Genomic DNA, 288,358 nt, shown 5'->3' on the forward strand with positions numbered 1-288,358 from the left:
GTTGGTGGTGGATGGTGATGACTAGCTGCATTCCCTCTAGGCTTACACTGCTAAATTAGGAATGGCTAGCACAGATAGCCCTTGTGTAGCTTTGAGGGAAATTCAAACAAAACAAACCAAATTTACACTGCTAATTCAGGAACGGGTAATGCAGATAGCCCTCGTGTAGCCTCCCTTCAAATTCAAATCAATTTATGACAACAACTATTACAAATAGTTATTACAAATATTGACTTATATTTAACAAACTATACTTAGTTTTCTGTCTGGTCTGAAACTGAATATTTTATCAACAGTCCAAGTCTACACTGAGCAAATTAATTCTGAGTTGATATTGTCACATCTCGCTTAAGCTAGCTAGCTGTCTTTTCTTATCTTGCTTCACACTGTTTATAAGCTGATATTTTTACCTATGAAGATATTTAATATCCTTGTAGAACTACTAATATCTTAAGTTAACTCACTAAAATTATACAGTTTGTAATGTTTAAAATCTATAAACGTTCCTGGTCAAATTATGTAGTTTTCCCATTAATGTGTTAATCACAATTATAGCTTTTGAGGCTTATAACATACTAACTGTAGCTAGTCAACAATATTTTATTACTATCACTGCCTTTTTCAATGGGTAGATTTTATACTCATTAGGCGAAATTCTTGAAAATTCAGCTGGCCCGGCAATACGCTAGTGTTATTGTAAAACATATATTGTTGATTCTTACATTCGAGAATCTTCTAAAAACTTAGAGAACAAGTGGGACTTGTGCAATACACATTTAACAATACATATTACATGCATTAAACTGAAACAAATGTAGATATCAAAATAAAAGTATAACAGTAAATTCATAACAGTTCAAAAAACTCTTAATTCTCTCTTATCGAGCTATATAATGCCTTTCTTTGGTGCTCATTGCTTTGGTATAGCAAGTATCCACATGCTTTTTTCTATGTTGTACTTTTAATGAAAATGCTCTCACTAGAAAATTACTGGCATATGCATCCAAAATGAATGGATCTCTCAGAGTTGGGTGTGTTACTTTGGGAGTATTATCAATTTTTCTTCTGGTATACAATCAGGAGTCCAAAAAGATTTGTTTGGCTTTTCAAGCAATTTATGTAAAGGACAAGTTGTTTCAGAGAAGACTTTTACAAAATGACAATAATAGGAACATAGTCCAGGAAATTATTTTATATCATGCAGTTAGTTTCTTTGGTGTTGGCCAAGCACTTTCACAGTCAAAATGGATCTATAAACACTCCCTCTCTGACTGTGTGCCCCAGAACACATGTTTGTTGATGAAATAATTCACTCTTCTTAAGAATCACATTAAGTTTCTCATTATTCCATTGTTCCAGAACCTTACATCGTTCTTTATAAGCATTTTCAAAGTTTTTTCATGTTTGATTATGTGATCTAAGTAGACAAATATGATGTTCCATGGTAGTTCAGACAGAACACACACAATTAATTATTAGAATGTAGCAGGAGCATTACCTAAACTAAAGTATAAGACAACAAATTACCATAACTGATTTTCTGTAGAAAATTCTGTATTTTTTCTACTTGCTTTTTTGACTTCCACTAGTTAATATAAATATTCCTAAGATTCAGTTTTGAAAACATTTTGATTCAGATAGAATGTCCAAAAGGAATCATTCATTGTAAATGGTATCTTTCTTTGTATATTCCCTTATCTCCTAATAATCCATGTAGAACCTTGCAGGCCCATCCTTATTCTTCACATATACAACTGATAATGTCCAAGGACTAGTATTCAGTTTTATCAGTCCCTGTTCCTTCTGATCTTATTTTAATAATTTCTTTATCTCATGTAATGGTTTGCTCTCATTCTTTGATCTCGTGATCATAATCTTCAACATCTGAATTTTTCTTTCAGATGTATCCCAAGTTATATTTCATTTTCATCAAAACAATCTCACTTTATTAACATTTGTTATCTTTGGTAACATTGGTCTTTCTGGGTAGTTATATAACATGCCTTTATTCTTGCTATCATCAATTTCTCAAAGAATATATGGTTCCTCAATGATACAGTCACTACACGAAGAATTATTGCTAATAACTTCTAATATACATATTTCATTTCTTTATAATGCAATGGCCACCATCCTTGTTTCCACTGGAAGTTCAGTCACTGTTGTAGTAATTACCATGTAGTGCAAAGGTATTTCCTGGTCATAGAATGTGAAGCTATCTAAAGGTATTCTAACCTTACATTCATGTTTTCACATACATTCAGTTCCAAATGTGCACTCATTTTCAACGTTCATTGTCCACACATTTAGTTTGCATCAGTTTCTCTTCTTTTTTCACCTTTGGAGACAAATACCCATCTTTCATTAAAAATCTGAGAAGACAGTTGTAGCTGTAAAACTAGTATCAATAAGCATGCTGCAAGGTGTTCCATCAATGAACCTATTGACTCATGAATGATTTTACTGAAACAACGAACTTGTTATCTCATTTGGAGTATAAGAAATATTTTTAGCTGAAGTTTGCTCTAGAAATCCACCTAATTCCCATTTTTTAATATCTTGTTATCTCTGTGTTGTTCCTTTAACACAGCTGGATTTATTTCTTTGGGCTAATAAAAACTATCGATTTCTTATAATCTTGGCTCTAGTGACCAATTCCCCAAATTTAAAAAAGTTACCTTTTCCACTTATCTTTGAAAGAAACTATTATTCCATACAGGCTATTGCATACAGTTCCTAACAGTGTGTTCCATCAAGTTGATCTTGAAATATCTGTTATCATGTTTTCGTTTCTTTGTTCTGTTTAACAAACTACCAGGATAATTATTTCAGTTCTTCTTTGCTGCTGTTGGGAGGAGTCGATATTTCAATACACAAAGATCTGATGTTCCTGTAACTTTTAGACAGTACCATTAGTAGTTTATCTGTAATTTTGATATATTGAAGATCCATTGTCAACTGTGGATCTATCTTTAAGGATGAGCATTTACTTTGCTTTCATCTAATTCTCATATACTCATCTGTTATGGCATCTATAAATTGGTTAGTTGCTAACAAATCCATTACTTTGTATGGAATAATTGGGAAAGTCTTTCCAAATCTCCTTCATATTTCTTCTTGTATCCATACTCTGCTCTAGCATTTTGCTCTGGGTACTTCTTTCTCATGAGACATTCCAAACCTGTTGAATAAAGTCTCTACAAATGCTTGATAGTTGTTTAAGTTATCTGTTGGAAGGATAATTAACGTTGTTATGCTGGCCATTTTAAATGAGCACTAAGATGTAGGGTTTATTGTTCACTATTCCAACGACCCAGTCTGAAAACAAGTTCAAAATGAGCTGGGTATTACCCTCTCAGTAGCCTTCCCATCTTAGTCATTACTTTCTTGATTGGACAATGACAACTGGCCAACTAAATTTTGCAACTGTATTTGGTAGTATAAAGGCTGGATAGTCCAAAAATATCCTATCTTACAAATGGCATAGCAAAAGTAGTAATAGGTGTACACTAAATAAGTTTTCCTTTTCCATATTTGTTAGTGGAGAATGTTTCTTGCCAGAATTTTTGAACCAATACAAATATATGTATGTATGGCTGGTTTAATTGTTGCATTTGACAATTAGTTTCCCAGTTCCTTTATTCTATTATTGACACTTTATTTCTTCCTCAATGGCTCCCCAATGCTACAGTGGTAGGTCCATGAACTTAAAACGCTAGAATGTGGGTTTCGATATCCATGATGGGCAGAACACAGATAGTCCTTTGTGTTGTTGCTTTGTGCTTAACTTCAAATAAACAAACACTCTCAGTGATACTCTGTTCTATTTTGTTAAGGTATTTCCTTACTTCATTCATGTCGTTTTGTGTTTCACTTTTGACTAAATCAATGTCTTTCGGCATTTAATCAAATTTGTTGTTGTGATCCTTTTGTACGTCATCTATCTTGTCTCCAGTCATATTCATTTTATTTTAAATTCCATTAACACTATGTTAATCTTCTGCTCCTTTCTTCTAATTTTCAGTTTCTTTTTTTCGTGGACCTCTTTTAAATTTCTATTATTTCTTTTTGTCTTTTATCTTCATTTTCTAATTTTCTGTGCCTTTCTTATTGTTTAAGTTTTCTATCTATTTAATCTAGAGATCCCAGTAGCACAGCAGTGTATTTGCGGAACTTACAACGCTAGAAACTGGATTTAGATAGCCATGATTGGCAGAGCACATGTAGTCCATTGTGCAACTTTGTATTTAATTACAAACAAACAACCAAAACCAAACTTTGTTCTAGACCTTCTTATAATGCTCCGTCTCTTTCTGTATGTTCTTCTTTCTATTATTTTATCATGTGCAGGAAGTGCCAGATCTCAGTTTGTCTCATTATGGCCAAGGTTTTATTTTAATTTTCCTATCACATTCTTTTTTTTTTTTTTAACAGTTGATGTTTGGTTAGTTTTGTTTTACTTTTTACCAAAGTAAACCATTTTTAACAACAATTCTGTAACATTGTTTATTTTTTGGTGGATTATTTTAACTTATCTGGTAAAAATAAATCAAAATCCAACTCCAGTAATGTTAACAAATTAGTTTATTTTCTCCTCTAACATTTTTACAAGATTGAACACTGTGGTACTCTTAGGTCGCGACTACAAATGAAAATGAATGCACCACACAAACATCAAGAATAAACTTACTTGTACAAAGTAACTCAATAGACGCAATAACTAATACAGATCCACATACGAAACCATATAGACCAGTGGTGTGCAACAGGCGGCCCGCGAGCCACAACCCGGCCCGCCAAGCCATTTAGTGTGGTCCTAGTTGTTGTAATCTAACCATGTGGCCTGATCTGTAATCCAACGCAAATGGAATATTTTTAAAAGCATCGATCCTACGGGATTCCCAGGCTTCGACTCGACAAACTTCTAAAATTATCTTTGCTAGAGAGGAGCAGGCCGAATTCGATTGGTCGGCCTCCTTAGGGCATGAATAGGTGACGTGCACTAGCACTATTGTCTACGACTCAACGTCATGTCCTGAACCTCGCCTTCGCCCGCTGGCAACAATTTTCCCTAACCTCTGCTGTCCGTCATTCATTATTGGTGAAAATTTTATTACCTTTTACAGTTACTACAAGAGATTGAAGGTAAATTGATTATTATTTAGCATATTGTTGTGACTTTACTGAATTTATTAAAATTTTGCTTTCAGATGCATCTGATTCTATGTACAGTGTGACCTCGTTATTCGCGGGGTTACGTTCTTTACCCTCCGCGAATAGCGAAAACCGCGAATATGGGATGTAGTTTTAAAACGTATATGTATGCGATTATATACTATATGAAATGCTTCCCAAACACTAATGATACTTATACTCATTGATGCAGTAATAATGTAGCAATATTGCATACTGTTATGTATTTCACTAAATTGTACCGTGCGTTACCGGGCTGTGCTTTGCCGTTTGCGTTGTTGGGGAAGCTGAGGCAGTCAGCCAATAGCAGTCCAATCTTGTTTGGTGAAGACGACAATTGATAAAACGGCTTGATTGAGTAAATACAACAGAAATCTCCTCAAAAGCCCTTTCAGTCTCTGTGACCTACAAAACGCAGTTCGCGCATAACCCGCGAATATGCGGGGCCGCGAATGGCGAACCGCGAATAGGCGAGGTCACACTGTATTTTGCTATTCTCAATTAATTTAAGTACCGGAAGGCTATGATCGGATGCCAATTTAGAAACATGTGTTTCTGTCCATAAGAGGTTCCATGTGTAAATAAATTCTATGTTTTTTTCTACTTTGCTATTTTCGTGAGAATAATTTTGTTTTGATTTCAGGGCTAGTAAAATGTCAGCAGTTAAGAAACGAAAAATTGATGATGAGGGAAGGTTATTCAACAGTGAATGGTGCACAAAATATCTTGTTGTCCCACATAATCAAGGTGTTGTCTGCCTCGTCTGTCAAACTACAATTGCAGTCATGAAAGAGTACAATATTAAGCGACATTACGCAACTAAGCACTCCTCCCAGTTTGATGAAATTGTTGGTCAGGCACGAAAGGACAAAATTGAACATTTAAAACATCCATTGAAAAGCAACAAGGTGTTTTACCACTTTCAAGAAAAATTCAGAACTGGTGACAAAACTGAGTTTTAAGCTTTGTGAATGTATGGCAGAAAAGGGAAAGCCTTTCAGTGATGGAGAATTTATTAAAATTGTTTAACAATATTCACAGAATATGCATGTCCAGAGAAAAAATATTTGGTGGAGCAAACTAGCCTTTCCCGCTTTACTGTCTCACGCAGGACAAAAGATCTTTCAGAGGACATCAAAGAAACTTTGAAAAGAGATTGAATTCGTGTGAAGCTTTCAGTCTGGCTTTGGATGAAAGCACTGATATCAATGACACATCCCAACTTGTCATTTTCATCAGAGCTGTTACTGCAGGCTTTGATGTTTTCGAAGAGTTTTAGATATGGCAAGCCTTTCCTCCACAACCACAGGACAGGATATTTGTGAACAAGTGCTTAAGGTTGTAGAAAAGTTTGAACTGAATCCTTATAAATTATGTGGTGTTACAACAGATGGTGCTCCTTCCATGACAGGTAGGACAAATGGATTCACCAAGAAATTTCTAACTGCAATTGGAGCACAAGACGTAGTTGTAAGCCATTGCATTATTCACCAAGAGAGCTTGTGCACCAAAGTTCTGGATTTTGCAGAAGTCATGAAAAATGTCGTCCAATGCGTAAATTATATTCGAACACGAGGATTAAATCATCGACAATTTAAAACTTTTTTAGATGAGCTGGACAGTGAGTATTCAGATGTTTTGTACTTCTCTGCTGTACGTTGGCTTAGTAGAGCTGCTACTTTGAAGAGATTCTGGAATCTGCGAGAGGAGATTAAGTTCTTCATGGAGAGCAAACGTCAGAATGTGGACTTCTTGAGCAATGAGAACTGGCTGAATGACATAGCATTCCTCACAGACATTATACAGCATCTGTCTGATTTAAACTTAAAACTACAAGGGAAAAGTCAACTTGTGAATAAGTTGTTTGAGCATATTTGTGCTTTTGAGAAGAAATTGGAACTTTTCCAGGTTCAGTTGAGAAGAGCCATATTGACCCATTTTACATGTCTTGCAACCAGGAAACTGTAATTTCCTAATCTGGATTGCACCAAATATGGAACCAATGTACAAATGCTGCGTGATGAGTTTGCAAACAGATTTCCAGATTTCAGACAAACTGAAATTAGATTGAAATTGTTCGCTCAACCTTTTGATTTGGCAGTGGAAGACAGTCCTGATGATTGCCAAATGGAACTCATTGAACTGCAGGCTGACATGGACACTAAAAGGAAATTCTCTGAAAACAGTTTGCTAGACTTTTACAAACTCTGTGTACGTGAAAAGTTTCCCAATTTGTCCCGTCATGCACAAAGAATTGCCTCCCTTTTTGGTAGCACCTACTGCTGTGAGCAATTTTTCTCCAAAATGAAGCTCATCAAAACCGAATGTAGAAGTCAGCTGACTGATGAACATTTGACCAGTCAGTTAAGAGTGGCAACCACTTCTGTCAAAGCTGATATTTCAAGTGTCGCACTAAAATGATCACTCATGCAAAAATATAAAATATTATTGCTTGCATTTTGAGAATTTTTTTAAATTTATTGTGCATGTACACGAATAAGCTTGTTTTTTAAGTGGCCCCGCTTGATTGATGAAGTTGGTTATATGGCCCACCGACGAAAAATGTTGCACACCCCTGATATAGACTAATTCACTATATTGACTGGTAAATAATTCTCTCATTTTCTTACCTATATTTTTGCTTCGAAAGCGTAGACGATGAGTTCCTGGTGCCTGGGCACCACTTTTATATATACTCTTCAAAACAAGAAACCCAAAAGGGATATTTTTGTTATTTTAAAGAGAAATATATGTAATAACGTTACAAGCTCAGAGTATGTGATGTTACACGTGTTAAGGCACTGATTGTCAGATCAAAATGACAATAAAAGTTGTGCACTTTGAAAACGGAGGAAAACATCGGATTTTTCGCCAAAACGCATGCGTGTCCAATACATTTGTTTGAGAAATCTGCATGTTCTGCAAGTGCAACATGTGCAAAATCCCAAAAGTGACGGGTTCTCGGTTTCCATAGCTCAGTGTTAAGCCACCGACACGCAATACAGTTACGCCAAGACTAACTGAAGCAGAACGCAACAACGCCATTGGTCGCTTGGAAGCAGGCGAATTTCGATCAGATGTTGCCAGAGCTGTGAATGTCCACCCAAGCACCATCACAAGGCTATGGAATCGTCACCAACAACATGGATCAACTCGTGACCGTCCACGATCTGGCAGACCTCGTGTGACCACGCCCGCACAAGATCGCAACATCAGGTTACGTCACCTTCGGGATAGGACCACCACTGCGACGTCTACTGCCTCAACCATACCAGGGCTGCGAATGATTTCCGATCAGACCGTACGCAACCGTCGACGAGATGCAGGAATCCGACCTCGATGCCCAGTCAGAGGCGTCATCCTCACCCAGCAACATCGTCAAGCACGGCTGCAGTGGACTCGGGCACATCGGGTATGGTCTCATCGACGATGGAGGCATGTTTGATTTAGCGATGAATCACGTTTTATGCTTCGTAAGCAGGATGGAAGGACCCGTGTTTACCGTCGCCGAGATGAACTTTTTGCAGCAAACTGTGTGCAGGATGTTGACAGATTTGGTGGTGGCAGCGTCATGATGTGGGCTGCCATCGCCTACAATGCCAGAACAGACCTTTTGCACATTCGAGGGAATCTTACGGCTTAACGATACGTCGACGAGATTCTTAAGCCCCATGTGCAACCCATCATGGTGAACGTCAACGACGTTTTTCAACATGACAACGCCCATCCTCACACAGTCCGACTCACCACTGTCTTCTTGAGACACCACAACATCAACGTTCTTTCCTGGCCCTCCAAATCACCAGATTTAAACCCCATCGAACATCTTTGGGACGAGTTGGACCGACGTCAGCAACGGCGACAACCTGAACCGCAGACTCTACCTCAGCTTGCAGCAGCTTTGCAGGCTGAGTGAACAGCCATTCCACAAGATGTGATTCGTCATCTCATCGCTTCCATGCGCAGGAGATGCCAAGCAGTTATTGATGCTCACGGAGGCATACTCGTTATTGACGTTGAGTGACGTTAAACTTCACCTAGTGAGCGTGGACTTCGCCTTTGCAGACTTTGGATGTTCAGCAGTGAATGTGCAAAGTTTCACACATGTCATACAGAACTACTCGGAATAAACTTGTTAACAATTTGTCTCATATTTTGCCTTTTGCGTTTCTTTTTTTGAAGAGTATATATATGGAAATAATAAATTTTCAAACTATAATTTGAAATATTTGGTAAAGTACAAAATAAACAACAAATAAATCATGCATACGTTGGTAGATGGCTGTCATGTTACTGATAAGAAGCATTCCCTTATACGTTGTTTAAAAGCATGATGAGTTATTTTTATCAGTTAGAATTGAGAAGAAGCAGGGTTCGATTGAGAAACGCACCAACTGACATCTTTATTTAAACAATTAAAACTGATGAACAGAGTATTACGTGATTTTTTAAAACAGAAACAAAAAACTAGGGTTGGATTGAGAAACACACCTACTAACCAGAGTATTTAAACCGTTTAAGCTGTTAGATAGAGTATCTTTATCCTCCTGGTGCCTTAGACCGGTCTTTTGAGTCATTGTTGACTTAACTCATGTGTTTTACCGTTGTGTGTGTTTTGTTTAAAAGCTTTACTAACCATGATTTCCTTTTCAGCAACTTCCGGGCACGGTCAGGGCAGATTTTTCGGCGTTTTTATATTTTAAGGATCAATATTTAACCTTTCCCGGACCACCAACTGACCTTTGCCACCAGATTGTAGCATAATTTCGTTAACTTTAAATATAACTTTAGCCATTAATCACTAGCCGAGTTAAATATAACTTCACGAGTAGGGCGAAGAGAAGGTCTCTCTTGAGTGCCCTCGATTGCTTTGCGTCTCTTCTTGAGATGCTAAGTGTCAAATCTGCCACGATTTATTTATTTTATTTTTGACACTTTCTATAATACATGTATACTTCTAATAAACATGTAATGACATATTCTTTATTATAGCTTTGCCTAAGTAAAAGATATACTTTCAATTTACAATGGCATTTTTTTTTTTTCATTCATTCATTTATTCATTCATTCATTCACCATTAGATTCCATCAAGGAACATAGGGCCGCAATCACTTGCGGATTCTTCAAAAGGTATTTAAGTGAGTAGGTTGTTAGCCCGCTGCACCGAGCCGTCCCTAATTTAGTAGTGTAAGACTAGAGGGAAGGCAGCTAGTCATCACCACCCACCGCCAACTCTTGGGCTACACTTTTACCAACGAATAGTGAGATTGACCGTCACATTATAACGCCCCCATGGCTGGGAGGGCGAGCATGTTTGGCGCGAACCCGCGACCCTCGGATAACGAGTCGCACGCCTTACGCGCTTGGCCATGCCGGGCCTTTTTAGTTTTTTAATTGGAGTTAATACGTTGCAGACGACGTGATTGTTTTTGCCTATTATGCGAATATTAATAGTTTCCACATAAGACTTGTTAACTACATTTGCGAAAAGTGTCTCTGTTTTGTTTTTGAATTTCGCGCAAAGCTACTCGAGGACTATCTGCGCTAGCCGTCCCTAATTTAGCAGTGTAAAACTAGAGGGAAGACAGCTAGTCATCACCACCCACCGCCAACTCTTGAGTTACTCTTTTACCAACGAATAGTAGGATTGACCGTCACATTCTAACGCCCCCACGGCTGAAAAGGCGAGCATGTTTGATGCGACGGGGGTTGCGAACCCGCGACCCTCAGGTTACGAGTCGCACGCCTTAACCCACCTGGCCATGCCGGGCAAGATGTCTCTGTAATTGCGTCTATGGTGACTCATACCTCAAATTTAATCAGAGATTATGTTGTAGCAGCGCCATTTTTGAAGAATATCTGCACGATTCAATTTGGAGAGGTTTTGATTTTCAACATATATTTGTAACGTAAGCACAGACGATTATTCAAGATGTACTGAAAATGAAAAAAAAAAATTGTGTAAGTAATCAAATATTTTGTACGCAAATAGTAAAAGCACTGCGGGAACCACAAACGGCCTAAGTGGTCCCAAGTATCGTCTGGAGCGAGACAAGGTTGTATCTAATTCTTCTATTTAACATTTATATAAACCAGAATGTCGAAGAAGTAAATACAAATCCAGAAGCTTTAAACGAATTACTTTTTTCTGATGACTAAAGTTTGATACATTTAAGTAAAGAAGATATACGAAACCACAGTGGCGGCGCCAGGATATTTTCGTTGGGGGATTGAGGTAAACTGTGGAGGGGCTTCCCAAAATGCCATCAGTATGAAGTATAGATGGTAAATTATAATAATGTAAATACCAAGGTACAATTCAGAAAAGGTGTGCTATTTTGAACTGCGTTTTCAATACAGTTTTCATTGGAAACTCATACTCAGATTAATAATTCATTATTACAAATTAGAAATAATCTGTTTATGAAAATATGCGTATATGTAAAAGAGGAAGCTCACATAATAATAAAGAAAATCAAGATTAGCTTAGATTGAACATTTAATATACCATTAAGAGTAAACCTACAAATTAAAAGAAATATAACATAAAGACATAGTTTACATAGCAGAAACGAATTATTCCATGTGAAGGTAATACACTCTGATATTATTTGACGTATTAATTGCCGGAACTCGCACTATAAGAACTATTATTATTTGACTGATCTCTTACTAGATGGCGCATTGTTTCAAATGTAATGAGGTAACTGGAATTATCGAACATGTCCGTTATGTTTTTCATACAACGGTTCAAACAGTAACACATATTTTATCTAATGTTACAACAATGAATTATAGAGAAATACAGAACAGTTTAACCTCCTTTAATCTCACATTTACGTAACGAAATCGTACACAAAGCACTGTCCATGAGTGACAGAAGTATGCACAGAAATATTTGGTGTTAGGGTTAGTTTCTCCAAACCAAACAAAACGTTTTTGCGGTTAAGTGCAAAGCTGCATAAGGAACTGTGTTGTGCCTGTCATGAATATAGAAACAATTTTTAGGCTAACTATCTTTCATCATGTTGTGTTTATAGTCAATATTACTTCAAAACAATGCGCCTGTTCTGGTGATTGGCAGCAAATGTGTCTATAACAGTATCAATATCGTGTTGTTTTGCCCTCCTGGAGTTTACTGATATGACAGCAAGGTTGTTGGTGCGGTTGTTACCACTGCTGTTGCGCAAGTATGTCTTGAGAAGTTTCAGACATGAGAAACGTCTCTTACAGTCAGCTGAAGTGACAGACAGGGTCACAGCGATGCATACAAGTTTGTGGAGACCCAATGACAATTTCAAAATTCATTCTAGAATTGTTTAGAAATATTATTTGGTCAGTTAACATGTTAGGTTATTATCTAATCATAAGTATAACATTAATTGGATTGTAAGTCACAATTTTAAGTGTATACCAGAATCATCAGTACAATTTTGGATGGCTGATACACAATGCAAAATGATCTCACACAGAAGACAACACCGGCTAAATGCTTCATAGTTTTGACCTATACACAATACACTTACACATGCATGCTATGTTTTGCTTTTCAATAAATGATAAATGAAATTAATGGGTAAATACCTGTGAAACCTTTGGTTTACCAAGTAAAATCCTTGATGATCTGTTGTAACTTGAAATCAACGTGGTTGTCTAATCTTCGTTAAAGCTCAAGATAAAATGGCAGTACACAAAGCGAGCGGCAATACAGCGCACGAGTTTCAGTGCATTCAGTTCGTTGCTGTGGGACGCATGACACATACTTCCGTCTTAATGAAGACGTTGAGTTCTACAGATCTATGTCTCTTTGATGTTAATTGTTAAGCAACAACGACGATTGTGTTTTCCATATTTTATGAACATATGTAGGTAACAATATTGGGGGGCTTGAGCAAAACCATGCAACAGCCTCAACAGTAGCTGCGAAAGTATGATATGAAAATCAGCACTGAGAAAACACACGAATTAAACGTCAATATTAATTACAAGTTTCCAAAAGGCAATGAGTTCAAAAAATCTGGAAAATATTTTCATAGAAGACGGAATAATAGATAAAGAACACAAAACGAGAATACAAAAAGCGTGTGCTTGTTTGTTTGGAATTAAGAACAAAGCTACACAATGTGCTATCTGTTCTCTGCCCACGACGGGTATCGAAACCCGGTTTCTAGCGTTGTAAGTCCACAGACATTCTGCTGTGTCACTGGAAGGCAAGAAGAAAACAAACTGTGTAAACTGCCAACTAACATTTCTCTTGAAACACACAAAAATACAGATGGGAATAATATATATATATTAATAAAACTCGTCTTTGTACAAATCCTGTATTACTTAGGTAAAACCCGGACTCTTCCGAGATGAGATGCTTACGGAAATCTTTTAACGTAACTGGAAGAGACAAGATAAGAAATAAAGAAGTCAGAGAATCGGTTGGAGCAACCCCAGTCAGTGAATATATATATGTGTGATGCAAATATTTAAGTAATTTGGTGAAATAGTGAAAATGCAGCCTAATCAACAATTAGCACGATAACACAATATATGAAAATAATAGAATTCAAAGCAAGAAAGCGATTCGGGAAGATGTAGTTCAATGGCACGACTGAGATTCTAAATAAACACACAATCTTACACTGATCCAAGCCTTTCACGTTGCCTTGAAACGGCTACGATATCTTCCCGTAAGGCTTAACATCAGACGAGAAAGGAAACAAACATCAAATTTTGTTGTTTAAAATTCTTATAAGCGGTTGTATTTTATACTCAACAATTTAGTAATTATTATTATATGGCCCGGCATGGCCTAGCGCGTAAGGCGTGCGACTCGTAATCCGAGGGTCGCGGGTTCGTGCCTGCGTCGCGCTAAACATGCTCGCCCTCCCAGCCGTGGGGGTGTATAATGTGACGGTCAATCCCACTATTCGTTGGTAAAAAAGAGTAGCCCAAGAGTTGGTGGTGATGACTAGCTGCCTTCCCTCTAGTCTTACACTGCTAAATTAGGGACGGCTAGCACAGATAGCCCTCGAGTAGCTTTGTGCGAAATTCCCAAACAAAAATTATTATTACAAAACAAATGTCATGAAATAATATATTCAACAATCCATTCATGTCATAAAATATTCTATTAAGTGTCTTTTAACTAAAAGTGAACTAGCTAACTTTTAGGTGCTAAACAAATATACAAAGTAGAATTATTATGACCTTAATTGAAACAAACAAAAAAATAAAGAAATCATATAAAAAGCAAAATCATAATCCTACTACATAGTGAAATAATTTCTCTATCCATTTCGTACTCTTCAAAAACGGTTTTGGAACTCAAAAACTCATGGTGAGCCACATATATTTTTTTTTCACTCTGGCTCCGACCTTGTTTCACTGATTCACACTGATAGGTTACTTAGCTTATCGACGTATTCAATCACACTTATTCCTAATTTATGTCAAAATCTGAATATTCCAATATTGTATTCAATATAACAGATGAAACAACATTAAGCTTTAAAGAAGCTATTGCCTTTAGAACCTTTCGACCGAAAATTAAAATCATGGGGCAATTCGTTTCACTTGTTAATTCTAAATAACGCATCCACAATAATTTTTGGTTTGTTTTGAATTTTGCGCAAAGCTACACGAGGCCTATCAACACTAACCTTCCCTAATTTAGCTGTGTAAGGCTAGAAGGAAGACAGATAGTCATCACCACCCACTGCCAACTCTTGGGGCACTCTTTTACCAACGAATAGTGGAATTGACCGTGATTATAACATCTCCACAGCTGAAAGGGCGAGCATGTTTGGTGTGACGGGGATTTAAACCCGCGACCCTCGGATTACGAGTCGAGTGCCTTACCCACTTGGCCATGCCGGGCCTTCACAATAAGTAAATGACAAGGCCACTTGGTTTGGGTCACAGTTAATTTTCTTTTACAGCCAAGTCTCTCAACTGAAAATACTTTTTATCATTACCCAAAAATGTTTAATTAAATCTTGCAAACTTTGATATATCAATACCAATCATATTACTTGGTTAATTATTCTAAATAATAACAATTAAACAAAGGAGGAAATGTTTGTTCCAGAAAGAAATATAAATCATAAAGAGTTGCTTTAATTTTCCCAACAATAAAATTTCACCATTTTTATTTCGATTTATGCGATAAAATACCTTGCAAAAGTTTTCACCTTCTCTGCAAAATGTCAACATTTAGTTGCCACATGATCTTGCAATCATGAAACTTTCAAATGGGATATTATATTTAGAATGTGCACAATCTACCCCAAACTGAGAAAGCTAAAAGAACGCTAATATTGTATAAGCAGGTTAGATTTTCAAAGAAAATTAGAATATTTTCAGTTGCATAAATATTCAACCCATTTGCTACGGCAACCCTAAATCAGGTACAAAAGATTAATGTAAAAGGAAACAAAATTAGTGTAATGGTTCCTGTCTGTGTGTAACCAAAATGATTTAACTTGACTTCAAATTAAATACACCTGTTCAAGACGCAACTCTCATATTAACCATGAAATCATAGGAGCTTTTCAAACAAATCAGAAATGAAGTAGTAGAGAAGAACAGGCCAGGAGAAGGTTACAAGATAATTTCAAAGGTCGGTTCATACACATAGTCACTACACTTACAAACCAAGCAGCCAGACAATCAGGAAACTGGTTATGGATACAACTGTGAAAGCAACCATGACTTTGAAAGACTTGCAAACTTCCATGTTTGGGATAGGAGATAGTACTCATACGTTGACAATATCCTGGTTCCTAAACAAAGCTGACTTGTAGGGGTGTGTGGCAAGGAAGAAGTCATTACTGAAAAAGAATCATCTTAAATTTTGTATGGAGTTTACAACAAAGCATGTAAATTACACTGTAGACATGTGGCAGAAGGTTTTGTGATCAGACATAAATTGAGCTTTTTGGTCTAAATTCAAAGCATTATGTCTGGCATAAGCCCAACACAGGACATCACCAAATCAACACTTTTCAAAGGTTAAGCATGGTGATGGCAGCACCATGATATGATGATGCTTCTTATCAGCAAAGAATGGGAAGCTTGTCAGTATTAAGGGGAAGATTGATGGTGTAAAATACAGACGAATCTTAAACCTGCTTGAGTCAATGAAGACTCTAAATATGGATCAAAAATTCACATTTCAGCAGGACAATGACCCAAAGCACAAGGACAAAACCACACTGGAGTGCTTTCAGAAGAAGAAAGTGAATGTCATGGAATGTCCCAGTTAAAATCTTGACTTGAATTCAGCAGAAACTTTGTGATGAGAATCGAAAATTGCAGTTCATCAATAACCCCCAGCGAACTTGTCAGAATTGGAGCAATTATGCCAGGAAGAATGGGCAAAAATTACATCACCCCTTTGAGGAAAACTGGTTAGACCAACCCATAAAGTATTAGAGCAGTAATTTCTGATAAAGTTGCTTCCACCAAGTATTCTAACTTAAGGGGCTGAATACTTAAGAAATCACTAAAACACTACATTATGCCTCATTATTTAATTTCTGTAGCATTCACTGGTGTACAAAAGACATTTTAATACTAGAAATAAAACGACCTTAAAACACTAAAATTTGTTACTTTTCTCTAATTGGGCACTCAATATTTTTGGTGTTTTAAGGTTGTTTATTTCTGGTACATTATTTCAACAGACTTAGCTTGAACTTTTATATTTTTAATTAAGCACGAAGTTATGCATGGGGCTATTTCTGCTCTGCCTACCACAGGTATCGAAACCCCATTACTAGCGATGGGAGTCCATAGACATACCGCTATGCCACTGGGGGAATTTAAAACTAACCCCTTTAAGTATTTTAAGCCTAGTTTTACAAGTAATTTGCGATGTATTACTATTCCTACGATAAATAACAACAAACAAACGCCGCCTGGAGAATGGGCGTATTAAGTATACAAAACGTCTACGGCGTTGCCATAACGTCAGCGCAATGCCAGCGTGTCGTCTATAGTGTATGTGTAATCTAAAAAATACTAATGAAAAACTTGATCTTGAGAGTCACATATAATATTTAAATTGTGAATACAAAAGAAGAATTAAGTATGGCAGCAGCGGGTAAGTTATATACATCGACAGAAAAGGGTACTGGTGATGTAGAACAGTCTAACCACATGAAAATTGAAATCTTTGATTCAGAAAAAGGCAGCGATCATACCAAAACTAGTGTTAGCTCTGCACTTCCTAAGGATGAGGTAAGATAATTTGTCTTCCGCCGGTCAAGCCTTAACTTGCTACTTTAATTAAGTTGTTGCCGGCACTAATTTAACATTTTATGCCTTAATAATAAAGTGTAATACTATTATGACATTTCAATTCCAACTTCCAAGAGCTGACAAAAGCGAAAGTTTATTATTGTCAGTATCACTGTCATTGTATCACTTTGTCTAACAAGTTTTCTTCAAAGGGGTGGTATAATTTTTGCTCATTCTTCCTGGCAAAATTGCTCCAATTTTGACAAGTTTACTGGGCGTTATTGATGAACTGCAATTTTCGATCCATATTTAGAGTCTTCACTGACTCAAGCAGGTTTAAGATTCGTCTGTATTTTACACCATCAATCTTCCCCTTAATACTGACAAGCTTCCCATTCCCTGCTGATAAGAAGCATCATCATATCATGGTGCTGCCATCACCATGCTTAACCTTTGAAAAGTGTTGATTTGGTGATGTCCTGTGTTGGGCTTATGCCAGACATAATGCTTTGAATTTAGACCAAAAAGCTCAATTTATGTCTGATCATAAAACCTTCTGCCACATATCTACAGTGTAATTTACATGCTTTGTTGTAAACTCCATACAAAATTTAATATGATTCTTTTTCAGTAATGACTTCTTTTTTGCCACTCACCACTACAAGTCAGCTTTGTTTAGGAACCAGGATATTGTCAATGTATGAGTACTATCTCCTATCCCAAACATGGAAGTTGAAAGTCTTTCAAAGTCATGGTTGCTTTCACAGTTGCATCCATAACCAGTTTCCTGATTGTCTGGCTGCTTGGTTTGGAAGTGTAGTGACAAAGTGTATGAAGCACATTCCACTTCTTACTGATGGACTTTACTGTACTTATAATGATAATCAGTGATCATTAAGATTTTCTTATAACCTTCTCCTGACCTGTTCTTCTCTACTACTTTATCCATTACTTGTTTGAAAAGCTCCTTGGTCTTCATGGTTGCTTTGTCATATCACTATGCAAATTATGGCTTTAACAGATACATTTGAAATCAAGTTAAACCACTTTGGTTAAATACTGACAGAGTCCATTGCACTAATTTTGTTTCTTTTTATGTTAATCTTTTGTACCTGAGCTGATTTAAGGTTGACATAGTAAAGGGGTTGAATATTTATGCAATTGAGAACATTATAATTTTCTTTGAAAATCTAACTTGCATAATATTTGTTGTTGTTTTAGCTTTCTCAGTTTGGAGTAGATTGTGTAGATTATAGATATAAAACTCCATTTGAAAGTTTCATGATTTCAAGATCATATGGCAACAAAATATGGAAACTTTGCAGGGGGGTGGTGAACACTTATGCAAGGCACAGTTATAAATCCAATCAAAAAAACATTGCTATAACTGATTAAGACTTGCTACTAAGCTATAGATTTCAAATTTTTAATTGTTTGAACTAAAATATGTTAAGCAAAAGGACTACTTAAGAATTTGGAAGGGCTGTGCAAAACAACTGGAAAGAAACAGAGGGTGAAAGGACATCGTTATAGTTCTAAGTAGTATAGCATATAACAAGTATTGTATGAAGTTTTTATCTCATGGTCAGATGACTCATTTAAAATTTTCTGTTTCCCAGTTTCACCGTGTACAGCATGAATGTGCACCAGAAAGTTCAGCAGATACGTGAATATTTCCTTTAAAAAGAAATGTTATTTTTGCTAAAAAAATGGAATGAATAAATTGACTGCTAATAAATATTGCATCTTGCTATAAAATGTTAACCCTAGTTTTCAGTTTTATATAAAGTATCATAACATTAAAAAAGGATTGCTTCAAGTAATCAATTCATTTTTTTGGAAAACACAATTTAGTGGTAAGGAAAAACAGGAATGTAATTGTGTGAAGTATGTATCAGACATTTTGGAATCTTTAAATTCCATCCTTAGTTAAAGGTAGAAAAATGTATAATGGTAATTACATTAGAAATGTGATATAATTTGTAAATAAACAGTTTCAGTACAAAAATCAAGAATCAGAGAAAATGAATGGTATGCAGCACAAATGAAATAACTTGTATCAAAATAATTTAAATTAAGTTGGTAAAAGAGTAGTCCAAGAGTTGGGGGTTGGTGGTGATGAGTAGCTGCCTTCCCTCTAGTCTTACACTGCTAAATTAGGGACGGCTAGTGCAGATAGCCCTTGTGTAGCTTTGTATGAAATTCAAAACAAACCAAACCAAATCCAGTTGCTACTTGTCATAGGTTGCTAAGTCTTAAGAAATTTTGCACATGGAGGATGTAAAAAGAAATAACTTTAGGCTCTACACATAGATCTGAATGACCAACAAATCATATATTACTATAACAGAATTCTATTATAATTTATCAAGTTAGTAACTAAGCTGTATTTAAGTTGTAAAAAATAAATGAAATTTTGAACAGGCTGAAGACTCAACTTACTAGCACAAAGGTTTGTCTCAAAAGAAAGAGGCAACACCATTATATTTGAAAATGGCTGAGAAAGCCACTAGGGAAACATTCTGAGCTTTCAATTGGTTATTCATGTGTCAAATGTAGAAGTGTTTGTAAGGAACTGTTTCTAAAAATGGAAAGGGATGAGTGGGGGTCACTGTGTTTGATTCATCAAATAGAAAAAAAATAGGAAGTTCTTATTTTATTTTCTAGCTTGTCAGTATTGGCAGTTTTAGTTGCTAATTTGTACAAAACTATAGGCTTTGTATTTTCACATTACAAACATCTAGCTTGAACCAGTGCTGCATTCAACATATCATGTAACACAGAAAAATCAATATTTAGGTGTCTTTTTTTATAAATATTTCCATTTAAGAAAGTAAGTGATGTATAATATGAAGGTTTGTATAATAATCTACAGACTTATGACATAAATTCTTAAAATAGTAGCTCAATATGAATCAAGAAATGTGATGACATGGCTTTTAACCCATGGTCCACCTGGAAAGGGTTAAAACAAATAATGAATACTTCTTAAATGTACTCTAGTCATTGTAATTATGTGTTTAAAAATAGCACAACAATTGTTTACTGCATTCTATTTCAGTTGAAAGCTTTTAATGGCCAAAGTCTCTTTGATTCCTAAAACAGTCTTTTTCAACAATATAATAAATTTAAACTTCAAGATTGTGAACAGAATATCACTGAACTTTAAAACATGCTAAGTCACTCACCAATACTTCTGTATACTTTTCCAAGGTATAAACTACTCAGATTGTGGTGAAATTCCATCTAGAGCTTTGATACATGTAGAAGAACTTCAAGTTGTTTGGCTTACCCATTCTTAATGTAAACATAAAAAGCTTTTTATTCTAATGATAGATTTAACTTAATTCTCTTGATATGGGCTCAGTCAAGTTGACTGACCATGTCTCTTTGCACTTGTTTAAAGTTGTTATAGATTTCAAACTACTTTTAACATAGTATCTATATCTTCATGAAATTTGTCAGTCTTTCAGTAAACATTGAGTCTTTCACATACAAAAATTCATACTTTTAGTAAAGTAATTTTAATAAACTAAACTAATATTTGTCCCTAAATATATTAAATATTTGTTTTTAAAAGTCCATGTGTAAATTAATTTTCATGTTAAGAGTATAACCACTTCATCTCAAAAATCTCAGAATTCATTTGTGTAATCTCTCAAACCTTGTATATACATTTCAAATGTTTTTACTTCAATAAATCTTTGCATTTTGTCTGCTATTCCCTGACTCTATACAAGATTTGTCAATTTGGCCAACATCATAACTATCAAAAAAACAAAAGAAACCACAACTACCCTTATTTTCTTTATAGAATGACTTCATATTGTAACATAAAACTACACACATTTATCCAAAATAACTTTAAACTTATAACAGTGTACAACTATTTATAATTAAATTTTATCATTTTATTGTTCTTTCATTGGTCTTTGAATCAAGTCTAATTATTGTTCAACTGTTCATACTGTTGTAAGTTGTAAATCTCTTGAGGAAAGAGGAGCCCACCATTACACTTTTGGATTATGTTATCCTTAAGGTGCTTGCTTGCATGTCTTATGAAACTTATTATTAGTTTCATCTAATCTAATCCAAAGAGATTCCCTGTTTTTATGTCTTAGTGACTTTTATAATAATAAATAAAGAAACATGGAAAAACAAGAAACAAAGTACTTACCCATGTCTTTTTTTTTTTTTTTTGCTGTTAACTGTCAATGACATTTGGCCCAACTTTTTTATATTAATAGTAGTAATATACAAAATCATTTTTTAAATTAAATAATGCACCAAAAAACATAGCACAGTAACATGCAACAAATTGGCAATTTCCTTTACCTATCACAATTTTTCTGACTTTTTAACTACTTGACAAAAACTGTTACAAATTCATCCAGGCTAATTGTTATCTTTCTTGTGGGAACAAAGCTTGTACTAAAAGAGAAATTGACAATTCCCTGTTCAGAACAGTATGTAAAATGAAACTCCATTTGAGAGATGAAAATCATTGCTTTCTATTGGTTGTAGATAATACAGAATTAAACTTGAGAGAGAATTATTACCAAATCATAAAAGAGAAGATGGGACAACTGGGTGTGACGTAAGGGGTTTGATTTTCTATTTTATAGCTTATTAACTAAAACAATTGAAAGCTAGAAAAATTGTGGTTTTTCTGAGCAATAACAATAGTGTAATGAATAATTTCTTTTAAGTTTCATACTTTTTGGAGAGGTGGTGAATAAATTAGAGAAGATGGAATGCCTACAGAAAATTTCACCTTTCTCACATTAGGGAAAATTCAAGATTTTTTAAAATATTGCCTTATAAAATTAGGAACTTTAAACTTGTATGCTATTGGAATATGGATTATTAGCTACATTTATATTATACTAATTGGTATAATATAAACATAAAGTAGTTCAATAATGCTGTGAATGTAAGACACTAAAACCTTGCAATCTGTGCAGTAAATGATGCCTGATATATAACTGGATTAGTGAGCTTTTAGGATACTACACAATCAAGTATTGGGGCTTTTTTTTTTCTTTCAAGAGATATTTACTGGTGAATTATAGTGTTGTATGAGGAGTCTTTTTAGTGTGGGTACATTATACACTTCTACTTTATGGTGAAACTTCTGTGGATTTTGTCCTTTTTCATGATCACAGTTTAAACATAAACCTGAAAACACCACAGTAAAATGAGCCACATATTCAACTTCAAATTGATAAAGAGAGACATGTTTAATCATTAGTAGAATTAACCTAGAAAAGTGGTTCCATCATGGTAGAGTTTCATGAGCTTTTGAAGATTTCGTTAACATGAATTTCTAACTGTTTAGAGAAAAGGAACAGATAGAAAGATAGGATGTTGTAAATTGTTTGCTAAATTCAAATGTGCACCTTTCTTGTGGAAAACCTGGTGGTAATTTTAATACATCCATGTTACTGTAGGAGTCACCATGCCAAGTTTGGTGGAGATTTGTCAAATAATATGCAAGGAGTTAGCTGACAGACAAACAATTCTGCTTTTAAATGTATACAGATCAAGTGGCTTTTATGACTTTCCTTGTGTTAGCCTGTGTCAAGTTGTGCTGATTTTATGTAGTTCTTCTGACATTAGAAGAGGGTCTGCCCCAACCTATTAGGTCATCCTGTGTTACTGTTCCAATTTTGGTGCTCACTGGTCAAGAAATGTGGAAATATATAAGGAACAGATACAATGTAGACGTATTGATGTTTACTTTTATATACTTTCTTCATATCCTGTATCACTGTATCTAGTTGTGGTGATTTGGTAGTTTTTCCAAAATTAGATGGGGGTATAATCCCCACATGGAATTTTGACCCTTCCATATCACCATAGGAGTTGCCATTCCACATTTGGTGGATATTGGTCAAATAGCCTGAAAGAAGTTAATAGACAAATAAACATAAATATTGCTTTTATATAGATAGAATTGAGGGTTTTCTCTTGGGAATATCTTCCTGGTTTTGTTAGTCTGCTAAGCTGAAGAAGCACATTAACTTGGGCATTATGAAAATGTGCTGGAGGTAAACCATTAAGATTATTATATGGTTATAACTGAGGGTTCTGATTGGACAAAATTTGGTGATGTGGCTGTGTGTCTCCTTGACAATCAAGCAAATGTAATGGGGAATTTCTACCAATTATTGTGATTCTTATGGGCTAACAATTTCTAATATAGGTTGTGCATATATCCAATTTGATTTTAATACTCATTGTGATTTCTACCAGCCTACCCTTAATTCTAATCTGACCAAAACCTCAATAATAGCATTTATAAGTATCAGAACTTTCCTGATTTTACTTACAAATTCTCATAAAGTTTTATGCACCTGCTATAGTTTCATATATCTACTTATTCTAATTAGTCTACAAAATAAACAAGTTTCTCTGCAGTAACAAAACATAAAAACGAAACTCAAAATAATACAAATAAGTTTCACAAATTATTATTTAGTAAACATTCCCATGAATTTCAGTACTGCTTCATATTGACATGGCATGCTTTCAGTGATTTATGCAGATGTTCCTGAGTGATTGACTGCCATCCAGGATTTAAATAATACTAACCAATAAATAACAACATTTCAAAATGTTTACATTATGATAAATTTCAGTACTGCTTCATATTGACATGGCATGCTTTCAGTGATTTATGCAGATATTCCTGAGTGATTGATTGCCATCCAGGATTTAAATAATACTAACCAATAAATAACAACATTTCAAAATAAAGTGAACATTATTTAAACATCACTAACCAGTAGTTACCAGAATTTTACAATGATATAAACAGAAGTAAAGCAACACTGATCAGTAGCTACTATTTCAACATGATAAGAACATTTAAAGAATAATATACTGCTCAGTTGTTATGAGCATTTCATAATGACATTTACAGAATCAATATAGTACTATTCAGTTGTTAAGAGCATTTCTTAATGACATTTACAGAATCAATACAGTACTAATCAGTTATTAAGAGGATTTCATAATGACATATACAGAATAAATGCAGTACTAAGTAGTTGTTACTAGTATGTCAAAATGACATGAACATAATTAAAATAATGCTAATCAGTAGTTACTAGTATTTGAAAATATGTGGACAGAATGAAAATAACACTAATGAGGTATTATTTCATAATGATTTGAACAATATTAGAAAAACACCAGTTATTAGTTAGTGTTGTTTCAGTTTTTTCTGTATTTCTGTGTTTGTAGTCGTGATGAGACATATATCTTGTTTTTAGGAGTCATCATAATATGTTCTTTTCAGTTATGGAGTTGTAAAGATACATTTCTCCCAGTTGCGAAATGGTGAATGGGTTTGATCATTAAGTTAAATGTTTGAAATTCATTGTGATTCTAAAAATGTCAATTTCAAGTCAAGTAGACTTAACTCTGAAGTATACCAAAAGCTAGAATACCCACATTAAAATGAAGGAAGTTTTTTAAAAGTAAGACTCTTAAACAGAAAGAAACAACCTAGACCAGAACTAGAATAAAGACAGTAGACTGGATTAATTGGAGAATGTCGTAGAGATTAGTCCAAAATAAGGACACTCAAAAGGGCATTTTTTTTTCAGTAGGGTGCTTGGATGCCCTTTAATAATATATATATAAACACTTAGTGGTTGAACTGTGTATTACCTATTGAGCCATGCACATATTTAGGTGTGGTCACAGCTTGTGTCATAACAGGTATGCAAGGACAGATATCAAGAACATTGTCCTGTACCACTAGTGAGCAATTCTCAGAAAAATGTGACTAGATATGATCATGGGGCTGCTTCATCTGAAAAGGCTGGACAAATCAGGAAACCACCCTAATTAGTGGACATCAAGAGAGAATAGAAGAGATCTAGACAGACCTAAAGGGGATCTTCTCAACTCTAGGACAGTGCAGTGAGAACACCAATTAAAGTTAAGAAAAAGTTATTAGACATCATAGTTCTACTGTAGAGGGTAAACTTTTGTGTTAGGAGAAGCACAGAAGTATTTGTGGCATACAAGAGTTTTGACTGGACAAACACATGGAGTTTAATCTTATGAATAGACCATGGTATATTTTCTCCAGTCAAATTAACACTCAATCTTAGACACTTGTAAATGTTAACAGGAGTATTGTGCAGGATAAAATATGCGAATTGGCATACATAGCATAGGTTTGGACCTAAGTGGTAAATATGTGGATAGAAGAAGATATCTTACTAGAGATTTAAATCTGGATTAAAGAATCACAACTGGAAACAAACAGAATGCCAAAGCTGAAGAAACAGTTATATGATGCAAATAAAATTTCAATAATACATTTGGATTTGTTCACATGTCATCATGCAATGTATCCTTATGGTGCTACGAGCTGTAATGACAAATGGCAAAGTTGATGAGCTGTAACCCATATTCACTTCTAAAGTTTTTGGGAACATCACACTAAACAAGATGGATCTGTTTGTCCCAATTAATTTGTCAATGTAACCAAAGCAAGTTTTAAGGTTCATGATTCAATATTTAATATAACATAATATTTTGGGACAAAATGGGACCTATTGGTCCATCTTGGCTGTTTCATTCTCTGAACTAGACTAAAACTATTAATAAATAAATAAAAAATCTTAAAGCCAGTAAGTATCATTCATGCATCTATTGAGCTTCCTCTTAAACTTATTGCTTCCACAGCATCTGAAGGCAATCCATACCAAAGGCCAATCATCCTGTCAGAAAAATAAAACTGTCTTAGCTGAAGGTGACTAGTACCTTTCCAAAATTCATACTTGTGTCCCATAATCCAATTGTGTTCACTCTTAAGTATGAAAAAAAAACAATGCATCAACACTGTCAATTTTCTTTACAATCTTAAACACCTCAATTAGATCCCCTGTAATTCTTCTTTTTTTAAGGGAAAACAATATAAGAAATTTAAACCTCTTCTCGCATGACAACCTCTTCATCCCATGCACCATTCTAGCAACCCTCTTCTGAAAACCCTTTCCAACAATTTTTGTTTTTAAGGTAGGGAGCATAAGACTGAACACAATAATCCAAATATGGTCTAACCAGTGACATATACAATGAAATTTTAACCTCTTTAGACTTGCATTCAATATTTTCACAGATATAACCAAAAGTCCTATTTGCCCTACCATTAGAAACAGTACACTGTTTGGATGGCTTAAGAGACTGATCAACCATTACAAAAAGATCACTTTATTTCATTATGCTGTTAAGGTTATTCCCATCCAAATTATGCTTATAATTCAAATTATGATAATCCACAAGCATTATTATGCATTTATTTTATAATTAAAAAACCCATTTGCCATTTATTTGTCTAAATCCTTTTGTTAATCAGCAGCATCTTCACAGCTATCAACACCCAAGATCTCATTATCTCTGGCAAATTTAAGTAATTTACTGAACATTCTTTTGTCTGTGCCATTGATATGAATCAAAAAGAGCATTGCCCAGTGGTTAGGTAGCACCACTTATTTATCCAGTTTGACTGAACTCTGTTCGTAAGAGCTGTCTGCTTTCTTCCATCCAGCTGCTCTTCTATACAATTAGATAACTTATTCCTTCACACCAATAGAGATAGGTTTTTTACAAGCCTTTTATGTGCCATCTTGTCAAACACTTTGTGAAAATAATCCAGATGCATCAAATCTACACCTTTACCATCATCTGCAAAAGAAAAAACCATTTCAAAGAATGTCAAAAGATTTGTAAGACAAAATTTTCCCTCAGTGAAACCTTGTTAACTATCCAATACAATTTTAAACGTAGTTAAATTACTTTGCAAAATATCGTGTATCAGACTTTCTAAAATGTTGCCAACAACTGATACAAGACTAATGGGTCTATAATTACTGGGACAATTTTTGTCATTTTCCTTTACAATAGAAGTTACATTTGCTAACTTCCAATCCTCTCATACTTGCTCACTATTCAAGAACTGACAAAAAATTGTAGCAAATGGCTGATATATTTAATCTTTAATCTTATTCAAAACCTTGGGGAAACATTACCTGGCCCAAGACTCATTATTATTATTATTTAAACTCCCCAGTTTTTCCTTAACAAGCTTGGAATCAATCTAGTTATCTTACTTAATCTTCTTTCCATCTATCAACTCTTCAAGATATGGAACATTGCTTAAATCTCTGTTAATAAAAGCTGAAGAAAAAATAAAATTTAATAACCCGGCCATTACAGTACAGACTTCTTTATATATAATCAAAATGTTAGTTTCTACATTTTCAGCCAACCTTTTTTGATCTCTTGTTTTTGATTCCTAATTTCCAGCTTCACCAACTTTTTTCAACTTCTGTAATCTTCTAAATCTCCTGTCATAACAGTCAATTTAAATATCTTAATTTGTTATGCTTTTATTTAATTTTATCTATTAAACTATTTGTGATCCAACCTGGGTCATTACTTGCAGCTAACCTTTTCTGTTTGTGATCTAACCTGGATTACTACTTGCAGCTAACCTTTTCTATTTGTGATCTAATTATCTTTTCTGTTCATGATTCAACCTGGGTTATCACGTGCAGTTGACCTTTTCTGTTTGTGGTCCAACCTGGGTTATTACTTGCAGCTAACATTTTCTATTTGTGATCCAACACAGTTATTACTTGCAGCTAACATGATTCAACCTGGTTATTTTCTTTTCTGTTTGTGATCCCACCTGTTATTACTTACAGGTTATCCAACCGTTACAGTTGACCTTTTCTGTTTGTGGTCCAACCTGGTTATTACTTACAGCTAACCTTTACTATTTGTGATCCAACCTGAGTTATTACTTGCAGCTAACCTTTTCTGTTTGTGATCCAATGTGGTTACTACTTACAGCTAACCCTTTCTGTTTGTGATTCAACCTGGGTTATTACTTACAGCTAACCCTTTCTGTTTGTGATCCAACCTGGGTTATTACTTGCAGTTAACCTTTGTGTTTGTGATCCAAACTGAATTATTACATATAGCTAACCTTTTCTATCTGTGAACCAACCTGAATTATTACATACAGCTAACCTTTTCTATCTGTGAACCAATCTGAATTATTACTTGCAGCTAACCTTTTCCATCTGTGAACCAACCTGAATTATTACTTGCAGCTAACCTTTTCTTTCTATAAGGAATGTGTTTATCTTGAATATTTAAAACTTTATCTTTAATAACAAATAACAATATATATAAAATGACATTGTTTTTGGTAGGTTCCTTGAGTAATTGGTGAAGAAAGCAGTCTTCAGCAGTTTCTGAAAACCTTTCTCTCTTGTGGCTTAACTCTAGTGTTTACCAAGCTATATGCCTGAAATTATAATTGCCCATTTATGATTTATTAACAGCAGAAATCGTGATCTAATTGTAAAGCTTTTCACTAATTTCATCAATATCATTTGGTGGTCTGACAAATTTCTACTAAAAGTCTTTTCCCATATATCCACTAGTATAAACCCAGATGGATTCAGTCTTCTTGTTATATTTGATATCCTCAACTTCAAGAGGATATAACATTTTACAGATAAAGCATTTCCTCTCCCTATCATTAGTATTCTATCTTTATTAAATAGCCAGTAACCCTCTATTTCAAAGAAATTTCTGTCATCAGAATTATTTGATTTAAAAAAACTTTCAGTTATTCCCATTACATCAAAATCCTCCATTTCTTTCAGTGCTCCAAAGTCATGTATTTTATTTCTTATATGTCTAGCATTACAATAGTAACAATTAAACTTATCCTTAAAACTACTTTTATACCCATTTACTGTGCTGAACTTTTCTCTGCCTCATAATGTTTATGGATTTAGTTTTTCTGGCTGTCACCACTGTCAAGTTCTAGTTTAAAACTCCCTTTATAGCTGAGTTAATAGCCTCAGCAAACAACCCAGTCTCTACCCTATTTAAGTATGAACCATCCATTTCAAAAGCTTCTTTCTTCTATTGAACTGATGCCATAAGTCCAACCATCTAGTGTGCTCATCCTAACATTGCAACTTAATCTTAGCTTCTATCCCTAGATCTGCTTGTAACTTTATTCCTGTAGTTAATTCTAGGCATATCCATGACAAAAATTAATTGTCCTTTTTCTTTTAATGCCTTTATCAACCCCTTCTATTTATTACTTAGCTCCTCTGACCTACCTTTCCTTACACCAGTCACCTCTATATGCATAACAAAAACTGCATCTCTGCTAGCTCCCTTTATTATATATCCTGATATATCAGTTATGCCCTCCAGCTGTGCCCCTAGATAGCATAATCTAATTCTTTTCTCCTTATTTACCCCAACAGACTATCCTATTCACATGCCTTGCCAAAATATCAACTATAACCTCTTTATCATCCACATCCTTCACACTAAAGAGTATCTTTAATTATATATTTTGATGTATAGATAATGTTTATAATATGATATAATTAGCCTGATTTATACTACATCCTAAAAGATGGAGCATACACTCAATGGAGAGAAGTCTATGATCCAGAGAAAGGGAGCTTTACAATGTGTTGTCACATTAAGAACATGATAGGCTCAATGGTGAAATTGTTGGGAATGTAGTCAGAGAGGTTGAGAAAATGTAGCAAAACAAATGCTGTGAAAATATGTACCATCCTTATTGTTGATGCAAGTCACAGACTTGTAATGTTTGCATAAAGCTTGCCAAATGTGGATAAGCCATGCTTGGTACTTTCTGAGTTCTGATATGAAGAGCTTAAACATTCTGGGGCTGCTGCAAATAGGCTCAGCCACATGTGGTGGATTAATAATGACATAGGTGTGAGTTTTATTTAAAGTTAGACACACATGCAAACGACCATTTAAGCAGTGGTGCAAGTAATAGCTATCCGTTCTGTAAAGAGGCAAGTATCTATCTGAAATACATTTAGAAGTTAATAAAAAAGTGAGGTCTTGTATCAAAGTAAATAGCCTGTTACTGAGATGGTGATAAATATTTTGGCTTAAGTTATTTTTAAACCTATAATATGTGCTTACTAATTAAAATATTAGGTTGAGAAATAATTCATGAGCGTTTTTAAATAATTTCATTCAAGCATTACATGCAAGACTATACAATACTTCAATGCATGAACACATTACACCCAAAACATTTATTATGATACTTTATTTCATGTAATACCTAGGTATATAGTATGCATTGTTTTAAATGAAATTGCAAGAAATTAAATGCGAAAAGCAGATGGTGTCGAAAATCCTCGATTTTGTCCACTTGACATTCCATTTAATGAGCTGAAAATGAAAGCAAAAATTAAAGACATATGAAAATCAAACACACCATCTATTAGAGCAAAAAATTATCTACCAAATGACATGAAATATTTTGCGAAAGCATTTCATTTATGAATATATTTTGTTAACTTGAAAGAACGCTCACGAATTATTCCTCAACCCAATATTTTTCAAATAATAAAAAATGAGGATTAAAATCTTTGGATATTTTTATTATTTTGCAAGACTTTTTATAAAACTTAAAATTCCTGTTAGTTTACCCTTAAAGGACATCATTATCAATTTTTGATTTTATAATTTGTGCTTGGCACAGTTATCATCAGTTGATGATGCAGGCTAAAAACATTAGTTGGCAACCCCCTCATGCTGTAGTGTCCTTTCCCACTCAAAGCATAGTGTCCGAGTCATTTTCTCAGTGTATGTCATGTGGCAGAAAAGGAAGGGTGCAACAGCTAAGGGAATGAAGTGAAAATGTTTTTCATCAAAAGACAAAATTGAAGTATTAGCATGTGATAATTATTCCGATGAAGAAGTGGTCCAGCATGGCCAGGTGGTTAAGACACTCAACTTATAATCTGAGAGTCGTGAGTTCGAATCACCATCACACTAAACATGCTTGTCCTTTCAACCTTTGATGAGTTATTTGTGATGGTCAAGCCCACTATTTGACTATTTGTTGGTAAAAGAGTAGCCCAAGAGTTGACAGTGGGTGAATGACTAGTTGCCTTCCCTTTAGTCTTACACTGTTAAGTTAGGGATGGCTAGCACAGACAGCCCTTTAGTAGCTTTGTGCAAAATTCTGAAACAAAAGAAAAAAAACAAACCAATGAAGAAGAAAATGTTTCAGATTTTTCATCATCATCAAATTTGATTGTTTCAATCTCTGAATGTGATTTAGATAGTGAATCCATAAATGAATTATAATTCATTGGTTTAAAATGGGTAAGTTATCACAATTTTGATACATTTATTCATTCTTTTGATAGTAGAAATGCTGGAATCACAGATGAATTTAGGCTCATGAATGAACCTAAAGAATATGAATGTTTTACTGCTATATTTGATCAAAGTATAATGAGTCATAATGTGTGAGAAACAAACAGATATCACAAGTTTTGTAAATCCTTGAGCTCTGAAGAATGTGAAAGTAACACTCCATCTACTTCACAAAATGAGAAATGTGAAGATACAACTATTGAGGAAATGTACACTTTTTTCCCTCTGGTGATATTTATGCTACATGTAAAAAAATACTGGCTGATTATTGGAAAAATGATTCCCTCATAGGAACCCCAATTTTTTTAAAAGACAATACTTGAAATTTATTCAGAGAGATTCTTAGATATTTGCACTTTTCAAACAATGAGAACCAAATGCAAATGACTTATTATGGAAAGTTTGAGAAATGTTTACAATGGTGAAGAATAAAACTAAATAATCTTTTTCTCCATTTCAAAAAGTAGTTATTGATGAATCATTGATTCTTTTCAAGGGTCACATTGTTTTCAAGCAATATGTTCCAAGCAAGTGCCATAGATTTGGAATAAAGATATTTGCATTATGAGATTGTTTTAAGAAATTTTTTCCCCAATTTTTTATGTCTGTGGTGAGTTGCTGCTGGCAACATCCTTGCTGTTTAAGGGTTAATCAGAAGTACACAAGTGTTTATTTCTCAATAAATAATTGCTATTTACTTTACGCATACATGGTAATACTTCAGAAATATTACAAAGGGGGTAGTAGTTTTTTTGTAGTTTATTTTTTACTAACATCACTTGAGCCTAATTAATCTGGTACTAAAAATGTTCTTCAAAATACAGTTGACACTGGCTACTGTAATTTAAGTTATATTATTCCACTTTTTATGTAGAATAATTTATTTGTTTCATTTACATAATGCAACAAATGCTACATAATGTTATCTTAGATGTTTTTACCATTCTGTTATATGAAAAAAATGTTTAATTTAGTGCTAGTAATCTTTGTATTGATATATAAATATTGCATTAGAACATAACAAGTTTACAATTATATGATAAAATGGACTATGATTTTAGTTTTCTTCACTTTTTTGTATTGGTTTATTCATAAATATTAAACTTTTATCATGCCAACCACCAGTTGTAAGGGTGCCTAGTATACACATGAAGACTGCTCAGTACAGATTTGTACAACATCTGTCTTACACAGGTGGTTCTGTTTCTAAATATAAGTTTCTCTAACATGTTATTTTGTGTATTACTGCATACAAGCAAGTAGTTTGGTTAGAGCTCTTTGGATTTATAGCTTTGGTTCCTGGTGGATTTTACTTTGAAAATATTTAAATTGGGGTAGTTTCAAAGCAAGTTTGAAAAGTCTATTGGGTATGCACATAAATCTTTGTTTTGACTTATTACTTATATTTAGATTTATATATTTATTTCACTTAACTGGATTCTCACACTTTTTCCAGTCCTGTGAAACATGTCTGCAGTACTTGTAGATTCTAATACTTTTTTAGTCATCAGTGAACTTTAGTCCTTGTAATAAGGGATCCAAAGGTTATAAAACAAAAAAAATCCATATTTCAAAAGTTTCATTTAACCATATTTGATTATACTTAGGGGGATGGACATATTCTTTTGTTTCTCCATAATGCCAGTGCTTTTTTTTTCAAACAGAAAGTCCAGTGACTCTCCAGTGGGTTTTGGTACTTGTGTTAGGTACAATGCAGATTGCCCATTGTGTAGCTATGTACTTGACAAAAAGCAGAAGTATAATGATATGGCAGATGTATTGTGGTTCATGTAGTATTAATATTCTTTATTTGATTTCCTTTAGAAGTTTTTAAGAGTTTCTCATGTACATATCTCCCACCAACATTGGAGTTGTTCTATGGACAAGAAAACTAGTTGGTTCACCAGTTTTTCTGAATTATGAGTAAAGTTATTTCAAGTAGAAATAAGAATAAAAATAATTTAGTATTAATTCTGATTGGTAAATGACTTGAATAAAATTGTTAATAATTAAGTTTCACTTATCTTATCTAATTAACATTGTAACAATTCTTCTTTATGCAATTCATGTTATAAATAACACCTAGACCACTGCTATATCTGTTATTGCCTAGCCACCCTGATGAACCATGGTATTGTGTGAAAGGCATGATCAATATTGGATTTAGCAGATAGAGGATGATTGATATAGTATTACATAATATTTTGCTTCCAGTCATAAGTTTTAAGAATCTGTAAATACCAGTGAAAAGTGACTGGTAAAATTCTCTTGAACAACAGGTAAGTCTACTGTAATAGGTACTTTGTATTGGCAGCCTGATTAATTTCCACTTCTGTCATTACCTACCAGGTAAGTCTGCTGTAGTAGGTAGTTTGTTTATATTGGCAGCATGATTAATCTACTTTTGTATGTTTCAGTATGAATGATTCATTTCAAAGTCCTGCAGAAAATGACAATAAATATATTTTCTCCTTTCTTCTGAAATCTGTACCCAAACCTTTGGCAGAATTTTGCATGTTCTTGTTTTCCTCTTTGACTTAAGTATACACTAAACAGATGGAATTTTCTTAACTGAGGCTTTGGGATTAGAACCATTTTCACTAATACAATTTTTAGTATTAATAAATATTTTAGTGGAGCAGGCAGATGGAAAACTTCAATGTCCACCCATCTGGTGTGGATGGGGTTTTCTTTCATTTCTTATTTCAGTATCATAACAGGTACCTGTCACACTACAAAGTTATAAGGTTTCAGTAACCTATATTTGTCAGATTTGGCTACAATAAAAAACATATTTGATTATCTCCTTTTGGTTGTTTTCATTTTATTTTTAATGTTTTGTTGTTTTACACTTGCTTTATGGTCTGTTTCACTCTGTTTGGCAAGTTGTCTTAGTACATTAATGTGTATGTTCAAGGTCTGTGTGTTGATTTATTATTATTATGTATAATGGTATGGTAATCTAAGGAAGTGGTTCTCAAACTCTTTTAGTCTGAGGCTCCCTTGATGTGAATAAAAAGGTCTGATGCCCTCCAACTTGTAACTTGAGCATAGTAATTGAAAAATAGTATTGTATTAAAAAGAGTAATATCTCCATTTAATACACTGTATCATTTAATTAATTTAACATAATTTTTATTGGATTATTGTTTATTTCGAATTAAAAGTAATTCAGTATCTCTATTTTGTCCCATTTTTTTTATGACCCTCAGAAAGAGCTTCATGGCCCCAAGGGGTACTGCATCTCTCACTTTGGGAAACACAAATCTAGGGGACAATGATATTTACAATAACAGGAATTTTTTAAATATTTCTTCCTGGACTGAACATTTTTTAACTTTCAATTTTATACAGCTCTTACATTGGAGTTGATGTAAAGTTCTCAAAGTATAAATATGTATTTTGCTGTGTTTCTTTAAGTTATTGAAAAATATTCATTAAAAAAGAAAGTACACATAGGATCAAAAGTGCCTCATATTATAACCAAAATTATATCCTTACAATTGAAAGTAAAAATTGACAGGAATATAGTACTTCGATTCTGTCAACTTGTCAAAACTTGTAAAGTATTTACTAAACACAGTTTCTTTGTGGCTGGATCTTTCTTATTTTTTAGGAATCAAGCACACCTGTTATGGAAGAAATTGGAGAATTAGCGAAAGATGCAACAGATTTTTTACAGAATATGCTAATGTAAGTGGTATAATGTTTTTGTACTCCATGACATCTGGTTTTACTTACGGCAGTTAATTACAATACAAAGAAACTAGCATGAATTTTGCACATTTGTATATAGTTTTTTGTATTAATATTTTCTTGTACCATATATAACAAACTTGCACTTTCTCTCCTACTTCATTGTCTGTTAAAAGTTTTATCTTCTAATTAAACATGTTGTCACTCAGTATGAACATGTCACAACCTTCTCCTTTAATTTGACAATTTGTCACTTGATATCAAAATGTTACAAAGGCATTCTCTAGTTTTACAATATGTTGCTTGATCTGAACAGATTATAAGTTCATCTTATTTCATATTTAGCCTTGATCATATAAAATGCCTAAGAACTTGATACCGTATATTAGTTTTCACTTGGTGTCATATTTTCTTTGTATACATTATTTGTTCAGCATCTGACTAGTACATAATCCTTGAATTGTGTGTGTAATTTTTAACCCTACCAACACTGGTTAACAGCCATGTCATCTTGTTTGTTGATTTGCATTCAAAATTTTATTGAACTACTATTTTATAAATTTATGTGAATAAGTTTGGTACCAATTTATAGATTAGAAATCAAATTTTAGTATGATTTATTTAATTTTTTAACTTGCAAGTTAATAAAAAAACACATACCCAAATATCAATTTTTGTTTGTTACATGGAATGGTGAATGCAGCATTGGCTGAAATTAGATGTTTGTGATGTCCAGATACAAAATCTATAGTTTCTTATGAATTAGATACTCAAATTACTTATACTGACAAATTAGAATATAAAATAAGAACTTCCTATCATTTCCTTTTGCAGACATATCACTATGTTTAGTAAATCAAATACAGTAACCCTGCTCACCTCATCCATTTTTGGAAATACTTTCTTACATACACTCACTTTGCTGTGTCATGTGTTTATAAAGAATTAAAAGCTCAGAATTTCTCTCATCCAGTTTCTCAGCCTCTTGAAGATGGGAAGTTCTCGAGATTATTTCTTTTGTCTCAAATCTTGGAAGGAAGGGTTAAGGAAAAATATTGTTTGAAAAACAACATTTGTTTAGATTCAAATACAGTTTAGTTAGTAAGCCTAGCAAATTACAGTGTAATTCTGTGATAGAGATAGAGTAATTATAATTTTTTGTTATTTCAAAATGTGTACTAAAGTTATTTCATTGTACTTGCTGCCAAACCTTGCAAGCTAAGCCTTGACAAGTTTCATGCTTGGAGGATGTAAAACGAAATAACTTGTCAAGGCTTAGCTTGCAATGTTTGGCAACAAGTAAAAACTTCTTTACAGTTGTAAGTAGTAGAGACCATTGTTTCTATATTTCTTTATTTAGTGTTCTATATTTTAAGAAAAGTAATAGAAATTTAAGTACTTGTTTGTAAATAGTAATAATATGTAAATCAGGTCATCCTTTAAGTAATGTCTGATTGTAGGTTCAGAAGAAGAAAAAGGATTTCAAATGCTTTTAACGTTATTTAATCAATAATGCATGTTCCATTATTATTATTTACTTCCTGCCAACGCTTCACAAGCTACTGAATACCATTTCTATAAATTTCTTGGTGTTTGGAGGAAAAGGATGTAGAGAGGGTAGTTTTGACATCTTCATGTGTTCCAATCTCTTTTCCATCAAGATAGTTCTGTAAACTTTGGAATAGATAATAATCAGATGGGGCAAGGTCTGGAGAATAAGGAGCATGTGGAAGTTTTTCCCAGTCTAGTTTCTCAATCTTTGCAGATGTGATCCTTACTATATGGGACTGTGCATAATCCTGGTGTAACACAACACCTTTACGATTGATCAAAGCAGACCTTTTTTTTTTCAGTGCAACATTTGAGTGCTCTAACTGTTGACAACAGAAGTCTTATGTAATTGTTACAATGAGTGGCAGCAACTCAAAGTGGATCACACCAACAATATCTCACCAAATGCTTAACAAGACTATTTTAGGATGGAGGTCCATTTTGGGCTGTGCTTCAGCCAGCTTGCTTGCAGTGAGCTATTGTCTGCAGCTCTTAACATTTTTATAAAATATTTTTCATTTCCAGTCACTAACCTGTCCAAAAAAAGGTGAGTTATGTTTGTGAGAGTCTAGAGAAGTGCAAATGTCCACTCTTAGGTAGGCCCAGTATGGCCAAGTGTGTTAAGGCGTGCGACTCGTAATCTGAGGGTCGCAGGTTCGCATCCCTGTCGCGCCAAACATGCTCGCCCTTTCAGTCGTGGGGGCGTTATAATGTGACAGTCAATCCCACTATTCGTTGGTAAAAGAGTAGCCCAAGAGTTGGCGGTGGGTGGTGATGACTAGCTGCCTTCCCTCTAGTCTTACACTACTAAATTAGGGACAGCTAGCACAGATAGCCCTTGAGTAGCTTTGTGTGAAATTCAAAAAACAAACAAAACAAACAAGCTCTTAGGTTGGCTTCTGTCAAATCATGGGGTCACATTTTTCAAGTTTTGACACCTTTCCAAGCTGTTGCAGATGATGGTGAACTGTTGAATGGGTTGAATTAAGCTTCTGTGCTAGTTCTTCAACTGTTACAGCACAATCTTCATCAAGTGCAACCAGCAGCAAGTCATCATTAAACTCGACAGGACAACCTGAATGTGGCACATCACTTGAGCTATAGTCACCTGATCTATACTTCTGAAACCACCTTTGACATCTTTTTCCATTGAGAGACTTTGCACAATAAACACCTTGAATGTTTTGTGTAGTTTCTACTGCACTGTTGTCTTTTTAAACTTGTAAAGCATTATATGCCTAATGTGCTCCTTAGACACATCCATCACCATTATTTGATTAATGATCTGAAAAAGTGCAGGTGGCTTAGTTTCTTTTATATGTCTGAACACACATGCACGTCCTACTACATATTTTAGTCATTAAAGCCTTCTACAAAGACAGAAATGATGATACACTTTCTGTATTACCTTTTTGGACATTACTTATGGGATGACATGTAATGTATTATAACTGAAATGTGTCTGCATTTTATATAATACTGGTCCTCTCAAACAAAGCCAAGTGAGTTCACTTTGTAAAGGTCAGTTTTATACTATTTAATATGGTAACATTGAAAGATCAATAAAATAAAATTCCACTATAATATTTTACTTCCTTTCACATAACCTTTCCTAATTAGTATTGTCCTCTGTTGACACAAATGTTTTGCTTGCCACTAATCTTGTAATGCTCAATTCTTTCTGCATACTATTTGCAAATGATCATGCAGCAATGCACTACCAATATGAGTGCAGTACTATTCCTATTGTAACTCACATCCTCTCTGATAATGCACGTATTAATCACTTATCAATTTGCAGTCTCGCTGTACAACATGTATTTCAAGACTGCTGGTATGGACATTAAAACTTTCATTAAATTAAATTAAAGAACAATGTTTTGACCTTCTTACATACATCCCCAGCAACCAGTTAGCAACACTTATAGAATTCTATAAGCACTATAATACACTAGCACTAAAACTAACTTTGTTCAATGGCCAAAACTATTTACAAATAAACAGCTTAAGTATGGGCAATCCCATGTAATCAGTTCTAGCCAACATTTTCACGACACAGATTGAACCTCAAGTGATCAATTCAGCTTTACACCCACCACTATAATGGTACAGATATGTTGACAATACAATTGCTGGATTTACATCCATATAACATACATTTAATGTTTTCGACCACATAATCTTCTTACACCCCTATGTTAAGTTCACACAAAAAACTAATCAAATAGCATTTCTCAACCTCAAGGTCAGATGAACTGATACACATATCAAAATGGAAATCTACAAAAAAATCACCTATTCTGCACTATACATTTCCTGGGACTCAGCACATGAAACAAAACAAAAACTTGACATATTAAGAAACCAAATAAATACAGCTGCAAAACTATGTTCATCCCATAAAATTAATGATGAAATCAACAAAATAAAACAACACTTCACCAACTTAACTAAATTTCCTCCAAAAACTGTGTAAAAAATTACACCACACACATAGACCAACAACAAACAAACAATAATAAATCCCAAGAAACAAAACAAAAACTTGACATATTAAGAAACCAAATAAATACAGCTGCAAAACTATGTTCATCCATAAAATTAATGATGAAATCAACAAAATAAAACAACACTTCACCAACTTCACTAAATTTCCTCCAAAAACTGTGTAAAAAATTACACCACACAACCAACAACAAACAAACAATAATAAATCCCAAGAAACAAAGTACAAAACCGTGTACTGCTACATACCACATGTTCCTGATATCAGCGAAGACTAACCAACATTTGTGAAAACTTAAAACACAACATTCCAGTAAACACAAAATTAACTCCATACTATATAAAAACTACACTGACAAATACAACACCAACATTATTTATAAAATACAATATAACAACTGCCACAACTTCTATATTGGAGAAACAAGCAGGAAAATGGAAACCAGATTCAAAGAACAGAAAAATCCACCTTCACAAGTTTTTGAACATTGCAAATCAAATAAACACAGCATAACTATAGAAAATGCCCAGATATTAAATAGGGGAACAAATATAAACAAATGCAAAATCAAAAAGCCATTCTTATACAACAACTAAAACCAAAATTAAACCATTATAAAGGAACATCTTTATACCTATATTAATTAATAACCTAACATGTACTTCAGTGTTTTCTACAATTCTGTATCTGTTTATACTCTCTTTGCTAACTTGAAGATGATGTAAGAAGGTCGAAACATTGTTCTCTAATTTAATTTAATGAAAGTTTTTAATATCCATGCCAGCCATTATGAGATACATCTTTACTTGAAGTGGTTTTCTCGTCATCATGACTGTACAGACATGTTTTAATTATTATATCCACATGTGTTTACTATCAGATGTTTTTTAATTTAGTAACTACAGTTTCTCTGTTTTATTTAGTGAAGATTCAGATTTTAAGTATCATTATCTTTTTTCCTATTTTGTTTTTTTGTTTTTGGTTATACGAGTTATGCACTCACAGTTTTGGGAGGTTTGCAGTTTTGATGTTCATATTTTCTGGGGCAATGGCACAGCTGTCAGCTCCAAACATGATTACTATGTTCCACTTTGGGCAACATTTTGTATAACTTGTTGTGTAGTTTGTCATACCAGCACCTACATGTGTATGAACAAGTGGATGTTACTTTTGACAGTTTGTTTTTACTCTCCTGAATAGGCTTTTCTGTCACATGTTGTTTTGGGATACTTCACCTAGAATTCCTTTGCCTTTTGTTACCTCAAATGTATTGTTTTTTGTTTGTTTTGGGGTACTTCACCTAGAATTACTTTGCCTTTTCTTACCTCAAATGTATTGTTTTTTGTCTGTCTCCTGTTTCTTTGGATTTTACCCATGCCCTATTTGAGGATTAATCTTTGTGTCTTCTTTGACTTTTCTTTCTTGTTTTGGGGCTCACTTGCACTCTTTAATTATCTTTCTTACTTTACTTAAGCTTTTGTTTTATTTATAACATTGATATTTACATTCTGCATATATAAATCATAAGTAGTTAACTTACAGAAAAAATTAATCACTGTCCATTGTGGTGTATTAGGATTGTACAGAATCTAACAGGATTAGAACATTTGGTGCTACTAACTGACATGTTTGGTCTGACAATATATTTTATACTGTGGTTTTTCCAATTGTTGTACAGTGTTCTAATTTTAGTTCCACTGGTTTACACTAGTTTTCTGTTGGGTGTGACAATGTATGATACATCTAATGAGCCTTTCACAAAGGACTTGTGATTATTATACAGAACATGTGTACAAGAAATCAGATAATACTTTATTAAACATTTTTCCAGTACTTACTACCTACTTTATACAAGTTTTGTTCATCTTAGGATCCTGTTAATACTTTGATCATTAATCACTCTGTAATTACTAATGTGGCTGTTTATACCCAACATATTACCACAGTTGTTTTAAACTGTGTAATGCCACTATTCTTGTGTTTCTGAATGTACTAAAATCACATTCAAAAGGGCCATTGGAAATGTGTTGTATATTAAGAAAATAATTAATAGAAAAGAAGTGATAAATTTATTGTTGTTCAGAGCGAGAAGGCCAAAAAATATGGTAAACAAACTACGTGTTATACAGGAACAGTATTTTGTACAGATTAATATTACTGGTGTTGATACTAGGATGTATTAAAATCTGTCAAATCCTATTACCATATGTTTTTCTCACTTCAACAGTACGTTAAGTTGTAGTGATTAGTAACACACAATTGTCAAAGAAATAGCAGCATTATCCATTCAACAATATCTTTAATTCTTTCCATGTTTCTTGGATTAAGGTAAAATAAATGCAATAAAAGTCATGCAATGTTTTTTTTTTTTAATATAGCCATTCTAAAATTACTTCTTTACATATTATGTATATCTTTATATAACTTGGCTCTTATTTTAGATTATACATATTGAAAAGAACTTGGCATGTATGTAAATTGGCTTATTTGTTTTTTCTGTAGATATAACTAACATCTTTATATATTTCTGGTCATTTTATGCTAACTTGGCTGTTTGTTTTTTATACATATTTTGTGATCACTTTTAAAATATATTTTCCTCTTTAAAGATAGTTTTAGACAGTGAGCTCATTTGGAAGGTTTTGTGTGTGGGAGCGTGTATGTGAGTTACAATGATAGCTAACATCTAATCTTTACTCACATCCATTTGAAGCACTTCTTGATCTGTTATTCTGATTAAAATAATAATCAGTTGTTACTTGCTGTCCTCAACCAAGTTATTGGGGTGAATGAAGGCTTTATTTACACTTCGTGCCTGAATTGTTTCATAAACAATTTGTATAAATATGTGCTTAGCATGAGAAGATTTACATTTAGTACCCTGTGACAGAGAAAATAATAATCTCTTGTGTTACTTCTGGTAAAAACATTTTTCTTTACATTTTATGACTTTTGATTATCAGAATATTATCCATGTTTCTTTCTCTTTGTATTTTTGTAAGAAAAAAAAAGTATTTGACATTTTATTTCTTTATATGTGCAACAGAATATCTTTTTCCTGTGTTTCTTTTTGTAACATATTTCTGATGTGATGTGGAATCTCCTCCCACATTTAGCACTCTGATTCAGTGCTGTCTTTATATGCAATCCTTTTGCATGCCACTAGCCTTGAGGCTCTTGTCTAATCTCATGCCTCTATGTGATATCGCTGCATTGTTGCATGCAAATGAGCATGAAATGGTCCTCTATCAATAGGAGTGTGATATCCCCTTCTAGCTTGGCTGGCTTCCTCTATAATATACTGGTTATTTAATCATCACATATTAAGACTTGTCATTTTTCACCTAGGTGAGATTTCTTAACATCAGTATTTAAGAAATCTTTTTTGTTTTTATTTTCAAACAACTCTACCTCTGAAGGTTTTATGGCTCTTATTGTCCACAATATGAAAACATGGAGATAATTATTTCCACCTTATCTCATGTTAAAATTGTGGACTATTTTCACTCTAGAAGACTATCACAGTGTTGTTGGGTGATTCTTTTTTTGTCAGGGGATGTGACAGCTGATGTGCAGTTGGTGGCAGACTCTTGCATGCAGCCTGGACCTTTTTCAAACCTTGACACAGACTACTTTCCTGTAATTCCTGTCTGTGATGATTCAGATTTTAAACAGTCCTTTTAGATGCCTAAAATTGCAAACAGTTCCTCCAGTGTAGACATGGATCTTCCTCAACATTCTACATTGTTTTGTGACATTTCTTCTCAGGTAGCTCATCTGCAGCTGTTTCTGTTTACTCTTTTTCACTCATCTAGGTTCAGGAATACCCAATGGGTTTTTGTCTTCATAAGTCTTATGATGTTCCTCCATCCTATTGCTTGTCAATTGAACTCTTGTTGGTATCACCCTGTCAACAGGCCAGTCATCAAGAGGTTTGAAAATGGCTTGTTTCTGGAATCACTCCTCAGCTTCAAGTTTTTTGAAAGTTTAGCTCTTATGCTTTGCATATGTATTGGGTTGAGGAATAATTCGTGAGCGTTTTTTCAAGTTAAAAAAATATATTCATAAATGAAATGCTTTCGCAAAATATTTCACGTCATTTGGTAGATAATTTTTTGCTCTAATAGATGGTGTGTTTGATTTTCACATGTCTTTAATTTTTGCTTTCATTTTCAGCTCATTAAATGGAATGTCAAGTGGACAAAATCGAGGATTTTCGACACCATCTGCTTTTCGCATTTAATTTCTTGCAATTTCGTTTAAAACAATGCATACTATATACCTAGGTATTACATGAAATAAAGTATCATAATAAATGTTTTGGGTGTAATGTGTTCATGCATTGAAGTATTGTATTGTCTTGCATGTAATGCTTGAATGAAATTATTTAAAAATGCTCACGAATTATTCCTCAACCTAATACAATGTGGAGGACCCTTGAATCACATGCTTCCTTTAAGGGCTTGATCTGTCTTTTAGAGTTCAAGTATAATCTATTTTCAACCTATTACTAAGGGCTTTCATATAGAAAATGCATTTATTGAGTCTGCATTTTCACTACATTATGCAGTGTTGGCTCTTTCTAGCCCTATACTGGGAGACTTTCTCTGCTATGGTCTCCTTTATTTTTCAAAGTCTGATGATTTGGGTTGGCTGGTAAAGTCAAGCTTTTTAGGTCACAGTCAAGTCCTATAAAATACTTCATTCATTTGCTCGTGGGTTTAGTCTTTTTCTCTTATGTATTATAGTTTGAAAAGCTTTTCACATCTCCTCTTTCTATGTGAGAGGTTCTGTCTCTTTTTGGAACTCTGGCCTCTCCAGAGTCATTGTTTATGCATGTGTTCTCATTTACATCTCTGAGTGGATTCTGACAGATCATTGAAATATGTCCAGAGATCTACTAACTTCTTTCATATCACTCCCTTTATCTCTTCATCTTTAACTATTGGTGGCTTGTCCAGACATAGTCAGTTCATGAATGCTTCTCTATTTGGATGGAGTGCCGTTATCAGTACTGTCATTATTTATAGTGTTTGGCTTCTGAAGTTCAACATCCTGTAAATATTGATAATTCAATGGATCTGTCACTGGCTTCTATAATATCTGTCTGAAACCAGTTTATTATGATCTGTTCAAATAATGCCACTGTAGTTTCTTTCATTGCTTGACAAAGATACATCCTCTTGGGACAGTTACATTATAACTTCAGGGCTCCTTTTTCTGGGCTTACAACTACATCTACTTGTTGATCTGCCATACCACAGAGCTTTGAACTTAGTGTTGGATTGACTGTATTGCTCAGAGTGGAATCTCTAAAGAGAGTGGTTCTTATATTTTTTGGTGTTTAAGTACATTTGTTTGCATACCTTTGCACCTTCCCTCAATACCAGTGTGCAGCTTCAGATATTGCCCTAGCCACACTTGTATGTTCTACTGACCTCCTGGGATGTGTAGGGTAGCTGAGAAGCCTTAAAATTTGTGCCCACCTTTGTGATACTTTAGCAAAAAGTGGGAAGTTTTTTTTGACAGAACCTTTCCAAACAGTTACTTTTATTGGACAAAGAGTATTTTGTGTTTGAAGTTGATGTGGTCTCCCACCAAGTGTTGCTCTCACTGGCTTTTTCCCCTGCACCCAGTGGAAGACATAGTCCATGAGTTTTCCCTTTTTGTCACCACGTTCTCAGAAAATATCTCATCTTTTTATTTCTTTCACTACACCAAACCCTCAGCCATATCAATGTGGATTTTAAACTAAATTTTTAGTAAAGATGTATCATGACCTGAAGTTTATATTTTCCATACCTGAAAATATTTTTAGAAATTCTACTTCTCTCTTTGTACTAAGCACAGATAGCCCTCATGTAACTTTGTGCAGAATTAAAAAACAAATTCTTTATACTACTGAGAGCATTCATTCTGTGCATGCAACTACTGCAGGCAACAAGTCTTGAACAAACTTCCACCCCTACATGTATTGTACCAGCATATAATGTAATTGTCATAATGATGTAATCTTCCATCAAAAGTAGAGCAACATGATTTTCATATATAGTAATCTGTGTGAGCACTTATCACATAATTGTAGGCTTATTTTGTTTTCAGCATTGTCTATGTTAGATGTGTTTCCCTGTGTATTTTGAGTTTTTTTGCTAGTTTGATCAGTTTTTTTATATCTTTGGGCATTACGTCTACCTGTTTTTCCTTTTGTGTACCCTATAGTTATCACATTTGTGTGTTTTATAATTTCCTTACAATGAAAAAGATCATTCATTTTTGTTAGTGGTGTTGATCCTTCACTCTGAATTTGCAAGTCTGTGTTGGCTTTATGACCAGAGGTTCTGATGATAATTATCCTTTTCAAGTCTTCTCTATCTGCCACAACAACAACTTGAGGCACATTATCTGTTCATGATTTTTACAACTGTTGTGCATCAGGTGGTTGGTTATTTTTTGCCTGTTTTTTCTTCAATTTTGGTCTCTGTTTCCTTATCTTCAGTGGAGCCTGTCTCACCTGTGGGTGATTTTGACCAGACTTATCCTCTTCCAACCTCTGCTTTTGGCTTCCTTCTAGGCAATGAACATTTGCTTCCTCCTGCTCTGTTAGCTTCCTTCATTACTCAAGTATGTGACATTCTTATTCTTTGACTTGGCAGTCTTGATGCTTTTTGAGTTCCTTTACTTTATCATCCTCCATCTTATTATTTTATCTTCCCCACTTCCCTGACATTTGTGCTGATGCTGATAATTTTCTTCCTCAATTTCTTGTTGACCAACATTTAGTTAATCTTCTTTGTCTTTATGGCTCCTTTTCTGTGGTTTTAAACTTTATGTTTTCCTTGAACCTTAGTCTCTTGAATTCTTTCTCTCTAGTTGGGATTCTTCACGCTTTTATTCCTTGTCTCTTTCTTTCAGCAGTTTGCTTGTCTTTGCCTTACCTTTACTAGCTTCTTCATTGTACCTCTTTTCTTCACCTACTCTCTGAGGCTTACTGTCATGATCCAGTTAATTTTGATAAGGACATCCATACCTATTTGTTTTCCTCTTTGGCTACTGTTTCTTCAGTTACTCTCTCTTTTAACCTGGTTCTTTCATTTTAGGATCTCCATTGTCAGGATGGTTTCCTTTTGAATGTCTGTCTACTATTCTATTATCTCTGTGACCATTGTCTTGCCCCTTTCCTTAATGATTAGATGTTTGTGGGTGTTTTCAACTCCTTGGAAACGTGAGTGGATGTTGCTCATGGATAATTTTTCCCATTTCTCACCTGACTCTTCTGCAGGTATCATAGTTTTCTACTCATCTCCATGAGTCATGTTGGGCTAATTTCTTTCTCTTGTTCATCTTTCTCTCATTTCTGTTCATCATCTCCTTCAGTACTGGCCATTGTGACTCTCTGCAGGAATTATTCTTTGAAGCCAATCCTGTTATCATATATCCCCTCAGTACTACTTTTGCCCACTTTGCACATCTATGGTCTTTTTTCTTTCACAACCCTTGGATTCTGCATGTTTTATCTCATGGTCTCTCACTACACTTTTATATTCCATCACATCTTAACCTTCATTCTCTTCTCTTTCCCCATCCCTTCAGATCTTTGTATCTGTAATGTCTTTAGGACATGGTTTTCTCTTTACTGGCTTAAGGGTTATAGAATTTGTCTCATCCATTATTGGCTTTTATTGTTATATATTTATCTTAAGAAGTTGATATATTAGTGCTCTGTCATCAACCTATTGTATTTGAATCACTTTTTGGTTCCTTGATTTTTAGATGGATGGCTTTCTCAGTCTGAATTGAGCCCTCTCTCCAGAGTGTGAATGACCAAAGTTAATATTTTAGATGGCTTCCACTGTTTTGTTATTTCCTCTGTGTCTTCTCATTTCCTCTATGTGTCCACAATAGATTCATTGTTCATTTCTTTGCCCTTCCCTTCAGCAAAGCTATGGTTTCATATATTTCCAATGGGATCAAGCACTACTATGCTTGATGCATGTATCATCTGGATCTTTTTTCCATTTCTCTATGGGTGACAGGCTTCTTCTGACTACATTTTGTCTGGATCTGGAGATTGGGTTTTATGTATATCTGGTTGTTGCCATTTGTCAGTCTACCTAGATGCTCTAGTGTGGTGAGTTTTGCCTTTTTTTTTCAGTTTTCTCCATGTTATTCATACATTTCATGGAATCTCCATGTATGTACCAAGATTTTTGTATGCATTCCTGTAAATTGCAAGCTTGTTTACTAAAGCAATAAAAAAAAAAAAAAAAAAAAAAAAATGAAAAAGAGAAGGCAAGACTCACTAGATCGAATGTTATTTGAGGAATTATACCTTACATTCTTTAGGCATAGTACCATCAGAACTTGCCAAATAATTGACATTGTCTCACAGTGAATACAGCTCCTTACATGCATAGAAGTAGTCTTACATGCACTCTGATGCTGTTTTTTCTGATGGCTGTGAGGCTGAGTTTGTGGGAGATCAAGAGCAGACTAGTCAGAACTTAAACTATTATTTCAGTACCTTCCTTTGCTTAGAAAGCTACTTATGAATCTCGTACAGACATTCTGACTCCTGCAGCCTTTTTATAAATATTGTCATGTTTTTAATATTATTATTATTTCTTCTATGGCTTATAAATCTTTATCTTCTTTATTGAAAGAAACTAGTTATTCTGATTATTTGGTCTTGATATTACTGTGCATGCAAGGAGAGTGGCAGATGAATTAGAAGGGGGTGTCCTCATCATTTATTGGATGAGCATGCCTTTGCTTTCTATTGCCTGAAGGTCCCTTATTTGGACGTTTAAAGGTTAGATCCTCTACTTCCTATTTGTTGTGGCTCAAGATAATATGGCACTATTCATCTTAATCAGTCTTAGTTTTCCAGAATTTGTCTGTCACTTACAACAGGTTTGTGTTTATTATCATCTTTGCAACTGTTGTCTGACACCAATTGTATATCTCCTGCTTAAATTTCAGAGGATCTTAGTCATCTATTGATTTGCACTTTGGTTAGGTTATTGGCTTCTCTGTTTGGTATCTTAGTTTGTTGCTGGGATCTTTTGGAAAGAGATTTCTTACTGGAGAGGGTTTGCCTTCCTATGATGGTTTTCTGAGATCTCAGAGAAGCTTCTTTTCATATGGAAATTCCAGACTTCATAGAATCTCAAGTAGATGTGGCCCATCTACATTCTTCACCTATCATACTGGCTTCCTTACTGTTCCACAGTTCTTCTACAGGGCAATTTACTCCACCTCCTGTTTGAGTTTCCAGACCTCTTGCTTCAGCAACATGATCCATTGGAGCACAAGGGTGATTTCAGTCTTACCAGCAAAGGTGGAATGCTTATTTCAGTATTGATGACTACTTTATGAGGTCATATCATGTGGGGTATAATCTTGGAGGGTTTGTGTCAGTGTGGGAGACATTCACCACAGGTCAGTGGGTCTTTAAAGTTTACAGGAGAGGATTGATCATTCAGTTCACTTTTCCTCCTCTTCTGTCTCTCACATTGATTGGATTTCCACTTTCCAAGGACCCTCTTACTCAAACCGTAAAACACAAATCATTCAGGGTATTTTTTCACAATGAGACCATTGAGTGCACTAGCTCTGTTCTCAAAGGTGTAATTCTTATCTGTTTGTAGTACCAAAAAAGATGGGCAACTGGCCATAAACCTTCCTCACCCCATTTGCTTCTTCCAGCCTTCTTGGTTTACTGTGAAGTAATTTTTTTCACTTGTATGGCCCTTTTCACCTAGACTATGTATGCTAAAATTTGATGTTGCAGTTACTTACCTTCATATCTTAATTGCCAAGTCTTCAGAATGTTATCTCAGTTTTGTACACAACAACATGGTTTTTCAGGTTGGCATTCTATCATTTGGCCTTGCATCTACTCCATATATTGTTTGCTGGATATTCAGAGTTTTTTCAGGTCATCATCACTGGCATTCACGCTGACCATTACATGAACAACTGGCTTCTTCTCACCCATTTCCACCATTTGAAAGAACAGCAAATTAAATATTTATTACTAGAAGCTGTGAGAGCTGGGTTTTTTATCATAAAGGAAAAGACTGTTCTTTCTCCCATACCCTCATCCATTTAGGGGCATTTTTAAGTTTTAGACTATGCTGGGCCTAACATTTTTTACATGAAGTAATACTTCATTGAGACAATATCACAGTAGTCATGCACATTTCTTAGTAAGGGGGCACTCACTCAAGATCTCTCTCTCTTTTTTTTGTTTTCAAAAAGTGGATCTTTTCCTTTGGACATACAAACACCAAATTGTTCTCCTTTCCTGTCATGTGATAGGGGTATTTAATCCAGTGGCTGACTATTTATCATGTCACAATAGAGCTTTTCTAATAGAATAAATGCTTCGTTTTCAAGTTTTTCATTGGATCTTCTGTTGTCTAGGAATGCCACAGATCAATACTTTTGTCACACACTGGAATACTCAGCTCTTGTCCTGTGGTCTCCAGTACTTAACTCTCTGGATTTAAGAGCAGCTACTCTCAGTTAGGATGGGACAGATCTTATTTATGTGTTCCCTCTGAATCATCTTCTTTCCAAGGTTCTGGCAATGATTCACTCCATGATCTATTGAGTTCTTCATGTAGCATCGTATTGGTTGGGTCAACCATGGTTTTTGCTCCTTCAGTATTTTCAGGAATGTCAACCACTTACCCTTTCTTGTCTGGCCATCTCACTTATGTCAGCCTCAGTGAAATATTTTTCATCCAGCATTTAGTGTTCTTTGACTTCAAACCTAGCTTTTGCATTCCATTTTACAGCGTGAAGGATAGACATTTTGAATAGCTTCCTTATTAAAATATTCTATTAAACACCCTTCTTTGGAACTTTATCAAAGAAATGAGTTACTTATCATTAATGGTCTCTCTATTTTTGGCATTGTTGTTTGATAAAGGTTTAGTGCCTTTGTTTGTTGCTTTGTATAAGGCTGTGCTATCAACTGCTTTTTGTTTTTATAAAAGAAGAAACTTTTTAAGCCCCTGGTTTTGCCATTACTTTTGAAATAATTTTGAGTGTTTAGTCCTTGTCATCCTTTTCAAATTCCCAATTATGATATCACAGTGGTTCTCCTTGCATTATCACATACACCTTTGGAGTCATGTTCACTATGTCATCTTTTATCTAAAACATATTTTTTTCTGTTATTGACAAGTGGGTGTTTACACTTCATGTTCATGGGACACTTTGTCATTCCAACTATGTTCTGTTGTATGCAGGCAGGTCTTTTCTACCTAAAACTGCAGCAACTAGGGAAAGAGCTAGGACTTTTTCTCCTATTAATCTTCATTTCTCATTTCTGTAATCATTCAGATACACGTTGTCTTTTATAACCTGTTTGGGCTCTCTGATGCTATGTGGCATGCATTAAAGTGTTTTGTGGTTCACATCACTGATTATTTAACCATTGGAATCCTTCAGTATCATATAATGTATTCTCTGTCACTTTAACAAATTGAATTTGTCAGTTGGTTTGGATAACTTCCTCTTGTCTTATTCACATTCAACTTATGTCAATGTCCATGGCAGCTTGGTTGCATTGTCTGTTGGAGTAAATTGCATAGGCCAGAAAGTGGGCCACACTTAACACCTTTATATTGGATTGTGTGCATGATGTAACAGTATCCTCCTCAGCTCTGTTGTCACAGAGGTGAGTGACTTTATCTCTTTTGTGTTTTTCTGAGACCTTGTTATTCTCATTTGGATCTCACTCAGTGATAAGTGTTGCATAGTCAGATATGCTTTTATAAATCCTTGACATCTACAAACAGACAAAATTTCTGGTAGTAACAAGCTCTGTGGGGATGGTGTGTTCCATAAGACTGCATTGGCATTTTGTGAGTGGTGAACAGTTGTTCTGTATCAAATGTACAGTACTGGACTGCCACTCATGGATTATCATGAGTAAAGCATAAATGGACTTTTGCTCATCCCTGCTAAACCCTGAATTCAACAAATTGAGGTTGGTTTTCTTTTCAAAATAGGAAAAATAGTTCACCTTTTGCATTATCTCCACAGCATTATTTTTCAGGACTTCCCATTGCAAATTTCCCTCCCTCTGAAAATTGAGTGTGGTAAATTTTCCCTTGCTGGAATGATGTTTATACTCTATTCCCTCTCAAGAAGGATGTGGCAAAGTAGAATACCCTCTCACCCTTGACTCTGGATGTTTTACTCATACGGCTGGTGGAAAGCTGGACCAACCTATATGAGAACCTTCCCATAATTCCAGTTCAGAAATGGCACTTCGCTATCTGGTTGTCTAAGTGTGACTTTTATTTTTGATCATTTTATTACTTTCTGTGATCTTGAAAAAAGGTCCATGGCTCCTTGTAATTCTGTAATGAGCCATTAGCTGAACCTCACTTGTTTCACATTTTCCTCATAATTCTGGGGAAAGAAGTGTTGCTTTGACTCCCATATTGAGAAGTTAGGATTTTGGTATATAATTGCAGGCTGGATGATCTCTTGTTTCTTAAAGTTGGGTGGGGGAAGACTTGTTCAATTGAATGTTTTTTGAATGTGGGATTATAGATAAACTAGGAAAGAGGTGTGTTTCAGAAGCTTATACTTCACCAAAAATGGATTTCTGATATTACTTACTTCTTTTTGCACCATCTTTCTTCCCATGATAGCTGGTGTTCAGATATGATAATCTTGCCAGTCTCAAAAAAGTGAATAGGAAAGAATAACAGAGAGCTTGTAAATGGTTCAGGTAATGAGGGCACTATGACTTAGGTGGAGAGAGTCACAAGATTAAAATCACTAGGATGATATTAGTGTGGTATAAAGACTGGAGCAAGTGAGGTAGAATTTATATCAATGCTTATATTGGCAAGGAAAATAATCTTTCATTGGTATAAAACCAAATGTAATGTGAGGTAAGTGTTATCAGAATTACATTTGTGATATAGGAAAATGTAAACCTTTCAGGCATTATGCTTTTTCAATATAAATTGCTTTATATGCATGTTTTTAATTTTAAACTGTACAGACCCCACTCTGGATTGGATGAACAGTCAAAAAAAGATGCTTCAAAAAGTGTACCTGGCCCTTTACAAACAAGGTAAGATGTTTATACAAATGTATTTTTACATGAGGATATTGCTTAAGACATTTATGTAGATCTAACTGGTATTTGTTTATATCTAGCAGTAATTGCAAATTTATGTTTTTTGATATTGGTTTGGAGTTATCGGCACATCTTTGCAGCTGGCTACAGTAGATGGACTAATCCTTGCATGCCTATTGATAGTGTGCCTGGTTCTGTTTAGGGCATTTTATTGTTTGTGTGTATATATGTAAAGCATGTGATTGTATAAAAAGAAATTCAAGTATGTGAAATGAGTATTATAACTTGGAACTGTGTGTGTGTGTGTGTGTGTGTGTGTGTGTTTATAATTTTTATAACAAAATGCATCAAATACAAATTTTGTATAGAGTTATACATGTCTCAACCTGATTCATTTATATTAACGTAATTCCTAAATTTAAAATTCCCATAACCACACATAAATGTAGCAGTGTTGTGATCTCCATGTATCTCCTAAACTTAGAGACTATCTTTAACCATATGTTAAAATATAACCTTGTATTTATATCTGACTCATCCATCTAGATGTAACCTTGTAGTTATATCTGACTCATTCATCTAGATGTAACTTTGTATTTATGACTCATTCATCTAGATGTAACCTTGTATTTATGACTCATTCATCTAGATGTAACCTTGTATTAATTTGACTCATCCATCTAGATGTAACCTTGTGGTTATATCTGATCATTTGTCTAGATGTAACCTTGTATCTATATCTGAATTGTTCATCTAGATGTAACCTTGTATTTATTTAGACACGATATAATTAATTCATCTTGATTTAATATCTGAATTTAAAGTTTCTAAACAACAATTTTCAATACACAGAGAACAAATTTAAATAGATTTAAGCATGTTCAGTGACCTTGACATACATAAGATGTGGATTGCATGGGGTAAATAGGGGTCTTATATAATAAACTTTGCAACAAGTGAAAAAATATATTCCTCTGTGATCAGTCTTTCACAATACATCGTTATAATTAACCACGTTGTTTTTACTAATACATTTCATAAGTTGAGTAACAGTATTAACTGTCAGTATTGTTTAAAATTGGTATGTATGTACATACATATGCAGTTTTCATTTCAGCGGTCTTCCATTTAAAGACATTGAACATCTCTTAGAAGGAGTTATATTGTACAGTGATGAAGAGAAAACAAATGAAAAGTCTCGAAGGTACAGTTATAATGGTTATTATTTGTTGGAATTGTTAATCAAATTTATTTATGACCCGTGTCTTTAGAAAATTTTATATATTATAGCTTCCATCTCTCATCATGTAATGTTTTATTTGTTGTGCACTTATATATATCCACATCTATGAAAATTCAATATTTCATTGTGATATGTATTTTTAAGAAACAGTTAATGGCTACTTTTGTTGGACATTTTAATTCCTGATTTTTAAGTATTTTAACATTTTTAAACTTTATTTTATGAAACTGTAAATTTTCCATTTGTTTCATTTGAAAAACACTACATGTGGTTTCAAGTGTGTACAATCACTGACATACAACAACCTTTTTTAACCCTGCTAAAATTATTGATAAGCTGTTCTTTTTTAAAATTTTTAATTAGAATAGTTTATCTAATTCCTAGAATTAGACTTTATTTCAAAGAGTTGCTTACCTCTGAAATACTGATTCTGTTTATTTTTGTGTTAAATTTGGACTCGTGCTCTCAACATGACTCAGAATTTCCATATGCCCTTTTCATACATTAAAGAGCATTCATCATTTACTCAATTATCCACTCTTCCATCTTCTACAAGACTTATTATGCAACCATCAGGGGATCTTACATAATTTTTTTTTATTTCACCATAACTTAGGATATATTGAAAGTTGCAGTTTCAATGAAAATTTGTTTGTGAGGGGGATGGAAGAAAGGTATTTCAGAGGTAAAGACCTGTTTGAAGTTAATCTTAGTTCTAAAAATGTAAAATTAAAATCATGTAGCCTTGACTCTTGAATACTGAAAGTCAGAGTACTGACACTGTAACCTATGAATATTAAAAGTGAAAGAAAATTATAAAGCTATGGGCTACAGTGCAGGAATGTAATAAAAGATTAAAATAATTATGTAGCCAAGCAGAGATGGGGTAGAATTCAGAAACAAAATAATTTAGAGAACTGAATTGGGGAATGTAGTGGATGAGGTTTATAGAAAAAACTGGACCAACACTAAGAAAAAAAACCCAAAAAACCCTTTTTCTCAGCAGGACACCTTCTCACTCAGGACACACTTTAATTCAGACAAAGAGTTTTTTGTAAGTGGAGATGGAATATTGGATCTCTGGAGCCAACAATGGAGGATACAGGTGATATTCTGCTTCAGAGAATGGTTTCTGGGGAGCAACCCAGACATGTATTATGAAAGGACATATTCCAGTGGCAGTAACCCTGCCTTATACATTTCAAAAATGGCTGGCGATTAATATAACTGGTCAGATTTGTTGGAGGAAATAAATGAAAATCTAAAGAATCCACAAGAATAGGTTCAACGACATGAGGATAGTGCAGTAGGAACATCAAGAAAGAAACTAATAAAAAACATAGATGATTCCCCTTCTTGATTGGAGTTAAGATATTTAGCGATAATGGTAGTTCCATTTCAGATATCTTTTGTGTCATGCAAAGTAGTGCACAAGAAGGTTGTAAAGGCTCTTGCTGAAGTATTCCTAGCCACCAGGTGGCACCCTCTGTCCACTTTCATTGGATAACATCTCTTCATAGACCCTCAGTGTAGAAGATGGAATTTTGTCTATGACAAATTCAAAGCTATACATTACATACAAGAATCCCAACTTGACATAAGAAAAGACTATACTTAATTATTTTTATTGTTTCATATTTTTATTTTGAAATAAACTTATTCCCCAAAACCTTGGAAATGGTTAACAGTGAGTAATGGACAGTGTCAAAAACCTTAAAAGGTATAGGTTTCATCAAGCCCAGAGAATAACTACAGGTGACAAAAATAAAGATAGTGGTATGTTGATAGTAAAATAGCTAAAACAGATGGAGCTTCATTGTCATGCTAATCTAAGATGTCTACTAAAGGGTACAGAGACCAGAATAACAAAGTCATAGCCAAATGGCAAAAGTGATGAGGTGTACTTGGGAACATTATGACAAAAACATGGTTTAGTTGCACAAACTAGAACAAAATCTAATGAATAAGAATGTCATAAAGTGTAAATGGCTGATGTCAATTTCCTTGAAGATATTTCATTCTTGTAGCATGGGAAAAAACAGCTTTGACCATGCATAGAGAATGTTCTTCACATTGAAAATTTGGGTCATTCAGAATAGCTAACTCAATTAAGAAAGAATAAAGACTAGTAAACATCTCTACAAACAGTGATGAACATCTCTTGCAACCCAATTCTCTGGTAGGAAGACTCTTATCAGGATATAAATACAGAGCCTTCCTGGTAAAAGTAAAAGTATAAGTAACATCAGCAGACAAAAAGTGTCTGATCATATTCTAACAAAGGAAACTAGGAAAATCTTCATTCAATAATGATACAATGAACAAGTTCTGAAAAAACTTAACCAGACTTAAAATCCACTGATTACAGTGTTTGGGGTACTTGAGGCAGATGTAAACAAAAAGATAAAGGAAAAAAAGAGAATCTAAGAAAGTGGCTCCAACAAAAGTGTACAATTTCTGTGGCCATTTATGCAGTTCTTTAGTATCCAGGAGAAGCATGCAAACTCTGATTGTGAAAAATAGAAGAATCGGGAAAGATTTTGAGGTGTTGGAAAAGGACAAGAAGACAAAAAGATAACCCAAGAAGACTGATGTATTGCCAGGTTAGGAACATCTACAGTTTTAACAAGGAGCATTTGTAACTGGCACATCTGCAGCAGTTAATACAAATGCCCAAGTCTTCTGCAGACGTCAATGTAATCTATGGCATGTAGTTAACCAGAAAGCTTGTTTTGCTACAACCTCTGAAGAATCACTGTCATCTGTTGGAAATTATGGTCAGTAGTATTGCTTTTTCAAATTTGTCATTGGCATTAAACTAGCAAAGTAATGTATATTCTTCTTTCTGTACTGGTTGAAAGATTTGTCATCTTTGGGATACTTACTACTGTATTAAAAAAAAAAGAAGAAGAAGAAGCAGCTTGCCAATTTTTGCATGCAGACAAAGCATTTCATATAATACACCACAAATTGACATTGATTGGACCTCTGAGAGATCAGTCCTAGATTTTCACTAGCAGTTGAATTTTTATATAAACTACATTTGCTGTGTTGTAAATGTTGAAGAAACCTCCTCATGTGTCATCAGATTAATGTTTGTTTCTTCTCTTGTGTGTGTAGTTAACTGTTTTTAGTTTTGTACTTTGAAAAAAAACATAATTACTTTGTTATGTGTCTTAAAAGTTGTAATTTGAACAAAGAATTAAAAGTTATTGTTGTAAGTTTAAAGTATTTTTAAATATGTGCAACAGAAACATTTTGGATTTAAATAATATAATTTCCTTATGAAATTTGATGATTTATTAGTAATAATTTAAAATCATTAACATTTTATGTGGTAATTGTGATGTAGATTATTTTGAAGGCTTGAGGGTTGTTACCTTGTTCATCACAAAAGACAACATCTTTTTCAGTGTTCACCTAAGGCAGCTTGATGAAATTGGGAAAATGGCTGTGATGTCCCACACGCTTGCAGCCTATATTTCAACATTAGATACACGAACTTTGAGAAAAGTAGTGACAAGAATTTTGTCTGACACAACTCTTTGGCTCTCAAGACTGTTCAGGTGAGAGACGTGCACATACGAGTTCCACAAGGGTACTTTTCTCTCCCACATGTAGTTGTTATTGGTTTAATCTTTTATTTTATTGTTTATTTACCTGTTGAATTATGTATTATAGGTTGAAAGTTTCATATCTTATATAAGATTAATACTACAGACTATTTTGACTTGTAGTAGTTAAAAGGGTGCATTGTTGTGTTAAATTATTGACCTGTGGATATGGCAAACTCCAATTTTCTAATTACCATTTCACTCCTTTTAACTACAAATTCCATAAAGTTTTGTATTTTTTAAAAATATCTATAAGCTAATTTGAAAAATTAAAATTAGGCCTAAATAGATATTGGTCTCATTTTGGATGCAACCAGTCTTAGTTTAAGTTGCTGCTCTGAGCAAAGAATATATTGTGATTTGAGTGTATTGTCGACCTTATGGTGCTCGTTACTTCTCAGATTGTTTTGTTGGTTTTTGTTGGATAACATTACTGGTGTATGTCTTTGAAACTGTATCTCAAGTATTTGCAAATACTGATGAAAAGTAGATGTTAAGAACATTGCTGAAGAAGTTAGGTTTTGATGTTGCTTTTTTATGTTATGAATACCTTAATTTTGTAACATTTCATAGATCTTGTAACACTGAATACGCATTGATCATCAACTTGTCTCTTTACTTGAATTTTTGACACAGAACAGCTAAAACTCTTTGTGCTTGCACATGCCTTTTTTGTGATAAATTTGAAACCTAGAAGGCATACACATTATAACAAGTTTGAGGAAGAATTGAGGAGTACAGTATATACTCAAAATGTGAAAACATTGGATATAATAACCAACATAGAGTATAAACAAGTTTATATGTAAGTAATTAGGAGTAAAATGTCTTATGGTACTGTTAAATAAATCATATTTCATTTTTACTTTGTAATCTAGTTATTTGAAAGCTGCTTGTATACTGAAATATAAACAGTGAGAAACTTCAATAGATTTTTTTAAGAAAGGTATTCCTTGAAGTATTTTAAGAAGGTTATAAGTTGGTAAAAACACTTAGAAAGTCAGAATAACATTGCACAAATATCATTTATTTCTGTTTGTATTCACATCAAGTGTTTAATGCTGTGTACATGTTTCCATAATTTGCTGATTTTGCAACAGTTTATATTAGAGTAGAGAAAATAACAAATATAGTACACAGAAACACTGTAAAAGACCTTTAGATATGCATTTAACAGGATGTAGAGGTTATAAATGTAATTTTCAAACTATATGGTGTACAAAAGTGTATTTATTCTTCACATTAATATCACTTTTTATTCATAGTCTAAGTCAGACTGACTTTGTCATTTCAGAAATAACTATGTAAAAAAACATCTGATTTATTGTGTTTCTTTGTTTTGTTTTTGAATTTCTACAAAGTTACACAAGGGCTATCTGTGCTAGCCATCCTTAATTTAACAGTGCAAGGCTAGTGGGAAGGTAGCTAGTCACCACCACCCACTGCCAACTATTGGGCTACTCTTTTATCAACAGATAGTGGGATTGACCATCACATTATAATACCCCACACCTAAAATGGCAAGCATGTTTGGTGAATCAGATCCACAACCTTCAGATTATGAGTTGACTGCCCTAACACGCCAGGCCTGACTTTTACTGGTTACTAAAACCTTCCCATATTTTGTGAAAGTACACTTTGTAAATCAAGAATTGTCGTAGTCAATATTACTTCTTCAGTATGGAGTCGAATCATTGGACCAACCCCACGGATGTAGAAGTAGATATGAAAAATCACCTACATCACAAATTTATTAGTGGATAGTCCAGTTTTGCAACTGATTGTTTTACTGGAAATAATAAAGATATAAATTAATTTATGAATTTTTTGTACAAAATGGAATTTTAAGTTTGTGTACAGACAATAAAATAATAGTTATTTTGGGAAAATTATCTATGAACTGTAAAGTAAGTCATCATAAATTTAGAAGTGAAGAGGTTGCTTAAGCATTTGATACATCTTACAGTTTTCTTAGATACTTTTATTTCATGTACTATTAATGATCTATGCTTAATTAACCTGACAAAGTGGATGTTCCTAGTTGGTCCAGCATAGTTATTATTGATTTTTATTTGATTTTCTCTTATACACATTTCCCAAGTTAATTTTTGTTTTGCAGAGTGAACTATTTTAGTGTTGTATTGATTTTCTCCACAATTTATTTGGGCAGAGTTTTGAAGTATTTTATTTGTCTTTGGAACTACTCAAAATTTATTCTGGTAAGCTTTTACAGATTATAACTTTTAGGGATCTTTTCATCTACCCTACAGTCTGTTTTGGTGAGGTTTTGCAAATTACACTTTTTTTAGGGGTCTTTTGATCTACCTTATAGTCTGTTTTGGTGAGGTTTTGCAAATTAAAACTTTTGGGGGATCTTTTGATCTACTGTACATTCAGTTTTGATGAGGTTTTAAAAAGTAAAAGTTTTAGGGGCCTGTAAAACTATCCAAAATTTATTTTGGTGAGGTTTTGCAATATAAAATGTTTTAGGGATCTTTTGATCTTCTGTACAGTCTGTTTTAGTGAGGTTTTGCAAAGTAAAACTTTTAGTGTTATTATTATCATTCATTTTTGATGAACTTTTTCAGTATGGCTATTGCAAGTTGCATGTGTTGAGCACAGTTTGTACTAAGACATGGAAGTGTATAACATTCATTAAGCAGTTGAAGATCATAGATACTGCTGGAAATGACTTTAGTTATTAAAAACTGTTGTTAAGTACTAGTGATCTCATTTTAGAAATATAAAATAAAACTAAAGAGCTTTTTTTGTCTCTGAAAGTCTTATTACTCTCATTGTTTGATAGACTTACACAGACAGTTGACCTTAGATTCTATGTCTGTTTGTTCCACTCTGAGCATATAATGACATCTTTTTATATATATTAATAGCTTAGTTAGAAAGCTAATTAAATTATAGTGTTTTGGGGATGTTCTATTCTACTGCTTGATATCTGTGTTTGAAAACAATATGAATTTTATTTAAAATACTAACTTTGTGAGAAAAAGTAAGGGTACTGTGCTTTGGCATTGAATGTAAAAGGCCTGGACCCAGACATGAAAAATTTCTCATTATATATTTAAAAAAAAGTGATTAAAATGTAAAAAACAGTTTTTTTCAGGTTAAGTAGTAATTTTTTTTATATGTCACCTAAACACACTCATAAAGTTATTAAAGTGTCACAAGAGATTTAGGATAATTTGAAGAAAGATTACCCTCTCTCCCAAGAAAAACATTGTTACCCTCTCTCCCAAGAAAAACATTGTTAGTGCCCATTTGGTAGTTTTTTTATATTGAAGTACATCAACAATGAGAACAAATGCTCAACTATTTTTGTTGTTCAATTAATGTTTATTGTCATGAGACAAAACTTAATTAGCCTATAGCTAGGCTTGGATGTCGCTGTTCTTGAGCTCAGATATGAATTTGAAGACTTCTTATGGATGCGTTATGAATTCTTCTAAACCTAGACTTAAATCTAGTATTTTGATTACACAGAAAGTACCTCTTCTGCTGTAACAATACTACTAAACATGAAATGTTATATAATTTAGATAACTAGCTTTCAAGTTTTGAATAATATTGCTAACACCTATATATAGGTTTTGTCATTAATTATAGAACATATGCATTATTGCCATTACTAATAATTCTGTATAGACTTACATAGAGTATAAGGCAGGTAATAATAATAGTATTAATAATTATACAGAAAATATATATATATTTTTAGTGAAATTAAATAATTATATCTAAATGAAGTTCAAATGAATAAACAAAATCATGAGGAAGAACTGCATTAAAAACAGCAAATTTCAACCTCTCATTAATTATATTATAACCATGAAATTTTCAAGCCTTAAACCAAAACACATTAACATAAAATTAAAAAAAAAAATACACTGCACATTTTTAAAAAAGGATCCTAGGGTACAAATTACTGTGTGGGATTATAAAATGTATCCTAGGTCTTTGAGGTGACTGTGGAAGTGGGACCAACATTATTATCATGAAATTGATATCATCTTTACACCTGTAAATAATATAGTCTAGTTTAGTTTCAGGCATAAGAAAATAAATGTGTATGAGAGTAAGTTACTTGATAAATTTCTTGAAGTCACTTTGATATTGAGTTTGCTTGTGGCAACATAACCAGTTTTTGTTGTAATAAGAATTTTTATTTGAAGTAATTGATTTTTATTTATTTTTCGTAATTCTGTAATCATAAAATAGTGATAAAGGTCGGGTCTGTAAATGATTGTACCTCTTTTGAAGTAATGTGACAATAAACTTATTTTACTTATTTGTATGTTTTATTATTATTATGTATTAATTTTTAAAAAAATTTAAATTCTGTCATCACCACCTCACAATAAAAGTAACTAAAGTACCACATTGTAAAGTTATGTTAATGTAGTACTCATACTGAAGTGTATTTGTACATCTTTTGGTAATATTAATTCTCTAATTGAAAGACATAGAGGAAAACATTGGTGTACAAACATGAAAATAGTTGTTAATCTCTTCTTTTACTTATCATTGCAGTATATTTTAAAATAGGGGTGGATTTTATCAACTGCTATTTCTGATGGGTAGCAGGACCAATATTTTGTCTGTAGCTTTCTAATAGTTTAACCCTTGACCTTCTTAACCAATAGATTTGACCTGAACTGTCTTTCTGTATGATATTTAGATTGTTTGAGTTCTCTGCATACTTTCATGATGATGGAAGAGAAGGTTTGTTGAAGGTTTGTCGAATGGTGCTCTACATGAAGTATTCTAAATTTGCAGCTGAAGGTTATGAAGCTCTTTACACTCGGCCTCCTGTCATTTACATCAGTGCTGCAGCAAGAATGGGTCTTGGGCACTACTTGTGTTCTCAGGTATGAACTAGTAACTTTTTATCAAATTAGGCCTCAACATTCTGTTCAATAACTGGATAATACAACATCATCTTGTAGTTTTTTAACATGTAAAATATTAATATTGTTAATGGAGAGTAATTTTAGTTATAAACTAAGTCTGTGTCTTAAATACTATTTGAAGACAATATGTGAAAGTTTTGGAATCATGGCTTGAGTTACCAAAAGAATCTGAGCTAATACTGTTAAATGTATGATTACCTAGTGACAACGATTTTATTAGTCAAGTTAGGAACATTTTTAGTCACGTAGCTTAGTCTAAAAAAAGTCTAAGTCACTGTAGTTTGTGTTTTTATTAAGAACTGCATTAGAAAATAAAACAAACATCTCCTGTTCAGTCCATTCTTTACTATAATAATTGTATTTCCCTCTACATTAAAAACTGTATAGTAAAATTTATTTAAGGATCACAATCACTATTTGATAGGCTTAATAAAAATGATACACCCACCTTTCACATCCTCTTTTTAAGGATATGTTAATAATTCTCTCTTATGTTTAATTATGTAACTTTTATAACCACAAGAAAGTTGAGGTTTTCATCCATGAAATGATGTATTCTGTAACATTGTGTTCTGAACAGATAAGCATCAGTTTTACTAATAATAGAACTTTGGTTCCCACTGAATAACAATGACTAATTTGGAATAATTTGTAAAAGCTTTTGTTGCATAGTTAGAGCCAGAAAAATTGTGTTTTGAATGTTATTAGCTTATGCTCTTCAGTTTATTATTTAATTAAATAAAAATTATTTAGTGCATTACTGTCATTATTATACAAAAAAAATTTGCTTAAGTGTCCTTGACATTGAACAGCAATAAAAAAGATTGTTTTTGATGTTAATCAGCACTGTATTTATTGTTATAAAAGTAATTAAATGTAAATATAGGGATCTGTTTAGGTTAGTTAAGATTAGATTAGGTAGAATAAATAACAGTAATAAAAAGAATGTACATGAACTGCATGTGCTCCAAATGATTTACAACTTATAATGGCACACGTTGTTGTTATACATGTTCAAAGGGTAATAAAACAAATTTAATTATAAATACAGTCATGTGAAAAAGTTAGGACACCCTATGAAAGCCTGTGTATTTTTGTAACATTTTTGGATATATAGATATTTAATCTCAATTTTAACAATACTGAGAGATTATAGGAATATAACTAAACATTAAAACTGAAGAAAAGACTTTTCAAGATCTTCTGTAAATGTAATTCTACAAAAATGCATATTCTAATGTAAAATGGCTCAACTCACACACAGGTGTATCACACCAGGTGCACATGATTAGAAGATCATTACTCAGCATTTTGAAAGAAGCTTGCCCTATTTAAACCTCAGACATTTAGTTAGGTGTGCTCCTGACTGTTAAAGTGAGAGTGAGCACCATGGTGAGAGCAAAAGAGCTGTCTGAGGCCTTCAGAAAGAAAACTGTAGTAGCTTATGAGTCTTGTAAGGGAGTTAGAATGATCCCAAAAGATATTGAAATCAGCCATTCCACTATCCAGAAAATAGTCAACAAGTGGAGGGCTTTCAAAACAACTGCCAACATGCCCAGGTCTGGTTGTCCAAGCAAGTTCACCCCGAGAGCAGACTGCAAGATGCTAAAAGAGGTCTCCAAACACCCTAACATGTCATCATGGGACCTACAGCAGGCTCTGGCTACTGTTGCTGTGAAAGTGCATACCTCTACAATCAGAAAGAGACTGCACAAGTTTAACTTGCATGGGAGGTGTGCAAGGAGGAAACCTTTGCTCTCTAAGAGAAACATCAAGGCCAGACTGAAGTTTGCCAGAGAGAATGTGGACAAAGACCAGGACTTCTGGAATAATGTTCTTTGGACAGATGAGTCCAAAATTGAATTATTTGGACACCAGAACAGAGGACATGTTTGGTATAAACCAAATACAGCATTCCAGGAAAAGAACTTCATACCAAGTGTGAAGCATGGAGGTGAAAGTGTCATGGTTTGGGGCTGCTTTGTTGCAGTAGGACCTGGACAGCTCACAATCATAGAATCCACCATGAATTCTACTGAGTATCAGAGGGTGCTTGAGGATCATGTGAGACTAGCTGCACAACAATTAAAACTGAAGCGGAGCTGGGCCCTGCTATACATGCAAGAAACCCCTCAAATATCTCACAGCTGAAAGAATTCTGCATTGAGGAGTGGGGCAAACTTTCTTCAGACTGATGTCAGAGACTGGCAAATGGCTACAAGAAGCTTCTGACTGCAGTTATTTCAGCCAAAGGGGGTAACACTAGCTATTAGGGGTTAGGGTATCCTAACTTTTTCTTCAGTTAGAATATGCATTTTTGTAGAATTACATTTACAGAAGATCTTGAAAAGTATTTTCTTCAGTTTTAATTGTTTAGTTATACTCCTATAATATCTCAGTGTTGTTGAAATTGAGATTAAATATCTATATATCCAAAAATGTTACAAAAATACACAGGCTTCATAGGGTGTCCTAACTTTTTCACATGACTGTAGATGTATACTATTACAAGGTTAAAGATACTTAAGATAAATGAATGTAGTTTCTTGTTAGAATATGAAGTCATTCTATAAAGAATAAATGAATAATTTAGATTTTTTTGTGGTTATGGAATCGGTTGAGTTGACCAAAGCCATCTTGAGATAGGGTAGAGAAAATAACAGATGAAATATAAAGTTTTACTGAAATAAAAACATTTTAAATATATTTAGGAGGTATTAGGGATTGCACAAAGGAATTTGAGATTTTTGAGATGAAGGAAAGTAATTTTAATCTTAGGATGAAAATTACTTTACACACAGACTAGTCAAAACAAACCCCTAGTATTTTCATGGACAAACATTTATTTTATTTTCTTATTTCTTATAATATTAACTGAAATACTGCCAAATTTTGTGAAGATGTACACACTATATTGAAAGTTAGAAGTATTAAATCTATAAAGACCTTAAAAGAAGAATAAAGAGTTCTTGTAGTTGGTCATGTTGACTGATCCTGTTGAGAGAGTTAACAGGCATCTTGTGAGCCAGTGGGTATCATTTTTGTTGAAAAAGACATCCCTTAGCTCCTAAGAGATGTTAATTAATTATTAATTACATTGTTATAAAATATTGGTGGTTTAATTGAATAATTATTTTTCTTTTGTGTTTGTATTTTGATATATTGATAAGTTTGTCTTATGCTGTTAGTTATTTTGTGTGGTTAATTTTTGTTTTTTTTTCCTTTTTTTAAATGTTTTGTTAAATTTGATGCCTTACAATTTTTGTATAATGGATTTCATCCTTTTTTTGTATAATTGGTCTATTTTTGTATTTTCCAAGTATTTTTAACATTTAAAGAATAATAAAGTAACTAACGGTTTCTTTGTAGAAACTGAATTTTTCTGGAATTTTGATACCTGACATAAAAATTGAACTAAACAGTCTACCTTTGTGGTTCAGTATATACACTGAAACCCTCAAGAGTGAAATGGATACCAGTTTAGTGTTGATTAATCTAGGTTAAATGATCGAGATATATATAGTTTTATAGCATCATAAATTATATGAGTAAACTGTGTAGGCTACTGAGCATTAATGTTTTCCTTATTCAATAGTTAGGACTGCCACTCACTTGTCTTGTGACTGTTCCGTGCAACACAATGTTTGGATCCCAGTTCAAAATGGTAGGTGCATTTCTAAGTTCGATCTTGATATCAATACAGTTGTGGTAACTTGCTAGCCTTGTTCTTTTTCTCTTTACAGCAATTTTGAGAATTTTTTTTTACATAATGTTCTCAACTTAAAGTTTGTATTAGATAATATATTTTATGAAAACCTTTTGGGGTCCATACGAACTTTGCTTAACTCTGGGTGCAAATTTATACCTCAATATTGAAAATGTATTAAAAATATAATTCTGATCTATTTCAATAACTTTAAACTAGTAAGATTGCAAAAATGATAAGCAGTGTTTTATAATTTATGTATAATTTTATAACTGAAAGTTGAAAAATGTACAAAGTTTTGTTTTTCCTGTTCAAATAGTATACTTCATATTTTATATTTACTGTAATGATAACCTGTATTTATGTATTCCAATAAAGTATGTAGAATTACAAATGAAATAACACATCTCAACCTTCTAGAGGCAGCTTAAATAGAACTGTAATTTTGTTGGGTTAATTTCTCACAGAAAGTCATTGTAAATGAGTATGCATCTCAGGTTTGATGATGTATATATCTTCCAGCAATAAACCAATGAAAAGGGAATGTTCTCAGCATCAAAATAATGTTCAGTACTAACCAGTTATTTATAACAGATTATTTTACTTCTGCAAGTTCTGCAGAAGCATTCTGGTAAAGCTACACTTAACAGGTGAACATAGTGTTTTTATAAATAGTCCCCAGGTAGAGACCTAGGAATTATAGCATATGTAGATTTTTTGTTGTTGTTGTTACTGATATTGAATATATATGTTATATCTTTTTGAAAGCTGCAGAAATATTTCTCTATGACAAAAATTCAAGTAAAAAAACTTAAGCATTGAAAGCATAGAGGCTTGTAGAACTCTACAGTAATCATTCATGGTAAACTATTATGGACTGAGCACTATTTGCTGTTTTTTTTTATTGGTTGTAAAGTAACTGTGTCAATACACAGATGCAACTACAAGAAAGTAAAAGTTTATTTGACTTATAAACTGATCATTAATAAGTGAATCATAATTTTGCTTATTTCATATTTTGTTATAGTTTTCTACATTGTATGTGCTAGTGATCTTTACAGATTTCTATATGTTTTGTGTTGTGTTATTGAAGTGAAATATGAGAAAAACTATTATTTTATTAAAAAACTGTTGGATATTTTTTAAGATTTTAGGCTAATAAAAAGCAAACAGAAGCTTATGGAAAAATAAAGCATCTATTTGTGTTAACATTTGTAAAAGCAGTGCTTAATAATGAGAGTTCATAAAATATAAGAGCTAAGAAGTCATAAAAATTCTGAATGTAATTAAATTGTTTTTTACATTAAAACTATTTACTTTTTAGAAAGCTTGTTTCAAGCTTTTTAGTTTTTCATTCTGTAGTGTATGTAACCATAACCTGACAAATTGACAGATCAGGAAAACCTTTATAACCTTAATGTTTGAAATGTAAATATACTATACTGTCTTTTCAGGAATAATAGGCTTTGGTTTATTAGAGAATTGATGTGAGAATCTAAAAATTTATTTAAAATCAGTGATAAGTTGAATAAATTAAGATAAATATTTGATCCTCTAACTTAATGTTTCCAATGACTTCTATTCTCTTTTTACAGTATTGTGATGACATTTTAGTGCTAGAATGCTTACAAAGATATACAGACAATATTTGTTTCTAGGACATAGCAGCATTGGAGAAACTCATTCAGCAAGACATTGCAACTCAACGTACACCCCTACTTATTGTGGGCCATGTTGGGACCCCCGTAGTTGGTCATGTAGACAACTTGCAGAGGCTTCAGGAATTGTGTAAAATGCATGATATGTGGTTGCATGTCGATGGCCATGGTCTTGCTGGTCTGTGCCTCGTTTCTGTACCCAATCTGGTAGGTGTTTAGTGGAGAGTAATTTTCTGCTCATAAAAATAAATATGTATTAATTTTTAATATTTATACATTTATGAATAATGGTTAATAAAGAGTAATGAGTCACTTGGTTGTTATGGAAGTTAATATTTGTTTGGAAGAGTTTTTTTCAATTAATCCATTGCTCAATGGATCTAATGTGGACTTTCATAAGATTGGTTTGAAAATTTTAATTATCGTGTGGTCTTAAAAGTAAGTATCATATTAAAAAACAACTTGTCTCCTCTGTGTGTGTATATGTTTTTTGTAAAATTTATAAACTATGTTTTTATACTTTGGGAAGAAGTAATTCAAGATAATGTTCTAATGGAATTGTCTTATTTCCTTAGCATACATCAGTTTACTAGCTGGAATATGGGGTTCTTCTGCAATGGTACAACACTAGTTGTTGAACTGTATATCAGATAAAGAGGGTTCTTGGTAAATTAAATTCCTAGACTTTTGAAGTTTCTTCAAAGATTAGATGTTCATTTAGAGTCTTCATTACAGGTTGAGTAATTTTCACCTGTTGTTAATCTTGTATCAGAACCAATGGTCACCAGTTTTAATGTTTCAAATTAATAGAGCCATGAAAACTACTGATGTGATATGCAGGCATATTAAATGTTTCCTACCTGCTTTAGTGATATTGGAATTTTTCAGATATTTTGCTTACTTGATTTTTATGCAGTTTCAGCTTAATCGTGTGGTCTAGAAAACCATCAAGATTTCATTGTGTTATACAGTAGATAATATCTATTCTGCCCAAGAGGGATATTACAGTAATGTGTAATATCCAGGATAAAACAATTAGCTCTTTAATACACTGCTGGCCAAAATCTTAAGGCCAATGAACATAAAGAAAAAATATGAATTTTGCGTTGTGAGACTCAACCACTTATTTGAGTAGAGCTTCGTAAGATCAAAATAAGAAAAGGGAAATAAAAACAAAAAAACCTTTTTAGCATTTAATACAGAAAATGTGAACATTATGAAATTAGTCTAAATACTAGCTGGTAAAACGTTTAACACCATACCAAAAAGAAGTCCTAAACATCGAAAATGTTTGGGGTGGATGGCAAAGGAAGTCTATAGAAATGGACGTCAATTCCAAACAGTGTATGATCTTCGTGGGGTTCAGTTCGGGACACACTGGATGGTCCAAAAGAATCATGTTATTCACCATGAAAAAGTCCTTTGTCCTGCAGGCATTGTGGATTGCAGTGTTGTCCTGCTGAAAGATCCAGCCATTTCCACACAAGCGAGGGTCTTCAGTCAATAAATATGCTCTCTCCAACATGCCAGTGTAGCCAGCTGTTGTTTGATGCTCCTGTATAACCTGAAGCTCCATTGTTCCATGGAAGGAGAAAGCACCCCAGATCATGATGGAACCTCCTCCACTGTATCATGTAGAAAATGTCTTCAGTGGGATATTTTTATCCTGCTAGTAATGTGGGAAGCCATCTGGACCATCCAGGTTAAACTTGTTCTCATCAGAGAACAAAACCTTCTTCCACTTTTCTACATCCCATGTTTGGTGCTTCTCAGCAAAGTTTAACCAAGCTGTTTCGTGGTGTGCAAGGAGGCGTGGCCTTTGAAGACGTTTACGATTTTAAAGTCTTTCTCTCGTAGATGCCGTCTTATTATTCTTGAGCTGCATTCTGTATCTGTAAGGGACTTAATCTGGTTCAACCATCGGCTAGTGTCTTACTAGACAACCCGTCGAATCCTCCTGCTTAACACCGGCGAAATTTTCTTGGGACTGACCACTTGAAATTCTCGTTCCGTATCCCTCAAGGTCTTTTAAGAAATTTGCAACAACAGTTTTACTACACCCAATCTTACCAGCGATGGCACATTGAGAGATTCTTGCTTTTGCAGCTCGATAATTCTGCCATGTTGAAACTCTGTCAACTTTTAGCCTTTGCCATATTTTTATCCAATGTAACACAGGAGATGTCAGTGGGAGATGTTGACAACGCTCATGCTTGAACACAAATGCCTAAATTTCATTATGTGTTTACCGATTAATACTTTATTTCAGTATGGTCTTAAAGTTTTGACCAGCTAGTATTTAGGCTAACTTCATAGTGTTCACATTTTCCCGATTAAATGCTAAAAAGGTTTTTATTTTTATTTTCCCTTTTCTTATTTTCATCATTTGAAGCTCTACTCAAATAAGTGGTTGAGTCTAACAACACAAAATGCATATTTTTTCTTCAAGTTCATTGGCCTTAAGATTTTGTCCAGCAGTGTATTCCTTGCAGTTAGGTGTAACAGCTGACCAGTGCCTAAAAGATTTTAAAGTGATTATGTTGGCTGGACAAAGTAATGTAGCTTATCTCATAATTCAAACACACAATTTTGATTTAAAATTTTAATAGGAAATTGCTGAATGTAGATGTATGTTGATGTCGCCACATTTAGTTTAATAAAGTTTTATCTTGAGAGAAACAAAGTTGTTGAATAAAGTACTCACTAATAGAAGAAACTGACTTTCTGTGTACACAAGTATATTATTATATTTCATTTTAGTTTGGACAGTTGTCAGTTTCAAATTGATATCTTTACTTTCTGAGTGAACTTGTAGGTATTAGTGGGTCTGTCTATGTGATATTTGTCAGGAAATTAGTTTTTACCTGAAAATATCGGATTGTTTTGCTTTGGCCTGAACTGTGTGTTGACTTTAATACCAAATAGAATGAGATATTTTATTAGTAAATTAAGATTAACCTCAATGAATATCTCAATGAAATTAGTTTTTACCTGAAAATATCGGATTGTTTTGCTTTGGCCTGAACTGTGTGTTGACTTTAATACCAAATAGAATGAGATATTTTATTAGTAAATTAAGATTAACCTCAATGAATAGTAGTTTTTTGTTGTTGCTGTTGTGAAGAATCATAAGTTTTATTTTGTTTGTCAAGTTATGAAAAGAAAATGACAAAAATGTTAACTTATTAATATGTAGAGAAAAATAAAATTCAGTGCAAAGTATTCAATACAATTAACTTTTAATGTAAACAATAAAATATGAGGGGTCATTTTTTGAGAACAGATATCCTCTAGAATGTTTTTTGAAAAAGTTTGCTCATTTCTGTGCTTCTGAGAAAGAACAAAGAAAAATCAAACATGTGGCAGTAACTGTTATTAAGAATACACTATAACAGGTGAAAATTACCCAAGACATTGACAAGAACAACATCATAAAGTAGTGATAATTGAGAATGATGCTACATTTCTACAGAATGAACATGGGGCAGTAACTGTTATTAAGAATACACTATTAATTGGGCCAAGACTTCCACACAAACAGTATGATTTAGTTGTGGTTACTGAGAATGTACTATTAAGCATGAAGTTTACCACAATAAATGTTTGTAGCTTAAGACTAATTAACTGAATCTGACACATTATTGCCTCAATGGTCACTTGTAGATTAAGTAGTAGGATAGAATGAGTTTTATTTTGTTATTTGCAAGTCACAGTGTTCTGTTTTACATATGAAAACTGTAATTCAACTTTATGACAGTTGTGTTAAGGTGTTTTTTATGATGACTTGTGTTTATGTTTCATAATAAAGTTTGATTTTGGTTTCTTAACATTCTTTCACACACATTTTCAGTTTAGGTGTTTGTAGGTGTAGTTTTAGTGAACTAGTTTATGGTTGATTTTTAAGCTTTAACAATTGTAACCTTAAGTTGTAGAGGTTTGTTGGTGTGAAATTAAAAATCAAAATCTGAAATTAAGGTGTATATTTAATGAAGAAACCACAAAGGTCATCCCTTTCTACTGAACTGAAATTAGCTTATGAGAAATTGTTTAGTGATGTCACTGACCACAATAATTGTTTTAGGGATCGTGGGTGTTGAGTGGCTTCCTCTTGTCTTTGTCCCTGTTTTAACATGAAATTATCACATAGAAAAATTACCTTTACTGTTAACTTAACAATCAATTATACAACAAATTACTGTTAGTTTAACAATAGATAACAAAATAAATTACTGTTAATTTAACAATTGATAATAAAGCAAATTACTGTTAATTTAACAGTTGATAATAGAACAAATTACTGTTAGGTTAATAATTATAATAAAACAAATTACTGTTAGTTTAACAGTTTATAATAGGACAAATTACTGTTAATTTAACAATTTATAATAAAATATTTTCTGCTAATTCAACAATTGATAATAAAACAAATTACTGCTAATTTAACAATTGATAATTGATCAAATTGCTGTTAGTTTAACATGATAATAAAGCAAATTACTGTTAATTTAATTATTGACAACAGATTAAATTACTGTTAGTTTAACATGATATTAAAACAAATTACTGTTAATTTAATAATGAATAATAAAATAATTACTGCTAATTTAACAATTGATAATAGAACAAATTACTCTTAATTTAACAATTTATAATAGAACAAATTACTGTTACTTTAACAATTCATAACAGAACAAATTACTGTTGACTTAACAGTTCATATTAGAAAACAGTTTTCGAGTTAATCACTTTTTGAAATACCAACTATTTTCATTAAGTTATGGGGAGATTGTTTGTTTGTATGTTGTTATCTGTAGTTGTTTTCAGTAATTTTATTTTATTTTTTCATTTGCAGCCAGCAAGAATAGGAGACAGTGTTACCTTAACCCTAGGCACTTGGTTAGGTGTTCCTTCCCTTTCCTGTATTGTATCCTTGAGCTTAGTTATTTTTAAACTGCACATATTTTATTATTGAACCACGTGTTCATGTTCATTTACTGTTTTGAAATTGTGTTTTAAATCAAGTACTACAAACAAGATGTAAACTGTTTCATACACTTGATGTGCTGTTTTTTTAGCCAACTAAAACATACTTTCTCACTTATTAAAATATCATATGTAACACAGTACATTGTGCAGTACATTTAATAGCCTCTTTCTTAAATCATAGACGACAAAACACTTCTGAAAATGGGGAAGAAGGCATATTTTTTACCATGTTAACCATGGCCATTGAATTCAATAATGAAGCAATGGTTTTGTGTGATAGTTGTATACAAGACTATTCACCATTCAGTTTAACACTTTGCTACCAGCTCAGATTTTCTTCTAACAGAAATAAGCATTCTAATGTATGGAAATAGAATTACTAATACAATATACTGTATAACATATTTAACAGTCAGTTTCATAAGTTAATAAAAGCAAACCTTCTTAGTGATGGGCCTGTCAACTTAAAACTCTAAAATCTGGCGTATGATTCCCCTTGAAGGACTTAGCAGATAATGTGACTTAGCTATAAAACTACACACACTTTCTTGCACATTAAACTGCTATACATAATGCAGTACACTGTGCAATACATTTAACATTCTGTTTCTTCAGTTAATACACTATTTCATATATAACACTATCAAAATTTAAAATTTAATTGTGTAACTTGTCACAAAAGTTGGTAGTAGTAGCTCATGTCTTAACTGTATAATTTAAAACACAAGTTGGTGGTAGTAGTTCATGTTTTAATAGTATAATTTATAACAAACGTTGGTAGTAGTAGTTCATGTCTTAACTGTATAATTTAAAACACAAGTTGGTGGTAGTAGTTCATGTTTTAATAGTATAATTTATAACAAAAGTTGGTAGTAGTAGTTCATGTCTTAACTGTATAATTTAAAACACAAGTTGGTGGTAGTAGTTCATGTTTTAATAGTATAATTTATAACAAACGTTGGTAGTAGTAGTTCATGTCTTAACTGTATAATTTAAAACACAAGTTGGTGGTAGTAGTTCATGTTTTAATAGTATAATTTATAACAAACGTTGGTAGTAGTAGTTCATGTCTTAACTGTATAATTTAAAACACAAGTTGGTGGTAGTAGTTCATGTTTTAATAGTATAATTTATAACAAAAGTTGGTAGTAGTAGTTCATGTCTTAACTGTATAATTTAAAACACAAGTTGGTGGTAGTAGTTCATGTTTTAATAGTATAATTTATAACAAACGTTGGTAGTAGTAGTTCATGTCTTAACTGTATAACTTAAAACACAAGTTGGTGGTAGTAGTTCATGTTTTAATAGTATAATTTATAACAAACGTTGGTAGTAGTAGTTCATGTCTTAACTGTATAATTTAAAACAAAAGTTGGTAGTAGTAGTTCATGTTTTAATAGTATAATTTATAACAAACGTTGGTAGTAGTAGTTCATGTCTTAACTGTATAATTTATAAGAAAAGTTGATAGTAGTAGTTCATGTCTTAACTGTATAATTTATAAGAAAAGTTGGTTGTAGTGGTCATGTCTTAACTGTATAATTTACAACAAAAGTTGGTAGTAGTAGTTCATGTCTTAACTGTATAATGTATAACAAAAGTTAGTAGTAGTAGTTCATGTCTTAACTGTGTGGTTTATAACAAAAGTTAGTAGTAGTAGTTCATGTCTTAACTGTGTAGTTTATAACAAAAGTTGGTAGTAGTAGTTCATGTCTTAACTGTATAATTTATAACAAACATTGATAGTAGTAGTTTAAGTCTTAATAGTATAATTTACAACAAAAGTTGGTAGTAGTAGTTCATGTCTTAACTGTATAATTTATAACAAACGTTGGTAGTAGTAGTTCAAGTTTTAATAGTATAATTTACAACAAAAGTTGGTAGTAGTAGTTCATGTCTTAACTGTAGTTTATAACAAAAGTTGGTAGTAGTAGTTCATGTCTTAACTGTATATTTTATAATAAAAGTTGGTAGTAGTAGTTCATGTCTTAACTGTATAATTTATAACAAAAGTTGGTAGTAGTAGTTCATGTCTTAACTGTATCATTTATAACAAAAGTTGGTAGTAGTAGTTCATGTCTTAACTGTATCATTTATAACAAAAGTTGGTAGTAGTAGTTCATGTCTTAACTGTATAATTTATAACAAACGTTGGTAGTAGTAGTTCAAGTTTTAATAGTATAATTTACAACAAAAGTTGATAGTAGTAGTAGTAGTTCATGTCTTAAGTTCATGTACTGTATAATTTATAACAAAAGTTAGTAGTAGTAGTTCATGTCTTAACTGTATAATTTATAACAAAAGTTGGTAGTAGTAGTTCATGTCTTAACTGTATAATGTATAACAAAAGTTAGTAGTAGTAGTTCATGTCTTAACTGTGTGGTTTATAATAAAAGTTAGTAGTAGTAGTTCATGTCTTAACTGTGTAGTTTATAACAAAAGTTGGTAGTAGTAGTTCATGTCTTAACTGTATAATTTATAACAAACATTGATAGTAGTAGTTTAAGTCTTAATAGTATAATTTACAACAAAAGTTGGTAGTAGTAGTTCATGTCTTAACTGTATAATTTATAACAAAAGTTGGTAGTAGTAGTTCATGTCTTAACTGTATCATTTATAACAAAAGTTGGTAGTAGTAGTTCATGTCTTAACTGTATCATTTATAACAAAAGTTGGTAGTAGTAGTTCATGTCTTAACTGTATCATTTGTAACAAAAGTTGGTAGTAGTAGTTCATGTCTTAACTTTATAATTTATAACAAAAGTTGGTAGTAGTAGTTCATGTCTTAACTGTATAATTTATAACAAACGTTGGTAGTAGTAGTTCAAGTTTTAATAGTATAATTTACAACAAAAGTTGGTAGTAGTAGTTCATGTCTTAAGTGTACAATTTATAACAAAAGTTGGTAGTAGTAGTTCATGTCTTAACTGTACAATTTATAACAAAAGTTGGTAGTAGTAGTTCATGTCTTAACTGTATAATTTATAACAAAAGTTGGTAGTAGTAGTTCATGTCTTAACTGTATCATTTATAGCAAAAGTTGGTAGTAGTAGTTCATGTCTTAACTGTATAATTTATAACAAAAGTTGGTTGTAGTAGTTCATGTCTTAATATTATGATTTATAACAAAAGTTGGTAGTAGTAATTCATGTATTAGCTGTATAATTTACAACAAAAGTTAGTAGTAGTAGTTCATGTCTTAACTGTGTAGTTTATAACAAAAGCTGGTAGTAGTAGTTCATGTCTTAACTGTATAATTTATAACAAACATTGATAGTAGTAGTTTAAGTCTTAATAGTATAATTTACAACAAAAGTTGGTAGTAGTAGTTCATGTCTTAACTGTATAATTTATAACAAACGTTGGTAGTAGTAGTTCAAGTTTTAATAGTATAATTTACAACAAAAGTTGGTTGTAGTAGTTCATGTCTTAATATTATGATTTATAAAAAAAGTTGGTAGTAGTAGTTCATGTCTTAACTGTATAATTTACAACAAAAGTTGGTAGTAGTAGTTCATGTCTTAACTGTATCATTTATAACAAAAGTTGGTAGTAGTAATTCATGTTTTAAGTGTATAATTTATAACAAAAGTTGGTATTAGTAGTTCATGTCTTAACTGTATAAGACCTTGTACAAAGCAGGAGAACCCACGTCGGTGCATGCAGCCGGCCTTAGCGCCTTCAATCTTCATGGAAGACTTAGCTGTCTCCCACTATGGGTGACTCTTCAAGGCCTTGGCCATGAGGGTATCGTACAGAGAATACAACACTGCTTCACTCTGGTGAGCTTAGTATTCAAATGATGCGTGGAACATTTACTGAAATGACTTAAATGTTTTAGCCATAGCTAATGCACACTTTACTTTGTGTTGGAGTAATGTTGTGGTTGTGTTTTGTATTGAAGATGCTATATCTTTGACAGACATAAGAAAGTAGCAGCTTCTATTAGTCTGTAGTATGTCAATATCATATTGCTACAGCTTGTAATGGTTTTTTTTGTTTTTCTATTAAACAAACCACACCTCAAAGAAAAGGGATTTTTGTCGATTGAAAACTGATAAATGCTGTTATTGAATACCTGAATCATACTGCTTTATAAAGCTTGTTAATAATTATTTACTGTTCAGTCCACCTGTAGATTAATAAGTTGTTCTGTCATTATAACTTGTGAATGCCAAAACATGGTATTCTGTGGCTGTTTTGGCTGATGTTTACAACACCTTGTATCAATTTGAAATAATGACCTTACATTCAGTACTTACATGGCTTGACAATAATTAGTTATTTTCCTTTTATTAATAATTTTAACTAAGGAAACGAGAAGCTAACTGATTTTTCAGATCAAAACACCTGCTGATTTTTTAATAAACCTTTGTATGCAGCAGAATAAAAGAAATTAAGATTGACATTGTGTTCACCAAGTGTTTCATTTTAAGTTTATTATATAAACTACTTACATCTAAGATTTTCTGGAAAACCTGGAGGTAGAAGAAATATACAAGTTTTATATTGTGTGAACTGTTTTTAGATTCATTTAATTTTAATTAGTTTAATTCATTCAGTAATAAAAGTGATACTTTTGTTGTTTTTGTATCAAAATTATTAATATTTCTTTTTCAGAGTGAATATTTCTTGGAGAAAGTAGAAAAGATACCACGCTTGCAGATACTAGTGAGTTAAAATTAGTTTAATTGGTATAAGTGTTTTCTTATTTCCATACATATGCAGACTTTACTCAGCAAACATTAATAATATAGTGGTCTGGTAGTGATAACATAGTTAATTTAAGTAAAGTGTGGACTAACAGAGACATTGTTACTGTGTAGTGGAAATACCAATATACAATGAATTTGGTATGTTAATATACTAATACGATACATTCCTGTTACCATGCTACCACATTGTAACTACCTTCCACTGTTTTCTACTTTTACTCTTGTTAGTACCTTTCAACTCCACTTGGAATACTTTCAATAAATTCTTTTGTTTACTTCTTAATCTGAAAGTGACCTAGGAAGATCGAAACGTTGTTCTCTCCCTATGAATAAAACTGTTGAATACCCATACCAGCTGTTCTGAGATACATTTTTATTTAAAGTGTGTTTCTCATCATCAAGAGTCTACTGACTAGACTTATTTGCATAAAGCTATGTAAAATGGAGGTTTTATTAAAAATAATTACACCAATAGTTTTTACCATGTTTACTGTACAAAAACTAAATTGATTAAAACTGAAAATATTTATTGCTTGTTCTTTCTACTTTTCTTGTTGAAGCCAGATCACAGGCAGAATGCTACCAACTCCTTGCTTGACTACATCTACAAATCAGCATACATTTATGTGTCTAAACTACTATATATATGGTAATAAGAATCAATGAAAAAAATAGCTGTTCATTATAGGACTTACCAGTTTGCATTGTTTTCTGGTCTGGATATGATAGTTTGGTATAGATTTGGTCTAGATTTTCCCATGTATCCATTGGTTTTTTCACCATTTTGTTCACTACTTCCACCTCTTGAGCCTGGGCCTGTGAAATCACTGTCCCTTTACTGGAAGATTATTGGAGAGGTTCTGTGGGCTTTTTTTGATTCTCAGTGATTTCATCCAGTCTCATTAGGACTAGGTAATCTAAAGGAAGAATACAGAACAAGGCATAACAGCTACCCAATTAACACAATATTATGTTCTGATAAGAGCACTGTAGCCTTTAACTGATAATCTGATTGTTCCAGGTCAATAAAGTTGAGCTGGGCTGATAAATCTAATGTCTTGGTAATGCAACTTTTGATTGCATTATATGGAAGTTTGTGAGTGTGACAGTCTGAATGCTGGATGATTGTATATAAGTGCTGAAACCTTAAAAATACTGGTGTAAAGCAATAATAATTTTATATTGATGTGTACTGATTTATTTTTGTAAAACTTCAAGAATATGTGTTTAATTGGTTCAATAAGGGCTTGCTTATATCAGCTCTATTATTTCATTCACTTTGGTGAAGCTACTCTTTCTTCCCTCATTATCCACATTGGTGTTGCTACTAGCTGTGTCCCCTCAATATGGATTCCTGAATGTGGTGACGAGACCTCCCAGAGAAGGTTCTGTTCTTTCAGTTTACCTCTGGGATCTAATCATCTTCTCATTTGTTTGCCATGCGTGGCAATTCATGAAGGGGAGGAGAGGATCCAGGTGGTTGAGGAGTCCAACCCTAACACACCACTTTGGCCTTGAATTCCTATAGATGGGCAGCCTTGGTGGTACCCCCTTGGGTCAATCAGTTGGTTCACTTGGGCTAGGGTCAACCAAGTACCAGTGTTAGATGTTCTCCACAGGTGTTGTGGACATTGTGTCTGATGCTGGTGTTTGGGTATAGTGCTCATGGAACTTTGACGTTGCTGCAGTGTCCTTGTTTGACATTTTAGTGCATTCCCTCATAGGGCTCCATGGTGGGGGTGGGGTCAGTTGGTACCGAAATATTCCTTTTTTTATTATGATTCCTCCAAATAAAAACTTAAATAAAATAGTGAAAAAAACAGTCCATAGTTAAATGACCACATCTTGAAGGTTCTGAGCAGCAATCTTCAACATCTGTAGCACCTGTTGTACCTCTTTTTCTTATCCTACATTCTCTTTCAAACAAACCTTTAGGGCAAATATCTCATTTTTTCATTCAGAAGGGACTAGAGGGATGTGCTGGCTCTCTAAAATTGGTAAAGAAGCTCCACTCTGGGGACATATTGGTGGAAATATTCACAGCTCAAAACAGTGAACTCTTGCATTTGAAGGTGATTTGGGATATACCAATTGAGTTTACACACCATGCTACTTTGAATTCATTACGAGTAGTTATTGTTAAGAGGGATTTGAAGAACATCTCCAAGTCAGAGATTCTCGCTGGTTTTTCCACCTACGGAGTTTCTGCAGTGAGGCATATCTCCACTCGCAAATATCGAATTATGATGCCGACCAATGCCCTCATTCTAACATTTGCATCACCATGTCCACCTGCCACTATCAAGGCAGGCTATCTTTAATTGCAGGTTACCGCCATACATTCCAAACCCTTTTAGATGTTCTCAGTGTCAGTGGTTTGGTCACTCAAAGACGTCAGTCATGTAATGGTTTTTTGACATGTACTCGTTGCAGTGGCAAGTTGCCACTGTCAGTTGCAATGGTTCTCACCTGCCCTACTTTTGTTCTTGCCCTAAATGGTTGGAAGAAAAAGAGACGCAATGTTTGAAAACAATTCAAAATATTACTTATCCTGAGGCTCGAAAGTTGCTGTCTACCACTTCATCTTGGACGTATGCTGCTGCACTTTATTTCACTACTACAGTGGGAATACAGACGTATCTCTCTATGCCTCGAAAAAAATCGTTCTCAAACCAAATGAAACGTTTTTTGACCTCCATGGTTAAAAAAGTTGATGATCAACTTCAACAGCCATCTCTATACCGAACATGCATTCCAGCAAATCCCAAAATTCACTTCCTTTAATTTTGGGTACGAGCATTTCCTTGAGTACGTCTTCTTCCACCCCAAGATGCAAAATGATCATTTGTTCACATCCTCAGTCACTGGAATCCTTTTTCCAACAGGACAGGATCCATGGAGGTCAATAGATATTCCTCTAATAAAGACAGTAAAAAAAAAAAAGATGTGGAGATAAACAAAAGTGTTTTCCACCATTTTCACCTACACATAAATAAAAATAGACACCTTGATACAATGGAACTGTCTAGGTTTATGTTTTAATCTGGATGACATCAAAACACTGATTGCTTTGTACTATCCTGTATGTCTTTCTTTACAGGAAACATTTCTGAAACCTGCTTAAACAGTCACATTTCGCTGGTTTTCTTTCTATAAAAATGACAGGCTGTGTGATGGATGAGAGCATGGAGGGGTGCAGTGGCACTGTTGGTTTATCAGCACGTGCCCACCCTGTCTTTGCCACTCAACACATCCTTGGAGGCTGTAGCCATCCGTGTTTCCTTGGGTAGTACCATCACTGTTTGTTTTCTCTACCTGTTGCCTGGAGAGATCTATGATCAGTCAGACCTTGATGCTCTCATTGAATAGTTGCCGTCTCCCTTTTTAATCCTGGGGGGCTTTAATGGACATCATCCCCTCTGGGGAAGTGTTGATATTGATGGGTGGGGTCGCTATGTCTGATCACAATTTTTCTCTATTCAACAGCAGTTCTTCTACTTATTTTCATGCACCTAGTCAGTCCTTTACTGCTATTTATCTCTCAATTTGCTCCCCTTAACTATTCTCCCACTTTTCATGGAGGGTAGACAATAATCCATGAGGCAGTGATTATTTTGTGATAATTTTGAGAGAGACTGGCCATGGTCGATGCCTCCCAACTCTCGTACCCCAATGGAAGGTGAATCAAGCAAACTGGTCCTCTTTCACTGCTCTCGTAGAACTTAATCTTACCATCATCTGTAAGCTATCAATAGATAACTGTGTGGCAGCAGGAACTGACTATTATAGAGGAAGCTGGTCAATGTATTCCTAAAACCTTCACACATTTTCCAAGATATCCTCATCCGTGGTGGAATACTGCCTGCCACATGGCATGGAAGGCTTAAGAAACTGGCCTGGGATACTTTTTGTGGGTATCCCACACTCTCACACCACATCGCTTTCCAGCAGGCCCTTGCACACGCTCAGTAGGTAAGACGTCAAAGCCTGAAAGAATCTTGGATTAAGTTCACAACCAGCATATCTTCTACCACCAGTTCCAAAGCTATATGGGACAAGATTCAAAAGGTTAGTGGGCAATATAATTCTGTCTCCCTCTCGATCTTGATCTCTGTTGGCCAGGAAGTAGCTGATACCTGGAGCATTGCTGATACTCTAGGTGAAAGTTTTTGCTGGGTATCTAGCACTTTTGCTTCTTCCTCCACCTTTTTAGCTATCAATATTTGGGCAGAGTGATCACCTCTTTCATTTCGAGCTGATTGTTTCTATAACTATAATCGTCCCTTTACGCTGGTGGAACTCAAACTGGCCCTTCATTGGTCTGGCAGTACATCGGTTGGACCTGATGAAGTACACTCTGAAATGTTGCACCATCTATCACCTGCTTCTCTTGCTATTATTCTGATTAATTTTAACCAGATCTGGCAGGAGAATGTTTTTCCTGATGTCTGACACCAGGCTGTTGTCCTACTTTCCTCTAAGCCTAGGAAGGATCCCAAGATTCCTTCAAACTACCATCCAATTGCTTTGATAAATTGTCTCTGTAAGACTGTAGAGAGGATGTTTAATGCTCATCTTGTTTGGTTCTTCGAATCAGACAACCTACTCTCACCTACCCAGTGTGGGTTCCAATGACAGCGCTCTGCCTTGGACCACCTGATTTGACTTGAAATGTCAATCAGAGAAGCCTTTCTCAAACAACAACTTCTTGTATCAGTATTCTTTGACATTGAGAAGGTTTATGATACAACCTGTAGGTATGGCATTATGTGAGACTTCTATATATACATGGGTTACGTGGCCATTTGCCCATTTTTATTAAAAATTTTTTAGTGGACAGGAGATTCAAAGTTCGTGTGGGTTCGACACTTTCCCGTTCTTTTCTACAGGAACTTGGAGTCCCACAGGGCTGTGTCTTGAATGTCACACTTTTCAGTATAAAGATTAATGCCAACACTGAACAACTCCTTCTTACTGTTGCAAACTGGCTCTGTGTTAGTGACTTTCGCATCTCATGTCAGTCGTCAAACATAAGGTATATTGAGCAGCAGCTACATGACTGCTCTCAATTGTTTACTGAAGTGGACCACAGCAAACAACATTAACTCTCTCTCTAAAACTGTTTGTATGCACTTTTGCAGCCAACAGGGTATTCACCCTGATCCTGAACTCTATATTGGTGAAGTTGTTCTGCCTGTGGTCCCTGTGACAAAGTTCTTGACACTTATCTTTGACCATAAACTGACCTTCATACCACACATGAAGCAGCTACGGGTCAAATGTACAAGAACACTGAACATCCTCCGTGTCCTCTCTTCCACCACGTGGGGAGCGGATCAATGTTCTATGCTAAAGATATATCGTGCTCTTATTCGATCGAAACTCAACTATGAATCACTGGTCTATGGCTCTGCCAGACCCTCAGCCTTAAAGATGCTGTACCCCATTCATTATCAAGAACTTCAGCACTGCACTAGGGCTTTCTGCACTTCCCCAGTTCAGAGCTTATACATAGAGTCTCATAAACCTTCTTTGCACCTCTGCTGTTTGTAACTGTCTTTACTATATGCTTTGAAAATTCGTGGGCTACACTTTTTCAGAACAGATAATCTGCCATTGCTCCTTTTGGCCTTCGTATCCAGGTGCAGTTGGGTGGATTGGGTAACATTGCTGTATCCACTGGTTACCCCATCCCACCATGCTTACAGTCCCCAAATGTGACCTATCTTTAAGTCATCTGAGAAAATCAGACACTCCCGATTGTAAATACTGTCTGTTATTTGCTTAACATTTTTTGAATCATCCTTTTGTTCTTATTTATGCAGATGGATCGAAATCAGGTGACTGTGTGGGCTCTGCCATGGTTTGTTGTGGTTCAGTGGATGCGTGCAGAATCTCCTCTACAGCTTCTGTGTTCACTACTGAACTGTATGCCATTTCTCTTGTCCTGGATCACATAGAAGCTAAGTAGTTCTCCAACTGCACTATTTATATTGACTCTCTTAGTTATCTATTGGCCCTGAAACCACTTTACATTAGTTCACACCCTATTCTTGCCAATATTAAAAACCGACTGCCCCATTTCTCTTTAACACCTACTTCTATCCAGTTTTTCTGGATACCAGGCCATGTTGGTATTCATGGGAATGAGCTCGCTGACACTGCAGCTAAATCCATCTGCTCTGGCACTATTACTGCTGTGCCTGTTCCATACATGGAATATGGTCCTGTATTCAAGGCTCAGCTTAATGCCAATTGACAGTTGACTCAGAGTGAGCAACATGAAAACAAACTTTTCCAAATAAAACCCTCTATTGGACTTTGGCCGTCTTGCTACTGTAAGGATCGGAAAGAGGAAGTTGTTCTAACTGGATTATGCATTAGTCGCAGTTTCTTAACACTCCTACGAAAAGTGGGGCCTAATAGGCCCCAGAGCAACTTGAAAGGTTATTAATATTAGGCTAATAATTTTGTATTTAAATGAAATTGCCATTTAAATCCATTAATGAATGGATTAACGAGATTCCCACTGTCCCTATCTACTATCTAGCGAAACCACAGCCAGGGGAACGGGCTTGGAGAAATCAGGACTAGAAACGTCTTTTCGTGGGAGTGCTAACTCATCATTTTATTTTATCTGGGACTAATGCACCAATGTGTTGTCTGTGTAACATTCAGGTCACAATAAGCCACAATTTACTGTCTTGTTGTCATTATGACTTTCAACCATGGCATCATTTTAAAACACGTTCTGTCTCAAGGTTTATCAATAACATTAGACAATGTTATTAGTGATGGTGGCAGTGTCCACCTTGGAAATGTTTTTAGTTTTATTAAGGGCCATTAATCTTTTAAATGCTATTTGAGTTTTTGTAATTTATACATTAGAAAATGGCCATAACATCAAATAACTTTATGTTACTAACTCTGCCATTTGAATGATCAGTTTGTCATCCTGGTGAGTTATACTTAAAATTTTGTTGCAAGTCTTTTAAAAATTTTATTACTTTTCGTTTTGAAAATGGCAATAATGTCAAGTAACTTGCAACCAAGACTGGAAAGCCCAACCTCAGGTGACAAATGGTGGTTTTTGAACTCATCTGTTAATCTTCATGGCGAGTTATGATAATTACAATTATGCTACAGAAAGTCCTTTACAACTTCTATTACTGTATTTATCTCTTACTGCTGTAGACTAGATGTAAAAATTGGTTTTACTACTATTTATCTTTTGTTTTACCTTAATCTCCTTTTATGAATTTTACTAATTTTACTTTAATTTTAACTTTTTACTGAATATTTGGAGCAGATAGCCTAGTTGCCTATTAACCAACCAACTAGCTGTGTCACAGATTCTATATCTGAAATATACTTTAAAGAATCACATCATAGATCAATACCATGTCATTAGTATTGATAGAAATGTGTATAAATGTTGTTTATCGTAAAAAAAACAACAGATTTTTGTGGAAACCCAATTTTTCCAGTAATGGTAGGCCTATTTGTAGTCTAAGCATTAGGCTTAATATATAAACGTAATGTAAGGCTTAGCTGAAATGCTGCTTGGTTGAAAAATTTTATTTTGCTTTCAACAAAAACTCAATATCATACAACTTTGTTGTTATATCACCAAATTTATTGAAAAAATATTAAAAACAAAACTTCCTAATAAATCAACATGGATATTGATCATTAGTTAGTGATTTTAAATTTTGTACACACTCAATATGGACGTTAGAAAGCATATTTTTGGATGATGAAGTATTTGGAGATTTAAAATTGCTGATTCAAGAATGCAAGACAGTTGAGTTGAGATCTTTGTATCCAAACTTGATGTAATTAAATTATACATATCGTTCCTGAAATTTCACACTTACCCATACTACAATAAATATATCTAATTACTTCATGTATTCATGTATAAATTGAAATTAGTTTGCATTTGATATTTGTAAATGTAATGTAATATTTTTATTTGAAATTGAGATTAAGTGTATGAAACTAATACTTGAACACCAAAAACAAATACTACATGAGGAATACATAATAGTTTATGTATTCCACACCAGGTGTCATACTATTGTTTTTTTATGCAATGTAATATTTTCATGTTTTTGCTACTTAATAGCACTATATTTTGAAAAATTACATTCTGATTGCATAAAGCATAATGTTATTACCTGGTTGCACAAAGTAATGAAATTACATTATTCTTATGTATATACTACATATTATTTTGACATTACCAAACCACTACCGTGTCACTACATAGAAAGTAAGTAATTTATTGCTGGGTTGCCTTAGTACTTGTATGTATTATAAGAGTTAAAAGTATGTTAATTTGTATTTGTTGGAAAACAAGAGAGGTAAGAGGTATGCTCTCCTCCCTCCAACTATGGAGTCCTGTTGCAGCACGTTTGTCAGTGAGCAGTCAGAGTAATGCTGTCTCTAATTTTAAATTTGTTACCATGAGGAGACAACTGGACATCAGTGACATATTGCTATTTTTGTACATTATTTAGTGGCATATTAATTAATTTATTATTGTCATGTATAATAGTTTTAATGCAGTTTCTAATATAAATAACAGAGAATTTTACTTTTAATACAAAGAATTAGAGGTTCAGGATGGTCATCACTACTGAACACTATATCAATAGGATAGAATCAACAACATGCTTTATACTTGCACTGACTAAGCAAATGAATCCAGGTTAATTTTTATTGTATTCTAAAAATAACTTGAAATTAATTAGAATATATTTAAAAGACATTATAAATAATATTAATATATTTTACTATAATTATTGAGAACAAAGGCTGTAAAGACTTCACTAAGTATTTGAAGTCAGATGAGTTGTGTCTTTTTAATTTAATATTTTTTTTCAAAGACTATGAAGTTGGGTTTTTTCTTAACACTAATCTGGTCTGACACTATTTCTCCATTTTTATGTTTTTCCAGGTGTTAATGTTCACTAGTTATGTATAGGTCTACTAGCTACTAGTTTACTGAATAAATATCTGCTCGACACTATGAAATAACCTTACTATTTATTAGCAACAGGGTGAACAAACTTTAGCCTAATTTAGTACTAATGAGTTCATTAAGAAATGTAAGAGTGGAAAGCTGATTGGTGGCAGTGAAGTGAATCCAAAGAGCTGATTGGCTATCAATTTATTGGTATTGTACTGTTTGTAAAGTTTCTCATAAGGTTTTTTTTACAGGCTACATAATAGTAAACAAGAAGTTAATTGAGTCCTTGATGACAAACTGTTAACAATAATACTTTTTAGTTGTCTGATAAACTGCTGCTTTCAGTTGAAAGGCAATATCAGTAAGCAAGTTTTGTTTCATATTTGCTAAAAAAAAATCAGGGACTGTTTCATTTTAATTTTCAGGGTAAGAATCGACTGAAATCAAAAGACGGAAACTTCTATACAGTCCAGGATATTGTTAGTAAATCAGTCAGCACCACTGTAAGTTTTTATTTGTATTTTTATTTTTAAAAAAGACAAGATAAAAATTTTGGACTCTTTCTTCCAGTAAATATGTTTTTGAAAAATAAATTAGATTTATAGAGAACACTGAAACACATTTTAGATATCAATTTAAAGTGAATTTTGAAGTGCTGAAAAAAAAAGTTATCTCTTGAACTTATGGCTGAATGAGGCATATATTTTGTGTCTTCAGCCATGATGATATGTGTCGATTTTTTTTTTCTCTTATTCTGGCAATGATTCAATTACTGACAGATTTTTTTTCAAGTGAATTGTGACATTTGAAGCTTCATACAATGATTTAGTTTAGCAGTCATAGTTGTGAAGGTAACTCAAATTCTCCAGTCCTCTAGTGTCTGCACTCATGAGTAATCAAATCAGTCAGCTAATTTGTAACAAAAATGTCCAACTTTTGTTCTCTGAAGTACTCACTGCAGGTGTAAAGTTGTTGTGGGTTCTTGTCTAGTTCGACCATCTCTCTGGTTCAGTGTTGGATCACTAGATGCATAACTTACTACAGTTTATATACTTATGATTTCATGTATGTAGTTCAGTACCAGATTAATGTATGGACTGAGTGGGCCCCAGCCATACTGGGGCCCCACTGTCCATCTCAGTAAAAACATCATGGTTTGTAAAATTGGCAGAATAGAAGCAACAATGAATAATTATTATTACTACTTCCAAATACTGCCATGACCTTGAAACCTTACTAAACCTTAATCTGGCCCTGGTATAAACAAAATGTACTGCTGTCGATGCACCAGGCATGGAACTCTTTGTACTCTACATGAAAAGTTTTTGAGGAACCATGACCATAAGGTTACACCACCACTGAAATGTTATGTGCCTTTCTAGTCAAGGGATAATGTTGGCTTTTTTCTTCCCATCAATTAAAGGTGCATGAGTCATTGGACACAGATGCCCAGTTTTTAAATGTTATTGTTCTGCTACCAATTGGCAAAGCTAATAGGAAATTATGAAAATCTCTTTAATGAGATGTTTGAAACTAATATGTATGTACCTATTTATATATTCATGATCTTAGTAAAACATGTAGATTCAAGAGTGTTGAAGGGTGGACCTTTGATTCCTAGTTTGCCCCTGAAGAAGAAAGGTCAACCTTTCAAAAGTGCTTGGGTTACATGGGATCATATGTTTATGTAAATACGTATGTGTATATACTTACATCTCTTTGTGTTTGTATGTACATTGTTAAACTTCATCCATGAGTATACACTTAACTACAAGTGTTAGGCTGAGGAAGTGTCAATAACCCTCCAACTTACCATATTTAAGATAATACCATTGTAACTTTTAGTTTTGTAAGACCCACCAGTTGTAGTCAAAATGATATCATTGTGACTATTTATGTAAGACCCACCAATCATTGTAAGTTTCAGTTGTGTAAAATCCATCAATCATGATCAAGATGATATAGCAACTTTTAGTTGTGTAAGACCCACTAATCATACTCAAGATGATATCATTGTAACATTTACCTGTGTAAGACTCACCAATCATACTCAAGTTGATATCATTTTAACTTTCAGTTATGCAGGACCCACCAATCATACTCAAGATGATATTATTGTTACTTTTAGTTGAGTAAGACCCACCAGTCATTGTTGAGATGATGTCATTGTAACTTTTAGTTGTGTAAAACCCATCAATCACGATCAAGATAATATCATTGCAACTTTTAGTTGAGTGAGATCCACCAATCATACTTGAGATGATATCATTGTAACTTTTGTTGAGTAAGATCCACCATTTATGCTCGAGATGATATCATATTAACTTTTAGTTGAGTAAGATCCACCATTCATATTCAAGATGATATCATTGTAACTTTTAGTTGAGTAAGATCCACCATTCATGCTCAAGATGTTATTATTGTAACTTTTGTTGAGTAAGATCCACCATTTATGCTCGAGATGATATCATATTAACTTTTAGTTGAGTAAGATCCACCATTCATATTCAAGATGATATCATTGTAACTTTTAGTTGAGTAAGATCCACCATTCATGCTCAAGATGATATCGTTGTAACTTTTAGTTGAGTAAGATCAACCATTCATACTCAAGAAAAGATTGTAGTAACTTTTAGTTGAGTAAGATCCACCAATCATACTCAAGATGATATCATAGCAATTTTCAGTTGTGTAAGATCCACCAATCGTGCTCAGGATGATGATGTAACTTTTAGTTGAGTAAGACCCACCAGTCATACTCGATGATATCATTGTAACAGTTATTTGTGTAAGATGAAGTGTTTCAGAGGAAACTGAGCATTATAGTGATGTTGTATGAACTAACAAAACTTTTATTTTTATTTCAGCTGTTATTTGATATACTTGCATCTGTCATCACCTTTCAATATGTCCCAGAAGAGAAAATTCAAGGTAATTCACTGCATTAAATGTTTGTTAAGTTGGTGTAATAAACTGTTTTACACAGTGCTTCTACATATTAGCTAGAGTATTGGATGTTGAGGTTTTACAGTACTCTGTTAGGACAAACTAAAAACTTAGATTTCTGGCTACTTTCAAGGAACAGTGAAAGGTAAATCACAGGTGACACATTATATTTTGATTAATCTTCATATTTAACACAAAAAAAACTCAATGAAAGCACTTGTTTAACAAACAGTTAATATTTTGTCTCCATTTTGCTTTAAAAAGTTGGAGAATGTCTTTCAGGCATTGTTACAACATATTTAATCAAAGTTTTCTTTGTGATTTTACTCTAGATGTCTCTAATACACTCCCATAAAGTTTCTTTGAAAGTAATGTTTGATTTATGAAGTTTTGATCTATCAAATTCTAGATCTGCTCAATGGATTGAGATTAGGGCTCTGTTGGGGCCACAGCCTGGCATGGTTAGGTGGGTTAAGGCGTTCGACTCATAACCTGAGGGTTGTGGGTTCGAATCCCCATCACATCAAACATGCTTGCCCTTTCAGCTGTGTGGTTGTTATATAGTGATGGTCAATCCCATTATTCATTTGTAAAAGAGTAGCCCAAGAGGTGGCAGTGGGTGGTGATGACTAGCTGCCTTCCCTTTAGTCTTACACTGCTAAATTAGGGATGGCTAGATGAGATAGCCCTCATATAGCTTTGTGCAATATTCAACAACTAACAAACAAACTGTTGGGGCCATTGTATCATTTGAATGACTTCAACAGCTTCTTTCTTGGCCAAGTAATTTATATATAATTTTGATATGTGTTTGGGATTATTAGCGTTTTGACAGTAGAATTCTTTACCAATGTAATATGTAAACCACAGGATATACCATGAAGGATCAGTAGTTACACTGGTCCATTATTCCATCTGTATCTCCAGTCATTTCAACAGAAAAACACATTGCCTCCCCCATGCTTCACGGTAGTTGCTATACATTGAGGTAAGTATCTCTCACCTTTCTTTCGTCAGATGTACAATCTACAACTTGAAACAAATGTTTTAAACAACAAGGAATAATTCATCCATAACACTCTTTTCCAATCATCAACAGTTCAGTTTTGTATTTTTAGTAAATTTTAGTTTTTTTACATTTGGAGATCAAAGTAAATGTTTTAACTGCTACATGACCAAATATTCCATTCTCATTGTGTCTTCTTGATACTATAGGTATAGACACTTTTCCGTCATCTGGTACATGGTTGTTTATTTCATGCTTGAGATCAGCGTCAGTCTTCCTTCTGTCCTGAAGGCTACGTAAATAAAGATACTTAACATCAGTATCACTGGGTTTAGGTGTTCTGTCTCTTCCTTTCCTATTTTCAAATTTACCTGTCTCAAAATCTAGGGTGTACTTGACAGTGTTTGGGGAACATTTCTAGTCTACAGCAATACTTCAGAGAGTCCAACCAACATTATGTAAAGCTTTTGTGCAAACTCTCTGCTCTACTGACAATTATCTACACTTTTTGTCATGGCTTGACAACTAAACTTAATATATACATCAAAGTTTATTTATGGAATGTTATTAAATTGATTATTTCTAGTATATACCTGTACCATATGCTAGTTCATTGCTAGCTTCTTTCTGTATATTTAAGATACTACATAGGGTGCCATGACAGTTATTTCAGACCCTAAATTTGATCAGTATATTCATTCAAGTAGAACCCTTATGACATACCTTTGGTACAAGATATGGGAATTCTAAAGAATGGTAAGTATTCTCATCCTGGCTCATTCAGTTTTCAACAGGGATCAGTGAAACATTACAATAGTGTTAAAATTTACTTTCTGTAATGACATGGAAGAATTAGCAACAGAAAATGGAAAGACAGAATATTCTCTGGTCCTAACAGTTTGTGCAACTGTACTGTACAGTACTGTAGGTAGTTTTGTTAGTGTCATTTTGGATGAATAGTTACATAAATGTGTGACACATCCGATTCACAGATTTCTCATTTTTTGTCATTAGTTACCAGTATATACTCTTAAAAAAGGACAGATGTGGAATGGATAATTCTATGAACTTATTGGGTAACTCTCATGTGAGCTTCACAAACTTGATTGACCATGTGGCCTCTTTGTAGTTGTATAAAGTCTATAGATTTAATACTGTTAACTTTTTGTGTAGTATCTATATTTACATAAATTTTGGCAGACTTTCAGTGAACATTATATATCTTCCACATCGAAAAATCATATTTGTTTGGTGAAGTATTTGAAATAAAAAAAAGATTTGTCAGTGAATATGTTAAGTATTTGTTTTTGATAATCTGTGTTCAAAGTGATTTTAATGTTAAAATTAAAAGTACTTTTCTTTGTCTCAAAAACCTTAGATTTCATTTGTGCAATCTCTAAAATCTCGTAAATAAATTTCAGGCATTTTGTTACCAGTAAAACAATACTTTACCTGTTATCTTCTCTACCCCCGACTCTGTACTAGGTTGGTCAGTTTTAACAGATCTGGTAACAACTAAAAAGGAAAATTGAAATAAATCTAAACTTCCCTTTTTTCTTTCTAGAATGACTTCAGATTATAACATGAAACTAAGTTTTATTGTTTTATTACCATTTGAACTGTGTCTAACTACTATTATAACAGTACCATTATAAGTTATGAATCACTTGGGGAATGTGGAGCTCACATTACACTATTGTAGTAAGTTACCCACGAGCTACTCACTTGTTTCTTGTGAAACCTTTTGCTATTATTTATTTTACTTAACATAACCCTAAGTATTATATAGATATCCCTATTTTTACATTTTGGTTACTTTATAATAATAAATAAATTCTTATCCATGTCTTTTTTTTTTTGCCATTAATGACATTTAACTCAACTTTTTATTACTAATTTTAGCAATGCATTAAGTAATTTTTATTTAATTAAATAATGCATCAAAGAGCATAAAATAATAACATCCTAAAGACAGACAATTATCCTGACTATCACAATTTTTCTGGCTCTCTAATGATGTTTAAAGAACCGTTACAAAATCATCAAAGTTAGCTATTATCTTTCCTTTGGGAATGAAGTTTTTATTAACAGTGAAATTAATAATTCTCCATTGAGAACAGATGAAAACCTACAAGAGAGAACTATTATCAAATCTTGAAAGACAGGATGTGACAGGTATTTGTGGCAAGAAGGGTCTGATTGATGGCTCTGTAATGAAACAAAATTGAAAGCTATAAAAATTATGGTTTGTCTGAGCAGTGATTTTATTACAATGAGTAATTTATGTTGAACTTTGTACTTATTGGAGGGGTGGTGAATAAAATAGTGAAGAGAATGTGCCTGTAGAAAATGTGTCATGTCACACTAGAAGGTCAGAATTTTAAAAATATTTTCTCATAAAATTAAGAACTTTAAACTTATATACTAATGAAGTATAGATTATTGACTAAGATTTTATGTGGTACAAAGTGGTATAGTATAAACAAAGAGTACATTAATAAAGTTTTGAATGCTATTTAAACCTCGTGACATGCAGAGTTAAGGATACCTGTGGTGATAGGGTTAAACTAAAGAAGATTTACAGCAATATATCATTGTGTGAGAATTAACTTGTAGGTCAGCCCTAACTTTCAGTTATGTGGGTATATAATATGTTCTTGTTGTGATATAATTTTGTATTCCCCTTCGAACTTCTCAAAAGTTTCCCACCTTCAAGTTTCAAGTAAGTCGTGAAATGTTTTAATGTGTATCTTAAAAATAAACCTGATATGGGAATAATTATTTCTTTGTAAATTGACTGTGAAAGAGGTACCTTGCCATTATACTGGACATGTAACAAACATGTTGACCATGTTCTCTTGTGTAATTATTTCTCTATAAATATGACTGTGAAGGAGGTACCTTGCCATTATATTGGATATGTTGACCATGTGTTCCTACATTACTATTTGACCTCAAAATTGTCTAGGTTTGATGGTGCCTGTGAATCTTCTTCGAATATGTCAATACTTCAGTCTTTAGCTGTCTCACGTAAAAAAAGGTCAAAGTTAATGTGTCATGATCTTTTACATAGTTATATTAACATTTAATTAAACTACTTTAGTATAAATAGAAGTGAATAAACTTGATGTGTAAATGTTGTTAGTGAATCGGGTTTTAATGGTATATAAGGAAATGTTTTTAAAACCCTTATTTGTTATTGAAATTGTACATTTGTTCTATGAGTCATCCTTTTTCTCTAATTTATTTACCCCCCCTCTCTGTGAAGTACAGAATTTAATGTAAATTACTAATTATAGATATTACTAAGACAAAGTCTGATTTATATATTGATCAATCCTATTTACTTACAATATCATAAACTAGAATATCAGACCCACTTGCTACACACACTTGTCACGTTGTTTCCATCAATTTACACTGTATCATTTATAATGAATAAAATGAAAAATATTTTATTCTATCAAATGGCATATAATGTTAAATTATTTTCAGTTCAGAATTTTGTCAATTTAATTTTCAGTTTGAAAGTTTATCTCAATGTTTGGATCAAGCAGCTAAGGGAATTAATGTTTCTCTTGTCTTAGTCAGAAAGCTAGTTAAATTATAATAGTTATAGGACATTGTTTAATTTGTGTATGTTGTTATTCTGTGTTCTTAATAATTATTAATACCAACATTATAGAAAAATGTTTAAATTTCATCAGCAACTAACAGTAGAAGTCAAGAGATCAAATATAAGTACTGTGTTTCTTGTTTTTCATTTACATGTTTTTGTTTTATTTCTAATAAATGAGATTTAGAAAGAAAATTAAACATTTTAGTCATTGTTGTGTTTTTAATTACTTAAGTTGTTGCCAATCTACGAGTGTGATTTCAAAGCAGCTCAGTCAGTTCTTCTGCTTTGACTTGCACCTAGTCCGAATCTGCACATTATTGTCAGTAGACATCACTTGAGTCATCTTCAGAGTTATTACTGTAATATCCCCAAGTACAAGGAAGATCGTTTAGGGTATTGATGAAGATTTATTTGTTTCCACAGATGTTTTATTTCATGCCATTTATCGTGTGTGTGTGTGTGTAAGTAATATTTTATTCAATGTTACACAGAAGAAGAAGAGATATCCCAGCCTACTAAAAATCCTGACTATTACAATAACCTGAATTCATGGGTGAGTTGATTTTTAAGTTTCTTTTAAGTTTTTGTCTTCATCGTTTCGTTATTACTTACGTTGTTTTTCACCCTGTGTAAATAAACTTGAATGTTGTAGGTGCAGCTCGGCTGATGAATTGTTACATTAAACAAAGGTCGTTTTCAGCACTGATGCTATTTTCAGACACCCTCATTTGAAGTCTTTAAAAACCAATTAAAAAGAATGTGATAAAAAAACTTTAGTAGGAGAATTAGGTTTTTATTAATTACTTGTATATTACTTTCTTTTCTGTTGTGTTATTTGGAGAGTTCATGAGACAGGACTGAAAACATGTGTTTTTTTTGTAAAGCAAGCCTAAGGGTCAGTGTGAAGGTGATAGATTCAGAACTTTTGTTTTAAAATATGCTGTATGTTAAAAATTAAATGTAAAATAATAGCATGAAACACAAATTAGAAGTTACAGCTATAGTGCTTTGATGTCATAGTAATTATATCTACTGTTTTACTGCCAACTTGTATGGTTACTACAACTACCAGACGTTCTGGTCTTTTGTACTACTATTTCTCCAAGGTGTGTAGAGGGTAAAAATCAAATATGATAAAAGTTATAGTGAAAATTTCCCATGTGTTAGGGGACCTATAAGCCAAGAGTTTGCTATCTTACCACTGTGTACTTGTCTTTATTTTTAGATATTTCTGAGGGTAAACTCAGAAACAAACTAGTTAATTTTTGTAATATCATATGGCATAGCTGCTGAATGAAAGTCCATCTAACAACTTCAGATGTTCATCTTATGTTAATATGATAGTTGTACAGCATGTTTTTACTTTCCTTCATGATGCGATCTTTATTATAGTGATGCACATGGTATAATATTAAACTAATGTTTTTTTATATTATTTTATTAGTTGGGGTTGGTGGTTTTGCGAGATATTCCAACAATCCACCTTGATATCTTAGACCTTAAACAACATGGTGTGGCTTTGCGGTTCTGCCCTCTTGAATCTGCTCATGGTGGGTGTTAGATAAAACTGTTGTGTTATGTGTTTCTATTAAAACCTTAGGAAGTTGGAAGTTTTAATTTTATATTTTGTATTGGTTTTAATTTGGTAATATTGCTGTATAATTATCTTATTTAGGTTATAAATAAACTACATAAGGTATTTATAAAAGCAGTGGTCATATACTTAAAAATATTTCAGGTTGATATTTTAGTGAGGTATATAACATACTGAATAACATCATCAAATATGAAAGTATGTAAGACTGTTTTTTAATAACTGTTCATAACTTGGAAACATCGGCACTCTGTCTTAGAACACAAATGGTTTGACAGGCTAATCTCTAAACTAATAAATGGATAAACTTAACAACTATTCTCGTGAAAAAGACTTTTACTTTAATTTGAACAATGTTAACATAGGACATTGTGTTAGAATTTGTACTGGAATTTAGTATTATGGATTCTGAGGTAAACTAAAGTTCTATATGGTCTATAAGTGTTTACATATACTAACTAAAATACTTTATGCTATAAGATGGTTTATAAATTTAATCTTTTGTTTCAGTGACACAGATGACGAAAGAAGATATTGATGAGGTGTACAACTGTCTTCAGCAACAAGTGGTAAAAGAAAGCTTCAAGTTTTCATTTATAAAAATATATTTATTAAAAGTAGTGTTCCTGTTGATAAAATATCAGAAAAATAAGTTTATCATACATGATAATAACAGTTATCATATGCAGTCATCACAGTTGATTTTTGATTTGAATTAAATTCAGCAGTGATTTTTAAAAATTGATTTTATCATTGCATTTTCTAAAGTTTCCATTTTTATAAAACTTTACATATATATACATCATTTTAATTTGTTTAAAACATTTATTTTTGACTGTTTTACTTTGTATTGGGTTGTGAATGAAGTAAACTTTACCTAAGTTGTTTTTCAGGCAATATTAAATGCCACAGTTCACCAGAAAGACACCTTCACAAAACTCCTAGTGCACCATGAAAATTTGCAGCTGGTAGAAATAGCTAACTGGGCTGGTCTTGGTGGTGTAAGGTATTTTCTTCTATGATGTTTGTGTGTTGTTAGTACCTATTGTAGAAATAGCTAACTGGGCTGGTCTTGGTGGTGTAAGATACGTTCTTCTATAATGTTTGCGTGTTGTTAGTACCCATTGTAGAAATAGGTAACTGGGCTGGTCTTGGTGGTGTAAGATACGTTCTTCTATGACCTTTGTGTGTTGTTAGTACCTATTGTAGAAATAGGTAACTGGGCTGATCTTGGTGGTTTAAGATACATTCTTCTATAATGTTTGTGTGTTGTTAGTACCCATTGTAGAAATAGGTAACTGGGCTGGTCTTGGTGGTGTAAGATACGTTCTTCTATGACCTTTGTGTGTTGTTAGTACCTATTGTAGAAATAGGTAACTGGGCTGATCTTGGTGGCATGAGAGTCGGTTACTGGTTATGTAGCTGTTTTACTTATAATGTGTTACTTTCAAATTAGCAATGGCTAGTGTACTTTGCCCTCGTGTAGATTTGTGGAAAATGCAACTAACAAACATTATATTTTTTACCAAAGCGCATGTTATCATTACTAATTATTGACTGTGTGCATATTTATAAAGTTTCCTTTTAATGGTAGTTGAAATAAAGTTTTGCTTTTGACTGTATTTTTACCAAACTTGTATTTCAGCATTATTAATTGTGTATAATATGTGTATAAAAGGCATAATTTACTATAAAAGTTGAACTAAGATTTTTTGTACTTGTATATTTTTAAATAAATTATTGGATTATTTCATAAGCAGTAAACAGATGTATTTGACATGTGTTTAGCTGTACTTGCTATCATTATATAAGTTCCATTTACCACATGAACTGTATTTAGGAAACTTACCAGTTAATATATTAAGGGTGAACTTCAACTGTACATGAACATTTACTTAAGTTGTTTTACTTTATGAAATTAAAATCTTTAAAAGGTTTTAGTAGGCTTACAGAATCACCAAAGAAACAGTTGGTTTAAAAACATTTATGAAGCCTAATTTTTGAAAATTTTCCAATTTTGTTTTGTTAGTATTGCTGAATAAGCTTTAAAATAAGTAACTAGAATGGTGAAGTAAAAACTTGGCTAGAAATTATTGCCAAACACAGAATGAAGGAAAAAACAAATTAACCTTTCTAGGTTGTTTCATGGTTTTTTAATTCTTTTCAGGACAAGTCAGATTGAAAAAGTTTTTGAGGAAAAATATTAAAATAGTTTCTCTCAGGGAAAGACATAAAAGTTGAAATTACCAAATTACTTTATTTCTAGGTTTGTGAGCATTAAGCAAGTACACAGTAATTCTCCAATTCCACTTAACATGACAAATGGTGTCTATAATGTTACTAAAAACATTTGAAATTTGGAACAGAAAGAGACCTTTTTACAAGGAATATTCTGTAGCAGTTTGTCACAGCTTTTTATATTCTCAATCTCAGGATTTTTATATATAATTTTAAATGTCAACATTGAGATACCTTTACTAGATAAATATGGTTTTTGTAAATGAACCATTTTCTTCCCCCATATTTAAGAATCATCTTGTTAGATGTACACTGTATTAATTACTGATTCTGTTGTCAAGTGCATGTGACAACTAAAAGATAATTTGTTGTATTATGTAGGAACTGTAACTCACTAATGCTTTGAAACATTAGTTTACAATAATAACAATAAATGAGTAGATGTTAATTAATGACAGTAAAATGATCTGCTAGTTTACATTTTCATGATGCCTGGATCAAGTTAAGGTTTCCTGTGAATGTAACGATTTTTGGTTTCAACTTTCTCTAGGTTCATACCTGGACAGTGGGTAGGTTTATTAAATGAACTGACTGAGAGGGGGAAAGAAGAAATCAACAAAATCAATTCCAGCTTGGTTCAGAAACTGAAAAACAGTGACTCTGCATTTTCACTAGGTATGGTTTGGGTTGAGATTGTGGGAAAGTTTCTGTCCTTTTTCTTTTTCTTAGTTTTTAAACCTAATATTTTTAATTATTATGTGTTGAATCCATGAATCTGTATACCTGTTGGTTTAAAAATGAAAATTCTGTAATTTGTATTAAAAATCTGGAAGTTTTAAAACCTTGTGAAATATCAAGATGATAACACTATGTAACAAAAGTTTTACTTTTTCTTGTTCCTGGGCAAAAAGTGTTATTTTCCAATTGCTGTTTTTCTCTTCAAACTTTGCTTTTGTGACCTAGGAGCATGTAACAAAAACATGATGGGAGACTATATATGGGGGCTGACATGTGAAAGTGATTTACATTACAGTCACAAATCTCTAAAAACTACTCACTTCTAAACATTTTTATATAACTTTAGTATATATACATGTAAATCTTGATTCATGTTTTTTATTCAGACCTTATGTAAATGAAAATATGCAAATTTGTCCATTTTTACATAGAAAATAGGTTAATTTCTAAATTTCATTATCCAGGTCGTAAAAGCAAAGTTTGAAGGGAATAATGACCATTTTCTGTACATTTACAACATAAGTAATTAAGAAATAACACATTCTATCCAGGAACAAAATTTGTGTTACATAGTGTTATTGTATGTTTTGAGGATTGTTTAATCTGTTTTCTTTCCCATCAACACTTCTGGAAAGAATACTCCAATAAGAGTATTATCGTATTAATATATGTTTTGGTTTTAGTTCTGTATTGTAATGTAACACCTAAAAGAATTCTATAGTGTCCTGTGAATTAAAACAAAGTTCTTTATGACAGTTTTTAATGTATTATAGATCTACATAGAAACTTACAGTAGTTTGAACTGTATTCTAAATCCACACAAGAAACATTGCATTCAGATACATGACGAATCTGTGTAGCAAAATGTACGTCTCAACAGGATTCACAGGAAGTTTATTATTTTACAGAATTAAAATATTAAAGTTTCAGTTTCTTGCAATGGACAGTTCACTAATAATTTATTGTGATGCTTTCCACTGAACACACAAATAAACTAAACTAAACTTTACAATGTCCACTGATTTCAATAACATATATTTTTAACAGTGTATTATGGTCATAAAGGATTTATATAAAACTTCTAGGAGAAGGAGATGATGGGATGTTATGTGTGAGGTTTGGTATGGTCACTGATGATCTCGACATGGAAGACCTGGTCAATTTGGTGTTATCCACTGGACAAGAATTAGAAGAATCATCAAAGGTTAGATTGTTGTTCTAATCACTTTGATGCCTCTAAATATAGATTATGGAAACAAATATTGTAGTGTGTTTTATTGTATAAATTATGGAAATACAATTCTTAGTTGCTTTCTGTTGTACATCACTTTAAAACTAATGTTCACAAAATATAAACTAAATAATACTCTTATGTTAAACTTAAAATGAACAGTCGTGTACATCTTATGTTTACTTTTTTCAGCTTGTACACAAAATTTCCTCATATTGTCTGCACCAACATTTGCAACCCCAGTGAGTACTTCAGTGCAAAACCAATAATTCTGGAGATAATATTCATTCTCACCTTGTAATCCTCGTGCTGTTGGTTTTGTATGCCAGGATATATGCAAGGTGCTGATGATCTGTCTGAACAATGAACTTCTTCCTGTAAAGGTAGTTCTGGAACTTCTTGGAGGCAAATACGATGGCCAAATGCTTGTATGATCATAGTGTAGTTCCTTTCACTACTAAACAGCTTTTACTTGTGTACGTTACTGGAAACAGTCTATCTTCATGTAGGAGTATTGTTCCAATTCCAATGTCTGAAGCATTGGCCTAAATGGTGAATGGTTTGTTGAAGTCTGGCATTCTAAGGTTTGACAAACTCCCTAATTTGTTTTTGAACTTCTAGAATGTCATTTCCATTTGGTCCTGTTAGGTTGACTTTTCCTTGGCAGGTCAGTCTGTTTCAGTGACTTCAGCATAGTTTGGGATGAACTTTCCATAGTGTCCTGCTAATCCTAGGAAGGATCTGATTTTCTGCTTGAATTATTAGAGTTGGTGCATCTTGTACATTGGTTAGATTCTCTTCTTCCATGACAGTCTGTTGGTTGTTCATTTCTGTGTTAAATAAGGTTCAGTACATAATAACCAATGTGGCACTTAAATGGTCGAATGGTCAGAACTGCTGCCCTCACTCACTTGAACAGCCCTTTAAGTCTCTACAGGTGGTATTTCCATCTGGCTGCATGGGTCAGAATGTCTTCCACATAATGCTCAATGTTGGTGGTTTGTATAACACCTTCCTCAGTTAAATATTGCTTCTGAATTGAGTAACTGAAATAGCATCTTCTTAAACTGGTAACATTTGTTTGGTATCACAAATGCTGTCCTCTCTTTTGATCCTGTCTCCAATGGGATCTACTAATAACCTTTGGTGAGGTCAGTCATGAAAAAAAAACAACTTTGCCCCATCTGGCTTCACCATGATAGCCTCTTAGTTTCCCATCGGTTCAGAGTCAGACTTCTTCACTTGAGAAAGTCTATGCTGAAGCACTCTGAACAATTCCTCTTCACTATTACCACAAATGAACTATAGGCTGAGTTTTAAGACTTGATGATTCAAGCTTCTAACATTGCCTCATCTTCCTGCTTGATCAGATCTTTCATTGCATGGGGCTTCTGATAGAGCTACATTTTGATTGAATCTGGTGGGTCTTAGTATCAATTCCTTATTTTATTTTTATTTATTTATTTTTCATCATTTTGTATTTATCTTTTTCTTTTTTCATTATTTTAACATGGGAGAGCAGTCACCTACCCATAACTGCCTACAGGCAGTGAAAGGTGATATAGACATGGGACGTTGTAGGCTTGAGCACCCACATCTTGCTCTCCTAAATTTATTATGTGAGACTAGCAAATTAGAGGTTAAGACTGATAGACTGTGTATCCCCACTGCAATGTGGGTCCTGGTAGTTCATTCACCTCCAAAACCTAGGATGCATTTTATAATCCCACGTTGTAGCTTGTACTCTGGGATCCTTTTAAAAATATTCAGAGTATTTTGTTTAATTTTAATGTGTTTTGTTTATGGCTTAAAAAATGTATGGTTATATACATACACACTGCCTGATTTAGGCTGGTCACTTTCTACAGACTATAAAATGTTATGATGTAACAACACTTGTTTAAAGTAACAAAAAAAGTCAGAAAGTTTGAGTAACATGATGTTGATTCACAAGAACTACACAACAAATGATTCATAAATAGTTATGTAAACAAACTTGCTATAACTATCACTTTTAAAAATAATTTATTTTAACGTTTGCACAATATTAACTAAATAATATTCTCCCATAAACATTCGAAAAGAAAGGTTATGTACATCTAACAGTTTGTTTATTATTAAGCACAATACTATGTTATGGGCTGTCTGTGCCACAGCCAGCAAATATACCTGTTTTTTAGCATAGTAGGCCTCAATATTTACTGATCAGCCACTGGGGAGACTAATACATTTATAGGAATAGTATGTTTATTTTCATGGTTACTTGTTGGTTACAATGTCAGTCAAAATGACCTGCTCCAATTTCAAAGAATGGAGGCAATAGTGTGTATGTGAATATATATTATGTAAGCAGATTGTGAAAAACATTAATATTGTTTTATGTTTATTTCATAGCTATTAGAGAGTATGGCAGAAGTAGTTAAGCAGGGAATAGAAGAAGCTAGTAAAGGACTGAAACAAGAAAATGAAGAAAAGGTGATGCAAGATGTAGGTCCAAGTTTCATAGACTGTTGTCTTCAAAAAGTTTGATTTTAGAAGAACCTCAAATATGACATCTTTGGTTTTCCCAATGTTTAGATTTTATTTGATGTTTTAGGATTAAAAGTTTCATCAAAAACTTAATTTAAAATTATGTCTTGATGTACAGTTACGTAATTTAGGTTTATTTTACTAAGGTGAAAATTGAAAGGACTGTTTTCAAAAATAGAAAAAAGGGAGGGAGTATTAGAAAAATAGCCCTTGATATAATACATATATATGCTTTGGGTTCATAAAATAATAGAATTAATGATGATTTTCTTGTGTTTACTCTTTTAGGGTGTTTTAAAGTATGTACCAATAGTAGGAAATCTAATAAACTGGTGGCAGCCTTCACCAAAAGAATCAGGGGTCAAAGGTCGAAGCTTTAATCTTGCATCTGGTGAGTGATTGTAAAATGAAGGTTTAATCTATAAAGTCTCTGGTATGTCAGTTTTATTTCTGTCTCATAGTTACTTTTACCTATATTACAGCTTGAAGTTTGTTGCAGAGCATCATAGGAATAAATCTTATCATGATTTTTAAGCTGTTAATTTGGATTTGTTACAATATGAGTGATGTTGATAGAAACAATATATATTACACAGACCAAGAGTCTTTCCTTGATTTTCAACAAAAACGTGTTGGGATACATGGCACCAGAACAATATTTTAGGAATTGTTTGGCAAATCCTGAAGTTTTAAGTAGGCCTTTCGAGTGGATCTCTGTATCTCCAGATTATTTCATGTTATTCAGTGTAGTGTATTTTCTTTTTCTGATACTGAATTAGTCATTTTATTTATAGTATTTTTAATTTATTAATATAGTAATTTATATTTTTGTTTCAATTGTAAATACAGGAGTCTTGGAAAGCACAGAAAACATCTACAAATACCACATGCAGATTCAACACGATTCCCCTCAAACCCCTTCAACAACTAAAGCTATCATTTCTCGATCATCTGACCATAGCCGCTCATCGTCACACAGCTCCCAGCAGTGGAGTACTATAGGAAATGGAGAAACTGTTATTCAAGTTACCAAGCAGCAAGATACCACAGCTAGCAAGGATCCCATCAAAGAGCAGTCTGTAGTGGATAATGTTAAACAAACAAATTAGGAAGTAAGTTATTGTTTATTCCTGAAGTAAAAATTCCTTTTTTAGACGTTTTTTCTTTAGACAGTATTTGCTGATCTAGGAGAGTGAAAAACAGTTCTAAATATTTTAGTAATCACTGTTACTGACTTGCATCTTCCTTTATCAACTTTTTGGCCTCAGCAATTCTGCTATGTAAACAAAGGTTTAAAAATTTTAATATGTAGTACTTTCTGACGTATCTTTAAGCAATAAACATTTAGTCATGTCTTATGTTATCGGAAGTATTATACGCTGGTTCCTTGTCATACCCTCTCATCTGGAATTTTAGTGTTTGGCATTAAAGAATGAAAGAAATTTTAATGAAATAAAAGTGAAGGTTTTGTGAAAAGACAGCCAAAAGAAAATAACAGTTGAGGGTACATCTAATTCTTGAAAGTCAAAATGTTCTGTAGTTAATTTATAATAACATAGGAAACATTGGAGATGGGTCTTGCTAATATAATTTTTTTTTTAATCCTATAACAATAACATGAGAGGATGCATCTGACACGTAATTAGTTTGCATTTAAGATAGGAGATGGGTTTTACTTGTGTCAGTTATTGAGAAGATAAGACAGTGGCTTCTTTGAACTGGTTGTTTATAAGATAGGGCAGGTGGGTCTTGAGAAATATTTTATTTATATTTAACCCTTCTGGAGCTGTTGATAGTTAAGTCATATGGGTTAATCTCTCTGTGACCCTATCTGCTCCTTCCAAGTGGCAACATAACTATGTGGAATAATTATAATGTACATAAAGGTAGTTGATTTCAGAAGTATTATTTCTTCTGTAAGTTTCAGATATTACAAGTTACCTTAAAGAACTGAGTGAGAGATACTTCTTTTTGAAAACATTTTTGTGATAATAATTATATATATTCAGGAAGAGAAAGGACATATTTCTTTTCTTTCAGCTTCTATCCTTGTAGTCTACCTAGCAGCAGCTTTTCTGCCAATGTTTCTAGAGGTGAAAAAATTATGCCACTTTTTCAGTTAAATAGCTGTTGTTTTTTAAAACCATACTACCTTTTTTGTTTGTTTTTCAGCTTCCATTCATCCAGAGTCTGCAGTTTAACTTCACCATGCACGTGTGCTTTCATTCACTGTCGCTGCCACTCGGTTTCTGTACATAGTTTAATGAAGAGCAGGTTTTATAAGACAAGATGGCCAGTGGAGGACGTTATGCATGTGCCAAGGGCTGGATCGAGCTGTGCTTTTATTATTATTATTATTAAAGGTTGATTTTTTTAACACTACAGGATTAGTGGTTTGCCATTAGCTTTTCTAAATCAGCCGAGTCCCCCTTCATATAGCAAGACTTTACTGGCTTTGGGAAGAAACTGACACCCAAAGTGCCTTGAAATCAGTGTAAATCAGTAGCATTTTTTGGTGTTTAAAAATCCACTAAGTTATGATTTCTTCATTCCTTTTATTTTGAAATGTTAATACATAATTTACTGGTCTTAAAAAATAACTTTGATCTTTCAAGTGTGCTGTTGCGATTAATTGTATTATTTTAAATCAGACATGATAATTGTTTTCTATGTCTGTCACAGCAGAATGTAAGAATATAAAGGCTTGGGAGATAGCTTGGAATATATATGTATTTTTACTTCATTTAATAATTTGATACAGTTAATCTTTCTTGTGCAATTATTATTATTTGGGCATTAAGAAGGTAATTAGAGTAGCCTTTACATTGATATAGTAATAGACTTACTCCAGTTTACTGAGAAGTTCATGCTGTTGCACTAAAAACTTGTCATTATGTGCAAATTTCAGACAACTTAATAGTAGAGAAGTGTGTGTGTGTGTGTGTGTGAGAAGTGACTATTTTTGTAATCCTCCAGAGGTGTAGACTAAATCGCTAAGAAAGTTAATAATACACCTACTTATCTTATATAACCCTGATAAAGTAACTTCCTTACTGTAAGTCATTGTGCTTTGTTACAAACTTGAGCATTTACACTGTAGGAGAGCTCATATGCACATTTTCTATACATAATGGGGTTTCAAGTACTGTGGAAAATTAGTGGAATACCGGGATAATTTTATGATTTCTCTGCTCATCCTATACTGATGCAAGCCCGATATTGGGAAATGTGTTACCATGTGGGAAGAACATTTTTAAAGGTATGATACCCTCCCCTCTGGATAAGGTTTAATTTGCACCTGTATTTCTTACTTTGTTGGTATTAATGGTCTCAAATTGGGTTAACAATTTTTATGGGAACTTTTGCTCTGAATTATGTTTTGTAAGGAATCTGATAGTGGAATGAATTTAAAGACAATAGATAAGTACTTTATCCCATGTTATTACCTAGTCATTGCCTCAAGAGAGAGTTGTCAATAAATATTTCTTCCAATTATTTTTATAGGAAGGTTGTTTTATTTTTACAGACTTACATTTCACAACACATTTACAAAACATGAATTCATCCCTAATAAATACACCATAATCACAATATTAAAAGTTCAAAACAACAATTATACACCCCCCCCCTCTTAATAATCAGATATACAGTACATTTAAAAGACATCTAATAGGTTTTTGTAAAGTGTGGGAAGAAGGAAGTGGGACACACAACAGCAGTAGTACCAGTAAAGCAATGAACCTGTTACATTAACAGTTCTCTTGGAAGGAAACTATGTTACAATGTTACTTCAAAATAAAGGCAGTGAAAACCACTAGGCAAGTTTGTCCTTAAAGGTATAAACACAAATGTGTTGTAAGAAGTTATAATTGAAAGAACCATGTTCAGTTTATGATATTTGACAGAAATCAATCTAATTTTATCAACTGAGGGAGGTCAGTATTAAAATAAGTTTTTATCTAAGAAATGTACATAAAAATAACAATTTGCTTCTACAACCACTTGGAGTTTTGTATTTCTAATTTCTTAAAGATATATAAAGATTTATGAAGGTAAGAGTTACTTGGAGATAAAAAAAAACATGCATATTTGTTGTGAAAAGCATAATTATTTACATATTAGCAAACATCTATCCTTCAATACTCCAAAGAACTATTAAACAAAAAGACAACAGGAAAGTAAAGGGTAGTATCGAAGTTATTAAAATAAGGCAAGAATACATCTTAAGTTTGGACTCCAAACATTGGTTAGATTTAGTACATAATAGGCACTGGTGTAGACAATGTACTATCAACTACTTGCACTCTTACAGTTTCAGCATGGTTTTGCTTTCAACTGTGCAACAAGCATTTACCAGTTGATGAACCTGTACTTTAAATCTACAGCTTTCAAAAGATTCAAAATAGTCTGTTTCAGTGATGATAATGAAACTCAAATGCATAAAAAAAATTCAAACTACAGGACTATATAATGGTGAATATTTCCCAAATAAAACACCAGATATAATCCTTCTATGATGTACATTCACTGCCAGAAAACTTTGCATGTAACTGTTATAGCATTACTATTAACTGAACATGTTAGATAATTATCAGAGTACTTTTGTAATATTTTCAGTTTAAAACATTTCATAATCAGCTGACATTTTGTAACTAACAAAGTTTAAGCTTTACATATCTTTGCACATTCTTACTATCAAGTTTCCAGGCCAATGTGCTTACAAGCCAATTTAAACAAAGACCATAAAAAAGTACCTTTTCAGCATGCCACTGAGGACCAACTAACCATGTCAAAAGTATGTTGTAATAGATGTGTCTATACATATTTATATACATCACAAAGTTAATAATATTCATTTAACATTTCTATAAATTTCAGATAACTAACACCACTTGGATTTGTGTTAAGTATTTTAAAGAATTATTTTACATAATATAATGTTTGTCATTAAACAGAAGTCACTGACAAGAAACATTTCAGGTCCTGGTTTAAGACAAATGTCACTGAACACAACTGATGAAACAACATAAGAGATTGTTAATTTTTCATGTTAAATGACTGCCGTTTATTATCCGTAATGACTTCTTAACACACTTAAAATCAAAATATACACAAAGCCTAAAGGAACTGACTAAAATCAAATATCAAACAATGTAAAAATGAGCAATTAATCTTGAAAAATCATTTACAGTAATAATACTTAAAAGAATTGCTTTGGGTTGAAATCATGAAAAATACACATTAATCCTTCCACTAAAATGTGTAATGTCCTAGAAGATACATTTATGTTCTGATTTATTAAAGGTTAAAAGGTGTTTACTGCAGTACAGAATTAATATTTAAGGTTTTGTATTTTCTTTGATATCTGTATTTTTAACAGAAAAATAAAAATACAGTAAACATTTGTGTGCAAGTTTTACTTTGTTAGCCAAACATTTTTAGACTTGAAGTCAGGTTTCTAAAATACGTGATAAATATACTGCATCCAGTATCAGAGCAATGTGTGGAATTTTTCATTAAATTGTTATAACATTTTTGAATTCAGCAACTTAAAAAAAAAAAAAGAGGAACGGGCAAAATATAATGTGACACCTGTAATGCTAAAACCTGTTCGTTTTTTTTAGATAATTTAATATGCTTTACTAGTAAAAACTGCAAACAAGTTTAAAAAATTCCATCTCTGATGAATGAAACACACATTGTAAAGTTTAAACTAATCTTGGAATCATATAAACCTGTTGTAGTTTTTATTCATACTCTGTAAAATAAGTATTTTTAATATCGTTATTTCATAATCATAAAAACATCTCTCAACATCACATAATTACCAACATATAAACATTTCAGAGCACACTAAAAACAAGATTAAAATCAGAAACATTCCTGTTAAAATAGTTACAGTGAACTGGAACTGTGTTAAGTATGAAAACGAGTTAAAACTACTTTTGCTGACAGACAAGTCATTACATTCTTTCAAAATAGAAATAAGGGTAATTAATAAACACGAACAACAAGATACATACAGCACTTTAATTTTACACTTTGCTGCCCATTTGATCAGTATTTGAATAGAGTTCAAACAAACAGTTTAACTTTTCTCACATTTTATCAGATTAGCAAGTCTTAAAAAACTGAAATACAAAAATGAAAAAAGGAACAGCACAACATACACGTGAAATCTCAAAAGTTCTATCTTCACAGATTTACGTACATTACCATCCAAGTCTTACAAAACCAGTCAATGCCTTAAGAAGTTCCTTAGTTTTTTAACCCATCACTTTCTTACATTAAACTACTTCAAAACAAGGTCTCCTTAAAATACTGGGTTTATTGTTCCAGTTATCAAATGGCACTGCACATGATAGTTCATTTTATAAAAGTATGATAAAGGTGAAAATTGTTCACTTACTACAAATTCCACAGCTAACAAACACCCAGTTTTTGAGATTGGAAATATTCAAGTATGTAAAGTTGTAACTTCACAACACAACAGTGATCAGTTAACCATATATACAAGGACAATTCTGTAGTACAGACAATACTTAACAAGACGTTATGTCCACATAATCACCAAAAAGGATGAATGTTGGCAACAAAAGCAGCCATCGCAGGTGTCCCTTTCATCTCGGGACAAAGACAACAATTAATTTTTGTGCCATAAAAACTAACCGTTGTTACTTTGGTATTCTTAATATAAATATTTCCTAATTCAATCTTAAAAAACAAACACTTCAGACATAACATTCACTTTACAAAGGTACTAGTTTAACAATATTAAGATTGGAACAATTTCTTGACACAAATACAAGCCTAAAATAAAGAATTTTCAAAATTATCCCATCTAGTTAAAGACAAGGAGCTAACGACATAGTAATGTGTTACACCTTATGCACAGCACTTCAATCTACAACTGGTTAACTGCAAGGATACCTTCGTGCAAGTATTTTCCAGACTTCACAGCAGATGAATTCTAGAACTGGTGGTGATCACACTTCTCAAAAGAAGCAAAATGAAAATTTAATACAGGTTGATTAAAATACCTTAAAACAAAATCAAGCCTTGCATTTTGAAAAATTTTGAAGCTGTTTCAGTCTTTCGAGGAATCTTGTCCAGTTCGAAGGTGACTTTAAGAAGCAGTTGTGAATTGAAAAGACATTATATAAACAGTTGAAATAAATGTTGATCACTATCCCGACATGGTCAGTAGTAAAGATCGTTATCAGATGGACACTGGGAAGAAGAGAAAATTACGCTAATTTTACACAAGAGAAAAAATATTTTGAAAATCAAGTGTTCAGATAATGTACATTTTTTTTCAGCTTTGTCAGATTTTTGTTGGCTTTTTAGAAAAACCTTTGGTGAAATGTTATAGAAACAAGTGAACGCATGTGTAATTTTTTTCTCCCACCTTTAAGAGAGAGGTAAAAACAAAAGTGAAAAGTGTCTTCTTGATCCCCAGTGCTGGTGCTTCTCTGGCCAAAAACAGACAGACAGACAGACACAGAAAACAACCCCAGGAGGAAGCCAGTCGACGGTGGACGAGGGACAGCTGATCAGAACTTGGTGGCACACATCAGGTGGTTGTCGTGCTGCGAGAAGAGAAGCAGGTCAGGCCCTGATGGCTGCTTTGCCCCAACTCCCAACAACAGCGCCCCCTGCTAACTGGTCATACTGGCAGAACAGGAGAGAAAGAAAATAGACACATGCACTAACGAAACGATGCTCAGACAAACATTAACCAAAACAAACAAACAAAAGTGCAGACATACCTTAAACCCAGAAAAATGCTAACATGCACCCCAGCACCACCTATACCTCTATAATAGTGCAATCAAACGAATACAAACCATTAAATCTTTGTAAACTGGCATAAGTTATCCCAAGCAACTATGTTAGAGTGCATTTTGATTTATTGCATAAGGGTTAATATAATTAAACAGAAAGTTAAAAGGACTGGCATTATGCGTTACAAATGTCTGACAAATAAAGCTTTTCTTCTGTGTTTAGTAAAACACTGATCTGTTATTTGTGTTTGGAATGTATTTAACACCATTAAAACTAACTTTACAGAAACCAACTACAAGTTTCTTACACTATCTAATCTGTACATAAAGAAGTTCAGTGATATAGTGAAGACTGGCTTTAAAGAAAACCTTAATAGTACATGTTTCTTTTTCCCTTATAATTGAGTTCTATAACAGGATTTCATACTTTTACATTCATAAATGGACTATAAAAAGAGATAGGCCCTATAAAAGAATTTCATATCAACTAAATCCTGTAAGGAGCACAATAACTAGACCCACCGCAATAACCAAATATGTATATAAAGTCTACATAAATAAGGTCCCTTAAAAAGACCTTACACTAAATAAGGTTTTGTGAAAGAATGTTAATATGAGTTATGTCCTGTGAAAAGGTCTCATTCAACTTTAAAATAAACATGTTTGGTAAAATGCAAAAAATGATTCAATCTTTCTATCCTGCTACATGCAATTTCTTTTATGAATGTGCCCTACTACTGTTACATGAGCTCTTCTATCACATATGTAGGGTTACTGAATGTGCCCTACTACTGTTACATAAGCTCTTCTATCACATATGTAGGGTTACTGAATGTGCCCTACTACTGTTACATAAGCTCTTCTATCACATATGTAGGGTTACTGAATGTGCCCTACTACTGTTACATGAGCTCTTCTATCACATATGTAGGGTTACTGAATGTGCCCTACTACTGTTACATGAGCTCTTCTATCACATATGTAGGGTTACTGTACGAAACAAATTGACCTTTTACCAGCAGCTGTTGTTGGGATTCTAATGAATGGTTACCACCCCTGAGGATAACAGCACTGGTATTAATAAATAGAATACAAATCAGTATTATCACAGTTTAGTAGTTGCTAGTATAGCTTAATAAAGAAGGGATCCTTTAAACGATCAAAATTGTTACATAAAAAAAGACAGGTTTTTTATTTTCAAATCCTAATAACATGCAACTCACAAACAGCTAGGTTGCAAACACTATCTTGAACATTCCTAATGTAACATATGAAGCATTTTAGTCTCTCAGATTTACACAGATCATACCATAATATTTGAAACTTAATATAGCAACATGCAATTTAAACAAAAACTTTCCAGAACTGCTCTTAGCAGCAACTACTATAAAAACAACAAAGTAAACTGACACAATTGGAATAATTTCCAGCAACCTCACCATTTAATTTTAGAAACATTTTCAAAGTCGGTCAAAATGTTAACAGTTACCAAACAACTTAGAACTACATTTATTCCTGAGTTTGCAGATTTTTAAAACAAAAATTTTAAATCTTAAACCTCTAGTTTACAATCAGTATAGATTAAAAGAAAACAACAACTGACAACAAAGGTTTTCTGTTTATTTGTAAATCGGGTTTGGATTTCGAGAGATGAATAAAAAAGATCTCACTAGTCATTGGTAATTTCATTGCCTACTGGTTAAAATATTAAACTTTTAATGTTTAAAAAATAACATCACTCCAGAAAAAGCTGCTTTTATTCCTGTTTCCTGGAGAAAAAACATTATACAGTTAAACCTTTTAATCAACCAGTACTTAACAAGTTATCAAACTATTTCTGTAATAATGTCACCATTTCAAACTGTTTTTCAAGTTATGCCTTTTAAAAAATAGGAGGATGAGGATAAAGACATGATTAATTCTCATTGTAGCTATGTTGAACTTTGAGACAAAATTTTAGCAAGTGTATGTAAATACTTACAGAAGGTGGTGGGGTGTACCTTCCAGCCAAAAATGGTTGTTCCTCTCGATTAGATGAACTACTACTCCTGTATAAAAACAAGTTTTTAGCAATTAGAATATAAACAAGAGCCCACAGCCACAGGTTTCCAGTAACAGCTGAACTAACCAGACAGCTCTGGAACTTATGTTCAATATATTTTATTTAATATTCATTCCATTAATGCCTGCAAATATTAAGAAATGTACATACCTTCATCACCTAGCAAAACAGTTATTTGATAAAGTATAAAAGAAGACTATATTTTGGAAACCAATACTTTAATTTTGATTCTCAGAATGTACATCAACATACCTGCTACATGACAATGTAATATACTAATGAACTGACTGAAGGCACATCTTCACAAAAGTTACAACAGTAAAATTAATCAACTTGTGATGATGAGAAAACCATTCAAAGTAAAAATGTATTTAAGACAGCTGGTATGGGTATTAAAACTTTAATTAAAATAAAGTACAGAACGTTTTGACCTTCTTAGGTCATCTTTAGGTTAACAACGAATTTACCAGCTAGTAAAAACAATCAACAACATGATTGAAGATCAGCCATCTAGAATGTAATTATCTAACAACTGATTATTTCACTGAGGGAGTCAGCAGTTGATTGGTTACTACACAACTAATCCATTTCTCTCAGGAGACTTTTATGTAAAGAATTTGTCAACTAACAACTGATTAACTAATTAGCCACCGAGTTGGCATTTATCATGTTACCACCAATCAAATGTTCGACAACTGATCTATTTTTCTCAAAGGGCAACTGCATAACGAATTTGTCATCTAGCAACTAATTAAGAACTTATTTAAGTGTGAATAACCAAGTACACAATCAACTAACACAACTTGTTTGTTTGGATGTTAATTCATTTCAGAGTAACTTAGAATTAAAGACACTGATCATCATACAACTAATTAATCCAGAATCTGGCTTAGGAACTAAAAAAAAAGTTTACTAACCAGCAATACAGCCAAACATTTAACTAAGTAAAGGTGACAACAGTACAGCCAAGTGTTTAGCTGTAGGCAACAACAATAAAACCAAATGATTAGCTTAGTGGTTCTTAACCTGGGTTCAATGAATCAGTCTCGGCAGTTCGGTGGAGGTCAAGACACACAGTGTGTGCGTGTGTCTGTTCTGTTCACCCCACTCATGATTCGTGACATCATGTTCCACTTGGCCATCATTGGCTGCAGCTGATCACGTCACATCACTTGGCCTTAATATCTGTGCTGCAGGGAACTTCATGCGCTTAGCAGTCGACTTGTGACTGTAGTAATCGTGCGCCATTTGTGATTTTTTTCCTAATCTTTCAATCCTTTCATACTAACTATGTTGAGCAAAATCAAAAAGTGGTGGGATCAATACGTACAATATGGATTCACGTGTATAACGGAACATGATGGGAGTCAGCATCCTTAATGCATGATTTGCAATGCCAAGTTGAGCAATTCTAGTCTAGCACCGGCAAAACTAAGATAACACTCCCTAAAGCTGCATGGAGATGGGAAATACAAGAACAACACTTGCTGCATTCAAGGTAACGAGAGCCAGGTTCAATGAAAAGGCTACTTTACCTATTCTCAGCTTTGTACCCATCAACAAGCCAGTCCTCACAGCATCGTACGAAGTTGCGTACTTGATTGCAAAGCAGGGAAAACCACACACCATTGGTGAAGCACAAGTTGAAAATGGTTAATATCATGCTAGAAAAAGCTGCTGAAAATAAGTTATTCCAAATTCCTCTTTCAAATGATACCATCAGCAGCAGAATAGATGACATGAGCAATGACATCTTGGCTCAATTAGTTGTAGATCTGATTTCAAGCCCAGCAAAATTCGGCCTTCAACTCGACAAGACCACCGACGTTTCCAATATAAGCTAGCTTGTTGTATTTGTGAGCTGTGTGAAGAATGACAGGATAAATGATTTTTTATTTTGCAAGTCTCTTACAACAACAACTAAGGCAGCCAACATGAAGAAACTTGTGGATGACTTCTTCAGAGGCAACGATCTTTCATGCAATATGGTTTCTGCAGTTTGTTTGGACAGAGCTCCAGTCATGCTGGGATGAAACTCTGGTTTTTGTGCACTGGTGAAAGCCAATGCACCACACATCATTGTAACACACTGTGTTCTGCACAGGCATGCACTGGCAACAAAAATCTTGTCTTCAAAACTGGCAGAAGTATTAAAAATTGTAGTGGAATGTGTGAACTTTGTGCAAAATAGTGCCCTGAAGCACCACATCTTCAAAGATCTGTGTAATGAAATGGGCTCCGAATTCGAGGTACTTCTGTACCATTCTAACGTTTGGTGGTTATCCCGGGGAAAGGTGCTGAATCGTGTTTTTGCCATGCGTGTGGAATTAGCCCTGTTTTTGCGAGAGCACCAACATTGTCATGCAGATTACTTCGAAAAATCTGAGTTCATTCTCATTTTGGCGTACATGGCCGATATCTTCAATGCTCTCAATCAACAGATGCAGAGCAGTGGAGTTAACATCAGTGGAAGAAAACCTGAAGGCTTTTAAAAAAAGTTACCATTATGGAAACGATGGACAGGGAATGACAACTTTGCAAACTTTCCCCTGCTGGACAGCTGTGTAAGTAAGATCGAAGATGTGTCTGAAATCAGACATTTCTACATCCGGGGAATTGAAGCAAGCAATTGCCATTCACTTAGATGAGCTCGCAAAGTCTCTCGACGGATACGTCCCCACCAGAGAGTCCTATCCAGCATGGGTGAGACAGCCGTTCATGTTTAGTGTTGCGACAGCAATGTCAATGATGAATACCTCAACAAAATCATTGAACTTCAGCAGAGCCAGGTTCAACAGCAACTTTTCAGAACAACAATGCTCTCAACGTTTGGTGTCACCAAATTGTAGCGTATCCTCTTATTGCTAAGAAAGCCCTTGAGATACTCATACCGTTTGTTACAATGTATCTTTGCAAGCAATCCTTTTCGAGGATGGTAGACATAAAAACGAAGAAAAGGAACAGACTTTGTTGCGAAAATGATATGAGAGTGGCACTTGCCAAGGTGAAGCTGCACATTTCTGAACTTGTCTCTGAAAGGCAACAGCAAAAGTCACATTGATTTGCAGTCAATATTCATTGAGTTATGTTTTTGTTTTTGTGTGAAATTCATGTTTTGTTGATTTTGTTCTTTGAACACAGTGATATTTTGTGCAACTGATCCACGGTTCATTTTGTGCACTAATAAAATATCTATTTATGTTTTGAATTTGAAAACATCATTTTATTTTTCCAATTACGAAGGGTTCAGTGAATGCAAGTACAAAACTTCTGGGGTTCAGTACCTCCAACAAGGTTAAGGACCACTGGTTTAGCTGAAGGCAACAACAATACAGCCAAATGTTTAACTGAAAGTGATTTACCAAAATTAAATAGATTAAACTCATAAAACACACAGTAACACCATGCATATTGAGTCCTTTGTCACTACACAGCATGAGCTGTGGTTTCTTGTTGTACAGTAGTAGTAAACGAGATATGTTAAATCAAACAGGTTACAAGTTACTGCTGTCTAAATACTCCAGAAACACAGTAGAAATACTGCCAATAGGTATCAAAATGTACAAACTTTTATTATTCCTTTACTGAGGAAAACAGAAGAAACTTAGTAGTGTATATTTTCTACACATACAGGTTTCTTTTAAACAAACATAATTAAACTACTTGTTACATCACAGAAAATTAACATTATACGAACAGCTTTGACTTTTCACTAACATTATTATACTTGTTATATCATGGAACATTAATATTACACAAACAGTCTCGACTTTTCACTAACATTATTATACTTGTTATATCATGGTACATTAATATTACACAAACAGTCTCGACTTTTCACTAACATTATTATACTTGTTATATCATGGAACATTAATATTACACAAACAGTCTCGACTTTTCACTAACATTATTATACTTGTTACATCATGGAATGTTAAAATAATACTTACAGTTTTGAGTTTACAATGACATTATTAAACTACTTATGTCATGGTACATTAAAATACATACAGTGCTGACTTTTCACTAACATTATTAAACTACTTATGTCGTGGAACATTAAAATTATACATACAGTGCTAACAATTCACTAACATTATTAAACTACTTATGTCATGGAACATTAAAATTATACATACAGTGCTAACTATTCACTAACATTATTAAACTACTTATGTCATGGAACATTAAAATTATACATACAGTGCTGACTTTTCACTAACATTATTAAACTACTTATGTCGTGGAACATTAAAATTATACATACAGTGCTAACTATTCACTAACATTATTAAACTACTTATGTCATGGAACATTAAAATAATACATACAGTGCTGACTTTTCACTAACATTAATATAATACATACAGTGCTAACTATTCACTAACATTATTAAACTACTTATGTCATGGAACATTAAAATAATACATACAGTGCTGACTTTTCACTAACATTAATATAATACATACAGTGCTCACTTTTCACTAACATTATTAAACTACTTATGTTGTGGAACATTAAAATGATACATACAGTGCTGACGTTTCACTAACATTAATATAATACCTACAGTTCTGACTTTTCAGTAATATAATACCTACAGTTCTGACTTTTCACTAACATTATTAAACTGCTTGCCAATTATGGAACATTAAAATAATACATACAGTGCTGACTTTTCACTAACATTATTAAACTGCTTGCTAATTATGGAACATTAAAATAATACATACAGTGCTGACTTTTCACTAACATTATTAAACTGCTTGCTAATTATGGAACATTAAAATAATACATACAGTGCTGACTTTTCACTAACATTATTAAACTGCTTGCTAATTATGGAACATTAAAATAATACCTACAGTTTTGAGTTTACACTGACATTATTAAACTACTTATGTCATGGAACATTAAACTAATACCTACAATTTTGTGTTTACACTGACCATTAAACTACTTATGTCATGGAACATTGAAATAACGCCTGCAATGCTGACTTTTCACTAACATCATTAAACTACTTGTTAATTATGGAACATTAAAATAATACCTACAGTTTTGAGTTTACACTGACATTATTAAACTACTTATGTCATGGAACATTAAAATAATACAGTGCTGACTTTTCACTAGCATCATTAAACTATTTGTTAATTGTGGAACATTAATATAATACCTACAGTTTTGAGTTTTTATCAGTGTTACCAACATATAAAGTACCTCAGGAAACTGGATTATACATATTATGTTACGTTATACAATGAATGTCAAAATGTGTTTAGATACACAAGTTTATGATTTTGCTCTATCTAAAGCAACTTCAGTTATTTCTTTTTGCCAGAAAAGTCATGGGTCCACACATCTGTATTCTGCGTTTCAGAAAATGATTGGAAAAAGTAGGAATTTTATATTAACACTGGACATTTGATGTATTTTTTTATATTTAGGCAAACTGAATGGTTAAATTCACCTAACCACATTTATCAGTAGATGTCAAAGACTGAAACTAGCAATACACATGTTTGTGGTAGTTTAAAAGTAGATATACATGAGGAAAAGTTTCTCTAGGTTTATAATCAGATTACAAGGATACCAAGTTTTGGTTTCAACTGATCAACATTCAAGTTTTACTTTGTTTGCTTTAAGAATATCAATCTTAAAATAATTTAAATGGTTGAATATACTTTGCTGACTTCTGGTCTGCTCTAACACACTTGATTTATCGAGCATTCTTAGTTTTAATAATTCTATCACTCATGTCAGTCACTACTTTTTATTATATCCAGTGTAACAGATAAATTGTTGTTCTCAGTATAGAAATGTGATCTTTACAGGTGAAGAAATACAACAGGTAAAATCTTGGTTTAAAAATGGAATGGCTGAGTATACAAGGGAAAGGTAAGAAGTTAATTTTTAACATATAAAAATATACACCAGTATATAGTAAGGTTGTACAATAGAAACATGTATGAACTTCATAAATTTAAATGTTACTACAACTAGCCACAACTTACTCAATCAACAAAATAAATAAGAAATAAATTTTTTTTATATTGTTAAACCCTTTATCCAAATATTCATAAGCATTTGAGACTACACATGCAAGAGGAACCGAAATCTCCATATGGTTTTCTTTAAATATGGTTGATCAAAATAAATTGACAACTTTGATACGTTTCTCAATTTTTGGAATATTTATAATAGTAAGTACACAAGGATTAAATTCACTACTAAACGTCAGCAAGAACACAGTCTTGTATTTGTATACGTAGATCTTAACTGTAATGGAAATTCTGAATGTATGGTTTCCCCATAAAAATTAGGAGCCTTTATTCAATTTTTACCAACTATTTATTAAGTAAACCTGACGTTATTAGTTCCTTGAGCTAAAACATATGGAGCACCTATAAACGTGCATAGAGCCTTACAACTTACATTTATAGGCAGACATGGTTTTCCCATTTATTTGATCGATCCAATAAGCTCATACCTATCTGAATACATAAAACCTTAGTACGCTATCAATGTATGAGCAACCTAATTGTTCAATTTTACAAAACTACCATGTATCATTATATATTCTTTGTACACTCACCCCCTGCCTTGTAGAGCATACCTGTATTTTAAAACCACAATGTCACCTGTTATAATTATTCCCGTATAAGGGTCACATTTTTCACCAAAGAGAACAAGTTGATGAGCTTACCTGTCCTCGTCACAAGAAGTTTACGTTGTTTCTACTACAAGATGGCTGCTGATCAAACAAAAGGTCACAAAAGTTTCAGAATACCAAACAAGTCAACTATGTATTCAAGCACTCTCTAGATAAGTGTGAATAAGTGTAAATTACTTTCATAAGGATCACTATTAAACAAAGCCTCCATATTAAACATGGCTTATTCAATGACAAGCTAAAGCCAAAATCTAACCATGTTTGTTCAGCTTTACTACTGCTATTCATAACAAGTTTATGAGCAATTAGCTTTGTAATTGTTTGCTCTTTTCCTGCAAGTATTTACAACTCTCTGACTGGCTGTAACAAGCAATAGATTAGACCATAATACTAAAATATGCATCACATTTCCATTTGGTCAAACTTGTAAAAGTACGAGTAGCTTTGAGCTTTTTTCTCCAACTGAAGAACATTGGACATGAAAATAAAAAGTCAGTTTGTGTTTATAAGAAATTTAACCTCAGATAAAATATCTACAGGCAAGTTAGTGATTATAAAAAAAGGTTTGATTTTTTTATGTATTGCAATAAATATTATCACCACCTGAATTTATTAATAAACTTAATACATAACTTCTACCTTACACACACACACACACACATGCACAACTAGAGGGAAAAGTCAGAGTGGTAGCAACATGTGCAACTCATGCTTTGTGCACATTTGAGCATACACACATTCTACTGGTATCATAACAAAACAAGCCAAAACTATTCCTAACTTGTAAACAGAAGTCTTATGTTATTAAAAGGTAAAATGTGTATGATAAACTACATCTACTGTAGTTGTAGCAAATTGAGAAAGTGTACTCTCATTGTGTATGTAGTGATTTATAAAATGTTCATTTCTTTATGTGTGTAGTACCTTAAGGAAAAAAAAAAACACTTAAAAACAATATTCTGAGAAGTAACTATATATAAAATTATACACATGCAACAAGTCCCTAATAGTGTTAGTTGTATTCTGAGAAAGACATGTAAAAACCAGAAATTTAAATAGCTAATGTACTGTTGGGTGTTAATACTGTTAGATGTAGTCTCTCACTCTTATATTAATCATTGTTAGTTTGTTAAAAACTTTAATAATTTTGTGATGAACATACTAGGTGAAAAGTTACAATGTATCTTAAATAAATACCCTTAAAGCAAAGAGGATAAAAAGTGGGCTTAAAAAAACACTGAAAGTTAATCTCATGGTAGATACCTTTGTTGTTCCCGTCTTTTTGTTCACACTGGCTTTATTAAACATTTTGTTTAAAACAATAAATTTAGGGTTGTTAGCATGTTAATATTTAGCAGTAAAAGTCTTAACCATACAAAACTGGAGTATCACATAATACCATCCAGATGTTCCATGTATCCAACAATAAACTTTGTTGTGAAGTTCAAAAGCTTAAACTTTTAATTTCTATCCTGTTGTGTGTCTTTAGTTCATACTTCACTAGACATTCCAAGAATGACGGATTTCACTAGTTTTACTAACATTCAATAAGTTGCAGGAAGTTTGCAGATATACACACTGAAGCATTTTATGTCAAGGACTAGTGTTACACCTTTGTATTCATTCAATACATATTGATGTTAACTTAAGACTAAAGGAACATGAATAGTTCATTACTCGTTTTGAAACAGATGTTATAACCCAATTACTAATAGAAGTACACTTTAGTTTAGGAGGAGTTGGACTTTAGAGGAATTTGCAAGACAATTTTCATTTCTGTAAGCAAATTTTCTTTATCTTAAAAGTGAATAAAACTTAGATAGCAAAATGCAAATTGTAGTAATGCACCAAGACTTCAAATGCTTAATATGTACACAGATCACCTGTGTATTACATCATCTACATTATAAATGTCTACTTTCCATACCAATATCATACATTCAAAGTTCACTTGAAAGTGATAATTACATGAACATGTACGTCATTACATAGTGTGTTTGACAGTTTCTTATCAGCAACATATTATTAAAGTGTAGATAAAAGACTTAAGGAAAACGTATGTGCTAACAGAAAACAAAAGATGTGCATTCATGCTTAAAAAAGTAAAAAAACACAAGATATGTCACATTTAAAACAGAATAGAGAAAAACCTCAGACTCCATAGAAGAAGCAATTATTCATGCAATCAGCTACAAAATTTAACAAAAACCTATCTACATGTTTCCCTAACATCAACAAAAATCTACTCATGCACAGCTCAGAGTGAGACCACCACTAGAAGTACAAGTGCTCACACTGACAAGGCAGCTACAAGAGGAGTCTGAGGCGGAGTATGGCTGTTTCGGGGACGAAACCCCGTGTGCCCATACATGTCTCTGGTTCGACGGCTTGTTGAGCTGTTGGAGGTCTGAGGTAAGAAAGTTTCCTCTTCTTCAGGAGGTTCTGCAGTCTGTCTGCAATGATAAAATAACATTTCATAGAATACTCTTCAACCACTTTCCTTTCAAAAATGATTGATCTAAAACATTTTTTTTTTACAAACATTTCTTAACCTCATTAAGTTTTCAAACCTTCACGTTTTATAGAACCATCTGTAGAGATATTCTTTATTTAAATCTTTAGAAGAATCACCCACATGCACATTTTACAAATTACTCAAAGAACCTGGTAACTAAGGGTATGTGTCTCACAACCAGAAACTTTCATTCATTCTGATGCAGATTGCATTTCCTAATCACCTGTTACTTTCTTATGTAACAAATCTGCCATCAGCTCACACTTCTTAATCACACATTTATTATTTTCCCAATATGAAAACTACCATCACAATATATTTACTAATCATTTATTTATTACTTTCTGACATAAGGTTTTACTTATTGTTAATTCATGAAGGATCCTTTATGTTTATTGAATAATTAAAGACAAGATTTAAAATTTATCACTACAGTCCACTTTCACAAATCACACTACGTGTGACACGGACCACCGCTGATAGAAAGTAATCAGTGCAAGATGTACACCCAGGATTTATTTTTATATTAGACAACAAATGACTTATGTGGATAACTTATGTTCAGATTTTTGTGCAATTATTAAAATATCATAACTCAGTACATGCAATGAAATAAAACCTCTTAAGGTCTATCTAATTATTAACTAAAATTTAGCACTTACTTCTTTCGGACGTGAATCCAAGTACACGAAGCCAACCATATCAAGATGGTAAAGAAGAAACCTGATCCAACTGCTGACACAAGCAGGAAGGCAGTTCCTTCACTAAAATCATAGTTCAGAGATATGACAACAAGAAGGTTGTTTCAGAGTAGTACTCAGTATCAACATACAATAACAATGAGAAAATTAATTTACAGTGGTAGTATGTATTACCATACAAAAACCAGTTTTCATGCAAGATATTTCTAGCCAAGCTAAACTAAAAGATACTATATAATCTGAGAGGAAAGAAAATTAACCAATCATACCAAAATATTTATAATATGGTTCTAATCACATTCACAGCATTCACTGAACTACTAGATAAAAATAACAAACCCAAAGCATACCACTGTACTTCATGACATGGAACACTAATTTATATTATTTGATTAAGTTAAACAGCCTTGAATTAACTGAAAATAATAATAAGATGATTAATATTTTGATTTCTTGAATAGTTGGTATAATGGAAAACTATTAATAGCAAATACTAATTTTGGTTAGTTAATTATTTTCCCAACAATAATCTATGTTATTTACAGCTCTAAGTAATCAAATAATTAAATCCAGTTAATTGCCCAGCTATAAACAACAATGAAGTGACTTCATGAAAGCTCAATGTGCTATTTATATGCTTTCTATACTGAGTGACATTCTACATAACTTCAGTCTTATGCGAGAATCCATTTACTAAGTAAATTAAAAACTTTCTGCAATTACAAGTTGCTAAGCCTAACTTAACAGCTTTACTTTTTTTCTTTCCTTTGCCATATTTTTTTTTTCAAATTAAATTTAATAACATTCTACTGATTTAAACAACCTGGAAATGCCTCAAATTTTTCTTTATTTGATCTAAAGGAAAAAAACAATAAATGCAAGATTTAATCAAAATTAGTTGCCAACTAACATCATAAAACATGTTACCTGATAAATCAAAAAGCAGGAATAACAAAGAACACAAAATGTTAACCTGTTGAGTGGTTGAAAGTACTCGCATACAAAGAGAACAAAACTAGATACGAATTATTCATTTCAGTATATATATATATATATATATATATTATGCTTTTTATAAACATACTGAACTATCTAAAGTTTCTGCACAACACAGTGTTTCTTCAATACTATCTCTAAGCCTTTAGGCACATCTGTCACCTTACAGCAACCATATAATGCAGTTTGAATTACCCCTAGAAATGCAAAGAAGTGCACAAAATCAATAGACACAGATGATGACCACAGCCACTGACCCATATCCAATATGGTGCATGTTACTATTTAAGACACTGATAACATTTGCAGTTGAAAACTGTCATTTTCATAAAAAAACGCAACAGACCCAAATAGCATGTGTTTTCACCAACAACGATCCTGGTTCTGAACCTGATTTAACCAACAATGATTTTTAATGTGATGACAACAATGGGGGAAGAAAATGCTTTATAGTTTAAAGAGAAAGAATTAATGATGTGACATCAAACGGGGCAAGTTTAATCCCTAAGGAAACACATTAATATTGTTCCATAAAACTGTCTCTGAAAAGTTCACAGCACAAACATTATTATTAGCCAAAACTAAAATGGTTCAATAACTATCTGATATACTTACATGCCTGTGGTACAAGTGGCCTCCATAGCCTTATTGTACTGTCGATAAACAGAAGTACAGTCTTGTAATACAGAAACATCAGTCCTTGATTCACTCAAACTTTCTGCTAACTGATCAAGAAGCTGAAAAACCTTTAACAGATAACAAATAAAACAAACCTATAATAGAAACAAATGGAAAATGGAACTACAGACACACACACACACACACACACACACAAACCTACAACAGAAGCAGATAACACAAAAAAACACACTTATAACAAAAGTAAATGGTGTACAAGAATAAAATTAGTAAAGTCACTGGTTTGAATCCTGCCTCATTTCAGTTTAACTCTTACAGGACAGTGCACGCTACTCTCAGTTTAACTCTTACAGGACAGTGCACGCTACTCTCAGTTTAACCCTCACAGGACAGTGTGCTGCTCTCAGTTTAACCCTCACAGGACAGTGTGCTGCTCTCAGTTTAACCCTCACAGGACAGTGTGCTGCTCTCAGTTTAACCCTCACAGGACAGTGTGCTGCTCTTAAAATTTATACAGTTTTAGCACTTAAATCTTCTTCCAACAAAAAGTGACAATTGAAAGATCATGAACTGTACTCATTTTTCAGCCTAGTTCAATAGTGAAACTTCAACATTAATAACCACTGGAAGTAAAAACAGACATCTGCAGCAATCAGAACACAAAGGTATATTCACAGTCCTGCTGAGACACTTGATCCATCCACAATCTTCTTCACTCTCAATTTTCACTTCACAGCTTAACATGTCCACAAGTAACACATTACAACTTCAAATATTTAGTAGGTATACTACTACACAACACTATTCCTACAAACTAACATAATTCATACTTACTTAAGTGTAAACTTTTTTTATTATTATTAGTATTCTATTTAAAATGCATTCAGAAAGATAGTACATGTACCTAAACAATTTATCTAGCACTACAGATGATTAACTTGAAAAACAAACATTTGTATAAAACTGTTAAATACTAAATCTTTAACTTATCATTTAGTGCATACCTTTGGCTGTGAAAAATGTGGTTCAGCTAACTCTTTGACCTCACCAAGTGACCTTTCCAGGTTGTCCAGTTTAGCCATGCTCTCCTTGAAAGACTAAATAAAAATAGAATAATATCATCTTACCTGGGACTAGTGCTAGGTTTGGAATACACCACTGAAACAGGATAACAATCTAGGACTAGTGCTAGGTTTGGAATACACCACTGAAACAGGATAACATAATCTAGAACTAGTGTTAGGTTTGGAATACACCATTGAAATGTGATATCTTGACTATTGTCAGAACCAGAATGTATCACCGATTTCAGGAAGTGTCTTCCTGAAAATAACATTTTTGTATTGTCTGCAAAGAGGATGAAACTATAGTTACTGAGCTCCACACACTTATTTCAACTACTGAAAGGCCAAATATAATATTAATGTATTGAAAAATTATTTTTCCATACAGTAGATTAATAAAAAGTTCTACAAATCTGCATACTGTTTGTACTTTAGCAAGTTTTCTAAAATTATTAATAACTTCTGGCCCAAAGTAAGTGATATAAATTATAACCAAAATGTAATTTAAGCTAACAGCCATTTCCATACAAGAAGCTGACTAGAAGTAATAATGTCACGAATCAACACCAATAAACAGACCTAGAATACAAAGATACAAGCTATTTCTATTTTGACAGAATCATTTTGGTTTTTAACCCTAGACTATCAAAATAATTTTTTTTTCAAATTCTGATGCATTTTGTTTTTTGTTAATTTTGCATTTTGCAGGTTGGACTTGTAAATTTGTTATAGATATGAAAGGAAGCAATAGTACCTTGACATTATTTAAATGTGTCGACATCCACAGCTGTCGTAAGTCTAGTTTCAAATGGTTTTATAACCCTGAATAAAATATTATCCAATCAGAAATCATACTTGTAGCTCATTCAGAAGTAGGAACAATCTATTAGTTTCATTGGAAACAAAAGCTATCCAGCAAAAAATGTGTAACAAAAAAAGAAAACAGTGGAAAAGTTGTACACTGATGCATCACCTTCATTTAAAAAAAATTTTTTAGAAAAATCACAAAAGTTTACAATGTCCAAAAAGTAAAGAAATAAGGAAAAAATCAACTTAAAAAATTATGTTAGACACAGGATATAAAACCAAAGTATCACAAATATTGAAAAAACACAAGAGAATGAGTATTAAGTACTGTGTAAAAGATAAACAATAACCATAAAAAAAGAAACTATAAATCACAGCCAATACACAATTATTTCCAGGCACAGGTGTTGTAGAACTAAGTCTGATCATACAGATGGTTGACCACATGTTACATCATCCATAATAAGTAAAAACAATGCACTTAATATACTTTACCCATTAAATCTCAATACCACTTAGGGTGGGAAAGCTACTGCAGAAATTAAATTATTTGTATTTTTCTGCTGAAATTCTGATACATCCATCTCACATACACTTTCATTTGGCACCACTGCCAAATGCATGGTTCCCATGAATTATATTTAAAATTCCAGATTTGAGAACTGAACATCTGTTTGCTCCATAATAAGTTCTAGGACAAGGTTATGTTGTTATATTGATTACTTTCAACATTGATCTGTTTTTAACAACAATTACCTGTATCCAAGTTTCAACTGATTATTAATAATTATACAATATCAGTTACATTTATTTCTATTTAGAATAGAATTAGAGAACACATAAGTGTGTAACATTAGATCTGGCACTTACTGTAATTATGGAGAATACACAAAACACTAGTTTACATAAATTCACCCAAATATAAAAGTGATGTATTTGCACACTGGTGTAGTTTCAAATGATTCAAAGGTGTTTTAGTAAGGGTCATTTTATAACCCTACCAAAATGCCCAAATTCAAGTTCTTAAGATGTTTTCAAAAGCAGTCTAAAAACAAAGCATTAAATATACCACAGGTTTCTATTTTGTGTTATACCCACCACTTTCTACTGCAAAGAAAAAAATTGATTTAAATTCATTAGAAAACCTCACTTTAAATGTAAGTTTACCTAATTGCCAAATATATACATTCAAGAAATTGTTTGTGGTTTGTGTATTATTCAATTCTGCTGTCCAATATTCCAAAACTGAAACTTAATTTTGTTCAGTACACTAAATTACTCATTAATAGATATATTACACACACACTGTCGTTAACCCTCTTGCCAAATCAGAAGACTCGTTAATGTCAAATTGTCCTTTAAAGTTTCCGCACTATAACTTCTGTTTCATGCATCAAGCATTTAAGAGCCTTCTGTGGGAAAAAAACGACTAAATCTAAATCTTGTTTTTTCTTTCTAGAATGCCTTTGAATTGTAATATGAAACTACATGTTTATTCTACATTGTTATAAACTCATAACAGTATAATTCTGTCATATTGCTCTTTAAGCCATGTCTAACCAATATTATTGCCACAAAAGGTAAGTTGCACGTTTACCTAGTGATTTGTGTTATACTATCAATTTACACAACATACGAGCTACTTGCAAGTTACTTAGAAGTAAACCATGTGAAAAATTGTTAATATTCCTTATTTCAAATAATTTAACCAAAATATTTTCTAATTTTTTTTAATTTTACTTTTATTATAATAAATAAATAAACATGAACAAGAAATATAGTACCTATTTGGATACTCCTTTTTTCACTGTCAAATGTCAGTGAAATTTGTTCCCACTTTTCTTTTATACTAATGGTACTACTGCACTAAATACTTTCACCTAATTCAATAATGTACCAACGAACACAGAATAATAGCACACAAAAAACAGACAATGTCCTATAAATATCACTTTCCTATACTGTTGCTTTGTCTGACTGATGACAATACTGTAATGGGTAATTTACGTTACATTTTGTATATCTTTGAGGGTGGGTAAATAAATGAAGAGGGAATTGCCTAGAGAGCAAATGTTACAATTCTTGTACTTTTTTGAAATTGCTTTATAAAATTAAAAACTTGTATAATATTAACATTTTAAATATTAGCTATATTAATTGCCACATTTACAAGTATATCATTACAAATAAGCACTGTAATTAAATAGTGAATCCAATTTCATAAAATCTGCACAGAAAAGGATGCCCACATGAAAAAGAGTTCATCCATTACATTACATGACACTGATCAATAGAATTGATGCTTGTACGTGATTGAGTTGACCAAAGTACTGGCATTATGATTTCTCAATTATTTTTGATTAATTTGACATTGTCCAACTTGACTGATTAATTTCAAAACGTATCTCAGGATGGATAATAGGGGTATTAACACTTTTACTAATAAAGCAGAAAACATTGGCCTTCCAATGTCATCTTCACGTTAATTCAGGATTAATTTCATGAAGACAATCAACTAATAAAATTAGTGTTTCAGATTATTACTGTTTTTTTATTATTCTAACTATCCAAGTCTCATGTTAAAATTACTGATTAGCAAATTCCACCACTTTTCCATTTCTGATGTTACTATACAGGAATTTCATATGAAATTAAAAAAACTAGCAATTATTCTGACACATACATGTTCCATTTTAATTATAATTTGCATATTATTGTGTAATGAGCAAAATGTTACTGTTTTAGTAACAAAATATACTTACAATCCATATTGACTTGCTATACTTAACTAGAACTAGAAGCATGATTTGTTAATAATTTCTTTACTTGAGTAGGGAGTGTCATATATTTATAGTTTCTTTACTTGAGTAGGGAGTGTCAATATTTATAGTTTCTTTACTTGAGTAGGGAGTGTCATATTTATAGTTTCTTTACTTGAGTAGGGAGTGTCATATATTAATACTTTCTTTACTTGAGTAGGGAGTGTTAATATTTATAGTTTTACTTGAGTAGGAAGTGTCAATATTTATAGTTTCTTTACTTGAGCAGGGAGTGTCAATATTTATAGTTTCTTTACTTGAGTAGGGAGTGTCAATATTTATATTTCTGTTGCAGCCCAAACCTGCATCAGTAATGTTTTAGTAAAGGAAAAAGTGCTCCAATTCTATATTCACTGGTGGATTCAATTCATAATCATTTTAAAAGACTTCTCACTGTTAGACATATTGCGAGCCCCCAACACTGACTTGCAACTCCACATCAATAAGCAGACAGCCTCACTATCTCATAGTACACAGAACTTTATATTAGTCTAAGATATTATTTATCACATCCTTTAAAGCCATACAATGAACTAATATAGAGTTTTTAACCATGTAAATATAACACCCTTACCTTTGAGAAAGGATTCTTTACCTTCTGACCACAGTGAATGTAGTACTGTACTACACCTGGATATAATACACAAAAAAGTGTAAAATCATTAGCATTTCAAACTATAAAATGTTTAACAACGTCTCTACATTATCAAATCCCGATTTCGTGTTACTGAACTGAACTAAAGTACTACTGCACTTCATTGTTGAGTTAGAGAAAACATATCACAGCATTCATCAAGTCACCAAAAACTGACACAAAGAAAAAGTTAAGAGTCTCACCCCCTATACAAACACATACACTTGTATAAAATGCAGAAACAAAAAGATGTACAATTTTGGAGGAAAATATATGAATGTTTATTTCTGCATTATATATTATAGTGGGGGTGATACATTAATTAATACTCATGGATAAATAGTTATGCAAGTTATTACTAATGAGGAACTATTAAAAACAGTGAAATTTAACACTACAAACTATATCTGAGTGTAAAACAGTTTATATTAATTGGTAATAATCATGCCAACAACCTATTGGCAACACTGGGTCTGCAGTTCAACTCAGAAAGTTATGAGCAGGATCAGCTGGGGCACAGTCCCTATATTATTTGTGTATTAACAACGGTAAATAATAATAAGACACAATGAAAGCCACAGAATTTAACCAAGGTCTACTAGACACAAACAAATTACACTGTTGAGTTTAACCAAGGTCTACTAGACACAAACAAGCTGTCAGAAATTTAATAAGATGCTAAATAATAAACAATGTCAAAGACTACAGCTTAATACAAGCTCTTCTAACATAATAAAATTCTAGAAAAATTAACATGACATACCACTAGCCACAAACTTGATGCATCACATTCATAATAAACATATATACAAACATGTCATACCCTGTCAGGAGATTGACACGTACAAACTAATAGAGTATACCATAGATATAAATCTTTATAAACACTAACCTGCATTAAAGAAGGGATCCACTTCCTTGTGAAGATATGGTTCTGGTTGTAGACAGAAATCTCCAGCAGCCTACAGAACAAGAAAGTATACTTGTCAGTTTCCAAGTTATATTTAATACAATTTCACAGTAATAATCTCTTCTCATAGATTGTGGTTTATAATGTCACTTACTGAATAAGGAACCAAGCCATACATTTTGACAGAAAAAACATACTAGCTTATGTGTGATAATGAATCACATACAACCATTTCAAAATACTCCAACCATTAATAGGTCGGCCAGATCAGTATTTAAAAGATACATCACATCACATACATTTATAAGTAATCCTTTAAATACAGTTAATAAATCCGTTTCTATTTTTCTTAATGATACTCTGAATTTTGTATTCAAAGAAATTAAACCACTGTTTAAATAATCCAGACAAGTGTCTTTGAATTATTAAAATATCATTCTAGTTTTAGAATGTATTAAGAACTTAAATGTTCAAGATATGGCCAGTTCTATGTCCACATAAGATTTTAAAAGATATATTAAAATATATCTGAAAGATTTGATTACAGTTTGTTTTTTGAATTAAGCACAAAGCTACACAATGGGCTATCTGTGCTCTGCCCACCACAGGTACTGAAACCCAGTTTCTAGCGATGCGAGTCTGCAGACATTCTGCTGTACCACTGGGGGTGTCATTATTGATGTTTGATAATTTTAAAGATACAGAAAAAGATATTCCAAAATTTAAGTTTACTTAAGAGCAATGCAAAAATATTCTTCATTTCTGTGTTTAAAACACTTATATTACTTTTAACAAACATAAATATAAACAAACAGTAAGTATTACATCAGGAGCAAAATTCTTTTCAAATATGGCCAATTTGTTTGTTTTGTTTTTAATGAAAACTCATTTATGAAAGAGGTTTCAAATCCTAAGTTATATACTTTTCATTACACATGCAACTTAACTGCTATAAATAAATAGAACTTCACATTAAGTTTAATATAATATGAATAACTCATAATGGAAAAAAGTAATAATATTTATGCCAATTATCTAGACTGATATTAATTACATAAACAGCAAAACACAATTGACTATTTTTTACAAGAAAAGAGTATTTAATTTTCCCATTCTTGGTCTGCTCATCCCAATAGTGTTGTTCCATGCATGATGGTAAAAGGTATTACACTATAGCACTTCCTTTACGGATAATGTTATATTATTCATGACTAAACCATAAAATAATGGTTATGACACTAGAAGTTGAGAGAAAATTTTTACACTGTTTTATAAAATACATGGAAATATTTTAAACAAATTTTCAGTAAGAAAAATACCTTTTCTGTCACTAGAGGTAGTTAACTGTAAATAGCTAAAATCAATTCAGTATAGATGGAACTGGAAAGACCAACTCCAAGTAACTGGGTTGGTTTCAGACATCCCATGTTATACCTGAATAATTTTACTAAAGAAAAATGGAGGAATATAAACTACACAGACACTGATGTAAGGTGTGTAATTCATTTTCAATCATTTTAAAAAAGATATTTAAATTTTACTTAAAACATTGTCATCTTTTTTTAGAATATGGCATTGGGTGAGAATAACTTACAGTAAAATTATTAGGGTGAATTTATTATTGTTATTATTCACTTGGACTAACTTACTCTTATGCTTTAAATAACATAGTTCAGAAACTTACCACACACAAACCGAGATAGAATGACACTAATACCCAACATACGACAACAGACATCAGTCCAACCACTGAAAAACTAAAAAAAGATTGTATTCAAAAGATTATTTTTTGTGACTACCACAGTCATAAGAGTCATTTCTAGAACTAGAACAAAAACTACACAGCTTTTCAAAGTATAATTATATTTAAATGTTTTAAACATTATAAAAATACTTAAAATCAGGGTCTTTCTTGTCGAGTATTTACAAAGCTGAGTTTTCCTAAGTAATAGATATAATACTATGTTAAAATTTATTATTACAAACATGAAATAAAAATATTTTCACTAGTTTAGAAAATGTCTGAAAATTATTTACTTTTTATGATATAAACACAACATAAAACAAATGTTCTACTAAAGTTATGATTATACTGTGAAATATATAACATTAATCACAAACAAAAAATTTACTTCAAGACAACTAAGTTAAAACAAAAAAAAGCAACTTACAAGATAAGCAGACAGCGTGATGTTCGACAAATGGCTCCAATTAAGATAAAGCAGAAAATAACCAATAAACCCAAAACAGCAAATGTTGCTGGCCATCTAAAAGAAAGGTATAGTTATCAGCTTGGAAACAAACTTCATATGATACACATATTCATGAATGTTAAAATACAACAGTCTCACACAGTTTAATAAACTTGATAACAGCACATTTAAGAAATGAGGTAAAACATTGCATTAGAGTTCATAAAACTATCAAAATAAAGTGCTTTGAACTGGTTTGCAGTAAATATACTGAAATAATATTTCATTATAAATTTATTTTAATTTTCAGCTTCACACTACAATTCATTATTAAGTCCTAATAACAAATTATCTTTGTTACCGATATTCAAATCAGTTTTGTTTTTAACTTAAATTTCTGTAAGAATAAAGTATATTACAAATCACACAACTTGAAACTTCTAAAGATTTCATCTGCAGTGATGTTTAAAGTGGGATAGCACTTCGGTCTCCACACTGAGACCTTCATCTAGTTTCTGTGACTATTCATTAACTAACATTTCAAAAGGTAATATAACATAAATATGTGCAAGATTCCTCCTTATGGGTGTTATTTAAGCAGTGAAGGATGAACATCCATAACAGACAGATAATGTCAAGACAGAACGGAAGAACAGTATTCAGATGGTTGCAAGCAACTTTGACCTCATACAATGTAAATTATTTTATCTTCAAACTTTATACTACATCAATGACTTCCTATTATTCTAAGTTGATAAGGTAGCAAAATATTTCCACACAAGCAACACCTTTATGAATTCTTTGTATTCTTTTGTTTTCACAACTAGTCAAAAAAGATACAACTAACATTTCTTGTTAACTCTTTACAGGCTGACTATTTCATATGATTTATGTAAAATTTCTCCATTTGTAAAATAAACTTGAAATGTTTTTAACTGTGTACATGATGTTCTGATAAAAAATAACCACACAAAACATTACCACGTTAAAAAATGTCTTCTTATGTTCCATTCACTTCGTTTTCTCTTTTGGTTAATCTCAAAAATAGCTAAATTAACTAATACATTTCTTTTGATTATTTTTAACATTTTAAAGCAAGGTAAACTATTCATACAAAAAACAGTAAATAAAATAGGATATTTAATAAAAATCTTATCAGTAGGTTCTATTAGTTTATCTACATATCCGATAGATATTTCATCAAAAGATGAATGGACTAAGTCCCTAACATATCCATGCTTCTTTCAAGAAATGTTTTTACCTTTTACCTTTTAAGTATTTCATTTTTACACCTGTTTTTTATATATAATTCTGTTATTTTAAGTGTTCTTAACTTCACTTTTTTTCTTGTTTCTTTGAGTTTTAGATTTTCAGTCAAGAAAATCCATAACAACAATACTGTTCGTCTATACTGTTCTCATGAATAACCAATTCTAACAATACAACTGGAGGACTATAAACAACAATACAACCTTAATCATAGTAAACAAAATAGCCTTATAATACCTAATTTGTTATTTTACTTTAACTGGACATACAATGTTTTAATTTATAGTTTCTTAGCCCATGTTCTACAAAAACAGTGATTAATATCTTTCATGCACCAGTATGTACTACACAAATTCAACAATGCTACTTGTTTTTTTCAGAATTTGTAATCCATACCAGAGAGATGTAAACATTTTGGTAATAAAATTACAAAAAACAACTTTCTCTAAATCATAAAATAAACTTTTTACTTCCATCAGTGTTTTGCCATTGTGGCTTCACCAGGCTAATAGTTGCAGGTTTATTGTACTGCTAGTCCTTATGAAGCTTATATAGAAAAATGTTAGCAGAAAAAATTTTGTGTTGATATTATATAAAAATATTATGTATCAAAGATGTTATCTCAAACTACAAGCTCTAACAATGAGCAAATAGTCAAATTATCACTCAGTGGAAAAGTTACTTTAACCTTTTCTTTAAATTATCGTGAATTCCAAACTTTAAAATGACTTGATTATCAAGAGATGTAAATGTAATAACATTATATCCTTAAACCCAAACAGACACTGTCAGCTTCCACCTAAAAACCCTATTTATTCATTATACAATGTCTCTGTCTAAAAACTAATCCAAATCATGTTATTATCCACAAAGTTAAGAAATCAGGAAAATAATTCTGGCAGAATGTGCAATATATTATGGGTTTAGATAATTAAATACTTGTAATATTTTTGTTTTCTTTACATGGATTTTTCAAAAGATGAATGGATACAGCAAAATTTCAAAACAGAACAGAAGTGTATCAAACGTTAAGAATTTTGTGTATTAATGTATTACTAAACAAATTAAAAAGGTAAAACAAAACAATTACACAATACTCTATTACAGACAATTAATTTTATTAAGATGCAAAGAAAAATAACAACATCCAACTCCTTGCCTTGTGACATTTTAAACATCCTACACATAAACTTACAACACTAGAAGTCAGTGTACAGAAAATTAACAAGCATAAGATATTCATATTTCTCACCTGAACAGTTCCACCAGGTGGATAGTTTCATTTACTGATTTGAGAAGATCATTTACAAGTGCTACATCAATATCTTTAACTTTCTTAGTTAACTGAGAGATATTTTTTGACATGGCTTGAATTAACTCCAATAATTCAGACTGGACAGTGGCATTGGACCCAGCTTGTTTAAAGGTCACATTCAATTGCTGCAAGTTTTTTCTGACATTTTGGGTTAGTAAGAATTCAGTGTGATTGACCTGAAAGATATAAATAACAAAACATTATATATGATAAGGCCCATAAGTAACTTAAGTAATTTTTGCTAACAATGTATTTTTACTTTATGCATATAAAGGTTGTTTCATTTTAAATCAACAGATGTCACTGTTATAATACAACTAATATTATTTGATGCATATTTTGATCTTGTGAGAACACATCCTTCAATCTTATCAATCCAAATACGAATTACTTAATAAAAAATACAATTAATTTGGTAGCTTTAACTGTCACAATTTTTTTAATCAAAGTTAAATTTACTTGTTTTGACAAAAATTACTTAAGCTGTTTTCTATTTAACTTTATTTTAGATAGTTTTTGATATAAAAATATATGTAAAATGACATGAACAATTAACATTTATTTCCCAACTGCTAATGTCTAAAGTATTTTTCTCTTCAAACTTTGCTTTTGTGACCTGATACGTGAAAGTGATTTACATTAGTCACAAATATTGAAAAACTACTCACTTCTAAATATTTTTGTTCATTTTTGTATAACTTTAGTATAAATACATATAAATCTTAATTCATGTCATTTTATTCAGACCTAATGTAAATGAAAATGTGCAAATTTGCCCGCTTTTACATAAGAAATAGGTTAATTTCTAAATTTCACTATCCAGGTCACAAAAGCAAAGTTTGAAGGGAATAATGTCCATTTTCTGTATTTTTACAACATAAGCAATTAAGAAATAACGCATACTATCCAGGAACAAAATTTGTGTTACACAGTGTAATGATACAATTTGTTCATTCTATAGAAAAACAAGCTATATTCAGAAAAGTTTCGTTAGATTATATATAAAAACAAAACAATACAAGTCATGGTAAAACATTCAGTTAGTCAGTCTACAAAACTACATACACTGTTTACATAGTGGTGTATATAGACACCACTGGGTCCTTAATCACCATTGTTAACTATTTATGAAAGGAAATCCAAAGAAGCAGAAGAGACTGATGGAGGCTCAAGGTCTTAACCAAACCACTAAGACAGGTTGTTCTCTCCACTCTGTCTCTACCCTAACAGCATATCTAAATGTTAAAAAGAAAAGACAAATATCAAGTCAAGTGTAAGTTTTCTACAGAGCACCAAGAATGATCCATTTGTTCAAAATACCCTCTTCATGGACACACCTGTGAAGTTAACTTATCAGACTGACCCCAACCTAGTTTTTAAGAGAACTGGAGCAAGAGGTCTGAATAAGTCTGTTAAAACTTATTGGTTATGAACAGCCTCAAATCTTTCACAGAAGCTTGGGTCACACCTTTTAGACTCAGCACAACTGATGACAAAGGCAGTAACTTCATTGAAAAGTAGTAATAAATACACAAACTCAAACAATTTCAAATACTCACACGATCATGAAATCCCTGGACGAATACTTGCATTTCTTGTGTAGCACCTTCTACCTTCTGGATGCCTTCATGGGCGAGGAAGTTCCCATAAAATCCAACTGCTAGTGTTCCACTGAAAAACAATGATAAAATGTTAAATACTAGCTAAGGACAATTTTAAATCAGAATATTAAACAAAAAAGTCACAAACCTGCAAAAATAATTTTTGCTTTTATATGATGAAATTGACAAGAAAAGAAAGACCTGAGAATTAATTAAGATGGTTCTTCTAAGTACAGCATGATCACTATGCTGTACACCTGTCAAGATATAGCATTAGCAAAGCACAAACACTCAAGCTTTCAAATCAGCTTCTTAACCAAAGTTAAATATAACTGAGAACAAGTATACATTGGCACAGCATTCTCAACACCTGCATGATGGCAACATTAAATGACCTGTTGGTAGGTGTCACCTTCACAGTTTTAGCCATGACAAGGTAACTATGGGTTAAAGCAGCAAGCAAGGTTATTCTTATACGAAAATGTTCAAGTAGGCTAAGTAATGACAGCATGAAATATAGAGAATGTTTAACCCTCAGAAGTTACGTTTCTCATGTCCGATTTTCAAGCTTCCCCACTTATCCTGAAACTATAGAATATAGTGAAAGTAACGTACAGAAAATGAAACTTTCAGTGAGACAGCAATAAAGAGAACTCTACTGAATATATATAACAAATACACAAAAATATTTCAAGCATTATGATAGCAATAAGATGAAATCTACAGAGAAAAATAGTAAATAGAGCAAGTGAATTGACTGAATTAGCTAAGTAGTTACTCACCTGCTGATTAACAGATAAATCGAAAGTAATTCTTCTATTTGTACTTTCTTTAACATACTTAATATGACAAACATCTTAAGCTACAAAAATTAAGGATTAATTTAATTTGGTAACTCTAAACTATTATGTACACAATATGGTACAACACCTGTAATAAGTTGAAAATACAATTAATATTTTTATCTTTACACATTTTCACAAAGCTATGCCACTAAATCTAAATAAACTAATTCTTTATTATTTTAAAGTAATGCCCCTAGATTTCATTTGATAAAATGAGTAAGATTCTAGTCACAGTAAGTGTTAGATAATATAGAATTCAATGAAAACAAGTTCACACTGATATTATAAAAACAAAGACAGTCCAATGTTTACCAGTTGCATTTAAACACTATACCCTATGAGGATCCTAAGAGGGTCAGAATTGAACTTAAACCTACTTTATTTTGTAAAGCCTGTTGGTTAATTACTACCACCCTGTTGAGTCAATCTCAAACAATCATATCAGGTTGACACTTTAGACAACACTGAATATTCTAAATGGATTCAAAGTCATAGAACGAAAGTTGCTGGACTGTTTCTCAAACAACCATGCTTTTCTTATGGTTAATGAGATGTAGGGTGCTCAAAAGTGGGATCATCTCAAATCTTTATTTATTGGTAAATGGAAAGCAAACTGAAAATGTTTATGAAGTTTTCTAGTAAACTTTATCTCAAATTTTTTAAAATTATGTTCAAGTTATTACTCTGAAATATGCAACTGCTATTTAATTAAACATCCCCTATCAGTTCACAAGTTTCAGCTTGTAGTACATAAACTGGATTATAAAAATATTAAAATCACAGTAATATAAAACATATTTAATGAAGGCATTTTGGATTTTTTTTTTTAAGTTCAACATCAGAGTGAATACATTAAAACAGTTAAAAACTTTAAAAGTACAAAAACAAATTAAGCACGTTGATACAAGTTTACAAACAAAAACACATTTGAAATAATATGAATATTTTACAGTAAAGGTTGGAAGACACTTTAGAACCAACATGCACACTGAGAAATCAATAAATCAATTGACTCAAAACTTACTGTATTACAGTGCTTAAGTAGAGCATGATAACAACCAGGCTCAGTTCTCTTATACTGCTTACTATCTAGGTAGAGCTAGTCCTAACTAAGAAGGATCGTGCTGGTGTAAACAAAGTTGTGACTTAAGTGTTAAGAATGTTGTTTGTCCACATTTAGTAACTTTTGACAAACAAATGAGCAAGTTACTCAACAATCAACAAGTTTCATTAAATCAGTTTTAACCTAAGTAATGATGTGTACAGGGGTGTAGTTCCTGGGGAATGGGGGGTATACATACCCCCTTCATTTTAGGTGGGGGGTATGGTGCATACACTCATCTCCCCCCTACAGTTTGGTCTGTTGAATTGTTTTATTGCATCGCAGGCCTACAAATTGTGTGTTTGTTCTTGTGATTCTCGTGTTCTTACCAACTGAATTACATAATTGGCCTAGATGTAGGCTTTTTCAGTAGCCGAAATGTACATCTTTAACATTGGCGTGCTTCTAAGCTTTCGATCTAAATGATAGTTCATAAGTATCAGTCAGTAGGCCTAAGTATATATGCAAGTATCGTGGCAACAATATTACTCTGCGACTGCATGTTTACAGCTTTCAGGCTCACATAATCAGAGATTACCAATTTGCAAATTGAACAGTTCATATAAGTGGTTCCAAAAATCATCCCCCTCATTGGGTGTAAAAAATCTATGCCAATGGATGTGTAACACCATTAAGGTTTATTAATCTATGTCTAGTAACTCCTAACAAAACACATTTCAATGAACAATTTATTCAGTAATCAACATTTAACTGAGATAATAAAGAATGACCATTACCTTGCCATACTCTGGTTTAATGAAAATAAAACCTAAATAACACTGATTATGTTAATAGTTTTTAATATGTAAGCAAATACTAAGTTATAGCTAAACCATTATTTATGCACACATGGTAAACATAAAAAACACCTGAGGAGCTAGTTATGTATCCAATGGCTTGAACACACCTTCACTATGTATACATATTATCACACACAGTTACATCAACAGAATTATTAATGGCTAATATTTATATTATTATTACTGAAATAATGGAAAGCATTATTAATCAGAAATACTCTTACTGATTAAATGATTAATTTAGTGAGTCACAATAACTGATTACTCTGATGAAACTTGAATAAATTAAAAATAATAACTAGAAAATATAATGGCAAGATTTCTATTACTTAAACAGTTCAAATAATTGAAAACAGTGATAAGTAGACATTACTAATTTTGATTTGTTACTGACCAGGTCAGGTTTTATTTTATTCAATATATTCATCCTTGCCATATTGAAAATGTAAGTAACCTAAACTGTTATATAAACAAAACTAAACAAATGTTTATAACATAAAATAAATTTGTATTTCATAATAATAATAATTATTTCCTCAAAAATGGGAGTTTAAGGTACAGTCAATTGACATGATAATTTTAAACATAAAGATGTGTGTGTGTGTGTGTGTGTGTGTGTGTGTGTGTGTGTGTGTGTGTGTGTAAAGATATACAAAATTTTTAAAACTTTTGTTTACTTGTAAAACAGAAATTTCTTTTTAATTTTATCAAAATGCCAAAAAATCAAATTTCTACGACTTCTACAAATATTAACATGAAATATATATATTGAAGTAAGGTAGTTTGATCACGATACCAAACTTTGTAATAAATGAAAGTTCTATGAAGTATTAGATGGTAATAAATTCATGAAATACATGAGGAGATGCACACAAGGTTTCAATTTTACACTTTGTGTTCTGCAGTTTTTATGGATGTTTTACGTGAAAGTATTTGGGCCCACGAGAAGATACACGTAAACTTGCAGCGTGACACTTGTGATTTTATGGACTTCATTGTATTTTGTTTACAATTACATACAAGAAAAGCAACTAAGTCCTAAGATAACCCTTCATTAATCATGAATTAAATAACTTCTGTAATACATGTGATTGTGAAAACAAACACTTAGAATTCAGTGTTGGTAGTACATTTAAAAAAAGGAAATATGTTAACAGAAACATGCGATTGCTATACATGAGAAATGTAACATGAAACTCTAAAAGTTGGAAAAATAATTTTGTAAAATATCAGACAGGAATTTTATTAATGGATTGAAATTTTGTTGAACATGAAAGAAATAGAAAGAAAGGTTACAGAATACAGCAACAGAAAAACATTTAAAACCTACTTTCAATTTGTTATATTTAATGGACAAGTGTTCTACCCAGAACTTTTTGTCTGATGGTTCTAAGATAAATTTTACAACACCAATAAATTACTATTAACCAAGCTATTCATTACAGAACATTCCAGTTTTATGCCTCAGCTGATAACTAAATAAATGTTAACACTCAGTACAACAATCTAGTCATGTTTTCTAGCAACAGGAAATTAAACTTTCTATTCTTTTCAATTAAGGGGTCCACAAAATATTTAAAAAAATAAATATTGGGGTTACATTGAAAAGATGACCAAACCAATTCACGTGTTAATTTCTATATTACAAACGTTTTCATACTTTAAAAAAGAACGAAGGGTTAGAAAGCAAGAAAGTTAGAAAATATTCAACAGTAAGTACATGTGCTTATCACAACGAATGATATCTTCTATTGTGCAACAGAAAACAAAAAAAATGTACGATTTTCTACGTAAAATGTAAGAAAAAATTAGATGAGCTGTAGTGGATTACGTTTTAAATCGTAGTGGGTTTATGTTACTAAACTGGCCTGAAATAATTATAATTAGGTTGTTTAAAAAATAAAATCACCAACACACACACAAATACCATATGAGTACATTGTGTATGATTTACTTCATGTAGGAAGTGAATCATTTTAACACTAGTGTGGTTTTGCAGTTACTCATTTCCGTCGATGGGCAAGTATAAAATAAAAATAAAAAACCAGCCGCGTCAAATCACGATGTCAAGACCGTTTTTTTTTAACCTTCCTCCCTGCCACAAAAATTACATCTTACGGTCTAGACAAAAAAATGGGTAATTAACTGTTTGGTTTAAATATAATTTCTCTCGATCAGGGCATTTTTCTTGAATAATTTTAAGTTTCTTTTATTAAGAAAATGTCGAAATAGGAGAACCAGCCCCCTCCTTGCCCAATGCCTAACACACTAACCTAAACCGTATCGCTAGAAGAATGAGGCAGAAAACACAGATTAGTTTGTTGTTTTGAATTTTGTTCAAAGCTACACGAGGGCTATCTGTGCTAGCCGTCCCTAATTTAGCAGTGTAAAACCAGAGGGAAGGCAACTAGTCATCACCACCCACCGTCCACTCTCGGGTTATTACTGAAAAAGTAATAATTCATCCACGACAACACAAGGGTATAAAACTGGTGTATTGGGACGAGCACATCCACATTACCACATGACAAACATCTTAACATCTGAATTCCTTCACGAATAGGCATATTTATCACGCATTATCTTAACGCTTCAACACCTTCGTTATGTTTCACTTTTCATCAACACATATGTACTGGCTTATCCAGAGCTCACGAGAGACGTTCATCGGTCACGTGGAATCGATTTTCTTTTAATAAGAGAAATTTTGTTCTCTTTCATACAAAAATACTGTATCAACTTTTTTTTACCCAATTCGTTAACTTTTTGAATCAGGTTTCTATAGTGTTGCATTTGAAAGGGAAAACAGATTCGTAACAGTTCAGTGTAGAAAATTATAACTTACTTTTTAAAAACCCGTTTCTAATCATGTATCTCTAAAAGAGGTTTCTAATGATGTATTTTAAAAACAGGTTATTGCATATCTTTGAAACAAGTTACTGCTACAATATTTCAGAAGTTCACAAAATTGTTTCATTTTGGATTCTACGAGAAGCTGCGTAAAACAGTAAAAAATGTAAAACATAATTAATATCTAAGATACACAAATACGTAAAGTTGTTTGCCCTCGAAAATTACGTTAAATTACTTTCGAAATTTATAATGAAATATTAGAAACGCTCGTTTCATCGATGGCTGGCGCCAGCACTACTAAACTTTTCTTTTTTTACTCTATTTACAGATCAATGACCGTGATTCTGCCTTTATGCTATATAGATTGTTCTGTCTCCCCTCTCCTACCAACCCTCCCCGTATCTCCTGGTGGCGATCAGCTGCAGATTCTCATTTCATCACGGAGATCGTCTAGAGAATTCACTAAATCGAAAACCAACTGGATTTCATCGCAAAATTAAATGCTATTCCTGTTAGGTTTAAGTAGCATTTTACATGCCACAGGCTGCTAACGAGAATATTTCTATAAATCAGAACATCTGTTTTATCCATTCAGTGCCAGAAACTTCATAACAAGAACTGGCAATAATTTGATGACACAAATTAAATATTTATCCTTATACATGTGTTCTTGTAAACCGTAGTATTATGCACACACTCAAACGTGTTCTTGAAAACTGAAGTATTTTATAAACACACACACACACACACACACATACATACATACACACTCAATTCAGTGAAAAACGCGGGTGCGCACTCACACACAGAGGACATGCGTGTATGTTTCGACTCCGGGCAGGAAATATAACTAAAATATGGGTATAGCAGGGTCTTCTTCCCATGTTCTCAGTGAGTCACACAAACTTGTAATGAAAGGCCGGGTTGGGTCTGTCATTAGTTTATACATCAACACTGCTGTGTAAAGCCTAAACTGGTCTTTTCCCATGTATGGCAGTAGACGTTAGGACTTCCTAATGCACTAGTTTTAAATTTAAACAAAGCCTGACAACTTTGTTAGGATTAACAAGGAACCGAGGATATTTAAATCATTTACGTAATTTCACGAACGACGAAAAGAAGCAATTTTAAGTTGAACTACAGTTTGTATACATACACAAGTGAAAAACCTATGGGTCCGAAGATTCAGTCTATTTTAATAGTTTCACGTGCTATAAAATATTGGGGATAACTTCAGCGCGTGAATAGAAAATGATAATGAATTACTCTATCAAATAATATAACCTTGCTCTACAAAACATTAATATTTTCACTAATCAGGATTTTCTGTATCAAATTAAAACAATGGGTTATAGCCAACAAGTCTTCGAATTAAATATAAAAATAAGCCACAATAATTCGTGAATAATACCCATACCAGCACTCCTGAGATACAAAACAATAATTGTTCCGATAATATCAGAGACAACACTTTAAAAATAATAAACTTTAAACAATGAGAATGGGGTAGAACTGAAAAAGGCTTAAATAAAAATCGGTTTACTGGATAATAACGAACAGTTGACGACTGTTACAAACTGTCAGTCGAATGACGTCTTGTCGAGACGGACGACCTTTCAATCCATTCACGCTTATCTAGTTTACCCTATTATCAGTTCACCAGAAAGATCGAAGATTGCAACGATATTCAACACATTTTCTAGTACAGGATTCAAATTCTGATGCTGACGTTTAGACAGTTTGATTCTAATTACTGTGGATGTTCGTGCCTTATAATGCTTTTATCACAGCTTTCTAACACAAGGACATTTTTAGAAGCCAAATCAATTTCTAGTGTTATAGAATTTAACATCATTAAAACTCAGAGATGTGCTACCGACAGCACACAATCTGTTTCACAATGTGTAGCACTGGTGCTTAACCCTAACTCTGTCCTGTGCATCACATGCAATTGAAAGGACAATGCTAAGATGCCTAAATATGTGACACACAGCGCATCCCCGTCGCACCAAACATGCTCGCCTTTACAGCCGTGGGAGCATTATAATGTGACGGTCAATCCCACTATTCGTTGGTCAAAGAGTAGCCCAAGAGTTGGCGGTGGGTAGTGACGACTAGTTGCCTTCCCTCTAATTTTACACTGATAAATTACGGACGGCTAGCGCAGATAGCCCTCGAGTAGCTTTGCGCGAAATTCAAAAACAAACAAACAAGTTACTTTCATTTGATACGGAACAGATAGAACGTGGCGATAGGAACTGGTTGTTTTGGTTCAGTCAGTGTATGAGACTGAAAGATAGATTCGTAAACACAACAAATGACACTCAAAGCGCGTGCGAATAATGGCAAGTTAATTTACTTTCACTCAATAGAAAATATAAACCTAAGATAAATATACCAATCTTTGTTATTTTTTATTTACATTACACTAATTTCCCAACAAATGAATAACATTTATAAGGAGAAAAAAAAAAGCTACGGAACATCAGCAGTACAATAAATGGCCTAGAACAGAGAAAGGGTTAATAAGTTGAGATATTGTGTGTTAACAGTAACTTAACTAAAAATATAAAAGACATTTTTTATCTGTTCTATGCACGAAAATGATGCAAATTTGCTCGCTTTATACTTGTCCGGCTATCAATCATCATTTATTTTTAAGGTAAAACCTGTACAAATATAATTTGCAATCAAAAAGAAAAGGAAACCAAATTTCCACTTTAATTAATCACCACTTTAACTGCAGCATACCTCGCACGTGTTAACGTAAGTTTAAGTGAAGTACTTGGTCGCTAAATATTGATCCACCTTGCTCGATTTTCAACAAATGTCAAGAAAAAAACAAAGTATTTACGTCAATACGTCAAGATCGCTGTCACTTGTCCCCAGAGTTATCCACTATAAACTTGATAAAAGGACAAATATTCTGTGTGTGTGTGCATATATATATCGTTAAATATTAACTAATCGAGGTTGGCATTAAAAAATATATAATGGCCATTATAAATTTATAAGTTATATACAAATTTTCATGACAGATTTTAATATATAATTAGATAGTCGGCTCCATTTTTATTTAATGAGGGAGGGCAATATAAAAGAGCCAAATAATTATATTATAGACAGCATTATACAGTGAAGGGAGAGGGTATGATGTAGCTATCCTGAATTCTAATATAACTACCTATTCTTCCATAGTTCATGTACAGCCCTTCGTTAAAAAGTTTTGTCTCGTCTGAGAGGCAATTCAAACATGGAAGCTTGAGTTCAATAAGAGTTCACTCTTAATTTATCTTCATGCTTTTCTAACAGTTTAAAAATTCTCTCAACATTTCCTTTCTCTCATTTACTGCACTATCATTACAAATCACATAAATCTTTTACTTGTGTTCATTTTGTGCTCTTTAAACTGTACATCAAAACCCAAACTTAAATATTTGCCACACTGCTTTTACTCTATATTTAAAGCCAATCAAGAACCATAATTCATTCCCTTAACTGATAAAAATACTTCAGTGTCAAAGTTTGAATTACAGATACTATAAAATGAAGAACTTCAAACAATATTTAGATAATTTTTAAATTATACATTATATAATAAATAATTTTAAACAATGTTTACAAATGACATTTAAGTGCTTGAATTATACATTTATCATCACAAAACAGTGTAAAAAACTACATTTACTATTGTCTATGTGGCAAATATACCAAATGTTCAATATACCGTTATTATTTGATACACAAACATGATGGTTTGGGCTACAACTAAATTACACCAGGATACAAATATGAAGACATGAAACACCTTTTTTTTTTAAACATGCATACTTGGAAACTGAATTAAAGCTTAGAAGCAGAAAGTGCAAAATATGAGATTCAAAACATCTATGTATAACTCTTAGGCCTATAGACTTACCAACACAACACCGAAAAAATTCCTAACGTCCATTTCAATGGTGCCAACTTCTTCTGTTTCTTGTTGCTACCACAGCAACAACAGCAGCAGAGAAAGAAAATGAGGAAGGCCAGAAGTGTAAGGATTAACCAGAACCCTGGGATAGCCACAAGGATTCCTAAGGCCTGTAATATTAATTACTGCAACTTAGAAATATTTTCATTTCAAAGAAAAGTCATGAATTAACCAAACAAAAACATCTGTATGGAGATGTAGATATGGAATTTATAATACTTTAGCTACAATAAGACAAAACAACTTATAAAATATAAATGTCAATTGTTACCTCAGTTAAATTTTATGCAAATCTAATAATAATGATCAGTAAATAACTTGAACTGACAAGTATTGATAATTAAGTGTACACTCAATCAATATTCAGTGGAAGTGGCTTTCTATAGTTATAGTTCACAACATTTCAATTTGGTATAGCATTTATGATAAAGATCATCAATCGATTCTAGAATATTCCTGTAAAAGCTTTGTTTCCAGGTCATGTTTAATGTCTGGATTTATTTGATGGGATACAATGTTTCCCAAGGACAGCCCAAATAGAATCAGTCAAACTAAAGTATAATAAGTGAACTGACCACTCTCATTCAGTTTAATATCCTCTTCTTCAAGGAACTGCAGTAACTGCTTTAACAAGATAAGAATGTGAATTATCTTCCATTAAGCAAAAGCCACAACCATATGCAGCACATATGGCAACAAAAATTATAGTATGTGGTTCCTACATGAGTGGGGTGTAAACAACATTATTTGATAGAAATCAGAAACTCCTGCTATATTATCACTAACACCACCATACTTGTCACATTCCTACACGAACTACAAATGAACTTGGCTCTGAATTCTTTTACAAATTCTTAAGTATAAAACTATCACCCAGTGGTAAGATGAAGCAGGACTTCTCAATTTAAAAAAATGTTGCTCTACATGTTAGTCCATTGATAGTTCTTTGCATCATTGCATACAAGCTGTTTCACTCCTTGCTCTGAGCAGGGTATAATTAAGTGGAAAGGATTCAGAAGAGTCAATAGAACAGTGCCTCTAATGAAAGGGTTATCATACAAGAGGTTAAAATCTCTCAAATTGTTTTCTCTTGAAAAAAGAAGAGTTAGAGGGGATCCGATTGAGGTGTTTAAGATTAAAGGGAATTGATAGTGTTAATGCACCACATGTTTTCCTACTTAAAAGAGAGAATGTTAGGACTTGGGGACATAAAATACAACTTTTGCAGGTCGGAGTCATCTTCATCTAAGACATTTTTCTAATGGGGTAGTTGGCTGTTGAAATGGGCTGCCTTCAGATGTTATAGAGGCAATAAAATTAGTTTAAGATAAAGTTTGATAAGTATACAAATGATAATGTTTTAACATTTTATTTATTAATAGTTTTAGTTTGGAGAATACAACAGCCAAGATGCACCAATAGGTTCCACGTTGTCCCAAAACGTTATATGTTGTGGCTAAGAACACCTAATTCAGTCTCAATACAGGTACTTACTACTGCAAGCCAGAATAAACAGATATCACATTTGTGTCATGGATGCTGGTCAGAGGCGTTTAGGTGTCAAAACAATAACACCACTGGTTTGAAACTAATTCAACATTCTTTTAACTGTGTATAAATATTTGTAGTCAATTCCTTACAACTTGCTGCAATTGGTTGGTTTCCCTTCATCCAAAGGAACATTCAAGTGTCTTTGTGTAATAGTCATGATTAATGAACAGTTTAGAGTGCTTCTGAGCTCTGTAGATCACAGCACAATTACAGCTGGCATGAGATAGCGCGAGATCATATTATACAACAAAAATTAAATATAAAGATTAACTGCCAGATGCCCCAATTCATATAAAGTTACCAGAGAGAGAAGATTATTTTATGACCATGGTTTATACCTCTTAACTACGATATCAAGTTCCGAGTATCATCTGTTTTGTGCCTATACAATAAAAAATACAGAAATACAGACAGATATGAGCACACATAGAAGCACAAAGATATGTACAGATACATAAAGACAAAGACTTAACATTCAAACAGACAAGTACAAATACAAAATGAGACGTGTAAATACAAACAGAAAAAAGGTATGTTTGGTTTTATATTTTTAGCATAAATTACACATATAAACACAGATAGAACTGGCTTAATTTCTATGCAATGTATCAGTCAACAAAACTAAGGTGTTTTTTTACATCTATAAACGCTAAGACACACCCATACTGTAACTGTTCAGTGCGATTTTTATATTGATATCTAATTGTTAATAACGACTCCACCCACTCTTTTACATAGGTATGAAGTAACCTAACCTGTAACAAGTTCAGTGTACGGTAAGCGGCGATTATTCTGCAAACTTATGTTTTACATATTACATATGAAGTTTCCACGGAAACTTTGCCGCGAAGTAGCTATACCCAGTTAACAGGTAGCAAAGCTCTCAATTCCCCAGTGTAGACCAAGCATTGAGCTGTTGCTATGGAAACTGTGCGAAACAAGAAGGCTGTGTAAACTTCGTTATAGATATATAGCTAAGGAAAGGTACGTGTATGTATCATTCATTGTACATAGAAAGGCTATATTATGTGAAGACTGCAGAATGCGGGGAAAATGCGAGGTGTTATACTGAAGTATTTTACGTGCCTTATAAAAATATAAAGGGAACCTACAAACAGTTGGTATTTTATTTCGCGTAAATAGCGAAAAAAAACAAAAAAAAAACGTGATCAACTTCTAGACGTACACTGAAAGTTGAAATGAAAATATTAAGAGCAAAAGAGATTTTGTTTATCAAAAGATAAACCATGTTTCAAAATACTCTAACTTGTATAAGTAGGATCGACATAATTTGAATTATAGTTAAATTCTATCAAAAAATAAAAGAATAAAGCTCCAACAACCAACACACACAGCACAAAATGGTAATAAACCGCAGGAACTTATTTTAACCTTAGTTCTAGAACTGATAAAAGGCCTTTAATCAAAGATAAAAAGAACAAAGTGACGCATCGAACCCGAGTCTAACTTTCTGCTCATTTGATAAAAGCTGATGACACTTCATCTGAAGTGAACAACGACAACATAACGAATTTATTACGACCCTAACTTTGAACTATCGAATTAAGTCAAATCAATATGTAGCGTAACACCATAAAAAGTTTAAATTCTGGTCTCAGGGGTGCCTCAAAAACAACGGTTGAGGAAACTAATCGCGGTAATAAATAACGACACCAAACAAAAAACAAAACAAAGGAGGCATTCAGTGCCACTTACTGAATTCGGTTATGTAATAAAAAGTTAAGGTAAATATTATTATAAATCTTTTAGAAAAAAAAACAACTTTCTTTATCGAATCTTAAAGAAAAATGATATGAAGATACTTTGGCAGGTTGAAATTCAAATTTGTATAAAAATTTCATATTGTTGAAATTATATTTTGAATGTTTCAACAAAGGTGTTAGGGAACGCATGCAGAGATGCCAACCATTACGATTTGAGCGTAATCATTACGACTATACGCTCATATAGACAAATATTACTTGTTGCAACTCCCAAATTATTATATATTATATAGGCCTATACAATAAAGTGATAAGTTGTTCCCCCAGAGCTTGAAAAGGATGAAAAAAAATTTCTAGTGAGATATAAATGTTGATAATAAATAAAAGACATAGTCCAAATAGCTACTTGCGATAATCATGTTTGTGCTTGAAATAATAAAAAATCTGTATCTCCGACGTCTACCAATAGTTTGAGTGCGGTGCTTCTCCATACTGAGTACGTGGGGGAATCCATAGTTACGCCATCAGTGCTTGTCAGCCAATCAGTGCTTGCGTAGATGGGTATTTCTTATTTTCTAAGTGATCCAATGCGATCGTTCACAAGATGGAGAAAAAGAGGCCTCGTTCACCAGATTGTCTTGTTTCTGGCAAATCTAAAAGGACTAAAACTGTGAATCAAAAATTTAGGAAAGAGTATAGTGTAAAATATCCGGTCATTGCATCAAAAGTCAGTGACAGTCATGCATTTTGTACAGTTTGTCACATCAATTTTTCTGTGGCGCATGGCGGGATAAACGATTGTTCCAGACATACAAAATCGGCATCTCACCAAAAAAAGGCTGAGGCGAAGACAAAAACGATGCAGATAACATTTATGAGTAAGATTTCAGAATATGAAACCATAAATGCAGAAGTGATGTTCACGCAATTCGTCGTTGCTCATAATTTACCCCTAGCTGTAGCCAATCATGCAGGGCATTTATTCAGAAAAATGTTCCCAGACTCTGATATAGCGAAAAAATATGGCTGTACTAGAACCAAAACTACAGTCATTGTACAAATGTTGGGTTGTGAAGATGACAAAATGATTTCAAGCATACTTACTAACAGTGTTTACAGTTTAGCCACAGATGGATCCACAGACATGGAGGACTCAAAACTGTATCTAGTGGTTGTACGATATCTTGACCCTTTGATTGGAAAAATTTTGTTCTTTTTTGACAATGGTGGAATGAAAAGAAGCTTCAACAGGAGAGAATATTTTCAAGCTTTTGGACCACGAACTGACAAAGAGGAAAATTCCATGGGAAAACTGTCTTAGTTTTTCTTCAGACAATGCCTCAGTTACGTCTGGTATAGGTAAAGGTGTGATGGGACACATCTCAAGACGACAGCCTAGCATTTACTTCATGAGCTGTGCCTGTCACCTCATGAATATTGCTGCCCAGAAAGCTTCCAGAGAACTGCCCTGCCCAGTTTCTGATAGATTGATTGATATCTACTATCTTGTGGACAAAAGTGCTAGCAGAAAACAACATTTCAAAAAGTTTCAAGGATTGTATGACAAAGAAACAAGAAAAATTCTACAACTTAACACAAGATGGCTATCACTTGGGGTGTGCCTCAACAGAATATTGGACATGTGAAAGCCATTGAAGAAGTATTTTCACTGTGAAAAGGAAAAACTAGATTTAAAAGGATCTAAACGTGCAGCTCAGTCAGGCAGCAAGACTAACAGTCAGGATATCCTCTAGAACACAAGACAGGGATACAAGAAAACACTTCAAAAGCAGACAAAGAAACATTTGATATAACTTAATATATGTTTAGGAAGTCTGACCTTGAACAGAAGAGACAATCAATGAAAAAAGAGAAGAAAACGAAAGCTAACAAGGAAGTAACCAAGAAAAGTTATGTGCAGAGCAAGTTAGATAAGTTAACAGTTTTCTTGGACAACAAAATGAACTTGTTATTTTGTCTTTTTCTTCAGTATACAATTCCTCTATTTGAGCAAGCCAATTTGATATTGCAAAGAGAAGAACCTTGCATACACATTATGCATAGAACTCTGATTACACAAGTTAAAAATATACTTGTCAGATACATCAAGCCAGAATATCTTGAAGACAACATCACCGAACTTGACTACAACAATGAATCCTTACACAAATCTGATGAGGCAGTTTCTATTGGAAATGCTGCCAAGGAATACACTGTTAAATATGAAAAGGACCTGGACCTGATCAGCTTCTACACCAGTGTCAAGAAAAACTATATTGCAGCTACAAATTACATGATGAAATATTTCCCTCTAAATGATGAACTTCTGATTCACGCACAGGTTGCTGGTCCAAAACTGAAAGTCAGCAAAGATTTCTCTTCTCTACGCTTCTTCACAGGCAGGTATCCTGTCCTTGTCAATACACATGAGCACGACACTACTGACAAGTTGGAAAGGCAATATTTGAACTATCAAATTGATACTTTCTCAGAAACTGTCCTTCAGTTGAATGTTGACAAGTTTTGGGTTCAGCTGTCTACAGTTAAGGATGGAAATGGCAACCAGAAGTATGACATTCTGTGTAGGGTTATGCTTGAAATTCTTACAATATTCCATTCTAATGCTGACAGTGAAAAGATATTTAGTTTAGTAACTAAAATCAAAAGCAAGTTCAGACCAAACTTGAGCACCTCAGTTTTGAGCAGTATTATAACACACAAGATGTGTATGTAGTCAAATGGACAATGTTGTTATAACTCCCAACCATCCAGAGACATTCTCAAAAGGCTGCAACAGCTGCAAAACTATTACAATGAGTGTCATAAACATGATATAAACTAGCCCTTACACAAAGGCTTTTTCTGCTTACTGTTTGTGCATGTTCAATGTTATTTTACCAGTATGTTTGTTACTCTGAACTAAATAAAAGACAATTTCAAAATAATTTTCTTTTATTTATTTATTGAATACACAAAACACAGTCATAAATGAGCAATCTATAGCAGTAATAAATAATAATAGTTATAATAATAATAATAATATAATAATAAACAGCTTAGAGACATTGGTCAGGCCTAGTAGCCGCAAATGATAAAGGGCTCTGTCTACAATCATTACTCAGTCATTTAAAATAGTTGGCATCTCTGCGCATGTAGGATTAAGTACCAGAAATATTCTAAATGGCATAAGGAAAACCTCGTATCTTCAACGAATATCTAAGAGAACCATCAATTATAAATACGAGTTAGTACAGTGAAGTGACAGTAGGGTGAAAATATTCATCGTGTGGATGTCAGGTTATTCTATACCTAGTGTTAGCAAATTGTTTTCAGTCACTATAGTACCTGTTTTTCGGTGCAGTATTTGAATCAGTGTTAGCTATCGCGTATATCCAGTTAAATGATCGATTGTCCGTAAAAATGTACAAATACATTTATTTGTACATTACTTCTAGTACCATCAGTCGAGACGCCATTTATAAATTCGGGCCTACAACTTAAAAACTGTATAAAAGTGACAGTAGCCATTACGGTAACAAATAAACGAATTCACTATGGTTACGTGGACTGGACTTAGTCTTATTTTCACCAGTGAATTAAAAAGAACGACGTTACAATCATACACAGAGAGAAAGAATAATTATCCAAACTAAGAGAGAATAAGTAAAAAGTCTACATAAAAAAACGTTACAAATATAATTCACAAGTTACTAGTAGTGTTCATAAAAATTGTTCCAGAGTACCGTAAATTCATTGTCTTTGCACTAGTTGTAAAATTCTACTAGTTCTGATGGACAAAAAAAAACACAAAAAGGCTGGGTCCCCGAAAGAGTTCCGTTTTGAGAGTAAATAAAATAAAAGTAAGAGTCATATTGTGTTCTGGTCCACAGAGTGCATAATTCTTCTCGTGATTCGTAGCATGCACACGTTTTACTAACGTCACGACAGTATAAACTGTAATGTTAAGAGTCTCTTCTGTGACGTCATTTTAGCATGTACTGACTGACTGAAAGTGGCGGAACTACAAAAGATGAACCCAACACCACTAAGAAGTAATTGGGTCCCATATATCTAACTGCAGAGATTAACTGAACAGTGCGACCACTCTTTAATTCAAACAAATTAAGTTGCATGTCTCACCCCTTGTCAGCAATTGTTTATCAGACCCTTAAGTCCTCCACAATTGCAGAGGCGTACATACGACACTAGGTCCATGGCTTTGTTAGTTACAAAGACCCTTAACAAACATCAGGCACAGAAAACAAAAATAACATCCATATTACACTAATTACTGCTGGAATCATACCTGTGTTTTACATACAAAAACAGTAGTTTAGTCCAATTTCTTTATCTCAATTCCGAGTGTTGTAACATGAAAATAAAGTGATGTGTGGATTTCAACAGTAATGGAAAATACAGATATGTCGGAAATTGACGGTTTTATCTTGTTTCTACAGGAGGCACCACCGTCGTTTGACAAAAACATGTTTCACTTGAAAATAGTACTTTTGTGCTATTTTCCACGATCAACAGCTACAACAAGAGTACCTTAACCCTTGGCTATGATCCAAGGGTTTGTCGGTCGGCATACTACAGTATTGTATTAATTTTGTATCAATTAACTAATCGCTTTGTCAACGCTTACTATATGACAACATCTCAGCTATGCTGAACCAACAGACATGAGAAACGTGGAATGTACCGAAGATCAAACAAAATACAACAAATCATCATTCCCCTTAAATTCCTAAAACAACATTCACAAGATGAAAAAATAGGGAATCTAAAAATTTGCAAATAGAGGTCGTAAAAAGGAAACAGGGTTGAAGTACTGTCATTATTTACTGAAACTACAAAACCTCTGTTTTGGCTCCATTCTGTTACCTAAAGGTAAATTTGGTGAAAATAAAGATTTGTAGTTTGAGTAAATGTCTATTTACACCCTTATTTTCTTAATTTTTACGACCTCTATTCGCAGGTTTTTACATTCACAATTTTTTTATTTATTTTGTTTTCTGACTTTGTTTTTGCTCAACTATGAACAAAGTATTTACTTGATGTGGTAGCTAACTTTATACAGTGTAACGATAATAAACATACCTAGAAGCTAGCCGATACGGTTTTCACTTCATACTTAATGTAAGGACTGGCTCCCTGAGACATCGATTGTATAGTGTAAACAGCACTGAGTACCTACATATTACGGTCACTTAATGTTCATTTATTACTGGCTTGCAATTCCTGTTTCACCTTGTATTTTTAAAAGGAACACCAAATATTTGTAAGAAAATTAATTTCAAAGGATAATAATAACATCATTTACACTAAAATTGATTATTTTCAGCTTATATAACATAAAAGAAACAAATCAACTTCTCAATACCCCTAGTACCTTCGCTGTACCTTATTTAGTGTTCTATAACGGTTTGAGTGTAATATACCAAATAAATTCAGCAGTTAAATTTTTGAATTTTCTTTAAACAAAATCTTTACTGTTTAAGGTGTTTTTAGCCAGAATATTTTATTAGGGTTTTGAGCAATTCCCTGCAATCGTTATTACGAACCACCATCATGACGACTTCAGGCTAACCTTATTTTTGTGAAACGTTTTTACAAAATGAACAGGGCCACTAAGTCTCCTACGCAACAAGACATAAAATACTAAAATATGCACATACTGATATATTAACGTCAATCATTCGATGATGTAGCTTACTTCAGCTATCCTGCCAGAATCACTTAACGACAACAGAGCGCCCTACAATCACAAAAATCGATACTAGACCTCAAACAGAGATAGAAAAGGACAGACTCCAATAAGCTTACAAGGAAACTGAACTTTTACGGGTGTCATATTTTATTACTGACATTCAAAGAGCTACCATTTCACTCCAAAAGAGAGAAAACCTTCGCGGCGGAGGAAACAAGAATTTCTTTCAGCTTTTCACGAGTCGAACAAATCAGGACACGAAAATAATATATTTCACAGAGCACATTCTTAAAATACAAGTTTTATATACATACACACATACATATATAACCTGTTTTGCGGCATTATCTTAAGATTTCTCTTATAAAAGGCCCTCTATATTGCGGTACCTGCATAACGCAGACGGAAAATTATCTTTCACCTACCTCATCTATCAACAAGTAGGATTAGAACCTGAGTAAGGCGGAAAAAATGTTTAGTATTAATTTCTTATTTAATTTCTCTAAATATTAAATAAATTATTGTTTAATTATTAATAAATTCTAGGACATTTTGTTACAGTAAGTATTGGTTAAATATATTCTGTTTTTTTCTGGCGTCATTATTTTTGCAGTTAAATTAGATTCATGATTTGTAGAAATGTATTTGTCTTTTAAGTGAAAAAATCTCCTCTAAATAATTCTCACGAAAAAAATAAATTCCTATCTTCCCTAATATTAAAATATAGAGAAAATGTGCCATGGGTAATAAATAGGTAAAAGTGAAAATCCGCGCTGTTTCAAAAATGTAAGGAAGAATCAACTTCTGCGGAATGGAAAGCGAATAATAAAACGTGGATGACAAGTACTATATTAGAGGAATTTTTGAACAAAAGAATGGAACAAGAAAATAGGAATATTCTACTTTTCCTGGATAATGTAACTTGTCATCCAAAAGTTCAACTTTCAAATGTTCGTTTAGTCTTTATACCTCCATGTACATCAGTTCTACAGCCACTTGTCTGAAATGACCATGAAAATTGATGTGTTAGATGCAATTGCATTTTTAGGTCATTCAATCAAATGCATAAAAGATGAATGAGTAATAAAGTGCTTTCGAAACTGTGGATTTATACTCGGTAATGGCGGAGATTGTGGAGAAGCTGTTTGTTATGATGATTCTAGTGAAATCCAAACTCTGAGAAGATTGATGCAGATGATTCTGTGATTGCGGAGTTTTATGAACGTTGACGAGAATGTTTTAACAGAAACTGATGAATCTGATTTAAAATCTATAATAGAACAGTGGTAACAATGCGAGATTCAGAAAACAAACAAAATGGAAAAGATAGTGAGGAAATATATAGAAATTCCTACTTTATCGCAAGTGTTAAGTTATATTAACGCTATCAAATTGTATGCAAAATTGAAGAGGCAAAATGAACATCATGAAAAGGTCGTAGAATTGTTGTTCTGTTTTAACTGCATGAAAAAGCTCATTAAAAAAAAACGAAACAGTTGAAATTAGACACTTTCTTCAAACGAATTTAAGATTTTTTGTACTAATGAATATTTTGAATGTATATTTTTGTTCTTATTGTAATAAATATAGCATAAACAGTATAATAACTTTATTCACAAACGTCTTACTTCCCGTGAGTGAAGCAAGTATAACGTTCTGCTCAAAAATTATATATGATTAAGGAATTGCATGTTCACTATGTCTAAGCCGGAAATTTTACTCGGTCCCTGCGATTCCGCCTTAGACAGGTTTAACTGTATTTTTAACAGTTTCGGTGGATTATTTATAAAGATTTACTAAAGTTGAACGAGGAAAACCAAATAGCGCCCTTGCTTTTTACACGGAGAAATCAAACAAGACTTATTTATCTACACGAAAAGTTCGCAGCCATCTTTGAAGAAATCGTAAAAATTATGACGCAGATGACTAAGCAAGTCACGAGAGAACTAATTTTTCCACGAAAACACTGAAACACTATACGACAGTTTTATCAATCGTAAAGTAAAAAGTAGTAACAGATTCACAATAACGTTTCTGTTAAAGAAATTTTATGATAATTTCAGGTTAACGTTTTTATTTATTTTATTATCGAATAGCAAATAACTTGTTAGTGTGGAATAACTATTGAAACTTTGGTTGAAAGACTTTATATTGAAACTTTCCAAATTCAATATTAGTCTACAAACAAAACCAAAATTTTCTAATAAACTATATTAAAATACTACAAAGTGAAATAAAGCCAACAGAGCTAAGGAATGGAGAGTCATTAGAGGCCTTTTGTTCAATACCATAACTTAGTTGGGATGGACATTAAGAGAAAAAATATGAGATGCATTTTAATATATGTGGTATATGGATTTAATCACGTGTTTCCTGAAGAGATACAATACTAATATAACATGTTCTTGCATACCTCGTGAAATTTGAAATGTAAAGTCAGGAAGCATGTGAAAAATATGTTATTTTTAACAGAAGTATTATAGTAATTAACAGGAGATAACTAGTGTTGTGTGTAATGTCAGTGGTGACTGTGTTACCAAGATGTAGTATATAATGTCAGTGGTGAGTGTGTGTTGTCTTGTACGACTGGTGAAATATGTAATGCCAGTGGTGACAGTGTGCTGTCTTGTACGACTGGTGAAGTATGTAATGCCAGTGGTGACAGTGTGTTACCAAGGTGTAGTATGTAATGTCAGTGGTTACTGTGTATTGTCTTGTACAAATGGTGTAGCATGTAATGTCAGTGGTTACTGTGTATTGTCTTGTACAAATAGTGTAGCATGTAATGTCAGTGGTTACTGTGTATTGTCTTGTACAAATGGTGTAGCATGTAATGACAGTGGTTACTGTGTATTGTCTTGTACAAATGGTGTAGCATGTAATGACAGTGATTACTGTGTATTGTCTTGTACAAATGGTGTAGCATGTAATGTCAGTGGTTACTGTGTATTGTCTTGTATGACTGTTACCAGGGTGTAGTATAGAATCAGTGTTGGTAGTATGCTGTTAGCAAACAGTGATCTATATCTTAATTTACCTACTTGAGTCTCACGACTTGGAAGGAGCTGATGACAAAGTCAAAGACAAAAAGTGATCAGATAAGAACAAGATTCTATAAAAAAGCTATAACAAGTTTCATTACTGAGTAAGGTAAACATGGTAAATGAGATTAAGTGTTTAATAAGATAATGTGGTAAATTAGTTTCAGTACTGATTAAAGCAACACTATGCACTAACAATAAAAGAACATCAAAATCAGTTAGTTGTTCTGTGGTAATATAAGCTGCTAATAAGGGTTGGTTAGATATGGGTAAGAAGCTATATTTAGTGTGCCAAGTTTAAGTGGATGACATAACTGTCCTCTATCACTAAGTTACAACTAATTTTCTGTGTCAGGATGAGCTCACTTTTCCATTAATTGACACAATTTTATTGAAGTTTTCTATGCTGTTTGTGAAACCCATAATAAACCTTACTGCAAAAGTTACCTACTTGAAACTATTACATTATTCTCTGGAAATGACACATTTTTCTCACGCTTTCAAAAAATACAAAAGTTCTAGTTTTTTTTTTGTTTTTTTATGTAAATAACCACATTTTCTCAGTTACAAACCCTAAAGCCCCTCAAATATTCATAACTGAACATTTACAAAATTAACAAGCTCAAATTCAAGATTTAATAAAGTTTATTTCTATTATAAATAGCAAATTTATAACAGCCCCTAAAATTAGTAATATCACACTTTTACCTGTTTAAAAATTGTTCTATTTCTAGATTTCAATATCATTTTCTGAAAGCACAATCAAGAAACACAGAACATCTACACATTTTACAAAGTAACAGATAGCTATGATGCAAAATGTGGTATTAAGACGTAAAACTCTGAAAATGGAATCAAATGGTCAGTTTTGTTTAGCTTTTCAAAGAGAACAACAGAAAGAAAAAAGAACTAAAACTATCAAATACCCAACAGAAGAACACACACCCATAAGGAGGTTCCAGGAGTTCTTGTTAACATTTTACAAGTACTAATTATATAAACACTGCTCTAGTGGATTTGTTATAAACTTTACACAGAACCTAATTATCCACATGCAGAATCTTATGTTTAACCCTTTCACTACAAAGTCACACCCCACATAGAGTAAAGAAAGTAACAAAGTCTTACCAATAACAAACACCTGAAATGTGTTCAGAAGGTTTTTAAGGTTACACAAATATTTAAAATTTCTGAGACAAATAATTGATTTTTAATCATAACATGAAATAACTTTACACTCAGAGCAACAAAACACTCTAATTTCACAAACAAATATTTAATAAAAATATTTCATTCAAAAATCTAATTTTTTGTATACAAAATACTTGTAATCTTCACTAAAAGTCTACCAAATTTTGTGAAGGTACACATACTGTATCAAACGTTATAATCAAATACTTAATGTGTGCAAGTGCATAGATGAACTCACATATACTCTAGTGAAATAGTTAAACAAAATAAATGGAATAAAGTATTTTGTGTGTTATGTCACTGTCTATGGCATAAGAAAATGACAGGTCTAGTGCAAAGTATGCCTAACATCAGTTAAACATGCAACCTGTATTATAAGTGTGGTTTAATTAAGATGTTTGTTGTACTAAACCTGTACTAAAGTTTTACAAAGGACTTATTTTTGAAATGGTTCCAGACAGAGAGCTAAAAAAAATCAAAAGAGAATAATGTAAAAAAACTAAACACAATATATCACTATTTACCATCTGTCACAATTCTGAGAAACTACCATTTAAGAGCAACCCTTGACAAGAGCAAACTGAAGAAACCATCTTATGCTACTGTAGATGTGAATAGTATTCTAAGAATTTACAAATATCTTGCAATGTATGAGTCACATTTAACCTACTATACCCACACAAGATCTTTTGTAAGTTACATATATTTTTATGATGTTTTTCATTGGTTAAGGTTACCAAGTGGTAGTGACAGGATTGAGTTCAGTTACAAAAGTAAACAGAGCAATAGAAATCAAAATATAACAAGTAACCCATTGAAACTTATTGGTGGTGGAAAAATAAAGTGCAAGAACGTAAATACAGAAGAAATATTTATGATAATGAAATAAAATGAATACACAGTTTGATTTAGAAGGCAATATAACATTTGGTAATAAAATAAGAGAAATTAAGAAGTGATAAAACACAGCTAAATAAAAATAGACCATGGCCTGGTCTTTCTAGTAAAAAAGTTTAGTTAATTAATGTAGTGTACCTGTCACCTCATTCTGAATGTCATTAACAAAACAATAGACAAAAATATTAACATTAGAGCAGCTTAAGCTGCATGAAGCATTGGTTAAAAAGCAGGCAACAGAAGTGACACTATAAAAAATGTGACAACACCAAGCCATCTACAGATGACCTAGGCTGCACTTAGTGTATCAGCCACCAAGCTGCAATCTATTGACACTCAGTTACTGACTAAAAGAACCAAAAAAAAATGCATGGGTTACTGAAGTTTATTTGCCAGTTGGACCAAATTAGCCACAATGAAAAAAATTGATTTGATGGATGTATCAATTACATAAGGAATCCATTGATGTTTTTCTTTCACAATACTGTTAAGTTTATTCTCATTAAAATTATACTTATAATTTAATTACAATAACTCCATATTTCACCTAACATTTATTGTAATTAAAACCCATTTCCAATTTATTTACTTAACCAACTAAATGATCTAAATTCTTTTGTAGAACAGCATCATCCTTACAATTAGACCTTAAAATCATCAACAAACAGAAACACTTTACTGATCATTTCTTCATCTGTGTTACAGGGTTAAATCAAAATGGGCAAATGTCCTAACATTGAGCCCTGAGGTACTATCCACATGGGACATTAATCAAGTTGAACTATTATTTCTAACAACCTTCTGCATTTTTCCATCTAGACATTTTAAGTCAAATTATTTCCCACTATATTTAGATTTTTTTAATACACTCTTCCATAATTTAAATAAATAATAATCTCTTCAAGTAATGTGAAAAGATTAATAAGACAAGATTTTCCCTTAGTGAACTCATGTTAACTTTTTTTGTTGACCATGTTTTGGTTGATCAGTCTCTTAAGCTATCCAAGCAAAATGCTGCTTCTAGTGTTTCAGCAAATAAGATTCAAAGTTGTATTTACAGAAATGTAAAGTTATTATTTCATTGTAGAAGTCGCTGTAGAAGCCTCATACGAAGTATTAAGTCCTGGGCTTCTTAACTGAACCATACATACGTTAATAGGGAATCAAAGTATATATGCCACAGCCTCAGAAGTAGTACAATTCAACATTGTATCATATCAATTATAAAACTACTTAATTTTTCCTACACTATTGATGCAAGTTATAGTTTATGGTGGAGACAATACCAGATACAGCATAAAGAAATGCTGAAAACTAAAACTGTAGATATTCATTTTGGAAGTGAGAAGTTATATAAATGCAATATACAAACTATATAATGGACAAACATTTTTACTAATTAAATGAATATCATTTTGTAGTGTGACATGTCTAAGTCAGAATGATTTTCATAATTCATATAGAACGTAAAATAAATACATTTGTTATACAGACTTTTTGTGAACAACACACTTTACATTTCACTCAAAGCTTGTGACATTTTGTGTCAATATACAAAATAAATTCCGATTTATAGTCAATATTACTTTTAAAATTTGGGGTTGTTTCAATGATCCAACTACAAAAACACTCAGTTAAGTATGTCACTGAACTGTTTGAAAATGTTCAAATGAAAGCTACTATGGTGTTTCCTGGGACAGAAAAGCTTTTCAAATACAGGTTTAAGATCTCGGAAATTGTTTCCTCTAGGAGGGGGAGGTATCTAAGTGTTTAAAATTGTAAAGTGAGTTCATAGTGTGAATACATCTTCATTCTTCATACATAAAGCTTGGAATAGTAGGACGAAAGGACTCGTATATCATCAACTATGGAAGATTCACTTTTCAACCATGATGGTTGGCATATGGAACAGATTGTCTTCAGGTGTGATAGATACACTAAATTCAAGGGTAAGTTTTATTGCTATAGCAAATGTAAGGCTGGCTTTGAGTAATTTTTAAAGTTTGGTTTTATCAAGAGGCCCTTTGTTGCCCTAAAAGTTTATGAATTCTAATTCACAGTAGTCCTAATAAATTTTTTAATTAATGTAATTAAAATGTCAAACATAGTAAAAAGTAAAATTAGTTATTATTAATATGCAGTCATTTATACAAGTTTGAGTCAGTGTTTAAATATTTTGTCTTTGTGTTTTGATAGCGGTGAAACTACTGAAGATGGCAATAAAGAAAAACAAGGAACATTAAGAGAAACAAACTGTGAAGGTAGTTAATTTGTTAGGACTTCTATGAATTATTTAGCAAGATAATCATATATATTCACATTTGAAATTGTGGTTTCAACCTGCTAATAAATAGTTTCCGTGAATCGTGACCTACATTATTAAAGCCAGCAGGTGAACATTTTTTAAAATATTATACCAACCAAAGCTTCCAAGTGTTTAAGTTCATAATGATTAATAATTATTGTGTGGCAGACAAATTCTGACACCTTCCAAAGGAAAAATTACTTTAGTATTTGTTCAATTTCAACATAAAGCCAAATAAAATAATAAGTAAATACACATATTCTGTATAAACTACATACATCCTTTAGGAGCATACATACTATGTAAAGAAAATCCGTTTAGGTCATTCTATAACTAACAGTTTCTGAAAATAGCTCATATTTCTCATGTCATGATGAAAACTGCAACTGGACTGATTTTTTTTATAAGTTATACACTGCTAGCTGTACATACATTTGTAGCAAGTGTGTGTGAACAACTAGCTTAAAAATTACATTAATGTATTCTAGTTTCTGTTTGAAAACATAACTGTCCAAATAAATAAGAGTAACATTAATATATTAGAAAATTGATATTAACTATTACAATAACTTCAAACAATTTATCTAATCACAAGGATCTTTACATTAAAACAAAATTTTAAAAGGATGTTCTTAGAATAATAAAGATTATCAAAAAGTAACAATTATATTGCTAGAAAGTGTTTACATGTTGAGTTTAATATAAGCTTTTACTTTTCATGTTAATATACATATATACTAAAGAATCTACTCAAAACTCTTTCAGTAGTGGATGTCTCTCAGTTCAAAAGTTTTAAAATAATAAAATTACTCAGAAACCTCAATACTGATTCAGTAATTTAAAACATTACAAATTTCACCAACTCAAAATTTTTCATTCTTTTCAAATTATTTATTGTTTTAAAATATTGATAGACATTAATTAGGGAATAAATTAAAATTTTAGCATACTGTGTTAAAAATTATCTGAGAAAACTAATATTGTTCCTGCATTTAATATTAAAAGCTTTTCTCAAATCACTGTAAAAAATATAAAGAAACAATAATTTAAAACTAACTAATAATTCACATGTATTCTTTGGTCAGCAAAATACCTGTTTCTGACTTTTGTGCAAAAATACTCGAGGCCAACATGCACTAGTCAACCCTAATTTACAAGTGAATAAATGGTTTGTTTGCAGTTAAATACAAAGCTACATAATATACTATCTAAACTGTGCAAACCATAGGTACTGAAGCTCAATTCCTAGCATTAAAAGTGTGCACACATGTGCTACTGTGCTACTAGGGGACAACTAAAAAGAAAACACTAGTCAACACCACCCAAAGCAAACTCGAGTTACTCTTTTGCCAATGAAAAGTAGGATTAACTGTAACATTACAATACCCCCACAGCTTGAAGGATGAGGAAGTTTGGTAATGGGATTTGATCTCTCAACTAGTAGATTGTGATAAGAGTTTTCTAGATACTAGGCCAACATAACATCTCAAAGACCTATACTTATTTTGTTTGTATCCAAGACTTTGCTACTTAAATTACAAATGTACTAATTGAAACATAATTCAATGCAATATAAACTTAAAATAAAAATGTTTTACTACAAAAAACAAACATTTCGATGCTATGTTCCAGAAACATACAAGTTATGCTTTTTGTCTTCATCTAAAATCCAAAGAACTTCATTATTTACCATTACATCACTGATATAATGATTAATCTAAATGAGAGAAACACCTAACTCATTACAAATTTGTTTGTTTTTTTCAGTTAATACCTATCGAAGCTTATATTTTTGTCATTATTTCCAAATTGTTCCACTACATTTTAAGTAAACTTTTACTGTCTTAGGGATAATGATATTATCTTCTTGAATAGCACCTTAGATGGTATCCCTAACCATAATATGAATGATTAAGTCTTACTTCAATGTAAAGGAAGACTTTAATACTTGTAGGATTCACTCCATCCACTTTTTTCCCTAGACTTTAATTAGGAATCAAATTAATACAAACTATTCTTTGATTAGTTTAATTTCTTTGCACATTTCATAGACAGGCTTGACTTGTGAATTATATGACCATGAGTAGAAACAAAGGAAAACAAGTTACAATATATTAACCTCACTAAATGTTTTGTAACTAGTACCAATGAGGTAATTTGAATAACATCAGAGATCAAACCAACTAGCATACAAGAAACACTTTAGTCTAGGTGGTATCATATATACACATCAACAATTTGTATTAACAACTGTGGTATTAGGGTGTAAATTAATTACACATGTGAAGTGTAATTATCATTTTCAGCTAACAGCTAAGTTACTTACAAATCAGGAATTTTAGTGTAATAATAATAATACAACAATTTATTTTAACAATGTTTAATTTGTATTAAATATTATTATACTATTTAAATGACTTTACTAATTATTCTCAATAATTGGAAAACCAGCAAGCTAGTCATCTCCATACAAAGAGTGACAAAACTTAATGTGAATATATATCTAAAATATTATTTGTAAATATACATAAAACCATCTTCAAAATTTTTAGTTATACAAGCCATATTACTTTTAGATCATTATTATTAATATTACTTACCTCAAGATATGAATTGTCAGTAATGTCAAATGTGGAATTTACTTGTTGAAAATTGATGTCTACATGTGGGAAAATATGGAACCACCTTGTTACAGGAGACACTTTGAACCCATAATGTGAAGAAAAATTCATAGTTGGTAATATATAGGTTTTGATTCTAAATAAAAACAAAAGAAGAGAAAAATTATCTGAGAATGAAGTATTTATTTTGTAGAGTTTGGATTGCTAAATTTTTATTTTCTGTTTATTAAACATTGATCTAGGCTATAACAAAATGTTAATTATTTTATAATAGTTAATATCATAGAGCAATACACTGATACTGTTAAGGCATACATTCTTATGCAACAGTAAAATTTGCACATTAAATCTACCAATGAACATGTGACACTAAATTGAGAAAAAAAAATTATAAAACGCATCATAACGATCGGCCCAAGTAGTAACCACAATCATTATCAATAGATATTAGTAATCTGTTACCTTTGTCTTAATTTATTTTGTGATTAGTGACAGAACTACAACTGTTCATACAGTCTAAGCCTTATACTAAGCCTTAGTACTACTAGTAGTAATAATACAAGATCTAACAATCTGGTTTAATAAAATCAAGCTTGCAACATACAGCTCACAACGACAAGTTGTAACTTGAAGAGATGATAAACCGCGCGATAGCCTTGGAACAATGGTAATCTACTATTTGATAACCAAACGCACGCAATTAACATTAATCAAATTCTGAAAATAAAATAATTAGTACTTTATATACCTACGTACTTACTACAAGTGATGTTGCATCAGTACAATCCAATCCATTGAAAACCGATTGAAAGCTTACTTCGTTTCCTCTTTTCACTTTTCAGTATAAAAAAAAAATAACACACTCACACATTCTTTCTTATTACTGTAATTATTATATGCCTGACATCTGGTGGTTACACAATGAAATAAGCTTTCTAACTTGCGAAATATAGACTGCTTATTAATCACTGTAAAGACAAATAATTTCTGTTAATTAGTTTTTATTCTCAGCACAAATATGCTTCAAATGTTCTCAGAATAATGTAGTTATATAACTATATTCGGTATTATAACAAAAGTTCATGTTTCTCCCGTTTGTTTCTGGAGGCATAATTTTCATACATCATAATACTGTATTACAGTAAGCCTTTTAACGCTTTATAGTTAAATACAATTTTAAAGAAAACACACACACATGCATAATTATGGGTACATTTTAATTTGATTTTGCTTTATTTTAAAAAAGTTGTCTGTGTGAAAGTGGTGTGTTTTATGTAATTTTTACACAAAACCGTATTTGTAGGAATACGACAACTTTTAACGTTTAAACCAGTTTAAGTATTCTACAGTATACATATAGCATTTCCTAGAATCTATATATTTTATCGTTGTAGTCAGCTGATAAGTTCTGGTATTTTTGGGGCATTGACTTGTGAGAGACAAAAGACAGACCTAAAATGCAATTTTAACGCGCTTCTGACTTTGAATCCATGACGAAAAAAGTTAAACGTTTTTAAGTTTGTAGCTTAACTACAACAGTTTTATATTATAGAAATTTAAAGAAAATCTGAGTTGAATTTTGGTATAAATAATACAAAATCTTAATAAAAATAAATAAATAATACTAGATGTTATTTAATAAAATAATATTAATTTTCGAACAAAAGTAATAACTATCATAATCAAGAAATGCATCAAGAAAGCTTCTACATATAATATGCCAAAAAAAAATTATTCGTATATTCACTGGTAAATTTGCCTTGATAATAAAGAAACAATTAAAATATTTACTGTGTAACTTTTATCCGCAAGTAAAATTTTGAGACATTGTTAAACCCATCGGTAGAAGTATTTTAAGTTTTAAAGATAAAATAGGAAGACCAAACCGCAAGTAAGCTATCTACATGTATCAATCGTCTGAGTTTACAAAGTAATATATAAGATATTGTAGAAGACGACTGATAAATTAAAAGAAAGTAGCCCACAGAATATTTTGAAAGCATTACACATTTTGAAATGTAGTTGTTTATGGTGACAATCGTATAACTAACAAGTGAATAGTGTAAAAATATTCAAACTACAAAAATATTAAAAATTAAAAGAGACGCTTCCCTTTACAAATCTCAACAGACATTCTAGTATTGGAAAATTTTCATTGGAAGTGTAAGCGTGCGGAAAATAAATATTTACAGTTAACGTGGTTTCTATCACAGATTTTGTGTTTATGATGCTATTATAATTTCACTATATTCTAAAATCTTACTCAATAACAAAACAATTTTCTTTTTATAAATGTTTGAAAGTTGTTAGTCAGGTTCTTTATGTTGTTGTAAGCTATATTTTTTTTAATTTTGTAATTTATTTAAGCTGAAGATGGCCCATAGAATGTTCGAAGGAGGTAACTTAAGTTTGTTTCTAATACGAACTTAGATTATAAATGCGATGTTTTGTGAAACCTCGTAAGATTCGATAGAAAGTATAGCGTTTTGTTTATAGATAGAGAGTAAATCAATCAGGGAATTGCTAGTCGTGCGTTCTTTACAGAAGTAAGAAGTGGGTTTGTTTTAAGTTAGTTAATGTCATTTGTAAAGTAGGCATACAAGATACAGTAACTTATGGTAGTTTGTTTTGAATTTCGCGCAAAGCTACTTCCTTATGGTAGTGTTCAAGTTTATAGAAACACAAGCAAAAGTACCCATCCTCACTGACGAGAAAAGTTCAAGTTAATCTATCAATTTAATTTTTTTAGGACTTTAAAACGGTTAATTGTGTTGTATTATTGGTTTCCCTCAAAGCCAAAGTTCTGAGCCAATTACACCTTCCACCGCGTAAGGTAATTGTTGAGTATTTCAGTCATGCTAAGAGCTGTTCAATAATTATTATTTAAGTTACGTCACATTTTGAAATATAAATGATAATGTTATTAATTCCTGATAATTTAGAGTAGAGTATTCAGCTTGTGAAACAAAATTTGGGATCAACATTATTCATACCTGTTATTTTGTGAATATTGAACATTATCTGCGCTGAAAAAGGCCAACTTAAACTGGAGACAAACACTTAAACATAATTCATGGTTTGCAATACATGCAAGATTAAAAGATAAAATAACTAATATTATTACACAAACTAGATGTTGAATCACTTTCACTAAATAATTTTTTAAAACGCATCAGCGAGACAACTGCTATTTAGTTTGGTTTGTTGTGAATTTCGCGCAAAGCTACTCGAGGGCTATCTGCGCTAGCCGTCCCTAATTTAGCAGTGTAAGACTAAAGAGAAGGTATCTAGTCATCACCACTCACCGCAAACTATTGGGCTACTTCAGCACAGTTTATTAATAAAAGATGGGAAATTGTCTTCAGAGAAGACGAAAGAAGAGAGATTGATACGAAAGCAGATGAACATAACGTTTCATCAAAAGAAAAATGAAAGCTACCTTACTATAGGAAGTTTCTTTATATCTTATCATATGTGAGTAAACGACACCAAGGAAATGCATTTTGGGAACTGACTTTATCCAGGTAGTCTCATAACTTATGTACACGTGACAATTACTACGCCAGAGTGTGACTGCCTGGTTGTCATTTTATCAATAAGAAGTGAGGTATTTATACCGAGAGTTAGTAATAATTCTTCATCCAGAGACAGAGACCAAGTATGACCAATATTCCAGCATGTCTTGAGGGATTAGTGATTGGAAAAGCTCTCCTGGATGTGGAAATGAGTATGTTGTACTTCACTTTATCAAAGAAAATTTTAAATCATTTAGTGATAAAACAAAAGGTTGCTGTGGTGTTATTGATGATCTGATTGGATTCCTTCGTGGTGGCATAGAATGACTGTACAATTTCTACCATAAGAAAGAACAAATTCCAAAGATAAGTAGGTGCTAGGAGGGCCACATCCTGTACGGAAAATAATCAATGGCATGGTTTACTGAATCCGAAAGAAGAGGCTATTCAAACCAAAGGTCAGCTGTCGTGATTGTCTTTGGGAGTAACTCCAGAGAAGAACTTGTCAATCTGTCGCAGAGCACAGAGTTCATGTAGAGACTACTTCTAGTAGATTATCGTGGTTGGAGCCAACAGTGAATTCATCTGACCACTTACCAAGGAAGAGCTTCCTTTCTAAAGGTGAAATGGCTAATGAAAAAAGGAACAAAATGCCATTCAATTTGTTTAATATAGGCCCTAGAAGATAAAAAACAGCAACAAGACTTGATAAATGGGTAATTTAGAGTAGTGTTTTATTTATATATTTTTGTATTACAACACTGTCCCTTCGCGTATTGTTCAAGAAACGTAATTTAGGAATAGGCAGTTCTGTACTTTATTTGTTAGCTAGAGGGAGTTGGTCTTAAGCGATGATGTTAAGTGTAATGCCTTAAAATCCGAAGGTTGTGATGTCAAGTTTTTCAGTTGTTTTTTTTTTTACAATATTCAAACGTAATTTATAAATACGACGTTCCGTGAAGCGTCGTTAGGTTAAGTAGAAGGTGTAAGGTTTGTTTCAAAATAAAGAGTGAACCAGACAGGGTATTAGTTAATGCGGTTATTTTGTACAAATAACTTCTTTTATTCCGTTTTAACTTCATTCATAACGTAGGTCTACAACAGTAGACAAATGTTCAAGTTTATAGAATTATTAAGAACAAGATTCTTAACACGTGATCTTCCTCCACAAAAAAACGTGGTTGGTCGACAACGATCTACAATTCGCCATCTGAAGATACTTGTCAACAAGCGTCGGACAAGCAAAATTATTATCCATCGTGTGGATTAAGAAATCAATGGAACGTCTTCTGAACGTTCCAAGAACGTCACTTGTTCACTTTGGTGCTGCTGATAGATGCTGGAAAAAAAGAAATTTGTTGTCCGTAAGCATAACCATCACTTTCTCTCAGCTCCGTCATGTTCACCTTGACAACATTAGTGCGGATTAATCTTGGATAAGTATAATCGGTTGTTCCAGTTATTTTCAACTTGTGGCACGTAGACGTCGCGATTTTTTTTCAAGGTCAAGTATTTTCTGAAATATATATGTAAAATTCTGGAGGTGATGTGTGGATAACTCAGAAACACGGGTGGAGAAGATTGGACGTAATGTGTGGGTGACTAAGAAACACATGTGGATAGCGCAGGAAGTAACCTGGGAAGTGATACATAATCACAGATTGCTTGATAATTTTAACAACAGATCCTAATGAGTATCAGATCAGAAAAACTAATCCATATATCAACACATGTGGGAAGTAACTGTGTAATTCTAATCCTTGTCCAATGTTTCTTTTTCCTGAAAGGTATATATATACACGTTAGAAAAACAACAAGTTGTATTGTATGCTCTTATACTATTTTCTATCATCAGTTCCTCTGTATTCTAACTGGTGAATTTTTAATATTCGTTAATGTAACTTAGCTTTCGATAAGATATAACAATAGCCCATTAGGGTTAATCAAACTACTTTATCGTAAAAACAATTTTTCTACCTTCTATATTAAATCGTGGAAACGTTCGATATTGAAGAAAGCAAATAGAACTCGGTGAAAGTTCTACGGGAATGTTACAATCATTTCTTAGTGTACGGTTGAAATTTTCTTTTTATTGCTGCATTTGATAAACCTCAAATGAAAATACAAATTGTTTGTAGCGCCATCTATTTAACATTTACCTCAACAAGTGACCGATGCAATCAGAAGTACGGAAAGCTGGATACATTCGTGTTTATCAAAGTTTTATTTTATTACAACTATAACTATAATCACAGTACTCGACAGTAAAGTGTAATTACTAATTATAGATTAAAAACATCTACTAACAGAAAACACAGTGCTAAGCCATATTAGTCAAAAACCCTTCACGTAAAATTTGTATAAACTGTGACACTAAACGTTCTATTATATAATGCCGTTGCTTAGATGATTAATATTGTACTAAATTATAATATGTTGATATTGCCAAGTATTGTAGTAAATAATACAAGTTTATGATTAAAATTAGTTTGATTTAATAATTCATTTCAAATTATTTAATGGACTTTTAGAAGGTTAACTGTGTTGCACTCCTTGTTTAATTCCGGTTCAAAGCTCTGAGCTACTAGTAACACTTACTATATAAAGCAATTATTGAGCATTTTTGTTATGCTTAGAGCCACTCAATAATAACATGCGGTAAATCTACGATATTATTATTTAAGTTACGTCACATTTTAAAATGTGAATGATTAATTACTAACAATTTAATGTAGAATATCCTGCTTGAGAAACAAAACTTAACATCAACATTATCCATGTCCATTCTTCTGTCATTTCGAAAGTGAATGTTGAGTTATACCTGCGTGCGCATCTTTTGACACAGGAGACAGACGAACTCTCGAACAGTCACTTCGGTTCGTAATGCATATACGATTTTATCGAATTATAACAGATTAATGGTTAATATTAGTAACGATTCTGTTGAATCATAACAAAAGAACGGGTAATGTGTGTGACTATTGTACTTAACTACAATAAGATGACGGTTAGTATTAACTTTTATACTGAATCATAGCATGTTAACGGTTAATATTAGTACCCGTTGTACTGTATCATAGCATGTTGACAATTAATATTAATACCCGTTGTACTGAATCATAGCATATGATGGTTAATATTAATAACTGTTGTACCAAATCATAGGATGTTGACGGTTAATATTAATAATTGTTGTACTGAATCATAGCATGTTGACGGTTAATATTAATAACTGTGGTACCAAATCATAGCATGTTGACAGTTAATATTAATAATCGTTGTACTGAATCACAGCATCTGGACAGTTAATATTAATAACTTTTGTACTAAATCACAGTATGTTGACGGTTAATATTAATAACCGTTGTATGGACCATAGCATGTTGACGGTTGACATCTGTTAAATACACACAAATGTTTCAGCTTAAGTTCAATGCGAGTGTTAAGATTGGTTATGTTTAGAAGCTATAGTTTATCACAGGTTTGTTTATGTAAGTATGTGCGAATCATGCACGTTGTGTAGTTGAGTTGTTGTGAATTTACGCTTGTATTTTTACTGTATCATTATAATAGAATGTAACAAAAACACCTTAAGTGTGATAAAAAGTACTACAAGAAAAGGACTGAGTGAATGACCTAAAGACAGAAGGTAATGTGTGGATAACTCAGAAATACGTGTGGAGAAGACTGGAGGTGATGTGTGAATAACTCAGAAATACGTGTGAGAAGACTGGAGGTAATGTGTGGATAACTCAGAAACACGTGTGGAGAAGTGGATGAATAACTCAGAAATACATGTGGAGAAGACTGGAGGTAATGTGTGGATTACTCAGAAACACGTGTGGAGAAGACAGAGTGTAATGTGTGGATTACTCAGAAACATGTGTGGAGAAGACAGGAGATAATGTGTGGATTACTCAGAAATACGTGTGGAGAAGATTGGAGGTACTGCATGGATTACTCAGAAACACGTGTGGAGAAGATTGATGGTAATGTGTGGATTACTCAGAAATATGTGTGAAGAAGACAGAAGGTAATGTGTGGATTACTCAGAAACACGTATGAAGAAGACTGGAGGTAATGTGTGGATTACTCAGAAATACGTGTGGAGAAGATTGAAGGTAATATGTGGATTACTCAAAACACGTGTGAAGAAGACAGAACGTAATGTGTGGATTACTCAGAAATACATGTGGAGAAGACTGGAGGTAATGTGTGGATTACTCACAAACACATGTGAAAATGACTGGAGGTAATGTGTGGATAGCTCAGAAAACAGGTGGAGAAGATAGAAGGTAATGTGTAGATTACTCAGAAACATATGTGGAGAAGAGAGGAAGAAACCTGGGAGGTGACACATAATCACAGATTGCTTGGTAATTTTAACAACAAATCCTAATGAGTATCAGATTAGAATAACTAATCCACATATCAACACATGTGGGAAGTAACTGTGTAATTGTAATCCTTGTCCAATGTTTCTTTTTCCTGAAAGGTATATATATACACATTAGAAAAACAACAAGTTGGATTGTATGCTCTTGTACGATTTTCTATCATCAGTTCCTCTGCATTCTAACTGGTGAATTTTTAATATTCGTTAATGTAACTTAGCTTTCGATAAGATATAACAATACCCCATAATAATTAATCAAACTACTTTATCGTGAAAACTAGCTTCTATATTAAATCTTGGAAATCTGCGACACTGAAGAAAGCAAATAGAACTTTGCGAAGGTTCTGTCGGAATATTACAATCGTTTCTTCGTGCACAGTTAAAATTTTCTTTTTATTGCTGCATTCGATAAATCTTAAATACAAATACAAAATCTACCAAAAAAATAGAAACAGGACTGGCTGTACGACTTAAAGGAATGAAATCAAAAGTGGCAGTGAAACCGGCAGCTAATCGAATAACATTGGCGAGAATTCAACAGCAAATATTCATTTGTAAGTTAGCTAGGCCTCGTATCTTGTTCAATTTAGAAGATGATAGTTGGTAAAACAAAATACGAGACCAAACTAACTAACAAATGAATATTTGCTGTTAAATTCTTAGTAATGCTATTTGTTTAGCTGCCAATTTTGATTTCATTCCTTTAAGTCGTAGAGTCAGTCCCTTTAGGCGCAATCTTTTTTCATCTGTGGTGTTTTTGATTAGCTGTAATAACTTTTTTTTTGTAAATACACATTAACAAATTACAGAAAGTGAGACTCGATAGTAATAACCCACAATAGTTTTAGGATCACAACCCTATTATTTGGAACAGACCTTTACTTCACGGAGCCAATCAGATTCTCTAAAATATATGGTGATATTTTTTCTTCTATAAATGTTAATTTATTTTATAGTGATGTCATGGTATTTAGATTAACAGTTTCTTCTCATCAACCACACGCAATCGGTAAAGCCTTATCGAGCATCATTATTTATACAAATTGCTTAAGCAAATGTCACGTGATGCTAAATTTTCTTTAATTGGGATAATTTGATGAAATTTAGTGAATTTGTGATGAAAAGTTGGAACTCAATAATCAATCATAACTGTCCACGTATATGATTCTTTTGAAAACTTGAACGAGAAACTGCTAATCTAGCTTGCTTGGCCTAACCGATACTAATGTGTCTGCACGCCCTTTCACCTTATAGTTTTGCTGCTCAAGTGAGCCATCTTTAATCAAAGAAATAAAGAATTAGAAACCATTCATTTTTACTCTTGGGTAAATCTCTAGCGAACGTATTAGACCGATAGCTCACGTGATGTTTTGTGTCGGCTTACAAAAAAAAACAAAAAAAAACGTCAAATTTGAATGGTTTTTACTGAATAATTTTGCCTACGCGACTTTCATTTACACCAAATGAGACTCTTAAATGTAAGTCATAAAAATGTATCAGTGTACCAAATTTGAAAAGAATCCATGAAAGTTAAATATGTTTTTCTTTCAAATAAATTTTCTGTACTTTTTGGTTTGAGTTTGTTTTTTGAATTTTTGCGCAAAGCTACACGAGGTCTACCTGCACTGTCCATCCTTAGTTTAGTAGTGTAAGATAACAGGAAAGGCAGCTAGTTATTACCATCCACCGCCAACTCTTGTACTAATCTTTTACTAACGTAAAGCCCGCGACCATCAGATTACGAGTCGAGTGCCCTAACCACTTGAACATGCCAGGTCACGTACTTTTGATGCGAAGAAAACAAACTGTGAAAAACTCAAAATTTGTGATGTTATATCTTAGGCATTTCTTAATGGATTGTGTTGAAATTATGTGAAGTAAAAGTCCGGTAGAGTCGGACCCCTATTGCTCTTAGTGATTTTTTTTTTCTTTTCAGAATGATTGTTTGTTTAGAATTAAGCACAAAGCTACACAATGGGCTATCTATGCTTCGAGCTATCTGTATAGAACCCCAGTTTCTGGCGGTATGAGTCGGTAGACAATCCGTTATGCCACTAGGAGCATTTTTCAGAATGAATTCCGTTGGATACTTATGGTAATTAAATATAAAATTACCGTTAATGTATCTACAAGCGTGACTGACATAAAAAGCTTTATTATTGCATTTCTTAGTGAAATGTAAAGTATAAAAACCGAATAAATATAAGTCTGCAACCTGCGGGCTGGAATTGTAGAATTTTTTTATATTTGTTGATCAACTTACACATATATGGCTTTAAGTTGAAAAAAATACATGACCTACAAGAATCCTTTCATGTGACACAATGGTAGGCTTTGTGGGTGACGTCGACATGGAAACATTTGTGATTATTGTCGTAGACCATTAATTTACCAGAGCTATTAAAATTAACTGAGAGGAACAGTTAAGGAAGTGAAAACTGTAAAGAGGACAATGTTAGATAATGTTCTTCTTCTTTCTTTCTTTTGTTATTCAATCCATAGTAGCTTTACTAACAGAGCCTGCTTTATGGCAAGTAACATTAAATTTGTTTAAACGATTAAGTACTTATGTGTTTAAAGTCAAAGCCAAAAGTCTATAAGAAAAAAAGATGAAAATGAGCCTTATTTTAGGGTGCTTTTTATCTTCCTTCTCGGACAAAATAGCTCTTGTACACTATCGGATATTTTACAGTTATTAAAACAAAAATTACAGTAATTGAGCCACTCAGTTGTGAGTGATGTAGGCCAACATTCTATAAAAATATGGAAGTGTATCTACTTTATTTCAGGTTAATTTTTATCCACATCTTCGACTAAAAACCCTAAGATAAAATAACCTTGTGCTCCTTTGGGCAGTTTCCAGTTACGTATAAAAAATTACAGTCATTGAACCAGCCAACTGTAAGTGATATATGTTAACACATACACATTCATAATGGAACATTTTTAGAGTGAACTATCTTGAAACTATTGACGAAACACTTTATGTTATTATTCAGAACAATGTTGACTGATATTGTCAGGTTTTTATGTATGGATGGGTCGGATTCTTTACAGTAAGTGTCTGTAACTTGTTAGCGATAAATTTCAACAATAAACAAATAGCAACACAGTCATTTTGTTTTAAAATAATATATTAAAAACAAATCAAACGTATTTCAAAATGTTCGTTACACTGTTGGTTACCACAGTTGTATCCAGAGTTATAAATTATCTTTTTTTTTTTTGTCAAAGTCTCTACAATCTGGTTCAGTTATTTTAGAACACAATTGACAAGTTGAATTATTAGTGTATGCTCTGTTATTACAATACAATCAGTGATAATTTCACTTACGTTACCCAGTTGTATCCAGAGCTTTAAATAGGTGTATCGTTTCTTCAAAGTCCAAGACAAATTATTTCTTCTGTATTCTGTTATTACAAATTAACTTGCGATAATTTCACTTTAGAAATCATCACTATATGATCTTTATGGCTGAGCTCACAATCATGCAGTTTAGATCTAGCTATCTAACCAAGTTTAACTATACACTCACCAAAATCGAGCTACATTTTTTCGCCTGTTTACAACCTGACCAAAGCTTAGAACATTCTACACACTATGATATATTACTATGCAATAATCGATTAAAACAACGAGAAAAATTTAGAAGATCAAAATACACAGTAGTGTGACATGTGGCCAAAAATATATGCTGCAGGACACACTGTGCTAATAATTTGATGAACTTCGAGGGGTTTGTCTTACCTATTCTGCGTTTAACTTAATAAAGTGAAAAATACAGGGTGTTCGGAAAGTCACCGTGCAGTTTTGTAATCATATGTCTATTCAGTCTATTTCAAGCCAGCAACTGATAGCGGTGTTTAGAAACAAAATAAGAAGAATCCAAGCCTGTATTGATGCCAATGGGGGTAACTTTCAACATTGTTTATAATTGTCATTCATATTTACCTCCTGTATTCTATATTGAAACAAGTCTGTTAATAAATATATAAGTGCACAATGACTTTCCGAACACCCTGTACTTTTCTTCATCTCAAAAATATCAAATTTCCTTTTTTATTTCCTAAACATTCTAAATACATTTCAAATGTTTGTTTTTAGTAAATTTTTATATTTTATCTGTTATTTTCTCCACTTCTATCTTTGTACGAGATTGGTCAATTTGACTGACCTCATAACCACCAAACAAAATGTAAATTATCCTTTTTTCTTTCTAGCGTGACTTCAAATTGTAACATGAAACTACATTCGTCTATCCAAAGTATCTTTAAGCTTGTACCAGTATATATCTATTTATAATTAAATTTTATTGTCCTTTAAACCATGTCTAATTACTACCACTTGGACAACATGCAGCTCCCGTTACGTTATCAAGTTACATTTCCCACGAGCTGCTCGCGTGCGTGTCCCGTGAAACATGTATTTATAGTATTATTTATTTTACCTAATCTAATCTTAGCTAACCTAAAGTGATTCCTATTTTTAAATTTTATATACTATTATAATAATAATTAAATAATAAATATAAAACAAGAAATAAAGAACTTACCCTAATTTCTTGTTTCTTGCTGTCGATGACAATCTTACGTTTTTATACTAATAGTTGTAATACACCAAATAATTTTTATTTAATTAAATAATGCACCAAATAACATAGGCTAATAACATGCAAAACGCAGAGAATTTCCTCTCGGGATCTTTTTTTTTTTTTGGCTTTCTAACTATGTAACAAGAGCTGCTACAAATTTATCGAAACTAGCTATTGTGACTCCTTTGGGAATCAAAATTGTATTTTAAGAGAAATTGACTCTTGTCTGTTCAGAACACAATATAATACAATACGTCATCTGAAAGAATTATCAATAAATCCTGAAGAAAAGGATGTGATTGGTGGGTTTGGCAGGAAGGGTCTGATTTTCTATTTGATAGCTCTGTAAGTAAATAACCAAACAGAATTAAATGCAATAAAAATTATGGTTTGTCTGAACAATGATGACCTCATAATGAGTAATTTATGTTAAATTTCTTACTTTTTTGGAAGGGTAGTGAATAAAAGAGAAAAAGAGAAAACGTTTCATGTGTGTCATTCTAGAGGAAATTTACAAATATTTTAAAAAATTACCTAATAGAATTAAGAACTTAAAACTTATATACTATTAAAATATGGATTTTTAGTTAAGCTTTTATTCTATACAAATTGGTATAACATAAACAAAGGTGGTTTAATAAATTTTTGAATGTAAGACACAAAACCTTAGGTCATGTGCAGTAAAGGATAGAAGTGGCGATTTAACAGTAGCGATGGTTTAGTGATTTTCCAACTTCCATACCCGGGACTGTCGTAATTCAAACTCATATATATTTTCTGTGGTTATGCTCTACCGGGCTTTTACTTCACATACAAATTTCAACACAATAAATTAAGAAATACTTAAGATATACCATCACCAATTTTGCGTTTCTTCCCACCAAAAGTAGGTGGCCTGTCATGACAAAGTGGTTAGGGAGTTCGGATTCCCGTCACACCAAATATGCTCGCTCTTCCAGCTGTGGGGGCGTTATAATATGACGGTCTGGATGGGTAGCGCAGATAGCCCTCCTGTAGCTCTGCGCGAAATTCCAAAAACAAAAAAAAAGTACAGAAATTTGACAGAAAAACACATTTAACTTTCATGGATTCTTTTCAAATTTGGTGTAAATAAAAGTCACGTATGCAAAGTTATTCAGTAAAAACCGTTCAAATTTGACGAAATTGTTCGTGCAAGCCTACGTAACAAGTCACATGAGTTATCGGTCTGACTGCAGCTTTACCTAAGAGTAAAAGTGCACGGTTTTTAGTTTTTGTTATTCGAATTAAAGACGGTTGGTTTACAGCAGAAACACTAGAGTGCGAAAGGACGTACAGACACATAAGTATCGGTTAGAGCAAACAAGTTAGATTAGCAGTTTCTAGTTCAAGTTTTCAAAAGAATCATATAGATGAACGGTTATTATTGGTTGCCATTTCTGGGGTTTGTTTAACAATTTAATGCTATAATATTTAATCTTGAGCCATTTTAATTACAAATACTGTATACATCCGACGTAATATATTTAATTAAAAGAAGCAAGTTTTAACATAAGTAATTAAGCTATGGGCGGAAGGTCCTTACCACTTCCTACGGCTCTGAAATTTACGTTACAAAACGTTTTGAATAGAGCTCATTAAATAACTCATTTTTCACAAATGAGGTTTCTCCTGTCGTATCATAAACACAAAATTCATTCAACTCTGTGAGAAATTCACCAATATTTTTGCTACACATTATAGGTTTAAAGATCTTAAATCTTCTGAAATAACTAAAGTGTAGACGTGAAGTTGTTTGGGGTAAGAGCGAACCACTTCAGTGTGTTGACCACAACTGGTTTTACCTCCTAGGAGTTAAAACCTTTCATTTCATACGGTTAATAATACCTATATAGCAGTTTCATATATAGTATGACATTACGTCGATTACTTTATGTTGTTAGTAACTTTTCTATTTAAGTCTTATTATTATTATTATTATTGCATTTTCTCGAATCTTATTAAGCCCACATGTCAGGTTTTACAAAAGATTTAAAATTATTTATTACTTCCTGTGCTCTGTTAAGTAACATGCCAGGCCCATTAATTGTGGTCAAGTTTTCATTTACGATCTAGTAGCAACGTTATGACGACACAGGTACTGTATAAACAGCTGCAAATGCATGTAATTCTATTTATGACGGTAAACTGCGAATATAAGAGACCAACGTTTTCCAGTAACTACAGTGTCAAGTTATATAGTGTATCAAATAATCTCGTTAATCAGTTCAATAAGTGAGAAAAACAGTGACGTCAGACCTGGGAGTGATGTAGAACCCTCAGTTTACGTGTCTGACTTACATATTAGTAACAACTGTAAATTATATTTTATTAATTTTCTGTGGGGTATCCCCCACCCCCGAAACTTCCTAGATTGAGATGCATTTAGCAGCTCTATACATTTTCAACTTCTCATTGTAAAACCTGCCTGTCTCGCTAAGTACCCTAACCTTGCAACTCTTTCCTATGCTATTGACAAGTCCTTTTGTAGGAACGGCTACTGCTTGCTGGTACCCTTTCCTTCGTTCAGTAATTCTAAATAAGGGTCAGCTGTACACGAGGCCTTTAGACCTATGACCTGGGCAATCATTATTAGTTCTAATTCCAACACAGATGTCTCCTGATTGAACAGTCTAAGGACTTAGAACTTGAAAATCTAGGAATCGATTCCTCGCGGTGGATATAGTACATAGCCTGAAACGAAACGAACATGGCAGGGGTTTAGTTTATAGAGAGAGAAATCTGATAAATTCTCTCCCCAACAGAAGTAGTCACGAACGTTGTGGTTCCATTTTGTCCCCGCTCATGGAAGATTATTTACTTTTACCTAATACGTTTCTCAGTTTCTTTCGATGGGTTTTCTCTTGAATAAACATATGGCTGTAATGTTATCTCAGGGTGGCTGGTATGGATGTTAACACTTTTATCAAAATAAAACAGAGAACAACAATTCTACTTTCTTAAGTAATTCAAAGGTTTTTGTTAACCAGAAGGTGCGAGTTTTAGCAGTAGTATCGTTTATTATTTACATATTCTCTAATCTATCACTGCTAAATTAGGGACAGCTGATGCGGATAGCCATTGAGTAACTTGGGAAGAAATTCAACAAACAAGCAAACAGACAACCTACAAGTCTCTTTCTCCCAACACTCTGCTTCTAGTGGTATTAATTATATTAATTATCCAACACTTATTACCTACATTACATTGTTTTTCTGTTGTAGTTTTGTCATGTCACAGAATAAAACATAAAATCACACTTTTAGAGTAGAGTGTCATTTGAATTGGTTTGGTTTGAATTTCGTGCAAAGCTACACAAGGGCTATCTGAGCTAGCCGTTCCTAATTTAGCAGTGTGAGACAAGAGGGAAGGTAGCTGGTCATCACCATCCACTGCCAACTCTTGGGCTACTCTTTTATCAACAATTAGTGGAACTGACCATCACATTATAACACCCTCACGGTTGAAAGAGCAAGCATGTTTGGTGTGCTGGTGCTTTGAACCCATGACCCTCAGATTATGAGTTGAATGCCTTAACCACCTGGCCATGCCAGACCTTCATTTGGAATTAACAGGTTTCTAGTCATTGTGATGGAAGTGTCTATGGGTTTCTCTCTGAAACACTCGATAAAGTTAAAGTTTGAACATATATCAAATTCTTGTAAAATCTTTAGTGGCATATTTAGGTGGGGCTAGAGGAGGTTCAGTCCCAGGGCCCATGGATTTAATGGGGTCCATTGATAATTTTATTCTATGTAAAAATTACATGGTAGGTAGGGCCCACACAGCCTTAAATCTGCCACCGAGTTTGTTTTAAATTTTGTGAAATGCTACATGAGGAATATCACCCTTAGTCATCCCTAATTTGGCAGAGAAATACTAGAGGGAAGGCAGCTAGTCAACACCACCCATTGTCAACTCTTTTTCCAATGAACAGTTGGATAGATGGTAACATTATAATACCCCAACAGCTGGAAAGGCAAGCACTGTTGATGAGATGGGGATTCAGACCCACGACCCTCAGATTGCAAATCAAGCGCCCAAACTACCTGGCAATAAATCATTATACTTTAATTAATGCCACACTTTCAGAAGCTCACTTGTCTGTTTTTGTGGCCATTGACTGTCTTTAAAAGTTCTTATGTATTTGTTCACTATTTCAATCATTGTATCTTTAACTGTGTTGAAAGTAAAAAAGAAGTAATACTTCACTTGGAATTCAGAAAAAATCAATCCGAGATCCGACAAATCCCCACACTTCTCAGCTTTTATTACTATCTTAGTCATTTAAAGCTCATTAGACTGTAAAGGTCAGTTCATCTTCAGTCCAGAAGTATACATAGAAATAACTATTACGACAGGATTACTGCAATATACGATAAACCCTGAACTTACATTACAGATTATATACACTCAACTCTATTTTATTAATTAAACTGAAGTACCTTCAGTTTCCTGTTTATAGAGAAATAAAAATCAGTCACAGACTGGAAGTAACTGCTATAAACATTTATTTTAATACGGTTGCTAAATTCATACAAGAAGCAGAACTCTTACAAAAAAAATATAATCATTATTTCTACATCCAACTATATCTGAAAGTGAGTGATAACATTCTCTTTGAAAGACTGACCCAGATTTCATTAATTATACAAGTTAAAAAAAAATACTAATTTCAACTTCCACACTAAGAATACATATATTTGTTCACTGAGTAACCTGAGTACAGTTGTAGAATACTGAGGCAGAGATGCTGTTATAGGACCAAATATCAAATAGTAACACTCACTGTCTTTCTGTCTCACAGTACTTGTAGTGAGGTGCTCAAAATTCTCATATTTTGGCAGTCAGTAAGAGGTTACAACTTATGAAACAATATAAACTCTTTGGTTCATATGTTTTATGTTTATTTTCTAGCCAAAATCATGGCTGGAACTTTTCTCTCAGAGGTCAGAGTTGGGCCTTCTTTCTGATGAATAAGTATGAGGAAGACAAGCTTCTCAAATATGGATATTATAACCAGAACACTCCAAGCTGCTGGAGAATTCCTTATGTTTACTGAAATGATAGCTCTGTCACAGTTCATCACAAATTCCACTATCAGCACTTAAAAAGTACAAATTTTTCCTTCTTTTCGGTGCATGTGGATATTAAATGTTCTGTATGTGAAAAACTCAAGATCACAACAAGTTGGAAACAACTGGCTGGAAAATCCCACTGTTGTTTCATAAATTAATGAAATGATCATTCTTTAATATACTGAACAAAAAACCAAATAGTATTAAAACAAAAACAATACAATAAGGTAGTACATGCATACTCAATGGATTATAATAATGTGGGTACACAGGCTGATGGATAAACATAAAGATGAAAGATAGCTTTAAAAGATGTTTAAAGAGTCTAAAATATGGATAATAAAGTAGTTTGACCATAGGTCAAACAGGTGTTATGCAAAGATACTGAAAAGAAACTATTCATACACATGCCTAGCTACATTTCTCACAAAATGTTAATGTGTCTGAGAATATATAAATTCTGATATAATTTTTAAACCACACTATTTTTACCTATCTGGTATGAAATTATTTAAATACTGTTCTGTATATCAAAGGAATATAATACAAGATGTAATAAATGGCTGTTACTAAACTATTCATGGTTTCTTTAATCCACAAAACTTCTGAAAACTAATTTGCCAGGTATGTTTAGTGTCTTGTAAATACACAGAAGCAGAAGCTTAATGAATTTACTGGCAGTGTCTGTGTTATAAAACTTTTGAAAAATTCAATGGTAAGAATATAAACATACAAACATTTAGCTCAATGTGACAAGTAAATATAATTCTTTGGCTGTTTGTTTCAATGTTGTTTTACATACAACATCTGTAATACAGGAACAGGGAACACATACAGTTCAATTGATATCAAAGAGACATGAATAAGTTTAGTAATTTACATTAATAGATTTTTTAATAGTTCCCCTGCTTGACACCATGTACTTCAACATCTTCACAATTCTAAACAGTAAATTTAAAAACACTTAATCCAAAATTAGTACCTCCATCTAAATGTTACAAGGTGGCTATTGAGCACTTCTGCTAAGACATACTGGACTTTGAATGCCACTACCAAGGAGCAAATAATGAAAACATGATGGGAGACTATATTTGGGGGCTGATATGTAAAAGTGAATTACCTTACAGTAGCAAATCTCGAAAAACTACTCACTTCTAAAATCTTTTGTTCATTTTAATATAACTTTAGTATAAATACATGTAAATCTTGATTCATATGTTGTTTTATTCAGACCTAATGTAAATGAAAATGTACAAATTTGCCCGTTTTTACATAGAAAATAGGTTAATTTCTAAATTTCATTATCCAGGTCACAAAAGCAAAGTTTGAAAGGAATAATGGCCATTTTCTGTACTTTTACAACATAAGCAATTAAGAAATAACACATTATATCCAGAAACAAAATTTGTGTTACATAGTGCAATCTAATTTCTGTCTAATGATCAGTCTGGAATATCATCTGATATCTGTCTAGTGATCAGTCTGGAATATCTTTTTCATTCCTACTAATCAGTCTAGGATATTCTTCGTATGTCTAGAATATTCTCTGACTTGTGTTTACTGATGAGGCCAACATATTTGTACTCTATAGATTTTAACAGCATGATATTTGTATCAGCCTCAAAACCTTTTGAATACTAGACATTAGTTTATCTTTCACTTAAACTAATCTATAGCCACCTTGTGATTGTTGTTATTTCAACAACAGAAAAAAAAAAAGATCAACTTAATTGTACCAAAATAACAACAAACATTACTACAAGCTATGGTGTACTGTCACATCTAAATAACAACAAACATTACTACCAACTATGGTGTACTGTCACATCTAAATAATTTACAAAAAAGAAAATAACAACAAACATTACTACAAGCTATGGTGTACTGTCACATCTAAATAATTTAAAAAAGAAAAAACAACAAAAAACACAAACACCTGATGGCTAACTACACTTTGTTGAGTGTTGCAAAGTTACAATGTTTAAAAGAACAGTGTCTTTACATGACTAGTATTCACTGCAGTATGTAAAGTTCAAGCATCACCAAGAGAAAAGATTTACAAGAAAAGTCAGTAATATTTAGGTGCTGCTGCATTGTGTATACAATATAACCATACACTGTGTGCACCTAGTGGTCCCATCATACATTTCTTAGTATTGTTTTAATATAGTTAAAATTAAGAAATCAAAGTGTTAACAACTCCTGGAACTTGCATCAAAATGAGAAGAGAGCTAATATACGCAATCAATTAGCTAAACCAAATATTAGCTAGTTTGTATCAATTTATTCAAACTCATAGCTCTTCATTGTCAACTATTATTTAAACAGCAATATAGCACATCCAAAGTTTCTTCACACAGTATAATACTTGCCTAATGATCAATGTGACAATCCATAAGTTAACACAAATAATTAAATAACAGTCTGTGTAACAATCCAAAGTATGTTGACATAATCTTAAAACCTGACCAATGTAACAACCAACAGTTTGAGAGAATGTAACAGTTCACCAATGTTTGGTATAACAGTCCCATCTATTATGTTAACAGAAACAACTAATGAATATTTAGTGTAACAATCCAATGTTAAAAAATCAACTTTTTGTTAACATACTTAATAGTTAATCTGCAACCAGTAGAATAACCCACAATTTACTAAAGATATTCAACAAGTGTTTACTGTAACCAATCCACTTTTTGTTCATAAAAGTAAAACTAAATGCTCAATGTTAAAATCTATACATAGGTTGCACTCAATATTCATTATAATAATATACAATTTATAAATACAATTCACAATCAACAAGTTTTAAATACAATCCATTTGATTAATACATAATTAATTAAATGTCTGTGACATAACCCACAGTTTGTTAGCAAAAGTAATCCAAGTGGGATCAACAGCAAAGGACAGTTGGAAAACTCAGTCAAATGAGAAATAATCCACATTTTCTTCACACAGTTGACACAAACAGGATTCAATAACAAACAGTTAGATAACTAAGTTAACAGTGAAATAATCCATAGTTTGTTGATACAATCAACAATTACATAGCAAAGACCAGTTGTACAATTCAGTGAACAGTGAAAAATCCACAACTTGTTAGTGCAATTAAAACAAACAGGATTCAATAAGAAACAAAAGTTGAATAATTCAGACAACACTGAAACAATATTCAAAGCAAAAATTCCCAGCTTAAGAAAAGGATAAGTGAACCTGTTATCAAAATAAGTTATTACGTTGAAAACACCTACTGTAATCTTGTTAGTATCAGAGTTCATAATGGTGGGTAGTGGGTTGAATAAACCTTGCCAACATCCAAGATGATTACACTGTTCTACATCTGGAACATTTACAAAAAAAAAAAAAAGTCCTCCAGATAAGAAAAACAACAACATCTAAACTGCTACTCGTGGATAAATGTTTGCTTGCTGGCTCTGTACCTGTTGACCTTCATACTGAACCTAAATTCATATGTTAGACATTTAATTCAAAAACCAAACATACTATTTAAACCTGTAAGAACAACAAGGAGAGTTGGTAAACCTGCAGTTAGTTTTGTCTTTATTAGACACTTATTACTCTTCACATATTCAACTGGTAAATGGTGATGCTTCATGAAAATGACCTACTTGGTTGAGTAATCTTCACAAAGTAAAACAATAGAAATGCTTGAACAATGTTGCTGGTGGAAAAAAAAATAATTACCAAGAAGACAAACATTAACACACATAATTTATAGTATAATTAACACACATAATTTATAGTATAATTAACATATATAATTACATGTGTAGCCTTGAAAATTTCCATATATGATATTTTAACATAGATGACCACTACTATATACAATCATAATAAGCAAAAATACAGAGTAATATCGAAACACCCACCATCAAATATACATTAAACATGTCCATTAAATAGTACAGTAAACAGAAAATGGTTATATCTCTAGTAAACAACAAGGTAAAGCAACTATAAATTATGATGCTACTCTTAACTGAACATTATACACACCAGAAAAAGATATCCTAATTCCTTTACCTTAAAAATAACTTGTTTTTACAAGCAAGCAAACATGGCTACAACAAGACAAAAACTCAATACATAAAGAAGGAATTAAAACTGTTATAAGGAGATCAATGAAAGGTTGAGGCTTTACCTGATCTTATCCAAACCACTCTGAAATATCTGGTCTAAAATTGCTAGCCAAACACTTCTTTTCCCTAATAACAATCCTAATTATTTCTATGGATTCTCAAAGAAGATCAAACTGTATTGGATAGAAAATGGAAAATACATAAATAATTTCACTAAATAACACTTCTTTTATCACATTTTGATTTAACAACAGGTTTTATATTATTGTGGCAGAGTTAATAACTTTTCAAAAATCACAGGTACAAAATATAGTTATCATAAGATAGCAATAAACTATGCATGTCCTCCTTTTGAACCTGCTTTAACATTACATGGATTCAAAAATTACAGCACACACACACACATTGCAAAGAAGCCCCCTTAGATATGTTAATTAAGCAAAAAAAATTATTTAGTTATTATCAAACTTTTTGGTAACTTTAGAAGGACTAATATAAAAATAATATTTTGAAACAAATCTGACTTGTAGGACTTCTTGAACTCTGTCTTTACTTTGATAATATCTAAGCTTAATGATGGAGTCAAACTACTGTAGCATTAATTGGTTAATATTTTTCTGAAGAATTGTGTTTCGTACGGCATTAAAGACGACTTTGATATTTTCTGTATCAACAGCTGTGGTGAAGTGATGGTAGATGTGCCTTCTTTTGTCTCTTATGACACCTTCAAACATTTTAAGTAAAAATAATTGAATGTCTTCTAGTCTATGGGGGTCTCCTATAAACCTTGTAAAGTAATGGGCAATGTTTGATTCTCGCTTTTCAAGTTTTTCTTGCAAGAGGTCAGTTTTGTTGAGGAAGAGAATAAATGAGACATTTACAAAACACCTGTTATTTACGATGGTGTCAAAGATGTCCTGTGACTCTACAAGACGGTTAGTGTACCTATCCTCTAATAGAACCTGATCAAATTCATTGGAAGACACAAGGAAAAGAATGGAGGTGACACTTTCGAAACACTTGAACCATTTTTGTCTCTGAGATCTCTGTCCTCCAACATCCACAAAACGAAAAGGAACTGTGTTGATATAGATCACAAACTCGTTGATAGATTTAGTGGCCTTCCGGGCGTGAAGAATATCCTGATGTGAAGGAATATAGTCCTAAGAAAAAAGAAAAAAAGTATCCACTATTAAATTCTACCTTAATTTCTTTCATCTGGTAAAAAAAAATAATTATTTATTACAGAAAATATAAAAAAATACTGTTTTCAGAAATAATGCTCCAAGTAAAAATCATGATTAACAAATTAGAAGATAGCATCTGTTATGCATGTAGTAAGTACATCTTATTACACACTGCATATTTGAATTTGTTAACTTTCTAAATGTTGCTAAGCAACAACCACAGCATCAGCAATTTCTTGACCAAGGGTTAAAATTTTGTTTGTGACCAGAATTCTGAAGGGTATATAACAATATTTAATTTAATTTCAGTGGTTTAATCTCTAAACAAAATACCTCTACACGCAAGGTTGCTTAAAGTAATTTTCTCCATGATAGGTAACAGAACAGGTACAGTTATCACACAGCTTTATGATATACATTTAGTCACATCAAAATATGTCATACAAAATGGAAACATGATTTAAGAAGAGCTGTTAAAACTGCTAAGGACAAGTACATAAATGATTAAATAAATTAAAACTGTTAAATTATGTTCATAAAAAAAATTCCCCTCCATTCTGTATTCTTTAATGCTGTATAAACACAGGTTATGAATCTAGAGGATATGGGGGCTAGACCCCTCTCTTTTTAGAAATTAATAAATTACAACCAGACATCTTTACATTATCACATAATAGCAGAATGAAAGGCAAAAACAGTCACCTGTGTTTTTATTTGTCTGGGGTATTAATTTTTAATTATTTTAAAAAATCAACACAGCTGGAGTCTACAGCAATCCCGCCAAGTCCTCGACCAATAACTGATTACTTTAAGCAAACACAACTTAATGTCTTACAAATGTTACTATGGTACATATTCAAGCCTTTTCTTCTGGACACTGTAACAATGTATACAAACTTGTTTTCTTCAAATTTAGTATTGTTTACGGCATCTGATGTTCTTATAAGAAAGAATTCTTACAAAACAGGTGTTTTGTTGTTTAGAAGTTGGAATTCTCACAGAAGGATATTTTCACATTGTTAATGTAGAAAATAAGTTAAAATGCGAGTGGTAGGACTGTACAAATACCAACATTTAAAAAAGTTTGAAAAATAGAGATTTGTTTATGAACTAATGCTATAATCTTTCTATACGTACAATTAAATATAACCATAACAATCTAATTTTAATTACAAAATTAGAAATATATATTTTTAGTTGTTTTTTCTATGATATCAATCACACTATTAAAAACAAAAGATATAAGTAACAAAATCACTGGATAACCTCACTGTGTGTAATCAACTAAAGAACATATTTCATGTGTGAATATTGAAAATTTGGTTAGTGTTGTATAACTAACTTTTCAAAATAATAGCTGGTATCATTACGATTTGCATGGGAAGTTACATTGTTGTGACTTATAACATACTAATACTAAACTACATGTTTAAACTTTCTCTATTTTTATTCTTATTTATTCCATAATGGTTTGGAAGCTTTGAACAATAAAGTTGTAACTGTTAAAAGTTTTATTTTATAAAAAAACATTGATGTTATTTTAATATTTAATCTATTTGAGTTTTAATCCAAGCTAAGTGAAAAATATTTACCTTTATTCATTCTCTATGTTGGTTACAAGTGTTAAGGTAATTGTTTAGCTATAATTACAATATTTAAGGCTAAAAACCTTTTGTAAACATGTTTATGAACATCTATAACAATACCAAATTATCTGGGATAACACGTACACAGTTTTGTTGCAACAAGTGAAAAGTAAGCAAGTCTTTATTGTTTCTCATGTTAAAGAGTACAGTTGCATAGCTTGATTGTATGATGTGAACCAGAAGTCTGAAGGCAGAGTTTCTTTTGGGATTTTTGCCATTTCATAAATGTTTTTGAGACAGAAATGTTATAGTCAATTTTATCTTAATTCTCGCCATATTTCAACAATTTTTAACTAGAAAATATTTCAGAATCAATAATTTTGTCATTTTCCGACATTGCTTAGCATAATTAATGAAGAAAAATTATAAAAAAGTTCACAATTTCATTTCTAAACAGCTATGAAGAGTTTGCCTGTAAACAAACCAAATCACCTTTTGATTTTTAAAGTTTTTCTGCCCATCTGAAAAACTTCTCCCCCTCAAACTTTTATCAATTATTCTTGATTTTCAAGTTACTCTCTAATTTTGAACAGGTCTTGATTGCCATCTTATTGTGATGCCATATTAAGTGATTTGATCATTTACTGATAAAACAGCTATAAAGTTTAGTAGAGTAAATATAAAGGTTTAACATTTTTTAATAGTTTCTTCAAATGTTCCTTTTGTTTGTGAATTGAAAAAGTTAACATTTTTTAAAGCTGAAAATGTAGTTTTGACAGAAACTTATCTCATCTCACAAAAAATTTCTCTACTAGTATGGCTCTCTATTGGCACAAATTATTTTCCTTGCCAAAAGCTTTGAAACTTTCACTTCTTTCTGCATATTACCATGTATATTATCATGTCATGCAGTCATAGCATCCTCCACCAATAGGAGCACAAAGTTATCCTCTATCATTACTAGTACCCTCTGTAATCATGTACTTCTTCCAAATTATTTTGAGACTGGTCAGAACTAATTGAACTAAGTCACACTAGAAGTGGGAGAACAGGTGAAAAATGTGAGTAGAGATAAGTATCTATCAGAAATAAATTTTCAGTTTTGGAAAATGTTAACTTCTGATATATTTTAATTCCTCTCACAAAAAGCTAGAACTGGAGAAGGGATGGTGAGAATATGATCCTCTTTGAGAAAATGCCTGAAGAAAAACCATGATTATGGTAAGGAATGAAAAAATCACATCATCGGAAGACTGCATCACTTCTGAGCCAGCTATGCTCATCAGCTTTCAGGAATGTGTCACAAAAACCTAAAGAACAGAAACATTAAGAAGCTCCTAAATGTTTAACAGGAAAGAGACCTCCTCAAGTCTTGAGTGGCTAGAGTGCAACAAATTGTAAATAGGAGTCTGACCTCAACCAACACCTGGCCACATCTGATCCGGTACATCAGGTCCATGGTAGTAGGCCCTCTACAAGAATCCAACATGTGTGCACCTCCAACACAACCCACTCTGTATCCACAGGGAACTGACATACAGCAGATAGCAAAATGTAAATAGAGCTCAGAAGGCATTCATCTCTAGTATAAAGCTTGGCAGCAATGGGAATGTTACATCCAGTCTGCTGTAAGAACAGAGAACCTAGCCTTACACATAAGGATAATTCTATGTTTTATCCTGTTTCAAATAACACCTGATCCAATATGAATCAATATCTAGTGGATGGTAGGAAGATAAAAAGAGATGTCAATTTGGGATAAATCTTCAGTCCAAAAACTGGTGACATTGGGAATTTATCATCCAATCAACAGTAGAAGGAGGGAACTAGTCAAACATATGTGAGGACTTGTGTGGCTAGATTGTCTCAAACCAACACTTGACCAAACCAGAAACTGATATCTGGAGGACAGTATAGGAAGAAGGAATATTTCAGCTAAAGGGTCAAAGAGCAATATTTATATATAGAGCAAGATTTGACAGTGCTACAACCAGGATCTGGTGTCATCTGGAATTGTACATCAAATCTATAGCAAGAATGGTGTCATACCATTGATACTAGCAGAATGTCACTGTCATACTTTGAACTAACTGGTATTTTGCTTCACTCAAGAGGACTAGCCTCCAAGGTTTGCCATCCAGTGGCTAAAAACTGGGAAATGGGAATGACAACAAGAAAGGGCAAAAATAAATTGGAGTCCAGAAGACCACAGTATTAGAGACAGTCCAATGTGTGACCACTATATCCTATTTTGAAAAGTAGAGTTTTTTTTATACCAATGAAGAAACAAATGGACCTGGGAACCATAAAAATATGCAATGTGTGTTATATATGATCTAATGGACCTAACTGAGCAAAAAGAGTTGGTCAGGACTGGAATAGTCCTGAAGGTGGGAGATGAAGGAAAAGCAATGAGGATTGAAATCATAATTACTCTCTTGAACAGCCAAATTTTTGTGCAGAAAGGACTGGTCATTAATATGGAACCAAAAATTGTAATCACTTCAGAAAGACAGTGACCACATGCCAACAGTATTAGGAACAGGGATAACAAAGAAAGGTAATATAATAAACATGACTATAAAGGTTCAAACAGAAGATGAGTAAGAGCATGAAGGACAACACTGATGTTCCAATCCTGGTGAGAAGTAGGGTTGGGAGGATGAGCAAAATAACATAGACAGTACATGAGACTGGAACACAGAAGCAAATTTTGTTAACCCTATAACTCACTACCAAAGAAACTGAAAGGTCACAGTCATAAAGCCAAGTGAAAAAGGATAGCAATTGAAGAATGACCAAGTGTGAAGTGTACCACATAAATTGGTAAACTGTCAAAGGGGAAGGATGAATTGGATGGGAAACAAAGGGAGATAAATGCCTGAAAAGTCCTGACCTCCACGTGAAGGACCAGAAAAATGCTACATGTGAAGATGGAGTGCATGTATGGATGGATGATTCACACCAAATTGTGGCCAATAAAGGCAGAGAAAAGGGAGACAACATCGAAAGCTGTTGCAAAAGTGGAAACCATGTTAGAGCCAGCCAATATGGTGCCACTAGCAGAATGATTTGGTTTTCTTTGCATTTTGTACGAAGCTACACCAGGGCTATATGTTCTAGCTGTCCCTACTTTAGCAATGTTGTACTAAAGGGAATGCAGCTATTCATCACCATCTACCACCAACTCTTGGACCAGTCTTTTTACCAATGAATAGTAGGATTGACCATCACATTATAATGCCTCCATGGTTGAATGGGAAAGCATGTTTGGTGGGACAGAGCTATGAATCCATGACTGTTATATTGTGAGTCAAGTGCCCTAACCATCTGGCCATGCCAAGCCAGAGTTCAGCATGTAGTAGTCTGAACTACTGATACGTCACAAGGAAGAAGACAAATAGGAAGAAAAGCATAGAGGTAGTAATTTCTCCAATCTTGACACAGAGTACCCACTTCTCTCACCAACAGATGAAAAACAGAAGACCAAAGGCAGGGAAATTGTTTATTGAGATAAGAGACAAAAACATCCAAATCAAGGACATCCAAAAGCATACACAACTTCTGAAAAATTAGAAGATTCAAAGATTACCCCATTAGTAGAATCATGCTGGAATGGGGTAACCAATCCATAACCAGATTCAGAGCACCCATAATAAGGCATGTCTACAAGATGATATCATGGCAGTGGGTTCAATATAGAAAATCCAAAATTTGAAAATAAAGGTCTCCTGACCAGGTTCTCCCATGCCTAGTGATATAGGAAACTACCATAGAGTGGATCATCATCACCTAGTCCCAAAAAAATCAATAGGAAGGTATGTAATGACTGATGAAGAGCAAGAAGTTTGATATGGAAACCTCATTTGAAAAGAGATTCCAACCATGAAACCTCTCAAGAGTAGAGAAATGCTTCTTAAGTGGAAAGGGAACATTCATTCATAAAACAAAAAGTGACAATCTAGATGAGGAAGAGAAGGAAAAGAAAACCCCTGCAGTAACCATCATTCAAACTTGGACTGTAAGTGAAGGGAAGGGTAAGAGAAGCATCCAAGTGAACCTGAACAAGCCACCATTGGATGATTGAAATCTACTAAATAAAGATGGCACATATGAGCATGAACAAGAGGAATGAGGGCAATGAGAGAAGCCCATGTCCACAAATGAGATAAAACCTTATGTAGAGAAGGAAGAGAGAATATAGGAGAATAGAAGATGTTGTATATGAGACATTCCATTGCTCTCAACTGAAGGAGAGAAGGCTGGACCCAACAGAGAAATGAGGGAAGAAACATACCAATAAGAGCTAGAAATTGAATAAGTGTGGGGAATAACTCCCCTACCTTGATACGCCAACCCATCCAGGCATATTCCCAAAGAAGAAACTTAGTATGTAGGGCAGAGTTGGCCAGCAAGGAAGCTAGAAGTAAACAGTCATCCACATAATGATGTAAATGGAAGACCCGGGAAAGAAGCAATCAAGCAAAGATTCAGACCACTTGGCAAAACACACAGGAAGCTGAGGCAACTCCGAATGGGAAAGCCTAAAAATGAAACGCACATCCAAGACGAACAAAACAAAGAAAATTTTTGGAGATGGAAATAAGTGGATATGTATCCAACCACATTTACCCACAAACAAGAGTGAAAAACCCGGTGAAGAGTCAAGTACAATTCCATGATGAGCTTGAGGACAATGAGGAAGTGGTTCAAATACAATAAAACAAAAACTGGGTACCAAGCTGCCTCTCTCCCAATTTTTCGGGAATGACAAAAAAGGTGAGAATAAACTCCTTATAAAAAGGATCTCCTCTTTGATGATATCCTATAGTAAGTCCGAGCTGCCTCTGACTGACACCAGCAAGAAACAGTATTCCACTGAGGGGAAAAAGAACACAGATTGTGAGACAATGGGTGAGGAACAAATGGAAAGGGAGCTGTGTAAATGGGCTGAATCAACTCTAAAGTCCAAAGGTTTGGCAGAACCACAAACACTTTTTGATGTAAAGAAACAATGTCACATGAATTCATGTACTAAAGAGCAGGGTAAACAAACCCTATATACATACATACAAGCACACATGTATATACTAGGTTGTTCAAAAAATAATGGCAGATTTTTTATATTAAAATTTTAGTCATTTATAGGGATAAGAAACCTGTTTTTTTATGATTTCATATATACCATTGAAAAATTAAAGGTTTCTTCTATTCACTAGAGCTTTTACCCTTTTTTAAAACTTTATTTTCAATATTTCAGACCCTTAGAATTAATGATGAAGAAAAGTTGCACCATCATTTACTTTTTTGCATGAATTCAAACTTGGGCATAATGCATTGCAAACATCTCACAATTGCAACAAAGAATGGGGCAAAGAAATCACCTCCAAAAGTACAGTACCATGTTAGTTCCAAAAGTTTTGTAATGGTGGTATGTGTCTTGAAGATAAGGAGGGCAGAGGATGTCCATCTGCACTTGAAAATGACCAACTAAGAGCATCAGTGGAAAGAAACCCACACCAAACTGTTTGAGAAATGGTGCAAGAACTGGGTGTTAGCATTTCCACAATTTTGGACCATCTCAAGCACATTAGAGAGAGCTTGACAAGTGGATTCCACAAGAAATCAGTGAAAATCAGAAAAACTGCCATATTTAACTTTGCTTTATGCTGATTTTGTACAACAGGAATGACCCATTTCTTGATCAAATTGCCACCTACAATGAAAGGTGGATTCTTTATGAGAACAGAAAGCAATCTTTGCAATGATTCAACTATGATGAGGTTCCAAAACACTTCTCAAAGCCAAAGTTGCACCAACAGAAGATTACAGTCACTATAGGGTGGTCTGCAGCTGGTATTATCCATTACAGTTTGCTCAACCAGAGCCAGAATATCACTGCAGAGAATTACTGTCAAGCATGAAAATATACCAGAATAGTCAATACAGGTACCAGTAGCTTACCTCTAAACACATACATGTGGTATAAGACAAAACAGTCACATAATTGGAATTTGCTTAAGGCTTAGTAAAGGTATCTTGTTGATGTTTGGTTCTTTACTTAAAATTGCAGTGTTTTAACTTTTAAGAAGATCTCAGTTTGTTTTTACAATGTTTGTAACCACGATCTTATGTTCACGAAATGATATCTAATTGTCATAAAATGAGGTAAACTTAAGTTACCAGTTTAGTTGGTGGAGTGGACAACTGGAAAATATTCTGAAGACTAAATTGTATAATTTCTTTTCATCAGCAAAACATGGATTTCAGTGTTCATTCACTGAATAATAACAAGTGATAACTCTAACAGTATGTAATGTTGTTCAAACTCCAAAAGTATTTTAGGTTATCAGCTGTAAGTAAATTTAATATACAACAAAATCAAACCGTTAATGAATATTATTTTCAACCAAAGTCCAAGTCACAATGGTAAAAAACTGAAATGTACACACCTTCTATCAGAATCAAATAACTCGGAAAACTATTACCCTCAGACAAGTACTTAGACAACTTACACATAAAAGTGGTTATTTATTGCTTTGTTTTAATACTGACCTTCTTAGCTGTGTGAAAAAAAAAGTTTCAGTTAATATATATTTTAAATGTTGCACTAAACAGTATACAGACCTATAAGTACAAGGTGTTCAGAAAGTCACTGTGCACTTATATATTTATTAACAGACATGTTTCAATATAGAATACAGAAGGTAAATATGAGTGACAATTACAAACAATGTTGAAAGTGACCTCCGTTGGCATCAATACAGGCCTGGATCCTTCTTATTTTGTTTCTAAACACCGCTATCAGTTGCTGGCTTGAAATAGACTGAATAAATGTTGTTATCGCTGCTTTCAAAGCTGCACAGTGACTTTCTGAACACCCTGTATTATCCAAACCAGTTCAACACTACAAGAAAATATTTTCATATCTGAACAAATACTCACACACTATAAAAGTAATCCCCTACCAGCGTTCCATGTAACTTACTGGAAATCTGGAATGAATCTTGGAATATTAAGAAGAGGTTGGTAAGTCAAGTTAGGTTTGTTCAACCTGAATTCAGACTTGTTGATAATGGCCCACTCTCTTATAATTCATTTTGAAATACATTCATAAATTAATGCACTGAAATCTGCTAACTGAAAAGTAGTATTATTACAAATAACCACAAATTTATTCATTTTAGGGTAAAACCATGTCAGGATATCTGCTGTATTCATCATTCTGAATTGAACCCCAGATTTTAGCATTGTAAATCGATAAACATACTGCTGTTCCACCGTGGAATCAAATTCTGTACTTTAGCGTTATAAGTTGATAAACTTTCTGCTGTTACACTGAGGAATATAATTTTGGATTTTGGCATTGTAAGTCTGTAAATTTCCTGCTTTCCCATTGGGAGGAAAGCCACGAGTGAGTACGAATGTTTTAGAAAGGTGGTGGTTTATTTCACTTCTTAAATATACACACACACACACATAGCTGAGCAAGCGGAAAATATATATAACATATTTATCTAAATATAACAGTACTGTCTCCTGTGTATCCATATAACTACTTTGCCTTTAAATGGATCTTTACCAAATTTAGTTTGGAGGTTCATCAGGTCCATTGGAAGATACATCCAAATTTTCAGTTTTAGATTTTACGTTTTGCAGTTTTTATGGGCATTTTTACACCTTTCATAATTTAATATAAAGGAAGCAACTTTTCATGTCCTAAGACAACCTTTCATTAATCATGAATTAAGAGAACTTCCATCCAGGGTACTGTTACTCCATCTAGTATAAAAATAAACTTGTAGTTATTTTGAGGAAAACTGAGATGTATTACAACAAAAATTATCATTCCAGACATCAGTGAAAAAATACTCATAACAAAACATAACATTCCAGTAAACACCAAATTTATTAAAAACCAGGCACAAGACTAAAGTTTATACTATGCAAAAACTAAACTGACAAACACAACACCAACATTATTTATAAAATACAATGTAACAACAGCCATGACTTCTACATTGGAGAAACAAGCAGAATAATGGAAACCAGATTCAAAGAACACCAAAAAAAAAATCCTTTACATGTTTTTGAATACTGTAAGTCAAATAAATACAACATAACTATAGAAAACACCAAAATACTAAATCAAACAAACCTTACTTATACATCAACTAAAACCAAAATTAAACCAATATAAAGGAATATTTTTATACCTATACTAATTAATAGCTTGGCATCCCACTGCAATGCCCTCTACAGTTCTGTGCCCATTTGTACTCTTGTCCCCGAGATGTGCCCGGCAATCTTTGTCAACCTGAAGATGACTTAGGAAGGTCAAAACGTTATTCACTCCTTATCAATAAAAGTGTTAATACCCATACCAACCTTCTTAGATACATTTTTATTTCAAATAGGTTTCTCATCATCAAGGATGTTTTATATTTGTTGACTAGTGATTTACCCTTACTAGTTTTACTTGGTGACTGCACATCAATTGTTAATTAGATGGTTGTAGAGAAACTAAATGTAATAACAATCACATTCTCTATAGTCAACAGAATTTTAAACAATGGGTGACAAATTTGTACTTCACCCTTTTGTTATTAAAGAAATATTTTTCTCCCATTAAGATGTTGTGTATTTGACAAAGAGAATTACAGCACTTCCCTCAAAAATAACATTTCATGCTATATAATATTACTATTATCAAAATATTTACTATTTCCTTAGAGATTACCATTTTTATGAAAGGTAAGTGATAAAGCAATCAAAAACAACATTTTATTTCCATACATTCATGTACTGTTTTGTGCATTAAAAAGGTCCATACCTGTCATGATATAAATATATATGCAGAATTCATTACAGTTGGTACGAAACAAACAAAAATAGATAGTTTTATTCACTTACAGCATGACTCATTACCACTTAGTTACATTTAAAGTGTACAGTTATTTACACTTTTGGGGGGTCTGTCTCTTAATACTCTGTGTGTTAAAACATTAATGTTGTTTTAGTTAAATTATTCTAATAAATAACATTATTGTAACCACTGATGTAAAGCAGACATTTCTTGACTTTCTGCTTTAAAAGTTCTTACTGGTATCACTGAAAGGAAGAAACTTGTTATAATGTACAGGAATGTACTATTTACAAGATCCAGTGTGTTGCTTGCTTCCTGTATCCATTAATGTTAAATTATACTTTACAACTTCCTTGCCACTTATTACTGTAAAACTGCAGTATCATGCTGAACTGACAAGTCTACTATTTACAAAGTGTAGAAGAATGAACCTACAACTATAAAGGAGAATTAGTACAATGTCTAGTTTAACACATTATTAACCTCTTCAACAAACAAACAATGACACAAAAGAAAAACAACAATAAAGTTTTGGGTAAACATGTTAGATCAACAAATACTAACAACAATGTTGTTTGTTTATATAATTCAGACACCAAATGTCTGCAAAGAAATATATATATATAGTTGACTGACAGTACTTTTTACTTAAAATTACATGTGCAGAGAGGTAAAGCTATCAGGAAGATTACATTCCTTCATGTAAAGATGCATTTATTCCTTAACTGTTGTTTTTTCTAATTTAATCCATGCAATATGTTCATCTTCACTGGTCATAACTAAAAGAATACAGATGGACCATGCAGTCCCAACTGGGAAAGCCAACTAAAGAGATGAAATTCCTTGGGAACGTAATATTTCCTTTTTTTCTCTCATATTTTATGTCTTTCTTAGAAGTAAGCAACTGATATGAAAAATTACGTGACATATATGACAAATATTTTCATGTAGGCTTAACTAACTGAACAACGTGTTCTACAGTTGTGGTTTATACACAAGTATTTTTTTTAACATAGACTTGTAAAACATGTGGCTTATAGATGGTGCAATTTATAATTGGAAAACTATGGTACAGGTATTAAATAATCAAACCACAAGTAAGATATAATTATTTTTGCACAAGCTGAACCATGTAGCCTCATATAAAATCACAATAATTTTCACATAACCATGGAAATGTCTAACTTTGGGGAACTGTGTTCACTGCTCAAGGTTTGATCACTAACAGGTCAACTTGGCTAGTTACTGGAAAAACTCATGTTGGTGGTCCAGTACAACAATCCTTGATCATTAAATGAAATCTGCTACGAGTTATACAATTTGTCAAAATGTTAAAGAGAAGAAGAAACTCATTCATGACTTTGAGAGTATAGAATTTCTTATGTAATTGAACACAAGAGGGTGCAGAATATTTATTTAAGCCAGAAAAACAATGTTCTCACAGAATCACTGGGAGATTGCAAAAATGTCAATCCTACAACAAATTAACTTGTACCTGGTTGGTGGACAGCTGCTAATTTTAATGTCACATGTTAACAAAATTATTGTCCTTTTCTACAATCTCTGACAATAAAAGAATAAATACAAAAGAGATAATACATGTTTCACTCAATTATACTTCTGGTTTGGCTGCTGGATTCATTTCTATTGCAAAATATGTCACAATATTCTAAGTGCTGATAAATGAATACACATCTTTTGTTACCACATGAACTCCCATAAATCATCAAATAAGTTTTTAGAAAAGCCAGCTAATTTTTTTATTACAGTCAGAAATGTGATTATAGGTCTGGTTTTGTTAATATTTTACAAAAGACAAAAATTATTGACACTTTTTTTTTTATAAGTAATTCTGCATTTGAGCCATAATTTATGAAACTGCATACAAACAACATTAAGTCAAATATGATCTCAAATAGACCTGGGCAATCAAATCATTCAGTGTCATATAACCTAACTAATTAATAAAAATTATGTTTACAGTTACAACAGAAAGTGTTTGTACCCCTGCGTCTCGAGTAGTTTTTTGCTCATAACTTAAAAAGTATCACGATTAGGCTAATAGATGTACAATATATTACAAATATTATACTAACACACATCTACATAAATGTTTATGTAAATTAAACGACAAATATACTGTTTATAAACAAATAACCAAAAATAGGAGGAGTAGAAAGTGTTGGTACATTTCAAATGTGTGAAAAAACTGATATTCCTGTAAAAAATTTGTTTAGTTTGGCAAATAAACTACATTATACCATTCCACAACTAGACACTGGGTTCATAATGATTGGAATTTAGCCAGCAAAAAATGTACTTCCGGCAATTTAGTGCCGTCTCTGTCATTATCTGCTTGATCATCATGGCGAACAGGAAACAACTGTCCAGTGATTTAAAAAAACGAATATTGCAAAATACAAGTCTCGTGTGTCTCTTTCTGGTATTGCTACACAACTTACTGTGCCAAAATCTACTGTTCAAAGCATAATTGCCAAGTTTAAGCTTACAGGATCAACTGCTAACCTCCCAATTCCAGAGAGAACCAAGAGGAAGGTTCTTTTATGTTCGCAATATTTTCCATAAGAAGGGGAACGCAAATTTTCCATAAGAAGGGGGAACGAAATTTTCCAAACAACACCATACCTACAGTTAAACACAAAGGTGGCTTGATCATGCTATGGGGTTCCTTCAGGTGTAGCTCTTCTGGTGTAGGCAGCCATCACTGCATCAACGGAATCATGAAAAGAGAAGAGTACGTTGATATATTAGGCACTTATATCATGAATGATGCTCGGAACTTGCAGCTTGGGTGTCGTTGGATCTTCCAGCACAACAATGACCCTAAGCACACATCGAAATATGTGCAATCCTGGTTGCAGAGGAACAATATAAGCATTTGGCATGAGTTGAAGACCAGGATTCATTAGCGTCATCCAAAAAACTTGCAAGAGTTGGAGGCCTTCTGTTAAAAAAATGGAAGAAAATACCAGTCGAGTAATGTCAAACGATCACGGAGGGTTATGAGGAGAGATTGTGCCAAGTAATTCACCTGAAAGGCTACACAACTGACCATTAAAGTAGACGCACAAATGCTTTCTGCCCCTCCTATGTTTGGTTATTTGTTTATACACAGTTCATTTGATGTTCAATTTATATAAAAATTTATGTAGATGTGTTTTAGTATAATATCTATAACATACTATACTTACATTATCCTAATCATTATACTTTTTAAGTTATGAGAAAAAAATTACTCACGATGCAGGGGTACAAACACTTTCTGTTGTAACTGTACATGGACTAATGGAAATTAAAATTTCTGAATTTTACTGTTTTCAATTATTCCAACAACTGATTAACAAAACCTGATGATTAGGTCAATTACTACAAAAATAATTAAATCACTGAAATTAGTGTTTCCAACTATTTCTGATTAACCCAGGTATTGGAGTAAATCAAATACCATCACCAAACGTTCTCATCCTGTCTTTTACATGGCAAAGCTGCTAAGATTGTCTGTCACTGTCACTAACTTTCAACTGTTGATTAGAGGGAAAAACTGGCTAGCAGCATCCACTGCTAACTTTTCTTATCTGTTGTTATTGAACTGTTGACTAAAGGGAAGACAACTGGCTGCACCACCACCTCCCAATTGCCCTCGGTTACCTAATTTTCTACAAGCAGTGTAGTACACTTTACACACAGCCAGTACTCAAAACTTGTTTGTGATAAATATTTTGATCTTGCTGGTACTGCACTGATTTTCTTAGATGAAAGAGAAAGAAAAACAAAGTAAAAGTAAGACAATGGTAGGCACTGAACAGAGTATAACCTACTGTCTCCCATCCTTGCTTAGCCACTCTTTTACGAAAATACCATAAAACTTGAAAAACTGAATTTATTAGTGATACAAGAATTAAGGAAATAAAAAAAAATATTTTTTTGTTAAAAACAGGTTTCTAGTTATTATTTTTCATATATACTTCATATATTATTATAGTCACAATGCTGGTGAGCCCTGGGCAACTACTACGTTTGCCCATTGGCTAAAAAAACCTCCATATTTGATCCTATTTGCTCCAAGTTTATCATGGATAAACAGTGATATGTAGCTGCAGAAGTAAGGCAGTGAATGTCAGAAAAGTTCTAACATTTATGTCAGACTTCTGTGAAAGGATGTTTTCCTGCTGAAGATATGTAGTAATCAAATGATTGTCATGTGATCTACACAACACATAACCACTAGAATACTTGGAGACTTCCCTGCACTTGATTATGTGCACAGTCAAGACAAACACATCAATACGCATACATAATAAAAAAAATTAACTTGTTAATCTATGCTATGCCATTTCTTTGAAAAACAAAGATATGCTTGAACAGTTATGGCTGAGAATCAGTTTTTATATAGGTGAAAATAAATCTTAAGGTCTTAGGAGAACAAAATACTTAAACATCAAATTATCAACTTTGTTAACATAAAAACAGTGTACAAGTATTACCAAAACTTGAAAAAGAGCTTATAACTCATCCATGCTCAAATTCCCACATCATACATTATATAAATCTGAATTGATTGATATGTTGCTTATGTTTGAAGCAATTCCAAGTTCTCTATAGTTCACAGATTCTCAGTCTGATTTGATAAATTAACTTGTTTATAAATAAACTAGAAGCAAGATAATTGGTTTTTGATTTATTATAATCATTTTTCCAAGAAAGTTATAATTTTCTTATACTGAAAACATATTTCTGATAGATACTTACCTGCATTCCCAAAAATAGCTATTTTAATTCAATGCTTTTCTGTATATGCAAACATTTTTTTTCACATACCACAAGCCCCGAATTCCTCCAATCAATGTGGTTCGACTGCATCTCACATGCAAATCATCATCATACGACAAAAGAGAGCAACACACCATGCTAATCCAAGCAACTTCCTCCAGTCTATTCCACTGAACTACCACTGAGTTTTGGCAGACAAACAATGCACCAGTTTTTAATTGAGAGGAAGGGTAAGTTCATACTAAAAATACACTTTCAGTAGAGGAAAATTATAACTTTTTATAAGTTATATTACCTCTTGTGATACAAATAGCTAGAATCCCACAATGAATAAGTGAAGGGACCAATATGAGGGTAAAAAAGAAGTATCCTTTGAAAGTGTCCAAAGAACACCATAAAAGGCGAGGATCCTTGCAGTGAATGTGCTGGAAGCAAATAATAACATTTTGAAATTGAAATGTAACTTTCAGCAGACACCAAAAAAAGAAAAACAATAGAGGTTATCACTCAAGACTGATAAAGTGAAGTAGGAAAGAAAATTTCTCCATTTTAATTGATAGTTAAAAAAAAGTAGGAAGAAAGCACAAAAAACATCTTGTTTATAGCATTGTCAAACAAGAAGTGATATTTCAATAGACCTAAGTGAGGAGTTACATGCATAAAGATGATGTGCCATGTTTATCATGGGGTAGTGGGAGATAAAGGCTGGCAACATGCTAAAAACAATTTGCATAACTCATTCCAACTGAAGCGAGGGCCATTTTGTAAACTTTTTTGGATCTTCTCGTGATTAATTCAGACTAAAGAAATAGAAGAATGAACAAACATCAAAGATAGATGCAAACAACAAAAGTACTTAGATTTTTTATGGAAAATTAAAAATGTTATTTAATGATAAGAGTTTGCAACTTTAATGGGCTGATTAAACATTTAAAAATATAACATGTTCTATTATAATCAAAACTGCTTGAGAAACTACAAAAATAAGCAGGCTAAAGGTCAAAGATGACTGTTAGAGATTACTTTGGTCCTGTATTTTATAGAATTTATTATTTCCCATCCGATGTAGCTACACATGTTAAGACATCTAGCCTAGGATAAGTATTGTTCATTTTAACTGTTACCTTCATTTGAATGAAATACAGAGCTGAAGAAATGAGACTTCTATACTAGAACTCAAACCCAGGATTCTTTATCTTCCTATGAATATATTGCATAAACTACTTATGACTTCAAATAAATTACCAGAATAAATGTTTAACCACTGTAATGGAAGTGTATTACTAATTATTTCTGATTTAACAAGAGTTGTTTTTAGCATTAATTATCACAAAATAACTCATTACTAATTCTGTTTGATCTATTCAGAGAGCTTGTTAACTTTATTTGTGTTACTCATTCACCTTTATTTAGCAGGTAAGTCTTTAAACTTAACCATCACAACACAACTGTATTACTCATTCATTCTTATTTAGCAGACCAGTTGTCCAAGTTAACCATTCCAATACAACTGTATTACTCACTCATCCATACTTAACTTGTCAGTTGTCCAATTACAACTATCAAAATTTATTACTAATTCTTTCTGAATAAATTATACATGTTTGAACTCAAACTTGTTGCATCATGAACTAATGGTAGTCAGACAGACATCATAAACTGGACACAAGGTATTGATCAGCGAAGCATAGAGCCTAAAGGGGTGAAATGTTCCTTGTAATTGTTGATAACTATTGTTGTGACTTAAAATCAGTCAATTTATCTATTATGCTTTTAAGGTAAATATCAGATAAAAACTAAGGATTGTAGAGATTACCGTCATGTTGTTGGTTGTAACAGCTAAAGAAGTTACTGGTCAAAAATATTTACTTATCACCAAATTCCAAAACACCTGTTTTGTCCTGGAAAGTCTGGATAACTTTTACAGGATGAAAGGGGGCAAGAACATTACAAGTTTGTTCTAATGGACAGGACAGAAAGTTGTGAAAAGCATTTTCTTATTAAGTTGTAAGAGTAAGTCATGAAGATCCCCACCACCCATAAGTGTTTAAAAATGACAACCAGTACAGAAGCTTATGGGTATTCTAAAGCAGTATTGAAAGAAAGAAGAAAACAACTGGATAAAGCTGGAAAGGCTGAATCAACTTTTCACACAGAAGATGTTCAGTTGAAAGTGTGTCTCACATTACGTAAAAGTTTTGACAATGTATTTGGTGATGTCAATTTAGATCTATGGATAAACCAGAACCTAAGGTAGCCCATATTTATCCCAAAAACAGGTGTGAAATAATAGTACATATATTATAGTATGTAAGCAGAGATATCAATTCAAGCATCCACCAAATGTTGCCACAGTATCAACTGAATTTGATAGGATTTCAGAAGAAAAATTTGATCAAAATGACTACATTTGTTCAGGAAAGAATTTCCAAAACCTGACTGACATTAAAACGTGACCTTAGATCAAACATTTCTTGAGTTTAACGAAAGAAAACCAGTAAGATCCAAACACGTTCCAAGACTAACAAAAATAAAGTTTAAATTCCACACCAATAAAACATTACCAAATTTAAACAGAAATGTGGGAACTAGTTTCCATTTAGAAATTAATATTATCCCATTAGTATGAATTTAAACTATACTGTATATTACTTTACATGGTATTGTGTAGTTACATATTTTTCACAAACACAATTACTTAGTTTTACGTACAACTAGCACGTTTGCCAGTTTGTTGGACATTTTATTTCTCCTTTCTGTAATGTAAGACTTGATCTTTAGAACATTAAAATATGGCAGGTTTGTAAACAGTCTTTAGGACATCTGTTGTTCAGTGACTTTATCATAATATTTGATTGGGTACAATTCAAACTAAGACAAATTTGAAAAAAAAAAAAGTTTGATAATGGTATTTTCACATAAACTGTTATGATTTAGCATCCAATCTTATGACTTCTTGGCCTTTCTCGTGCAATATTACTAGTAGAACATCTTAACAACTTGGATTCTTGACAGTATATTGTTTATTTCCAAAAGTGTCCTTCTTAGATTAGGCCCAGTGTTAAATTCAAACCATAAAAAATCTATTACCAATTCTTCCCAATCTAGAAGGAAAGTTACTAACTTTGAACACTATAATACAACTATATCACCAACATTTCTTTACCTACCACGAAAATTGTCCTTTGAACTTTTAATTATGACATGATTGTAAGGACAAAAACATTATACAATAATTGTACTTACTTCTGAAGATATTCTGTCTAAATTTTCAAAAAAGTACCGGACACTATCTCCCTGCAATTAAAAAGAAATTATTGGAAATCGTTCCAAATAGTTATAAAAATTAAAATATATTAACACTTGATAAACTGATAAAAAACAAGTTCACATTATGCTAGCATCTACACAATAAAGCTCTAAATTATTAGTACAGTTAGTTATTAAACACAATAATACCAAGAGGTACTGAAATAACCAGGATTAAAATCTGCTCATGTTAATTTCTGCATCATTTACTTTCTGTTTACCAGTTGATTTGACCCAGTTTAAAATTGCTTACACTAAAAAGTATTGCTGATTATATGTTACTGTAATCCAACAAGATGTAGACAGTTCAAAGACCAAGCTTCATAGTCTAAAGACCATGTGATTACTGATGACATCTGAGCTGTGACAATAATATATACATATACTAATGGGAAACAAGAAAAGAATCTGCCCCAACCAATTCTTAGACACAAAAATCAGGCCTTCAATTGTAACTTGAAACTAATGCTTTATTTGCTGAACTAGACACAATCAGAACTCGTCAATTAGAGATATTTCTTTATCAATTAATTATCTGCCTCATTAATTGAATAGCAAAGTGTAACCCAAACTATGTAACCTACAAAAAACACCAAAAAATTCAACTATACTGGTGGCAAGTACTGCCAACCAGTTGCCTTTCTTATAGTCAACAGCTCAAAATAACTGACACTGACATACAACCTTGGTTATGTCTTTGCTCAACAACAAAAAATGAAGAAGTTAGAGAAAAAAAACAAAAACCTTTTGAGGCTAAAGTAAGGAATAGCACGTATAGCTGACTATATAGTTTTGTGCTTAACAAAAAAAAGAAAGATAATGTCGCATATACACAGGAGACAACGTAAAAAATTATGTTTCTATAGTTAGTGTGTAGCTACTCGTGGTATTTAACATTTTCTACATAGCCTACATTCTTCTGATGAAGCATATACATACATGTACATAAATAATATTGAATGACTGAGATAGATAATATACTATTGTTACACAGAATTGTTTAAATTAGTATTCTAAGTTAACAATTAATAACTACTCTGTATGTAGACAGTACAGTGTTGTAATCAAACACATATTTATGTTAAATGAATAATTGTTTGTTCACTGTTCACTGAATGTTTGTGGACTTTATGTAAACAAACATGCAAGTTATTCAAGCTATGTTGCACATAAAATTGCTTCCATATGTAATCTCATAAAACCTTGATATGCTGATTGTCTTTGCAGAATATGTGTTTGCTTTTGATCTCACAAGTTAGAGCCTCCCTTTCAAACAACATGCATATGGGCCTGATAATAGCAGGTTTTAGTTACCTGAACAGTTAGAATAATTAAAAATTGTAACAATTAGAAACCCAAACTATGATTAGTTAATTATTTTCCTGGAAATCAATTTAAAGTGAATTTCAATAAACAGAATGTTGGAATAGCTGAAAAGAGTAATGGTTTTAAATCAGTTTTTTTTTTGACGATAGATCTCTTTGTAATCTTGACTAACCAATTAAATCACCCATCTCTACATAACGCCTTCTACATTACACTTCATCCTATGTTGAAAATCAGCCAATCAAACCTACATCTACCACTTCATCCCATGTTGAAAACCAACCAACTAAAGCACAATCAAACCTACACGTACCACTTCACCCCATGTTGAAAACTAACCAACTAAAGCACAATCAAACCTGCACGTACCATTTCACCCCATGTTAAAATCCAATCAACTAAAGCACAATCAAACCTACACGTACCACTTCACCCTATGTTGAAAACCAAGCAACTAAAGCATAATCAAACCTACATGTAACACTTCACCCCATGTTAAACACCAACCAACTAAAGCATAATCAAAACCCATGTGTACCACCTCACCCCATATTGTAATGTTTCATGCATCATCAAATATTTAATTGTATATAACACATGGTAAAATATAATTTCAATTGTCTTCCACAGTTTGTTTCATACTATAATTTACATTACCACAAAATAAAGAAAAATTTAATATTCATAGTCTGGATGGACCAAAAAACCAAATATATCCATAAATATTTCATGGAGAACTATTTCCATTTCACAAGATATTTAGTATTTTAACAGTCTGAATAAAAGAAAAATAAGCAAAGCAAGGTCAGATCAGGTCGTGTACTTGGATTTTGAAAAACATTTTTATAAAGTGTAACACAAAAGACTGGATATGAAAAATAACATTGTGTGGGTTTTAAAAGGACCAGTTGATTGGACTGAAGAGTGGTTGGATGGGTGAAACCAAAAGGTTATTAGTAATGGAGTCCAGTCAAACTGGACTTCTGGTACTAGTAAATGGCCTCAAAGATCAGTGTACATGTCTTTATGTCTTGTTACTGTTTTCTGTTGAAAACAAACAAACAGGAGGAATCTGATTGAGGTGTTTAAGATAGCAAAGGAAATTGACAGTGTTTACCCATCACATTTAACAGTGAGAGTAATAGGGGTAGGGAATACAAATATAAATTTTGTTAAGGTATGAGTTGTATTCAGCTAAGACAGTTTCATTTTTCAACAGGGTGGTTGGCCTTTGGAATGGGTTGCCTTTAATTGTTGTAGAAGTGGTAAATTTAAACATATTTTAGAAATCACTTGATGAGTATGAATAATAAGGGCTGGATTCAAGAGTTTTTTAAAACTATTTTAATTTAGTTTAGAGAATGGAATAGTTGAGAAGGACTGGGTCTCATGTTGTACAAAAACATTAAATATTATGCTATTTAAAGATGTTGATAACATTATAAATGGTAAATTAACTAAGTTTTCTCTTACATGTTTCCAGTTGTATTAAAGATGCTGAGGTGTAACAAAATGACATGAATGAATTAACAAAATGACATGAATGAATTCATAAGTTGGACAAATATTTGGCAAAAGACATTTATCTAAAGTGCAGTCATGCACTTTGATTTTTATAATTTGGATCTGAAATTTAATTCAGATAACCCAATAACATGACAGAAAAGAAGAATCTTGGCCAATAGTGGGTAAGCAACTCAAACCACTTGCAGTGTTTTGTTGTTAGCAGTAAAGATAGTAGAATTTTAGGGTGTATTTACAAATGTGATTACAAGATATAAAAGTAATTATATCTATATACAAATCACTAGTTAGGTCTCATTTGGATTACTGTGTACAGTTTTGGTGCAATTATAAAAAACTGGATATTGATTTATTGAAAAGGGTTACCTTATATGGAGAGGATAAAACATTTAATTTATATTTTCTTGATAAACAAAGGATAATAAATGATCTTATTGAAGCTTATAAGATAATCTGGAGATCAAATCCTGTAATTGCTTTGTGCTATTTTCTGAGAACAATTAGAAATGAGGACACAAGATTAGGTTAAAAATAAGACATTAGGTTCCAGTGATAGGGTGACTGGCTTATAAACTAAGTTATCCACCATTTTACAGGATTTCAAGTGGAGAATTAATTCATTCAGTGATTTTCTGAAAAATAAATGGTAGGTTTTTCACTTTTCTGAGGATAGATGTGAGTTATTGTTATTCATATACTGTGTCATACAAATCACCCCAAGCCATAAAGAATTAACACCAAGCACCAACTTATCTTAAGATAACTTAAAATAATTCCATACTTTTAACTTATAACAATACCTGGTAAACTATTATATATAAGTAACAATTCTAATTATGAGAATAAATTTTGCCTCACAAAAAAAAAAGTCTTATACACATTTATCAAAACTTCCTTTTATAGGTGGAGGTGTGTGTCTTTATGTGTGTTTTCTTATAGCAAAGCTACATTGGGTTATATGCTGAGCCCCCCGAGGGGAACTGAACCCCCTGATTTTAGCATTGTAAATCCATAGACTTATCGCTGTACTAACAGGGGGCCTAGGTGGAGGTATGACTGTTTTTTCATATGCTACCTGTTAACCATAGTCACCATGGCCACACAGTAGAAGACAGAAGAAAGCAAAATACGGTAAATTTGTTTGCTGAGATAACCCCTCACCCTTCTTGAACTTCACAATACCAACATTCTGCTGATACAATTAACTCCCCCTTTTTATCAAGTATGACTTTTTCCAATATTAAAATATAATTTCATGTTCAAGATCATTCCTGAACTTATCACATCTGTAAGACAATACTCTCTTCAGTACCAGTTTCTCCTGGTTATTAAGCTTGTTATCATGTTAAGGAATTCATAACTTACAAGACATGATGGCTGCAAGTGATTTTTTACTGCAATTATTATAAGTTTAATGTTATATTTGATATACACATGACATCTGGTCTCAATTTATTATACACAAAATTTGTCAACACCATTAGAGGGCATGTCAAGCATTTTCCAACAATGTTAAGTTGAATATTATATTTCATTAGACTATGAGATTGGTACATCAAAACTGAACTGCTAATCCTGTCAATAATTTTCAAGAATATTTTCTTATGAAAATAATAATAATGCAACTACTTCAGTTTATTTTGCTAATTACCAGTTATTTTTAGCCAGATCTGCAGAATGTTAAAGAAAATTAAAATGACATTCAGTTTAGACTGATTGCTTTTAAGGGGTCTGGATGAAGTGCTCAACTGACCAATTAATTTCCCTTCAGTCACTTTATTTGTTCTTTAGTAACCTAATGTGTCACTGAAATTAAAATCAGTCTTAAAACTAATGAAATTAAAAAGTCATACATATCATATAGCCAACAATAATAAGTTTACTACTACATATTATTAATTACAAATTACGTAACAACTTACCAGCTGAAACTCTTTTCTTCGTTCGAATGCCGTTCTTATCGCTTTATCTTGCCATAACTTTTCTATAGGGTGAGAAAAATGTAAAAATAGTTTCGTGTCCAAGATTAGACTATTATCGTAATCTAACACTTGGGTGACATACCGTTCATTACTTGGATGTTCCCATGGAATATGTAACTTAGCCCTCGCGTCTAACAGAACCTTCATTCCCCGAACGATGTTCTGATAAATAACGGATGAGAATTCACGTAGATCCTCTTCTTCGAATTTATGTCCGTGTATAATTTTCATCTGTTTGAGAAATGTGCTCTTGCCACTCTCACCAGCACCTAATAATAATAGTTTAACTTCTCTTCTCATTGCATGTTTCTCTCTTGCAAGCGTTTTATCGATTTCTTTACTTCTGTGAAGCTGTTCCAACTCGTCAGGACCATATTTAAAGCGTTCAAAACAAAAACACGCTGACAGCACATCCGCCATCTTAGATATTATTTACCACACCCATGACGTCATCAAGATTTATCTCTTCATCTTATTAAAATTAACATTGCGTAAATCACCTTAACACAGTGTTCTGGAAAAGCTGGAGACCTAAGTGTTACAGTATAAGAACTAAAACCTACAAGCAATCTATTGTATCCGGCCCAAATAAACATGTTTCTTAAATTTTAAGAACTCAATCTTCGAGTTCGAAACCCTCACTGAACATGTTCGCCCTTTCAGCCGTGGGTACATTATAAGTTACGCTCAATCCTACTTTTCGTTGGTAAAAGAGTGGCCCGATATTTGGCGATGGGTGGTGTTGATTCGTTGCTTTCCCTCTAGTCTATTACTCTTATATTCGGGACAGACAGCTTAACTAACCTACGAGTAGCTTTGTTAGAAATTCAAAACAAACAAATCGTTTAGCACACTTAGGAATGCTTCTGTTAGGAAAAAGTACATTATAATTCACTTTTGATAGTTTCACAGTTGTGCCTATTTCAGAAGACATCGCATTGTTTCACAGTATAAATATTTCTTGGGTAAATTCATATATCGTTACGGTACTGCAAATTTGTCAATAATAGGCATCATAAATTGGATTATATTGTTACAAGCTATGCTTTTAATGTAATTTAAATGTTAGTTAGAGAAAGTTGCGCGTTTTAAAGATGACGTTAATATAAGCCTATAAAATCTTAATTTGACGTCAGAGCTTTTCTCATAATTCAAAGCTTGGTTAGAAATATTGTAAAGGTCGCAGCGAGTTTTACAAAAAGAAGTATAGCAGAATGAATCAGTCAGTATGTTAGCCATCGCAACTACTTCGTGCAAATAAATTCGGGCCCGGTATGGCCAAGCGTGTTAAGGTGTTCGAGTCGTAACACGAGGGTCGCGGGCTCGAATCCCGATCGCACCAAACATGCTCGCCCTTTCAGCCGTGGTGACGTTATAATCCCACTATTCGTCAATCCCACTATTCGTTGGTAAAAGAGTAGCCAAAGAGTTGGCGGTGGGTGGTGATGACTAGCTGCCTTCCCTCTAGTCTTACACTGCTAAATTAGGGACGGCTAGCGCAGATAGTCCTCGAATAGATTTGTGCGAAATTTAAAACAAACAAGCAAATAAATTCATTTAATTTTACGTTAGTTCTAGATTGTACAAGTATTCAACCTTTTAGAAACGTTAAAGGAGGTAATAGATACTTTTTACAGTTTAAGTAGATTATACTTTTAAATTATTTTTTTATAAAATAGTTTAAAAGAACTCGACAATGAAAGAACAAAGTTGTAACAATTGATATCAAAAGTAGGATATCATTTTCGTCAATATAAATCAGAATTTTGACTAAACTTCAACCATTGAAAATGATAACTACAAGATCAAAGAGTGTGAGTAAAGGATAACTTTAGATACTGAAGTTATTTATACAAGATCATTAAGATTTACTTGTTTCTTTTAAATTTCGCGCAAAGCTACACTAGGGCTATCTGCGCTAACCGTCCCTAATTTAGCAATGTAAGACTAGAAGGAAGGCAACCTGCCATCACCACCCACCACCAACTCTTGGGCTACTCTTTTACCAACGAAGAATGGGATTGAACGTCGCGTAATTAAAGAAGGATTTAAAGTAAAATTTAATTGAATTTAAATGAAAATATGTGATTGCAATAATAAGATTAAAAAATATGGAAAGACTGTAATGATAAAATTGATGAATTAGAAAATAAAGTCAATGATAGAATCAAATATTTAGAAAAAAAGAATTATTAAATGCAAAAATAAGCCAGTCACACTGCTTTCTATAAAACATTGAATAGGAGAACTTTTAACATAGTGTGGGATTTATTTGTTAGTTTAATAATAAACACAAGTGTCAAGAAAATAATACCTCAACTGAACTCGCAAAAGACTGGAAAAGGCTTACTTGCCCAGATACTCCCTGTGAAATAATGGATTCATTGGTATCAATTTATAGATGCTGCAAGAGATAAAGATATGAAGATCATGCTGAGGCAAAGTAGATGTATGTCTCTAAAGCAAGCTCTGTAATTGGCAATGAAATATGGATTCATTTAAAGTTTCAGATAAACAACTTAACACCCCATCTCAAGGTTATGGGATCACCAGATAAGTAGTGCTGAAATATCAGCCCCACATTAACTACAGTTTACAAGAGTTGAAAGGATTAGTTAGATAAATAATGACACAGATCAGGAGGAATAAATAATAATACAATAGACATTTCATGTGTAACTTGATATGACATACTGCCAAGATCTTTAAGTAAAGGACTGTATGGGATAAGAATCCTTCTTATGGGATACTAGGAAGAGAGAGCTCTTACAGATGTGAGAAACTTGGCTATTATAACTGAGCCTGTAAGAAATCAACAATTGTTATTAAGCCAAAAAAGACAGAGTACAGCCAGATGAAAGGAACAAAACAAAGCTAATCAGATATCATTAAAATATGAATTAGTTAAATTTATTATACGAATAATGTATAGATTATCTGAAGTTACTCTTCGTAATATTCCATGAAAAAAAATAGTTCATTACTTATGAAAAATTGTTCATAAGTCCACGGGCGTATTGATGGAAAATCTTTCAACATTGACATTAGCTAAACTTCAAAATTAAATAAGTTGAACTGAAAAGAACCAATGATGTAATTCACACAATCCAGAAAGAGAAGAAAACAAGACAATAATTATATACCATGATCGTCTTTAGAACTACGTTGGTGAGACATTGTCCGACTGTGTAACACCAGAGAAAAATTTGCAAATGGAAAGTCAATCTGCTAAGAAGCCCGAGATTCTAGTCGAGACTATTTCCAGATGATCACCAATGATAAAGCCTTTAGTGAATTCACTCAACCACCTACCTAGGAAAAAATTCCTAAGGAACAGGACAGCCAATGGTAATAAGGGACAAGAGGTCATCTCATTTGCATACCAATAATTAATAAATTAAGCCTGAGAGTTATGGCTTTTCAGGCACGGTAGTTTAATTGACTATATCATCTATTCGGTTTAGAAGATTCGTAAATTCCAATTTTACTTATTTTCTCTTTTTCATTCCTACAAAAAAAATAATTTCACAACTACACAGTTTTAACTGTGTCATCCTTGAATCATGTGCTTTTAAAAATCACTTATTCTACTGGTTAGAATAAACAATTTGCTTTTATAATTAATAAATGTAATTCACGAAGCTATTTAACGAAAGTAAAAATCTTATTCCTACATCATAAAAAATAAAGGTATCTTAAATTATGGTTATGCTGTTTCTGGTATTCTTACTACCAGCTGCAATACCTCTAAAGAACTAAGTATCTTCCTAAAGAGGATTTTTCATAGACTTGGAAACATGTAAACTAATCACCGTTTCCTTACGAATGTTAAGGTGGTTTCAGAACTATGGTTACCTGACAGGCATGCAGATAAACATAAACCGCGCTAACTGGACTAATAAAATATCTCAAAAGCATAATTAGGGTTTATAGAGGTTTGTAACCATTATTTTAAAAAATAATATAATAAAATCAGTGAATAATGTAGAGCCAATGAACACAACATTTCAAAGAAAGAAATCTTCAACGTTCTCCATGCAAGCAGAAAAACTTGCACAGAAGACTGTTTAGGACAACAGTGGACTCCAAAACTACGGCCCGAGCCAGTCAGAACCAATGTCCTTAGTCGTCAAGAGAAATCTTCGACTAAAAAACATCCATTATGATGAAAGTGGACATTTTCCCTGGCTCTTTTACATCACAATGAACAAACACATGATGTTAACCGAGTCTCAGAAACCATAAGTTTACACCTTTTTTAGCAACATCTAAGAAAAACTTCTTTCATGAGAAAGATGTTGGAACTGGAAATACAACAAAACCATTAAATCATGTTAAATTCAATGATACAGCTTCGATGTGGGTTTGTGATTATCGTATGTTTAATTATGTGCTTTGAAGGCAAAGACTTGACGAATAAGTGGAAATTATTTTTATTATGTTTTCCAGTCAATGTTCTAAGATTTGTTACATGAATACTTTTAGAGATTAATATATCGCATTATATCTGAAGTTACTCATTTAATGATATATATCAGGTCATCCCTTAAGTAATATCCGATTTTAGGTTCAAAAAAGAAAGAATTTCAAACACTTTTAATATTATTTAATCAATAATGTATGTTCCATTATTATTTACTTCCTGCCAATGATTCACAAGCTTCTGCATGACACTTCTATACAATTCTTGGTGTTCGGAGGAAAAAGATGTAGAGAGCGTAGTTTTGACATCTTCATGTGTTCTAATCTCTTTTCCATCAAGATAGTTCTATAAACTTCGGAACACATGATAATCAGATGTGGCAATGTCTGCAAATAAGGAGGATGTTGAAGTTTTCCCAGTCTAGCTCTTCAATTTTTTCAGATGTGATCCTTGCTGTCTGAAGCTGTGCATTATCCTGGTGTAACACGACACTTTTAGGATTGATCAAAGTAGGACTCTTTTCTTTCAGTGCAACATTCAAGCGGTCTAACTGTTGACAATAGAAGTCTGATGTAATCGTTACATTGAGAGGCAGCAACATAAAGTGGATCACACCAGCAATATCCCACTAAACGCTTTCCTATACTGAAGGTCCATTTTGGGATGTGCTTTAGCCAGTTTACCTGAGCTGAGCTATTGTCTGTGGCGCTTAACATTTTTATAATATATCCATTTTTCTTCTCAGTCACTAGCCTGTCCAAAAAAGGTGAGTTACGTTCACGAGAGTGCAGAGAAGTGCAAATCTCCACTCTAGCTCTTAGGTTGGCTTCTGTCAAATCATGGGGGACCCAATTTCCAAGTTTTGACAGCTTTCCAAGCTGTTAAAGACGATGGTTAACTGTTGAATGGGTTGAATTAAGCTTCTATGCTAGTTCTTCAACTGTTACAGCACAATCATCATCAAGTGCAACCAGCAGCAAGTCCTCATTAAACTCAACAGGACAACCTGAATGTGGCACATCACTTGAGCTGTAGTCACCTGATCTATACTTTTGAACCACCTTCGACATCTTCTATTGAGAGATTCTGCACAATAAACACCTTGAATGCTTCGTGTAGCTTCTGCTGCACTATTGCCTTTTTTAAACTCATAAAGTATTATGTGCCTAATGTGCTCCTCAAACACATCCATCTTCATAAGTGTTTATTTAATTAATGATCTGAGAAAATGGAGTTGGATTATTTTATTTTATTTGTCTGAACAGTTTTATACACGTCCTACTTCATATTTTAGTCATTAAAGCCTTCTACAAAGACTGAAATGATAATGCACTTTCTGTATGAAATTTTCGGACATTACTTATGGGATGACCTGATATATATACAAGAAGTAATCGTTAACGTTCTTAGGAATATCTATTGTGATATTGTACTAATATTTTTCTTTTGTTAGGTTGGTTCTTTTGAAATATTTGATGAAAATAATGCCAAATTCAGTCCATGTAAGGATAAGAAATTAGTTCATTTCTTCTTTAACGCTTCTATCGGCTACCTTCACTTGCACATTGTTGTAACACATAGGCCAACGTTTACATATAACTTCTCCGTAAAAGTACCTCGCTAACACACAAATAAATTTACTTATTCACTTTCACGGCTAACTGATCGAATAACGCAGCAATGATCTAAATATTTCACTGAACGACTGTCACTTTACCAATTGAAAAATAACCCAATGCATCATTGATTATCCTATTTATGATCTAGTGTTGCTTGTAAACACTTTGCAAACTCGCTAAATTACCAATATCCTCGAATATCCTAGATACTCGAAGATAACTTCTTAAACCCACTTGATCTTAATTTTAGGCCTGGCATAGCTAGGTGGTTAAAGCACTCGACTCGTAATCTGAGGGTCGCGGATTCGAATTTCCGTCACACTAAATATCCTCGCCCCTTCAAATGTAGGGGCGTTATAATGTTACAGTCAATCCCACTATTCGTTGGTAAAAGTGTAGCTCAAGACTTGGCGGTGGATGGTGATGACTAACTGCCTTCCTTCTAATGTTATACTGCTAAATTAGGGACGGCTAGCGCAGATAGCCCTTGTGTAGCTTTGCGCGAAATTAAAAAAAAACAAACCAAACCATACCCCTAAATACTTTACAGTATCATATGGTAAAGTAGTGACACCTGCTGGATTGAGCCTGAAGCTAAAGGTAAATTGTCATTCAAAAATATGTATATATAAACTAACAACGATTTCTTCATTTTTGTGACAATTTTCGATAGTTAACTTGAATTCACAGGTTTATGAATAAAGGCTGGACCATTACTAATGTGTTATATTCACATAAGTTTAATCTGATATCTGTTGTATTAATCAATAAAAAAATGTAGTTTAATTTTAGAACTCAGGTTAACGTGATTCCAAATGTTGAAACAGAAAGCACTCCACATTGAAAGGCTTTACTTATTGATATGATTGTGTTAAGGATAACGAGAAAAATAAAACAAAACAAAACAATGAGTGTTTTAAAAACAAACGTTAGTCTCTCGTATCTAATTAGTAATTTTGAAAATTCAGTACACTCTGTTAATAGCATTAACTTTATTTCACTCCGATTAAACTGTTATACGAAAACTGAAACCTAAACTAGATGAAACAATTAAAACATTTCAGCTGTCTCACTTTAGATTACCCCACGCTCAACTTGGCTTTCAACAGTTTTTACTTGACATCTTTAGATGATAGGTAGCCCACCACGTAGTTAATTAAATATTTATAAACATACGTATTAGGCCTAACGTATTAAACTTGAATTGAGTTGTTTTTTTTCAATAATGTAAGTGCGAATAAAAAGGTGTTTACGTTTTAAGCAAATTTATATCTGTGGACGATATGAAGTATCCAAAAATTATAAGGAAAAATCTAAAGAAGAGTTTTATTCCATATATTTTATTAAATTTGTGTCAGAGTTTTTTTGTTTGTTGTTAAAAATGTTATACAAATGGGTCTTTTTCTCGTTTTTACCACGACCATTGCAACCCTGTTTCAGCGTTATAAGCTTTCAGGTTTACCACTAATCTACCAGGGGGCTTTCTATCTTGGTTAAAGGAAGTTTTCCATGACATTTTTGTCTGTTTTTCTAAATAGTTGTATGCAATTCTCATTTTATTTCAGTTATAATCATAGATTATGTTGCTCGGTGGGTCGATGGTAAGCTTATGGACTAACAACACTAAAATCCGGGTCTCGATTTCAGAAGGTACGCATCGTGTGGTTTTGTGATAAAAAAAAACAAACAGCAAAAACAAGTTTAAGTTGATAGCGTCGACAAATCACTCACTTGAATTTACTTACAACTAACGACGATTTATTTCAAGAGATAGCAATTAAAAACAAACAACTTAGTTGTAGTGTATTCTGGAAAATAGCAAAAAATGGTTTCTAAAGCTGTATTATTCGTCGCCAAACAGATACTTTAATTTCAAATTTTCTTTATTTTACCAAACATATTTAATCTATTTTACTACAGACTAGTACTTACTAATAACCAAAATGCTTCAAGGTATGTTTGTTTTACAAATCTTAGTTTATAATATTTTTTGTTTGCATCAAATTTTTTGCACGTAGACACGTAAAAAATAGTTTTAAAGAAATCAACTTGTTTCTTTCGCCCTCTTTGTCAAAGTGTTGATATTTATCAAGAGACCTTTGCCCCTCTGCTATGTATTATAATTTATCACGGACGAGTCTCCGATTTATTGTTACGTACGTTACGTAATATGATTTCAAATAGCCGGAAATTTTAGTTTTAATTTAGAAATTAACTACATATCAATATGTATCAAATTTATGATATTTACCAACAAGAGTGATACACACAATTTACTTTCTTAACAAATATATTTTAATATACAAAAAACAATAATAAGTGTTATTACAAATAATGGTTTATGTAAATTGTCTGTCCCCCGGTGGTACAGCGGTAAGTCTACGGATTTACAACGCTAAAATCAGAGGTTCGATTCCCCCTCGCTGGACTTAGAAGATAGTCCAATGTGGCTTTGCTATAAGAAAACACCCTGTAAATGGTTTATGTGGAAGAGTTTTACAAACTTACATACAGTACTTATCTTCAAACAAACACTTGACAGCAGGGGCATAGATCCTGGGGGGGATGGAGGGTATACATCCCCCCTTCATTTTAGGTGGGGTATGGTGCATACAATCATCCCCCCTACAGTTTGGTCTGTTGAATTGTTTTACTGCATCACAGACCTACAAATTGTGTGTTTGTTCTTGTGATTCTCGTGTTCTTACCAACTGAATTACATAATTGGCCTAGATGTAGGCTTTTTCAGTAGCCGAAATGTACATCTTTAACATTGGCGTGCTTCTAAACTTTTCGATCTAAGTTCGTAAGTATCAGTCAGTAGGCCTAAGTATACATCCAAGTATCGTGGCAACAAGATTACTCTGTGACTGCATGTTTACAGCTTTCAGGTTCACGTAATCAGAGATTACCAATTTGCAAATTGAACAGTCCACATAAGTGGTTGCAAAAATTATCCTCCCTATCGGGTGCAAAAAGCTACGCCTCTGCTTGACGGGAAAGTTGGCTACCTATTTCACTGAATACATTTAATTTTTTCACCGACGTTTGTTTGTTTGGAAATTTCGCACAAAGCTACTCGAGGGCTATCTGTGCTAGCCGTCCCTAATTTAGCAGTGTAAGACCAGAGGGAAGGCAGCTAGTCATCACCACCCACCGCCAACTCTTGGGCTACTCTTTACCAACGAATAGTGGGATTGACCGTAACATCATACACCCCCACGGCTGGGAGGGCGAGCATGTTTAGCGCCACGCGGGCGCGAACCCGCGACCCTCGGATTACGAGTCGCACGCCTTACGCGCTAGGCCATGCCGGGCCATTTTCACCGACGAAAATGTCTAATATGCTCCTGGAAATACTAATGACTGAAGTTGAACGGTTTATAATGGTCAAATATCTATAGTATTTATTACAGTATAACTTAGTCCCACCTCAGCTAATATAAAAACGTACACGGTAGTGTTAATTTGTCTCTTTATAGCACTTAGGCCTAATATTAGTTAAGGTTTCATAAAGTACAATCTAAATATAAGTGGACTTACACATTTTGGTGCCTACAATTACATTACATCCATATTTAAAGAAATATTGTTATAATAAAGATACTAGTTTGACAGAAAACGTTTTGTGGGTCTCTGTTAGTAATAAAATAAATTTATAACAGGTTTTATCTTTAGGTGGGTTCTTTGGTTTGTTTTGTATTTTTAATTTCTCGCAAAGCTACACGAGGGCTGTCTGCGCTAGCCATCCCTAACTTAGCAGTGTAAAACTAGAGGGAAGACAGCTAGTCATCACTACCAAACGACAACTCTTGGGCTACTCTTTTACCAACGAATAATGGAATTTACCGTCACATTATAACGCCCCCACGACTAAAAGGGCAAGCATGTTTGGTGCGATGGAGTTGTTTGGAAGTATTTAGTAAAATTAAAGACAAGTCCTGCCCATGTAACGATTATGAATTAGTTTGCTCGAAATTCAAAACAAACAAATACACTTTTTTGCTTTTGGTTTGTTTTCTGAATAATATTACTTAATTTTTATGCACGTTTATTTAATTAGATATTTTTGGCAGAGTTCTTCTAACTTATTTAATAATGGTTGTAGATTTGTTGCTGCTTCTAGACCGCTACATCGTCCTCGAATTTCAACGCCTACCCTTAAGTTGGGTTTTTTAACGGCATATTACTTACATACATGATGAATAAAATAGGGCTAACTACCCAGCCTCTGGTGTAAATGGTTCTGATAAAGCTCCCCTTACATTTATTTTACAGTTTCTATTTTCCAGATAGTTGGATAGTCTGCAAATAATTCCCTGCGGTAGTTCCATTTCTGTCGTACAGTATCTTAATCCATTATGCCAAACTAAGTCGAAAGCTTTTTTTGATATTGAGAAAGCAGACGACAATGCGTTCATTGTTTTTATTAAAACTATCCAAAATTGTTTCTGTTAATCTCATCAGGTGATCTGTTTTCTAAACCCGTATTGAATTTCTGGTAATTTTGAAGTTATTTCTAACTATTTTGAAAGCCTATGTCTAATTATTCTTTCGAGTGTTTTTCCTATATATCTAGTCAGGCTGATCAGACAGTAATTGTTGGTTTATTTGGCTGACTTTCCTTGTTTATGGAACATGAAGACTGTTTCTTGCTTCCAAGTAACAGGGATGTAACCAGAACTGAGTGATAAACTGAAGAGTGCTATTAAGTGTTCATATAATCTCTGAGTACCTTTTTTAGGAGAATGGCTTGTATGCCATCTTCTCCTGGTGCCTTGTTTTTTATAGTTTCTATGGCTAGTTTAACTTCCATTTCTGTTATACTTTTAGTGACTTGTAACTTGATTTTCTGTTTCAACTAACTTTGTTGACATGTTTTTTATTGTGTTGATTGGGAATTTAGGTGTGTACATGGTTTTGTTAAGTTGTATGAATTTACTTCCTTTATTGCAAAAATGTATGTTCCTGTCTGGTTCTTGGTGTGTTTTAAACGTATTTTGCAGGTGTTCTTTGAATACATCTGCCTTTTCCCAGTTAGTGTATCCTGTTTTGTTGTGAGTTTCTGGTGACGGGTAATCATTATTTGAGTTTTCAGTGTTGGTGAATCGTTTTGGGTGTGTCCAGAAAAGGTTTGGGTCGATTTTATGGTTGAGATGTGTACAAACATTGTCCCAGCTGTCTTGTGTTAGTTGTCATACTTAATTTTTTTTTATTTCTTAAAGCGGTTATTTGTATTTTTGTGCTGAATTTATATTTTGTAGGAATTGTCTTTTCAGTTTTCTTCTGTCTTTTATCATTTCTATTATTTCTGTTTGAGGTCGCCATGCTTGTGACCTTTCTTTTTCTCTCACTCTTGAAAAAAACAAACAAAATATAATTCTCTCGAGATTTGGGTAATCTTACATGGCTTGGAGGGTCAGGTACGCTTTGACCTCTTCCTCCTTCCTTTACGTACATGATCATGCATTGTGGGTTGGTATGGCTACTGCTTTAGAGTCAAAGTGGTCTGAGTTTACTCCGACCCTTTTCAGGTTAATGTCCGTGTTCTAGTTTTGTACATTTATCGATATTATTTGCTCTATCAGTAAGAATTCTAATTTGATGATGTTTTTTTTCCTCCCATATATATATATATATTATTATTAATTTATTTTTGTGTTTAAAATATATGTTGATCGGGGAGAGATGTTTAGGACTATCTTTATCATGTATGTGGTATCTGTCTATTTCGCATAATAATTCATTTTCATCCAATTTTAATCGAAATACGTTATTGCACTATGTAGGAGTCTTATCAGCTATGGTTGGTATATTTGAACATTTGTGTATGAAATTAGATTATGTGATTATGAGAACTCTGTATGCTGTTCTGAGGAGTGTGTTTTGTATTGTTTGTAGCTTGGATTTAACTGTTTTGTGACTTACAGTTATCCATGCTGGAGCTGCATAGTCAACTATTGGTCTAATGTATGTTTTGTAAATGTTTAGTATATTGTTTGTTGATGTTACATTTTTCTTGTCAGTTAGACTCCTAGCATAATTGGTTCTTTGCCAGGCTTTACTTTTAATTTCATTTGAATGGTTAATCCATGTTAATTTTGAGCCATAGGTTAGACCGAGAAATTTTACCGATGTGGCAGTGTGAAGTAGTGTTCCATTCATATATATTTCCGGTTGTACTTTCTTTTATTTATACCATACTCACCATACAAATTTTCCCGATCATAACGTATGCGCTCTCTATTAAACGTCCAAAATTCAAACATTAAAATATATCTTACAAAGAGATGGCGACTGAAGCGTTATAGAGATAACCATTTATTTACTAGGTAAGGTCATAACTATTAAATGAAACATATTTATTCTCTTAAAACGTGTAATTCGTGTGCTTGTAACATCATTATTTTATTTTTATTAACGTAATGAGTGCGACAATATTTATCTTTTTACGTGATTATTTGGTTTTATGAAGAAATGTAAATTTGCATGGCAAGCTCTACGCTGAGATATTTCTAAACGATTTACACCTAATAATATTAATATGTTGTTACTTATAACAAAGCTGACGTACCATGCAATAACTTGGCCATTCTTTATCGATTGCAGAAGTTTATATAATAAATCAACGACAAAAGGTCAGGTGAATATTCAAAGGAAAGATTACCAATAAATTACATTTAATAATCTTTAACAAACAGTATTATCATTGCAGAAAATTGTCTTCACAGTATTATGATAGTATTATTGTTAATATTATTAACGACTGATAATTGTATTACAGCATATCGTACGGTATTGTTGTTGTATATGGCACATATATGTCAGTGTGTCGAGCTCTGTAATTATGGATAAGGTGACATGTTCTCACATGCAAACTGAACTCTTCATTGCAACACTGATCGATGGCATGGCACATAAGCAACTACATCTTTGTTTTCCATACTGTACTTAAACCAATTCCAATGAATGAACTTTATTGTGCTTTTTACAATAATAACAATTAATTAAGCTTTCTTAAAATAAAGATAAAGAAATTAATAGAAGATGTGGTGTATTTAAAGAACGAAATATATGAGTTTTATTGACATATTCAGACAATTTATAATTTGGTGTTTAACGCAAAGCTATACGCATTGAATGCACGAGTCCTTATTACTGTTGGACTAACGGGTATTATATTTTGTTAGTGTATGTACAATCACCAACAATAAAATTTCATTTAACTTCCCCACCCCTTGGATCAACGGTAAACCTGACAACTCGCACCATTAAAACCCAGGTTTCGATAGTCGTGGTGGGCACAATACAGATAGCCAATTTGGTAGCTTTATGCTTAATTAACAAGAAATACACAAACAATACAACTGACTGAAATCAAAAATATTAATGTAATATGTTGTCCAGAGATGGCGTGCTCAATATTATTGCGGGAAAACTGGACTGTATTACAATTTACATTTTATCCATTTACAGTACTGAATTATCCATCATTGTCAGGTATCATGGTATGTTCGTGTAGAAAAAGTAAGACAAAATGCAAGTGATTCCCTTAATCAACAAAGTGTAAGTGTGGATAAAGCAGTGTGTCTGAGGTCAGGCTCTATCACACAATATGAGAGAGAAAAGAATATTCATCCGAAGGAGAATAATGATACTCAAAAACATGTTCTGTTCGTATGTGGAACCTAGTTATTATTACCTGTAAAAATATAATAGTACTCTCTATTGTTTGTCCATGTAACTACTTTGCAGGAAGTGAATAGATCTTGATAAAAATTTGTGTGAATGTTCGCTAGGTCCACTAGAACATACATACAAACTTGTAGTTTTGCAGTTTTTATTGGCTTTTTTTTACCACTACTTCGCTCCCTTTTAATGGACCTTTATCAAATTTGGCACGAAGGTTTGGTGAGTCCATGCAGAACAGCTTTTAAGTGGACATGACTTCAATATTTGAAACCATACAAAAGCTACTTTGCTAAGCCTCATGCTTCAATATTTAAAACCATATAAAAGCTACTTCGCTAAGCGTCATGACTTCAGTTTTTAAACCTATATTAAAAATTAGCCTCTTCTAATTCATCACGATCTTTTAAAACGTTTTTCTATCTCATTGATCATTTATCAAACTATCACGTGCAGTAAAATGTGTTTCCTTGAACTCAAAATCACAAACTCTGAGGGTTAAGACTAGATACTAAACCTCCTATAATTTATAAATGCTTTTTTTCACACCTGTTTGCAAGAACTTTAAAATAACGCTAAAAAAATTACTTCTCGCTGTACAGTTGTAACCTGAAACCTGATGACGTCAATAGACCAATTCCGAAACTCACAGTTATTGACGCAATTAAATAATTTATAAAACTGTCACCTGATGGCGTTACTAGATTAAATTGAAAAATTTGTTTGTTTTGTTTGTTGTTTTTAATTTCGCGTAAAGGTACACGAGGGCTAGCGTAGATAGCCTTCGTGTAGCTTTGCGCGAAAATTCAAAACAAACAAACAAAACTAAGTCCAAATCAGGCACTTCGAAATTGTTTGACCACCTAAATTCACTTTTCAACCTATCTCTATCCTCAGGATACATTCCAGTTTCTTGGAAGCTTGCAAATATATTAATGTTCCATAAGGAAGGAAAGCCAGCAAATAAACCTAATAGCTACAAACCAATCAGCCTGACCAGCTGTGTAGGCAAAATTCTTGAAAGAATAATCAGTAATAGACTCTCCACATTCTTGGAGATAACATCAAAATTACCGAAAGAACAAAATAGATTCAGGAAATTTAGAGAAACGACAGACCACCTAATAAGATTAACCGAAACCATAATAGATAGCTTCAATAAAAAAGAATGTACTGTCGCTTGCTTCCTTGATATCGAGAAAGCATTCAACACTGTATGGCACGATGGTCTAAGGTTCCGAATGAATGAAATGGGACTACCGTGAGGAATTATTCGCTGGTTATCTAACTTTTTGGAAAATAGAAAATGTAGAGTAAATGTTGAAGGTACATTTTCTGAATACTTTACTCCTGAAGCTGGTGTCCCTCAGGGAGGGGTAGTTAGCCCTATACTCTTCATCATGTATGTAAACAATATGCCACTGAGGGATCCGAATCATGGATTCTCTTCACAGTTCGCAAATGATGTGGCAGTCTGGAAAAGTGCCTCAACACCTACGATAGCAGCCACTAACATACAACCGCAACTAAATAGAATAAGTGAATACTGTCAAAAATATAGAATAAAAATAAACACAGCAAAAACACAACTCGTAGTCTTTACGAAATTGCCAAAACACAAAAAACAACAGCCAGAATTATATATGAATGGCACAATACTCCAGATTGCCCCATCGGCAAAATTTTTAGGTCTGACCTATGATTCAAAACTAACTTGGATCAATCATGTGAACGAAATTAAAAATAAAGTCTGGCGAAGAACTAACTATGCTAGGAGTCTAACTGGTAAAAACAGTGGAGCATCTACAGATAACATACTAAAAAGCTATAAAACATATATTAGACCTGTAATAGATTATGCAGCTCCAGCATGGATAACAGTAAGCAATAAAATAATTAAAACCAAACTACAAACAATCCAAAACACACTCCTCACAACTGCATACAGAGTTCCAAGAACTATCATTTCAGTTCATTCACAAATACTCGAACATACCAACCATACCAAATAGACTCCTACATAGTACAATAATGTACTTTAATAAGAATTGGATGAAAAACGAATTACTATGCGAACTAGACAGGTACCTCATACATGATGAAGTTAGTCCTAAATATCTCTCCCCAGTTAACTTATATTTTAAATATAAAAATAAATAAATATATATATATATATATTAAATAATAAAAATAGTAAAAAATATGCCACCAACAAACTTGACATTCTGCTGATAGAATAAAATAATCACTATATATGAGCCACAATACATGGACATTGCCCTTAAAAGGATCAAAATAATATTCAGTTCTACAATTATAAATACCAATCCGTCAAGAACATAAGTACGGGGAGGAGGAAGAGGTAATAGAGAACCTGACCCTCCAGGGTATGAACTTTTCTTACCCAAACACCGACAGACATTCATACATTCAAGTCCAAATCAATTAATACAACACTAACACTAATTTAAAATGTATAACGACACATCACGTAGTTTTTCAAGGTATTGTGAGGTAATTTTCAGTCAAGTTTTTCTTTGTAGTGTGGTAAAGAATATATCGGTGTATAATCATAGAACAATATGTTACTGACCTACAAATGTCGTACATTCAACACCTTTGTCTATTTAGATTACAGATAGTACGATATTATATCTTAATACCTGACTGTATTTAAAACAAGAAATGTGTCTAACTCTTATCTTATCTATCTATCTCAATTAATTAAATTAATTTATCAATTTCTGATATGTAAGTGCAAATTTAGTTTATTTACTGTCATCAGTATACAGTACAATACTTACAGGTTCATATAACCATTTACTGCCATAAATTCATGGTACAATATTTACAGATTCAAACATCCATTTAATACCATCTGCATGCAGTACAATATTTACAGGTTCATATAGCCATTTACTGTCGTCAATATACAGTACAATATTTACACGTTCTTATAGCCATTTACTGTCGTCAGTATACAGTACAATATTTACAGGTTCTTATAGCCATTTGCTGCCATCAGTATATGGAACAATATTTACAGATTCAAATATCCATTTAATACCATCTGCATACAGCACAATATTTACAGGTTCATATAGCCATTTACTGTCGTCAGTATACAGTGCAATATTTACAGGCTCTTATAGCCATTTACTGTCGTCAGTATACAGTACAATATTTACAGGTTCTTATAGCCATTTACTGTCGTCAGTATACAGTGCAATATTTACAGGTTCTTATAGCCATTTACTGTCGTCAGTATACAGTACAATATTTATAGGTTCATATAGCCATTTGCTGCCATCAGTATATGGAACAATATTTACAGATTCAAATATCCATTTAATACCATCTGCATACAGCACAATATTTACAGGTTCATATAGCCATTTACTGTCGTCAGTATACAGTGCAATATTTACAGGCTCTTATAGCCATTTACTGTCGTCAGTATACAGTACAATATTTACAGGTTCTTATAGCCATTTACTGTCGTCAGTATACAGTGCAATATTTACAGGTTCTTATAGCCATTTACTGTCGTCAGTATACAGTACAATATTTATAGGTTCATATAGCCATTTGCTGCCATCAGTATATGGAACAATATTTACAGATTCAAATATCCATTTAATACCATCTGCATACAGCACAATATTTACAGGTTCATATAGCCATTTACTGTCGTCAGTATACAGTGCAATATTTACAGGTTCTTATAGCCATTTACTGTCGTCAGTATACAGTACAATATTTACAGGTTCTTATAGCCATTTACTGTCGTCAGTATACAGTGCAATATTTACAGGTTCTTATAGCCATTTACTGTCGTCAGTATACAGTACAATATTTACAGGTTCATATAGCCATTTGCTGCCATCAGTATATGGAACAATGTTTACAGATTCAAATATCCATTTAATACCATCTGCATACAGCACAATATTTACAGGTTCATATAGCCATTTACTGTCGTCAGTATACAGTACAATATTTACAGGTTCTTATAGCCATTTACTGTCGTCAGTATACAGTGCAATATTTACAGGTTCTTATAGCCATTTACTGTCGTCAGTATACAGTACAATATTTACAGGTTCTTATAGCCATTTACTGTCGTCAGTATACAGTGCAATATTTACAGGTTCATATAGCCATTTGCTGCCATCAGTATATGGAACAATATTTACAGGTTCATATAGCCATTTGCTGCCATCAGTATATGGAACAATATTTACAGATTCAAATATCCATTTAATACCATCTGCATACAGCACAATATTTACAGGTTCATATAGCCATTTACTGTCGTCAGTATACAGTACAATATTTATAGGTTCATATAGCCATTTGCTGCCATCAGTATATGGAACAATATTTACAGATTCAAATATCCATTTAATACCATCTGCATACAGCACAATATTTACAGGTTCATATAGCCATTTACTGTCGTCAGTATACAGTGCAATATTTACAGGTTCTTATAGCCATTTACTGTCGTCAGTATACAGTACAATATTTACAGGTTCTTATAGCCATTTACTGTCGTCAGTATACAGTGCAATATTTACAGGTTCTTATAGCCATTTACTGTCGTCAGTATACAGTACAATATTTACAGGTTCATATAGCCATTTGCTGCCATCAGTATATGGAACAATGTTTACAGATTCAAATATCCATTTAATACCATCTGCATACAGCACAATATTTACAGGTTCATATAGCCATTTACTGTCGTCAGTATACAGTACAATATTTACAGGTTCTTATAGCCATTTACTGTCGTCAGTATACAGTGCAATATTTACAGGTTCTTATAGCCATTTACTGTCGTCAGTATACAGTACAATATTTACAGGTTCTTATAGCCATTTACTGTCGTCAGTATACAGTGCAATATTTACAGGTTCATATAGCCATTTGCTGCCATCAGTATATGGAACAATATTTACAGGTTCATATAGCCATTTGCTGCCATCAGTATATGGAACAATATTTACAGATTCAAATATCCATTTAATACCATCTGCATACAGCACAATATTTACAGGTTCATATAGCCATTTACTGTCGTCAGTATACAGTGCAATATTTACAGGTTCTTATAGCCATTTACTGTCGTCAGTATACAGTACAATATTTACAGGTTCTTATAGCCATTTACTGTCGTCAGTATACAGTGCAATATTTACAGGTTCTTATAGCCATTTACTGTCGTCAGTATACAGTACAATATTTACAGGTTCATATAGCCATTTGCTGCCATCAGTATATGGAACAATGTTTACAGATTCAAATATCCATTTAATACCATCTGCATACAGCACAATATTTACAGGTTCATATAGCCATTTACTGTCGTCAGTATACAGTACAATATTTACAGGTTCTTATAGCCATTTACTGTCGTCAGTATACAGTGCAATATTTACAGGTTCTTATAGCCATTTACTGTCGTCAGTATACAGTACAATATTTACAGGTTCTTATAGCCATTTACTGTCGACAGTATACAGTACAATATTTACAGGTTCATATAGCCATTTGCTGCCATCAGTATATGGAACAATATTTACAGATTCAAATATCCATTTAATACCATCTGCATACAGCACAATATTTACAGGTTCATATAGCCATTTACTGTCGTCAGTATACAGTACAATATTTACAGGTTCTTATAGCCATTTACTGTCGTCAGTATACAGTGCAATATTTACAGGTTCTTATAGCCATTTACTGTCGTCAGTATACAGTACAATATTTACAGGTTCTTATAGCCATTTACTGTCGTCAGTATACAGTACAATATTTACAGGTTCATATAGCCATTTGCTGCCATCAGTATATGGAACAATATTTACAGATTCAAATATCCATTTAATACCATCTGTATACAGTACAATATTTACAGGTTCATATAGCCATTTACTGTCGTCAGTATACAGTGCAATATTTACAGGTTCTTATAGCCATTTACTGTCGTCAGTATACAGTACAATATTTACAGGTTCTTATAGCCATTTACTGTCGTCAGTATACAGTACAATATTTACAGGTTCATATAGCCATTTACTGTCGTCAGTATACAGTGCAATATTTACAGGTTCATATAGCCATTTGCTGCCATCAGTATATGGAACAATATTTACAGATTCAAATATCCATTTAATACCATCTGTATACAGTACAATATTTACAGGTTCATATAGCCATTTACTGTCGTCAGTATACAGTACAATATTTACAGGTTCTTATAGCCATTTACTGTCGTCAGTATACAGTACAATATTTACAGGTTCTTATAGCCATTTACTGTCGTCAGTATACAGTGCAATATTTACAGGTTCTTATAGCCATTTACTGTCGTCAGTATACAGTACAATATTTACAGGTTCAAATATCCATTTGCTGCCATCAGTATACAGTGCAATATTTACAGAGTCAAATATCCATTTAATACGATGACTATACGGTACCTTCTTGATGACGAGAAACTCGCTTGAAATAAAAATATATCTCAGAACGGGTGGTACGGGTATTAACACTTTTATTGTTAAGGAAAGTGTTAATATCCATACCAGCTGTTCTGAGATTCAGTATACATTATACAGTGCAATATTTACAGATTCAGGCAAGTATTTTGATACAAGCAAATAAGACTAATTGCGATTTTTTTCACTGAAAAAGATAAAAGTTTGTCGTGCAACTTTTAATGTAATTTGTTCTTAACTTGTATATTCACTTATTTAACTCAGTATTTAGTGAATTCAATCGCAACTTTCGTAGCTAATTGACGTAAAACACAAGCTTAGGATTATATTTATGAAGTTACTTTCCCACGTGGATTTATATTAGCGATCTCGCTGAGATGTGAATAAAAAACTAACTTTTTAAACTCCGCCCCTTTATCCTCTAACCCAGTTTTTTTTCGTTGTGATGAGCTACCACGCCTACAATGGGCGTGTCCCTTTCAGTCTAGAGTTAAGTAATAAAAAATAGAAGCCACTAAAGGGCACACCTACCGAAAAGCCATTCATATACAGTTTTTCATTTCTTTTATTTTCGTTTGTTTGCAATAAGTTATTGTTGTTAATAAAACACAATGTACACATAAACACGGTACAGCAAATACCGTAATTTTCCCGGAATTAAAACGCCCCAAAGTATAACATATACTCTAATCTCTCTGAACAAAGGCCCAAATTTGCCTCATCGCTGTCCCTCAGTGGCTCAGCGGTATGTCTGCGGACTTACAACGCTAAAAACCGGGTTTCGATACCCGTGGTGGGTAGAGTACAGATAGCCCATTGTGCAGCTTTGTGCTTAATTCAAAATAACAAATAACAATAACTTAATACTAGAGAAAGCTACTGGTTCCAGACTTTTCTGGGGCCTGGCATGGCCTAGCGCGTTAAGGCGTGCGCTTCGTAATCTGAGGGTCGCGGGTTCGCGCCAAAACATGCTCGCCCTCCCAGCCGTGGGGGCGTTATAATTTTACGGTCAGTCCCACTATTCGTTGGTAAAAGAGTATCCCAAGAGTTGGCGGTGGGTGGTGATGACTAGCTGCCTTCCCTCTAGTCTTACACTGCTAAATTAGGGACGGCTAGCACTGATAGCCCTCGAGTTGCTTTGTGCGAAATTCCAAAACAAACAAAGCCTCATCGCCATAAATAATACACATCTAGATTTTTGCGATAATGTTGTCAAAGAAATGCTTTGACGACAAGAATGTTATAATGTTCGTATAATCTCAAATACGCGTTCGCTTTAGTGTATGCTACGTTTGCAATTGTGGATAGCAAGTAAGCATTGTCAGGACGTAAAGAGAATTCGAAAATTTCATCTGAAACAATTTGTAGTTTTGAATAGCAAACGTAATGTTGCGGTAACTAGTTTTGTATTTCTAAAAATTACTAAGTGTGTATGTAAATCACGAGGCTTGGCTTCTTTATCATTTTATTTCGAAAATCATTTTTAAGAAAACGGAAAAATGAATGGAAACGGGAGACAATTCTTATTTAAAATGCTACGTTACGTATTATATTCGGAAAATTGCAGTATATGATAGAAAATATTGTTATATAACATGGTTAAATTTCAGTACTAATTAGTAAATGTATGAATAGTCGATATATTTTGAATTTTTTCTACGTTAACGAACTAGCTGTTTTATTTCCATTATCATTTGCAAAACTTTGGAAATATGCTTTATGTATACTTTGATTGAATTCCGTGTAAAGCCATGTGCACTAGTCATCCTTAATTTTGAAGTGATAGACTAGAGGGAAGGCAATTAGTCAACATCACTCACCGCCAACTCGTAAACTAGTCTTCACTAGTGGGTTGACCGTCACACTATACCTCTCTAACGGCTAAAAGAGAGAGAATACAGTTGTCAAGCTTCCTTTTTACTATCTCATTGCATCCACAATATCCAAAAGCGGGATCTTCCAAAGTTCCAAAAACCAAACACCTTCTTAGGAAAATAAACCTGTTTTACTTGAAGATGACTTCTATTCTGCAAAGATTTATATGTATGTCCCCTTAACCTACTACTTTCGCTGTTAAATATGAAAATATATGATGTATCAGCACTACTGATCTTCTTAATCACTTCAATCAAATCTCCTCTAACTCGTTTTTTTTCCAAGAGAAAACAGTTGCGGAGATCTTAACCTTACCTCATATGACAACAATTCTATTTCGGTCACCATTCTAGTAGCCCTGTTCTGGACTTGTTACAACAATTCAATGTTACACGTGATAACGAGAAACCCACTTGAAGTAAAAATGTATTCTCAAGACGGCTGGTATGGGTATTAAAACCTTAATTAGAATAAAGTGCCTATACCCATGCCACTCGTCTTGAGAATACATTTCAATGTCTTTACTAAGGTAAGGAGCTCTGGACTGATATATAATCCTCCAAATGTGGATTAACCAGTGACCTATAATAAAGTTATAACCTCTTTATACATGTATTCAGTATTTCTGTAGATACAACCTAAACTCATATTTGTCCTACCACTAGTAACATCACACTGCTTGGATGGCTTAAGAGACTGATCATCTATTACACTAAGATCCCTTTCTTTCATAATACTGTTAAGGTTATTCCCATTCAAAGTATACTTATAATTCAAATTACGATAATCCACATGCATTATTTTACATTTATTATTATTGAAACCCATCTGTTATTCATTTGCCCAACTCATTAAATAAAATAACATAAATCATTTTGTAAATCATAGCATCCTTTTCATAGCTATCAACACACAAGACCTTAGCATCCTGGCAAATTTAAGTAATTTATTGAATATTCTTTCATCGGTATCATTGATGTAGATCAAACAAAGCAACGGCCCTAAGACTGAACCCTGAGATACCCCATAATTAATCCAGTTTGATTGAATTCCGTTTATAAGAACCATCTGCTTTTTTCTATCTAGCTACTCTCCGAAACAATTAGCTAACTTATTTCCCACACTTATGGATTTCATTGTTTACAAGCTTTTATGTGGCACTTTGTCAAATGCTTTAAAAAAAAAAAAAATCCAGATACACCAAACATCTACATAAGCAGTAACTTTTAAAATTCTTTGAAAAGGTTTTGTAAATATTTCCCTTTAGTGAAACCATGTTGACTATCCAATAAAATTCTAAACTTTGTTAAATGGCATCACAAAACATCTTTTATCAGACTTTTCAAGACTTTCCCCACAACTGATGTAAGACTAATGAGTCTAAAATTACTGGGACAATTTTCATTATCTTCCTTGACAATAGGAGTTACATCAGCTAACTTCCAATCCTTTTATATCTGCTCACTATTCAAGGGCTTACAAAAATAGTAGTAAGTGGCTTGAAGAAATATTATCTAATATTAGATAATATTATCTAGCCCAGGAGTCTTATCATTCTTTAAATTTCCCATTTTTGTCTTAATAAGTTTAAATTAATTCAGCCATCTTGTTCGATCATGTTTTCATCAGTCGACTGTTGACGATGAGGTTCTTAAATCTTCTTTAGTAAAAAAAATAAGAAAACCAGACTTTAATAACTCAGCCATCTCATAATCATCACATACTCGCCTTCCTTTATCATCCTTCAAGAGTTCCATCCTCATCCTAACATTTTGTTTTACCCTTAATGTAAAATCTTTACTGTTAATTTTCACATTTTCAGCCACGGATTTGAATCCTTTTTGATGCCCCAATTTCCTGTTTGACAAACTTTCTTGACCATCTATAGACTTCTAAATCTCCCATGGTATCAATCAATCTAGCTTTCTTAAATTTATGACACTTTTAATTAATTACACCTTTTTCATTTTTGAGACAACCTGTTTGTCTTTTACTTACAGTCAACCTTTTCATTCGAAATAACTAAATTCAGAAATTAAATATCCTATCTATCGTAGCAATTTTGTTCAGTAAAGTCTTAAACGTTTTATCTGGATGATCAGATAACTACGTCAAAATTGTTGTTTGTTTCATTTATTTTATTAACGCGCACATTACAGACTCGTTTTTGGGCCTTTCACTACAATTGGAGTACTACGTAGTACATAACGTGTTATTTTGCGTTGTTGTCTGTTATAACACTTGTTTGCTGACCAAGAACATTTCATTAAATCATTCACTCATTCTACATGTAAAAACATGTAAAGGATCCCTGGAGCAATTAATGGGTTTAATTACGATGTTGATGGTGTTTTTTGAAAGTTATAGGTTTAAACGCCGAAAGTTGGCGAATTATTAGAAACTATTAGGCCTAGCTTTGTGATAAAAATCACCTTCATTAGAGATTTGTTTTCTTTACATTCGGCTTAGTTTTGTTCAGTGCAGTATCAAAATCACAGGTATTTAAAATATCATTTCACATTGTCTTTTGTTTCCCATAACTCAGTGCCCAAGAAATCTTTCGGATAATCCCAAATTCGTTAGATGATACTTTTATTTAGATTTTTATGTGACTCGCGTGCCATTAAGGACCATATAGTTAACAAAGCGACAGTCCCGAAAGCAAGTTGACGCATAAATAGTTTTAAAAAATGTATATATTTTTATTACTTGTAATAAGCTAATAACCTTCAGTATCTGTATATATTATTTATTATACAGTATTGTCAGCATGCAAATACCCTTCAGTGTCTATGCATATTATACAGTATTGTCAGTATTCGAATACCTTTCAGTATCTGTGTATATTAACTGACGATGGTCAGTTTTAGGACTAACTTAGACAGAAGATAAGTTGGTTGTATGAAAAACTGATGGACAGTTAGAAGATTTGATTAAATATATGTTGACAGATAACAATTAAATAAAGTATATTATTTAAAACATTGTTTTCTTCTCTTGCCCCTGCCATCCCCCCAACGGTTCAGCGGTGAGTCTGTAGGTTTATAACTTTAAAACCGGTTTGTAATACCCATGATGGGTACGGTGCAGATAGCACATTGTGTAGCTTAAAATTACATACCGTTTTGTTTTTCCTTAATAATTTTCATCAATAAACAGGGGCGATCTTAGATATACTGTAAATTCAGTAAATGGAGCCAAGTAATGCTAAGAAAAACCCAGAAGTTAGATTAAAGGGTGTAGCATCGGAGGCCCTTTCATGTGAGGGGCCCTGGGAAACTGCCCAGTTTGTTCAATAGGTAAGACTGTCTATAACAATAATACATATATATATGTATATTTCAGCAAGCCGAAGGAGATAACAGATACAGAAAATCAAGAGGAAGTATGAAACAACAATGAACTGGAATACTGTACAAAAACGAGCTGTGACGTCAGACAATAATAAAAAAATGGTACCAAGTGATCATAAGAAGTGCTTGAAAAGGTGCGACTTTCTAATTAAACACCCAGCACGTAAAGGGTGTAGAACTACTTAACATCTTAATTCTTCATATGATAATCTTCGCTTGAATCTTCCAGAGATATAAAAGTCGTGATATCACGTTTTGCCCAGTTAGTTGTGGAGAGAGAGAGGTTTTTATTTTCTCGTTTAAGATCTTTATCAGAACCGGCCACGTTAGCTTCAGGTTCGCATATGACTCCCCCTACGTGTGTTTCTATACGTTGTCTATAGAGGTCGTGTTTGTGTTTGAACAGTTCACGACTCCTTTGTTTATTCATTAGTTACATCAGTGCGTTAAGAAAAAGTATCAGAGTTCAGGTATCTTAAGGCCTTACATTAAAATGAAATACAACCACGTTCATTAGGCTTAAATATAGGTTGGAAGCGTTAGACTGTGCAAACAGAAAAATTTCTATCAGTTCTACGAGATGGCAAGTGGGTGGACTGTATAATTTTAGGATACATAACTGAGCCAGTTTACTGTTCTAAGTAAACTTGGGAAATACGGTACCGTTTAAACCGCTTAATAATTATCTGTTAAAGAAAATTATATGGCAATAGAAATTGAAACAGCAGGTATACACCATGGACAAAAATTGTATTAAACGTTACTTTGTCGAATGTGGAGAAACTCGTGTATCACAAATATGATACAAATATTTAAGAACTTATGTTTTCAGTTTCCGTTGACCTGTTTTGGTTACTCGTGCATTACGTGCAGCGAATGACCGCTAGGGTCAATACGTAGATAACATGAATAATAAATTATTGTGTTGGGTATTCGTACAAGTACTTCAATAAGCAGCTTCACATGTTCAGCCGAAGGCAGATTGAATGTTCATAAAAAGCATTTTCTAGATTTTATTTTTCCAAAAAGTTTCGTCACTTAGGACGAAAAATAGGATTCTTAAACTACACCACGATTAGTTTGGATACTGTTTACTGTTGAAAATAGGATTCTTAAACTACACCACGATTAGTTTGGATACTGTTTACTGTTGAAATTAGGATTCTTAATCTACACCACGATTAGTTTGGATACTGTTTACTGTTGAAATTAGGATTCTTAATCTACACCACGATTAGTTTGGATACTGTTTACTGTTGAAAATAGGATTCTTAAACTACACCACGATTAGTTTGGATACTGTTTACTGTTGAAAATAGGATTCTTAATCTACACCACGATTAGTTTGGATACTGTTTACTGTTGAAAATAGGATTCTTAAACTACACAACGATTAGTTTGGATACTGTTTACTGTTGACAACAGGTTTAGTTCAGCAACTGTTTACAATACAATATTCTGTATATAATAGTACAACAGGTTTAGTTTAGATTTTGTTTATTGTTGGCGATGCAATATTCTACATATAACACTACAGCTGGTTTAGTTAGATTCTATTTACTGCTGACAATATTCTATATATAACAGTACAACTGGTTTAGTTTAGATTCTGTTTATTGTTGAAAATACAATATTCTATATAGAACAGTACAACTGGTTTAGTTTAGATTCTGTTTATTATTAACAATATGATATTCTGTTTAAAATAGTACAATAATTTTGGTTTACATTCTGTGGTCCTGTTTATTGTTGACAATATAATATTATGTATAGAAAAATGCAACAGGTGTACTTTTGATTTTCTTTACTGTTTACAATGCAATATTCTGTACATAGAATATTTTTCATTGATGTTATAAAAGTTCTATCTATTTATCTAGTCGTCCATCTATATAAATGATAAAGCAGAAAAGGGGGAGGTGAAATCCTCGTGTCTGACGAGCTTATAGTAATACGTCAGTTCTACCACGTTAGCAATTACATGATTCAGTTCAATCGAATTTACGAACGTGTATTTTCCGCGTCGCTGCACTCCGTCCCATAATTGCTACTAAACAGGGCCAGTTACAACTTCTGTAAGGGCAATGACAAATGTAGGCTATTGTTAAGAAATGTCTACGAGACACTTTCAAAGATTTGTGACCGTCCAGTGGTCCTCGTTTAGGCTACTGTTATTACGTGAAACTAAACACCTTTTGTGAGAAGTTTGTTGAACGAACCTAGGTTGTTATCACTCCAGCTGTTGTGGTCAGTGAGAAAGAGATTGAAACTGATTTTCAGGTCGACGTTTTAAAACTTTCAGATTTCTTACCGTCGCACAAACTTGTAAAGCTGTTGTTAAAATCGTGATTTTATAAACGGGATAAATTTTAGTAATCAAATATGCGAGTCGAAAATTAGTCCTCGTCAAACCGTATTAAGGTTAATACTTAGACAGTCCAAGCTAATTATGAATTGAAGTTGTTTTTTTATGTATAAAAATAAACAGAGAATAAGAATGGGAGATTATTTGGAAGTCAAAGAGTTCTAGTTTGAGATAACAAAGTTAGACCAAGAATGGTACAAAATGAGAAATGATTTTAGAATTTTAAAGGTGTTTAAATCGAAGTTTAAATAACTTGTTAAAACAATAAATGACGAAATGAAAATCATTTTATTTATTTATTTCTGTTTTTGTATTTTACAAAATGACCCTCACACTGTCGATGAAGATTTTTACGATGCTCTATATGAAAGAACTGAGAGCAGTGAGTTCGAACTGAAACGTAACATTCAAATTAAGAAAGGTGAAACTCTCCAAGAAGGAAAGTTTACTATTTTAGATACTAAAGATAAATAGCACAGGCCTGCGATGGCTTGGTCTTGAAATGTTTACATGTTATATGGTCATTTCTGTACGTTAAGTCTGAAAACGATATCCATTTTTCTCCATAAGGTACATAAAACGTCACATGTACTTTTATATAAGTGAATCATTTTCGCTGAAACTGGATCACATCTTGCATGATAACGAAAAACCCAGTTGAAGTAAAAATATATCTCAGGACGGCTGGTGTGGGTATTAACACTTTTACTAATGAAGCAGAGAACAACGTTTCGACTTTCTTAGGTCATGTTCAGGTCAACCTTTTTGTTAACCTGAAGATGACCTAAGAAGGTCGAAACGTTGTTCTCTGTTTTATTAGCAAAAATGTTAATACCCAAACCAGCCGTCCCGAGATACGGGTCACATTTTGCTATACTTAAAATGTTGACAACCACTGGTTATAGATTTCTCTTGACCAATCGCGACATGAGAGTCTTATCGATCGTTCTAGAACCCAAACATAATAATAATAAATGTTCATTATGTTAAAAGACATAATAATTTTATCTAACTAAGAATTTGTGTTTTTTATACCCGATTTGTGAACAAAATCTTTACGTAATAGGAATAGTGATTACTATTTTCGAAATCAGCATAGTTAAATTATGGAAAAATCTGTTATTAAAAACCAAAACAACTTTTATGAAGTTTAAATTTGTTGTTTTGAAGTTAAGCACAAAGTTACAAGGGTATCGAAACCCAGTTTCTAGCATTAGAAGTCCATAGATATACCGCTGTGAGGCCTGACATGGCTAGGTGGTTAACACTCCTACGAAAAAAATATTTACATCCACTAAAGTGATTTTGGGGCCTATCAGGCTCCATATATTTTTCCAATAGAAACACAGTGATTTAGCAACATTCATTACAAACAACTTTAGAATGGCTCTGACAAACATTTTTTTTTTTTACAATTTGAGCAAACAATTTTCGACTGTCTATCTTTTGATCTGCCGCACAAATGGCATCGTCCTCTTTTTGCCCTCTTTGCAGGCGGTTCACATGAGGTTGTTTTGTCATTCATTATCTTTGCAGTAAATTTCTTTGATTTCAAGCACCAATTGCCGTATAAATTCTCTTCTGGCTCTTGATTTATGTTGACGAAGAAATTCTGGATTTTTTGTCGAGTATAGAACGAAAGCATTGTACGCAGCAAGATCTAGAATGTTATAGAATATGCAGACTGACCAGCGCTTTGATCGCCTCTTTGTTGTATAATATCTCACCAGTTGATCGAGAGTGTCGACACCTGCCTTCGTTGCATTGTAAAGATTGACGATTTCGGGCTTTCCATTCTCTTCTACTTCACCAGACTGATGCTGAGAACTCAGTAGTAGCACATATTTTCCTGGTTTGTCTGAGTGCCTGAGAAGAGTGATGTCGTCATGGTAGAAAAACTTTGGCGATAACTCTCTAGATTTTGCATTTATTTCAGGAGGCAGGAAGGTTCTTGATTTCCGTATGGTTCCAACAAGTCCTGTTCTTTTTGTTCGTAGATACTTGGCAAGTGTCATTGTTGTGAAGAAATTATCTGTCGTTATTGTCCTTCCTTTTCCAAGAAATGGGTGACTCAGTTCTCTGACTATTCTTTCTCCTTGATTTGTTTCTGTCGTATTTCCAACCTTTCTAGTATAAATTTGAGCGTTGAGAAGGTAACTTGTCTTTGCATCTGTTAGGCACCAAATCTTTATTCCGTATTTGCCTGGCTTTGTCGGAATGTATGTTCTGAAGCCAACTCATCCTTTGAAGTTACATAGTTGTTCATCCACTGTCAGGTATTCGCTTGGGTTGTAACTGTTTTGCAATTTTCAATGAAAAAATTCCAGACTCCAGAGATGGCGGAATCTTTGATTTCTCTATTTCTTCGAGAGTGGATGTCAAATCTGATTTTTGAGCACATTTTTTTGAATTTGTCTTATATAATCAGTTTTCGCAAAAATGGCAAACCGAATTCGGTTGAAAACATTTCGTCTATCGTGCATTTTTGGATTTGCTTATTCCAAGGAAAAGATTAGCTGCGATCCATTTCCAGAGGTCTTCTTCAAAAATTGGTTCTTTCATGACGGTGTTTGTTGAGTGAATGATCTGTTCCATCATATTATCAGAAATGAAAATTTTGAATGTTTCGAATGGTGCAGAGACTCTTGGAGCAGCTTGCCTTGTAATGCCTGGGTTCCCATTGAATATATTGAGAGCTGCGGTTCTCCTGTTGATCCTTGAAGGTGTTGTTGAATAACTAAAATTCTTATCTTTGGACAAAAGTTCGTTCACTGGCATCGTAGTAAGATCTTCTTGATTACTTTCTTCACTTTCAGAAGGGTACGGCGCGATTTGTTCATCATTTTCGGCTTCAGAAGGATCATCATCACAACTTTCAGAGTAGTCTTCGACATTATCATGTTCACTTTCATCGTCGGATGGTTTTGTCAGTAAATGTACAGCTTCATCAAGAGATATCATTTTTGACATGGTTTGAAGATTTCAGCTCCTATATATATAGGATTTGTGGATTCTTCTATAATATTCTAGAAGCTTCAAGAATATTCTAGATTATTCTAAATACTTCTGTAAAGTTTCTAGAATGTTCTAGAACAGGCGTGGGCAAACTAGGCAATAATCAGGACCGTCTAAAATTATTGTTGGAGTAGAGTTATTATCTCAAATATCGATCTTTTGAAAAGAAGTTGTAAAATTAATATATTTTTACTATAATTTGCTTTTTTCGGTTGCCCAGGCCTGTTCTAGAATTATTCAGGAAATAAATAAAGTCATTTTTATGTTTTTTGATCTGGGGCCTAATAGGCCCCAAAATACCCTTAGTGGATGTTTAAAAAAAAATTTAAATATTATTTCGCAAATGTCTAAAAAGTCAAAATATTATTGCTCCTTAAAATATAAAGGGATAGGGTCAGTTAATGGCAATTTCATTTAAATACAAAATTATTAGCCTAATATTAATAACCTTTCAAGTTGCTCTGGGGCCTATTAGGCCCCAATTTTCGTAGGAGTGTTAAAGCACTCGACTCCTAATCCGAGTAATTCCAAAACAAGGACATTTTTTATTTCTTTTTCCTGTTTCGAGTACTTATCTTCCAATCTTTTAAAATGACAGGACTACAGAGGTGACCTCAGTGTGGGTGTCAACCCTTTAACATTGGCTTATATGTCGTGACTTATTGACCAGATTCTCCAACGTTAACATAAAAATTCCAAGCAAATCTTTACTGTATAATTTATCCCCAAATACACATGAACTGAATAACTGCCAATTAGCATCGAAAGGGTGCGCTATATGTCTTTTCTTCTGAGAAGGTCCCAACCTTTGCTGGACCCCACAAGCTTAGGCTAGCCTCGTTTACACATAGAATTAAACAGATAATAATCAAAGAACATCGTGTCTCGATTCAGTGTTGAGGGTGCAATTGTTATGCTGAAAACTACACTCTTTTTTTGGAATAAAATATCTCAGGAACAAATATGCCCCTCTCCCCCTTGGTGTATTTACTTCGAACTTACGTGAACGTATCTAAGTAATAAGCACTTGTCACGCTCTCCGAGAGATTTACGACACTGCATACAGAGCTTTCCTTCGGTTGTAAACATTCATTTAACTAAACACACAAACCTACAATCAAATTTAAATAAATTAGTAAGCGCGCCCCCTGCACACTTCTACATTCTAAACTCAAGAGATAAACTGATAGATTAAACAAACCACTCACGCAACAGAACGAAATCTTTCTTCAATAATTAAAAACAAAATATATGATTGTGAATTGTTTTATACAAGAGTAAGGGCTAATTGAGATCCTGTAAACTCTATTCAAACTTTTTTTTTTCCAGAAGTAAGCTATACATTTTCTTCGATATGTGTTTAAAAATAAACAACATTTCTTATCACATCTTTTAAAATAATCTTAATTACTAAACGATTTTGAAGAATTTATGCTTACGAGCTTCGTCAACAAATATGATCTGGCAAGATTCTTGCAATATTTACAAACATATCTAATTTTTAACAGTAACTCATAATTGCACCAATTATTTTCATAGTTGAAAATGGAAAAGAGCTTCGAACAATTGTAGTCTTCACTGATCATGACAAAACATTGGAGTAAATTGAAAATACCGCATATCACATAAGATTGTTTTGTTTTGAATTTCGCGCAAAGCTACACAAGAACTATCTGCGCTAGCCGTCCCTAATTTAGCAGTGTAAGACTAGAGGGAAGACAGCTAGTCATCACCGCCCACCCTCAACTTTTGTGCTACTCTTTTACCAACGAATAGTGGGATTGACCGTCACATATAACGCCCCACGGCTGAAAGGACGAGCATGTTTGGTGCGACGGGGATTCGAACCCGCCACCCTCAGATTATGAGTCGAACGCCTTAACCTACCCGGCCATGCAGATCCCATGTCACATAAGAAAACATTTTCCGCGTAAATAAATAAATATATATATATTTAACAGCACCTCCAAAGTTTTTTTTAATCGTATTTAAATTATGAGTGTATCTCATCTGTATAATAAGATATTGAAGTATTGTCACGTTGTATGGATCCAAACACCATTCACTCTGTAAGATGAAATATTGAGGTTCTGTCAGATCCTGTAACACGTATACCGTTCCGTAGGACAAAATATTGAGGTGTTTTCACGTTACATCACTCTGTAGGATAAAATACAGATGTGTTTCATGTTATTTGATCTGGACACCAACCATTCTGTATGATAACATTTTGAGGTGTTTTCATATTATTAGATTAAGACACCGTTGTGTATGAAAAAAATACTGAAGTATTTCGAAGTTATGTTGATTCATATACCATTCAAAAGAATAAAATACTGAGGTGTTATTACGTGATGTGGATCTATGTGCCACCCTGTAAGACAAAGTACTGAAGTTTTGTCGAGTAATTGGATCCAGATACCATTCTGTAGCATAAAATACTGAGGTGTTATTACGTGATGTGGATCTATGTGCCACCCTGTAAGACAAAGTACTGAAGTTTTGTCGAGTAATTGGATCCAGATACCATTCTGTAGCATAAAATACTGAGGTGTTATTACGTGATGTGGATCTATGTGCCACCCTGTAAGACAAAGTACTGAAGTTTTGTCGAGTAATTGGATCCAGATACCATTCTGTAGCATAAAATACTGAGGTGTTTTCACGTTATGTAGAACTTTACTCTGACGTCGTCCAGACTCGAATGTATGTAATCATTTTGATCTGTATGTAAATCAAAGTGACTTAGCCAATAAAACTTTTGATGGTACACTATCTTTTATCTCAGAGAACCACAATACAAGCAGTGGTAGGAATACACGATAGAGTGACAAATAGAAACATCTATGGGCTTTCACAACGTACATTTTAGGATGTTTCTAAAACAATCATTTCTTTTATACCAAATGCAAATTAATTAAATTTTCTTACACTTGTATCTAGTGTTCTTGATAACAGGTTTCGTACAATTTGGAAACAACCTATGCGAACATTGGCTACAAAGATTCAGGTATAGCCATTCCTACTTTTGAACTACAGACCCGTAAGCAGTGCTTACCTTCGTAAGGACTTTAAAACAATCAACAATATTGAATGTCACTGTTATAACACACCCATATCTCAAAGTATGGTGCGTAAACCTAGCCAGGTATGCTAAGCACTAGACCACATTTTCCTCCGCTGATATATATATGATAATAATAATAAAAGAACGTGCCTCTTTGTCTGTCTGTCTGTGATTCCAAAAGGAAAGTCTGGTTATAACTAAGCACAAAGCTGTACAATGGGCTATCTGTGCTCTGCTCACAAGGGGTATCGAAACGCTGTTCCTAGGAGTGTGAGTCCTAAGACATATCGCTGTGCCACTGCGAGGCCCAAGAAGAAAGAACCGAGAAACCTAAAATTTTGCATCCATACTGTTACGTATTATAATTTATCTCAGACGAATCTCCGATTTATTATGTTACGTACGTCAAGTATTATAATTTCAAATAGCCTGAAATTTTAATTTTAAATTTAGAAGTTAATTAAATGTTAATATGTATCAAATTTATATTTGCCAACAATATTGATAGAAATAGTTTTCATTCTTAACACAAATATGTTTTAATATACAAAAAACAATAAAATTTATAATAACGTTATTACTAATAATTATTAATATGCTATTAATATTAGAATTAATATTACTATTAGAAACTCACAACGCACCCTAACTTTCAAACTTTCCAGTTAATAACGATGTTCTAAAATCGAATAATAAATACGAATTCCTTCCTCATAAATGGATCAGTAAAAATTATGAAAATGGACAGTAACATCAACCATCAACCAATAACCATATCCTCAAAATGGTGAGTAAAAACACACTGATCTCTCGCCATCAACCAGTAACTATATCCTCAGAATGGAGAGTAAAAACACACTGATCTCTCGCCATCAACCACTAACCATATCCTCAGAATGGAGAGTAAAAACACACTGATCTCTCGCCATCAACCACTAACCATATCCTCAGAATGGAGATTAAAAGCACACTGATCTCTCACCATCAACCAATAACCATATCCTCAGAATGGGAAGAAACAGCACATTGATCTCTCACCATCAACCAGTAACCATATCTACAGAATGGGGAGTAAAAACACACTGATCTCTCACCATCAACTAGTAACCATATCCTCAGATTGGAGAGTAACAACACACTGATCTCTCACCATCAACCAGTAACTATATCCTCAGAATGGAGAGTAAAAACACACTGATCTCTCGCCATCAACCACTAACCATATCCTCAGAATGGAGATTAAAAGCACACTGATCTCTCACCATCAACCAATAACCATATCCTCAGAATGGGAAGAAACAGCACATTGATCTCTCACCATCAACCAGTAACCATATCTACAGAATGGGGAGTAAAAACACACTGATCTCTCACCATCAACTAGTAACCATATCCTCAGAATGGAGAGTAAAAACACACTGATCTCTCGCCATCAACCAGTAACTATATCCTCAGAATGGAAAGTAAAAACACACTGATCTCTCGCCATCAACCACTAACCATATCCTCAGAATGGAGATTAAAAGCACACTGATCTCTCACCATCAACCAATAACCATATCCTCAGAATGGGAAGAAACAGCACATTGATCTCTCACCATCAACCAGTAACCATATCTACAGAATGGGGAGTAAAAACACACTGATCTCTCACCATCAACTAGTAACCATATCCTCAGATTGGAGAGTAACAACACACTGATCTCTCACCATCAACCAGTATCCATATCCTCAGAATGGGAAGTAACAACACACCGATCTTTCGCCGTGAACCAGTAACTATATCCTCAAAATGGAGAGTAAAAACACACTGATCTCTCGCCATCAATCCCTAACCATATCCTCAGAATGGAGAGTAAAAGCACACTGATCTCTCACCATCAACCAATAACCATATCCTCAGAATGGGAAGAAACAGCACATTGATCTCTCACCATCAACCAGTAACCATATCTACAGAGTGGGGAGTAAAAACACACTGATCTCTCACCATCAACCAGTAACCATATCCTCAGAATGGAGAGTAAAAGCACACTGATCTCTCACCATCAACCAATAACCATATCCTCAGAATGGGAAGAAACAGCACATTGATCTCTCACCATCAACCAATAACCATATCCTCAGAATGGAGAGTAAAAGCACACTAATCTCTCACCATTAACCAGTAACTATATCCTCAAAATGGAGAGTAAAAACACACTGATCTCTCGCCATCAATCCCTAACCATATCCTCAGAATGGAGAGTAAAAGCACACTGATCTCTCACCATCAACCAATAACCATATCCTCAGAATGGGAAGAAACAGCACATTGATATCTCACCATCAACCACTAACCATATCCTCAGAACGGAGAGTAAAAATACATTGATCTCTCACCATCAACCAGTAACCATATATTCAGAATGGAGAGTAAAAGCACACTGATCTCTCACCATAAACCAGAAACCATATCCTCAGAATGGGGAGTAAAAACACACAGATCTCTCATTATCAACCTGTAACAATATTTTCAGAATGGGGAGTAACAACACACTGATGTCTCACCATCAACCACTAACCATATCCACAGAATGGAGAGTAAAAACACATCTGATCTCTCACCATCAACCACTAAACATATCCTCAGAATGGAGAGTAAAAACACTGATCTCTCACCATCAACCAGTATCCATATCCTCAGAATGGGAAGTAACAACACACCGATCTTTCGCCGTCAGCCAGTAACCATATCCTCGAAATGAGGAGTAAAAACTCACTGATCTCTCACCATCAACCACTAACCATATCCTCAGAACGGAGAGTAAAAATACATTGATCTCTCACCATCAACCAGTAACCATATCCTCAGAATGAAAAGTAAAAACACACTGACCTCTCACCACCAAACGGTAACCATATCCTCAGAATCAAAAGTAAAAACACACTGATCTCTCACCTTCAACCCGAAACCATATTTTCAGGATGGGGAGTAAAAACACACAGATCTCTCACCATCAACCACTAACCATATCCACAGAATGGGGAGTAAAAACACTGATCTCTCACAATCAACCAGTAACTATATCTACAGAATGGGGAGTAAAAACACACTGATCTCTCACCATCAACCAGTAACCATATCCTCAGAATAGAAAGTAAAACCACACTTATTTTTCACCATCAGCCAGTAACCATATCCTCAGAATGGAGAGTAGAAGCACACTAATCTCTCACCATTAACCAGTACAATATCCTCAGAATGGAGAGTAACAACACATGATCTCTCACCATTAACCAGTAACCATATCCTCAAAATGAGGTGTAAAAACTCACTGATCTCTCACCATCAACCACTAACCATATCCTCAGAACGGAGAGTAAAAATACATTGATCTCTCACCATCAACCAGTAACCATATCCTCAGAATGAAGAGTAAAAGCACACTGATCTCTCACCATCAACCAGTAACCATATATTCAGAATGGAGAATAAAAACACATCTGACCTCTCACCATCAACCACTAAACATATCTAAAAAATTGGGAGTAAAAACACACTGATCTCTCACCATCAACCAGTATCCATATCCTCAGAATGGGAAGAAACAGCACACTGATCTCTCATCATCAACCAATAACCATATCCTCAGAATGGGAAGAAACAGCACATTGATCTCTCACCATCAACCAGTAATCATATCTACAGAATGGGGAGTAAAAACATACTGATCTCTCACCATTAACCAGTACCATATCCTCAGAATGGAGAGTAACAACACATGATCTCTCACCATTAACCAGTAACCATATCCTCAAAATGAGGAGTAAAAAGTCACTGATCTCTCACCATCAACCACTAACCATATCCTCAGAACGGAGAGTAAAAATACATTGATCTCTCACCATCAACCAGTAACCATATATTCAGAATGGAGAGTAAAAGCACACTGATCTCTCACCATCAACCAGAAACCATATCCTCAGAATGGGGAGTAAAAACACACAGATCTCTCATTATCAACCTGTAACAATATTTTCAGAATGGGGAGAAACAACACACTGATGTCTCACCATCAACCACTAACCATATCCACAGAATGGAGAGTAAAAACACATCTGATCTCTCACCATCAACCACTAAACATATCCTCAGAATGGAGAGTAAAAACACTGATCTCTCACCATCAACCACTAAACATATCCTCAGAATGGAGAGTAAAAACACTGATCTCTCACCATCAACCAGTATCCATATCCTCAGAATGGGAAGTAACAACACACCGATCTTTCGCCGTCAACCAGTAACCATATCCTCAAAATGGGGAGTAAAAACACACTGATTTCTCGCCATCAACCAGTAACCATATCCTCAAAATGCGGAGTAAGAACACACTGATCTCTCACCATCAACCAGTAACCATATCCTCAGAATGGAGAGTAAAAACACACTGACCTCTCACCACCAACCAGTAACCATATCCTCAGAATGAAAAGTAAAAACACACTGATCTCTCACCATCAACCAGTAACCATATCCTCAGAATGGAGAGTAAAAGCACACTGATCTCTCACCATCAACCAGTAACCATATCCTCAGAATGGAGAGTAAAAACACACTGACCTCTCACCACCAACCAGTAACCATATCCTCAGAATGAAAAGTAAAAACACACTGATCTCTCACCATCAACCAGTAACCATATCCTCAGAATGGGGAGTAAAAACACTGATCTCTCACCATCAACCACTAACCATATCTACAGAATGGGGAGTAAAAACACACTGATCTCTCACCATCAACCAGTAACCATATCCTCAGAATGGAGAGTAAAAGCACACTGATCTCTCACCATCAACCAATAACTATATCCTCAGAATGGGAAGAAACAGCACATTGATCTCTCACCATCAACTAGTAACCATATCTACAGAATGGGGAGTAAAAACACACTGATCTCTCACCATCAACCAGTAACCATATCCTCAGAATGGAGAGTAAAAGCACACTTATTTTTCACCATCAGCCAGTAACCATATCTACAGAATGGGGAGTAAAAACATACTGATCTCTCACCATTAACCAGTACCATATCCTCAGAATGGAGAGTAACAACACATGATCTCTCACCATTAACCAGTAACCATATCCTCAAAATGAGGAGTAAAAAGTCACTGATCTCTCACCATCAACCACTAACCATATCCTCAGAACGGAGAGTAAAAATACATTGATCTCTCACCATCAACCAGTAACCATATATTCAGAATGGAGAGTAAAAGCACACTGATCTCTCACCATCAACCAGAAACCATATCCTCAGAATTGGGAGTAACAACACATAATAACAACACATAAAAGATTTGTTTTCGAAAAGAGAATCTGTGACGTACAAGCCTAATACATCATTTGATTGGCAGGAACCTCTGTTTGAAACTGAATAGCGAACATAGAGAAGTGTCATAACATTACTCACACACCTAAATTACTTAAGATTATTATATAGTGAAGCAAAACAAACTCAAATTCCCATAGATTGTGCATGGCTTAGAGTATAGTGAATTTGGTTACATCAGAATGTGGACTTTTGTGGTTCTGGAAAGCACATGCAATCCTACGTCCCGTCACGCACTCACAATGGGTTGGACAGATAAGACTTGGAAAATAAAGATAAACTTGCTTTCGGAATTTTTTTAATTTAATGTTTAATTAAAAGCTTTTTGCTAGTTTCTTACAAATATTTGATAAAGTTTGGGTTTTTTTGGGTTTTTTTTAATATCGTGCAAAGCTACAAGAGGGCTATCTACGCTAGCCGTCCCTAATTTAGCAGTGTAAGGCTAAAGGGAAGGCAGTTAGTCATCACCACCCACCAACAACTCTTGGGCTACTCTTTTACCATCGAATAGTGGAATTGACCATCACATTATAACGCCCCCACGGCTGAAAGGGCGAGCATGTTTGGGGCGAGGGGGATTTGAACCCGCGACCCTCATATTACCAGTAGAACGTCCTAATACGCCTGGCTATGCCGGGCATCTGTAGAGTCAATCAGATACGTTAGGTAGTAAAGTAGTAGAACTGTTCGCCTACAATTAGACGTTAACGTCTGGGAAAATACCAAAATGGAGAACAGTATTAGACCCTGTTACTGTTAAGCAAAATATCCAGCTTCAGTGTCTTAAAAATTATATACAATTGAAAAAATAAGAACCACTCTAGCTTTTATCCTTATGAATAGTGTAAAATATTCAATTTATTTTAACTATTCTAATTAATTTAGAATTATTTTGAGAATACATTACTTAAATTGGATTAATTTGTTTAGTTTGTGCAAGAAGACACCAGGTTATTGATGTTAGGCTGGGTTTGGATTTGTTTGCTCTGTTACAATAGTGTCGAAAAATTATTAGTAGGCTCAATTTCAGCTTCTTTTGTTAAGTATTATAATTTAACTCGGACGAGTCTCAGATTTATTATGTTGTGTACGTTACGTATTACGATTTGAAATAATCGGAAATTTGAATTTAAATGTAGAAGTTAATTAAATATTAATATGTATCAAATTTATGATATTTGTCAACAAGTTTTAATATACAAAAAACAACAATACAATTTTTAATAACGATTATTAAAAATAATTATTTACATACAAAACGTTTACAAACTCACAAGTAATATTCACTATTCTATCTGGTATGAAACTGACTATTATATCGACGGTTCAGGGCCACGACAAGTGAATTTGTTTTATTTCGATACACAGATATACTTCACTTCTTGGTAATAACTAGCTAGCTCTATTCTTTTTTGGCCTAACGCTTTTGTTTGTTTGTTTGTTTGTTTTGGAATTTCGCACAAAGCTACTCGAGGGCTATCTGTGCTAGCCGTCCCTAATTTAGCAATGTAAGACCAGAGGGAAGGCAGCTAGTCATCACCACCCACCGCCAACTCTTGGGCTACTCTTTTACCAACGAATAGTGGGATTGACCGTCACATTATAACGCCCCCACGGCTGGGAGGGCGAGCATGTTTGGTGCGACGGGGATTCGATTCCGTGGTGGGCGTTATAATATTACGGTCAATCCCACTATTCGTTGGTAAAAGAGTTGGTGGTGGGTGGTGATCACTAACTGCCTTCCCTTTAGCCACTGCTAAATTAGGGACGGCTATCGTAGATAGCCCTCGTGCGGGTTTGCGCGAAATTCGAAAACAAACAAACAAACCGTTAACAATACAACTGTAATAACGCTTCCTTTCACAGATGTAACCGTTTCGCTTTCTTTTTGTTGTTTTTTTTTCTCCCTAAAACTTTTATCTTACTGTTCACAAGAAACTATTTGTTTGTTTGTCTTTAACACATTGACACACCCTACGGTGTTGGCCGTTACACAGATTCATCAGTAACATACGACATTCATTGTTTTTCTAACTATTGTTACTTTTAAAAAGTTTGTATATTTTTGTCATGAAATGATTGGGGGAAGGGACGTTTTCTTGTATATTGGATTAATGATAAGTCAGGTACAAGAAATCTGTCATTAAAGGAATTATCTGTACAGAACGTAACACACGTACACGTATTTTCTTCGTCAGTTAGTTGGCGCCCTGGAAAATTTAAATACAGTTATAATAGTATGTTAGTGTAATACGTGTTTTAAATACACCAGTCTCTAGGTGTCTGCTAAGGTAAAAGCTTGCTGCGGTTACTATGCGTAATATGACGTGTCTATGGTTCGTATTGATGTTTACACTCATTATATGATGTTTTTCCATATGAAATCGAAACACCCATTTGGAATTAAAGATGGCAAGCTATTTGTACCTTTATAATTACCAGATGTGGACAACGATAAACCGGTAAAGACGCTCTCTGACTGTTACTTTAATAATTGTTAGATTTGTTCAGTCACTGCCTCATAACAACAAAACTTCGTTTAAACTGTTTCAGTGCGAAATGTATTGTTGCATGATCAGTAGCATGCTATTATTTAGCAAAACTGTTTCCACTGTTAAATTGTGCGTGTCTCTTACCAATAAACATGTGAAAAACATATATGATTAGCAGGGACTAATAAATGGTACTGTTTTGTTTTTTTCCTATAATTAGGTTCATCCCTGATAACTGACGGTTCTAACTGTTACTCAATATGCCAGTATAATAATACTATAGCTTAAGATTGACTTCCTGGTTCTACTTGTCATTAAATGGGAGACGATAAAAATGTGAGGAATTATTTTAAAGCTTTTTATAAACACAACATTTTATTTTCCACCATCAATCATCCCATACAAGGCTTTGCAAATAGCTGAAACTATTATACATTTTTACTTTAAAGTGTCTTTTATCCGAGATGGATTTTTTTATTTTAATTTGAGCTTTTAAATTTCAAGTTTGTGATAGAGGTTCTAAAAAATATTGAACAGTATCTAGATGTTTTATTGAACAGTTGTTGAGTGATGTGTGTAAACTGTGTTATGATTATTGACTCGAAAGCCTCGAACCACATCGAACAACAGACTTAAACAACAAATTTTATCTCACGTTTAATTGCTGTACAGTCCCTCTAAGAATCGAATATCTCATACTGTGTATTAGTTTTGGAGACTTCCGAGTTCGTGGGTCGGGGGTTCCAATCCCGGACACACCAAACATACTAGCTCTTTCAGACGTGGGGGAGTTATAATGTTACGGCCAATCCCACTATTCGTTAGTAAAAGAATAGCTCAAGAATTGGCGATGGGTGGTGATGACTAGCTGCCTTCCCTCTAGTCTTACACTGCTAAATTAGGGACGGCTAGAGCAGATAGCCCTCGTGCAGCTTTGCGCGAAATTCAAAACAAACCAAACCAAATTTCTGTGTTATTTTTTTCGGATAGCAAGTACGTTTTGTAAATTAAGTATTGTATGTTACTCGGAAAAGACCCGTTCTTTGTTGGGGTTTTTTTAAAGGTCATATGACATAGATACAAGTGTAATAATTACTAAATAGTACAGTATAAAATAATTGATTTTTTATTATCGGATAAAATTGTTTTAATTTATTACATTTGTTATAAGATATTAATGTTAGGACTATTACATTTTTAAACACTACATTCTTTATCTATTGTTTTAGGAATTTTCAAGAATTAGAAGAGTGTATAATGATAGTATTTCAACCATACTACTTTCGTCATAACCGTTGCTAGGATATAACAAACACAGTAGCCGTCGGAACACTATTTATATAAGCCAGTTGTTACAAGAACGGCGATGTGCGTGGTGAACATAGTGTGGTAAAAATACTTTACCTTGTAACAATCATATAGTGATGGCTACGGAAAACAGTAAGCAACATTAAATCTTATGTAAAAGCGTGAACACAGTTACTAAACGAATGACGTAACGTTATCCTATATACACAACTGTTGTATAGCTCATGCTAACTATATTTAGTAACAAAATAACGGGCGATAAAACCAGTATTAACCAACAAACTGAAGTCGTTCACTGTTACCCTAAACAACATGACTGAGGATTAGAGTGTAGACATGAAAGTTTCTGAAACGTCTAAGCCAATAATCTGTAGCAGAAATATTTCTAACTTTCCCACAGAATTGAAGTAATTTTGTGCTTAAAGCGTGCTGTTAGTTTACGAGTTCTAGCCACAAAATCTTGTAAATATTAGCTACTCTATTATATCTAATTCTGCGAGTAGAAAACATAGTAACGTAATTTAGATTACTATAGGTTACCAATGTTCTTATAAAATATAAAACAACAACTCATTTATAGTGTTTTGTTTTACAATAAATTATCTAAAACGTTTAAAGTAATATTGGGTTAAAATCATTTGTCTGTTCTTAAATCATTCCTTTAAATTAAACTCTTCACAATCTTACAACATTTCGAAGCCACCTAGTGTTCGCCAAATAAATACTTGATTTAAACATGTAAATTAATTATGTACTTACATACAAATGTTGAATAAATACACAACCAGTTTAAGTATTATTATATATTCGAGATAATTTTGAGTTTTAAGTATCCATAGCTAAAGTATCGAGCATATTTATACCGATGTTAAGGAATAACATTTAAACAGTTTTGGATCCTTACCACGTCATTACAGTCTATGTCGCCACATCCAGTTAGTGCAGTATTTGACGGGACTATGCATCTTCATAATAGCTCAGCATCGTAGTTTACAGTGAGAATGTTTCCATCGTTTCCATAGGTGTTGTCCTGGAATAGCATGGATATCCGTTTTATTCTCCATTTTCTTGAGATATGTCGTAGAAACAGTCTATGTCCATGTGACTTGTAATGCTTTTCCAAACGGAGATCATTCCTGATTATGTTTCACACTATTGACTGGGGCAGTGAATGACTTTTGCCACCGATCTTTGTGTTCGTGGATTCTCAGTTGTTAAAAGACGCAGCATTTTGCTTACCACAGCTAGGGTATCAATTGTTGTGGGTCTCTTTCTGAGATACTGGTGCCCCAGGCTAATCCATATTGTTTCCCAATGCGGTTAAATACAATGGACGTCCCAATTTTGGAAATTCTAAATAAAATTTTTATGATCAGAATGTAGGAATATTTTGCGTCTGAAAGGACTGTAATATACCCCTACCAAGAACGATCAGTTTTTCAGTGACATCATATAACCTAAGCCAACGCCAAAAAAAAAAAAGGTCAAATATAGCTCCGATGTATGCCATTCTAATGTCGTTTTATATCAGTTGTGATTATTACATGAGTTACTTATTTGCAAAATTATCATAATAGAACATACTCAACCCTCTCTATTTTCCTAAATATCTGAGATAGATGACCTCCAGAGGAACAACGGTATGTCTACAGACTCACCCGTTACAAATAGTATTTTGATACACGTGGTGACGTGGTGGGCAAGTCATTGTGTAGCTTTGTGCTTAATTCCAAACAAATAAACAAAAGGTTACTGTACAGGGGACCCGGCATGACTAGATGGTTAAGACACTTGACTCGTAATGTGAGGGTCGCGGGTTTCAATTCCCCTCACACCAAACATATTCGCCCTTTCAGCCGTGAGGGTGTTATAATGTGACGGTCAATCCCACTAATTGTTAGTAAAAGAATAGCCCAAGAGTTGGAGGTGGGTGGTGACGACTAGCTGCCTTCCCTCTAGTCTTACACTGCTAAATTAGGGACGGCTAGCGCAGATAATCCTCGTGTAGCTTTGCCCGAAATTTAAAACAAACCAAACAAACAGAGATAGTTTCCAGCTTGGATCGTCTCTAAACTTAAAAGCCTAATTTTCAAAACATATTCGAAAATAATTAAAATTATTTTAATTATAACAAAGGTGGTAAGCAAGCAACATAGAAACCAGAATAGGTAAAACACCGTATTTAATTCAGGCCTGTACTAGGTAGACTAGGTAGTTTCACAATTTGCTGTTATTTAATCAGATAACACATAATATATTCAACTGTAAGTCTAAATATGAGTTTTCTGTAGAAAAGTGTTTAGATACGAATTGTTTCATTACATCTAGTATTAGGTACAATTTACTGTATTTGTTTTAATATTAACTGTAAGGACATGAAAACTAAAAGTACTTTTCATACTAGAATCAACAATACCACAGCGCAAGTACTGTCGTTTTTGTTAGTTACGAATAAAATGTGCGTTTTCTTAGAGCAAAGCCAAATCGGTCTATCTGCTGAGTCAACCGAGGGGGAATCGAACCCCTGATTTTAGGGTTGTAAATACCTAGACTTCTCGCTATATAAACGGAGGACAGTTACAATCACACCTAGGGTTTCAAATATAATGCTTACGCATTTTTTTTAAATAAGCTACCAATACAAAGACGGTAAGCAAAGAAACAAAAGTGAGTATGAAACGAATAAAAACATAAGTAAAGAAACAAAAGTATGTATGGAACTAATAAAAGCGTAAGTAAAGAAACAACATTAAGTACGGAAACTAATAAAAACCTAAGTAAAGAAACAAAAGTGAGTATGAAACTAATAAAAACCTAAGTAAAGAAACAAAAGTATGAAACTAATAAAAACGTAAGTAAAGAAACAAAAGTGAGTATGAAACTAAAAAACGTAAGTAAAGAAACAAAAGTATGAAAACTAATAAAAACGTAAGTAAAGAAACAAAAGTGAGTATCAAACTAATAAAACGTAAGTAAAGAAACAAAAGTATGAAAACTAATAAAAACGTAAGTAAAGAAACAAAAGTGAGTATCAAACTAATAAAACGTAAGTAAAGAAACAAAAGTATGAAAACTAATAAAAACGTAAGTAAAGAAACAAAAGTGAGTATCAAACTAATAAAACCTAAGTAAAGAAACAAAAGTGAGTATGAAACTAATAAAAACCTAAGTAAAGAAACAAAAGTGAGTATGAAACTAAAAAAACGTAAGTAAAGAAACAAAAGTATGAAAACTAATAAAAACGTAAGTAAAGAAACAAAAGTGAGTATGAAACTAAAAAACGTAAGTAAAGAAACAAAAGTATGAAAACTAATAAAACGTAAGTAAAGAAACACTAAAACTAATAAAACCTAAGTAAAGAAACAAAAGTGAGATGAAACTGAATAAAACCTAAGTAAAGAAACAAAAGTGAGTATGAAACTGATTAAAACGTAAGTAAAGAAACAAAAGTGAGTATGAAACTGATAAAAACGTAAGTAAAGAAACAAAAGTGAGTATGAAACTAATAAAAACGTAAGTAAAGAAACAAAAGTGAGTATGAAACTAATGAAAGCGCATGTAAAGAAACAAAAGTATGAAACTAATAAAAACGTAAGTATAGCAACAAAAGTGAGTATGAAACTAATAAAACGTAAGTAAAGAAACAACACTAAGTACGGAAACTAACAGAAAACGTGTAAGTATAAGACATTAGTACATATTAATATTTTAATTATTTTTTTTTTTTAGAAACGTTATATTGACCATTATGTCTTCGTCGTGCAGTTTTCGTTTGGAAGCCTGTAATAAAAAACAAGTAAGTCAAAGAATAAGAAAAACGATAAGCGAAGACAAGATTTCGAAAATATAAATGACTTTATGGGTGTTACCTTAACTCTTAAGTCATTAACTCGTTCCAGTCCAATTAAATAAATTCCGAAAGCTCAGAGTTAGGCTCGTATCGATACATAATCAAAGACCTAGCACCTTATAGTGAGAGTGGAACTCATTTATCATAACACAATCATTACCATTTTGTAGATAAACAACTAGCTATTACGGGGCTCTATATACATACTCTTAACCCCAATATCTGCAAAGATGCTGAACCAATGTGAGCCGAGAGTATGTTTTCAAGGCCTTGCTGGTCAGATGTATAATCAACTCGTTAAGTAGTGTAATCTTCTAAGATCAACCTGTCGTCAGTTGTCTTAATCAACAACTGTAACTTAATCCTCGTCGTTCTTTTAAGCCTTTTCTCTCTAGCAGAACATCACCTTTTACTCAAGACCGTGTGGCCTGCACGATCGGCGGGTCACGAAGTGGTGGATGCTATATTCTAATTCAAATACAATCTGCATAATCTATCGTGCAGGCCCGCTCCTTCGTGTAAGTCACTGCATGTTTTAACTAAATCCCTTCTCTCATAACATGTTTTCTGTGTGGCCCTAACAGAACAACCTTTGGGTAGTGACGTTGGTTTCTTTGTTTCGGATGCCCGCGCAAAATTACGTAAAGGGTAGCATTTGCAATATCTGACCGTAATTGTAAAATTACATATTCTATAAAGAGATGGTATCTGGTCAATAGCACCCACCGCCATCTCTTGCTCTAGTTTGATTGAATAGTTGGATTTCTTTGTCGATCTAACAGCGCGCTCACAGCTACAAAGAGCAGAGCGCGTTTTTGCAGTTACGGGTCAACCATACATTCTTGAACTCACAGTTTAAACAGTTATTCCTTAGGCTACGCCCAGCTCATATTGTAAACACATCTAGTAGGAAGATTATAATGATATTTAAGATATATTTTTCAGTTTCAAAATACCATCTCTTTTCAGTGGGTGAGTTGTAACTTTATGGAATCACAATGGTAAAATCCAGTGTTCAATTTCCCCTGATAAAAGGGGAGCATATAACCTATTGCGTAGTTTTGCGCAAAAAAAAAAAGTGTCAAATTTACCTTCATTATAAAAGGTTGAGACTGATTTTCAATAATAACACCCAACTTAACAACTAATGAATTCATATTTTATTTATCGCTATGCAGTGGTAAGGGAGGGGCTATCCTGATTTTCAATTCCTGATTGGATGAAGGACATCCATCGCAATAGACATATGAATAATAATAGTATATGAAGTTCGAGTCATTGTTATTGGGCGAGGAAAACTTCGAATATTTAAAATTAATATGAACAAAATCTGCAAATGAAACCATTAGTAACAGTTATTAGATGCAAATTCTGCCAGAACAAGTGAAGAGTTCGTTACTCTGAGAATAGTGGTTACTTTATCATTACTCTGAGAACCGCGAGACTTTACACGACCCCAAATTGTGAAGTGCGTTTTACGACAACAGGTAGTGAGTGAGTTAACCATTGTTGATTTCAAAATCCGGGCAGAAAATACTTCTGTTTAACTCATCAACTTCAGAACGTTGACTACTAGTCGTTCCTCTTCCTTGTATAACAGAAATGTGTAGAGGAAGACCCTTCCTGTTGTAAACCAAATAGACTTTTTCTCCATGACTTCAATTTGTATTATATTATCTACTTTTAAATCTTACATATCTATAGTTTTATATGAAACCTTTTTTTAGTGTTGAGTTCCCATTTCAACATTTATGTGAACAAGGCTGTGATGTTGATGGTAAACCAAAGAGATGATATCATGAGGATGGGAATACTCCATCTTGTGATGTTGATGGTAAAACAAAGGGACGATATCATGAGGATGGAAATACTCCATCTTGTGGTGTTGATGGTAAACCAAAGAGACGATATCCTGAGGATGGGAATATTCCATCTTGTGATGTTGATGGTAAACCAAATAGATGATATCATGAGGGTGGGAATACTTCATCTTGTGATGTTGATGGCAAACCAAATAGACGATATCATGAGGATGGAAATACTCCATCTTGTGGTGTTGATGGTAAACCAAAGAGACGATATCCTGAGGATGGGAATATTCCATCTTGTGATGTTGATGGTAAACCAAATAGATGATATCATGAGGATGGGAATACTCCATCTTGTGATGTTGATGGCAAACCAAATAGATGATATCATGAGGATGGAAATACTCCATGTTATGTGTTTTGTCCTTTACTGCGAAGAACATGTTATGAATTTGATTTTTTAACATTTATGGGTTTTTAAAAATACAAATACGAATTTGTGATATAAATAAATTATGCTTATGTGGTTATAGCGCAGCTAATTATGGTATTCAATGTTTTCTACGTAGTCTTATGTTATTTTTCTGATGATGTATTAGCATCTTTTGGCTTGAAATAGTCGCATGTCCCCAAATCTCCTTTAGTACTATGTCACTGATCGTGTTTCTAATAGTATGTTGTGATTTTTGATCTTACTAATTAAGACCCTGTTTTCAAACATCTACGTAAGGACCTAAGACGTATTACTGTAGTACTAAGGGTAATCATACACTATTTGTTCAGATTTGGATTTTTAATCTTTGAACTTTTTTCTTATTTCAAATTTGGAGAATTTGATAAGTGACTTCCTCCTGAAGTTAAAATATTAGTTGCTTGATAAGTTAAAAATAAATTATGTACGAGAGAAAAAGAGTTCTCAGTAATATAGATGACGCACAAGTCTAGTTACGATAGAGACACTCCCTTTTTCTGTTTTATATCTAACATTATACCGAACAAATTAGCTGATTCACTGGGACAGTCTTGTGTGTTATTAGACCTATCGACTTTCTGGCTACTAAACAACTTTTACCTTTGGTTTTACGGGAAAACGTTCAATTGTTCTTTTAATGGTTACATTAAAAGTTGGCTATTAACTTGCGAGGCAAAGCAATCATGTAATCTCATATCGATATTTGTATAATAAATAAGTACCTTACATTTCAGTATTGACTTCCACAAAGAAAAAAACGTTTTTACTTTAACCAATAAATGCAAAAAGTTGGTTCCAAATCATTGTTCACCCTTGAAGTCAAAGCAATTCATTTAAAGGCGATTTAATTACAACATAGTTGGTGTTTTACTCAGTTTAGTCGGACTGTCTATCGATCTAATGAATGAAGTTTGTACAGACTACATAAAATAAAAAATACAAAACTCGCTAGTTTTAGTTCTACTAATCATAACGGTTAACGTCATTTAACGAACCAAGATCTGTACCGTATATATTAGGGTTACTTTATCAACAAAAAAGTAAAGGCTGTGTATTCCAGTTCATTCACCACGCAAGTCTACATTTTACAACGATCCAGGGTTTATACTGATCTACAAGTTTCATTCTACTATATACTATACAAATTTATAAAACGTTATTTATATATTTCTGTTTTACCGCTTCGAGCAAGTTAAATTTTAAAATCGCCTCCGAGTTTAGCCAATGTTGTACTCTATTTCATTTGCCGTTGTTATAATGTTTTTAATTTAGGGTATTGTAAATTTCATATCATAATGACACGTATGAATTAGCCCCGAATCAGTCACGTCCTCAGCCTTATAAACAGAACCCCTAATTACCAAGATTTCCATAACAAATCTATATGTATCAAATCGGAACCACATTCCAGCAATCATTTTTACTGTCTCGGTAATAATCATAATTAACAGACAGAACTGGCAGTTTATCTATCTCTCTGTCTTTATCGCTTTCTATATACTTGTAACTATGCTCAGAAATAAACTAACAGAATATCTTGGATTTATAATGATTGTTTCTTTCTCCATGCATCATAAAGTCAGTTTACCCGACGTTTCGTTCGTCGCTTCTTGATTGATATGCAGCCGTTGCGTTACAATATTTACAATAGGAAGAGATACTAAAATTATGCATTTTTCTAACGTTTGCTGTTTTTTGTTTGCCAGAGCACAGGTCCCGAACGGCTTCTCATTTCCAGGTCTTCTGGCTTTTGGAGGCATTTAGAAACCCTGTAATTTGTCTACCGTTGCTTTTGTTGCTCGCCGCCGCCAGTGAGAGAGCAGAATTGACATGAATTGTAAGCTTAATGATTTACACGTGCTTATTATATTCGACAATTATGTGTTTTATTCGCAAGAGTCTTTATTACGTTTCGAAAACCGTAATCAAATGTAGAACGCGCGGCAAATCGTCAAACACCTTTCACGTGCTATTGTGAGCGGATATTCACTTCCACCTGTAGTTACGTATAACAAAAACAGAGATAGTTGAGAGCAGAACATTGCAATCGTGGAAGATAACTACATACCTCTAATGAAAGTAAACGTAACTGAGAAACCATATTCGTTTTAAGGACAATTAACTCCAAATTTATAATTTTAACGTTTCGCAGACCAGCGCTCTAGTTTATAGTACAATACCACAAAAACACGTGGTTATCAAGGTTTTTATTTTCGTTGTAGTAAAGGAAAGTTAATTATGGGAAATTTCTTGACAAGTTGATGCAACTTTACGACATCTATCGTCAGCCAAGAAATTACGTAATTACAAAGCAGCATGTGATAATACAATTAGCTGTATTAATCTGATTTCGGGTTTACTACTCATATAATTATATTTCACTACAGGTGGAAGTATATGCAGGGATGGATTATTTATTAAGCACACTGCTTAAGGCCTACAAATAGAAGGTACCTAGGCCCTGCGATCGTCTTGATCTGGAATTGAGTGCATAAACTATTTATTTTAAAACAAATTGTAAAATAAGGTCTTCAAGGACAAAAATAAATTGATTGTAAGCTGAAAATAACATCGTAATCAACCGATTATAAACCCACAGACACCTACATGATTCAATTGTTAAAACTCTCATGCGACATGTACAACATTCAGTAAATGAGACCTCATAATGTAGGACATTCCATGTCTGAAGCTCTGGACAATTGTCCAGTTTGCCCAGTAGGTAAGATTGGTTTATTTTAAATTTCGCGCAAAGCTACACGAGGGCTATATGCGCTAACCGTCCTTAATTTAGCATTGTAGGACTAGGGCTACTCTTTTACCAACGAATAGTAGAATTGACTGTCACATTATAACGCTCCTACCACTGAAAGGACAAGCATGTTTGGCGTGACGAGGATTCAAACCTGCAACCGTCTGGTTACGAGTCGAGCGCCCTGACCACTTGGCCATGATTCAATAGTTAGGGATATCATACGATTGCATGAGTTAATGGTTAAAACTATCACCATGAAAAAAAATAGAGGCAATAAAAATCACCCATTCCAAATAAACTTTAAAACACCTGAACATTAACTATTTTGCAGTAGTGGCAGAGCAAAACTAAAGTTTATTATACTACTTATAAAGCCTCCTAAATTAGTATGTACGTGTTTACAGCGTGAAAGAAAATTTTATTTTCTACAAATTTTCATGTAAGTAAGTATGTAAGTGATTTTTCCAGAAAAGGAAATGACGAATCTTTTAACTTTAATTATTCCAAATAACTCTTCTGTCTGAGGTCCCAATGATTGTTTTCGTTTACCGAAAAGGATACTAGTATATACATACATACATGTATGTGTATCAAACGGACGATATGTTCTTTCTAGCGTATTATTAGAGTTGAGGGTAGGTTGGTAGAAATCCTGATGAGTATTAAAATTGAATTGCGTATACGAGCGCACTGGAATACAGCAAACAAGAACAATGTTTTTGTTTTTTTAATTTTATACAGGCAGGTAGGATCGATATATACGTCACCTAGCTAGTTATAGTACTGTATAAAGTTTTGATCCTACGAAAAGCCATTAAAATAAGAAAGTCAAAACTATGAAACTGAGTTAGTTAAAATAAAATAGAAAAAATTATCCACACTATAGTAAATCAGTGTAATTATGTTAGTTTGAGTATGTACTACGTATATGTCGATTCCTACTTGTTTTTATAAAATTTATTTGTTATAGTATTTCAGGTATGACTGACAATTCTTTTTATATAATATACCACAACTACAGATATAACTCCTAATCGTGGTTGTGTTGTATATCATAACTCCAGGTATGACTCATAATCCTAGTTATGAGCTCTGGATTGACTTGGCGATGATAGTGTGGTTTGAATGCTATTAATGTAATACACTTCTCTAATATTTGAAAATCCCAAAGGTCCACATAGAGAATATAGTGTGAATATATATATATATATACGAAATGGGCCCAGTACGCATGTCTTATGACAAGTTTAATAAATTACAATGTTTCCCATACATTCGTGTAATTATAATAAGAGATATTCTATTAATCTGAAAATATTTGGTTGTACATTAAGAAAATTAGAAAATGGTTTAATACAGTTGATAATCTCTTACATACATCACACAATAAAGCAATACGTTAATTCCCTTACTGTGTTCTACGACGAACGTCTGTACTTTAGTAATACATTTATACGTTTTTCTTTTCAAAGAGAACAGCTCTACGTTTTCACATATGACGATCTCTTATTACTGAGTAAAAATATCCGACGGCAGCGGCGTACGATACACAAAGTAAGCGGTTGGAATCTGATTTTTTCCTTCTTAAATGTAAATACGCACAAAGTCAGTAAAGAAAGTTGTGTTAATAATTATTATGAGTTTTACAGTGAAGATACATCACAATAAAAGCGATTTATAAAACAAGTTTTGAGAGCATGGGCATTACACACCATGTAAGTTATTATTAACATGAAAATTGAAATAAAGACTTTCTATATTACGAAACCCATGTGTTAAGTTTAGTAAGTTTCCGATGTATATGTTATCAACTTAAACGGTTTTCCTGCTAAAAAACTGATTGAGTTAATATACCTGCACTCTATTCCCGCTACTAAAGAAATTATTGTATGGAAAGATATACTAACTGGAAAAAAATACATAAATATGCTTATCACCCATTTAAGGGCTTTGTCTTTGCTGATGTGGATTATTTATTTTATCACAATGCTTTAATGACGAACAATAAACTTGTTCATATGCAAAAACATGATACTGGCTTATGTACACTTTATGGTAAAGAAACTGAAACAATAAAACATTTATATTGCCTGTGTCCAATGGTTCAACCCTTATGGACATTAGTTTTTAACACTATTTTCTTTATCATTCAAAAATCAGTACCAATAAATCAGAAACGACGAATTCTTGTACAAGGCTTCCTAGAAAGATTAAGAAAAGACGACAGCCTACAGTGTATGTTTTTGATTACATTAGCTGAATATTGTATTATGACTGTTAGGAAGATTTATTTAGCCAAAAATATCCATTTAAATCTGTTGTCATTTTATAAGGGTCAGTTAATAAAGAAAATAAGTTTTGATTATTCCAGGTATATTATTCGTAATGATGTCAATTCTTTCTTTCAATTTTATTGTAAACTTGTTCATTCTTGTTCACAACGTTACGTTATTGTGTGTCCTTTAAAATGAGCAATTACAGATAGTATTCGGTGCATTTAATTGTATATAACTGTGTATTTGATTGTTGTACTTGTTTTGTATGTAATATATGTGATTATGAGGCCTTTTCAAGAGGTTTGTAAAAAAAAGTATTTTTATATCATGTTGTTAAAATATTTGGTGTTGCAATAGTAACAACTTCTTTTTACAAAAGTGTTGTATTTGCGTGACCTGCTTCGTCTGAGAAAGCAGGTGTACTTTTACTAATATCGACCATCAGTGTTATCAAAGTCTTTCAAGAGAAGTTAGCTACCATGTCTCGTAGTTTGTTGCCGTTTTTTGTGACAGTTGCTTTACACACATAAACTGGATAATAAAACTGTTTATGTTAATTCATTGTTTTCCAACAGAAGGACAATGGTTACAAACATTAGGAAATTGGGATAATTTTTGTGTGTCTCCATCAGTTTATGTCAAGAACACATCAATCATTGAGCAGGTGAGAATAAAATGAATGAGAACGCTGATATTGTTTAAAATATGTTTGTTTTTTACACACGTAGTTTTAACAGTTTTAGAGATAGATTGAAAAAATAGCCACGAGAGGTCGAGGTTGAAGAAGTTGTATTTTTATCATGTTTTTACTACTGAGGAAAGAAACGAAAATGTATTAAATTCACTGATGTTCAGAAATGTGTAGAATTGAACTTAAATATATATAAATTTTAAGTTAAGAGTGATAGAAAGAAACCTTACAAACTCGTCTTCAACAAAAAAACCCAATAAAATTATGCCCAACAACAAAAACCTAAAGCATGGTCAATGAGTAAAGAAATCTCTACAAAACACAATAAAAATAAAAAAAAATTGTCCGTAAACGAAAACATGATCAGTAAGTAAAAACACTACCAAACATGGTCAGTAAATGAAAACCCTACATAACACAGTCAGTAACTAAACAAATCCTACATAATAGTCAGCAACTAAACAAACCATACATAACAGTCAGCAACTAAACGAACCCTGTAAAACATAGTCAGCAACTAAACAAACCATACAAAACACAGTCAGTAACTAAACAAACCTTATAAAATAGTCCACCGCTAGTACAGCGGTAAGTCTACGGATTTACAACGCTAAATTCAAAGGTACGATCCCTTCTGTGGATTCAGTATACAACCCGAGGTGGCTTTACTATAAGAAAATACCCACCCACCATACAAAAAATAGTCAGTAAATGAAAACCTAAGAAAACCTAGTCAGTAAATAAACCCTACAATAAGTGATCAGTAAATAAAGAAACCCGACATACAGTGTATGAGAGAGTATGTGTTATCCGGAACCTTTCAGATAAATACCAGTTAATCTATGAAACAAGTGCACGATTGAGATTCTTTTATATAGGATTCCCTTCAAAGATAAAATGTTATAGTTATCAAGCCTTTCTTTTTTTCTTTCTTTGAATGATTGAATGTAAGAAAGTCAGTGTTATTGAATGTATGGTGTGCTGTTTATTTTAAAATGAGCAGGACACTAGAAAACATTATTTCTAAATGTTACAATTACTGTTTGTTTAGTCGTAAGACATTTTTCTTGATTCCATTAAAAGTGTTTCCCTGGATTAACATAGTTTCAGAAACCATCATTTTTATTATTGTTTATAACGACACAAACACAGAATTACTGACTTTGGTTTGCTTACCTTTATGAGATAAGACAAACACTTGGTGAACAGAGAAATATGGAATTCATAGTTGCTGAACATCTGGCCTCCAGTACTGTTGAAACTATCAAGCAGAAAATTTATTGTAATTTTATGCTGGTCGAACAATTGGCTGGTGTTAGATGATAGTAATAACTGTAGTTACCTTCCACCCCTCGCTACATCCAACTTCCCATTTATCCCATATTCTCCCGCATAAAATGTCCCCATAGTTACTTTACGTTATTATCATTGTTATTTGTAAACAAGCTATCAATGATTTTTATTTTAACAACAGGCTTTGTTTATTCGTTACGATGTGTTTAGAACTTTATAATCAGTTACGTTTTATTCATACATGTTTGCCTAAATTCGACGCAGAGTTTTCAGTGTGTAATGAAGTAATTATATAAAAATAAATAAAGAAGTTCCTGTTTCGGTTTTCGATCTTCACAGTAATGGTTTGTATTTTGTGTTATGTGGACACTGTAAATAGCTGTAGTAATTATCAACACTTTGTGAACTGCTTACATATGTTACCAATTATCGCAACGATGGTCTATGTTTACAGTAGTAATAGCTATAGTAATTAGAGTTACTGAGATCTGTGTTTATAGTGGAAGTCGTAAAAGTTTTGCCTCTGAGACTTGTGCTTATAGTTGACATAACAGTAGCAACTATAATTACTGTGTTCTGTTTATAGTTGAAACAGCTTTGGTAACTAACACAATTCTGTATTCTTAATATCTTATATCTTAGTGTTAATAATTACCATTGTGTTCTCCTCACACAAGAAATAATAACAGCAACACTTATGACTGTATAAACATTAACTGTCGATATAAACAACGTTTATTGGTAGAATTAATCGATATAAACAGCATTTACTGTCAGTTTTGGTTTCGCTGGTAGTTTTTGTAGATATAAACAACATTTGCGCCAGTTTTGATATATAAACCACATCTACCGGTAGTGTAGGTCGATATAAACAGCATTTACTGTCAGTTTTCTTCGATATAAACAATCTTTACTGTAACTCTTGGTTGATACGAATGACACTTAGTGTCAGCTTTTGTCGATATGTACCGTATTAACCGGTACTTTTTCTGAATATAAACAATATTTATCGTCACTATAGTCGATATAAGCAACACTAATCAGAGGTTTTTTTAAAAATATAAACAACGTGTACTGGGAGTTTTTGTTGATATAAACAGCACTTATTGTTAGTTTTTGTCAACATCCAAAACATTTATCATTGAATGACATAAGCTGACATAAACAACATTAACAGACAGCTTTGGTTGATATAAACAGCATTAAAGTGTAGTCTGGGTCTATATAAACAACATTACAGTGTAGTCTGGGTCTATATAAACAACATTTACTGTCAATTTTGCTCGATATAAACACGTTTATGGTCAGTGATGGTCAGTATGAGCAACATTTATTGGCAGCCTTTGTAGATATAAACAACATTGTCTATCAGTTTTACTCAATATAAATAACATTTACACATAGTCTTGGTCGATATAAATAACATTTATTGTTAGTTTTCGTCGATATCAAAAACGTTTGTCATTAAAGCTGATATAAGCGACATTGACAGACAGCTTTGGTTGATGTAAACGACATTTATGACTAGTTGTGGTCAGTATAAGCAACATTTATTGGCGGCCTTTTTAATATAAATAACATTTATCGTTAATTTTGCTCCATATCAAAAATATTTACTGTTAGGTTTTCAGATATAAAGGACATATACTGCAGGTAGTCTTTCAAGATATAAACAACATTTACTACCAGCTTTACTCGATAGAGACAGTTTCTACCGTCAGTTTTGGTCAATATAAACGACATTTACTTGGAGTCTTTGTCGACATAAACATTTATCATTACATACAGCTGATATAAGTAACATTAACAGAGATATTTGGTTGATATAAACAACATTAATAGATATTTTTAGTCGATATAAACAGCATTTACCTGTAGTTTTTAATGATATAAATTCGCATTTTTTGTTTTTGTCCATATAAATAACGTTTATTATTTGATACGACCAATAAAAAGAACATTAAGCGGTAGTTTTGATCGATATAAACTACCACTTACCAGCAGATTCTGTCGATATCAACAACATTAACCGGTAGTTTTGGTTGATATAAACAACATTTACCAACAAACAAAAAGAAAGTATCAAATACACTTTTGGTGTGAACGTGTCTTTTAGTCACTGTGAGACAAACCTGCACACTGAACAGGTGAAGAAAAGAAATAATGTTATCGACTACTGTTCAGCTTTTCACTTTATCTACTCACACAATGGTAGATATTTTTGTGAATATAATTATTAAATTTTTCACTTTATCTACTCACACAATGGTAGATATTTTTGTGAATATAATTATTAAACTTTTCACTTTATCTACCCACACAATGGTATATATTTTTGTAAATATAATTATTAAACTTTCTACTAAATACTATATGTACAACTCCTACTAGAATAACCGGTAATATCAGTTTCTACGTCAAAATATACATGTTTAATTCTGAGACTTCTGGTGACATCAACAACACATGGTTATCAATGATCTGAACAGCTGTTGAGGTGAAGGAATCCAGCCACGCAGGCACATCATTAAAAGATATTTCAAAAGTTCCTGTTGAAAGAAACTGACCTTCAATCCTGTTCTCCAAGAACGTACGTTTATTTTGTATCATCCGTGAATAGAAATATGGAGTATGCATCAAAGTCTAACAGCAGTGGTCTGATAACAGTAAACATTCATCATTATGGCGGATTCCAAACTGTTTTACAATAGCTTGTTTATAGCCAGAAATAAATGTTTAACCTTTATGGGACCTATTTTGAAATGTTTATATTGCTACCCATGAGAACACAAGTGTGTTTTCGAGCAGTATGTCTCAATTCTTCAAGAAAATTATCCAGACATTTCCATCCTCTCTTAGCTGTCGGCTACATCTTGTCCATTGTGGCCAAGCTAGGTGTTATTGATTTAGTTCTTGGAGATGTAAATATATTCCAAGTCTTTCTATTCATGGATGATTCGAAATAATTTTGTTTTAAATGCCATCCTTCTTGGAGAACACAATTCAAAGTCAGTTACTTTTAACAGGAGCCTTTGAAATATCCTTTAATGATGTACTTGTTGTGGTCCAAGTTAAAAAGTAGTCGAATTCCTTCACCTTCAAAGCCGTTCCAGATCATTTCTAAATATAATAGTATTGTCTCTTGTAGGTCCGTGCAACTTCTTCGTCTCCCCCCTCTCCCGTTGATGCACTTTCATCATTTACTGTTTCATATTTTGTGTTTTTCAGTTTTGCATCTTTTTACATGTCTTTTCATATCCTAAGATAACCTGTCATTAATCATGAATTTTCATAACTTCCATCCATACGACGGATTCTTCATCTAGTACTAAATTAACTCCATCTTTCAGTTGTGGGAGCGTTATAATGTGACGATAAATCCCACTTTTTGTTGGTAAAAGAGTAGCTCAAGAGTTGGCGGTGGATAGTGATGACTAGCTGCCTTCCCTCTAGTCTTACACTGCTAAATTAGGGACGGGTAATACAGATAGCCCTCGAGTAGCTTTGCGCGAAATTCAAAACAAACCAAACAAACAAATGAGCTTAATAATGCGAAAATTATTTAAGTACGAGGGAGGTCCAGTTCCATTTACACTTTAATCAACGTGTATTACTGTGTTATATTGTTTATAGATTTAAAACAGAACCGTGTCACACTTACTACAGCCAAAACGCGGATAGGACAAAACGTTTTGTTATATATAATAGTATAGAATGGTAAAATTATTTGCTAGATGGATAAATATAAACGCTTGGATTATTTCGCCCTCGTTTTCTCCACAGAATAGCCAGTTAATGTGCAACACTTTTAATCACTCCGCTTGAATCGTAAAGCGCTTCAATAGCACTAAGTATTCAAGCACATACGCATTTTTTTTTCTGATGAAGCATTAGATTTTTTATGGCTTCAAATAGCCACATTCAGTAGTTTCTGTTGACACTTTGTAAATGGAAGTCAACGCCGTATTGCTGCTGTCAGGTTTTGTAGGAAGGATTCCTGACAGTAGTTGTCTGTGACTTTTTGGCGATAAATTTCAACGATAAATATACAGCACACAATCTACTTGTTTTAAAATAATATATTAAAACAAGGTAAATGAATATAACAATATTTGTTACACTGTTGGTTATCACTGTTGTATCCAGACAGGTTCAGTTACTTAAAAACACAATTTATCACGACAAGTTATTTTTCTCTGCTCTGTTATCACAATTTGTGATAATTCCACAATAATTGCAAAAAAAAATCTAATTTTAATATCAGCATGTTACGAAATATTCAATGACAAGCTCAGAATACAGTTCTGTAGAGAATTACAGTAAGAATAAATTCGGCCCAGCATGGCCAGGTGGTTAAGGCATTCGGCTCGTAATCCGAGGGTCGCAGATTCGAATCCTCGTCACACCAAACATACTTCCTCTTTCAGACGTTATAATGTGACGGTCAATCCCACTATTCGTTGGCAAAAGAGTAGCCCAAGAGTTGGCGGTGGATAGTAATGACTAGTTGAATTCCCTCTTACACTTCTAAATTAGGGACGGTTAGCACAGATAGCCCTCGCATAGCTTTGCGCGAATACAAAACAAACAAACAAGAACACAGTAACCATTCCTTTTGTTAACCATATCATCAGCAGTCCAAGCAGCATGAATTCAGAAACGTATACCATCAAAGCTCACGCAAGAGTTTTCTATCTCTGATATCAGATAGTATAAAGAGGGAAGACCTGTCAAATCCTGATGTTTTTGATGAAAAACTTTATCGATGAAAGTCAAAATGGTTTTTATATCTGTTCAAAAAAGGCTTCAGATACTGGCTGACTATTTAAAAACGTGTTTTTGTGTATTAAATATCTTTATGTTACTTAAACTCTTTGCCATAAGTACACAAACCGAAGAAAGATTAAATACTCTAGCTTTAACACATAGTCCTTATGACACCATTATCAACACTGAAACTGTGTTATTTGTGAAAAAGTGCTCTAGAAGAATGGAGCATGGTAATATATTATTTCAGTTGTCTACATATATGATATCGAATGATTGATATAGATAATATACTATTATTACACAGAGCTGTTTATATTAGTTATCTAAGTTAACAATTAATAACTACTCTGTATGTAGACAGTACAATAATAAAAAATATATATTTATGTTAATATATGTCTAACTTTCCCTACAGTGTTACAACAGAATGATGTTATTGTTGTTTTGAATTAAGCACAAAGCTACACAATGGGCTATCTGTTCTCTGCCCACCACGGGTATTGAAACCTGCTTTTTAGCGGTGTAAGTACGCAGACATACCGCTGAGCCACTGGGGGTCAACATAATTATTATTTGTTCACTTCTTGTTTTTTAAGCTGTATTTCATATCCATGTTTGAGGACTAATCGGATTGGATGACACCAGGCATTGCTGAATGTGATCAGACACACTTTAATATGCAACTTCACTAGGAAACCACTTAAATGACACTAAGTAAATTGTACGTTATGAAACGTGCTTGACTAGTGAACCAATTCAATGCCGCTAAGTTTTGATTGACATCATGAGACATGCTTTACTACTTAGATTGACTTGTAAACTGTTTCAATAACACTTGGTGTTGTTGAACATCATAAGACATACCTTATCACTTAGAATTACTTGTAAACTGTTTTAATAAACACTTGTTGTTGATGAAGATCGCGAGACATGTCTTACCATTTAGATTGACTCGTAAACTGTTTTAATAGCACTTGGTGTTGTTGAACATCGTCAGACATGCCTTAATACTTAGACTTGTAAACTGTTTTGTCTTGTTCCTTATAGATTGTTCAGAGTTAGAAGATTGTTTACAATAATATGCACACACTGTAATAAATATTGCTGTGACAAATGATTTTTGTTTTGTTTGTTTTTGATTTATTTCATTCGTTCCGAAGAGTGTCATCGGCAGTGGGTATGACAAAGATAGTGTTGTTTGTATGTTGTTATTCTACACACCTATAATTTTTGAAAATTCCTCTAGGAATGTATAAAGGATGTAATGTTTAAAATATAATAGGCTTAACGCTGATGTCTTAAAACTGGGTTTTCTGAACGTAATGAGAGACATGCTATTTTGTTGAAAGAAATGATTAATTATGGAAGAAAGAAAAATAGAAGGATTGGTGTAGTAACAATAAATACAGCAAATATCAGTTTCAAGTGGGTATGATATCTATTACTGTAAAATTTAACTGTCATTTAAAGTTTAATTCATCTATTCTGTTAATAATGAAACACAGCAACAGATGGCTCTGTATTAAATTACGATGAAACATGTTACTTTTTAGTATTACTAATGGTAACAGATCATGTCATTTAAACTGTATCGTCAGTACCTTATCTTTGTGAGAAAGACGAACAGATTACGAAAATTTATAACAAAAGTGAGCTAATTTTGACTTTTCCTATAACTGAATATAGGGCGTAATTTGTTTTATGTCGCTGTATCGTTGCTGTGTTATTTTTAATACTGCAAGTTATTTTTAATACTGTAAAATCATTTGTTTGTAGCTAATCCAAGACATTTAACATTAGTACACATTCCCCTTAACAAAAGCCTAAAGTTAATATATTCGAATTCGTCACGTGACCAACGTTAAACGCGGGAAAGCAGTCCTGTTTTTGACTTCACTGGGGTGAGAAGATACTCGTCTGAACAAATTACTGTTCTCGCGGCGAAAAAGATGACTGATGTTCATTTTCACTGCCAGGAGGCCAAAGAGAACGGTAAATTTTTCATCAGCAGTGACATGTATTTATTAAATCCCAACGCCTAGCAATGGAACTTGATTTAAGTAAACACTGAGAAAAAATTAGCTGGCCAGCTCCGTTTATTATCATACGTAATTCCTACCCAGGTGCTGTCCAAGTCTCTTCTTTTTCTCGTCTTAGCTAATTACAGTGGTCATGTTTTATTTCCTCGGGGCTCGTGTCTCAGGATCACTCCCCACGTGAACAATCAGACAAATAGACAAACGGTCGAAGATCAGGGCTGAAACCAGACACAGACATCTTCAGGACCTTTCTCCCTTGTTGTCTTTGTCTAATAACAAGAATGAAATTGACCGGGATGAAAGATTTTCTCTGCTTAACATGATACTTTAAGGCAGGTGAATTAATATATTACACATCCGACAAGGAGGCCTCGGGAATTTCTCGGTTCGTAGAACGAACAATATCATAATAGAGCTGTAATATGGTGTACTTAAGTAGCTCAATCACCCATAGAAGGAAAGCAAACCGGTTCTTTAATTTGGCTTACTAATTCTCAAGGAGTTACCTTTCCTATACTTACACAATTTTCTTAATTTTCATTGCTCTGGAATATATAAATATATTTATATACATGGTAGTGGAAACTTACTTGAGACTGTTTAGGGTTAACAACTGATATGTTGAGAGTAAAATGCTCGATCGCGTGCATTTTTTAAAGTTCGAATAGGCGCGAGACAAAATATTTCCTTTTATTCGTGGCTGCAACGACTCCCCACTTTTAACCACCACAATAGGTGTGGAATTTTGTTAGACTGTCAGTTTTATTTCTCATTAACTGTTGTTTCGCTTACCTTTGTATCTTTACATTCATTAGCTGTTTTGTTGTTAAACTACACACATCTCTTTATCATCTCTTATTTTGTTGATGTGTATGTTATTTATTCATTAGATATTGTATTACTAAACTATACATGTATCTTCACTATCTCGGTTCTCACTACATTGGGCTGTAAATTTAAACAATAAAAAACACTTAGCTTATTTCGTGAGACCCTAGATAGGCAGAGACAGCGTTAGGATACAGATAGTCGATGAGAATCTGGATAGACAGAGCTAATGTTAGGATATTGATAGTCCATGAGAACATAGATATACAGAGCTAGTGTTATGATAAAGATATTTATGAGAACCTAAATAGACAAAGTTGATGTTATGATACTGACAGTTCATGAGAACCTGAATAGCCAAAACTAATTTTAGGATACAGACAGTTCATGTGAACCTGGATGGACAGAGATAGTGTTAGGATGCATAAAGTTTATGAGAACCTGGATAGACAGAAATAGTCATAGGGTACAGACAATTCATGAGAACCTGAATAGACAGAGTTAGTGTTAGGATACTGACAATTCATGAGAACGTGGATAGACAGAGTTAATGTTATGGTACAGACGGTTCTTGAGAATTTGAATAGACAAAAGTTACGTTATGATACTGACAGTTCAAGAGAACCTAAATAGACAAAACTAATTTTAGGATACATACAGTTCATGTGAACCTGGCTAGATAGAGTTAGTGTTAGGATAATGACAGGTCATGAGAACCTGGATAGACAAAACTAATTTTAGGATACATACAGTTCATGAGAACCTGGATAGACAAATTTAATGCTATGATACAGACAATCCATGAAGTTGGAGTACCGACAGTTCACGAAAACCTGGATGAATTGAGATGGGCTACTAATAGTAAGTTTCATATTTATGGAGCTCCTCAAACAGATATTATATCTTAATAAAGTTTTAGGAAACTTACACGTAAAACTAGTTATTTATTTCTTTATTTTAATATTGACCTTCTTAGCTGCGGAAAAAAAAATAGTTTCTTTCAGTTAATATATAGTTTAATATCATACCCTTCAGTATATAGACCTATAAGTATTGTCCAAATCAGTGCAACACTATCAGATAAAGACGGCCCGGCATGGCCAAGCGTGTTAAGGCGTTCGACTCGTAATCTGAGTGGGCGCGGGTTCGAATCCCGGTCGCACCAAAACATGATCGCCCTTTCAGTCGTGGGGGTCGTTATAATGTGACGGTCAATCCCACTATTCGTTGGTAAAAGAATAACCCAAGAGTTGGCAGTGGAGGGTGATGACTAGCGCAGATAGCCCTCGAGTAGTTTTGCGCGAAATTCAAAACAAACAAACTATCAGATAATATTTTCATATCTGAACGAATACTAGTGTAAAAATGTCAAATACTGGCACACTATACCAGTAATCCCCTACCGGCATTCCATGTAACTTACTGGAAATCAGGAATGAATCTTGAAATATTAAGAAAGGGTTGATAAGTGAAGTTAGGTTTGATTCAGACTTGTTGATAAATTAATGCACTGAAATCTGCTAACTGAAAAGTATTATTATTACAAATAACCACAAATTTATTCATTTTAGGGTAAAACCATGTTAGGATATCTGCTGTATTCATCATTCTGAATTGAACCCCAGATTTTAGCATTGTAAATCGATAAACATACTGCTGTTCCACCGTGGAATCAAATCCTGTACTTTAACGTTATAAGTTGATAAACTTTCTGCTGTTACACTGAGGAATATAATTTTGGATTTTGGCATTGTAAGTCTGTAAATTTCCTGCTTTCCCATTGGGAGGAAAGCCACGAGTGAGTACGAATGTTTTAGAAAGGTGGTGGTTTATTTCACTTCTTAAATATACACACACACACACATAACTGAGCAAGCAGAAAATATATATAACATATTTATCTAAATATAACAGTACTGTCTCCTGTGTGTCCATATAACTACTTTGACTTTAAATGAATCTTTACCAAATTTGGTTTGGAGGTTCATCAGGTCCATTGGAAGATACATCCAAATTTTCAGTTTTAGATTTTACATTTTGCAGTTTTTATGGGCATTTTTACACCTTTCATAATTTAATATAAAGGAAGCAACTTTTCATGTCCTAAGACAACCTTTCATTAATCATGAATTAAGAGAACTTCCATCCAGGGTACTGTTACTCCATCTAGTATAAAAATAAACTTGTAGTTATTTTGAAAACTGAGATGTATTACAACAAAAATTATCGTTCCAGACATCAGTGAAAAAATAACCAACATATGGAAAAAAACTCATAACAAAACATAACAATAATGTGATTTTGAGTTCATTAATATCCATAATATTTAGAGTTTATAATTCACTAATGAATTAATGATGGATGTTCATTATAAGTTGCATTACATTTGTATCTAAAAACATTTCTTTCACAACAAATATAATTTTCCTAAATCAATGTTCGATATATTTCAAATAAGGTTTTATTAAATTGAAATAAAAGGGACAAATAGTATTATATATGACACGTGTATTATTTGATATATTCTCTGAATTGTTTGTTTTGTTTTTGAATTTCGTACAAAGCTACACAAGGGCTATCTGCGCTACCCGTCCCTAATTTAGCAGTGTAAGCCTAGAAGGAAGGCAGCTAATCATCACCACCCACCGCCAACTCTTGAGCTACTCTTTTACCAACAAATAGTGGAATTGACTATAATGCCCCCATTGCTGAAAGGGCGAGCATGTTTGGTACGACGGGGATTCGAACTAGTGACCCACAGATTAGGAGTCGAACGCCTTTACCCACCTGGCCATGCCGGGCCTTTCTCTGAATTATTCTTATATGTTTATGCCAAGTCATTTTGCTAAAAATATATAAACCTAATGATTTTGTAACACCTACATTTTGAGTTACTAAATCATTAATTACAGCACATAAAGTTCGAAAACTACAACTATTATAGACGAACTATAAAGTGTATTTTAAAACTACGTCTCTTTATTTATTTATTTACTACAATAATCAACTTATTTCCAGTACAAAATATATTTGTGTCGTATGCAAATAACATTAATTATAAGATATTTGTTAAACTAAAAATATTGTTTATCTTTAGAATAAACAAAATAAGTCCTAAAATTAATCCCCAAAGATTTCATAAACATTTTTCTTCCTAGTCGAATCAATATCATTTATCCATATTTATGTGATCAAATAGTTAATAATCCAATGACCGGCAATACCACAAACTTCATGCATCTCTGGTTTTCTGATAAGGATATAATGTCGCTTTTTAAAAAGTTATTAAACAAACAGTTAGTAATCCAATGACTGGCAATACCACAAACTCTAATATCTTAGGTTTTCTGATAAGAATATAATGCTACATTTTTAAAATTTATTAAACAAACAGTTATTAATCTATTGACTGGTGATATCTTTAACCCCATACATCTTAGGTATGGTGAGAAGAATGTCATGATAAACAGTGTCAAATATATATATATATAAATGTATGCAAACACCAACAGTACATTTGATTTGAAGTAGGGCTATTAGAACTGCTCCTGTTAATTTAATAAGGCTAAATGAATGGCATGACTGTTTCTAAAACTGTATTGTCCATGACAAAGACCTTAACCCTTGTTAATAAATTAAATGAGTTAATTATTTAATATTCTATCCACAACCTCAAAACATTGTTGAAGTAATGAAACAGGTCTATAACTTGTATATAATTTCTTGTATTCTGATGTTAAAAAATGGTAATTTTTACAATATGCCCTTTATAAAATCACATTACAAATATCCTTAGCAATAAATCTTATAACAGAATAAACAACGAATTTTAAGTTTTTGTTCATTTTCTAAAGTAAAGGTAAAGGTATTTTTATTTTTATTATAACACGTGAATGTAACATAATTGCGTATGGTTAGTTTTGTAAATTAAAACGTATTTGACTTGTAATATGATGTGTTGTTGTTTTTTTCTGTTAATGACTTGATTTAAAAAAAATGCATGTTTCTTTTATTCAGTTCAACGATAATTTTTGTATCTCAAAACGACTGGTATGGGTATTAACACTTTTATTGATAAGCAGAGAACAACGTTTCGACCTTCCTAGGTCATCTTCAGGTTAATAAAGAGGGTTTGCAACTGACCATTGCCGGGCACATGTCTCAGAGACGAGAGTACAAACGGGCACGGGACTGTATAGGGTGTTGCAAATACCGGGCTATTAATTGGTATAGGTATAAAGGTGATCCTTTATATTGGTTTAATTTTGGTTTTAGTTGTTGTATAAGTAGAGCTTCTTTGATTTTGTATTTGTTTCCCTACTTAGTATCTGGGTGTTTTCTATGGTTATGTTGTGTTTATTGGATTTGCAGTGTTCAAAAACATGTGAAGGTGTTTTTTTTTTGTTCTTTGAATCTAGTTTCCATTTTTCTGCTTGTTTCTCCAATATAGAAGTCGTGGCAATTGTTGCATTATATTTTATAAATAATGTTGGTGTTGTGTTTGTCAGTTTAGTTTTTACATAGTATAGACTTTAGTTTTGTACTTGATTTTTAAATAAATTTGGTGTTTACTGGAATGTTGTGTTTTGTTATAAGTTTTTTTCCAAATATTGGTTATGTTTTCGCTGATGTCAGGAACATATGGTATGCAGCAGTTTAAGGTTTTTAGTTTCTTGTATCTTGGAATTTATTGTTGTTTGTTTTTTGTTGGTCTAGTTGCGTGCGTGTAATTTTTTTCACGGTTTTCTGACGAAATTTGTTGATGTTCATGAAGTATTGTTTTATTTTGTTAATTTCATCGTTAATTTTATCTGGTGAACATAGTTTTGTTCTCTCCTTATCAATAAAAGTGTTAATACTCATACCAGCCGTTCTGAGATACATTTTTATTTCAAGTGGTTTTCTCGTCATCAAGGATGTTAGAACACGTTTAAAATCAACAAGTTTGTTTATAACAGCAACTACTTCTCTATCTTTACTGAAGATTTTTGAAAAGAATGTAGTGTTATTAACTTTTATCAAAAATTAAGAGCATTGTATTTAAAAAAAAAAATGTTAAGTTGAGCATCCATTAATATTTAGTAGTTTAATATAACGTATATATTTCTACGCTAGATAGACTGTGGTGTATTTAAAGTGAAATATACCTAAAGATATGAGCAATATTAAAAACAAGATTATTATTTGTTGGTTTTAAAATAAGTTTCGTTTTAACCTACTGATTTTAATAATAAAATGCGAAATACAAACCATATGAATACGACCCTTTTTACAGCTAGTGATTAGCATTAGGGGTAGTTGCGCCTGGCCAGTGAAAGCAGGTTTCCCCCAGGGTACTCCCGTTTCGCCCACAAAGGCTGTTTGATTGTTGAGAATAATCGCATTACACTCCAAGAATGCTAAAACCAAGAATTCCAAGTACGACCCCTTACCTTCTTCCCCAGCAGCTACAGAACGTCCCTGGTAATCTCTAAAGATTTTATCCTTAAACAACGGCCACTTGTGATGATGGTGGTTGTTGTTCAGGTTATTCAGGCTCAAAATAATGTTGTACTTTATGTATTGAGTTATATTGGTGTTTAGTCGTGAAATGTCATGATAATATATCATTGTACTAACTGACAAAGCCCGGCATGGCCTGAAGGTTAAGACGCTCGACTCGTAATCTGAGGGTCGCGGGTTCGAATCCCCGTCACATTAAACATGCTCGACCTTTCAGTCGTGGGGGGCGTTATAATGTGACGATCAATCCCACTATTCGTTGGTAAAAGAGTAGTCCAAGAGTTGGCGGTGGGTGGTGATGACTAGCTGCCTTACCTCTAGTCCAGCGGTTCTTAACCTTTTTCAGTGTTTGCACCCCTTTCAAATCAGTAATCATTTCTCGCACTCCCTGGAGAAATATAAAGCATACTCTTATGTAAAAATATAGATTTGCTTTAATTATTCATGGGCATCCTCGCACCCCTTGGGAATCATCTTCGCACCCCCTAGGGGTGCGGGCACCCCCCTGGTTAAGAACCCCTGCTCTAGTCTTACACTGCTAAATTAGGGACGTCTAACACAGATAGCCCTCGAGTAGCTTTGCGCGAAATTCAAAAACAAACAAACTAACTATCTCATAAATCTCGAATAAATAGATGGTCAGAGTTTAAATAGTGATAGTTTATGAGAACATATATATATATATATATAATTACTTTTGTGACATTTCATGAGAATTTGAAGAGACGAGTTTGGATACTGACAGGTTATGAGAAACCACATACATAGAGAGACTATAGTAGCAGTCTATGAAAACCTGAAGATATATAGGTGAGATATTGACAGTTTATAAGAGAAGAGTTAGGATATTGACAGTTTATGAGAACTTGTATGTATATAGTAACTGTTCATAAGAACTCGAAGAGACGAGTTTCGATACTGACATGTCATGAGAACCTGGACAGAAAGAGATGGGATACTGATAGAAATCCTAAACAATAATACACAATGTATGACATCGTTTCGGTGTAGTAGGATTAAGGGAAATGTTTCCATTAATTATTAGTATAGGTTTATAACTTGTTACTCATTTGGCATAATAACGTATCAGAACTATGTCTCTAACGTAAAGAAACATGTACTAGAGTAAGTAAAAAAAACATCAAATTAGAACTCTCTTATATACGAAATAACACGCAACAGGTTTTCTTGGTTTTGAGAACTTATAACTACGAACAGTCGTCTAAAATTATATTTAATTTAATCAATAATTAATCAGGTGTTGTTTTGTGTTGCTAGGGTACTGACAGTATTATTATATTTATATAGACAAGTAGTTACATGAACATACAACAGACAGTACTATTATATTTATATAGACAAGTAGTTACATGGACATACAACAGACAGTACTATTACATTTATATACAAGTATTTGGACATATATAGACTATTTTATTTAGTAGTTACATGGACATACGACAGACAGTACTATTATTTTATTTACGGTACTATTATATAGATCAGTAGTTACATGAACATGGACAGTACATATTTAGTAGATAAGTAGTTACATGGACATTATATTTATATAGATCAGTTGTTACATGGACATACAACAGACAGTACTATTATATTTTTATAGATAAGTAGTTACATGAACATACATCGGTACTATTATATTTATGTAGATAAGTAGTTACATGAACATACATCAGTACTATTATATTTATGTAGATAAGTAGTTACATGGACATACAATAGACAGTCTATTATATTTATATAGATAAATAGTTACACTGACATACAACAGACAGTACTATATATATATATATATATATTTTTTTTTTTAAATATCAACGTTGTACAATATACAGTAAAATTGTATTTAAAAACTTATCAACGCTCGTAGGAAAAAGGTAGTCTACGTGTTTTTAGGTTCGTTACGTCGTCCTGAACATAATTCGTTGAGTGTTTCAATATAGTTAATCCTAGTTATGTTCATAGCCTGACGGAAAAACGAAAGTACGTTTCTGTTGGGCAAGATAAAACGTTAAAGCGGTACTTATATATGATAAAAGCCATCTATTTTGTTATTATGCACTTGTGTGTGATAAAAGTTATGTATTCAATTGTTATAATTATTGTGTTAAAACATGCTAGTAAAACCAGGCGGTGCGCATCATCCTTACACGTAAACCCAGAGAAAGATTCTACATCCCATTTACCACTAACTGGTGTGCACGTAAATTAAACAACCATATTAAGAACCTCAAGGGTCCTGCCTAATTTTGAAGCACTGACCAAAGGGCTTCGTCCAGCTCTTTGAACTACACTTTCATTACGCGCCCACGACTGAAAGAACGAAGCGTAAAAAGTAGCTTCACGGCACAACCCGCAGCCCGAAACGTTAACCACCAAGCAAAGTTCGTTTGTTTGTTTTTTGAGTTGCGCGCAAAGCTAAATGAGGATTATCTGCGCTACCCGTCCCTAATTTATCAGTGTAAGACTAGAGGAAGGTAGCTAGTGAATATCACCCTCCGCTGACTACTGGGCGACTTTTACCAACAAATAGTGGAATTGATAGTTACAATATAAGGCCCGAATGACTGACAGGGAGAACATGTCTGGTGGTGCGACAAGGATTAGAATCCGCGAACCTTAGATTACGAGTCGAGCGTCCAAACCATCTGGTTATGCTGGGCCAAGAAAAGACAGAAACCACAAAATAACAAGGATTTTATAGCTTAAGTAATTGGAAAAGGCAGGAACCACAAAGGGTAAAATCTTTTATATTCAAAGTGGAACAAAACCAAAAACCACCAAATAACAAACATTTTATACCGTAAGACGTAGAAAAAGACAGGAACAAAAAATAATAAGGATTTTTAGCTTAAGTGGTGGTAACGGAGAAGAAATAGAAAAGGTAAAGTAATTTAAGGCTTAAGAAAAGAAAAAAAACAAGAACCCTAAAATAGTAACGAGTTTATAGCTTAAGTAGTACAGTAACGGATATACCGTTATACGTTTATTTTAGTACCTATGCTTGTTTCATTACAGTTTTCTTTTTTGCATGAGACGTATCTTGTTGACTGTGTATTGCGCAAGTCCATCCTGTTCTCGAAGTTTGTAGAACGTTCTTGTGCAAAAAATCAACGATGTACTAGTTGTGTTTGTAACACTAGTGACTGACAGTATTGTTGCAAGCGAACATTGGTAAATGTTTAAGAGACTTGCGTGTTTCCTATAAAAAGCGGGTAGCCAAGAGACGGAAGTGGAGATTATTATTGGAGAGTAATTGCTGTAATTGTGGTTAATGCCTATTAATAAAACAAAACTATAGAATTTGACCAAAAGCATAATAGATTTCGAACATTACAAACTATTCAACTTCGTGAATTACTTCTGACGTTATTATTTCTACGAGGACATTAAATATATTTATACACTGCTGGCCAAAATCTTAAGGCCAATGAAGATAAAGAAAAATATGCATTTTGCGTTGTTAGGCTCAACCACTTATTTAAGTTGAGCTTCGAAATATGAAAATAAGAAAAGGGAAAATAAAAAAAAAACCTTTTAGCATTTAATATAGAAAATGTAAACATTACAAAATTAGCCTAAATACTAGCTCGTCAAACGTGTAAGACCATACAAAAAAGAAGTCCTGAACAGAGTAGGAAACGCCCAACAAGAGTTCTCAGTGGTGAGTTGCACGGCTGTCATTGCGAATAACTTCAAACATTCGCTTTGGGATGGTCGATATAAACGTTTGCAGAAGGCTGGCTGGAATGTTATTCCAAGTGGTGAAGATGGTTTCACGAAGATCATGCACTGTTTGGAATTGACGTCCATTTTTATAGAATTCCTTTGCCATCCATCCCCAAACATTTCCAATGGGGTTCAGTTCGGACGAACACGTTTAATGGTCCAAAAGAATCATGTTATTCGCCATTAAAAAGTCCTTTGTCCTGCGGGCATTATGGAATGCAGCGTTGTCCTGCTGAAAGATCCACTCATTTTCACAGAAGCGAGGGCCTTCAGTCAATAAGGATGCTCTCTCGAACATGGCAATGTAGCCAGCTGCTGTTTGACGCTTGTGTATAACCTGAAGCTTCATTGTTTCATGGAAGGATAAACCACCCCAGATCAAGATGGAACCTCCTCCACTGTGTCGTGAAGAAAATGTCTCCGGTGGGATATCCTTATCGTGCCAATAATGTTGGAAGCCATCTGGACCATCCAGATTAATTTTTTCCCCATCAGAGAACAAAACCTTCGTCCACTTTTCTACGTTCCATATTTGGTACTTCTCAGCAAAGTTTAACCGAGCTGTTTCGTGGTGTAGAAGGAGGCGTGGCCTTTGAAGACGTTTAAGGTTTTTAAAGCCATTCTCTCGTAGAAGAATTCTTATTGTTCTTGAGCTGCATTCTGCGTCCGTAAGGACCTTAATCTAGTTCGAAGATCGGCTGGTGTCTTGCCGGATAACCTGTCGAATCCTCCTGCTCAATGTCGGCGAAATTTTCTTGGGCCGACCATTTGAAATTCTCATTCCGTATCCCTCAGGGTCTTTTAAGAAATTTGCAACAGCAGTTTTACTATGCCCAAACTCACCAGCGATGGCACGTTGAGAGAGACCTTGCTTTTGCAGCTCGACAATTCTCACACGTTCAAACACTGTCAACATTTTAGCTTTTGCCATGTTTTTACCCAAAGTAACACAGAAGATGTTAGTGGGAGATGTTGACAACGCTAATGTTTGAACACAAATGACTAAATATCGTTACGTGTTTACTGATTAATACTCCGTTTCAGTATGGTCTTAAACTTTTGACCAGCTAGTATTTAGGCTAATTTCATAATGTTCACATTTTCCCTATTAAATGCTAAAAAGGTTTTTTATTTTTATTTTCCCTTTTCTTATTTTTATCTTTCGAAGCTCTACTCAAATAAGTGGTTGAGTCTAACAATGCAAAATGAATATTTTTTCTTTATGTTCATTGGCCTTAAGATTTTGGCCAGCAGTGTATATGTAAAAACAGTTGGTTCGGGTTGAGAATATTTTTATGTAGAGGAGCGAACAACGTTTCGACTTTCTTCGGTCATCGTCAGGTTCACAAAGAAAGAAAGAGGTAACTGACCTAAAAGGCTTCTTTAATTTTGCGTTTGTTTCTTTATTTAGTATTTGGGTGTTTTCTATGATTATGTTGTATTTATTTGGTTTGCAGTGTTCGAAAACGTGTGAAGGTGACTTTTTTTGTGTTCTTTGTATCTGGTTTCCATATAGGAACCATTTCGATAGTTTCTTTAGAGATATTTCACTTTTGTGAATTTCCTGTTTCGGTTTAATTATGTTTTACAAAGCATATGGTTTAATCATTGGTACCGGTTTGGTCCCTCACTGGGACAACATTAAGTCTCCGGATTTACATCGCTAAAATCAGGGATTCGATTACCCTCCGCGGACACAACAGATAGCCCAATGTGTCTTTGATATAAGAAAACACACAGAATTGGGTTGTCAAACAGTGGTTTAGTATTTTCTAGTCTAAAATTATTCCAAATTAGAGAAAGAAAAGCTGTTTCCGCTAGTACGTTTTCAGTTTAATCGATATTTTGAAGGTAAACTGGAGTAAAAGGAGGCAAGCTACTTGAAGTGTATATAATCTTTCAGATGTTCATCGTTGTTTTAACGTGTTTTCTAAAAGGCCAGTATTATATCCGAAAAAAAATGCCCGCATTCAGAGACGAGGCATGCGCAGTGTTTTGGAATTTGGTTTGTTTTGAATTTCGCACAAAGCTATACGAGAGCTACCTGGGCTGGCCGTCCCTAATTTAGCAATGTAAGATAAGAGGAGAGGATGTAGTTGTCACTACCCACCGCCAACTCCTGGGCTATTCTTTTACCAACGAATAGTGGGATTGACTGTCGAAGATCTTCTTTATTTGTGGTCCAACGAATACACCAGCTTTGACCTTTGCCTCAGACAGCTTAGGGAAGAAGTCTCGAAGGTACTTGAAGGCTGCAGACTCCTTATCAAGTGCTGTGACAAGTTGTTTCATAAGACCCAGTTTTATGTGCAATATTGGGAACAACACCTTCTGGAGGTCCACTGGTGGCTCACACTTAACATTGTGCCTCCCCACAAAAAAACTCGGTCCGTCGTGGACAGTGCTTCCTGTTGTAGTGCGCTGCGGTGTCCCTGCTGTCACAAAGCTAAGATAACAGGAAAACTTGGTAAGGCCTTCATGGAGACCCATCAGGAATGCCACCATTTTGAAGTCTCTGATAACCTCCCAGCCATACTTATCATACTTCAAGGCTTCTGGAAAGGTGCACCGAATTTTAAGAGATCTAAAATGTGTATAATACAAAATTTTACTATTCAAGCAACCAAAAGTTGTCCATCTTACCTTCTAGAGGTTTTGTAGTGCTCGCAAGTAAAATGGTTTGTTTTGATCCCCGACAGGCATACCGAAATATGCCTTGTAGGCTTCACACATTTTAGCAGATGTTGTCACAGAGTACTTTTTCGCTCTTGACTTGATAAATTGACCACATACATAGCAGAATGCGTCTGGAGAATGTTTACAGTTTCTTAATGTCATTTCTAATAAAGTCAGATAGGTCTGTGTGTTCACTTAGGTAGCTAAGTATGTATTTTACTATGGAAAGTTCTAGAAAATTCTAAAAGATTCTTGAAAATTCCTGTAAGTTCTACAACATTCTAGAAAATTCTTGAAAATTATTATAAGTTCGAGAAAAATCTCTATCAGCTACTCAGCACTAAAACTACCTGGAATGTTCTGAAAAATGGGAAAATTTGAAAATTTCATTAACCAGGTTACAAAAGCAAACTTTAAAGAGAAAAACGAGTCTTTTACATTTATTTACTTTAGGCATAAGCAATTGGGAAATAACACTTTCTGTACAGGAACAAGAAAGAGTAAACATTTTGTTACATAGTGTTATAATTACATTGTTTTACTTGCAATATGTTAGGGTGTGTCCCATTAGTTTTATTACTATTAAAATGTTTTACTTACAAACTGTTAGAGAGTGTCTCATTAGTTTTATTATTATTACATTAATTTACTTCCAATCTGTTAGTGTTCCACTTTTTATATTATTACTTTGTTATACTTACAGTCTGTTAGAATGTCCTATTAGTTTTATTAATATTACATTGTTATACTTACAATCAGTTAGTGTGTCCTATTAGTTTTATTATTTCATTGTTTTACTTCCAATCTGTTAGTGTTCCTCTTTTTATATTATTATTACATTGTTATACTTACAATCTGTTAGAGTGTGTCCTATCAGTTTTATTATTATTGTTACACTGTTATACTTACAATCTGTTAGAGAGTGTCCCATTACTTTTATTATTATTACATTGATATACTATAATCTGTTAGAGAGTGTCCCATTACTTTTATTATTATTACATTGATATACTATAATCTGTTAGAGAGTGTCCCATTAGTTTTATTATTATTACATTCTTTTACTTCTAATCTATTAGTGTTCCACTTTTTATATTATTAATACATTGTTATACTTACAATATGTCAGTGTCCCATTAGTTTTATTATTATTATATTGTTTTACTTACAATATATTAGGGTGTGTCCCATTAGTTTTATTGCTATTACATTGTTTTACTTACAAAGAGGTAACGAATACCAAGTAATGAATAACGTTATTGTAATAGTTTTTTTCTGTTATTGTAACGTATGTTTAATAAGAATATAGCATCTGTTCACTTCCAGACGTGTGTAAAGAAGCTACATCACCAATGTGTTTATGCATTGTTTTCAACACACAAATGATACATTAGTCC

The 288,358-nt window shown here is 33.1% G+C and overlaps 3 protein-coding genes across 20 annotated transcripts; 1 reads left to right on the top strand and 2 right to left on the bottom strand.

The window, feature by feature from the left end:
* The first annotated feature begins 17,140 nt into the window (after nucleotides 1-17,140).
* On the top strand, nucleotides 17,141-105,783 carry LOC143238446 (putative pyridoxal-dependent decarboxylase domain-containing protein 2). Of its 5 annotated transcripts, none has more exons than XM_076478674.1 (23): nucleotides 17,141-17,428; nucleotides 35,319-35,395; nucleotides 52,489-52,560; nucleotides 53,672-53,770; nucleotides 57,223-57,375; nucleotides 62,117-62,306; nucleotides 65,944-66,012; nucleotides 67,713-67,919; nucleotides 72,565-72,636; nucleotides 76,325-76,480; nucleotides 77,319-77,369; nucleotides 86,813-86,890; nucleotides 89,255-89,318; nucleotides 94,450-94,511; nucleotides 95,403-95,508; nucleotides 96,063-96,121; nucleotides 96,446-96,558; nucleotides 98,341-98,465; nucleotides 99,614-99,732; nucleotides 102,154-102,246; nucleotides 102,577-102,679; nucleotides 103,138-103,400; nucleotides 104,461-105,783. In XM_076478674.1, the coding sequence occupies exons 1-22, from the start codon at nucleotides 17,279-17,281 to the stop codon at nucleotides 103,395-103,397; spliced, it is 2,478 nt and encodes an 825-aa protein (XP_076334789.1). In that variant the 5' UTR covers nucleotides 17,141-17,278; the 3' UTR covers nucleotides 103,398-103,400; nucleotides 104,461-105,783. The 5 variants fall into 5 exon arrangements, with proteins under 5 accessions (XP_076334789.1, XP_076334790.1, XP_076334793.1 ...); XM_076478675.1 differs by having other exon boundaries at nucleotides 53,684-53,770; XM_076478676.1 differs by lacking the exon at nucleotides 17,141-17,428 and adding an exon at nucleotides 32,936-33,069.
* Nucleotides 105,784-165,790, bottom strand: LOC143238447 (protein tweety-like). 14 transcript variants are annotated; one of them, XM_076478691.1, is made up of 15 exons: nucleotides 165,645-165,790; nucleotides 164,868-165,024; nucleotides 145,795-145,958; nucleotides 136,234-136,345; nucleotides 134,612-134,850; nucleotides 132,070-132,165; nucleotides 131,583-131,655; nucleotides 129,881-129,950; nucleotides 128,929-128,984; nucleotides 124,669-124,761; nucleotides 123,641-123,771; nucleotides 121,991-122,092; nucleotides 121,183-121,266; nucleotides 112,054-112,120; nucleotides 105,784-109,877 (listed from the first exon to the last, which is right to left on the bottom strand). In XM_076478691.1, exons 2-15 carry the CDS (start codon nucleotides 164,997-164,999, stop codon nucleotides 109,842-109,844), a joined length of 1,455 nt encoding a protein of 484 aa, XP_076334806.1. In that variant the 5' UTR covers nucleotides 165,000-165,024; nucleotides 165,645-165,790; the 3' UTR covers nucleotides 105,784-109,841. The 14 variants fall into 14 exon arrangements, with proteins under 14 accessions (XP_076334806.1, XP_076334795.1, XP_076334807.1 ...); XM_076478680.1 differs by having other exon boundaries at nucleotides 105,784-109,959; nucleotides 121,108-121,266; XM_076478692.1 differs by having other exon boundaries at nucleotides 105,784-109,518; nucleotides 165,649-165,782.
* Nucleotides 165,791-181,905: 16,115 nt separating this feature from the next.
* LOC143241033 (guanine nucleotide-binding protein subunit alpha homolog) lies at nucleotides 181,906-211,832 on the bottom strand. Its single transcript, XM_076484468.1, has 3 exons — nucleotides 211,102-211,832; nucleotides 206,267-206,317; nucleotides 181,906-187,753 (listed from the first exon to the last, which is right to left on the bottom strand). The coding sequence occupies exons 1-3, from the start codon at nucleotides 211,579-211,581 to the stop codon at nucleotides 187,178-187,180; spliced, it is 1,107 nt and encodes a 368-aa protein (XP_076340583.1). The 5' UTR covers nucleotides 211,582-211,832; the 3' UTR covers nucleotides 181,906-187,177.
* Between the last annotated feature and the right edge of the window lie 76,526 nt (nucleotides 211,833-288,358).

This window comes from Tachypleus tridentatus, chromosome 13 (genome assembly GCF_004210375.1).
Source record: "Tachypleus tridentatus isolate NWPU-2018 chromosome 13, ASM421037v1, whole genome shotgun sequence".
NCBI lineage: Eukaryota > Metazoa > Arthropoda > Merostomata > Xiphosura > Limulidae > Tachypleus > Tachypleus tridentatus.

Bases quoted from the DNA above. Each gene is read 5' to 3' on its own strand.
- LOC143238446 (XM_076478674.1), top strand. From the start codon at position 17,279: ATGGCAGCAGCGGGTAAGTTATATACATCGACAGAAAAGGGTACTGGT. The intron at 62,307-65,943 runs GTATGAACTAGT...CTTATTCAATAG, and splicing joins GGCACTACTTGTGTTCTCAG to TTAGGACTGCCACTCACTTG. The intron at 99,733-102,153 runs GTTAGATTGTTG...TTTATTTCATAG, and splicing joins AATTAGAAGAATCATCAAAG to CTATTAGAGAGTATGGCAGA.
- LOC143238447 (XM_076478680.1), bottom strand. From the start codon at position 164,999: ATGAATTTTTCTTCACATTATGGGTTCAAAGTGTCTCCTGTAACAAGG. The intron at 134,851-136,233 runs GTGAGTATTTGA...TATATCTTTCAG, and splicing joins TCCAGGGATTTCATGATCGT to GTCAATCACACTGAATTCTT. The intron at 121,267-121,990 runs GTAAGTGCTAAA...TTATCATTGCAG, and splicing joins TGGATTCACGTCCGAAAGAA to ACAGACTGCAGAACCTCCTG.
- LOC143241033 (XM_076484468.1), bottom strand. From the start codon at position 211,581: ATGGCGGATGTGCTGTCAGCGTGTTTTTGTTTTGAACGCTTTAAATAT. The intron at 206,318-211,101 runs GTAAGTTGTTAC...TTTTAATTGCAG, and splicing joins GAAGAAAAGAGTTTCAGCTG to GGAGATAGTGTCCGGTACTT. The intron at 187,754-206,266 runs GTAAGTACAATT...CTTTTTTCTTAG, and splicing joins TAGACAGAATATCTTCAGAA to GACTATATTCCTTCACATCA.